General features: G+C 41.7%; 7 protein-coding genes across 12 annotated transcripts; 5 read left to right on the forward strand and 2 right to left on the reverse strand.

The window, feature by feature from the left end:
* Positions 1-7222: 7222 nt before the first annotated feature.
* On the reverse strand, positions 7223-39600 carry ESRP1 (epithelial splicing regulatory protein 1). 3 transcript variants are annotated; one of them, XM_050890864.1, is made up of 14 exons: positions 39226-39600; positions 38892-39020; positions 37926-38039; positions 35280-35394; positions 27589-27687; positions 27431-27485; positions 25683-25793; positions 25459-25591; positions 25333-25375; positions 23547-23848; positions 21777-21995; positions 19583-19781; positions 17520-17688; positions 7223-7313 (listed from the first exon to the last, which is right to left on the reverse strand). In XM_050890864.1, exons 1-14 carry the CDS (start codon positions 39355-39357, stop codon positions 7223-7225), a joined length of 1911 nt encoding a protein of 636 aa, XP_050746821.1. In that variant the 5' UTR covers positions 39358-39600. The 3 variants fall into 3 exon arrangements, with proteins under 3 accessions (XP_050746821.1, XP_050746823.1, XP_050746822.1); XM_050890866.1 differs by lacking the exon at positions 7223-7313 and having other exon boundaries at positions 17077-17688; positions 19595-19781; XM_050890865.1 differs by lacking the exon at positions 7223-7313 and having other exon boundaries at positions 17077-17688.
* A 5257-nt stretch (positions 39601-44857) lies between these two features.
* On the forward strand, positions 44858-73001 carry VIRMA (vir like m6A methyltransferase associated). The gene is made up of 24 exons (XM_050891010.1): positions 44858-44920; positions 48334-48449; positions 48693-48779; positions 49184-49232; positions 49853-50021; positions 50936-51058; positions 51602-51886; positions 52621-53773; positions 54815-55306; positions 56050-56204; positions 57936-58018; positions 58480-58573; positions 58710-59254; positions 59835-60070; positions 60832-61084; positions 62655-62872; positions 64122-64254; positions 64856-65008; positions 66829-66989; positions 67244-67340; positions 68381-68547; positions 68709-69040; positions 69902-70045; positions 70508-73001. Exons 1-24 carry the CDS (start codon positions 44858-44860, stop codon positions 70663-70665), a joined length of 5466 nt encoding a protein of 1821 aa, XP_050746967.1. The 3' UTR covers positions 70666-73001.
* Positions 73002-74175: 1174 nt separating this feature from the next.
* Positions 74176-90332, reverse strand: LOC127013256 (RING finger protein 151-like). 2 transcript variants are annotated; one of them, XM_050892016.1, is made up of 9 exons: positions 90219-90332; positions 88425-88526; positions 85895-86012; positions 84709-84934; positions 83323-83462; positions 81346-81508; positions 79985-80105; positions 78759-79001; positions 74176-77885 (listed from the first exon to the last, which is right to left on the reverse strand). In XM_050892016.1, exons 4-8 carry the CDS (start codon positions 84912-84914, stop codon positions 78765-78767), a joined length of 867 nt encoding a protein of 288 aa, XP_050747973.1. In that variant the 5' UTR covers positions 84915-84934; positions 85895-86012; positions 88425-88526; positions 90219-90332; the 3' UTR covers positions 74176-77885; positions 78759-78764. The 2 variants fall into 2 exon arrangements, with proteins under 2 accessions (XP_050747973.1, XP_050747972.1); XM_050892015.1 differs by having other exon boundaries at positions 74176-79001.
* Positions 90333-90868: 536 nt separating this feature from the next.
* RAD54B (RAD54 homolog B) lies at positions 90869-158556 on the forward strand. Of its 2 annotated transcripts, XM_050891789.1 has the most exons (15): positions 90869-90929; positions 94520-94673; positions 95363-95537; positions 133295-133495; positions 136650-136937; positions 139499-139661; positions 140382-140607; positions 147535-147742; positions 148273-148412; positions 149005-149295; positions 150681-150856; positions 153083-153344; positions 154649-154715; positions 155035-155235; positions 158316-158556. In XM_050891789.1, the coding sequence occupies exons 2-15, from the start codon at positions 94536-94538 to the stop codon at positions 158531-158533; spliced, it is 2754 nt and encodes a 917-aa protein (XP_050747746.1). In that variant the 5' UTR covers positions 90869-90929; positions 94520-94535; the 3' UTR covers positions 158534-158556. The 2 variants fall into 2 exon arrangements, with proteins under 2 accessions (XP_050747746.1, XP_050747747.1); XM_050891790.1 differs by lacking the exons at positions 90869-90929; positions 94520-94673; positions 95363-95537 and adding an exon at positions 123152-123175.
* FSBP (fibrinogen silencer binding protein) lies at positions 111134-117257 on the forward strand. The gene is made up of 2 exons (XM_050891791.1): positions 111134-111504; positions 115774-117257. Exons 1-2 carry the CDS (start codon positions 111134-111136, stop codon positions 116297-116299), a joined length of 897 nt encoding a protein of 298 aa, XP_050747748.1. The 3' UTR covers positions 116300-117257.
* A 36071-nt stretch (positions 158557-194627) lies between the features above and the next one.
* GEM (GTP binding protein overexpressed in skeletal muscle) lies at positions 194628-203584 on the forward strand. Of its 2 annotated transcripts, none has more exons than XM_050892469.1 (5): positions 194628-194724; positions 196484-196826; positions 199961-200037; positions 200520-200724; positions 202366-203584. In XM_050892469.1, exons 2-5 carry the CDS (start codon positions 196493-196495, stop codon positions 202641-202643), a joined length of 894 nt encoding a protein of 297 aa, XP_050748426.1. In that variant the 5' UTR covers positions 194628-194724; positions 196484-196492; the 3' UTR covers positions 202644-203584. The 2 variants fall into 2 exon arrangements, with proteins under 2 accessions (XP_050748426.1, XP_050748427.1); XM_050892470.1 differs by lacking the exon at positions 194628-194724 and adding an exon at positions 194730-194791.
* A 22313-nt stretch (positions 203585-225897) lies between these two features.
* On the forward strand, positions 225898-251973 carry CDH17 (cadherin 17). The gene is made up of 17 exons (XM_050892673.1): positions 225898-225942; positions 228720-228818; positions 229475-229612; positions 231144-231282; positions 232479-232637; positions 233312-233511; positions 235240-235371; positions 236288-236438; positions 237172-237387; positions 238657-238733; positions 240194-240385; positions 241609-241853; positions 243717-243847; positions 245045-245281; positions 247241-247357; positions 247464-247580; positions 251864-251973. Exons 1-17 carry the CDS (start codon positions 225898-225900, stop codon positions 251971-251973), a joined length of 2505 nt encoding a protein of 834 aa, XP_050748630.1.
* Positions 251974-288358: the final 36385 nt, after the last annotated feature.

Here is a 288358-nt window from a genome sequence, read left to right on the forward strand (position 1 = left end):
TTGCTTTGAGGCAGCGGCAAGCCCGGCAAACACATGGCCTGCTTCCCTGAGGCATGGGACCGGAGAGGGACAGGGGCTGGATGGGGGATGCTGGGGAGCGGGCCGTGCCTGCCCCTCGCCACCCTCTCTTCTGGGGCAGCACTGTGGCACTCGTGTGGGACGCCCAGTGCTTTGGGTCTCTGCATTGCGCCTTTCGCCCCCTTCCCTCCCGTCCAGCACTGCCCTCCCTGCCAGCCCTTCTCTCCCGTGAGGGGCACAGCCCAGCTCTACCCCCTCCCCAGCTCCAGAGAGGCCAAGGAGGTGACCTTGGAGAAAGAGCAGGGTCGACATAGATAGGTGGGAGCATGAAAAAAGGCAGAAGGTCCATACTGAGGGCAGTGGGTTGCAGAGCAGGAAGAGGCATCCTCACCCTCAACCCACCCTGGAGCGCTTCATTATGGGGGGGTTAGAGTCTTCTTTCTCTCCTCATTTTGGCCAGTGTCTACCAACTCTGCATTTTAACAAGGTCCCTTGCTGAAAGTGTTAAACTATTAAAATCAAAAAAAAAGGTGGCGCAGGCATTGCATTTTTCATTGCAATGTGCTGCTTTCTGACAGCATTGCTTTCAGGATCTCGCCACTTGTAAGATCCCAAAGTACACAGCAGTCCTAGCGTTCGAAGCTGTCAGCAGTGATGAAAGCGCCCTGAAAAACCACGTCTCCTTAGAGAATGGCACTGCTGCAATTCAGACACCAGAACATGCACAGCTTTGGTTGGCAAGTTACTAATCATGGGTTAAAAAACACTTTGTGTTCACAGACTTGGGGTATTCCTTTGCAAGTTACTTTAATCAATGTATATTTATTTTCAGCTTGCAATCTTTGAGAAGAAAACAACCAAAACCCACAGACTAAAATATGATTAAAGATTTAAAGTATTCGATAGTTTCAAAATTGTTTGGTTTTGATGGCTCAGGATGCATGGTAGGAAATTTGGGATGAGAAATTTCAGAGCTGGCAAAATAAGAGAGCACCAAGCTCTCCATAGCTGCCCATGGGGAGTGTGGAAACCAGCCTTTCCCAACGCCTGCTTACAGCTTTTGCCGTTACAAGATGTTATAGTGAGATTATCCCTCGTCTTGCAAAAGTGCAAGCAGAAAAACAAACATTTAAGGGGGGAATTTTTAGGAACTCCTTTAGGCTTCAAAAAATCCTACCCTAAACGTGGGGCATTATTTTCATAGTCAACAAATTGTGATAGAATTCTTATTATTTTTTAAACGGTTTTAAACCAAGAAAAACATTGCAATGTTCCTAGTTAAACAGTGTAACATCGTGCCATGCAGGCTGGCATACTGACCACAGAAAGCACCCAAGTGTTAGACAAAAGCTTATTTTAAAAAATCCGTAAGGTCTTATAAAAACTACATAAAGTACACAAATATTCAGTTTTAGATTTTTAATTTGGGAATTTTAAAATACAAGACAACATGCTTGCTGAGACTCAGTTAAAAAAAAAAAGGGAACAGAGTGAAGATGTAGCAGCCTGAATACTGGACATACTTTTATCATCAGGGTAAACAGGGTTGTAATTCCTTAGGTTATCCAGGCTAATGGAAGGTATAATATGCTTCCACAGTTTAGATTTTTTTTTTAAACATATAAAACCATTAGATTTAAAAACAGGTTTTACTAAGACTGTAGTTCAGAAGGTGAATTTCCTCCATGTAACACAGTAATTTTAAATATAGTCTTTATGAAAATATAATATATATTTTCACAATTTTTTCAGATTAATCCCAGTTATTACCTTCATATTACATATTATTTACACATCTGAATACATGAGTGATAGATTCACATCTCAAGTTCAGTCAATAATCTTAACCTCAGAGACAGTTACATCATGGAACTGGACTTTCATCTTTACTGATGGAGTCTCAGGCTTTCCTGCTTAAATAAATAAAATTGCCTCCAGCTGAGAACCTGCCTAACTGAGGTAACGGAGATATTCAGAGCTATCAAAGCTGTGAGATTTCCCAGTTAATCTTCCAAAAAGAAAACCGAATATACATGCGTTTTCCCCTTTTGTAGGAATCGCCTCATTTCTAGTTTGATTTCTAAAACATACAACCATTATAACTGGGGAATGGTATACTACTCAGCTTTAGGTTAAATGAAATTTAATGTTGTAATCAAACAGACTTATTGAAAAAGAATATAAAGGATTCAGTTCTGAACTTAATAAATAGAACCCAAAGAATCCCAAACATGAGAGAGCTTGTGAAAAATAACACAAAACCCAACTCAGATCATGTGTATTAGGATATGCATCTAACTTTATAAAACCTGAGGCCAAGGTCCTAAGAAGAAAGCAGTATCATCATGGAAAACAAGGCTGGCAGGGACCTGAAGAGGCTATCTTGTCCACATCTGCACCCGACAGCGGGATCAGCTGTACCAGTGCCATCTCTGATAGGTGCTTGGCCACCCGGTCCCAAAAGACTACCAGGGTGGAGACTGAGCAGCCTCCCCAGGCAGTCCAGATCAGTACTTAACTACTGCTGGTATGAGAAGGTTTGTTCTGATGCCTCCCTTAATCCCCAGCTGTAAGTCCATCCCTCTCTCCTGGTCCCATCCACAATGGGAAGAATTTACTCCTCCTCTCTTCACAGCCATATTTTTTAATATACTGTTCTCATACCTTCCTCAGCCTCATTTTCACCAAACTACGCAATCCCAATGCCTTCAGCAGGCCCTTGGGAGCTGTTTTCACATCTCATCTGTTCACTCCGCGGTTGGTCCGCATCTTTCTGCAATTTTTGTGCCCATTGTTGGCCGTAACTTTTTGCTAAAGTTTTACCAGCACTGTATAGAAGACTTGGAAAACTTCAGGGGCATCCCAAACAAAAGGCCCATTTGTGCAACCCAACATGAGGTTTGCCTTTGTTTTTCAAAAGCATTTAATTATTGTTGCATTCAGTTTGTGATTTGTTTTTCCAAACCTTTTCTGCCCTACTGCTTCCCATCCACTCATTCCCTATCTGTATTTGCACAGTTGGGATATTCCTGTGCAGTTAATATGCAACGACTCTATCCCACCATCACTCCCCGAGTGGCTTATATAGGCTAATTTTCTCTCTCCATAACTATTAATTTATAACTGTGCTCCAAAATTAAAGGCAGAACCATCTCCTCAGAAAGAAAAGTTAGAAATACCATTTAAAAATATTTTGCATCAATTAATCCTGTTCAATATACTCAAGTTTACAGAACAGTGATTTAAAAGAATGCCCTGTCAAATACTTCAGACTGTAACAGTGTGAAGTTTGCCAGAAGAAAATAGAAATCTAGATTACTACGGCTGTAGTAATTGCGGGAGGGAGGCACACAGGAAAGAGAAGAGCAAAGAAATATGGGAAAAAATGAAAGGGGGGGAAATTTTTTTTAATTAGATAGCCTCATTTCCATTATCACTTGCCTTGTCTGGAAGAGTTTTTCTGCTTTGTCAACCCTCTCTTTTCCCCCCCCCCCCGCCTTGTACTTACTTTCAGAGACACCAAGGCACTGTTGTGGATTTGGTCTCACAGTAACTAAATACTGCTATAGGAGGAACATAAGCACCCCATACCCAAAGTGCTTTACAGGAACTCTATCTTAACTGTTGAGGTTTCCCAAGGGCCTTCCAGGAACCATAGCATGAATTAGGTCCTAAAATTTTGCTGTTCTTTCTGCTGAGTTTGGGGAAAAGTCAGGGAAGAAAAGAAAGCGAAACAGGCTCCAAAGCTGCTGGGGACCCAAACTAGACATCCCCTATGCAGTCCCCCCACAGCCCCCTGAGTCTCACAACCACAAAGGTGACAGATTTCCCTCATGCAACCCTTGGTTACAAGGTGGACTGAGGCCCTTCTCAGGCTGCACTGTTGCAAAAGCCTGTTTTCTTCTTGGGAGAATACGTAAGTGATGGAGTGCAAAGGTGCAGCCCTTCAGCCACAGTTAGAAGATACAAACGAGGCAGAACCTGACACTGAACTCAGCCTCTCCAGCAGACACAGGTCCCAGCTCCTAGGTTCTCCACCCTGGACCATCCATGCGTTTTAGAGAGTCTTGGGACTAACGCACACACAGAGCTCTGAGTGCCTGCCTCTGGGAGGGGAATTACCTTTGGTATGGTAGCAGCCCAGCTGTCCTTTCCAGGAAAAGCTGGACCAGCAAGAAAGAGTCCATAGGATAAATGCTTTCCAACATCAACCTCCAGAAGTATAACCAAGTGCATTTTTGTAGATTTGTGTGTTTTTAAATCATGAGACAGGTCTTTTTGCCAAATATCTTATCTTGTTTGGCAGTAACTTTCTCACTTGGAAGATAGTTTCTAACTTGCAGTGGAGAAGGGTTGCTTATAGCCAATTTCAAGAACAGATCAGCTTGCAAACATCAGTTGTATAACATTTGTTTTAAGCATGCCAGAGAACCTATCCCATTTGCAACTTTTAGCCTCACAAATCTCTTTATTTCAGGGTTTCTTTTCCCCCCATCCCCCTTTCTTCAGTACAAATAATGAGTATAATTGCCATAGAAAGATGCTGTGCTCTAACTGAAGTCCAGTCCCAGGGCAGGGAGGGAGAGCACAGACTGCTAAAAGACATCAGCTTTTTAAGTAAGAGCATGTACATCATCTGATTTCTTTGCTAAGAGTGACAGTTGTGGTGCTGGGTATACTCACTCTAGTTCAGAGAGACCAAACTCAAAGTACTGTCCGTGCCTGACCGTCCCTTAAAGCAGACAAGGTGCTGGGTCTTACAACAGATCACAATTCCTTCTCTTAAATATGAGATTGTTAAACACCAAGCAGGGTGGGTGGAGCAGGAAGTGGAAAAATAAAGATAGTATCACAGGAGAGATGTTAACTGCATTTCTCATTTTCTGACTAAGCAGTGTGATCAGAGTTTGAAAATGCCTACTCCTGTAAGCCATTTAAAATTTGAATACCTGAGTACATATGGAGAGCATACAAGATAAGAATCAGAGACAAAGCATTTAACATCCTGTACTTATTTTTTACAAAGTTACAGTATTTTTTCCTCAGATAATCCATTTTACATTCCTAATTATTTCTGCACTGTGTAAAATATACTATATATAAAGTTTAGAGGATTCTTTTGCACAGATTAGACAAATATGTACAAGACAAGAAAACAAGTTTTTTAGAAAAATGTCAAATGCACAATTAGAGGTCTTAAAATACTTTTTTTAAAAAAAGAACAACTTTAAACTGTGTGCAAAATTAGGTAAAAAAAGACTTCTTTGCTATTTCAAAGAATGTAGTAGATCAGATTTTGTAGGTTCAGGCTAAGCTTTCTGTGTTAAGAGCAGCTTAGTACTTTCTTTATCAAGAAGAAACCCTCAAGGACTTGCGTGATTTCAGCATCTGTGCTCTCAGTGAAGGGCTTAGTGGTCTGTGTGCATGTCTGCATGTCTGAAAATTGTGCATTAACTTTAAAACAGTTAGAGGTCCATCTGCTGATTTCCAGAGTTCTGATGATTTTTCTTGAGCACAATTGGCTTGAGCCATGGTAAAACTGGGAACATAATCAAAACCTCCATCTAGGCTCGTTGTGTTTGTTCAAAACATCAGAAAGGGTGGAGGAATCTGCGTGAAAGAGTTGTGCAGGTCACTGAACACCACGATAAAAGCAAATCTTAATTTCTTGATTTCCAAATATCAAATCTTTACTGAAGGATCAAAAGCTTTCATTTTCACCTTAAACACACAGGATTTCAGTGACATTTTCTGTCAGAGAGAACAGTGTTTCACTAAGACTATACCAGAATCTATTCAATATTACATGACCTTTTAGCTTTCAAGGTGAAGTTTTACAATCAACTCCAACACGGCAATGCCATTACTATCCCTCAGTGCCTGCTTTGCCCACTTCTACCTTCCCATCTCTGAGCTGACACAATTACTCGCACAACTAAGCTGTAAACTGGATTGGGTGAAAACAGACTGAAAGACAAACCCCGTGGGTTCTTCCAGTTGGATCAGCTTCCCTGACCTAGGTCACTGCATGGCAATGCTCACCATAGACAAGCAGCTAGGGGTGGATGGGAAGCAATGTAGCATAGTTTAAGCCAGGATGCTACTAAACACCTAACTATGGCCTCACAGTGTTAGTTATAGGGATGGGCTTTAGCTTTATCAACCCAGCCAAAAGTCAGCTTGTTGGCCAGCTAGCAGAGATGGTCACTTTTGTTTCTACACATGCTGTACATCACTTAGCAGGACTCTTAGAGCAAATGACAGTGAGGTGATGCTGCAGGTGAAGATTTTGCCCAGAAGTGGATTACACCCTGGGCTAAGTTGCCTTTGTGTCAGAGAAGAGGAAGAATGAAAAAGAGGGCATTTGTTTGTTGTTATTTTTCAGAGGGGAAGGTGAAGAAAGGAATAGAGGAAAGAACAGGGAATAAAAGAAATCTTATCACTTCTTTGACTATGTATTTTTAAAAGACTAGAGATTACAGAAGCATTTTTCATAAATACATTTCTATATCTTCCTCTAAGACTACTGCACATGATAAAGCACACAGTGCAGCCATCAATACACTGCTTTTCAGTTCAACTTACATTTTTCTGCACATATGCTTTCTGGGTGACTTCACCCTTTGACTGTTCCTATACAGAAGATCAAGTAAACCAAGCTTGAAAGGCTGAAGTGGCCTGATCAGAAAGCTCACAAAAGCAAGAGAGTAGCTGCCAGTTATACAAACTGTTGTCTACTTCCTTGCTGCAATTTTATATCAGCACAAGGTTTAGAAATCAGATTCTGTAGTTGCCTAAGAAAGTAGCTCATTCTGCCTAACCAACACTATATCCTAGTGCATTGCTAGGAGAGTAACATCATCTCTGCACTTTGCTCCTCAGATAAAACTGACGCTGAAGAGCTTTCTGGAGGCTCTCAATACTGATATTAAAGCTTGAAGTAGCATGCATTTGGAGCCCTGGGAAGTATGCAAAGGAGCAGCCCATAACAAGAATGGAGTAGCCAAAATCCTTTAAATGATGGCTTTAGTAGCCAAGGTCTTACATATTGCAGTGTGACATTCTGGACATAGCAAAGAGTAGCCATGTTCCCAGGGCAGCAAATGAAAAAGTACGTTGAGTATGGTAGTTATCTGAAGCAAACACTACGATACCCCCAAACCCATCTCCTGGGGTTCATTATCCTTACCTTCTCTAAGGAAGTCTAACTGCTGGGGCCTTTAAATGCAAATCCATTCTTTGGACACTGTCCTGGCCAGATCATTTGTGTGTACAAGTCCATCCTCTGCTGCATACTACAAACACAAGTTAAGATGAAGCAATCAGAAGCCAAACTAGTACAGAAGAGAGCCAGCAGCTGGCTATGCGACCTTAACTGGTCTTAAAACCCTGGGCAGACATCAAAGTTCAGGCCTCATAATTAGACATATGTAATGCTCCCATCACCATGGCATCAAGACAATTCAACAACAGAAACTACACTGGGGTAATCAGCCTCCCCTAACAGCACAACACATGGGTACATACAGTATCTTGTTGAAGACTACTGCCTCCAGACTCTGGCAGTCACAACTGCCTGGTCTCAAGAGGGTATCCCTGGAGGTCAGAGACAAACACACCTCCTGTACAGCCAGAGCCACACGTACTCTCAAAGTCTCTAAAGGAAAAGTTAACAAGTTCACTACTAGGTAGATCCGCATAGGCCATTTACCCCTGAAGCTGTCCTAATACCGAGGGATGCCACTGGCTTCTCCTACTTACCGCACAATTTTAAGATGAAAGTAAAAAAAGCAAAATAACCGCCCCCAAAAGCCCATACTTCTTGCTCAAAGCCACCTTGATCATTTTATCTCCTGAGCATGGCTTCAAGCACCTACCATTTCCATGCTATTCCTTAGACCTAGGATAGCCTCCCCAAACCACACTGGAAAGGTAGTTCCCAGACCACCTCCGCTTCTGTTCTCCAAACTCATGGCTATAAAAATTACCATGGGAAAGTTTCTGGTGGGGACTATCAGTCTTTCCTTTGCTTGCTTACATTTGTGTTTAATTCCTCAGCTAAAGTGATATTCATGAAGACTAAGTTTAGCCCAAAGGCCACTGTCCCAAGATGCCTTGAGGAGGAGTCTTCCCTCCCCATGAGTCCTACAGTGTTAGCCTATATTCAGTCTCTCTCAATTAAAGCTCATCTTCTTGAGTTCCTCTGCACTTTTAAGTCCAGTAGGTGCATTTGCCTCCAAGCATGTCTTCTCACCACTGTTTTCAGTCTTGCCCTTCCCCAGTTTCCACTATTTGCAAAGCCCTGGGTCACCTTCATACAGCACAGTATGGAAGGGGATAGCTCAGTCATAGCAGGCAACAAGCAAATCCAGCAGACAAGCCATTTCTGGACACAACATACAGATGTTTATGGTTTCTTTTCAGACAAAAGTCTTCGAGGGGTTTCACTAAGCAAATGCAATTGACTGAGGTCTAACACTACTACTTCTACAGCGAACAGCTATCCATATCTAGGAGAGCTGTTTTTCCATAGGAACTGCTTCTAATGCTTGTTTATCCCTATAATATTGTGTTCCTGGGTACCTTTGTGACTAATTCTTCACTGGTGGCTCCACTAGATAGCAGAGATGGTCTAATGCCAAAGATGACACTTACAATCATTTATATCAATTTTGAGCCTATTGTCAGAAAAACAGCTATGGGAAGTTAAGATTTTGTGCTGTAGAGTAGCATCTTCGTACAAATTTATCACAATACAACACTTCCCACTAATGGTTCCCTGCATGCCTTTTCCATAATATTAATAATCTTACTAATCTCTAACAAAATACTACCACAGTCAATATACCTATGTACTACTCAGCTTCTCAAACGCAAGATCCAGGGGTCACCTCATGACATTAAGGAGGCTGAAAATAAGTCTTCCGCCCCAGTGCACCATTCAGCTTTGGAGTTTATTGCCATCACATGCTGTCTACAACCCCAAAGTTTTAAATGTAGCTAAAGAGTAAGGAGATGAATCCATGGCAGATATGCCCATCCACAGTTTGGATGCAAGCTCCAGGTCCGTGCTCTCCATTAGCTACCTCCCAAACACATCTGAGGAAGGAACTCACCACAGCTGCCAGCAATACTAGCAAGGCAGTATTTGCTTTTATTTACTTGTATTTCATGGACTCTTCAGACACAGCGTCTTTTGTGGTCAATGGCAACTGCCACAGGTTAAAGGCTAGTGCCACAGAGCGACATGCTTGTCTTGCTTTAAAGCAATATTAACGCCACGATAATTAATATAATTCATTCAGGAGTAATAAAAAAATACTCTAACACCCAAAATACTCATCGTTTGTAGATGTTAGCAGCTTTGATATTCTTTGTCAGGTCTTCCACAGCCTTATTCAAATTGCCACAAAACTGTAGCTAGTTAACAGACCCTTATTTTGTTTTGATTTAGTAGTTCCAGCAAATATCCTCTTTTTGCTAAAAAGTAAGGTAATCCATATGAGTTTCCAGCTACTGCTAGACACACATATATAACATTTAGTAAAAAAAATTTACTCTTTGTTTCATTGAACAAGATGCACCCCCCAGACTATTTGCAACTGCATAGCTTTGTGGAAAGTGTCATTAACATTAATCCTTTTGGCCAGCCAGCTCAAGCTACCAGAAAGGGTAATTTGTGCATCAGAGATAAGAAAACAGAACACCATAAGAGAACTTAAGCTATAGAATAGTTCAAATTTTTCTAGAATCCTTATGAAAACCACCCCATTACTTCCAAAACTCATATGAAGAACAAGGAAAGAGACTTTTTCCAGTTTTCTTTGCAGAGTTGATTCTTATTAGGGGGGGGATAAAAAGCCCAGCCCCCAAACCAGACCATGATGCAGCTTTCTGAGGTAAACTAATTTAGTAAGGCAAGACAGAGTTAGCTTGCATCACTGTTGAAAAACCTAAACACCAAAACCAAACAAGAAGCCACCAGCAAACAGACACACAATGAGAGAGACACCTTGTGCAATCTAGCCTTCCTTTTGAAGTAAAACTACGGCCCTTGTCTTTGGAAGGTATCACTGTTTAACTGAAGTTCCTCTGCCTCCCTGGCCCTTGCTGAGAGACAAGCCACAAGCACTTACAGTGGTGGGCCACGAGGGCTTTAGCTCAGTGTCCCAGAGAACAGCTCTCCCACCGTCCCAGCCACTTGGCCCTGCTGCTGAGCCTCCATGTGCTTTCCCCTCAGCTTCTGTAGGACAGCGTTCAGTGGGGCAAAAGTGCTTCCCCTTCAGCCCTCTTCCCCCTGCACCCCTCTATTTTTATTATTACTTCTACAGAGTCCTTATCTGTTTTAAGAAAGTCAGACATCTCTGTTTAAAACTCCAGCTATTCAGGCTAGCCCTGCTGGCTTTGCACCGAGATGCTACAGACACTTGCTAATTCATAACACTACCTTGGAGATAAAGGTAACAGACAGCTTCAGCAACAGGTTAGGCTAATCGCGCTACCTGCTCTAATTCCTCGATAGAAGATAACATATGGACTACCCCCAGCCATTTCTGCATTCCCCCAAACTAAGGGGTGGCAACCTCCTCGAGGAACAGCAGCAAGTGACTTAAAGTGGTCATGTCTCCAGATGGAAAAGCAGTAGGTAGAGGACACTAGTAATGAAAAATGGCCAGGGAGGGATACAGGATAGAGAAGGTAGGCTGGAATAGCTATTTAGTTAAACAAACCCCAGGAACAAATACTTGCGTGTTTTACGTGGGGTCAGAGAGGATTTCTACAGTCATTCTTAATAGTTGCATATTGCTATATAATGATGCAGTGCAAGACCTTAACTGTTTTTATGTCAATCTAGTTCTTGAAATCAAACATGATATGAAGCAGTTCCCCAATGCAAACTTTTTCCTTATGAATTGATCCTTCTTCTTGGATCTAATCAACAGCCAGATTGGATTTTTTTTCCAATCAATATTTCTGAGAATGTGGAGTTCTCCAAAGAGTCTCAAAATAAAACACAAATAAGTTTCAGAAATCAAGAATCTTGCATTTTTGGATGCAAGAACAAGTTTTCGCATGTTCTAAAGATTGATGTTCACATTCAAACAGCATTTATGCACCTCAAGGGATCCCAAACATTCATCACAAATATTATGTAGAAACATTGAGGATCACCATCTCTCCTGTTTGATTTCCTAATATTTTTTCCCATTATACATTTGCTTAACAGATAGCAATATCCAGAAGGAAGTTGTGGTTTATATTAAAAGTGGGCATGAGTTGGGAGCAGTCAGTGTACATAACCAAGCAGGTTGTCAGATCTCTGCCAATTATCCTGCAGGTTGGTCAAGAGAACCAGAGACATACCCAGCACTATTTGCACACAGAAACAGATATGTGCATAGACACCATCTACAGGTGTCAGTTCCCTCCCTGCAGATTTTCTATCCCTGTTTTTCCTATGACTTTGTTCTCTGTAGTCCTGAAAAAGTTTTGTTTTTTTTTTTATTAAGTACTAACTATTTTCTGCTCTGTGACAACAGATACTAAAGATATCCTTTCATCAGGCTACCGACTGACAGCTTCTATTAATTTCAGGACTGTAAGAAAGGTCCTGTGTTGCAGGTTAGTCTTACTATATATCCCTCACCGTACTACTCAGAAGAACACTAGTAGGGAAAGTCATGGGAGAGAAAAGAAAGGGGAGGGGGCAGGGAAGAACAACTTGGACTCATCCACCAGTGTTTCAAGATTAAATTAGCCTCCCCCTTTGCTAGCTCTAGGAAGGCCAGCAGACCCTGAGGAGTTCTGCAGCACCCCAAAGCCAGATCCTCTGACTGAAGCCAGCAAGAGGAACAGCAAAAAGCAGAAGGTGCACATTCACCAAGCAGCCTTCAGAAAACCTCAAGGAAATCTGACAGATCACCCCAGCATCTGATGAACAGCAGATTTTTTCAGAGACCGACAGGAATTTTCAACTACTCCTTGGGCTGGCACAGGTCATAGGTATAATGTGCGTGTATACACAAGCTTGCAGCATAATGCCTATAATGTTCATTGCTGGAAAGCAGCCCAAAAGCAGGAGGAAATGCAGCTTCAGTATAAAGCTTTTTTAGAAGTGGTTCATACAAAGTTTGAGAGAGGCAAAGCTAGTAAATTTTGTGGTATAATTACCAAAGTTGAAAGTTTTAACATGGTACTTTGTTCCCAAAACCTAACAAGACATGCTATTAGCAGAAGTATTTACATAACCAGAATAATCTTCCTTTTCCAAGACTGGAATGTTTATCCATATTTAAAGAAGGAAAGGCCATATAATTTGACAAATAGAAGTATGAGTGCTAAATCATCAGGTCATCTGTTAATCAAATAGAAACATTTAGATGCCCATGACTACTGTTTAATCAAATATCACAGACTGTTCTCAACAGGGAAGGCCTTTTTTTTTTTCTCTCTAATAAAAAAAGTTTTCAGCTCTAAGGAGCCTTATTCCAAAGATCAACCCGACTCTACCCCTGGAAACGCCAAAAGCTCCTTCAGTACAGATGCCATCCCCACGTTTAACCAGATAACCTGCTGCCCACTCAACGCATATCTAACCAGTCTGCCTACTGCAATCAGCTTCCCATCCGTATAAGTTAACATTAGCACAACAACAACAAGCAATGGGAATGGAGACAGAAGTGCGTGCTGCTACAGAAGACTGCAATGGTCTGCCCTGAGTAGTGTTGGGACTTTCAACACACCCCTGTAGAGGGCTGCTGCTGAGTAAAGAGAAGCATCCAGCAACGTATCTTTGCGCCCTGAATAACCTGAGATCACGTGGCCATCACTGCAATTGTTTAAAAAAGCTACCGGCATGGATGACACACATGCCTTGAGGCACAACAAGAGGAACTTCTCTCCCACCACTGAACTGTGTTGTAAATAAACAAAAGGAAAAACTATACTGAAACTGATCTCTGCAGCTAGCTTGCACAATGTTGTAATATCAATTAATCCCTCATACTAATCCAAATGTTTTACTTGATAGCAGAGTAAAAGTCAGAAGCTGACAGTCAAGGCTGCTAACTGAACACCAAATCATTAAGTATACTAAGCAAAGAAAAGGAACTGCGATCTGTAAGTAGAAGAACCTCCACTGGCATCCATGGTGGCATTTTTTATGGTGGGTTGAGTAAGTCGTGGACACTGCTACCAGCGACAACATTTTTACAGGCTTATCAACTTTGAAGAAAAGTTTTTGTGTTTGTTTTTTTTTTTTTTAATTTAAATAATTTTACTATCCGGATACCCAGATACCTATTGATCAGAGCATTACCATTCTGCTGCTTTTCAGATACCATGGCAGTTTTACTAATTAAAGCCTACAAATGAAGGGATAATGACAGCCTATGGAGGCATGCAACAATTAGTCTTCCCTGCTAACGCACTCCTCCTCCAATGAAATACAGTAGTAGTTAAAGGTATCCCTGCTGTTCTAATCCTTGGCAAGCTACCTTCACTTAAAAAAGTGAATCGTTAAGTCTCCCCCCAAAACAATCATTCTGGTGACAAATTTGTGCCATTAACTGAAGAGCTGAGGTTATTTTGACAAATCCATGATGGTGACCAGCTTGCTATGAGCAAGGATAGGTAAATGAAGAGTCCCAAATTCTGCCACTTGATGTAAATACGTGAACTCCATTTGCTGGACAGCAACTAAAAGCTACCAGTAGGCTTTAATGCTCAGTAAGCCCATTCACTGTAGATGTGATCTCATGCAATCTAAGCTGACATACTTATTATAAAAATAAAAAAAGAAAAAGAGTACTACAGTCTAAGAGCTGTGGTCCAGAGTGTTGCTATGATGCTATGAGTACAACTAAGTTGATGAAGAGGTTTTGTTTCTGGCTGCTGCTGTTCTCCATCTGTGAGGTATGTCCCAGGCTAAATACACATATGGTTGTTTCCTAACCCAGTTCTGTCAAGTGATGCCGGTTAGCCAGACACACAGATATGCAAATAAAGCTGCTGGCAGCACCTCTGAATGGTATCACTCCTAATCCAGCCCACTTGTTCCTAGTTTTGCCAGTTTAAACTTGTAACTTAATTGTGCTTCAATATGGATCTGAGCAGTGACCAAGGTTAGAAAAAAGCCTCACTTGTTCTCTGTGATGGATCAGATCCTCCATAATGACCATCATTGAGAATGTGAGGCTTTTTTCTAACCTTGGTCATTTTATTTTTATACACACACACTTTTTATCTATGTATGCATACACATATATTAATGCTATGTATGTTGCATATGTATATAATTTTTATATAAATACTTTTACAAGTTGATTAGCATATAATGAGAAAAAAACATACCTAATCCATAGCAGGAAGCAGCAGAAGCACACAGATGAGGACACTAACAAATTACCTGGTATTTCCTTGTGCAGCAAGTGTCAGAATCATGCCTTTAACTACCACATAGAAAAACCTTTTAATTCAAATCACTCCAATGGCGTGAGCTGTACATACACTGACACAACAGGGGGATAATCCAGACTGAGCAACTGTCAGACTAGCACAGCTGAATACAACTACAAACACATTGGAAAAGACCAATACTCACAAGCAGTACCTATCTCTCTCAAGACAAGTACTACTTCAAAGATGTGAACAAATAAGCTCACCTACCCACCTTGGTTCCATAGCACAAGAGTTTACCATAGGACACAGAACATAAGAACACTCTTCCAGTTATTTTGAGTTCAAGGACTCCCTGAGCCAGATGTGGTTTCTGTGTATTCACTAACTCACAATGAGTTTCCTGCCCTTGAATTTATCCAGTTTGTTTGAACCCACATTAGTTTTCAGCTTCCACATCATTTTTTGGCTACAAGTCCCACCAGCATACTACCCACTGAGTAAGAAGCTCCTCTTTCCACTTCACTATTCAAAATTTTGTTGAAAAAAGAACAAAGTTTAAGTGTGTTCCTACAATTATGGATTTTAACAGAAACTTTTAAAAGGCACTGCTTAAAAGTGATCAAAATGGCATTAGAACTGAATAAATACAGTAAGGTTTAACTTTGTTTTTAAACTACATATCCTATAGCAGTAACTTTCAAGTTTGTGTATGGTAAAAGTTTCTATAGAACATGTTAGCAGTTGCCAAGTAGTGCAGTTATTCATTACTTTCAACGTACAAACATACAGCAACTAGTATACCTATTTATCCAGGATTAGATAAGGAAAGAAACTCCTCCCTCCCATGAATCCTATTGTTCTTTCTCTCAAAAGCCTGGGACTAGGCAGAGACAGAGACCACCGATCTGCTGTCAGAACATGTTGCCAGGTATAATTACAAGCTGAACAGAGATATCAAAGACTGACAGATCCCGAATAACTTGCTCTCCCTTCTTTTCATTAGGAGTTCACTAAAGCTATTTTAATAGCATAGAAGGCATCCATTTCTTTACACCATCTGGTTTCATCACCAAAGGTATAAGAGCATTAAGACAAGTCTGAGAGTTTCAGGGATTTCTGATAGGTACTGAAGACCAAAGCAATGCCTCCCTCCCCCCCACCGTCTAGGCTGAGTACTGTATGGAGAACGGAACTGGCTATTACAAAGCAACTTGACCTTGCAAAACACAAGTGGTAGAACTTTTTGGCAGCAGGTCAAAGAAACTTTCCTTAAGTATTCACTAGTTAGATTTATGAACCATTGTCTGATCATTAGCCACCAGCTCTGTATTGCTTTTCCATGTACATGCATTTAAATGCACCACTTAGTACAGAGGATATCCCATTCTTTCCCGCTGTACATTCTTAACATTTTTTTGAATTAAATTTCAGAACCAGAAAACTCCATTTAAGAGAGTTCTGATTGCTACATGAAAGGGACCCAATTACTTATTGCATCCTTTACAAAGCACAGGAACTTGCCTGAAAAGCAACAAAGCTTAATTTTTTAGAAAAAAAAAACCAAACCAAAATATCAGCTACAAAGGATCGCTACTTCTACTGGATATATAGAATTTATCTGTAGATCAAACATTTATTCTGGGCAGAAAAGCAATATCCAAACACCAGATCTCACAACATGGAAAGAAGCCAAGTTGACTCTAGAAATTTTACTTTTTTTTTTTTTAAAAAGGGAGGTACTTGTAATTGGCACAGAAGCTACACAGGAATGGTTTCCTAAGAATAGTATACAACTGTCAGTTAGAAAAGAACATAAAAAGGATATTTTGGGACTTGGGATTGATCAGTCTGTAACCAACATATATGCCCCTAGCCCAAGCAGCCAGTGATGGGACTCATGTGGGATCCCATTTAGTGAGAGATCTCTGTAGGGCCTGACACTTAGCCTGCAGTGGCCAGCCTATTATTACTTTAATAAGTACAACATGTCAAAGTCACTACAAACTATTACTGCTACTGGGTTCTCATGACAAATAGAACTATTATGGAGAAACTTGTTTCATATTGCCAGTGCAAGTTTGGAATTTTATTTTTCTTGATCTTACATTAAAGAGGCTGAGTTTAGTAACATATTATCATAACCATAAGACAGACATTGAAGGCATTATAGAAATTAACTCATGAGTGAAGAAAACATTTTAATAAAAAAACCACAACAGGCAGCTCACAGACATACTGGTTTAGTGTAAAGTAATAAGAAAACCTTTGTTATCTTACAGGTACTAGAGAGTCCATATTGCTCAACAACTTTGTAAGTAGCTATTTGGACCCTTCTCCAGAGATAAAAAGCACTGGTGAGAATCTAATAGAAGACTTGAGTTCTTTAGCAGGTTTCCTGACAGATGAGGAATGGTCTATGGCTTACAGTGAACATGGCTCTTTCCAAGGCCTCATGACTGCAGAGGGCAAATGGTATCAAGAGTTTTTGTTCTGTAGAAGATAACTAATATATTCAGAAGAGCCAAAAGCCCTTTGTGAATGGTGTTTGTGAGGTCAGGAAGAATATATGCCTCTATATGCTTTACATATGCATTCAATACATATACATATATGCTTCAATGCAGTACTTTTATAAATAAGTAAACAGAGTTTTCACCATAAAGGTCAAAAGTTACTTTATTACAAAAACAGAGGCAGAATTTCAGAAGTTGTTAGGGCAGATCCCAATCCACCCATTCTAAAGAGAGGCCAAGGGCTTCTTTATGGACATGGGAAGGAATACTGCACACACCAGTTCCCACTGAGGGCACAACAATGCAAACTAACAAATTTAAGAGGCATGTTAGGTGAAAAAGAAAGACAACCCAAAAATCCCACTGTAACTGTGACTTATGTTTTTAAAAAAAATCATCACTACCTGAAATACTTTAAAACTTGGGAAATCCTTAGATATCCTGAAACCGTTTCCCTGAACAAGATCCCAAACAAGCTGTTCTTGGTAGCACAAGCCTTTAGCATGGCAGACAATGTTCTTTTGTGAGCTTTGTGCATTTGCTGCAAAAACACTCCTTTGTTCCTGCTTGGTTTCTCCTCTGCTTTACCTGGGGTAGTATGCTGTATAGTTCATGAAGAGCTGAGCCCCAGCAGGGTAGTACGCTGTGGAGGGCTGGAGCGTTCGTGGGTTCAGGAGCACTGATGGCTGATACAGAGCAGCTTCTGTTGGCACAACTGCAGCAGGAGCTGGAAAGGAGTAGGAAGGGGGTGAAAGGCCTAAAGGGAACAAATGGAAACTAGATTAGGACCTTTTGAATTCCAGCATATATATGGTCTTCATTAGCTGAAAAACTCTGCAGTAAGTAAAGAGCCTTCACAAGCTTCTCATTCTCTTGCTCATCACAGAAAATAAATCTGGGCCACCAATGTAAGCTTGACTACAAGTGTTGTGTCCACCCCCTCCAGTCAAAAGCAAAGTCAGTAATACACAAAAAGCCACCTCTCACTCTGGGAATAGAGTCTCTTTCTGAAGAGGAGGCCAGTTTTTCTTGTCTAGGCTCAGATTTTAATGAAGTCTCCAATCAAGAAGTGTGAGACTTCTCCACTTTAAGAAGGAAACTTCTGTGCTAAAGATCTGCCTAACATTCCCCAGAGCAGAGGACACCTTTTCATCCTGACACTCCCTATCCCCCAAACAGCTCTGTCTTCCTTTAACCAACAGCAGAGTGAGAAGTCATGGCTTTGCAGCTTCAAGTGTTAACACCGAGTTTTTAAAAAAAACAGCACTTTGTGGTGTTTCAACAAGATGCGAGACCCTAACTGAATTCTCACTGATGAGAGTTCACCCTCCTCCTTTGCCACTTTTCCTTTTCTTCCCTCTTCCTCTCCCCAGTGCCATAAAAGTGAACATATGAAAACTTTAGATAACTCTGGATAGCAAAAATAGAGGCTTACTTTAAAGTGACAGTCAGCATCTCACTGCATTGTGGGATGGGACAGTGACAGAGCCGAAAGGGCTTATCTGAGGAATATATCACTGGTATTTGTAGTTGGAAATGGGAACACTGCCACCTAAGAGTTCCTGAAGTCTGGGACTCTGCCCAAGAACCTGTCCTAGGAGCTCTCAGGAGAAGCTTCCAACCTCTGTCTGGAACAGCTGTCACACATAGGACTACATACATGATCCCTGCTCAGGATACTTGCATTGCAAAAAAAAAAAAAAAAAGCTAGTTACCAGGAAAACTTACCTCCCAAGGATTAGCTGAAGGTCTACTCACACTCAAAAGGAACCACACCCAAGAAGTTTGCTGCCATATTGGCAGCTCTGACTAGGATTTAGAGGACACTTCTTAAAAGAGCCACCACCAACAATAATACATTTGCATAGAGAGACAGAGAGAAAGCTCCTACTTGACTACCTTGCCATTTATGATCTTGGAAGCAAAGTATTATTTTTCCCATAGGCTCAGATTTATATGGCACATATGCTTAGTAAGTTAGCCCTTAAGCTCTTAAAGCATTTCCCCCAAACGTTTGTCTAGAAGTCCATGTTCATCCTAGTAGCTCTGAGGAGCATAATTTTACATGAAATACAGTTTCTGCAATTCTCTGAGGCCAAAGCTATGTGTATTTTACTCCCACATAGGCAACATCAATTCTGTAGGAACAACAAAAAGCAAAAGAAGAATTCAGTCAGTAGTGGTTCAATAGGCAGAACACTTGTGGTTAAGTCCAAAGGAGAGCATTTATTTCATAAATTAAGTTTTGGAAGTGAAAGGGGAAGGGCTTTTACTGGACATGTTCACCATGATGACAAATGTAAATACAAATCAGTTTAAATATGAAACAGTTCTTTAAGGTCAAGGCAGGGCTTACAAATTACTTTTTGGAGTCATGGCTTACCCTGGTCAAGTTAAGTTTCAGGGAGGGGAGGGGAAGTTTGCCATGGGAAAAGCAAGAGTAATTTTAAAGTAGTTCTTCAGTCATAGTAATTAACCACCAAAGGGAAAAATAATGATTGCAAGCTGCTGGTGATTTAAGATGAAGATACTCTATTTTAATAACCCTATTTGACACTCCTTTCCAAGAACCAGAATCAGACTCAACAAAGCAGCTCCAACACCTACCCGCACATAGCGTAGAGTATTGGCAAGACCCATGTAAAACTTACATGGTAACTTACATGGTGGCGGGGACAAGCCATTTCGATTTAAAGTGCCCCCCATTAATACAAAGTTCATCTCCTCAGCAGAACATTGAAAGACTTCAACATATCTGTCCTTCATAGTCTTCTTATGACACTTCTGTGCAGCCAGAAAAGCTCGGTCTGCAGATTTCATCTGAATAAAAGCATCTCCCGATGGACGTCCCTACAAACAAGGCAGACAAAAAGAAATGTTTCAGGAGCTCCCATGAAGTAGCAGCATAGCAATAATTTGTGCTGTTAAAAGCAGTCCCTTCAGCCATAAATATATTCATCTCCAAAGTCAAATACAGTCAGTCAACCCGAGCACTCATCAGCATGTTTAAGCTCTCCTCCCCAAAGTTCTTCCCACTTGCACTAACTTGATTCTATTTATTTACCTGTTTCAATTAAGCTATGTTGTAACTTGGGCCATGTTACTTCTATGTTTAAAAAAATAAGGACATCTATGTGAGAGACTACAATTCAGGGGTACTTAGGTGCTTTGAGACCTGCTCTTACCAATTTAGTAAGAATGCAGAATTGGAAGGTCTAATCCACATTTATTATCTGTGATTTTTAAAATTTAAGGATAAATACAGTCAAGTACCAAATGTTAAATGATTTTTTAAAATTTTATTTTAAGGCCAGTATGGGCTGGGAAGTTTTAGAAGGGTACTAGCCTAAGGCTTGGTATGAGCTCCTGGAGGAAAAAAAAATGACATCCTTATATACAGCTGTAAATGAGTGGGATACACAACTGGGAGGAGTCATTTTAGCCACATGCAGCTGCTGACTTGAAGTAGGCAAAACTAGAGGTAGAGATCTGAAGCCAGCTCTAACTTAAGTTCTGGGCCAGTTCTTCTAGCTTCAGAGGGAAGAACAACTTTATCACCATCCTTTACACAGTTGTTCATGTTTAGAGGGTTGGAACCAGGAATGGTGGGAGCATGCAAAAAAGATAAAAATCTAGTAGTCAAGCAAAAGCAGTATCTGGGGAAAAAAAAAAAAAAACCACACACATCTGACAGCTTTGGGAAGGGGCGGCAGACAGCCCTCAGGACTATATACACACACCAGTTTCTTCCTCCAGGTTCTTTTGTTACTGCTGGCAAGGGCTGATACACTGTAAACCATTACTTGTGCTTTAACATCTGCATCTTTTCTTAGCCTCTCCCAGCCCTGCACATTCCTTATAGTTCAGCCTTGGCGAGGTCAAGTCCTCACAGACACAGGAAGCTCTTTAGATAGAGAGGTACTGGAGTAACTCTAGTCCCTTCTCCCTCCCCACACCCTCAAAACACAGAAGCCCTACTCGAGGACAAGGAAGTATTTTGTAGTTTCAGCTTAGGCTTAGTGTCAACCAAAACAATTTTAGAAGAACCATTTTTATACCACAATAATCAGTGTAATCGGTGCAACCACTCAGGGCACCTCCATAGAGTTAGAGGAGCTACCGTCTCCTCCCCCTACAGTCACAAGACTATGCAGATAAAGGAGATCACAACAATGCACAATCCTTTGTCTAAATTAAAGTTTTGGTAGAAACTGCTTCCAGAAAACAATGGCAAAGATGTGACTGTTTATACATGTCAATGAGCTGTTAACCTTGGTGCTTAGCTGTGACTGTTTAAAGAAAGCAACCACACAGTTCAGGAAACCCAAAGCTTCAGCTGCTGACTTATGCCATAGGAAATCCTGTCTCTAAAAGGCCGCAGTCACATTTGTCCTCAAATGTACCTGAGGCACATTGTTCAGCAAGGCAGAGGCAAACCACTCCTTTGAGAGCTAACATTGCCCACACTTTTGTTTTGAAGATACTCCTCGCCTGCTACAAGAGGCATTATGCGTGCTGTTAACCAGGACTCTTCAGTTCAAGCCTCCTACAGTGCAGGATCACAGTGGCTGCTCTGGGAGCACCAACCCCTCCAAGACTGTGGCTTAGCTTTAGGCACATGGGTCTCAGTAACAGAAACCACTTTACAGCAAATGCAGCAGCTGGCTTAGCAGGGTTCAAATAAGCCAACACATCTATTGCCAGTATACTTTTAGAGGAGAGCTGGAGGCCAGTTAATGCCATTAGTATCAACCCCAAAGGTGCTTCCCTATTGATATCATCAGGGCTGTGTTCGCATGTACAGGCAGTTGGGACAGAGTGGCTAGAAATGTAGCGCCTACCAACCTGGTGATTTAGTACCATGTGAACTCCATGGGTCCGAATATCTGTAGAAAATTCCCCCAAGAACTCCAGGATGTCCTCTATAGTAGCAGCATAGGGAAGACCACGTAAACGTATGCAGTCTCTGACGTTAGTGGGAGGCACAAATTGTTGAGGTAATACTGGAAGAATAGGAGGTGTCGGGAGAGGAATGAGAGGTGTGGAAGAGTACCTATTCAGCACCTGTGCAAAACAGAAAAACAGAGAGGTTGTAGAAAGTCTCCTTACTCATTCTTCGACTCAGAGGAACTGAACGTAACACCAATGCCCTCTGTTTTCACTCTGGGCAGTATTTTAAGAAACAAATGAGCTAGATTCTGGACTTAACCTGCAACAGCAGCGCTTAGAATTCAGATGTTTTTAAAGTAAATCTTTGGATGTTTTTTGTTGAAAAACATCATTTTGTTTTGGAGAATTTACTTGAACTGTTATGCAACCCTCAGAAGATGTCTTAGAACATGAACTCTGTATTTCTACAGTATTTTTATTGGGAAAATATCCCAAAGCATTCTACCATCTACAGAGTCATGGTGACATTTCTATCCAAAATATCTCCTCTACAAAACTTTAGGAGAGTCTGGGAACTAGAAGCATATTTCACTACCAAACAGCCCTGACTTGATATGCAATAGTCCATCAACTAACATAGATACTGTGACTCAATAACAGCACCTGTAACAGTCACGCTTTGAGATTTCTTGTTTCTAATTTTAACAGTAAAAACCCTGCCTGGTCAAGAGTTCACTAAATATTCAATCACTACCCTTTAACTTTCTCTGAGCAAGATTAAGATTCATTTACATTTGTACAGCTATCAGAAGGTTTTGCTAAACAAAGAAATGTATGAGAGCACTTGAGAAAAAAACAATGACAAGAGTGAGTGTTGCAGCTATGCCTTCTCATCATTAGTGTCACCCTTCAAACAATGCACTGAAATCTCTACATACTTGGGGGAACAGAGCTGCACCATTGCTTGGTTACAATGACACAGCTATTAGCTGGCCATAATTTGCATCATAGACGAGACCTTTTAGAATCATGTTTAGAAGTTAGTGACCTCAACTGAAGCTCTACAAATCTTTGGAGACATACATAAACAATCCTCTCAGCCCTCCTTCCTTTCCCTGACAGCATAACTGCAATTAATGGTCCATCAAGCCATGTTAATGCAGGAGGGGGCACTTTTCAGGCCCAGTTTCACAAAGTCCCTCTGCTAGGTAGCCAGTGCTGGCAGAAGATGGCTGAGACCTGCCCTTAGAGGCAATTCGTAAGACTCTTCAGATACATTCCTCTGAAGATGACAACTACATCAAAAGGCTCTGTTTTTCTGTGCCAGTGGCTAAAGGTAAGTCTTCTACATCACGATTTGTTGCTAACGCTCCACCTGAATAGACAATCATTGGACTTAGACAAATTCAGTATCTGTAGTGAAAAGCACTAGACCCACATAAACTTTCTACTCTAACTGCTGTTTGCAAGGCTATTGGAAGCCAAAACCCCAAAGGTTTGTGTATATATATCTGACTGAGAACATCTATATACCATAAGATCTTACATTTAGAGGGAGCAAAGCCTCATGGAAATTCAGACAGTACTCTTCCCAGCAAGAGTCAAGAGTGAGAGAAGAGAAAAGAAGCTTTCAAGTCATGGCCAAGCAGTATTTGCTTGCACTACTGTATGCCAATGTAGGAGTTTGGATTACAAGAAGCCAATGTTTGTAAAGTTTACACCTACCTGCTGAACTTCTGCTGCAGTGCTCCTGAAGAGTTCAATGTACCTTTTCCCCAGCAAGTCCTTATGCTTTTTCAGTGCATTTTGTGCATATTCCTCACAAGCAAACAACACAAACGCATCCCCTGTTGGCCTGCTGTCAGGGTACGTGACAAAGAGGACTCCCTCCTTTCCTCCTGTTACAGGGCAGTGCTGGCCAAAGAATGTCAGCACTTCTTCTGTTGTTACATTGAAAGGAAGACCTCGCATCCTGACAATCACTTGGTTTTCTTTCGACAAGAACTGTGCAACCTCGTTGGAAGTGCCTTTAACAAAAACAAGTACAGAAGCACTTAAGTCTAGGCAGCCACATAAAATCATGAGCAAGTCTGGCATAGCTACCTCCTCCCCACAGACAGTTTTTGAGCAGGTAGAACAATATTTGCCTCCAAAGTCAGGGAAGATGTCCCTCTTTGATAAACTAGAAATATTGTATAGGACACTTCCCATTAAAGTCTAATAATGTTACTCCATCATTTGGAAGAGATTCATCTGTATTCAAAGGGAAAAATAGAAAATACTTACAATGTTCAGAGCCCAAGAAAAGCACAGTCTGTGAATCTCTTGCATAAGCAGTACCTGTGCTGCTGTGCACCTCGCCTTTCTAACTTATGAATACTTTCAGCATGCTCTGAAGCCATAATATATAGTAACCAGGTACCCAGACCATTGTGCTGGGCAAGAAAGTTGGAAGGGCATGTTGAAAACAGCTCAAGAATTTCATCCTATCCTGATAAAACTGTCAGTCTGCCAATTCTACTTTCAGTATCTCTAGAAGACGACCACTGATGCTCATACTTATAACACTAACCTGACCAGAGCTAGCTGCTAACCAACTTCACATCTTGATATGGTCCTTTCACTTACAGCTAGCTCATTCTGCAAAGAAGTTTAGTTGTGCCAGACACGCATCATTTTTCCTCAATGTCTGTGTGCAACGTCTTCACTTTGAATGGTATAACTATTACCAAGCCTATCAATTAGCTATTTATTTGACAGCTTAATAGCCTCCCCCACTCTAAAACCTCAACCTCAGACGTCCAGTTAGTCATTTACAATCCCCAAAACAAATCTCTGTCAGGAACCAACAAGGACCTTAAGGTAGTATTGTAGATACATAACAGCTTATTGGATCTTAACTCAAATTCTGTATGCTTGCAGTCATAAAGGGGAGGAAAAGACACCATGGGAGAGTTTGTAGAGCAAGTTTTGCAGCCTGTGAATTCAAGGCTGCAAATATTTCAATATTCCCCTTAAAAAAGCATTCCTCCTGAATTCCCCCTTTAGTTTGAGGCAAAGATTTGATTTGAAGAAATAATTTCCATAAATCCCTTGTTATTTACACTGTGATATCTGTTTGCTTTTACATGCAAGTCTCCACAGCAACAGCAGTCATATTGTTTTGAAAAACTACTCTGGTTTTGTTTTTCAGCAATCAATAACATTTAGGTTCCTTCAGTTAAGAAGATGACCTAACAAATTAAGTGCATAGGCAAGATCACCTTGCCTGATCAAATCCTTATTTGATAGGCTGCTTGAAAACGGCAAGAATGTGGAAGAGAGATGGACAGATAAATCATGGAACGTCTTGGATTTCTGCTAGCAGAGTACATAGTGATCAACACACCAGCCAACTACTTGTTCAAATAAAGAAAATGAAAGGCCACATCCAACAGGAGCAGTTTACAGCCAAAAGTTAGTTACAGATGCTGATGGAACAAGCCCTCCCTTCTCACTCCCTAAAAATTACCTCCTGCAATTTTAAGGAAGTCTTCACCTGTTGCCTTGTATACCTAAGGAAAGAAAAGAGAACATGTGATTGGCACAGTATTTGCACTCCTGTTGAGAAGAGGATTTCAAAACCAGGGTCACGCACCTCAATGTATCGATTCCCCATGTGATGCTTGTGCCTTTGTAGCGCTAGATCTCTATGCTCTTCGCTTACAAACCTCACAAGAGCCTCCCCATTCCTCCTACCTTGGGCATTGAGACAGAGCGCAGCACCTCCCCTGCAAGATTTAAACCAAGAGAGAGAGAAAAACTCCATGACCAATGCAGATGAAGTACTACAAATGTAGAGGTAAATTCTTAGCTACTAACTTGGCGATATTTAGGCCTTTGAAGAATCTCGCTATGTCCTGGTCAGATGACTGCCACGGCAATCCTCTTGCTCGGATAACAGCATTGTCATCCACAAGTTCCATCTTGCTGCTGCAGGCACAGAAAGAGGGAGTAATGCAGAGACATCTGCCTGTAGTATCTGCCACACACCATCCTCCCTGCTTGTCACAGGTGCTCCAGGGACAGGCCTGACCAGGGTTACTGTTATAAAATCAAGCACTTCCTACTCTGATCTTAGCTAGGTGGAAATTGAAGCAGAGCAGTTAGATGTAACTGAGGTTAGTGCTTATTATTTATACTGTGACAGTGCATAAGAGCCAGTCACAAGCCAAGACCAAATCTGTTCAGGGTTATACTCAGCACACAAAGGACTCCTGCCCAAAGAGTTTAGCCTTAACATTGCTTGTTCAGGCCATCACTGTGCTAATAGAGACTAATATAGCTACAGGCTACATTGGCTGCTTAGCATGGGAATAGCTCAGCCACAGAAAGCCAGGTTTAATTGGTCATTACCACAGTCTCTTTTGTTCTCTTACCTGTTAAAAGTGCCATGTACAACAAAACACTCACAGCTACCCAAGGCTGCCTTTCTGGCTATTGCAAGGACAGGTTTTTGCACAGAAGAGACTATGTGATTGATTAAACAGATGAAGTGTTGTTCAGCAGCAGAGGACTCCCTCGTACAAAAGGGCTGTGGTATGCCTTGTTATACGAGGGTCATGCTTCTCACTTGTATTTTAATTTCTCAGGTGGCTTTTCTGTAGGTGTCTGTCCCAAACTGTTTCCCCCCTTGCCTCCTAATTCTGTACTTCTCGCTATCACAAATAAGATGGGAATCTTTTACCTCATCCCAGGATTTTGTTAGTGAAAGGGAAAAGGCTTAGAACAATGCTAAAACATAGCCCCTGAGCTTATCTCACTGGATACTTTCTGCCAATATTGCTGCATTCTTTTCTTGCTTCTTTTGGCTCAGAAGTGCCAGCATCATCTACCATTATGACAGTTCCTTAATCTGGAAGGGGGAATAAGTATTGATGCAAGATAGGAATATAAATAAGGTCAGTTTAACACCAGTCTCTTGTGATACTGCAGAGGGAGTATTCAGCAAACCACTGAGAGAAATCCATATTCGTACATAGAAAAGCATGATTACATTAAAAAAACCAACAAAAACCCCACAAACCAAACAACAAAACAATCATCAAAAGTAGATAAAGCTTTATGTTTAAAACATATTTGGGAAGAAGACAAATCACAGCTTAAGCAATTTACTCATAGCACAGTATCTTTATGGAAATGTTTCTTCCCTATTAAAAAAAAAAAAGTCATGATGTGTATTCAGTAACTGTGAAGCAAATTGCAGGAAGAGAGTAGGAGTTAGTACCAATAGGGTTACTTCTGCAAAAATGCTTATGTTCTTTGTTAATAGCACAGCACACTTAACACCCATTATAAGCACTTTTTAGCAGAACCCGGAACTACCAGCAGCTAACAGGCAACATTGAAGTCTAGCAAGAAAACTGGCTTGCATCTGATCATAGATTATCTGTTCCCTTTCCCACTTAAAGCATCTAATTGATTCCCACAGCAGTGGCAAGATAAATAAAAATAATGGTAATAGCTATTTGCAAATTAGGAACACAGAAAAGTACAGCTTATCGAAGCAGTACCTTTAAAAAAAAAGGGGGGGGGAGCACGCTCAGCAAGAAGAGGGAGAAGATACTTACCAAGGCCCACTTTCAAATTTGTAGTTCACTCTTTCTGGATCTGAAAATCGGTGATCTATGAAATATAGCACAAGTTATTTTCTTTTTCCTCAGCATACAGGACAGGCAGGAAAAACAAGCAAGCAAGCAGAGAAAACTTGTTCATCACAATCACTTACTGTACGGTTCAGATATTAGTGTTAAAATAATATTCCCCATATCTTCAACTTGAGAGGCTCCATAGGGAAACGCTAGACTGTTCTTGTCAAGATTTAAATCTTTATGCTGGAGTTAAGTCAATCATCACCAAACAGATTTCTAATTGGCTTCCTGCTAGAGCAACAAGCTTTCATGTTATCCTTGATGGTAAGTCACTTCTCAGGGGAAGATTTAATCCATTTTCCTGCTGGGATACATCAGCTGTTCTGCCTTGGCCTCTAACTACTGCCACCTGCAGGAGTGTGAGATGACTCTAGAAAGTGTCTGGGGACATAAGACCCCATAATAAGGACATATATATTTAATATACTCATGAATTATGTATGTTTGACAGACAGATATACTTTTGCATGCAGAAGAGACTGAAGTCCTGTCCTCTTTAATTAAGATCATCTTTAATCTCTAGGGGAAGATTTGGGGAAGGAGGAGAAGTAAACCATCAACTAGAAGCTCCAGAAATAGGAAGATATACCACATGCTTTCTGAACAAGTAAATCCCAAAGTAGAATAAATATCTTAACACTTTGACAAAATTCACAAATGGCACCTCGGCTAAGCCTTGCCTATTAGAACTTACAACCTGAGTTTTGTGCTGTTACACAGAAGCATTTTGAGAACCTGGTAAGAGTGCACCATTGTAGATAACCAAGAGACAAAACAGAGTCCCACAACCCGTATCTTCTTCAATCTGAAGAATTTTGGAAGATGATAGCAAGGATAAGCTCTCCTGCCAACAGAGAGCAGGAAGTGTTCTGTCCTGGAAAGACAGGCTGTAGAATGACCAGATAAAAAAACCAAGTTCATAAATGGAGTCTGACTTAAGTTGCACATACCATCTTTTTTTCACACAACTTTAAATAGAGTTTACTATGGTATCTCTCCCGCTTCCTGTCATATTTGTCCCTCTCTAACACTGGGCTACAGGACTAAGATTACTTGCAACTCTAAAAATTTGCTTTATAAATGATGGAGTAAAGAGGTCTTTTCCACTCATATCTCCTTCTTTCTAGAATATAGGGTAAAAAAGCCCAAGAACAGAACAAGAAGTGAAATATAAAGCAGTCTGGGAACAGGACTTGCTTTTTTGACTTCCTTATCACTTTACATAAAGACTTCAGAGCAAAAAAGTGAAAGAGCTTCTTAAACAAGACCTATCCTGGCATTGCAGTACAGTAATGCAAGACATTCAAAACAGTCAAGTACACCAATTATTTGCCCACATCCCCAAAAAACTACATTAGACACATTTCAAATGCTCAAAAGAGTCTGCATTTTGGTGCTCAAAAGTTGCTTCTCAGTCCAAGATAACAAGGTTCCTCTTAAAAGAAAAAAGCTTTCTCCACCTAGAGCTGAGCACGTTTTGAGTTGGTAGATGCCTACATGAAGGGCAGGGAACCAAAGAACAGCTTCTGTTAGAAACAGACACCACACACCAGCTTTGTCATATCATCAACAGCGTAGGCAGCACAAATTTCATTGTGAAATAAAGTCTTCCCTATTACTTGAGGAGTGACTGGCAGTCACTCCTACAAAACAGATTTTTTTTTAATTGTTTTTGAAGTTTAACTGTTACCTTGTTGTGAGATGAAAAGCAATTTTAACTGAATTAATGAACTCCTTTTCCACAGTAAGGAAAGGAAAGCTGCTGTGCCAACACAATACACTGAGGCTAACTTGATTTTGAGGCTTTGTTGGTTTTGTGTGCATTGGAGTATGGAAGGTGAGAGGATGTACTTAGTCTTACAAGAACATTTGAAGTTTAAGTGAATTATCATAGTTTAAAAACCAGAGAACTTAAGCCAGTGATCCATTCCCTCCCATCCAACTGCTTGACTAAATACAGTTTGCTAGCCATTGCCATTACTCTCCCTGCCAGTACCTTCCTTGGAGTAAAGTAATGGTTTTCTTAAAAACCAGGCTAAAAATCCTGAACAAACCACATGCAACCACCCCAAAGCACAGTTTAAGAGAGCATTTATGACAACAAGAAACTTCTTCATTGCAGTATCTCTTCCCAAGCTGTACACTCAAGCTCATCTCCTCCCCTGCCCCCTGGGGAAGGGAGGTTGAAAAGAAAAATAATCCACAGGCTCCCTTGCAGAGAGGGTGCCTAATCAGCACCACACAGATGTTTCTGGGCAACTTGTGTATCAGAGGAGTGCTTCTCCTCCTTTTCCTGACACCCTTCCCCCTGCAGCACGTAATAGCTCCATGCTGCGCTTGCGCAGTCTCTGCTACCCATCCAGGGAACCAGAAGCTGCTGAAGACGCATGTATTGGAACCCTGGTCTTGCCTGACCATTTTTTAATAAAGATTTTGGAAATGTTATCTTTCCTCTGTCCAAGTCAAGAAGAATTGGGCAGGAGTTTCAATAGCTATTACGGCAAGGAACGTGCATACACACGTGCACACGTGTGCTTGGCTGTTAGGCTGTGCTGTCAAAACTGAAGAGACATTTCACTATTTCCTTTTTGCAGAGCCAAAGATCCCTACAAGCAATCAGCCAACAGAGAGGGGAATGCAGCAGTGTGAAGGGGCTGGGAATTTGAAGCAAGGCTATTACACAAGGAAAACAAACAACTCCCCCACTCCACATTAATTTTCTTCAGAAAACATTTTCATTGAAAATATTGATCAACAGGATATCTAGTTCCTAAAACTGCCCTAGTGCCAACAGAAGTTGGTACCAGGTGTTCAGACACAGGGAGTCAGCTGTGCCAAGGAACTCTAGATTAACATAAACACAGTGGGAGGGGAGGAAGAAAGTCATCAACATTAGCAGGAGTGAGAAATCGCTTACACCTTTGCCTCTAATTAGCTAGAAGCAAGGCTTTTAGGTAAGATTGGAGAAGAAAATTGATAGTTTTCTGCACATGTAAGGAGCATGTTAATAATAACATTAACAAAGTGAAACCCTGAATTCTAATGAACAAGACTGACTACACACAGATGGACTCCTATGAACAGAGGCACTAAAAATTATGGACACTTGGGAAAAGCTGTTAATGGAATAGTCTTTATGAAACCTACCCCTTGTTCTGTGAAGGGATAGGAGACCACACATGTGTTTGTGTACAGTGATATTTAAAGGCTGCCCCTCCTGGGCAATTGGAAAGAGTTTATTGCAGTGGATTAATCCAAGTTCACATTTAAAGAAGCTTTAGAAAACAGACCTGGCTGTCTAAAGCTAGTATATGCAATAGCATGCACACATATATTCTAAATGAAGCAATGGGAAAAAGGCACTCCCAAATAACAAGGCAGGATGGATACAAGGAACTTCTTAATCTTGCTGCACAGCTGCAGTACCACCTCCTGCAATACTCAGGAAGTTAGTAAAGGGGGTGGGGGGGAAGGCATAGTCTACATCAGGGTTGCCTATATAATATGGAAGAAATTTCTAAATAATTTTCTCAGATTCATCACCACAGCTTCACCTGCTGCCAGTGCCCTCCAAGACTTCTTCCCTCCCACTGTCTCTTCCATTTCTCAGTCTCTCAACTCCTTTCTTAACTATGGCAAAAGAAATACTGAACAACTAACTTAGCTCTGACATAACATGAACTACTATTGCAATTGTGTTCTGCACTGATCCTCTTCCCCCTTTGTTCTGTTTTTAAGGCTCTTCAGGCAGAAGATTACATCTTTTTAGATACTGCTTTGCATAAAGGTAACCTGATGTTAACCAGTTCCTGGGTACTATCACAGGAAATACAAATAGCAAATATGCAAGATTCTCAGGTAATACCCAATAATGGGCTTTTTATTGCCAGAGTTAAGTACTATTGGTTATAACTGTGCTCCACATCACTGTTTTCAAGACACCCAGGTCAAAAAACAACCCCCAAAACCCCCAAGTTTCGGTACTGCATTACCCAGATCGTATCCAGCACATTAAGTAGGCTGTTCTGAAGTATGCCTGTGTTTCTACTGACAACATCCAGCAGATACTCCTAGTAAGGAGTTATCCTCACAAACCCAGTTCAGAAGTGAGTGGAGCAAACCATGCACTGGAGGAAGCAAGAGCTATTTGCCATTTAATGGCTTCTGCACACCCAATCTTGAGGCAAAGGATGAGTCTCCTGCAGACCGAATACGAATACTCATGCAAGCTTTGTTCACTCCACCCTGAAGGCACTCACAGCAGTGAAAACTGGCTCAGCAAGCTTTGCAAATCAAGAAGTGCAGCAAGTATGGGAGGTACAGAGGGTGCAAGAACAACCCTGCTCCTTTTGTATACTTACACGTTTAAAAAAAAAAAAAAAAAAAGATTTCAACAGACCCAAGTTCCTTTCTCTGCCAGAACATGATCACTTCTCTCAAGTTCTGTTACTCGACATTTCTCATAATTGTCCTGCTGTCGCTACCCTTACACAATACTGACTAAAAGTCTGCCAGAAGACTCTCTCCTACACCAAAAACTGTTTTGAGACCATGAGTTAGGCAGCAGTAGCACTCAGAGGTAATTTACAACTAGTCTCAGTTCTTCCTCAGTCCCTTGAATTTCATGTCATTTTAAACATTTCCTGACCTTGAATTAAAAGAAATCAGTGGCTGTTTGTACATGAAATCTATAATTTCGGGGGGGGAAGGAGGAATGGGATGTAAAGCTTTCACCTGAGTGCTTGGATTTGGAATGGTTTCATTGCTGTACACAATTTCAAGTAGTTTGCTGAAAGAGTAAGTCCCAAAAGTACTTTCTAAAGGAAGAATAACCCAGCCAATTATTCATTTTAATATTTCTGTGCTCTTTTTCAAGATTGTGCTTGCCTTGTCTGCAAGAAATACATAGCCAAGCACCAACTATCCAGTGTGTGATACACTGGAATATATCTCTTGAATGACTGTGCAGTAGGAAGTTATCTCACCTGACTGTTGGGAACAATAGAGTACATTCTCCATTTGCCTGTAATTTGTTGTTTAATCAAATGTTACCCATTAAAATAAAATTTTTTGGAAGACTCCTAATAATTTAAATGACTGTACAATAATACCCAGCTTTCCCCTAACTTTCGTATCACACAAGTTTCCTCTCACTGATCTCAACCATCTTACATGCAGGTAAATGGAGATGTAAGTACATGAAGAGATGTGCCCAAAAGTCATTCTACTCCTGCTCCTACCAGTTTGTAAATGCAGGTCTTCTGCATCTCTAGTCAGTACCCTACCCCTAAACCAAAACCTTCTATCCCCACCAAATGCTAACGAACCTTGCCAGTATAGTTTGTGTGGCACAAATCATAGAAGTTTCCCCTCATGCAGCCGCTTTAGCTATCTGCACTTTCCACAAGAATAACAAGAGCTTGGTCAGATTCTGTGCACTAATCTGCAACTTCCATTTCAACCTACTCCATTTGTTTTTAATTTGTTTTTGTGTCCCCCACCCCAGCATATCCACTTCAAATCCAAGTTGCTTTTAGTTTAGACTTTTTCTTTTCTTTGCTACATAACTGTCTCAGGAGGAAAGTAGCTATCCCACTTACATGAAGGAGGGAAAAAAAAAAATCTGTGCAAAACTGTTTGAACTAGTCTTTAGACTTAGCACCTGCTTGAACAATTTTTTTTTTTATCCCAAGCATTACATGCATGTCCAGACTCTCCAAGTGCAATTAACTTACACAGCTTCTGACACCAGGGAGATTAAGTTGGTACATTTCAGCAAGGTGAGGAGAAATAAAGTTATCATATTCATCAATAAAAGGAAAACAAAAATTATTTTACCTTTTTGGTCTCTGTGTCCTCTGTGCCCAACACTCTCAAGCATTATAGGGCAGAGACAGTTAATTTCAGCCACGTTGCATAAACATAGCAAGTTTACAAATAAGAGCATCAGCAGTTACAAAACAAGACAAAACACAAAGATGAATATAAAACCAGAATGAGGTTATTTAGGTTTATATACCTTAAGAAGCATATCAGATTCAGAATTCAGACTCAAGCTGAGAGCATTTGGATAGACTGACTGAGCCTCTAGGAACTTGGACGAAATACTATTGGCAACTGCCAAAACGACCCTCAGATGGTACTAACTCTTTAGGGGCTTCCTGACAGTCAGGTAACACAGGGTGGTCTTCTCCCCTCTCCCAGCAGGCAGGGAGTACACAGTCTGTCACTGTGCCTTAGCTGACCAGTGACACTCCAGGTGGCTATAGTTGTACTATTATTTCCATAGTGGCAAGACATACACCAGACATTCACACGAGGAGAAAGCAAAGGCATCTCTCCAAAACAGCTGAAGTAGCTCATTGACTTTAATTTCCTCCAGCTCATGTCAACACATTCCTATACAACGTATTAAGTTTCTGACCATAACTTTAAGAAGTCTCCATCATCCAGCTTCTAGACTATGCAACAAGCATTTATTTTGCTTTTCTATATAAAAATTCACACTCCTACAGTAAGTGTACCACTTTGCTTCAGAGTAGGGGGAGAAGTGATTTCTGTCCCTTCACTAGGGGAGGTTAATCTTAATTTGCAGATGGCAAAGCAGAGCAGACAGCCTCCAGTATTCAACCTTATGGTTAAACACAATAAAATCCACACATACAGAGATATTTTATGTGCCCCGACACAGGTACAAAGCCCAGGCAACACTAGTCCTGCAGTGAAAGGCCAAAATAATTCAGAAGCCACAGACTTTTGAGTCTGAAAAATACTAGCTCTTAACAGGAACCACTCTATGGACACAATAAGCTAGTTGGAGGGAAAAAAATTATTAAAACCAACAACAAAAACCAATAAAAAATATAAAAAAAGAACCTCCTCTCAAATTCCTTTATCCCTCCCTTGCTAGCTAGCTTTTGTGGTCACTGCTTCAATAGGTCAGTAGGGAAGTCAAGTGTTTTCCATGCCTGAGAGTACGTTTGAGACAAGGACTGGAGCCTGCAGCAAGAGGGGAGACTGCCAGGGAAGCAAGGCAGAAGGCACAGCCAAATCGTTCACAGCCCCAGTTTTGGCCCTGGTAATTGTACATGGCATGCAAACAAAACTGAGCTAAGACTAGTAAAGAGCCAGACAGGACTAGGTTACAGACCACTTAAGACTATTCAGAAAGTAATTTTAGACATCCCTATCACTGAAAATGGATACATGTTACTGACTGCATCTTATTGCCAGCCCAGCCTCACCTTGCGAGGTGTAACATGTACAACTTCTGCGAGACTGAATACCACGTGCCAACAGCATCCCTGCCTTAGGTTCACTCCTGAATCAACGATTCACTACAAGTTCACATCAAGAATAACCATTCCCCCTCCTAAAGATTAAGATGGTCTCCCAACATTCACTTTTGCCTAAAAATAAAATAAAAATCTAACTGATGCAATGAGCAGCCTCACAACTTTAATATTAGGATTCATATCAGTGATTTGAACCAGTGTGCCAGTTACACTAAACTGTGAAGCTGAGAGACAAAACTATAAAGGTAGTAAAGAAAATGTACAGAAATCAAGAAGAAATACAGGATTTTCCCCATGGGAGCATGCATCCTCATACATTTTTATCTTTGTGAGAAAGCTCAGTACAGCTCCGAGTCACTCATTAAAGTTATACCACCCCTAAACACGTGTTGCAAGCATTACTCATGCATCTTTGTCCTAAAAGTCAGCGAAAGCTGTAACAGCAGTAGACACCATCACTGTTAAAAGGATACATTCTGTCATGGCCACAACATCAAGTTTGCTAACGTCGGGTGAGCCAGGGCAACACTTCTTGAACTCTTTCCGCAAGTCAAAAAAGGAGTAGAAGCATTCAGGCAGTAAGATATTCTGTAAAAGGACAAAGTAACTACTGTCAGCTAGGGTAAGTTCAATCTACTTTGTCTTTAGATACCAAACTTGCTAACAATTTCCTTATAATGGGTAGGAACCACAATCAGCCTTTGCTACAGAGAAACTCACATAGCTCTTCTTAGCCAGGTAAGTATGTTTAGAAACTTTTTTGCTTAAGCAGCTTCCTCTCTACATGGTTTAAAAAAAGAAATGTGCTTTTTCACTACTAGAGAAACATTTGCTATTATTACCAGTGCCTCAAATCCAAAATATATGTAGCAGAGCAAATGCTTGCTATTGCAACATTTATCATCAATTCTTGATTCCAATTTTAACTGTAAAAAGCCAGAGGGCACTCAGTCCAGTTTATAGAGCCAAGCAAATTTTGCAAGACTAGCAGAAGACGTTTTGGTTTATAGACAAGGCTGAGTTTTCAGAGAATAGTCACACTTCAAATATTTATTCCCTTAAAAAAAACCAACCACCACCACCCAACTGTGTGCAGATGAGGGCTTGATATGGTGCAGAAGTTGTCAGTCTATGCATGGTAACTGCTTTAATTGCAGCATATGAAGCCAGGAACAAGTTATGCAGCCCACTGGAAGTCAATAAAACCCTTTTCGCCCCACCACTGCATCTACCACATGCTTTTATTTTTTTTGAGGGTGGGAAGGAGAAGACACAGAGAAGACTTGGGGGAAGCTGTTTAAATCAACACGAACCCCTACTCCTTCAGTTAGCTCTTCACCCCAGAGCTTCCCCACAGACACAATACTTCATATTCCACTTGGCTGTTTGTTGCCTGCAATGCCTCTGTAGACCAAAAGTAAGGGCTTTCTGTGATTTAACAACTAGTTAGCATCTTGGCATTATAACAGAATGACAGGATATGTGAAAGCACATTTGGGGAGCCCAAAGAAAGAAGTTTAGGCTCTAAAACAAGTTCTGCTTTGAGAACATTACAGCTTATCTTAGCATATAGACAGGTGCATTAGGCAAACGATACTCTTTAAAAGACAAACTTATGAAAATGCAGTTGTGCTTGCCAAGATTTCCTGCTCTAGTTTTAGCATGGCTATTTTTCTTCCTCGATGAGGGATCAAGTTCTGTACTTCACTGACATTCAGTTGGAACAGTTGATGCCAATTCATTCTCTGAATACCGTGAGCTGCTAGACTGGTTCAGACTGGGCATCTTAAAAGAAATAAATATATTCTCAAGAGCCTAGTGATTTCTGCCTATCTGGATTTTAGTGATCCCACACCCCAACCTCAGGGTTAGGGTATTCACCAAAGAACTATTACAGGTCTCATAAGCATCTGGTTTACTTAATCTATTGGCAGCACTGAGCAGATTTCAAATGAATAATTCTTAACAAAACAGCAACAGAAGATTTTGATGAAGATTTGATTCCTATCAGTGACACTATGATGATGTAGAAAAAGGACACCTATCCCCAACACCAAACAAACTTAAATAATCGTAGGAGTCGTCCCTTCTTTTATCCACATAATTTAACTGCATGGAAAGATCAACTGTATAAAATGCATACCTATTACAAATGAGAAGAATGTCTGTTAAAAACCTGTTTGCACATTTTCTCACATTACACTGTAAGACATGTATATAAGGACTGCCCCTTCACTATGAATCATGCTCACTGTTTCTCTTTTAAACCTTCAAAGGTATAAACACTTAGAGCACCAACAAGTATTAAACCCAAACTCATCCAATATCAATTTTGTAACAGCACAGACTTGCAGCAGTGCCCCATCAAAGATGAAGCAGCAAATTGATGGGCACAGAGATCAGTTGAAAGGAAAGGAGCATAACAGCTCAGTTACAGAGCAATGCATGTTCATAGCAAACCACAAAACAAGATGTTAATATTGAAGCAGTTATTTCAGGACTAGGGACTCAGCATATTGCTGCAACCCTATCACTAATGAAAAATAGGCAGGACCTCATAACACTGTTAGCGATTTGGCAACTCCGAAGTTAGAGAAAACTCTAGACTGTGGGACTAGTCATCACTCATAGCCTGCCTCAAACTACTGTTCAGCTCCTTACAAATAGGAGCACCGCCCTCGGAGCGTCAACTGAATACACAAAGATTGAAAGTTGAATGTAGAATTCAACTAAAGGTGAATGTAGAATTTCAAAAGACAGTTTATGATTAAGGTGGTTAACTATTTGGCAACACTTCCAAATTCCCACTTGTTAACCCATTGTAGCTCCTACAGCTGTAGGAGCTATGAGTACTCTGTCAATGCATTGCTCCTTTCTCAAACACTTAAGAAAATCTTTCTTCTGATTTAACTTTAAAAGGCATCTCAGGGCTACAGAAGCACAGGGCATTGTCTATGCCTTCCACATGGACAGGCTCTTTAGCGTGGTAAGCTTATTAACATATGAGTGATGTTTGTACTATGGTTGTGTGGAGGCACCCTCATACTGAAGAGAAGTTGATCAGTTTTGCAAGAAATATAAAGCACACTAAGAGTCAAACTTAAGCTACAACTACATACCTTTTTGGAAGCTTCAGGGTGCAGAACCTGCCTAATGTGCAACTGTCCATCAGTACAGAAACAGAAGGAAGTACCTACACCAATGTTCAGCTCATTGCTCACGGACTGATTAAACTGAAAGCAGGAACAACAAAAGACATACATGTAAAAGATCAGGGTGGCTGCGCTAGGCAGTGTCATCAGTTGGTAACATGTTATTCCTGGGCAACAGGAATACGGAGCTGGAACTCCTTTTTGTATGAGCCTAGTCCTTCACTTCTGCAGATTTGTTTCTTACTAGCTAAGCACATGATAACTTTCATGATAATTATCTTTACAAGGAAATTGCCCCTTTTCCCCCTTCTAATGAGATGTGGCCACACAGACAGTCCACATCACGGAAAAAAAAAAATCCTTTTCCAGGAGCATTTGCAAGACGGCGTAAAGCTGGTTACAAAGAGCTGAGGGAGTATCGGGGCAGAAGAGCCTTTCAGGCAGGGCACTCAAGCATGCTGGAAAGGAGACAGGCTTTCAGCCCTACCCCCAATGAGAATCATGCACACCTCCCTGTTTATCTAGGGGCCTTCAGTCCTCTCTCCTTCCCAGGACTGATGGCCCACTACCCAGCCTTTTCAGGGGACACCTAAACTTGGCCTCTTCCAACACTGATTGGGGCTCACCCTCAGCTGAGACTCAGGGTCCAGCATGGCAGGAGACCAGGGTAGGGGGATGCCTAACCCTAACCTTCCTCCCTTGGGGTTCAGTCCCTCCCAAGGTGAATGAGCAGAAGGCAAGGGAGAAATCCCCACAAAGCCCAGCACAGACCAGGCTGCCTGGCCCACACATGTCTGCGGTGCCCCTGTGCCAGGCTCCACTGCCCCAATGGTGGTGGTGGTGGAGGGGATAAACGGATGATAACACTGCCTCTACCTCACTGGGGAGCCCCCAAGGGAGACCAGCACTCAGCAGCTCGCTATGGGGTGTCACCTGTCTCAATGCCTGCTCCAGCGGTGGAGCCAGTGCCAGGCTCTCCACATCCACCTGGGTGATCTCCTGGCACTCAGCTGTCAGCTCCAGGTGGTCAGGCCGGACCAGCATGTCATGCAGGTGCCCCAGCTCCAGAGAAAGCAGAGGAGGGGTGAGTCAGCTCCCCGGGTTGGAAGTCCCCACCTGCAGCACCAGCCCCTGCCCTCCACCAGAACGTGCTCCAGCCTGGGGCACCCACCGCCAGCCCAGCACTGGGGCTGCCCTGCCTGTACCCAGCATGGCAGGGGCCAAGGGGAGCAGCAGGTCAGGGTGCTCCCCCCTCGGGGGAAAATACCTCCTTACTCCTCAGGTCAGCCACTTTCCACAGGAGCTGGAGCAGCTCTCGCTCATCCGAGCCCAGCCTTGCCCCGTTGGTGCCCGCCGTGGTCACGAAGAGGATCACCAGGTAGTCGGGAGACGCTGTCATGGTGCCACCGGGCCAGTGGAAAGGATAAAAAAGGGGGGGAAGAGGAAAAAAAGGGAAAGAAAGGGGAGGGGAAGGGGGAAGAGAAGAGGCCAGAAACTTTCCCTGCCCGAGGTGCTTCCAAGCGAGACCCAAGCGGCAGAGCGCCCACCTGCAGCCTCACTCCCCGAGGACCTGGCGCGGGGGAGGCGCACGGCTGCCCCCGTTCCCACCCCGCTGTTTCCCGGGGCGGGCGGCGGCCGCTCCCACGCCGGCTGCACCCCTGGGAGGCGCGCAATGGCTGCGGGCTTTTCTGCGCGGGGCCGCGGCCCTACCTGCCCACCCCCGCCCCACGTGGTGCAGGTAGCACACACCTGGCGCCGCCCGCCCATTGGCCCTGCCGAGCGGCGACGTGGCAAGCGCGGGGGGGTGGGCGGTTGGCGGAGTCGGGGTCCGTGATTGCGGGCGGGGTGCGGGGGGGGGGGGGCAGCGGCGGACGAGCTGTCCGGAGCCGCTCCGGGCCTCCGAGGAGCCCCAACGTGCACCGACGGGGGCCCGGACCCTGCCGGGCTGCGCCTCCCGCCGTCGGGGCGCGCTACCCGGGAAGGTGCGACTCCTCACCGACGGGACGGCGGAGAGGAGCGGGCCCGGGCGGGACCGCCCGCTCCTGCCGGGACATGTCACGGGCGGGGAGGGAGGGAGGGCGGGGAGGGTAGGTCGGCCCTGCGTCCGCGGGCGGGCGGGCGGGCGGGCGGCCAGCAGCCCCGTCCGCCTGGACGGAAGAGGAGGGAAGATGGCCACACCGCCCGCAGCCGCCCCGGCGGGTCTCCGCCCTCGGCGCGGGGCGAGCGCGGCCGTCGGGGGCCGCCGGGGCCGGGCCGGGCCGTGCGGTGCCAGGGAGCACCGTGGCGGTGCGCGGGCCGGATGCCGGCGGGAGCACCTCCTGCCGAGGGAGCCGAGCGGGCTCGGGACGGCGGAGCCTTTTCCTCTGTCGCGCTCAAGGCAGCGGCGTGGCAGCCGCCGTACCGCCCTGGCACGGCGGGTCCAGGCGTGCGTTAAGAGCTGGCTGGTTTGGCTGTCACAGCCTTCCCTCGATGAACGGTGGTGCTTTTGGTCCTTGTGACAACAGCCTCTCTTCAGGTGATCTTTTATTAAGGCATACGCACTTGGTTTGGCAGGAAGGGAGAGGATGTGTTTCACAAGCGCTGGGGGTTCTGTCAGCCGCTGACCAGTCCACGTAGTGCCCGGGCAGCCTTGTCCTGCCCTGGTGCAGCGCGGGTCTCCTTCAGGGACTGCCACCAAATTCCTGCTTGATAGTTCATGTGCTTCAATAGACAGCCTTTGCACGACGGAGGGTGGCTGGAGTAATTTTCTCCCTTTTTGGTACAAGATTTCAAAAATGGCATTCACCGATAGCAGATACTGCAATTTGAGGGGTAAAGATGGCAAATTAATTCCTCCAGTTTTTAAAAGCGGTAGCTAAAATTGGCCACGTGAACCTGGCATCAGGAAACACCCGAGCTAATCGTGCCCCTTTTGTCAGAGAGTTAGAGCACCTGGTTTTCTTTGTGCATTTGTCTTCTGACTTTCTGATGCATTGAGTAAATCATACGTGAAGCGGAGCACTGGGGTGTGTGTCCTCAGCGGCGGTTGCAGCTGATCTGTACTCAGCATCTGAGGAGCGGGGTTGGTCCTCACACAGGGAATTAGTTTTGTGACCTTTGCCTAGCCTGGAGCGGAGGGATTCGATGGTATAGAGGATTTCTTTGCACAGTTTCCCTTTCAGGTCTTAGTTTGGTGCAACTTCTTCTTCAAAAAAAACTGTATACTTTAGCAAAAAAGTCCAGAAGTACATTTCTGAAATGACTTCACATTGGAGCATGCCAGATAGCTAATGCTTGCTTGGTTGGCTGGTTGTCTTTCAGTGAAACTTCATCATCCATTCTAGACGGTTTCCTTCCCAATGTCTGCTTGGCTTTTGAGATGCAGCCCTTGTCTTTGTCAGAACGGTTTTTGGATGGGTACCTGTTCCTTTACTGGTGATCTGTTGTGTTCTGGCTTACACATTTCTTTTTTTCTTCCCTCTTATGCCTTATTGTCTCGTCCTATCTTGTCTCTTTCCATCTAGGAGCATCAGACTCCCCGGCTTATTGCTACAGCAGGCTGCCATTATGTATGGTAACCCCTCTCATAAGTTAAGCTGTACCCTAAAAGTATTTTTAATTCCTATTACGCCTTTTGGGTTCTTGATTAATCCGTGTTTGATTTATTTATTTATTTTGGAAGCTGCTTGCCACTAATTGCTACTGTAGTGCCATTACCTTTTATTTTTCTCTTTCTTGGGTAACACATTCCCTAAAATGTCTGTTTTCCAGTCACAGTTCCCATTCCACCCTCCTTTTTTCATGCCTGCACTGTCTGGTCTGACAACACGCACCAGTTGTTCAGGTTCCTGTGTTGTGTTGCCCAGGCTCCTGGCGTTTGTGTACTCCCATTCCAGTTGCTTCTCCCTGGCCGTTCGTTATCCCCGGGCCTGGTTAAGCATAGTCTTTGCATGAAGCGTCACCTTCCACATGACACCAGTGTTGTTACCTACAGGAACGTACTAGGCCGCTTTGGGGCACGACGACCTCTCAAGGCTCCTCCCAGCACCTTGTTGCTGTATTTCTCTCCTCTGATATTCCTTCTGCTTCCTGCCGGCTGTCCGGCTGTCTAATTTCCAGCCCCTTTGCTAATCTCAGCGTAACTGTTTCTCTGTCCTTTTTGTATTAGTTCTGGTTTCCCACCATGCGTCCTTTTGTGCCACTTTCTGTTTCAGGACATTTCTGAAACTACTCACACCTTCCTTCGTGCCAAGGAGCTGGTCTTAACAGCACCCCCTGACCACGGCAAGAGACCTATGTGCCCTCTTATTTATTTCCCCCATGTTCCTGAAGCTTCCTTCTCTCACCATCGACCCCGTTCTTCCCAGTTTATTTTGAACAAAGCGGTGACTTTGCACATCTCACTGTTTCCAGGTTTTTCCTGCGAGTTCTGCATCTCCCACCCTGCTTTTGTCTCCAGGTTTTTCCTGCAAGTTCTGTGTCTCCTACCCTGCTTTATTCCTTTATAGGAGGGTCTTCAATTCACCCCAATACCACCTGCAACTCTGTTATCCTTCCCTGCGCAGACCGTTGTTCCGTGCCAGGTCTCCCACCTGTATCACTCTTCCCCATCAGTGCTCATGTTTTCTTTCAGAATATCAACTTTTTACAACTGGAATGGGAGAATCAGCAGAGCTGCATAATTTTGTTGGAATGTGTTAATGGTTACCACCACCTGTTTTTTAATCTCTCTAATTGCTGCTGCTAACCAAATTCTTTTTTCTCCACTTTCATCAGTCAATAAACAACTCTCTACCGATACCCAAATCGTTCCCTGAAATCGTGCAACTGGGTGTGACATTCAAACACTGCTGCTTTACCTTGCAGCAAAGAAATGCCACTGACTTGTAAGCCCAGCCATGTGCTGAAATCAATTACATTGCATTCAGAGCCAGCTGAATTTAATCCTGCAAAGCTGATTCTTCTCACATTCAGAGCCGTAGCTGTTACCAGCAGCGAGGGAGTCACTGCAGATAAAAACGCAGGGCTGGAATTCCCCTGCCAGTTACTGAAACTACTCGCACTAGCTGACCTGGTTGCAATACTGTTCCAGGCTGTCCCAGGAGAGAAGCCATCTGACTGGGACTGCGATCCTCCGGCACAATGGTACGTGCGACGATGCCCATGTTTGGAGTAGATCTGCAAAGCTACTCTCGCGTACAAGTCTCCAAAGAGCCCATAAACATAACCAAAATAAGCCATGGCAAGTGTCACTAGCAGCTGTAAGGCATTATGCTACTTTAGCAAATACTTATACAGTTTTTTGTTTTTCTACATAAAAAATTTATATTTAACTCCAGGAGTTTAGATCTGTTTATCCATCAGGACGAGAGAGGGTCCCAGCTCGGGGCAAGAATGAGAGCGGGCAAATCTGCCAGCGTGGCCAAGGAGGCCCCTTGATTCTCAAATTCTGAAATGTTTCTGTGAAGGGATTTGCAGTGTTTTAACTACATCTGCTGAAATAGCATGAGGAGGCAGTACCATGTTTTCAGTGGATTCAGAAGCAATTCCAGTCGATGAGTCTCCCTGCACTGCCACAAAACACCTCTTCAAGTGTGCCAATAAAACTGGTTGTGGAACTGTGCGTTGTGGCCCAGCTCCCCAACACGTGGTGCGGGGACAGGAACTTCCTGAACGAGTTTTGCCACTGAAAATCGATGTATTGAACCACAGCCTTGTTCAAACTGATGCAACGTTTTCATGTAAAGTCCAACCTAGAGGACTGCCACTCCTGGTGCAAGTTAAACTCGAGTGCTGAGAGAGCGGCAAGCTTAGCTACCGAAACAAAAAAGGGACTCACCAATTCCTGGTGCGCACACAAAACAGCTGATTTCATTAAGAAGCTGTTCCAGAAACAAGATGCAGATAATAAGGTATAATTATCACCATTAAGGAAAGTGCAGGTATGCGGCTGAGGCTCCAGTCAGCAGTTCAGAGAGGTTACACACCCTTTTCTAGACTTCCTCTAAAGGCACATGGTGCAGTTTTACTGTTACAGACATACAGCTTGTACACAAGACTTGTGTAACCACACACCGCTTGCGTAAGATCAATTCTACATCATTCTCCTGGCCACGGGCTGACTTTGGCTTCATGGCGTCTCTAAAGTGCGTACAACTTGGTTGCTGTTGCAGAAGGGCATTGGATGCTAAATGAGAACATCAGGACCTGCGGAAAGGTTGCCAGGAATTGTTCTACACGTACTTGAGACAAGTGACAATTTCTTACATCTGAAAAGGGTTCGTTTTAAATACGGAAAGGCCGCAAAGGAAATTTCTCAAGCAGGACTGAATTTAGTCAGTGTTGAGCCGGAGCTAAATCTTGTGAAACCGAGCAGAAGGCAGGCTTGGAGCAGCCTGCAGTGGCGCCCAGCCACGGCGATGCACACCGAGCTGCGTCTCTGGAGAGCAGGGGCACCACCCCCCTGCTCACAAGCTCGCCCCGCAGGCACGAGTGCCGCGGCACCGACCCCGCTCCCGCCGCTGACCCGCAGCTCTCCCTCCGCTGTCTCCAGTGGGCAGCCATCGCTGAGGGGAAAGCCCGCCCGGCCTCCCCGCTCTCCTTCCCCGAGCCTTTGCTCTGGTCCAGTACAGCTGGCAGCGCCACGAGTGACCCCGCACCTCTCCCGGGCCGGGGGGCAGCAGGGGCGGCAGGTCTGAGGCCTCGCCCGCCGGGAGCCCCGCACCGCAGACCGCCCCAGCTCTATCTCCCCTCACGGCGCCGAGGACAGCGGGTCCCGCGCGGGAGGGGCAACGGTCGGCGCCCGCCCCGCGCCGCAGCCCCGCCCCGTTGCCTCAGCCCCGCCCCGTTGCCGGGCACGGCGGCGGCCCGGAAGCGGTCGCGCTGCCGCCCGGAAGCCCTTCCCCCTCGGCCGAGCCAAGATGGCGGTGGACACCGCAACCGAGCTGCTGTTTTTAGACACGTTCAAGCACCAGAGCGCGGAGGTAACGCGGCGGGGGCGTTGAGACCGCCGCTCCCCTCCTCTTCCTTCTTCCCGGCTGCTGCCGGCGCCTTCTTGCCCGCGCCGGGGCCTTCCCCGGGCTGCGGGGCGCGGAGCACCGCTGGGGCGAGCGGGGTTGGGGTAGGCCTCGGCGGTGGCCCTCGCCTCGGCGGGTGGCCGGGCAGGAGGGAGCAGCCCCTGGGCAGATGCCCGCTGAGGGGGGATCTCGGCCTCCTCCCCGCCTTGTCCCCGAAGCCTTGCTCGGGCCGCGGCGCCGGACCCCGCGGTGCGCCTCGCCCACTGCTGTCCTGGCAGCCCGGGGTGCCGCTGGCAGAGGGCTGAGGGGAGGGTACGGTGGTAGGAAAAGAGCAAATATTTAGAGGTAACGAGGAGGGGAGCCTAGCGGGAAACAAAGAGGATAAAACTGATTCGAGAAGTACGTAAGGGAGAAGGTCAGGGAGAGGGCCATACCCAGCCACTTGTGAGATACTTAATGCCTTTCTGTAGCTAATGAGCAGGAGAGGTATTTGTGTGTATGTGAGATATTCCCTTAGATTTATGCAGTCTGCATGCATCGTGAACAAAATGAATATTTCAAGCTTGCTCTAGCAGCGGGAGGTTGTGCAAATATTCCACTTTGAGGCTATTGGGATCCTGAGCATCCTTGAAGTTGCTTGTGTTGCAGCAGGTTTGCCCAGGGCTCAGCCCATTGTGCTGTTCAGGGAGAAAGAAGGGGACCATCAGGGGGAAAATGAAAAGTGTAGTGTAACATGAGAAAGATGTTATAGAATCATAGAATATCTCAACTATGTTCATGGTTAGGCATTAGGGAAAGAAAATTAAGTATTTTGAGCTGATGCTGCAATTAAAAACAAATGGGAAGTTATTCTGGAGTCCTTTCTAGCTGCCAGGATCAGAGAGACCCACATGCATTTTTAATTCTACTATTTAAGACAGTACTGGGCAGGAAACGCTAGCCACTGCCATTCCCCTGGGTAGGAAACACTAGCCACTCCTGTTCCCCTCCAGGATAGTATGTTCTCTTATTGAATGTTTTTAATTGTGTATAATGTTTTCTGGCACTTTCATTCTTGCCAGTGACATTTTCCAAACCTGAACCATATTGAATTTTTATTAAAGAAAAACCCAAAATGTATTTTACATGCTGTAGAAAAGCCTTTTTTATGTTATACTAATTCTTCAGCTAAATGGATCATGAGTCTTGCCTTGGAACTTGCAGTTCTTGAAAAGTACTGCTGAGTTTTGTAATAAAATTACTTATTTGGCTTAGTTATGTAGTTTAACATGTGTTGAGCAGTTCTGCTGTAGTTTTTTTTTTAATGTTTTGGAGGGAAAGTGGATTGGATTCACTTGCTATGCTGATGATGTTGATGCGTGGCTGTCAGGGCATAATCCCATATCGTTTAAGCAGGAATTTGTCTTTCTTTGGGCAGTGTTGCTGGGGATATAGCCTCCTCAGCAGCAGCCCTTTCTTCAGGTATCTGAATCTCCCACGAGACACATATACCTTTTTTAAAGGCAAAACAAAGAGCTCCCACAGCCGTCACTCCTTGCAGGCTACAGTCACCCCATTCCTCTTAATAAAGCTATACTCCGTGTCATAGCGGGGTTCCTTTTGTTCTACCATCCTGCTTGTATGCATAGATTTCTTATTAAATGACAGTAATACATGCCGAAAAGCACACGCTTAAATATTATTTTTAAAACGTCACTTGTGACTATTTCTTTGTTTATTCATTTTCTAAAAATCTTAGTACTTTCTTGCCTTAAGCTGGTAATTTGGGGGTTTCTTTTGCTTTCTGTTTGTGATGAAAGTTTGTCATGGTTTAACGCCAGTCGGCAACTAAGCACCATGCAGCCGCTCGCTCACTCCCCACCCCCCAGCGGGATGGGGAAGAGAATCGGGGGGGGGGGGTGAAGTAAAACTCGTGGGTTGAGATAAAGACAGTTTACTAGGACAGAAAAGGAAGAAACTCATCATAATGATAATAATAATAATGATAATAATAAAAGAATTAGAATGTACAAAATAAGTGATGCACAATGCAATTGCTCACTACTTGCTGACCGATGCCCAGCCAGTTCCCAAGCAGCAGCCCGTGGCCAGCTTTCCCCCTGGTTTATATACTGGGCATGACATCATATGGTATGGAGTATCCCTTTGGCCAGTTTGGGTCAGCTGTCCTGGCTGTGTCCCCTCCCAACTTCTTGTGCCCCTCCAGCCTTCTCGCTGGCAGGGCATGAGAAGCTGAAAAGTCCTGGACTTAGTATAAACACTACTTAGCAACAACTGAAAACATCAGTGTGTTATCAACATTATTCTCATACTAAATCCAAAACATAACACTATACCAGCTACTAGGAAGAAAATTATCCCAGCCAAAACCAGGACAATGTTATATGACTTTTGGCTGCAGATCAATTTGTTTTTTAATTTTCATTTTTTAGTTATGTTGGTAGACACTTAGATCAGTTGTTTGGTTTTGGTTTCTTTTGTTTTTTTTTTTTTGCTAGTGCAGTCTTTGGTAATCCAGTTTGCTAATTGGAAACAGTGAGAAACGGGATTCTGAGCTTCTGTTCGAGAAAGTCTTTATATGCTTACAGTTGAACATACAGTTGATCTATGTTTACTATTTTGTGAGTGTATATATGATAGAGATGATGTATAAATATAATAAGACGTAGTATAGTGAATCTAGCGAGAGGAGACTTTCAGCATTAATTTGGTGGCTGCTACATGGGAAGTCACTGTCTTTCTGATTACTTCCTAGTTTGCTCAAACATCTTTTAGGAGCGCTGAAGCATAACATTTCTTCATACTTGCTATTTCTGTGTTGTAAACAGAAATGTTATTTGCAAAAGGTTTTCAGATGTTGTTGCAAAATTGGGGAAATAAGCATTGTACAGAATGTTTGTACAGGTCTAGCAAAACATTTGTAGTATCATTATTATTTCTAATATTACGTTTGAAATATAACATTTGCTAGTGTTTAAAATTAAAACACACATTTTCTTTTTTCTTTAATTATAAACTTGATATGTTTTATTAAAAGGGAACTATATACTCAGGTTTTCTTTAATAATTTAAGTTCCAGTTTTTGCCCTTACCAGCATACCTTCTGTTAGAGAAAAACTTGTTGCTGTGTAAAAGATTCTTGCAAATAAAGGGAACTAATGATATAAATAAACCAGTAACACTTTCTATGAACAAGTGTTAAATATATGAAAAGTGCCAGAAGAAAAAAAATCTTTTAGTTTAATAGCATTTAACATTTTACATAATTGACTTTTGTAATTGTTAGGATTGCAGCCTTAATTTGTTTAATAAAGAATATGAGTACATTATGTTGTTTCCATTTTACATTTCTTAGACTTTCTTTATTCTTTGTTTTGTAGCAAAGTACCAATATAGATGTAGTTCGTTTTCCATGTGTGGTTTACATAAATGAAGTACGTGTCATTCCTCCAGGAGTGAGAGCTCACACAAGTTTGCCTGACAATAGGGCTTATGGGTAAGTGAAAGATACTGGGTGTCTGATTCAGGAGCACCTTCCTGTTATTTTTTCTTGAACTTGTATATCTCAATAGAACCTCCTGTATAAAAAGGTAAAATGCATTTATGTGTCTGCTGAACTTGTAATTATTTTGGGGAATTATTTAAACGGTATAATTTAAAGTTTTTTTTCCCTTGTTAGTCCTACTTACTCTGATAAGAAGCTCAAAGGGTGTAATTTTTACTTTTGTTCTGTTTCCAGAGAGACATCCCCACATACATTTCAACTGGACTTGTTTTTCAACAATGTCAGCAAGCCAAGTGCCCCTGTTTTTGATAGGCTGGGGAGGTAAGTACTTTCAAGATTCGTGCATGACTTCATTATCTACCTTTTCTTCCTGAGAATTTTTTAGTGCATAAAATGCAGAATAGGAAATCCGTATCTCCCGTGATTTTCATGTTTGGTCTGTTTTTTGCTAGTTTGTGTTCTTGCCCTTTTCCTTCAATCTGTGTGGGAGGACAGAGGTTCGCGCTTAAAAGAAGAGAACATTCTGTTATTTTTAAACTTACAGAGCCCATATATATTAATGAAAAGTATTTTGTAGAAATAAGTGATTTTGCACTCTTGTTTTTAAGAGCACGTGTTTGTTCAGTGTTTTATTATTGGCTTATGTGTTTAGTACTGCTGTGTTTCATTTCTGTAAACATGCTTTACATTAATGGAAAAATAACTTTGTATATTTTACTTAACAGCCTTGAATATGATGAAAACACTTCAATTATTTTCAGACCCAATGCAAAGGTAACGCAATGTAATTTAAACCTCCTTTTCTACATGTCTGTCATTTAGGTATAAATATGGTTGCGTGTGGTGCATTAGCACTGTATAAAGCATTTGTTGTTTAAGATCTTATTCTAAAACCTGCCTGTAGTTCAGATACTCATTACTTTAGAGTCTGAATCTACACTGGCATGAGTTGTAGAAGATTTGATTGCTTGACAGTTCCTATGGAGATTACCAACAGAACTATCCACTACTTATAAGCAAAGATGAATCAGAACGTTGTGGCTGCAGGCCACAGCTAAACACATCATTTTCAGTTCTGTTTGGGTTTATTTCATTCAGATCAGTGTTTGTGTGACCCACGGTAATGTTTTTTTTTCATTAATAGGCTGTAGTAGATTAGGAAATATATTGCGAAGAATTGAATGCTTTTAGAGAAAGATTATTTATTTGTTGTAATGATTGATATATTTAAAGTCTTCTCAGTTTTCAAAATGTGAGGTAAAGAGATACTTTAATGTTCGGTTCTCCTTTCTTGCTTTTATGCAGATACTGATACAGTGATATTAAAATAAAGTAACTTTTCTGAAGTTGTGTTGTGTTGTTTTTAAGTGCTTTTTCTTTTTAAAAAAACCCAGGTCAACACAGATGGATTGGTTTTAAGAGGGTGGTACAACTGTCTGACTTTGGCAATATATGGCTCAGTTGACAGGGTAATAAGTCATGAGAGAGAGTCACCTCCTCCACCCCCACCTCCGCCACCACCTCCCCAGCAACAGCCTGGTTTGAAAAGAAACCCGAAACATGGTAAGCCTTGTGAGAAGGCATAGATTTAAAAAAAAAACCAACCAACATTATAGTATCCCATCTGAAAAAACCCCAATTCTTTCACATTTTAGATTTCAGTGGCTTTATTTTTCTAGCTTTATGTCTTTGTCCTCTAGTTTTGTATTTTCTTTTAGATTTATATTGAATGGTTTTAAGTAGATTCTTGTCTAGTGCTTTTTTGAGAGTGGATTACTTGATCTACTGCTAATTACTTAGGATGGCCAAAATGCAGTTTAATTTGTGTGAACTTGTTAAAATTTAGATGACTGAAATCTCAAAGTGATTAGAATAGTATTAAAATCATAACAAGAAAATTTCACAGTCATAATTAGCTTTCCTTTTGTGACTTGTATATAAAGTACATTACAGAAGAGTGCTTCCTTTGCATTGGTGTTAGAATAGCCATGAATAGAATCCATGATCAAGTTTCTGCTCCAATTTTGGTTTTAGATTTAAAATTAGGACTGTCTTGTTCAAGGTACAGCTGTTGGACTGCAAAATTTGAATACTCTATGTAGTAAAAAACAGTTATAAACTGTAAAAAACAGTTAATTAAAATGTAAACTTTTTTTTAAAAGTAACTCAGATATTATTGGTAGAGTTAGAGTATTGCTAGTGTCAAAGCCAAAAATGGCAATTACCTATGTTAATTTTAACCCAGTATTATATTAAAAAAACCATCAATAGTGTTAATAAGCTTGCTTATTGATGTAGTTCTTGTTTACATCAAAAGTGACTTCAGAAAACTGCTGCAGATGCAGAATACGGATTAAATAACAGCTGGGAAATGAAGGTGTTCTCTAGTCAAAAGTAGCATGAAAAAACTAAAATTTCCTGCTTTGATTCCTGTGATTCCATTAAATGCAAGTTTTTATTTTCACAATTAAATGTAGTTGATGGAGAGAAAGAAGACCAGTTCAATGGCAGCCCTCCAAGACCACAACCTAGGGGACCAAGGACACCTCCAGGCCCTCCTCCTCCTGATGATGATGAGGATGAACCTATGCCAGTGTCAGGTAGAATGAGAACAGACTGTGTTTTATCTGCTGCACATCACTGCTTAGTGGAGGCAGAATTCTGTGTGCCTGCTCGGTGTGAGGTTTTCTGTCTGCTGTTACTCCTGCCGGAGAGATTCAGTTTTAGGAAAGGGATTTGAAAGAAAATCTGTCAGCTATGTTAAATTGTATCAATTTAAAACTTAGAAGATTTGAGAATATCAGCTGTTGACCAATACACTGCTTGAACAGCATGCTCATGTTTTATATAAATGTTCTGTTGACTCTGGTATTCATTGCACTTCTCCTCCATTCCTCTGCAGCATCTGCCGAGTTCTCTGGTCTCCGTGTGGGTTAAAAGTGCCAAGAACTCTTTACATGTTTCTTTATAGTCTTACTGAACTAAGTGATTGTTCCTTATGTTCAGTCAAATCCCCTCAAGATTTTCTTCAAGATGCTTTTTTTGTATCTCCACTATGCGTAATGCAAAATTCTAAAACATATTATTGAGTGTTGGATTTCAGAGAAGTACTCTTATTTCTTAAATTTTGTATATGTTTTTAGTGGTTGGGGAAAAAGAAGATGATGTGGACCATAGGGAGGATTACTTTGAGCCCATTTCTCCTGATCGAACATCCATTCATCAAGAAAGCCAGTATTCTGATGATGGAGAAGTGGAGGAAGATCAACCAGAAGAAGGAGAAGATGAAGATGATGTGGATGTTGAGGAGGAGGAGGAGGAGGATGATGATGATGGGCATACAGTAGAGAGTATTGCTGATGAGGAAGAGGAAGAGGAGGAGGAGGATGAAGATGAAGAAGAGGGTGAAGAGGAGGAAGAAGGTGAAGGTAAGTGAAGTTGTAAAAAGTTAAGGAAAAAAAATCAGGTTTATGAAATTTTGATGGCAGTACCATTATGATGACTAGGTGCAAAGAGAACTGGATCTTTTTCCCTTAGTCACTGCACCATTGCCTGCCTTATTTATGGTTCTGACATCTCTCGAGAACAGTATTTTGCTGTGGAATATTTATTCCTTTATAGTAAATCTTCCTGTTACTTTCTATAAATAGAGGAAAATAGATACAGCTTGTATAGGTGAGAGTGAATATTCGATCTGTTATCTGTTTTGTTTAAAAATGTAGGAAAGTGGTGAAAGAAATTATTTCTTAATTAAAAATCAAATAAAGTTGTTTATGTAACAAAGTCAGTAGTCATCCTCTTGTATTATTCTTGTTCCCACCCATGCCTATGCAAAATTTCAGGCTAGAAGTTTTATGATAGATGCAATCATTGGAAGAAAATTGGACAATATTCTTGTAGTAATGTGTACCCTAGTTAAACTTTTTGCTTTGTACATCATTTTAAATGTATCTGTTATTACATTAAAAAATCTGTCAACTGGAGCTTTCACTTATATCTGGAGAGAGAAAGCTTTCTGTATGTTAGTGTATGATTATTCTCTAACCAGTAATATTTGTATTAACTAAATTACTACTTTTTTATTTTGAGAAAATTCTCTGCAGTTATGAACTGGTTTATTCATAATTGATTTTATTTCATAACTGAATCTTTTTCTTTTTAGGAGATGATGGATATGAGCAGATTTCAAGTGATGAAGATGGAATTGCTGATCTGGAACGTGAAACATTTAAGTATCCAAGCTTTGATATCGAATATACTCCTGAGGATCTGGCGTCTGTGCCTCCTGTGACATATGAACCTTTTGAAAGGGAGCTTGGACCTCTTTTATACTTCAGCTGCCCTTACAAGACTGTATTTGAAAATGAAGTTGGTAAAATAAAGGACCAAGACCCAGAAAAAGAAAATTCAGGGGCAGTGGAAGCCTCAGTTAAATTAACTGAACTGTTGGAATTGTATCAAGAGGAAAGGGGTGCAAAGTGGGTCACTGCGTTAGAAGAAGTTCCGAGTTTAATAGTAAAAGGATTGAGCTACCTGCAGGTGAAAGACACAAAGCAGGACTATATTACCCAGCTAGTAGACTGGACCCTGCAAGCTTTAAACCTTCAGGTAGCTCTCAAACAGCCCATTGCTTTGAATGTCCGACAACTCAAAGCTGGGACAAAATTGGTATCGTCGTTAGGAGAATGTGGGACTCAAGGAATAATGGCACTCTTGCAGGCAGGAGTTATTAATGTGTTACTTGAACTGTTGTTTGCAGATCATGTATCGTCCTCCCTTAAACTTAATGCTTTTAAAGCTTTGGATAGTGTTATTAGTATGACTGAGGGAATGGAAATGTTTCTAAGGGGTGGTGGAGATGTACATGAAAAAAGTGGTTATCAGAAACTCCTGGAACTCATACTGTTAGATCAGACTGTGAGAGTAGTTACTGCTGGTTCTGCAATTCTCCAAAAATGTCACTTCTATGAGATTCTGTCAGATATTAAAAAGGTGGTTGATCAGTTAGCAGAGAACACTCCTTCTCTTCCTAATCACACGGAGCCAGAACAGGACCAGGACTTGGCAGGACTTGAAAGAACCAACCAAGAATATGAGAACGATGTGGAGGCTCCTATGGACATGGATCATCTTTTGGAATCTTCTAATATAAGTGAAGGAGAGATGGAAAAACTTGTTAGTCTTCTTGAAGAAATCTTCCATTTGATGGAAACTGCTCCTCATACAATGATTCAGCCACCTGTGAAATCTTTCCCAACCATGGCACGCATTACAGGCCCCCCAGAAAGGGATGATCCTTACCCTGTCCTGTTTAGGTATGGCACTTGCACGTTCACTTTCTAGAGTGTATGTCCTCCAACTTGATATAGATGTTTTTTAAGGATGACCTTGCTGACTAACACTTTTGTAGATGTTTCACTTTACTTTATTGGAGGATTCTGAATTGTGCTTATGAAGTCTGAGAGAGTTTGATAGTTAATGTACCTGTTATTTTGTTGGCTTTCAATCAACCTAGCGTACATATAACAAGAAGTTAACCGCTTGTTATTACTGGTACCGTGCTAACACTTCAGTCGCATTCATAGATCCTGGCCAGTTGTGCTAGGTGCTGTACAAGTGCATATTTGAAAATTGTTGTAGATCTAGTGTGTTTTCCCTTTGTTGTCTTGGAACACATCTGTGCATATGGATAAAACAAGTCTGGAATACCTCTGTCTGTATGCTGAGCTGGCAAGATACAAGCCAGCCCCAGTTAGCAGTTGTGCAGTTGTGTCAGCGTAGCTCACTGTTCCACAACACGGGCAGAGGAGCCGAGGCCTGCCTGCCTTCAGCCATTTAAAGGATCCCATGCGTTATTTCTCTGTCAGCAAGTTTCTGTCTAGAAAGTATTTCTCTAAATGCTAACAGGTTTCTTTGATAGTAGCAGTGTAGGTCATGGCTGAATATAAGTATCTACACACACAGAGTCTTCAAATCACCTCTTACATATGCTATAATGATTGATTTCTTAGCCCACTTAAAACATTTAACGCAGCATTGATGATGATTCAGGTACACCAAATTTAATAAAATACAAAGTGTTATTTTGTTTGTAGATAAGGTGAGGTTTTTTTGGTTTTGGGGTTTTTTTTGGAGATCAGAACTTTATATTTAGGGATTTATTTCCTGTAAATATTATAGCAATTATGTTTTGTAAGATTAAAATTTTGTATTACTTCATAATTAGCTATTATTTCTCATAGTCCACAGAGCAATAAGTACTGAAGCTAGGAGGCATGTAATTTTATATAATTTATTATGCAGTGTTGACAGATGATTGTAATATTACTGATTATTTTCCTGTTTGTTTTTTTCAGATATCTTCATAGTCACCATTTCTTGGAATGCATTACTTTGCTACTGTCTATTCCAGTGACAGGTGCACATCCAGGTGTGCTTCAAGCTATACGAGATATTTTGCGTTTCCTGGCACAGTCACAGAAGGGTCTTCTTTTCTTTATTTCCGAGTACGAAGCAACGAACTTGTTGATTAGAGCACTTTGTCAGTTTTCTGATCCGGATCAAGAGGAGGGTCTTCAATCAGATGGTGCCAATGAGGATACTTTTGCCCTGTGGCTCCTGCATTCAACACAGACGTTGCAGTGCATTTCAGAATTATTCTGTCACTTTCAGCGGTGCACAGCCAGTGAGGAGACTGACCATTCAGATCTGCTGGGAACACTTCACAACCTTTACTTGATTACCTTTAACCCTGTGGGAAGATCTGCTGTGGCTCATGTATTCAGTCTGGAGAAAAATCTCCAAAGTCTTATTACTTTAATGGAGTACTATTCCAAAGAAGCTTTAGGGTAATTTATGCATTTATTTATATCCTTTAGGTTTTTACATTTTAAAAGTATCTGTCTTTTATAAATAATTCAGTAAATCTAAAATTTATTTTTCTTTTAGATCATGATGTTTTTATTTAAAAACAAAACAATTTTTAAGTAGAAGAACGTAATAGAAAATCAGACCTGTCATTTGTAATCAAGTACTTAATACCCAGAATCTGTGTAGGTCATCCACAAAGGTGTTGTAATATAGGTCAGACTTTTGGCTATATGAAAAAATCAGTAAATAGGCAGTTCTCATTCAACCATAAAATTTGACTGAAACAAGCAAAAGATTTGACTGGGGAAACTGGACACTGCACACTTCCCTGGGGTGGGAATCTCTCAGTTCTTTAAGTTCTTATAAGTGTTAAAAACAGTCATTTTCTCTGGACAGGCAGTTTTACTACTTCAGGTAGCAGTGCTTTTAAAACAAGAATTGTAAAACTGACAAAGTTATGGAAAAAGATTTGTGTGCTGCTTGACTCACTGATCTTTTGTGGATGCTGAAATAAATAAGTCAATGTAAAAGAAAGCTTTCACTTTTTGAAAAGCATAGGAGAAAGTTGTTTGGGGTTTTTTTTGGTTGATAATTATATGGGGCAATCCTTGGTGAAGCTAAAAGTTCTGTAGGTAGATTTTTAGGTGTCAAAGAATGAAAATCTAGCAAATACCCAGTTGTATTAGCTGAGATCTAAAGAAAATCCTTATTGCTGTTTCAGAGACTCAAAGTCTAAGAAGTCAGTTGCTTATAATTATGCCTGCATCCTTGTTTTGCTGGTGGTTCAGTCTTCCAGTGATGTCCAAATGCTGGAACAGCACTCAGCGCCTTTGCTGAAGCTTTGTAAAGCAGACGAAAATAACACCAAATTGCAAGGTACAGTGTGTGTCATTATCAACTGAATTGTTTGAATGTATAGAAGAAACCTTTTATATGTGGGTAATTGGTGCTTCATGATCATCTGGTTTGGATAATGTATATAATGAAATTCCTTTTCCAGCTGCAACTGATTAGTTGAGTCACTGAGATAATGTGTAATATTTTTTTTCTGTTAATGAGAGTTAAATAGGAAATTCTTTATAGTTAAATTATTTTTCAAGTAATATTAACTACCATGAATTTTGGATAATTACAGGAAGTTTGAAGTTATTTCTGTGTTGAAAATAGGAGAGCAAATTTTAGTAAAAATGGACTAACTAGTCAGTGAGCTGACTCTTATTTTTTTTTTTTTGTTCCCTTTAGTGATGTAGCCTTATAGGGTCTTTATATACTAATAAATAATCCTGGGACTGTTTTCTGGCACCTAGGCCAACTGGCATGGAATAGTCCATGTTACCCTGTTACTAAATCTTTTGACCTCCAAACTGTGTCTTGGTGTGTTCCCTGGCTTGTGTTGACTCGCAGATGAGGCCCACGTCATTTGGAAAAAGCCTGCTGGGGACTATTCTAACACCTGAACGTTGAAACTCTGATGTCCAGAGTTGTGCTCTGCCCTGCTTAACTGACTTGTGTAGACGTACCAATAATTTCTTCCAAAACTTAAATGCACTGAAAGAAATCAGTATTCTTCAAAGTTATAGTTTAATTCCCTCCTCTGCCATGCTTTTATTTCTTTGCTCCTCATCTGATCATCAGACAGTTGCATGAGAAGCGGGGCTAGTTTAATAAACCAAATCATGAAATCAGTCTGAGAATAGTTGTCAATTCATATCCAGTCAACCTTTGAACCTTCACATTCTTTTAAATATTTTCAGGAACAATGGGTTTTAAAACTGTAAATCTCTTGTCCCCAAAAATTGGGACTTTCAAGTTGTTCTGGACTAAGAGAGAGATTTTTAATCTATAAGGACTTCCAGAGTGAGTATGTGTTGCTGGTGCAGAGATTGGCTCCATTTGGGCATTTAATAGTAGAGTTCTGTATTCAGTTTGTAACAGCCTGTTGTGTGCTTTGGTCCTTGCTCTTGATGGCTTTTTCTTTAGCTGACAGTGGGACCCTTAGTGTCTTTTATAAATTATGTTTAATTACAAATAATAGAGATAATAAGATCATAGAATCATAGAATGGTTGCGGTTGGAAGCGACCTTAAAGATCATCTAGTTCCAACCCCCCTGCCATGGGCAGGGACACCTTCCACTAGACCAGGTTGCTCAAAGCCCCGTCCAACCTGGCCTTGAACACTTCCAGGGAGGGGGCATCCACAACCTCTCTGGGCAACCTCTTCCAGTGCCTCACCACCCTCACAGTGAAAAACTTGTTCCTCACATCTAATCTAAATCTACCCTTTTTCAGTTTAAAGCCATTACCCCTTGTCCTGTTACTACATGCCCTTGTAAAAAGTCCCTCTCCAGCTTTCTTGAAGATGAAGATTATTTGAGCTTTCGGGTTGACTTGAGCCAAATTGTGTTCGTGTATGTGAAGTGTATTGCCTGTTCTGAAGTCTTATTTTTGTTGATGCTTTTCAGCTGGCTACAGCTGCAATGTATGCCTCACAAATTTCACACTTGGCCTTAGTACCTGTTGTGTAAATTAAGTACATTTTTATTGAAAAAAGTTTAGTGTTTGTAAATGCTGACAAGTTACTTGATTAAGTCTTTTTTTTCCCCCAGAGCTCAGCAAGTGGCTTGAACCTTTGAAAAATCTTAGATTTGAAATAAATTGTATTCCAAATCTCATTGAATATATCAAACAGGTTAGTAAAATACAGATAGATGCTATCTTTTAGTTGTGCTCTATAAGCTTAGACCTTTTGTAGTTTGGTGTTTTATCTTAGGTATGTACTAACATATGATATTTAAAAATATATACTATTATCCAAAATAGATGTTTTTATTAAAGCTTATGATCTAGGCCAGTTCTTGCACTCAGTTATATTTATTGAAACAAAATCTAAGGTAACTACGTGATGCAAAGATCCAGCTATTTACATCTTTTAGCTTCCCATAAAACCACCACGCAAATGTTGACCCACCTTTTTTTACTTCTGCCATATTTGTGACTGCTTTCCAAAAGGTGGAATAATTGAACTTAAATTTTGTGGAATACTTACAGTAACTAAGTACAGAATTGGAATACTAAGCTAGTGATATACTTGTTGTAAAGTCCTTCCTCGTAATACAGGTTCTTTTCTTTTTTTTTTTTTTCTCCTAAAAGAATATTGACAGTTTGATGACCGCAGATGGAGTTGGTCTTCCTACTGCACTTCGCGTTCTTTGTCATGTTGCATGTCCACCACCTCTGGTAGAAGGTATGGGTGATATACTTGTGCTGCTTAACATAGAAATCTTAGTTTTCTGAGTCTTCTACTTAAACATGTCTAAAGTGTAACTATGATTGTCCAGGAGAAATTAGACGTACAGAAATGTTATTTCTTTTCCGTACAGGTCAACAGAAAGACCTTAAATGGAATCTTGCAGTTATTCAGCTCTTTTCTTCTGAGGGAATGGACACATTCATCCGGGTATTACAGAAGCTGAACAGCGTACTTATTCAGCCTTGGCGACTCCATGTCAACATGGGCACCACACTTCACAGAGTTACTACTATTTCTATGGCCCGCTGTACACTTATGCTCCTTAAAACAATGCTAACAGAACTCCTGAGGGGTGGATCTTTTGAATTCAAAGACATGCGTGTTCCATCAGCACTTGTTTCTTTACACATGCTCCTGTGTTCTATTCCTCTCTCAGGCCGCTTAGATAGCGATGAACAAAAAATTCAGAATGACATTGTTGATATCTTACTGACTTTTACACAAGGTGTTAATGAAAAACTTACCATTTCTGAAGAAACTTTGGCGAACAATACTTGGTCTTTAATGCTGAAGGAAGTTCTGTCCTCAATTTTGAGAATTCCTGAAGGCTTTTTCTCTGGACTTACACTGCTTTCAGAATTGTTGCCTCTTCCACTGCCCATGCAGACGACTCAGGTATAATTTAGATTTATTTAGTTTTTAAAGAATTTTAATTATGTATAACCCTTAGACCGTTTTCGGAGTTGTAGAAAAAAACAGATGTGTGAAATTTTCTGTACAGCATTTGTGTTCATATAGATTCTTTGAAGATACATCTTTTTAATCAGAAACAAAATTGTTATTATTTGGAGCATCTTTTTTTAATTAAAATAGCAGTCATATGTTGTTCTTTTGTCCCTTGTGAAATTGTCTAGACTCCCATTCTATTACTTAAATGATTGGCTATGAAGCTTTTGAATTTAACCCTGAATGCCAAACTCTTGGTATATTAAGGCTCTCCTTTCTTTTGGCATGGATCTTGAATTTGTGATCTTTAATAAGTAAGCATAAAAGGTGTGTGACAACCCATGCTCCCAGAGGAATACCTGATTTACTGGAATCGTGCCCTGTCATTCAGTGATAATAATGAAAATCGCATTCCATGTTTTTGATGAGGACAGTATTAGTACTTAGTCTTTGTTTATACCTTGTGACAGAATTCAGGTTTTATGCTAAAAGCTGAAAGGAAAAACCTCCTCTCCTTCTGTTCCTGCAGGTAATTGAACCACATGATATTTCAGTGGCACTCAACACCAGGAAGCTGTGGAGTATGCATCTTCATGTTCAGGCCAAACTGATACAAGAGATAGTTCGGTCTTTCTCCGGTTCATCTTGCCAGCCTATTCAGCATATGTTGAGACGTATTTGTGTTCAGTTGTGTGACTTGGCTTCACCCACTGCTCTTCTTATCATGAGGACTGTATTGGATCTGATTGTAGAAGACCTACAAAGGTATCTTTGTTTTCTATTGCAAATATTTCTTTAATGAACTGTTAAATTCACCTTGGTTCTGTGCAGTAGATTTAGCAGGAGGAAAATACTTTCAGAAATACTACTTATCCATTATGAACTGAATGAATTCTCAGTCCAGTGCTATATACTGTGTCCTGGTAATGCTTAATGTTGCCAAGGAACCATCTCATGCTTTTAAGTTTTGATGTAGACAGTTTCACATTGTATGTTTATGGCAAGTATTTTAGGAAGATTTTCTTCAGACTGTCTCTACAAAGCCTTACCTCATCTGTGAAGTGTTTCTAAAGGACCTATCTGATATAAATAAGAAAAGTAGGCCAGTAAAGTTTGCTATACTGGGACTTGCATACTTACAGGAAAATGTGTAGATGTTTGTAAGGTGGAGGAAGTTGAATACTACAAATTCAGAGGGTTTTGAAACAATGAGTACTGTTTATTTAAAAGCATAATTATCCACATAGAATTAGATACTGTTTGTATAAAAGTATATTTATCCGTATACAATTAGACGCCCCATAGTATGTTAAATGCATAGTAGATTAGTTAATTTATGATGCAACCAGAAGTCATTTAGTGAAAGTTGAGCAGTTTTCAAAAAGTAAATGAAACTGTAAGTTTAAGTGTGTAAACTAGGCATTTTTTTAAAAACGCGTAATTGTATGACTCCTGTGATGGTTGTTTTTATAGTTTTTTAGATCACTTTAAAACAGCTTTTTCAAAGTGCATTGATATCCTTTCAGCAACACAGAAGATAAGGAGAAACAGTACACTGGACAGACCACTCGATTGCTTGCTTTATTGGATGCCCTGGCTTCACATAAAGCTTGTAAATTGGCTATTTTACATCTTATCAATGGAACTACTAAAGGTGATGAAAAGTATGCAGAAGTTTTCCAGGAACTCTTGGCTTTGATGCGATCGGCTGGGGACAATGTCACTCATCAACAGTGCGCTGAATATGTAACTTCCCTTTTGCAGTCCCTCTGTGATCAGGTATGTTCTATATTTAATGCATAATGTGTTGATAATTGTAGGAGGCAAATTAAATGAGGTTATTTCTTAGGTGCCTGCTTTTTTCCCAAAGACAAAAAACCCCATCAACATTGTTAAAACACAAAAAGAAAACATGTGTGTGGTTGGCTGCTTTGGCAGACTTGCTGTCTTGTTGCTCTTGAATGTAAATCCTTTCATTTTATGATACCTCTTTTGCATTATGTGCACTATTCTGGTAGCTCATTAGAGACCAAAAACTGAATGGCACAAAGATTGACTGTCCCCTCAGCTGAGAGAGGGATGCCATTTCTCCCTGTGGGCCACTGGCAAAACTTGAGTTGTCACTGTTCATCTCTTACCTAGTTGAATAAATGTGTATCTCTTAGTTGTCTAACTGAAACCTCTTAAAAAATGTGTTCCAAATATAGAGAGATATATGATATGCTGCTACTATAAAACTCCACTGTTAAAAAAAAAGAAAGCATAAGTTACTAGAGCAAGGTAAGAAATGTTGTCTGAAAACTGATTCATAGACTAGCCCCGGTAGTTTCTCATTAGGTGCGTGCACAGATTTGCATGTCATTATTTGCCTTACTAGTTGCACGTATTTATTTGCTTTAGTGCTTACCCCCTTATGCAAAAGCCATTTGGGCATTGTTGGTCAGTAGAGATTAATCAGCCATTTGCATATAAACAAAGGCTCTTTGCCCATGCAAATTCATTGTGAAAGTCAGTCTTGTTTTATTTTATATAAAATGTGGAGGGGGCAGTAGATCTTAAACTTCCTAGGTGGTGTCTGCAGCCTCTTAATTTTCATAGAACCACAGAATCATAGAATATCTCAAGTTGGAAGGGACCCATAAGGATCATCGAGTCCAACTCCCTGCTCCTCGCAGGACTACCTAAAACTAAACCATATGACTAAGGGCGTCGTCCAGACGCTCCCTGAACTCTGACAGGCTTGGTGCCATGACCACTTCCCTGGGGAGCCTGTTCCAGTGACCGACAACCCTCTCAGTGAAGAACCTTTTCCTAATGTGCTTGAACTTCCCCTGGTACAGCTTCATTCCATTTCCTCGTGTCCTATCGCTGGTCACCAGAGAGAGGAGATCAGCACCTCCTCCTCCACTGCCCCCTTTGAGGAGGTTGTAGACTGTGATGAGGTCACCCCTCAGCCTTCTCCAAGCTGAACAAGCCAAGTGACCTCAGCCGCTCCTCGTATTTTGATGAATGTTTTGAGATTAAGGGACAGTTTGACTACCTAGGCAAGAAACTGTATGCATATTATCCAATGACTCTTTGGCTTTTAATTGTGGCTCTGCTATCCCATTTCACCCTTTGAAGCTTTTATGTTTTTAAAAATCAATAGTGGTTTGTAACCTTTAGCAGAACCAAATTAAAAAGGATACTCTGTATTGGTATTTTACTGGTCAGTAATAACTGAAATACTGGAATAAGATGATAAAGGGGTAGTGAAAGAACCTAGTGCTTCTGACTTAATGTGTGGTTTATACTTACTGCTGGTATACAGAATGCATTTTTTACTATGCATAATAATAATTTTTTACAGGATATTGCACTCATTTTACCAAGTTCATCAGAAGGCTCTGTGTCTGAATCAGAGCAGCTTTCCAACTCCTTACCAAGCAAAGAGCTGATGCCCTTAATTTGTGACTGTCTGATGGAAACATTAACTAATTCTGAGAGCAGTTACAGTTGTCTGCTGACATGTATCCGAACAATGATGTTCCTTACAGAGCATGACTATGGCTTCTATCACTTAAAGAGGTATGGTATTTTAAGATATTGCTGACAACTTAGAATTATTTTAAAATTTCAATGTGAAATAGTTTCCTACTCATCTAGTAGGAAATGTTGAGGATAAGGCACCTGAACTTTCATTTCTCTTTGGGGCTTCAGTGTTTTACGCAGTATTTTGGTGTTCCTTTACTTGAGATTTTACCTCTGAATCATTTCTGCAGTATGCACACAGGAGCACTTTCTTTCAGGAAACAAACAAAGCATTGAAAAAAGGTTTGTACACTCCATTTCCCCACTCCAAGGCTGGAGGATTAGAATGAGATATAGTGCTCGTGTCCTTCCCTTTTTAGTCACTCAGTAGTTAGAGCTCTCGTCTAGGACATTGGAGAGCTGTCTGTCATTCCCTCTATTTTGCGGGGATTCAGTTTGCAAGTCCCCATAGTGTTCTGACCTCCAGGCAATTAAGGCTTTGGAAATCAGGAATTTTTTTTTAAACTATTTTTGTTGACTCCACTCCCTTTTGAACAGAATATATGCATGCATTGGACAGTATTGCATTGTTTTGACAGTTAATTCCTTGTCCTGTATTTGGACCTGTTTCTGTCCACTGAAGGTGAGGTGCAGAGAGGCAAGAAAGTTGTGAGGTTCCCAAAGAGAAAAAGGTAGTACCTGGAGCCTTGTCAATAAAAGGTTGTTCAAAACACTCTTCTAAGCAGTGCTACAGAACTGTGCTGCTCAGACTGCAAGAAGCTATACAACCCGCAAATGAAAAATAAGCAGGTTAAAGATGCTGTTCTTTCTATGATCTCATATGTCTAGCTGTCAGCTGCAGTGCACAGCCTTGCTATTTCTGTGTTGGTGATTACCTTTCTGGTTTGTTTCTGCAGTTGGGCATCATGGGATGCAGTGAAATTGTAACAGCAAGCATGATCCTGCTTTATACCTAAGGCCCTTGTGCAAGCAAATATCTCTGTACTCGTATCCCTTTTCCACCAAAGATTAAAATGTAATTTCTTGCAGGTTTTAGAGGTATTGCTGTAGTACGTATAGCTGTATATGTGCAGTCTGAAATATCTGCAGACAGCACTGGTGAGAACAACAGTCTCGTACAGAGAAAATAATGAAGCTCCAGCTTCATAATCAAAACTCAACTTGATAATTGTAAAATTTACCAAATTTATTTTGCATATATGTTGTTTTCATATAACAAGTTACAGGGAATGGTCACAATGTATGCACTAATAAAGTATTTTCTCTCTTTTCGTTATGAAAACAGCTCTCTAAGAAAACACAGCAGTGCTCTGTACACTGTATTAAAGCGAGTAATAACTAGTTTTAGCAAAGACACAGGTGAACTGGCCTCTTCTTTTTTGGATTTTATGCGACAGATTCTAAACTCTGATACGCTGGTAAGTGAATATGTATTAAATGCTTAGACAAACTCAGCTGTATTTCTCTGAAACCTGCAGTGTGAGACACATTCGGGAACAATTATTTCAGAAAGCGGTTGACTACGCAGGTTGCTGTGTAAGGCTTTTCCATCAGTAGTGTTAGTCCCATGTCTAGTTTTTAATGAAATCTGTGAAAGCTGGGCAGAATATATGTTTAGTAAATAAGAGGGTTTTTCAGTAGGAAGAACAGCATATTGATTCACATTGATTTCGTAAGTGAATAACATGCTATTGTGTCTAGGTTTTAGATTCATTGCATCCTGTAAGAGAGTTGCTGTATTGATATGTAGTATAGAAAGGAATCTAAAATATTTGTTAATTCTGTGATACAAACCTCAGCTTATATAGGAAAGGATTGCATTCATCTCGATGCAGCATCTAAACTTGCCTATTGAAGTGTACTTTATTAAAATATGTTGCATAATATGTTTTTAAACCAAGAGGTTACTCTTGTTTTGCTAGATTTGCTCTAATGTACGTTTGAATTCTAAGGAGTTTGCAGTCCAGAGGTATAATGAATATTTATGTGTACTTATTTCCCACTTGTCAAATATTTCAGGGATGTTGTGGAGATGACGGAAGCCTTATGGAAGCAGATGGATCTCATCCAGGCAGAACACTGGGTCTAACTACTGCAGAGTTAAAACATCTACTGCAGAGCAAAGAAGAAACCCCAGAAAACCTGCTGCTTGATCTAGAGAAACATGTTATGGTAAAAGAATTTAAATAATCAAGTTGATGTTGCGGTCTTGTATCTGAACGTGTTTTTAAAACAATATAGACTATCCCTCCTTGATGAGAAGGGTGCACAATTCTGTGGCATACCTTGCAGAATTGGTAGTAGCTATTGCCATTGTTTTAATACTGATGTCCAAAATCACCTATTCTGATGCAGGATGGATTCTGACTTTATTGTTTGTGTTGTGGCAATGCTAAGAAGTTTCAGGCAGGGTTGGGATCCCCTTGTGCCGAGAGTATTTGCACACCATAAGAGCACAGGCAGTTAACTGTGTGATGAAAGGCAGTGGCTTGATGTTACTGGTGACCAGTAACAAGTGGAATACCCAGGAGTCAGTACTGGGGCTGATATTGTTGGATGTTTTCATCAGAGACCTGAACAATGGATACATCTTCAGCGAATTTGTGGATGACAGTAAGCTGGGGAAGTGACTAATGTGACAAACAGCAAAGCCTCAATCCAGAGGGACCTCAGTAAACTTTTTAGGATTGATTTAGCAGAAAGCTTATGTTGTTCGTTAGGAAAAATGCAAAGTTCTGCAGTGAGAGCAGGATAACCCCATGCCTTGATGCGGGCTGGGCTGAAAAGGGCCAGGTGGTTACGGTGGATGTTAGGTTGAACATGGGCCAACAGTGCATGGTCACTACAAACAAGGCAGACTGTGTTCTGACGTATCCTGGAAGGAGCATGGTGAGCAGATCAAGGGACCTTACTGTCTCCCTCCACGGGATGCTGGTGAGCTCTCATGTGGAGTGCTGCGTTCACCTTTGGCCAGCTTTGCCCTCTTGCCAGTTCTAGAGAGATCCAGGGAGACTGAAGAAGGTTCTACCAAGGTGGTCACAGACCTAGAGCACATGTGCTATAGAGAGAGGAGGAGGAAGCAGGGCTTGTTTAGCCTGGTGAAGAGGGCTAAGGAGCTATCTCAGAGCTACTTACAGCTGTTTGGGGGATAGTAACAAAGGTGGTGGAATCAAACTCCTTTTGGTAATTCCAGATGATAAAACAAGGGGCAATGGCCCCAAATTGTGGCTTCAGAGGTTCAGGTTGACATTGGGGGGGTGGGGGGAAATCACTGAGAGAGAAGTGCAGCACTGGAACAGGTTGCTCAGAGTGGCTGTGGGCTCTCTGTCACTGGAGCTTTTTTTAGACGTGGCTAGATAAAGTTATGGCTGACCTGATCTGGCTTTGATGATAGTCCTGCTTCAAGCATGGGGGGATTGGACTAGAGGACATGGAGAATTCAATGCATCCAACACTTCTGTGATTCTAATTGCAAACTTAACTCTAATATTCAAATCTAATCCTACATAATTGATGGCTAATTTAGAAGAGTCCATATAACAGCTGCTCCACAGCCTGTTGGTCACAAATGCCTGTCCAGTGCTATACTCCCTCCTGTCCCTTCCCTGGCCACCTACATCTGTGGTAAAAGATTAAAAGCCACAGCTGTGCTGAAGGAGAAATAGCAGACACTTAGGATGTTGGAATGCTCTAGCAGAGAGCTTGTTAACTAAAACCTGGGGTGATGCCTTCTTCAGGACTATGTTATGGAGGTTATTGCATCAGCTGGAGACAAAGACTAGAATGTGTATGTGGTGACGTGGTTTGTTTTATAGCATACTGAGGAGCTCTCTGCTGTTGTTTGTGTACTCAGATGTCTTAGTTTCACTATTTGTGGATGGATAGACTGTTTTGTGTAGTACCCTCCCCCCCCTTTTTTTTTTAATTTAACAAAAGCGTATTTCCTTCTCTGAGGAGGCGAAAAAGTTCTGACTTGTGCTGTGTTGACTTAGGATCGTTCTAAGGAAGATGATGGCCTTGAATCCTTACTGGACAACATTGTTGGAGTGAGGCAGATGTTAGAATCAGCGGGTGATTCTTGTCCACTGAGTGACCAGGATGTAGAGCCTATTCTTTCTGCACCAGACTCTCTTCAGAATTTGTTTAACAACAGGTAAAATGGTTAAGTGTGTAAGCATACTACCTGTGATTTACTTAAGAAAATGCAATAATTTATGCAGAAGTATATTACAAACAAGATCTAAACAGCACTGTTGTCGCTACTACCTACTAGTCCCAGTGTATTTCATTTCATGCAAGTATCAAGGGTAAGGCAGCAACATTCACCCCAGGTTCTGTAATGCTGGGTATGCTTGCAGTTGGTTGTAGTTCATAAACAAATAGGCATTTGGCATTGTTTTGTTGCAGGACTACGTATGTGTTGGCAGACGTGATGGATGACCAGCTGAAGTCCATGTGGTTCTCACCCTTTCAGTCTGAAGAAATAGACACTGATCTGGATATGGTAAAAGGCTTCGTTAACATAACTGAAATGGATTTAAAAATGAGGGTTAACCTGAGTTAGTACCATCAGAAATTCATATGGCCAAATGGTTTGTTTTCCTGAGCTCACCCTTGTAAATTGACCCAGATCTAGGGGTTGGCATTTGTTAAAGATTGTTCCGAAATGCCATCACGTTCACTCAGAAGCAGCCACAAAATTGGCACTTTCTGCAGTGCTCTAATGCAGAAGTCATCTCCTTTAGAGGAACAGTTGTTGTGTCAGTCCTAACCTGCTTTTGCATTGCTGCTGGAGCTTTTCAGCAGTTTGTGTTAAACGTATACAAGTAATGTGATTTATTTTCTTTTCCTTGCTTGTCTTCTGTCATTGCAGTAATATCCAAAGAGCCTGATAGCTACAATTTTTTTTTAAATCTTTGCTCTGATGTGACAAAAGTGGAAAAAATGGCAGTAGTAAATGAAACTACTTGCACAAAAACTTTTCACAGTATTTGAAACTTGCTTTTTATACTCTAAACTTTAAATGTCATTTTGAAAAATATACAATAACTTTTTTTTTAAACTAAGCAATTGGCAGTGTCTTAACTTATGTGAGAAATAATCAGTTTCTGTTGACTTCATTGCCTTAATTCTTTTTTAGTTTTACTCTTTTTTTGATTTACATGCAAAGATACTTGCGTTTTAGTTTCTTAAGCAAAACCAAAGCTGTTGATTCCTGTATAAAAGCAGCATTAATAAATTTATAGGACTGTAGCTTAGGCAAAAGAGTGCCTCACTGTAGGTCATTTAGTGACAAGACAGGTGCTCATACTTGAAAGCTATGCCCTTGACTTTGTTGAGATTCAGAACCGTCAAGACAATTTTGCTGCAGCTCTGCTGCTTTTTGTTTTGAGCCACACTACTGCATTAAAAAGTAGAGGATGGAGCTTTTTTGCTCTAGTAGAAGGACCCTAGCTGAATCTCATCCATCCTGGTGCAGCATGTTTTCTTCTTCAGAGGTGCTAGTAATGATTGTTGTGATAAAACTAAACTCTACCATTACAGGTAAAAGTTGACTTAATTGAACTGTCAGAGAAGGGCTGCAGTGACTTTGACTTGCAAGCTGAATTGGAGAGGTCATTTTTGTCAGAACCATCATCTCCTGGCCGCACAAAAACCACAAAAGGGTTCAAACTCGGCAAGCACAAGCATGAGACCTTCATAACTTCAAGGTAAGATGAGTTTAATGAGTAAACAGTGTGTTCAGTACTGATTTGTATATTCTCAAAATGTCGAATACCTTTCAAATTGCATCTCCAATATGGAGAATGCCTGACCTTCAGTACGAATACATTTTTACATTAACTAAATAAATCATGGTTTATCATGACAGTGGAAAATCTGAGTACATAGAGCCTGCAAAGAGAGCTCACGTTGTGCCACCACCAAGAGGAAGAGGCCGGGGTGGATTTGGACAAGGAATTCGACCACATGATATCTTCCGTCAGAGGAAACAGAATACGAGCAGGCCACCCTCCATGCATGTGGATGATTTTGTTGCTGCAGAGAGCAAAGAAGTGGTTGCTCCAGATGGGATACCACCAGCGAAAAGGCCACCAAAAGTGTCACAGAAGATTTCTTCACGTGGCGGGTTCTCAGGGAATCGTGGAGGACGAGGAGCTTTTCACAGTCAGAACAGGTTCTTTACACCACCTGCTTCAAAAGGTATGTTGTTTCCTGTATTAGAATTGGAGTAAATGAATGCTAAAAATGCTTCAGTAATACTAACCCAATTTACTAGCAGTTAATCATCCCTGGTGTGAGATGTTCCTGAGGCAGTGTTGATGAAATAAGTTGTTTAGCACGAGAAAAGGTTCTCTTGAGTGCTGTGGAATTGAAACAAGGCTGCGAGTTCCTCTGTTGCCTCTCTCTCCCTCTCTTTTACAAAAGGAGTTAGCTGTTTTCTTTTAGCAACTGTTGGAGTGCTTCAGAGATGCAGTCAGAAAAATTAAAAGCCCTCTCTACCATTTGTGACATGGTAGTTCCTGAAATCAACTATCACAATAGATCTCTGGGTTTAAATGAGGCTTTTGAATAAAAGGATGGAAGGTCCTGACAGGAATAAGATGCAATTTTCAGTGAACCTGGAGATTCTAGCTACAGTGTTAAGTTTCTTTCATATATAGACAAGGTTGCATTCCTTTCCCTTCCATCCCATAATTAGGACAAGTCCTTGCACAGTAGAAACAGAAAATACTTCCATTTAGTAAAGTTATAAATACTAGGATTTACTTTACCACAAAATCTTGAAGTATAGGAGTCTATCTTAATAGACTAGATAATGTGAATTCTTTTAAACTTGAGTTCATGTCTGAAAAATAGGTATTTTCCCGATTCTCTGTATAATACAGTAACTTGTAGACTTCGAGTTAGCATACTGAGGGTACACTGATGCAGAGTAGCTTTGTCTATTTGAATTATGTAAATATTATGTTTACCACCCTGAGTATTGTGAAGATTGAAATAAAAAAAAAAAAAAAAGTGGTGTTTGCTCAACAGTGTGTGGGTTTTTCTCTCCCTATCTAGGAAATTACAGTCGTCGTGAAGGCGCTCGAGGCTCAAGTTGGAGTGCACAGAGTACGCCCAGGGGAACCTACAATGACAGTAGAGGTGGTCAAAGCAATTTTAACAGGGGTCCACTGCCACCATTGAGACCGTTAAGTTCAGCAGGTACATGGTATTCATATGGGCATCGAACTATAGAAAATTCCTTGAATTTCATTTTTGCTTTACAAATGAAACCATGCAAGGATGCTGCAGACACCTTGAAATTCAGCAAATGTTTTAAGCATATATGAACAGTTGTCACTGAGACTGTGTCAAATACGTGCTTTCATACGAACTGCCCTGTAATCCATAAAACTTGCTGAATTGAACACTTGATCGCAGAATCTTAATTTTGCATTCAGATTTTTGCAATTCAGTTGTCTTCGTACCTACATGGTAATTATAGAGCCAATCAAAGCAAAAATGCTTGCCTAAAAGAAAAGTGAAAATTAAAAGGAGAAAACAGACCCCGTTTGTGCCTCATCTTGTTTTTGTTTCTTATGCTTTCACAGCAGCTACTACGCCTAGGGCTTTTTTTTTTTTTTTTTTTTTTTTCCAACTGAGTATACTTTTCTTTGCTTTAAGGCTACCGACCGAGTCCTCGCGATCGTGCTTCCAGAGGCCGGGGAGGAATTGGACCATCTTGGACAAGTGCTAATAGTAGTAGCAGTGGTGGCTCAAGAGGAAAGTTTGTTAGTGGAGGCAGTGGAAGAGGTCGTCATGTACGTTCCTTCACACGATAAAATGAGACCTAATGGAACAGCCCAACCATGTGGACTTCTGTGCAGATGACAAAGAAAGCAGCAGCACTAAAGGACCAATTCAGAGTTACTGGTATCTGGAGGACACCAAGAGAATATTTTTGTCTGAAGAAAAGTTTTTGTTTGATACAAGACTTGAAATTTCAATAAAATTCAAGACTTTTTGTGTACAATTGTAAATTTTTTGTTCCTTTTGAAAGAATGTTTTCATTTTTTTGTGGACTTCAGTAGACAATACTCAGTAAAGAACCTCTTTGAGTTAAGACTTGAAGGACTTCTAAAATATTCATTGTGCCAAAAGAAAGGTACACGTGTTTTGTGTGTGACTTATTACTGCAAGAAAATTAAAAATACATATATATGTAAGGCAATTTTAGTTTTTTCTCTCAGGTTTAGAGCCGTTAGCCCTTTTTTTTAGCCAGTCTGAGTTATTAATGAATGAGGTCCATCTGACAGCAGTTGAAGTAGCAGGTGATAGCAGATTGACTGAAATGAATTAATCTGTGAAAGAATACAAATGTAAACTTAATTTATGTAGGTTTTGTTGTACATCTTTGGTAATGTGATTATACACTTAAATAAGATCCCACACCTGTTAAAATTAGTAGAAAATGTGTCATTGACTTCAGGGAGAATAAGATAACATTCTAGCATTTACTTTACAACTCCAGCTCATGCATTAGGAGCACAAGAGTTATTTCATTGGAAAACAAAGTATGCTTTGAAGTTAAAAGGCAAGATACCGGTCGGTACCCTTAGAAAGCCTGGAGTTAATGAGTTGCTTGCCTCTCTGCTGACTTACATAGTTGAGGAGAAGGCATAGAGACAGATGTATAAACTGAACAACCACATAGTGAGGCAGTAATGCTGAACCTTCCCTTTGAATAAATGGTTTGGATTTTTGTTTCTGTAATTATACTGAGATATAGTGCAAAAAGAAAAACTTTGAGAAGTAGGAATTAAAAAAAAAAAAAGTCACCACTAGATTAAACTCTAAATTTATTTTGATATTACATTCAGTGATTGAAGTAGGCTTTTTACATGTTTGCATTCCTTTGGGCTCCATGGGATTTCATAGAATTACCCGATTCTCAATAGCCTTTTATTGCATTTTTGGATGGGGTGAGGAGTGGTAACTTTTTCTAAAGGCCATGTACGATTTTTACAAATGAGCTCCACTGTCAGACTTAGCTGAGCTCCATTTTCACTTATGCTTTGGTCTCTTGACATTACGAAAGTGCTATAAAGGGGTCTTCATCTGCTTAAATAAGGCCCAGTTGTAATGTTCTTGTTTTACGTAATCTTAACTTACTTTGGACAGCTCGTCTGCTGAGACTCATGAACTTTAACACCCTATTTTAAGTGTTTCTAAAATATGGTAATACTTTAAATTGAATTTTTTTTAGCTTTATACTGCCTGGCTAAATTAAGTAGGTTTTTATTTGAACCACAGAAGGCCCCTATTACGTGTACTTTCTCTGTCTGGAGACTCTGGGACAGCGTCCCACTGTTTGAGAGGTGATGAGTTTGCACAATGTCAATTGACATAACCTATGAGAGTGGTAAACTGTTTTGACTGGGTGCAGTTAAAGGGAATAGTATCGGTTCACAAAGGTATGCGTTTTAACATGGTTTAAAATAACATGAACAAAGATTTAGATTGGAAGCCAAACAATTTTCTGAATGGTAAAATAACAGGAAGATGTAATTTTACTAATAATGCAATTGTAATGACTAAAATGGGTGGAGCTCTCACAGGCATTACAGGTATTAATGCTATTTTTTTAAGGAGCACTGCATAAATATTTTTAAAGCTGACTAGCTCCTTTAGACCATGTGTTTAAGGTTGTTTTATTTTTTTAGAAACTTTACTGTGTTGGAAACTAGCAGGGAATGAATCATTTGTTTTCTGTCAGGGAATTTGAAATGAAAAGTAAAGAGAAGTGTCAAGCATGGAATAAATATGTAAATATTCAGTACTGGTTCTTGAAAGTTTAAAATATATGGCATGTCACACTAGTCATTTTCAAACTAGGCGGAAATAAAGGGTTGGTTAAATTGTTTGATGTATGAAAGCTCTGTAAATTTAGTTAAACTTGAAAAAGAAGTGTGCGTCTATCATGTTTTGGTTTTTGGGGTTTTTTTTAACTAATTTAGTTCTGTGACCCTTCAATGCAAAGTGGTTCCTTTCTTGGATAAATTCAACTTGAAATAATGCTGTTTAAAACTTGGAGTTATTTGGTTTGCTCTTTTAAACTGGATTCCTGCCATGAGTAAATAACACTTTAAGCATTAAACTTTGCTTTTTATACTGTGCCCAAAAAGAAATTTTCAAGTTTTGTTTCCTGTCTGGAGCAGCAGAACACTGGAAGCAGCTAATGCCAATGTCAAAGTACCGTTTAGTGAATCGTACACTTACCTGATGAGCAAAACACTTGGGAGGAGCAAGTAAGGCAGAACAGATCCATAATGCAATACAGTTCTCCCTCCTGAAGTCCTGCAGCTGAGTACACAGACTATGTGTGTGCACCAGCGTGTGGTAAGAAAAGGAGACAGTCTTAACAAAGGCTGCGCTTCTGGCTGAAATGTGTAAGAATTGCCTTGGTTCAGCGAATGTCCTAGTTAACAGACAGACAAATGCATAGCTTGTGTATGGGATAAGGGTGAGACAAGTTGTGTGCACTATTTTTTTTCCCCTTCCAAAATCTTTGTCAGCTATGCAGTCTTTATTATTCTATACTGGCTGAAGGCCAGATGCAGCTGGATAGGCATAAGCAGATAAACAGGTTATCTGCAAGCTATTGCGCTGCTCACTCTAGTTGTGACATGCAAGCTTTCAGCCTTTTTTTTTCCCCTGCTGAGTAACTCCTCCCGTCAGGTAAGAGAGTATGCTCGAGACAGTTAATGCAGAGTACTGCATGCAGCACATGCTCTGGAGTGCCCCGTGTCCAGATTGGTCATGTTTAAGCAAACATATTCCTAGATTGCAACTTCTGAACAACTCTCTTGTCCTGTTCTTACATGTTTTATCCCGCATGGGCTCTTGTAGTGGCTATGAAAAACCTACATTAGGGATGAGACCCCTTCAGTTGATGGACAGTGAATTAATTTTTCCCTTCCTGCCAGTTTATTATCCTGCTGTCTGTGCAGGACTGGAGTGTTATCCTCTTGTAGTCTAGGAGTTTTCAACTTTTGCTAGCTCTTCACCTTCAAAACAGCTGCTCATCCCGTTCAGAAACTCGCCTCTATGAGGCAGGAGAAAAATCCTTCAGGAGGGATACTGTTTGATTGAATGCCTGCCTTGTTTATTGCTATAGACTCCGTCTATTTGGCAAAATATAGCCTTACCTACTCCAGTGCACTGACCCTATATTGTAGTTTATTCATGACTTCCTGCGCTGTGCCGCCAGCATGCCTAAATTTTGCTATTTCATCTGATAAAGAGGGTACTCAAACTTCTGTAACAGAAAGAAGTGAACCAAACTGCGTTAATTATGGTATAGATCCTTTATTAGTTCAACTTTTATACAAAGTGTACTTCAAAGTGATACAAATAGTGTTACTGTTTCTTTTACAGACGAGATTAAGATCTGTTAAGCACTGTTTTATCCTTGTATATATAAAGGTAGAAAATGTAAATAGATTGGCAGTGAATCATAATGCTGGAAGACAGTTCATTATTTATTTGTTAATAGAAAGTTGCATAGAATTGTAGGTCTTTATAAAGGCATCTATCTATGTGGTAAAATCTCCCTGACCTACCATACTTCATCCGACAAGCAGTACGGGAGAAAGGCAAGGCTAGTACTGCTCCTTTTAAATACGATCCAGCACTTCTAAGTAAAATGGCTGTAGAAGAGCACCATGCTAGAAACATCCAAGAGGACAGCACATGGAAAATTTAATTTGCAAGGCTACCCGTTTCTGTAAATCTTAGGAACTGGTTGCCACCTGGGATCTATTAATACATTAAACTTCTTCAAAACACCTCAGAACATTTGAGATAAAAACACTTCTGGCCAGTCAAAATGCTTCACTATATTAGGTATTTTGCTTGACTATGTAATTCCATTCCCTTCTCTGCTGACAAGAAACTCTTGTATATGTGCGCTTCTAAATTAATTTATCTCATATGAGACTGTTAATCTAGTACTAGAATCATACTAACTAGAACCTGCCACCTTAATTAGGAAGTCCAGCAAAATTCTTCCCTGCCACCCCTGCACCTGACTCAAGATGCATGGTTCTCAGTTCCATGCCTTTTGTTGAAACTCATCTAAACCTACTGGAAGCTCTCCCCAAAATTACTGTTCCCGCTCCAAATAAAGTAATCTGAGCACCAATGGTCCATACTGGCCAAGACCACCGACAATTTTTTGCTTTGGGAGGAGTGCAGGAGAACAGGGAATGCAGCTTTAATGCTGAAGGAAACAGAGGAAACAATATTGTTTCCTGAATTTGACCTCTCAAGTGGAGAGGTCAGTTTAAGGGAACTAGTTTACATGTATTTGTCACTGGCCTCTTGAGTCTTCAGAATAAATATGTAAATGTTGATTTTCTTTCAAAGACAAACTTACCCCTTGCTTTAAAATATTAATTTCTTCAAGTACGGCCGTAACGTTATTCTTTTTCACCCAATTTAATGCAGGATAAGGATTTGCTCAACTCCTTGTAATACCTTGTAGTCTCACATACTTTACTTAACAGCTTGCTCTCTCTCAGTTTCATTTGTGAATCTCCCAGGTTTGGTGCTATTACATTTCATACCCACTCAATTGTGGATAAAGATTTAATCTCCTTTTAATTCTAATGCTATGTTAATTGGAACGCCACAAGCTAGCAGTTTACACTGGTAAGCTAGCTGGTGGCACAGGCTGGTGCAGCTGCATCATCGCCCTCGGGCTGAGGGAAGACAGCCGGACCGCACTTACTCTTTGTCTCCACTCTCCTGGCTCCACAGTCTTTGCTCTCCCTCTTCTAGTCACAAAGGGCTATTAGAAGCGTCTAAAAATACAACTACTGTTTGCACGGTTACTGGTCTGCTTGCTCTCAGCACAGTTCCACTTGTGAGGAAATGGAACTGATTAAAGTGTGATTTAGTATGAGAATACTAATACCAGCACTTCAGTGCTGGAGCCCTCCCGTAATGCACGTTTAGCAGTGTCTCTCATATAATCCTAAGATATGATCATGACTAGGGAAGTAGCATTTCCAAGTGAATGTCTTCACTTACACCAAGTCTACTACAATTATTTGGACTCTTAGTTTTTATAAAAAGGATTAACAGACTATTTGAAAGAAAGAAAGAAATCCCTTGCTTCTGCCAGCTGCTATTAAGAGCTGTATAATACATGAGACTGGAAAAGCTAGAAGTAGATAAAGTATTAACATAATGGGGTATTTAATTTCAGCCTAGTTAATTATAAGACAGGTAAAATGATGACCATGCTTCAGCATATGCCACCCTGTGAGTGGTTCATTAGCAGAGGAAAATCTTAAGTGCAGAACAGTTATCAACACAGAGGAATGGGATTAAGCTTAAAGTAACTGGAGGGATCTGATGCTATTAGCTGCTATGTGCCCATTTAAAATCTCTCTGCAGGTGTTTCTTCGCTGCTAAAGGAAACCCAAGCTGACAGGTCATTCCAGCAGCAGGTGGGCCCAAAGTGCTGCCACATTTCACGCTGGAAGTTCAGACTCTCCAGAGCGGGCAACCAGAAGCTACATAGATTGCGCAGCAGAAAGTCCTTCCTTACCACCTAGGATGTGTTTTCTCAAGCAGTTTCATGTCTGTCACTTAGGGGACAGACAGCAGACCAAATGCTAAGTAAATATTAAATAAACCCTATTTCCTATACTAGAAGGAATTTAGTCATAAACAAGTGGGTGAAATTCCTAAAACAAACAAATGCAGAGATCCCATTATGAGGAAAGCACAGAGGTAATAACTTGCTTTTTTCTGTGGTCAGAACAGAAAAGATTGGGTGATCATTACTGCCCTCCAACTTGGGAAAGATGATCCAGCTCATCTGAGTTCTATAGGATTTTGAAGTAATTTTCTTCTTTCACATTAAGCAAAGTAGATAAAGTCACATCACAGGACCGCACAGTTACAGTACACAGAAAAGCACTGATTGATTCTAATAGCATGAAATCTGGTGTTGCCAAGAAGCTTCAAAATTAGTGTGAATGCTGAAATAGAGCCACACAGACCACAGACACTAACAGCTTGCTTATTTAGAACACAAGATAATAAAAGCATTCTTACTTTCTACCTACAGCTTTAATACGCACACTAACGTATGTGAATTGACCACTGACTGTTTAGTGTGAATGAAGGTCTTCCCAAATTGTAGCTACTGTTTTACTGTTTCAGATTGTTAAATATGGCTGCTTAAGAGATGTGCTACGTCAGGAGTTGGTGAGACTGCTAGTGACCTAAATACTGTCAATGATTGTAATTTAATCTAGAATATAAGGACTGAAAACAAGTAAATATGTGGACATAACTCTTCCTATGAATGTTTTCTTTCAGGGAAAAAAAACCCAAACAACTTTTACAGAAGTTATTTCTGTCAGTTTTTAAATGCACAAGACCTGAACATGTGCACATCTGCTTCAGTGGTACTAAAGAAACAGCAAGTTAGAAGGATTTATTAATGCCTGAAATTAAGACAGCTCTGACTGCAAGTCTTCATAATGTAGTGTATGTGCTAAAGAAGGTTGCTGCCTCTCTCTTTGGTTATGCTGTTAGCCATAAAAGCATTGCTCTGAGTGACAGCAAGGCATGCACGGTAATGTATTTGCTTTCTAAACTATAAAATTAGCTTATTCAGATTGTTGCACCTGCACACATTTTCCTGAAAGTTCAAAACTGATTTAGCACATTCAGTAAACAGGAGGCCAGGTTCTTCACTAGTTACTCCACTGAAGAGCTGCAACGGACAGAATATGGCTTAGTTATACCACTGAAAACAACGTGAACAAGCTGTGTGAGAAGTTCAGAGAAAAGTCTTTGAACTGTACAGATTTCTCATGCAGTCCTTACAGATAAATGCCCCCTTGATTCAGTATTTGTGGGTCTGTTAAAAAATCCTAGCTCTTACACAGTTGCAAAGTTGAGTACTAATAAAGACGTCCGAAGTCCAAGTGACTGCAAATATTTGTCTGTTGTTGATATTAATGTTCAAGTAGCCTTAAACCTGCCAAAAGAAAATTAAGGATACTCTAGGTATTTATATATGCTTTAAAGATATTGAGTACTGAATGGGCAAGTCTCAAGCTTAAAGGACCCTGTAGAAATAGTTGATACTTTCAGATATAAAAGCTTCAAATTTTTAAATAAAATGCAGAACCCCTCCCCCAAACTCCAAGTTACACATCTATTTAAAAGGTTTTAGATGACTCTATTACCTTGGGCTTTGGTATTAGTGTCTTAACTGTGTATCAGCCTGGGAAATTAGAGGAGCTCTAAAGTAAAAGTCAACCTCACCTGAAGCTGTTACATAGCCGTAGAATTACAATTTAAAGTGCTTTCTTTCCACCTTTGAAATAGACCTTCTACAGACTATAAACAAACAAAATCTATTAATTTTTATTACTGACTTACTAATTCTATTACTGACTTTTCCCAAAATTAAGTACATCCCAAATGTCATTACTGATGATCACATTTTCTTTCTGTTTCAAGTATAAGCATAAACTAGACTTAAATGGACTATAATGGACCAGGAAGGAAACAACCTTTAAGTATCTTTAAAAGGCTCTAGCTTTCAGGCTTGAAAGACTCCTGTAAATGATGCACTGAAGAGATAACAAATCAAGTCTCCTTCCCCCTTTTTATAAAAACATCAGCTAAAAATGTATTTGCCAGTTACTGGTTTTAATGCCCAATGTTCCCTAAGAGAAAATTCTCCCATTTGTTTTTATGTCCCAAGAAGAAATAAAATAGTAATCTAGATTTTAAAAGAAACAAGTAAATCAGAAATGATATAAAGTTCACCAATCATTCATAGAAAGTAGAAAAGTTTGCCAGATGGTCACAGAAATGAGAAGAAAACGCTTTTTGAGCTTACTTCTGTTTAGATAACTGTAACTTCCCTAGGTTTTCGTTTTACACTCTCTAGTCGTGTCAGAGGGCGGAAATTTGTTGACTTCCTGCTTCCTTCTGCAGTAGTTAATCGACAGTCCTTCTGCAGCCCCCGCAGCAGCTCCATTAATTCCCGTTTTTCCAGCTCTGCCTGCTCCAGCTCCTGACGGTGCTGTCTTTCTGCAGCCATCAGAGAGCGTACATCTGACATCATTCGTGACATCTGACTCTGAAATGCAAATACAAATTTACTGCAAGAAACAAACTCTTTTCTAATGATGGTGGTATGAAGTTGAATTGGCCATGCATGTAGGGTGATGGATTATAAAGAATAAGCAACACTGAAATAATTTTTTGATAGCAGAACAAACGTAAACAATTTGAGACACAATCCAGCATTCACCTCCCGAGATGGTCTTGTTTCAAAGATTCCAATACAGTTTTCCTAAAAGCGCAAAAAGTTTCTTACAAAGTATAAGAAGAAACAGTGGATTTACCCAGTTGCTGCTTACATTTTCTATTTCAAGACCCCAACCAAAATAAGGTTTTGGTTATGTTCAGGTACATTCTTCAAGGATTTAACATCAAATCCAGTAAAAATAAAAATGTAAACTATAAAGCACATCCATTGGTTTGGGCTTTAAAAATCATGATTCTGTGATACAATAAGACTGGATGAATGAAAAGATAAGACGGCCTTGCTCATTACTCGATTAATTTTACAGTGCAACTTTCCAACCTGTTGACCACAGCTGAACCATAGTGTAAATACCCCTGTCTGCAGTAGGGCTCTGTGTCAGCACTGGATTAAGCCACTTTGGATAGCACTAAAAAAAAAAGAGCTGGATCTTTCATTACATCCAATTTGTGATGTATGCCCTATGCTTAGACACTGAAAATGAGTTTCAGACTGATTTGCCGACACGTCATGTACGCACAGAACAACGCAGTCCTTGTACAAGGGTACCCAGGTTAGCTCCACATGAATTTGAAGTAGATAAACCACATGAATACAGCACTCGGCCTGCTTCTCAACAGAGCTGATTAGCCTTGCAAAGCATTGTGCTAACACCTGTTTCGCTTCCCATCCTTAATGTAATTCTCATCTGCATGAGACTACATTTACAAAATAAGAGACTACTACTGGGAAAAGCCAAAAGCTAGACTGTTAGGAGAGGGAAAAAAAAAAGAAAATAAAATGATCATATTTACCTTTAGTTCTTCAATTTCATTTTGCAGAATACTCTCTTTTTGGACCATATGTCTTCTCTGTGAATCTAACCTTGACTCCATCTCATGTTTTGCCTCCTCCACTCTGCAGATCATTTCTGACCTAAAAAGTTTATTTCTCCTTGTTAAGTCTTGTAAGCATGGAAAAAAAATTATTTTCAAATTCCAGAAAGCCTTCTTGCAGCCAAACAGCCCAACCTGATTCCCATCATACTCTACAGGACACCCCTCTAAAGGCAAGAGAGTACTATTTATTAATTTAAATAAAACTAGCATAAAAAAGTGCATTGTGCCCAGGGGGCACTAAAGTGACAATGCACAGCCTATATAGGGGACAACCGTATCATATTCCTGAAGTAATTCTATGAGCTCAAGAACATGTATTTATGACTTTAAATGATTTACTGCCTTTTACCTATAGTATATGCTTGCTTAGTATTACTAAACACATGCAGCCAAGATAAAAAAGTGTGAATATTATAGTATTGCTAAACATGTAATCTTGTCACTTTTATGGAGGACACTAAATGACAGTATGCAGTAAACTGTTATAACCTAATCATTCACACAGCTTCACAGCTGAAAACTAGCTGTTACTACATTAACCTTTTGAGTTCAGAAACCAGGTAGCAGAATCCCTTGTGTCTCAATGCATTTAAACCAGATTTGAGCCTGACTTCACAGCAACGCTCAAGAGCACAAGACTTAGACAGTGAGTTGAAAGATAGAAATGGGAAGGAGCATGGGAAAAAAAAAGAGTCCAACTGGAATATCATGGAAAAGGAAAGCTACAGGAACATATATAAGGTGAAAAAGAGGATGCCGATAAGTAGAGTCATATTCACCACCTGTTATTAATCTGCCAGGATTTTAATAAAAATTGAAAATTAGATCCTCAGAGGTTTAATCTATCAGTCTGTACCTGCCAAAATAATTAGAGATTTTTATCTTCTGGATTTGTAAAAACATAAACTAAATATAATTATTAAATAATGTGACTTTGGGTCTATTACAGGCCAATAGAAAAATGAAATTGCCAACTTCAGTCCGGTTTTCTTAGGTATTTTGTCATTTTATGTACTCAGCTCACAGTTTTGTTCAACTGCAAGGAATGGTATTTTAGGATTTATAACAACTTGGACAAAAAAAATAACAGCAAAAGAATGAAAACATTAAGAATTTAAAGTCTATACTGACACATAATAATACTCTGGCCCATTAGTATCAAGTAATTAATAGACTATTTAACACATACCAGAATCCAGTGCTAGCATTTGAAGTGCTTTATGCAGTGATTTTAGGCCCAGACTAACACAAACATCAAAGAAACAGAAGATTTGTACCGAAGTAGTTCTAGCTCGGTTCTTAGCTCTGCTACACAATTATGCTGTGTGTCTTCTGCACTGAGAATGGTGTAACCACAACCATTGGGGCATTCACGGCTCCGATATTCACACACTGCCAGGTGACCATCTAAGTTACGTCGTTCAATCTGAACTGTACAACCTGAACAGGGAACAGTAAGGTAAGGCACTCGTTTACAACTAACAAAAGCATTTTAATTCATTCCAAACAAAAACACTCAAGCAAGCAAGCTGCAATATCCTGAGCTAAGCAACTGTCAATCTGTCAAAGCAATGAAAAAAGTGATTTATTTAGAACATGAAATATGATAGTTACAACACACATAACTAGTAATAAAGCACTCTTAAAAAGTCTTATTAAGATATTTATTCATTAACTGGAAATACTGAAAAACTGAAAGTAGGTATTTTCTGTAAAGTCTTCTACTGCTGGTCTGGCATTAAAGCAACTTCAGTAATGACAACACTGATGCCAAGCTAAGACTCTAGCAGCTTGCCTGTGCTTCCACCATAGGCTGCAGCAACTGGAATTGAAGAAGAATGCATGTGTAAAAAAAATTAGGTTATCAAATTTAGGAAAAAAGGCCCAAAGACACGTAGTAAGAGAGATGTGGGCGAGATGGAATGTAACCTTGTTTTCCTGGCGATTGGTTGGTCTTGTGTGTAACATACTAGACCACATAAATAAACAAGAACATTTATTTATGAACTTTTAATAACCGATACAAAAATAGAAACATTTCCACAGAAATTCTAGGATACCAACTTTACAAATCTGTAGTGATTAAACGTAAAATGTAGACAACCAAAAATGAACACTATAAGAATTATTGCTACATTTAACACTCTAAACTTGAAGTTTGTAGTCTTAACATTTAATCTTCGAGGTGCTATTTCCTGTAAAACATACTTGCATTTAATTTGAAGATAAAATCCATGTAAGAAAACTGAAACAATGGAGCAATGAAGCTTGCCAACAAACCATACCAGAAAATTACAAAAGACAGCCCTCTAGAAGAGCTTTACTAATAAATACAATGATTTGTAATTGAGGTACTCAAAATACACTCCAATGTTTTCTTGAGAAAGAGTTCAAGAGATGTCAGAGCCCCCACACCCTGAACACCAGACATCAGAGATAAGGTGTGGTAACTCTATAAATGCTACTGTTTCTGTAGAAAGTAAAACAGGTGAATCGGAAGCATCTGCAGGAGTCACTTACTGCTGAGAGAAATTATAACTTCCAGTGGAGCAATTATAGCACTTCAATCTTCTTATAGTTAATTACAGTGGCAGACTTGACTATTCCCTTAGCATCATTAATTAGAAATTAACTTTGTCTAGGAACATACAACATTTTGAATAAAATTGACAGGGAAATTTTAACAGTATGTTCCTTTTTAGCAGTATGTTTCTTCCTCAGGAGGTGTAGGTTTGTTTTAAATAAAAACCTTAACATGAATACAATTCTAACCAGAATTTACCTTGAAACAATTCTTATTTCCAAGATATGTTTTTGTTAAAACCACGACACAGAGCGAGAGGCTGCACATGCACCAGGCAACCAGCTGTTTTATAAATCAATTGCAACCCATAAGCATTCTGTAGGTGCTACTACATTGATTCAAACATCAAAATGAGCAGTCAAAATTGAAAGACAAACTCACAACTGGACAGAAAGCAAAATAAATGTGCTACTATATTTTCATAAATTTGAAGTCCATCATACTCATTCATTTTGGTTAGTTCTTGGATAAGAAATTGTTGCTAATGATCATGATTGCCGTAAATCGGTAATACAGCAGTGTTTCTGAACAAAATATAAAGAGTAGATCATGCCAAAGCTTTGAATTTCTGTTTGGAAATAACAGCCATTATTGCCATTCTGTTGACAGAAAGATGACAAACACATGTTTTCTGAATATAAAGAATTCAACTTCTTTGAATGTTACTCACCGGCATTGGAGCAAGGTATCTGACTGTATTCACACTCCCTTTCATGCCGGTCTATGGACTCCAGAGAACAAACCATTTCACAGCCATACTCTCTGTTTTTGCAATGTAGCTGAAGACGGTTTAAATCATTTTTCATATATCTACATGCAAAAAAAAAAAAAAAAAGTTTTTAAATCTGGGAACATTATTGAAAAATTTGTATTTTCAACTTCTGGGAAAAGAAAGTAAGATTCTAATTTCCATTAGGAAAAATTGTGAATAATCAGTTTAATTTTTTTTTTTTTTTTAAGAATTCAAGTGACCATATTGGAAAAGACCAGGCTTAAAAGAAACGACATTAATGGAAAATTCAGTCTCCAAAATTAAATGTGCAAATGAAATCTTTACTTTTGAATAAATTTTTAACTGTGACCTTTCACTAGCTCAGCAGATATTACCAATAACAAACACTAGGGCTACTCATTCATCATTTAAGTTTTGTGTTTCTAAACATGCCGCACCAAACTGACTACAGTGAGTAGAGAGAAAACAATCTATAAATTAAACTCTAGGGTTCTGTCTACACTATACTTCAACTTTCCAGACAGTAAAATCTCATTAGTGACAAAAATACTGGGAGTACTAATGGAGTTAATTTAACATCTGTGGCTGAAGTTTAAACAGATTTTAAACGCAACATAACTGTTAATCTGAGCAAGATTAGACAATGCAGGGGTTAAACAGCAAGCAGTGTCTACTGATGAAACTCTGTGTGCTGGCAATAGCAGGAATTAATAGAATAGAATAGAATAGTTCAGTTGGAAAGGACCTACAACGATCATCTAGTCCAACTGCCTGACCAATTACGGAAGACACTTGTGAAAACAGCCTGCTTTACATGACAAGGTGGTTCAAGACAGATATTCTTATGGCTAAAGACCTTTTTAAAAAAGGATTTGAAGGCAAGAAGTTTGGTTCATTTCTACAGGAATTATTCATTACAAACCCCACTACCGTATCTCGGTAAGACTGAAAAGAAAAACAAAAGATATACAGTGTTTAGTGACTGCTGTCAAGAGTTGCTTTGCCTGCTTTCTCTAAAAAAGTATGGGAAAGTTTTGGTGCTGTAGAAGACATTCAGAATAATATCCAGAATCAGCATTCAAGATATAAAAAGGTGGAGAACAAACTAAGTGTTCTTTCCATTTTGAAATCTTAATACCTTGAAAGTTAGTTATAATAAATAGAAAATGCTAATGCTTTCATGCAAGTGATCAGTTTCTGCCATAGGCATATTGGATAAAGACAATTTGAGTGACAGTAAATGACAAGAGATGAAGCTGTGCAAGCAAAGTTGAGAAATCCTAAATTCATGTCATTTCAACATACAGCAAGATTATTGTATACCTGTAGAGAGGTCGTAGCAAAGATACATCAATCATTTGTCTGTCTTCAGGGCAGTTACTGTGATGAACAAGCCATCCATGTATACAAGCAGTACAGAAAGCATGTTCACAAGGAGCCTGTAATGGATCTTCTAAAACATCACGGCAGATGGAGCATAATAGCCCTTCATTAACGTAGCCAACGAAACGTTCAATATCATAACCCATGCTCTCCACACACTTTCAACCTATTAAAACAACACAGAGAAATAAAGCAGTCTTTGTCCTGAATCTGTATGGCTAGATCCACAAAAAGGCCTGGAAGCAATTCTAGAAATATGGCGAACTTAATGGGAATAAAGAACTTCACAGGTGAGAATGCAAACACTTACATACTTTGGAGACTTTAAGATTTAAGTGAGAATTTGAGGCTTGTACTGCTGGATGTCAGAATCCCAATTTTATATCAAGGTTCTCTGAATTCTGAAAGCAAAGACTTTAGCAGACGGTTGAGCTGCACTTGTTCTGAACTCTGTTATTGAACATAGTTCTAGCAGCCACTGTGAAACATAGTTTCTATTTACTTGAATTCTACCTGAAGCAGAAACATCATGGAAGTTCAAATGCAAATGTTTGCTTTCCATTTTAATGCCTTTTATATAATGCCTAACAAACTTACAAAACTGTGTCCTTACAGACAATAGCTGTGGCACTTTCAGCTAGCAGATTTTGTATTTATGAACTGCACATCATTTAATATGTTGCTTTCATACTGAAAAAAAAAAGCCTAATATTCTCTATCTATTGTAGACTTCCATTCCAGAGGGAACAGCATGAAATCTCCACATGCCTAGAGAAATACTTAATATTCAGGAAGAAAAAGAAGCCAAAACTGCAGCTAACTCTGAAATCATGAGGAGTTATTGTCTTCTCCTATATGGTCTATTTTATAAAACTGAGTAGCCTTTAAATGGATTTGAAAGCTTTGTGAAGAACTAACAGGCAATCTGCCTTCATCAAAATCCTATCATGAAAAGCCTAGTAGAACTTGGTAAGACTCCACAGAACTCATTTAAAAGAATATGTTTTAGGCTTTGCATTCATCCTTAACATACAAAATTACTTTTGTAACCTCACTGAGACTCATGAAAGAGGTTTTCATTAGTTATGAGGTTTTCTAAATAAAACAGAAAGGAAAGATATCTTACCTTTTTAGATTTTACTACATATATATGTAGTTTGTCCAAATACTTCAGAAACAGTTTTTTGATCAGTACGACATATAATACTTCCTTCTTTCAGTTTCTCTTCACTGCTTTATTATGCCTATGAGAAAAATGAGAAAGAAAAAGGCTCAGTAGTGTTTCCTAAGTTACCAAGTCCTATGTCTAACCAGCCAGCTGCTGAATAGATGCTGTCCTAACAGCTCATTAAAACAAAGCTTTCCAAAGCAAGCCACTGTAAAACCTACAGTTCAACACGAGAGATCTGACTAGATGCGGGGGGGAAGGGAAATCATCAGTCTCTCTTTCAATTATTACTGATGCAGATACTTCTCACAAAACTGAACACCCTGCTGCCATTTAATTTTGAAGCCTTACAGTTTTGTTTGTAAGATTGAAGACAACAGAATTCAATATTACTGAAAAGTAGCAACTGAAATCTGGTAAAAATATATTCCTTAAAAAGATGAAAGTTTCTTATCTAACCTGGTTTTATCTGGGCATGATATGCAGTTCATTTTTAAAACAAAAGTATCACAGTCAAGTACATTGTATTGACAAATAACAATGCTCTGATGTGTAGCATAACTAAGGTTGCTCAACACAAAAAATTAAAAAGGATGTCATCACTTAAATCCCTTAAGTTGATATCTAGCAATTGCAATATGACATTCAAAGAGAATCCCAATCTGAACTAGAACTGTGTAAGAACAATAAGGATCTCCAAGGACTAATGCCAAATTTTGCTCTAAAGGGAAAAAAGAACTTTGCAATTCCTCTTCATGAATACAACATAAATCTGGAATTTAGATCTTATATATCTGAGTATCAAAGCGTATCTTCACTGATTATGAAAGGTGCTTGTGTTAAAAGGGTATTTGCTAAGATTAAAGTTAATAAAACCTCTAATGAAAGCATACATAACACAAGCAAGCATGCATATTACCCAAATACAAAACACATCATCTGCTACATGGTTTCCGCACTGTGTTTTGTTTCTACTGGCATGTTTATCGCACAGCCAACACCATGGCTTGCAGAGATGCTTGAGCTAGCTTTAGATTAGCTGGGACACCTACTAGCCAGGTGACCTGGTGACAGCGTTGCCACAGCAGCAGGGAGTGCAATCCACATAGACTCCTGAGAAGGTCCCAGGCAGATTTCACAGATTGCATTTAGCTCTGTGCTTCTGTGGCTACATTGTCATCAACAACACAGGGAAACTAAATTTACTATTTACTAAGGCTATTCCTTCAGCCACAGCATGGACATTCTACGTCTTAAAAGAGTCTGCTCAAGAAAATACCATATTATGAAGATGATAAATAATTCTTTTTACACTGTTGTTTCCTTGCATGTTTTTACAGGTCTCCTGCAAAGACAGGAAATTCGGGACTGTTCAGCATGAACAAAATGAGCATTATGTTTGCACAAAGCTGTGATTGTAAGGAGAGCAAGGACCACAATGCAAAGTTTAAAAAGTGGAGAACAATGCTAATTATCAGTAGCAGAATGTGAAGTCAAGTACTAGTTCCCAATACTGATGAAAGCATTGAAACATATAGTATGTTTATGCTGGAGGACTGTCAAACAGCATATATGCATTCTATAATTTGAATTGTGAGCCTAGAATTTTGATTTCGCTTAGTGGATCCCAGAGGATTCAGCTTTTAGAAAACTTTCATAGAGATATAAGATATGTCAACAAAACTGTGAGTATTTTTGCTGTCCTAGGGTTTCTGCTCTACCGGAATTGTGGATGCTGTAAACTACATTTTGCACACACGTTGCTGATCCCTGAGCACTAAGTCTTCACAACACTCTTTGGCATATTTTAGCAAGTTTGAAGTCTATCAGAATGCAGGAAAGAGTATTTTTATCAAGTGGGAAACAACTTTATTTGTGCTTTACAGAAAAATGAAGTACAACAAGTATCTATCTATCTATCTACCTACCTATCTACCTATCTATATCTAAAGCCCCAACCAAAACCAGAGTTAAAATGGAAAGTGGATGGGAACTTTGAGGCGAAAAATACAATCAAGGGGGGTTCTGATGAGAACTTCAGTATGTTTTCAAGACTGATGTTGGAGCAGCACCATCCTACACAGTGCCAGAATCCTTGTGGCTTTGAGTCTGAGACCTACAACAACAGCTGTCACTGAAGTCCCAGACCTCTTCCAGTAGAAGTTTTCTGACCTGAAGAACCAGAGATGTTTTATCTTCTGCCAACTTCAAGAGATGCACTTTACTCAACAGATAAGCAGAGGGGGAGCATCAGATGAATGCCATGCTCTCTAGCAGTACAGATCACTTTACTCAGTACTTCCACCACAAAATGACATCATTTTCAACTTCTGCTCTTCCCCAGAAACTTCTCTTTTCTCAACTTGGCCTCATAACCTCTTCTTCTATTTCTGTTACAATTCACCAATTGTCACACTCCTTTTTTGTTTGCACCTAGAAACCACATTATTTATCACTGTCTTCCCACACTCCACTAACATTTCCAAACCTTGCCTTGTCTTTGGTTTCTCTGGTCCAGAATTTTGCCCATCACCTGGCCATTACCAGCAACACTGTCCACGAGGATATCTGGAATTTGAGGGTGCCAAATCTGGAAGGCAGAAAAAACACAAACTATTACATGCTATTTGCTTTCCATTGTTTCACATATATTTTATTTCTCCCCACAGTTTTTGACAAGCAAAAATCTCCTCCAGACTTCACAGATATTAAGTCATTTTTTAGTAGCTGTCATCCCACGTTGTTTGCCAGGCAGATGCACACCTAAAACCAGCCCTGAGCTATGTACTGCACTGCCTTCAAACAGACATTTTGTGTGGATATAATAACAGGGATAATACAGATGGGATGTAGTTCCCAACAACATAATTGCATAGCTTGCTAAATGTCTGGTACTAATCAAAGCTATTCCATTGCAAAAATCAGGACACTGAGATCAGATTAGTGACTTGCATTTTTTTGTCTACTGTAGTTTCCGACTTTTAAAAACTGTTTCTTTTCCATGTGACAAAACAAAGCATAACTGCTTGAAGGGCTGGGGTGAATCACGACAGAACTGCAGATGTGCATCACTAAGACAGCATTTTCAGAAGTGCTGTGTGGCTGGAAGAACAAAGAATCTACGCAGGGCCCAGGGATAAGGTGACATTAAAACATGATATTGCTTCAGCTTCTATTTTCACAAAGATACACTGTGCTTTAAATCCTGCTATATAGAAGCAATGTTTTAAGGTGTCTTATGCCACTCTGCCACAGTCACTGTAAGCCAGTTCAAGCCAGCATTAATGCCCAAAAAGGCAGACTCGCCTCTTCAACTGTGACAGTACAAGCTGTTTCTACATCCACTTGACGTATCATACTGGGTAAAACTGACCTGTTTTAAGACTGAACTGGGGGGAAAAAAAAAAGTTTTAACTTTGACAGTTGTCCTACAGTAGCTCAAGCCAATCCATCCACCAGTTAATGTCCTCCTAGCCTCCCTCTACTTCCTCCCTTGAATCAGTTAGAACATTTAATTTGGCCCATACAGACAACTACTCACTGATTTACTAGGCTAGATTTTCTTGTAGACGGCTCAGCAAAAGCTCCAGTGACTGTGGAAGTGGGGCCAGGCAGTGGATGAGAAAACACAGCCAGGGCAGAAAGGAAAGAAAGACAGCAGCGGTGTTTGTGGTTAAGGCTGCTATAGCCCTAGCTCTGAGCCCTCAGCCTAGCTCCCCAGACTGGTACATTGTGGAGTCTCATGAACATTTGTGTAAGAGAAAGGGAACAGACGAGGATAAAAACGAATGGATAGCAATACCAGCTTACACTTATGTAAAAGACTGACTTAATCAACAAAAGCTTCTATAATAACCAGTATGAGATATACAATTAATTTAAGGCCTATGCCTCTACCAGGAGCTACCTAAGAAACTATAAATACTCTGACAAAGAACATTTTAACATAACGCTCCCACTTGCTGTCCCACTGCAAAACCCACTCAAAACAGAGCGATACAAGATACGCATCTCACAGACCACCTTTTAGGCTTTGAAGGGCTGGACTCTGCTGCACAGAGGCAAGACCAAGCACAGAAGAGCTCTCCTCAGAGGCTCTGGTGGGGAGAGGCGCACTTTGCACAGGTAGGAGGAAGGCCTCTGGGTGATGCCTGGCCAGGCTATTCAAGAATGGTCAACGATCTTGGTCACAGAGAACAAAACTGGCCTGGAAACACCTGGAGCAGCAACGTAACGCCAAACAACGGCACCTAAGCGGACTCAACAACTAACACACACTTACCATTATCTTCTCAATAGGATGGCAAAGCCACCACCAGCCCGGCGCAGGGGCTGAAGGTGCAAGCGCGAGGCCTGCCGACGGCGAACGACCCCTGACAAACGCTAACGTCCCCGCGCAACGCCTCACGCCTCCTGCCCCACGGCCCAGCTCCGCACAGCCATCCGCTTCGGTCCCGCTGTCCCCGGCAGCACGGCTGCCCACAGCCCGCCCCTGCCCAGCCCGTCGCCGCCCCAGCCCGCGGGCAGCCCTCACGGCGGCCGCGGCCCCCCACTCACCCCGCCCGCCGCCGCCGCCTCGCCCCACCCCGCCACCGCTCGCTGTCGCGAAACCGAGGTTACTTTTGCGGCCGCTCTTGCTTGACGGCCGCGCGGCACGCCGCAGGGAACACGGCCTCTCCGCCATGCTGTGTGTGGCACAAGGGCCTCGCGCATGCGCCGGCTCCAGCGGCGCCACAGCCGAGCGCCACCCCGCAGGTCAAGCGCTACGCACGCGCACCTCAAGGTTTCCTCGGCCGACGGGGTCGGGCATGCACAGTTAAGGTAACTCGCGCGCACGGCCCCGGAGCATGCGTGCTTGGCGGGAAGCGCCGCACTCGGCGGGGGGGGGGGCGCTGCGCAGGGCGCATGTGCGGCGGGGTCAGCGGGCTGACGGGAGCCGGCGGCGGGACAATTGAGTGCCGAGGCGGCGCCGGCGACGGGACGGGCGGCTGAGGTACGGCCGGGGGCGGGCGGCACCGGCGGCTGTGGGTCACCGGGCGGAAGGGCCGCTGGTCTCTCTTCGCGGGGGCGGCGGGCGGAGGAGCCGGCTGGGCGCTCCTAGCCCCTGTACGTGCCCGCAGGGGGATCCCCCCCTCCCCCGGGCGTTACCGGGCGTCTGAGGCGAGGTGGGCCGGGTAATAGCGATTTGAATAGCATTGCTTTTTGGACCTGCTCCAAATCCTTACAGTTACTGCTCATTTGAAGTGATTTTTTCACTGTTACGGATATTCAAGGCGATGCACTTGCTGCCTGCAGTTTAACTTTAACTGAGTAAAAGTTAATCCTGTGTCGCATCTTTGTAATTGCCTACAAAAACCATTTAGCCTCGTCGCCTATGCCGGGAATGTCTCTTCAGATGTTCAAGAAAGCAGCCTGTTAAGTTTGTGCCAAGATGAGTAACGTACCTGCCTTTAACAGGACTCCGTGCATACTGTGTTGAGTCAAATGTGTAAAATTTTGAAATATTCTTTGTATGTGTATTTCATTTTAATGAAGCTGTTAAGATGCCTTTAAGGAGAAAAATACTACTGAATTCAATGCTTGCAAAACCAGATGCATTCATGAGACGTTTTAGGCTGTGGTTTCATGGTACACTTAATTTAGTCGAGCTAGGCTGCTAATAAAAGGCAGGAGCAGTGCTTTTCTCATTACCTCCAGCTGTTCCCCTGCAACCGCACCTAACGGTATTGCACATACAGGGTGATCCAATGTATTGGTGGCTGTCTCAGGGGAAAGGGCGTATTTGCTTGTCAGTTGATTTAGTTGTAATGTGGAGCTATTCCTCGCCCTTGCTACACCTACTCTGATCCCATCTAAAAGATCTAGCATCAATCATTTGTTGCACATCCATAATGGCCTTTTTTCTGTGTAGTACCGTAAAGATACAAAATATAATCCTTTTATTTATTATTTTTTATATTTTATATTTTTATTATATTTTATAAAAGCTTATATTCTGAAGACAGAGAGAGAGATGTATTGCTGGAAGCAATATTACATTTTTAAAAACCACAAACCCCTAATGGTTTTTGTAGTTGCAAGTAGGTAATACTGGTAATATTCTTACATGTTCTTAAATTTAATGGGAGTGAAGTTACTGAGTTATCAAGGGTCATATCTTTAAATTTCTTACTAATTTGCAAATCTCTTAATGAGTCTGTTTTTGTGGTTTAAGACCAAATGACAGTGCAAAGTCCAAATGGATCTGGAAACCAAAACACTTTAATCACAGATACATGCAATTTATGAATTGCACAACTCCCCTGTTCCATGGGAGACATGACAAGCTCTAGAAGTGAAGTGGGCAGGGTTAGCATAGCAGTTCAGCCATGCTATGCATAGCCCTCCTGTAGAGTCGTGGGGTGTCCTGGGTTGTCTTCCCAAGTGTCACCATGCATTATAGGACTGGGTAGAGAACTTGTTCAAATTCACATGGCACCTGAAGCTGGCTGTGGTGACTGCTGGCACTTGCAGTCTGCTCCTCTGGAAGGTTCTTGACACCTTTGCAGCTGTCCTTGTTTCGGCTGTGATAGAGTTAATTTCCTTCTTAGTAGGTGGTACAGTGCTGTGTTTTGGGTTTAGTGTGAGAATAATGTTGATAACACACTGATATTTTAGTTGTTGCTAAGTAGTGCTTATCCGAAGTTAAGGATTTTTCAGTTTCCCATGCTCTGCCAGCAACCAGGTGTGCAAGAAGCTGGGAGAGAGCATGGCCGGGGCAGCTGACCCGAACTAGCCAAAGGGATATTCCATACCATGGAACGTCATGCCCAGTATATAAACAGGGGGAAGTTGGCCGGGAGGCACAGATCGAGGCTCGGGCATCGGTCAGCGGGTGGTGAGCAATTGCGTTGTGCATCACTTGTCTTTTCTTGGGTTTTATTTATTTCTCTCTTTTTTTTTTGTTATATTCCTTTTCATTACTATTATTATTATTATATTTTATTATTAGTAGTAGTATTATATTTTACTTTAGTTATTAAACCGTTCTTATCTCAACCCATGAGTTTTACTTTTTTTCTCTTCCCTCCTCCCCATCCCACTGGGAGGGGGGAGGAGTGAGTGAGCGGCTGCGTGGTGCTTAGTTGCTGACTGGGGTTAAACCACAACAGCAGCTTTCACAGTGACTATCAGTTGTTTATGCTACAGGTACTCCTGTTATAATAACCAAGCTACTCCCTTATTGCACAGCGTTAACTAAAGTTCATATGCTAACACTGCTGTCAAGTAGGTCTAACTTACGTGAACTGCTGTTGCTACAGCCAGAGACCTCTTTCCTTGTATTTTTAATAACAGCCACAATGGAACTGACAACAGTTCAGGCCATTTTGCCATTAAGATTTATGTCTAGTAACAGCATCATATATATGCTAATTGTTCAGATATGAAGGAGATAGCAGTACTCACGTTAGCGTCTGCATGTTTGCAAAGTATTTTGACAGTACTGTTACTACTTCTGTGCAAATCTTGGAAAGAAAGGTGGTTGTGCCCTAGTAAGCCACTGGAGTGCAGAGTAGCGTCAAAAGAGTGCAGAAACACACTGGCTGTTGCAACAGGATGCAAACGTGCTTTCAAGATGGTAGAGAGGTAGAGAAGGTTGTGTCTGCAATCCGTACTATGGTTTATTTTTACCTAATAGTTGGGGGGATCAATTAAAATAAACAGTCCATGTACAAATGGAGAATTAAACCAAAATATGTTCCATAAATTGCTGTACCGTGCTTGTCTTCATCATTCCAGCTGCTGGGTTACTCTATTGGAATTTTCTTTTCTTATTTTGTTTCTACTAGTTTGAATTATTAAAATTATAACTTGTTATTCTAGTGGTTGCAAGTATGCTTTGTCATATTAACATTGGTGTATGTTTGGTTTTGTCCTGAGTTTGTTTAGGGGAAAAATGGTCTTATATTTTGAGGGAAAACCTATAATGCATTCCTTCCACTGTTCAAGTGGACATAACATGGAGTGATAATCTCCACTGCAATTCTGAGATAATTTTCTGCTGAATTTTAATCTTCTTATAGTGAATCTGAATGACCAATATAATTGAGTGTTTAATGCAAAATACTACTCCCACATATGAAACATACCTTCAACATTCATTGTTCATTGTGCACTAATAATAGGCTTTTCAAAATTATGTTTTAAGTGTTTAGAATAGTTAGTTCTGTTTCAAATTGTCTTTCTTCTTATACACTGGTCTAAGTTTGCTAAGCAGCCCTATGTTGCGCATCTCCAGAGCATTTCTTGCTATTGAGAACTGCATTATTGGCTTTTCAAATGAAAAAGGAAGTGTTCAATTGCAGAATTTGCTGTAGTTGATCTTTCTTAGTACTTAAACAATGCATTGCAACGATACTACTTTTTCTTAAGTTGTATTATGCTTGTGAATTAAGACTGTTATTCGAAAATCTTTTATGCTATCTTTTGTTTTGTTTTAAAATAGTGTTTATATTGTTATCTATGGATATATTTTTATATTTAAAGCCTATTATGACTACAGTTGTCTTTATCTTCCTTCCTTCCTTCCTCTCCACCCTCCAGAGCAGTACAACTAAATATGAGGCGATCAGCAGCTCCAAGTCAAGTGCTAGGAAATGTAGCCAAAAAGCCAAGGTTTATACCACCAGGAAAAACTATCACAGTTTGCCTCAAGAACGAAACTAAGGAGATGGACCAAGAAATGAAATTAAAGGAGGTAAACTGAACAGTGCGCTAAAAAGTATCTTTCTTTGTACAGTATTGTTACTAAAAGATAGAATCTGAGCTCACCACAAACAATCTCTGCTTAAATAATCAATCTGTTCAGAACAGATTTTGATACCTTTGCTGTTACTACATTTGATCTTGCTTCTCAGGTAGGTTTCTCTCACTCTGTGAAATGGATGCAGAAAAATGTTTTTCACATAAATAAAAGTAATCGGTATTGAGCCCAAATACAGTTCTCAGTGTAGCTGAATTATGGATTGCATCTTGGCGTGGGCTTTGTTGGATTCAAATGTTTGAAATGCTTTCGCAAAAGCAGTTAAAAAACCAAGACACTTAGTAATGAAATGTCAGTACATCAAGCTGCAGTTTTGCTGCAAGGAACTTTCTCTGAAACCTTTAGTATCAAGCAAAAAAAGCATCACAATTTTTATTGATTTTATCTACAGAAGACTTCTATTCCATTCATAAACTGCTTGCAGAAGTGGTGTTTGGTATTGTGTGCATGCGCTTCTTGTTGTGAACACTGGGGCACACATATTTGTGTAGGGATGTATATATTTATGTAGATAGTTTGATAATGAGGATTAGTATCTATTAAGATGCCTTCTTGTTGCCTTTTTCTCCGTTTCTTCAACTGCATGAAGGAAATGCTATTGTGAACTTGTTTCTCTTTTGCAGATAGATGAGAAAGAGGGAAGTGCTTCATTGCTTTCTAAAATATATGGCCAGAATCAAAATGCAAATTTTACGAAGTCTGTGGAGTCAACTGGAAAAATAAAGACTACAAAAGCACGTTTCAGCATTAATAAATGTAGTAAGGTGGAAATGAAAACACTAAATACGCCCAAAGCTGGTAAGATGCTCTTTCTTATTTACTGCCATGTATCATAAGAGAATTTTAAAGCTTATGAGTGATACACTACTTACTAAACCTTTATGAAATACTAATATAAGGGTCACACAATGGTGGCATTATTTGCTGTTCTACGGCGTAGAGAGTGAAAGAAACAAACATTAAATGATTTTTTTTAAATAGAAAAGGAAAAAAAGTTGATGTTCTAGAAGCCAGTTGGTAGTGCCGCTATTCAGGTGTGTGTATTCCAGAAGAGTACTATAATCAACTCACTAATCCAGAGTAATATCAAGACAAGAATCGGGATACCCTAAATAGTGGAAGAGTGTTGTAATTTGGAGACCTTGGCATCACGCAGAGAATGCTAACTGTTCTGAGTGGATTCACGTTTTTCAGAATTCATGAGGGTTTCTTTTCTTCAGTGCAAGATCTGACCTGTTTTCTTCAGTGTCTCCAGTGGGTACTCAAGGTTCAAGCATGGGCTGCTAACTCTAGCGTAGTATCAGAGCAGGACTGGCTCTGTTCATTCACGTGTGTGCACTTACTCATTTGTTACCCCCGGTAATGAATATTACTCCGAAAAGCTAGGTAGTAAGCACTGCAAAGATACTGAAGTGTCTGGACTGTAGCAAATGCACTTTGATGGACCTGAACGACTCTGTGGGGTTGAGTGTCTTCATGTCCCCATCTTTGTGTGCCCTGACCACAGATATAGCGCAGGGACGTTCTGCGTTGTGTGAATGCAGGTGTACGACCTCGGGAGCCAAGTGCATCTTAAAAGCGTTGCACTTGAACTGGGTTACCAACATTGCTGGATGAAAATCACTCCTCTTGGAGCCAGCGCAGGCATTTCAATATCTGTCTTACAGTTAATCACTGTTGTTTCCCCAGAATTAATTACATTGATAATGATCTTTCCCTTTGTTTTAGGGTTCATTTAATTGATAATACTTTGTGTAATGAGTGGAGTTTTAAAAGAGCATTTCATGACTGCTTATCACCTTGATTCCATAATGGTTGGAATTATAATTCAGAAGGCTTTAACAAAGTTATATTTAATTTTGTTTGTGATAAGAGCTGCTAAATCTGGAAGCCCGATAGAAGCAAAGCTGCCATAGCTCTGTGTCCCAAGGTCCAGCCAATAGTGAGGCTGAGCACGTATTCCCAATAGGCACGCATATGTACAATACGTATATACATATACATATGGCTGGTAACATAGGCCAACACAGAGAGAGAATACAGCACTCAGGGAAACACAAGCAGCGCCAATGGACACATCCTGTTCCCTTCTCTGGCTGATCAGGGTGAATACCTGTTTGTGGAAAATAAATGAATATACATATATCTATATAGACATATACACACACACACACAGAGAATACAGATCCCTCCAGTAACTGATCTTATGCACTCAGTCTGGTCAGTAGCTGGCTCCTTGATTTGTTGGACACCCCAGCTGCGGGCACGTGGGCATATGAACCACAAAGGCCCGCAGTTCCCGGTCCAGTTGCTGGTACTCAGACCTGCGCTCCCACAGGTAAAAACACACTATAGGTCCCTCCAGTAACTGGCCTTAGACACTTGGTCTACTTAGTGGTGGGCTCCTGGATCCACTGGTCTCGCAGTTGCCTTGTGCACAAGAGATGCATACATACAAACATGTGTCTCTGGTAGCTAGACTTACCAGTAGCCTACCCTCAGATGTCCTGGTCCCTCCAGGGACCAACCTCCAGGCCAACTCTGAGACCCTCTGGTCTCTCCAATATCTGGCCCAGACTCATGGCTGCTCCAATACTTGGCTCCCAAGCCTCTTATCCTACTTGCCAGCTAGTCCAGCTTAGTGTTTGCTAGCGATCACACACTGACACATGTACCCAGGCAGTGTGCACAGGCTCTGGCCTCTCTGCTTGCTGGCACATCAGGTACCTGGGCCCTATGACCTGTGTGTGGTCCAGCTCCAGCTGCTGGCATGTACACTTCCATACACACTTGTGCATGCAGAATAGAGTCCCTTCACTCAGGAAAATATTTAGAAATGTAGTTTAATAAGAAGATGGGACCGACTGTGGCAATAGGGTACAGTGCATTGCTGGACAAGCATACTGACCACTAACCCGTTTAAAGGTGGCTGCTTTTTTCCTTTTATTTTCCTGTGCTTGTTCCTCTCTGAACCACCTTCATCTGTCCCTTTTGCTTGTCCTTGGTTTTTTTTCCTTCAAAAATCTCATTATAAGCCTTGAGCAACCTCCAGATGCCCTTTCTAGCATCTGATGAGTTCCAGGCCCCAGTAGGCAGCAACCCCCTTCATTCTGTATGGTGCTCCAGAGAGCCCTTCCCATTGACTCTTCTTGTTGGGTTTCACCCCCAGAAAATGGGGGTTGATTGGTCCCCTGTGATAGCCCTGAGAGGATGCTGCCATTATCATGTTATGTGACCCAGGGTATATGTACTCTGTTTGGCAGACCTAATGTGGGAAAATTCAGCCTCCTTGTATGTCTTAAGTCCTTCTCGTCTTAACGGCTTTTGTGTTCATCTGCGGCATGCTGTAATTTCCAGTTCTTCTGATGAAGCTCATACTTGCAAAAAATTTTCATTGTGTATGGGACAAGTTGTTTGAGTGGTCCTGCTTCGCTATAGGTACATCTGCAAAAATTTGTGTGTGCTGGTTCTGTCTAGCAGTGCACTTGAAAGAGAACTAGTGGATTTATTTCCAAAATAATCTGGGAAATCAGCAGTCTTCCCAACAAAAAATGTTGTTAAGTGGAAAAGATACTAAATGCTTTTTCAGTATCATGAATTCCAGGTGCAGCGGGTATGGGTTCTCTGTGGTGACTTTAGAAAAATAACTAAAGTTGTGGAGTGGGACTGGGTGAGCTGTTTCTGTTGATGTTGTGCTGCTACCTTTCTGAGTGACTGAACAAGCCGTTTTGTGCCAAAGCCTTTCTATGTGTGTAGAATGGGGCCAACCCTGCAAGTCTTTGTAAAGCTACAATGAAATGTGGTATAAAATAAGGATATCTAACGTCAATGTTAGTTATGGTCATCTGGTTCACTGGTGATGCAAGTACTGTCCTGTGAAAACAATTCTGCATCGAGGCGCCGTTAAATCTTAAGTAATTTCTTAATAACTTAGATTTTCCAAGACAGCTTCTGCCCTTTACGTCACTTTTGTCTGCTATTCATTACAGCTAATGTAGCAATTACGTAGACTGTGTAAACCATAACCTCCTTTGTAGTGTGAAATGAAATTGTTTTGTCAAAGCTGTTTTCAGTATGAAATTCAGAAGTAATGGAAACCAGTTGTGAAAGCTAGAGCCAGTTTGGGTTTTATATTATTATTGATATTCTAATGGAGTTGTATCTGTCTGCCAGTCTCTGCAGCCAAAGACTTCTCTGTTAAAGGGGCATTAAAATAATTTAAAGATTGAAAAAGTCTGTGTGTATGCATTATTTTGGTTTATTGTCTCCATATCATTTAATGCAGATGATAAACTGTTTGTTAGCTTTATATCATGCTCAAAGCTGCTGTGTTTGGGTTTCCAGTGCAGCAGTGGAATGTGTAAATAAATACCCCAGTTTCCACTGAAATTCTTGTGAAACACCTGTGGACCACTGGACAACTGCACTGTTCTTAGAGCTAATCTTTCTGAAACCCAGCCCTGAAAATGCTGCGCATTCTTTCAAAAAAACTTGTTATCTGACACATGGTGTCCATTTCCTGGAGTAGACAAGTAAGGATTTGATTAGATAGCATCAATCTAAAAATTATAGCATATCTGGCTTAAAATACTTGCTTTTCTAGGCTTCTTTTCAAAATAAACTTTTTCCTAAAATTTCACTAATAAAGTGGAAGGGACTCTGAAATTCTGTGAGATATTTCTGAAGACGTTTTAATAAGATTGTAGCAACTGTTGTTGAATGAAATCTACCTATGTGTTGTAATTTTAAGACAGTTTGAACTGTAAGATATTGAACATGCTGTTCAACAGGCAGTTTACTAATCATGATTATGAGTTGTGAATACTGGAAAATGATGTTTTTCCATAAATACATATCTTTGTAGGAAAATGAACTTTATTACTGCTTTATGAAACAGTGTTTGCTTGTTTTTAAGAGGCAAAAAGCATGGCAATCTGTTTGGTACCTTTGTTTTGTATTCAGAATATAGTACTTGTTGACGCTGACAACGGATGTGTGGAGGGGAGATAATTTATTTGACATTGTCATTAGTGCTTTTTCTCACATGCCTCCAGAGAATTCTATCAGATAAGTCTGCATGCTCTTTAAAAATGAAAGTTACTTTAACATTCCTAAACTATTTAACAGTAATTGAAAACAAAATCATAAATGTGTTTGTAAGGATATTATTGCAGCTCTCAAAAGTGCTTGGTTTCTACTTGTCCCCATTACATTCTGAGGACCTATAAGCATTAACAAAAAAACACAAGTAACTTGAATTTGAAGAAACAATGGACAGGCACATCTCTGAACTATACTTAGTATCTCCTTAGTGTTGCTGGTATATGGGATTGGCCAGAACTGAGGTTTTTACCTACATTGCCTTCTTCAACTTAACGTTTTTAATATATATTTTTTAACTTGTATAAAACATACATAATTTAATGTATGCTTATTATCTGAGTTTACAGCTTGCTTTCTGTTGGTATTTTTAATCTAGGAGAATGTTGCTCTGTTTTTTCCTTTGGGCTTACTATATCGTGTGTGGAAATGAATAGCTCTTTCACCTGCATACTTAGACACAACATTCTAGTTGGGCTGAGATTTCATTGTTTGAACCTGATGTAGGTGAACAGAAAAGCTGGATATAGAGTTTTATTCTGTTACAGCTTGCCTCCTGTTTGGTTTTTGGTTCAGGAGTACTTTGTCTTTCATCCATCACTAACATCTGTTAATGTGTCTTCCAAGAGGAACTTTGTCAGAAGTCATACTCAAATACTATCTTTGAGCTAACAATGAAGACAGATTGTAACTGTATTTCATAACAGGGTTAATGTGTTCACCCTATGTCTCTCGACAGATGTTTTTGAATGTTTTTCATGCCTATGTTATTAACTGTATTATTTGCGTATAGTTTTGAATATATTTTCTCTATCTTCTCTGGAATGTTAATGTTTACTGAGTACATTGGTCTATAAGGTTTAGACTCTTTGCTCATTTAAGTCAGTTTTATTTTCATAATAGCAATGTTTGTTGGTTTCTTCAGCTTTCTAGAACATTGTTACAGGTTAGTCTGATACCTCCTGTCACTTGATATGAATAAAAACACTCTTAACCAATTAATTTGAATATTATAAGAGAAAATCCACTTTTCATTCAGTTATGACAGTAGCAATCAATTGCTATCACTTTTAATCAGAAGATTAAAAAATGTTATTTTCCGGATTTGTCATATTGTCCAATTTCAGTCTAACTGCCTACTTTTGGTTTCTAAATAACACAACTAAAAATATTGAGGCTTGACATCTCATAATGAAGCATATTATTGCTGGAATTACTTGGATATTTGCAAAAGTAGAAGTAGTAATTGTAATTTCTGTTATTGCATTCATTTTTATTATTGCACTTCACAGATTGAACTGGAAAAGATATTCTAGTCAGGAGTATTTTTACCGTCTGTCTATTTTAGTGGTGGAGCTGCATGTATAGCTGCAGTTCAGTGGGCCCTTCAAATGTTTTTATAAACAGTTGGTAAAGCAGTTAAGTCTTTGGGTAAAAGATACTGCATAAACACCTGTAGCTCTTAATAATTACCAAGTACACCTTAATACAACTAAGGTATTACTGGATGCCTGAGTGCAAATAATTTATTACTATTTTTTGCAGGTTAGATTTTACAAATTTGTAAATTTTGTTATAACTTCTTATTCAAAATAGTATCAAATTACTTTGCTAGCTCTTTATGATTTAAAATTACCTCCTTCTCCCTGCAATGTTATAGACAATAGTTTATAATAGTGAATAGACAAATTTATAGACAAGCGATTTCTCAATTCAGGATAGTTTCTTTACTGTTTAGGTGTCATCTGTACCTGTTTGATCAGTTCATCTCAGGACATGGGGATTAGTTACGAAAACTAGATTGATGTAAATGTATCAGAAGAGAAATTGTCCGTATCTCTGATCTGACAGTGCTTCCAGAAGTGTTCATTTATACATCAGTCATGGTGGGTATACATGCAAATTGTCACCTACTGGCCCACTACCCCACTGCTCAGCAGTCAACGTGTTGCAAGTAGACTTCTCACTGAGACTTCTGTGATTATTTAGTCCTAGATGGCTTGTGTTTTCTGGTCTGCAGCTTTGGGGCTCTCTGGCACCTCCTGAGGACACCACCTTTTGCTTGGTGCTCTTCCTTGGGATGTGAGATGATGTCTTCTACCTGCTGCTGGCATAAGACCTTCCCTAGCATTTTCCCAGCTGATTATGCACACTCAGAGTTCCCCTTGGCTGTGGTCATGCATTGTTTACAGTTATGCATGGAGATGATATGATAGCAAAGCAGGGAACAGCATTTTAGCAAAGTAACTTTACTGCTGTAATCTTAAAGTGTTCAAAGCTCTCAGGACTTTAAAAAAAACAACAAAAAAAGAAAGATGAGAGGTTCTTTAGTCTGACATTGCTTGTTCTCGTGACTCTTCAGGGTTTTTGGGGTTGGGTTTTTTTTGCATTCCTCTTCCTATAGATTCATTACCTTCTGCGTGGTAGTAACCAGAACTACGTACCGAGCAGAACACTGTCCTCAAGGGCTTCTATTTCAGTGCTCAGAAGCAGCAAATGCAGCAGCCATGAATTCCCTACTTCTTTAGTTTTAAAGTCTACCAGTGGAGAAACCGTTATTGGATTGTAGCAATAGTCAGATAGTGCGGAGTCAGTTGCCATAGACTGAAAGCAAGCAAGAGAGTGTAGTGTGCTTACGTGGTACATTAGCCTGTTGAAGAAGTTCACATTCCTAACCAGTGTTACTCATCTTGAATTTGGGCTGCCCACCAGCTGAGTGGTAACATACGCTGTGGTAGTAGAATTAGCAACCAAGAGCGAGATGGGAAGAAGGAACTTACACCAGCTTCACCACCAAAGGTGTATCGTGTAACATTCAGCAACCGCAAAGCTGCTTTCCTGCACAGGGTAGCCATCTGCAATGCAGTATAATAGGCTGCTGTAAAACAAATCCAGACTCGTGTAATTCTAGTGTGCTATTTCCACAGTTGGTACAACATAATTTATAATTTGATATGATCATATCTTGCTGTCATGTGAATAACTAGGCTTTATGTAATGATAGATGATATAACCAGGATATTGACACATTTGAGAAAAGAGCAGTGAATTGACAGTGAAATATACTTTTCATTTGTCCTAGTTAAGTGTGCTCTGATATGTGTATTTGAACTAACGGAGATAATGAAGGAGAGGGGAAGGAAATGAGAAATCAGAAGGGTATTACGTGGTCAGAAACTAAAGAAAAACAGAGTTATATTAGATGTAAGATATTCAACATTTTCCAAAAAGTTGAAGGGATTAAAGTTTTGCAGTAATAGCTTGCCTATTGAATGGAACTGTTGTTACTTCTTTACAATGCAAAAAATATAAATTGCTAGGTTCTTTACTTTTGAGGAGTGATACATCCGCTATTGAAGAGAGCATGTAAAGATAATAATCTTTTATGCATTTTTCTTTAAGTTACTGAAAATTAAAATTTGTGAAGAAGAAAAAAAAGACTTAAATACTCTTTCTTGTGCAGAGACAGGGACCTAATTTTGAAACTGCAGATCTAAACCAAACTCTGCTTTCCAAGGGGCGGCGGGGGATGTGTTGGGAAATGAACTTACTATCCCAATATATTTATTATAATTTAGCTCCCAGGAGTTGCATGTGAACACATGGCATATAGTCTGCAATATATAGAAAATGAAATTATCTAATACCATAACTTTAAAAATGAGGAACTTAAGAAATACGCTGTATAGAAACTATTTTCAAGGATTCGGATTTAGCAGTAATAATTCTTTCAGCTTCCTCATTGATTCTGAGGAAAGTCGTGCACATAGTTTCTTCTTATTTTCTTCTTGATTATCAAAATTTATTACCAGGCTGTGTGTGTGCAAGGAGTGAAGATGGGCAAAAGAGAAATACATGGCTATTCTAAATTTCTTGGATGTTTTTCTTTTCCACTCTCCCACTCTTTGGAAAGTCCTAGTTTGGGGTGTGGGGATTGTTGGTTTTTTTGTTTTGTTTTGCTCCCCCCCCCCCCGCTCTCCTGTCTCGAATAGATATGAAGGTGGATTTAAGGAAGATGGAAAGAAGGTAGCTATCAGGTGGAGGGACGAGAAATGCATTATTGAAGGGAACTGGAAGGATTTTTTTGAGCTATCATGAGTATTATTACAGACTTGGCCTGGATCCCTTCAAAGATAGTTGCCAAATCTTTCTGTGGCTATGCTTATTGTTTGGATCCCCTTTGTTGCCATGCCAGCATAACTAGAGTTCAGTCCCAGCTTTTGGCTTTGGGCCTTAAGTTTTCCCCTGAAACAGAAGCTTTGTCACAATATGACTTTCCTAAAATCAACAAGGTAGTGATAAGATGGTTATCTCACTGTCCTGAGCAAAATTAGAAGAATGGAGAAAACTGCTCCTATGTCAAATGCAGGGAATAGTGTATGGGGAAGTATTTTGAGGTTAGTATTTAAAAGCATAATCTCCAAAATTTTCATCTCTCTATGAAAAGATGGGAGAATTGCAGAAACTTGGCTTCTCTTACACCATTTCTTTTTCTAGAGGCTATCTTGCTAATGTGGATTTAAGAATTTAAGTAAAATATCCTGAGAAAATCATACTTTCAAATCTTTCTGTATTTCTCAGCTGCTTCTGATCAGTCATCAGAAAGCTTGTTGGAAGAGAGGATCAGAGAAGATACAAGCATGTACTAGGAACTGGACACACTTCTGAACTTGTAAAGAATGGTGCTCTTAGCTTTTCTTTTTTTAAGGACATGACTTATAAAGTGAAGAGCTAATTCATGGTGCTGTATAGTCACTTAGTATTATAATTTAGAGTCGTGTAGCTTTAAGCCAAACTTAGTTTGAAGGATGGTTACCGATCTGACTGCCCTGGAATGTCAGACTGAGATGAAGATAAATTCTTTAAAATTTGGCATGGGGGGCATTTTAATTGTCTAAGTTGACTATTTCCCATTTCAGTGGGCTAAATGTTGAGAGAATGCCTTACATCAGCAGAGGGGACGGAAGTGTAGTTAGCTTTTATGCTTGGAATTTTAGCTGATAGCTCTGGAGTAGGCCATGTGTAATTCAGGCTAGTTTCAAGAGAGTGGTGTAAAGGTAATAATTACATTGTTAACGTCTGTGTTTTCTCTGCTTGTCATGAGATACATGCACCCTTGTTCTTGCAGCAGTTGCAAGAACTGTTAGATGTTAGAAGTTAATACGTGCTAGATGGTGATCACAGAAATAGATGCAGAAAAAAAAGAGGTAAAGCTTCCCCTTGTTCTCCCTGCCTCCAATGCAGGACAGAGGTTTAGAAATGTTTAGAAACGTGCAGGAGAAAGGAAAGGAGTGGTCTGAGAGGTTCAGGTACAGCAAGGATAAGAACAAGAAAGTGCAAAATTGATGGTGAAAGTGTTGATGAAGACGAGAAAAAAATCAAGTGAAATGAGAAAGCTATTTGAAACACAAATGATCTAAAAGTATTTCTAAAAAGTCTGTGAGAATGTATTTAAGCACTGTAACTTCCAGGTGAAGTCGTCTTGGAACTTTTGGCTCACAAAACTTTGTCATCCTCAACCCTCTCCTTAATGAATAATGCCTGCAACCCTTAGTTTTTGAGATTGCCCATGAAACAACTGTCCCTATGAGAGACCTTTGGAGTTGAAAACTTTCTCACCCACCCTTTGCTGCAGCAGGCTCTTAAGACAGGCAGATCGAATGACTTGGCACTGTCCTGCTGTCATGTCAGTAAAGAGGACTATATGATGACCTAATGGAACTTTTGCAGCCCTTACTACCTATAGACACTCTCAAGTCATGTTATGCAGCTGCCAAATTCATTTGCAAGAGTGAGCAACTGCCTCAATACTTGCCAAATGTTTCCACTGCCAGTATACCCCAGTATATTCAGTGATGTGTAACATACCCCATCCTAGCTGCTGAATCTTCTTACAGTTTCTCATAAGCACAGGGGTATCAGGGTTTCACTTCAGCTTTGATTCAAATCTTGCAATCGTCCTCTTAAGAATTTCAGGCTCCTAGGTGATTGCAAATGCTAAATCCAGGTCTCTGCAGAGCTAGTTTGCTTGCACATTAGTAAGTAAGAACAGATGTCCTTCAGACTTATTCTGGGGCTGCCACTTTGTGGGCAGAGCACCTTCACAGACTTTAACAATCCTTTATCTGTTGATTTGTTATTTTTTGCGCTAGAAGGTCCCAGCCTGAATCACTTAAGCCGGTGTCATTCCCTTCAACATTCAAGTTTGCCGTCTGATCCAAACTGCATCCTTCAAGATACGTTCTTTCTTAGGGCATCCTTAATTCTCTCAGATGTTTGTTGTCTTTGAATCATGTACCTTATAGTGAATTTTTTTTTTTAAAAGTCTGCCATGGAGACAGTCTTCCTCAGTTCTGTGTGACAAAGGATCCTTCCTCTCCCTCCATCCAAGATGCTCCCCTGATTTAAGACATTCTCCTTTACAGGGTGTTCTGTCTCATAATATACCTAAATTTACATGGGCCACTTGTTGCAGTTATTGGCCATGATATAAATCTGTTACTTATAAAATTTGGGCCCATTGAGCTTTTTCAGCAATTCATAGTCATTTGGCTACTTTAATCCCTGACTGTACTATAGCTGTGATTCAGTCATCTCTTGATAGGTCTCCAGAATGCACTATTTGTATCATTTTTTTGGTATTAATTCTAGACTTTTCCACAGCAAAAACCTGAACTTACCTGCTACCTGTAGTTTTGAGTCTTATTTCCCAACTGTAGAAATTCTGCAACCTTAGCAAGGGGCTGTTGCTTGGTTTTTGAATAATCATGCTGATTTTCCTTTCCCTGGAAAAATACTCTGATCTACTCTCACAGCTCCCATTTTTCATGAACTTCCAAATATGAACATTTCACCTTGAAAACTGGGGTTTCAAATATTAACATTTAAATTGGGAAGCATCTGTTTTTTTTTAAAGAATCAAGCAAATTAAAAAAAAAAAGCTGAATCCAAGACTTTTTTCTTTTCAGAATTCTGAGTAGATTGGTGAATTCCACCTTGAAAATATGAAGGAAAAATGAGCTGTACCTTGAGCAAAGGATTAAAACAGGAGGTATAGAAGGCAGTGAAGTGATGTGAGGGGTACATGTATGGCTATTTTCTTCAGCAGTGACCAGAATTTCCTCCCTGCTATCGGTGGTTTGCTGTCCCCTCAGTCACGCTAAAAAAAGTTTTTGTAGGGTGCATTGTAAAGCATATTCCTAAAATGATCCAGATAGAGTCTGAAGAAGCTTTTTCAATGCATTTCTTTTGTGCAAGTTATTTGTCCTGTGGCATACTGTATCAGGGAACTGCTGGTGGTTAAAACTAACCCAGCTCAGAAAAAATGATTAATTTGCAGACAAATCAGTTCCCTGATCTGGCTTACTCAGAAGATTGTGAGTTCTCATATCAGCACAGTGAAGGGGCAGGAACGTGATGGTTGGGGGGAGGCAGAAATTCCTGTTTTGGCAATGTCCCACATTTATGTTGACTTAAACCAATTATTAAACTCTATGCTTGCCAAAAAAAAAAAAATTGATTAGTCTGTAGCTGGATCATCTCCATGAACTGGCTGTGCACTGTGTTGCATAAGTGCTAGCGTTGGTGGAAGGTGTAGGATGAAGGGTGGACTATGGCAACATTTCTTTTTTTGTAATTGTCTTGGAACTACACCTCTTGTTTTAGCTCTCAGAAGTCTATATGTAACGTTAATATCCACGCTTCTCACCTTCTGTGATTTCTCATCCAAGTACTGATATGACCTTAGGCTGATGAGCAGACCTATTTTAAAAAGGGGGGAAAAAAACAAAAAGGAAAAAAATCTTGGTTGGCAGCCAGCTTCATTTTTACAAGTGTTATTTACACTCCTGCAGAACAATATGTAATTCAGACTGATTTCTTCAGGCACTTGCTCAAAAGAAATCTTTGTAGCGGTATTTTGCTATAATTGCATTAGTGTGGAAACTTGGTCTCTCTAGCAACATTAACAGTAAGGTGATAGAGTAATACAAGTTTAGATAGGTCTATATTAGGAGTTGCTGCATCTGGTAGCCCAGTATAGAGGAGACTGCTGCAGCTCCTTGTGGCAAGGTCCACAAGGATGTATTCCCAAGAGGTACATGCACACGTGTACACACTATACGTATATATACGGCCAGCCATACAGAAAACACAGCACTCATGCAAACACAAGCAGCATCAATGGTCTCATCCTTTCCCTTCACTGGCTGACTGTGATGAAAGCCTGTTTGTGGAAAATACATACGTATACAATACGGATCCCTCCAGCAAGTGGCCTTAGACTCTTATTCTGCTCAGTAGCTGGTCCCTGGATCCCCTGGTCTCCCAGTTGCCTCACAAAGCTGCACTGGCTCACTCTGGCAGCTGGTCCGGATTTATGACCTTACCAGTGGCCCGTCCCCAGGTGTCCTGGTCCCTCCAGTAGCCAAATCTCAGACCTTCTGGTCTCTCCAGCATCTGGCCCAGACTCACAGTTGCTCCAATTCTTGGCTCCCAAGCCTACTTGCTGGCTAGTCCGGCTTGGTGTTTGCTAGAGATCACACAGTGACATAGGTACCCAGGCAGTATGCATGGGCTCCAGCCTCTGCTTGCTGGCACCCCAAGCACCTGGGACCCTGTTACCCGTGGTACAACTCCAGTTGCTGGCATGTACACTTCCATGCACAGTCATGCATGCAGAGTAGAGATTCCCCTCACCCAGGAAAATAGTTACAAATGTAGTTTAACAAGAAGATAGGACAAACCACAGTGATCAAGCGCAGGGCACAGCTGAACAACCGTACTGAGCAGCCACCTGTTTACATGCACCTGGCCCATTTTATCCCTTTTTTCCCCAGTATTTTCCTATGCTTGTTCTGTCCCAAACCACTTTCATCCCTCCCTTTTCTTGCCTTCGGTTCTTCCTTTAAATATCCTGTACTATGCCTTCTGCAATCCCAAAATACTCTTCCTGGCATCCCATAGTGAGTCCCATACTCAGTGGGCAGTAACCCCCTCTTTCAGTCTGCAAGGTGATCTAGAGCGAGCCTCTCCTGTGGACTCGTCTGTCTGGGTCTCACCCCCGGCCCGCTGGGCTGCTGGTGTTTCTGACAGCCCTGGGAGCAGCCGGACTGAGGGCTCCGTTTCCAGTTGGGTTATTGGGGTTCCTCTGCCTGACACTGTTCAACTGTGCTCTTTGGGTCTGTGGGGAGGAGCCTTTAATCACACAACCTAACACTGACTTCTTTCTTTTTGTCACTAAAAAGTCAAGAGAGTGGGCACTGCACAACTGCTTCAACAGCAGAGGGTACAGCACAGGCTCGCCTGTGACTCCTCAATTCTCATACTGCCAGAGCCTAAACTATCTGAGGCACGTTCAATTTTTAATTTTTTTTAAGTTACCGAAGAACAACGAAGCACATAAATTTAAAAAAAAAAAAAACCAACAAGGATAACCACCCGCTTTCTACTCTTAATGTTAGTAAAGTGCAAAGTGTGGGGAAATAGGGAAGGATTAGGTGTTTAAAAGTGATGGTTTTCATACAGTGCTTCTAACCACATGAGTATTTTGTTTCTCAAATTCTAGTGTAATGGGCTTCAGACTATAAAATGCTTTATTTAATCTTGGCTTGAAAGCAATTCCAGCAACGTGGACTGGTCACAATTTTGTTAGGTGGTACAGACAAGCCAAGTCTCAGAAATGGTTCCAAACGTGCTTGTTATTCTAAATGCTAATTGATTTTTAGCAGTTAAAAGTCTCCCTTTGTTTAGTTTGAATTTCTTATTTTGAATACGGCTTGTGTCTGCTTTGGGTTTTTTCCCCTTAGAGCGAACAAGTTTACACCTAGATCTTTATAGCCCTAAGATATTTCAAACTATAATTAGATTTCTCTTTCCTTCACCCCCCTTCTAGGCTCCCTTGTTTTCAAGGCTGAACATGTTAAGCCTGAGAAGCTGTTGCCACTATCTCAAATGGTGTTTGTTTCCACCCTCCAGACTCTTTCAGTTGTGTACGTCATTCTTCAAACTTAGTTTTTGCTTTTTGTATTTGAGAGCATCTTTCCTTACATCTGCAGGTTTTTCTCTTTCTCCGATTTGTTGATTCAGTTTAGACCACAGAAATTTAAAGCCCTGCGTGCATTTTTATGTGAAGACTTGGCTTAAGGTGCTACATTTTCGAGCAAACATTAGAAACGCACGCACAGAGCATGCACATCTTGTTAACAGAAATCAGATTTTTTATCCCGAAAGAATGCCTGGAAGTATTATTCTAAAAGTAGGTTGTTTCCTGGGGGATATTATGAAAATCCCAGTGTCCACACGCTGTAATGCACTCGGTAAATCTGTCACGACTGACTGTAGCCTTTATTGCGTGCAGCCCCAGCGCTAGATCATGCCATTTCGCAGTCCCGGCGGACCGAAGGGCGATGACACAGGCGCTATAAGGCGGGCGTGTTTTCGCAGGGCACAGCTGCGGGCCGAAGCTACAATAAAAAGCCGATCCAGCGGCGGCGTTCGGGGCTGGCTGGCTGGCATTTTGTTGCCGCTCCTGCCCGCGTTGGAGGCTCGGCCGCCGGGAGAAGCGGCCTCTTTAAGAAGCCCCCGTGTAGGTAGCTGGAGCGGGCTGCCAAGTGCAGGAGAAGCTCAGCTTTACTGCGAAGCCCGCGCCTGAGTGTAACCTAACCGGCTGGAGGATATGCCGCCCCTGATTGACAGCAGGACCAGCATTATGCAAATGGCGCAGGGGAGCGCGGCGGCGGCCGGGGGCTCTGTCAGGGAGCTCTCTACACACGCCGCCCTCGCCCGCCGCCGTTGCCGTTCGCCTCCCGCTCCCTGTAACGCTCAGTGCGTTTCACAAAGCAATTGTTGCTTTTTTGGGGACGTCGTTACATGTAAAATCATCTCGAGCGCGGTTTCAGTTTGAGATACGTGTGAGAGAGCTAGGGAGATGTGTCAGAGCTTGTTACTCAGGCTAAATTAGGTAATTTTTAGCTGGGTAACGTGCTAATCTTTAAACCTTTATGTTTTTAAATCCTGCGTATGTCTGGTCTCTGCATACAAAAGTGTATTTTGCTTGTTTCTTCTCGTCTTCTTCAGTCTGAAGCCTTATGTAGGTCAGGCTTGGCTTAAGCAGATTTCCTGAACCTGCGTCAGCTTAAGCTGAAGGAATTTTAATAAACCCTCCCTTGTAGGCGTGGGCCTAAATGAGACTAGCCTAGTTAAGCCTGATCTTTTTCTGTTTGTGAAAAAGAGCTGAGCAGAGCTAGGGACTGCATGGTGGCTTCAGAAACGGCTTCCTTAATTCAAAGATAACAATGGTTGGGAAGGCCAGATCTTCTAATTTTACCTTATCTGAAAAGCTCGATTTGCTAAAACTCGTGAAGCCGTACGTTAAAATTCTCGAGGAACATACCAATAAGCATTCTGTAATAGTGGAAAAAAACAAATGCTGGGATATCATAGCTGATAACTACAATGCCATCGGAGTAGATCGCCCTCCTCGTACTGCACAGGGCCTGCGCACGCTGTACAAGAGGCTCAAAGAATATGCCAAACAGGAGCTATTGCAGCAAAAGGAGACTCACTCAGATTGTAAAAGCAGCATTTCCGAGCCAACCAAGAAAGTTGTGGAGATGATTCCACAGATTTCCAATGTGTGTTTAAGAGACAGGAGCGGTGTTCAAAGGTGAGACGATTCTTTTTATTTTGTTACTGAATGAAAATTATGGCGCCTCCTATCTACTCTGTAACGCTTTGCTTGTGTTCAGGCTCCTAAAGGAAATGTTTATCAGAGAAAATCCCCAAATGGGGAACAATGACGAAATAATACTGCTTTTGTTTTATGGGAAGCTTTATGGTGACTTAGCACTGCATTCATTTTTTCAGCTCTCTTTCAAAGCCTGTTTCAGAGTCTTTGTCATACTCTGGAAAGTGAGGGTTAAGAGAGAATCAAAGAGAAATAGTAGCTCCAACCTCTACCCCTCCCCTACCTTTTAATAGGCAGATTATTCAAACACTGGCAAAGTGATGGCTATTCTCCTCCATTTAAGGTAATACTGCAGTCATTTTGCAACATATGGAACTATTACCAGTTTATATAGGATTTTTAATAAAGTTAGTCCACAGAGCTAAGAAGCCTTACTCATACACCTTTTTTCTCTTATTTACTCTGATGTTTGCATGTTATGCTTTAACTGATCCCAATCCTTTACAAAAAAAAATTTGACTCCCCACACCACAGTGCCTTTGTGAGTGCAAATGTTTTTTTTAAATTATACTTTTCTTGCATTGACGGTGGTTCCCTGAAACTGGAGCAAAGCTAATTGCAGTTTAAACTCCAAGCAGTTCTGTATCGTATCTTAGGTAGTTTAAATACAGAGAGAAACTGAGAGATACAGCACTAGAAGTTTTCTTTTTTTGTAGGTTTTTTCTTTTACTGCTCAGTAAAGTGAGACACACTGTCTAGATTTGAGCCAGACATAATACAGGCAGGCAGCATGCAGGCTTTCTCCCACAGCTGGCTAATGCCCCTCATATCTGACTTGCAACACTCTGCTGGTTCTGTATTGGTCCTTGAGGGATCAAAAAATGCCTGGGTCAGATTTTGGTTCCTCCAGATACAAAAAGTAAGCTAGAGAGGAGGGAGAAAAAAGTCAAATAACTCCCCACCAACCTTGAGAAAGCTCTGATTTTTCTTTTTTTCCCAAGCAGATTAATGGGAAGCAAACTTTCTGTATTTTAATCAGATATACTGATAGTCGGTGCAGCAGCGTAACACTAAGAAAAGCTGGCATGCACACACACACTGAATTGGGTTCATGGTGCCACTGGTTGAACTGAATGGTAACAATTGTCTAAATCCCAACATGCCAGATGCTCTAAAAATATGCTGTTGTGGGTCCTTTGCGTAAAGAAGTCTGAAGCAACTGGGCTGTGCTGCTGCTCCTGGTGAATGCCCCTGGAGGAACCGTTCCAAAGAATTCTCTGGAACAAAACGAGGCTTTTAATTGCGCTAATAAAGGTTGCAGTGTCTTGACTACCAACTTTTGTAAGGAGGGGAAAAAAAATAGTGTGAGAACTTTGGTTTGTAGATCGGCTTATAAAAAGCACTGACGCTTTTCGTGAATGATTAAGAGCTAATGATCTCCATAGTTTGTGTCCTATAATTTAAACATTTTTTGCAGTCCCTTATGGGTCCGGGAACATTGACTTGATTACTGCTTACCCAAAATGGTTGTTCCTAGGAACAGCCAATGTACTGTGCGCTGAAGGAAAAGAATATAATCTAAAAGGTTACTTTTTTCCCTGCCCAAATACATCATTATTTGATAGTTCTAATTTTAACTCTGAGTTGCATTTTACCCTAATTTTCAAAACCCTGTATTGGGTTTTAACTCACCAGGATATGGCTTAGGTTTTGTAGGAGGGAAATACAATTTATAATGAATCCAAATTCTTAATCGCACCTTTAAGCAATTTCTAGCTCGCTGTGATTAAACAAAACCTGATGAATCATGGGTGCCTGCAGGGTTATAAACACCATCCCCCAATTGTGGTAACTGTTGTTTGTCTTTCTTTCAGTCAAGTTGTCAGAAACAACACTAGAAACCACCATACAGGCGGCTCTTTTGTTTCTCAATTCCTTCTTTCTCTCTTTGCTGTCTAATTGTTTTCCTCTTAATAGACTGACTCTAAGAAAAAAAAAAAGGCACCTCATCAGAGTTACCTGAAGATTTGGTAATTTTCTAGTTCTGTGTGGATTACGCTTTAAGAGATGGATTTTTCACTGTTTGGAGGCTCTAGTCTATGTTAGACTAAATCTTACCTATCTTTCTTCTCTTTAACCTCTCTCACTTTCTCTTTCTGCTCTCTCCCCGTTTCCTTTTGTCAGAATGACCTGCTTCTCCTGCTGGTTGTTTCCACTTTTCTCAGGCTAGAAGCTGGCCAGGAGCCAGCAAATAAGAAGGAGGGAAGCTGTATTAGAAGCCGCGGTTGTGAAGAGAGGGAAACCCAGAATTACAGTCAGCACTGGGGAAAACAAGTGAAAATTTCTGTGCAGGATAGTACTTCTGACGCTGCCTGAGAGGAGTAAAAGGAATGTGAGAAAGAGGCATATAGGAAAAGGTGAAGCTTTGTGGCATGAGGAGGAAGGAGTAAGGTGATATAATTGATACTCTATAGGCAGCTCAGGTAACAGTCAATAGAATTAAGATTATCCTGGTGTTTTCTTCAGGGAATAAATGAAAGGTCTGTTTTCAATATCTGCTTCAGATGGACTTTTTTTTTTTTTTTAAATCTGTAGTTTGGGTGGTTCACAGGATTAATTTTTGGAAAATATATTGCTCTGACCCTGTTGAACGTTTTTACAATTGACTATTGAGCAGCTTTCATGCTTTTATTCTAGAAAATTCTAGAAAACACTTTCATGTTAATGGATGGCAGGCTAGATCAGGGTCCTTTGGAAATTGCAACCATGACTGCTTATTTCTTTTAAACCAAGAGTTTTGAAGACCATGGGAGATGCAGAAGAGATGATCATGCCACCTTTTGATTAAGGAGTTAGTGCATTTACACGAGAAGCAGGCTGTACAAATTAAATTTCTCCTTTGCTTCTGGGAATTTGAATCCACGTCTATTGCTAACCAGGACAGTGTTTTAATAATCAGATAGTGTTTCTCAATTTGTGGATTGTAGGGCTCACAGGGAGTTCAAAAAGTGTAAACAAACACCTCCCACCCCCCAGTTTAATAGACAGCAGCTCAGGTCCTCCAGGGTTGGGGAGCATCCGTGAATGTTACGTTAATCATGGATCCACTCGCTGCCTTTAGGTGCTAGCAGCAACTCAGTTCTTCAAGGGTTGGGGAATGTCTCATATCTGCAACCACCAGTTACAGCCTCTGTTTTAGGCAGTCATGGCCGTGATGACACACTGTCTTCGGTATTGGTACCAAGTTAATATATTCTTGTTCCCATGTTGCACTATACTGCCTTCCCAGTCATGCTGAAAGTATTCTTTGTAGATCTGTACTGTAAAACAGATCAGGAAGCTGATCTGTCTTAAAAAAGCAGTACCTGAATAAAGGAGTGATGTGCAGAAGTGTAGGGTTTCAAACACAACTGATGGTAGAGAAGTGGCAGGAACAGCTTGAGCCATTATTATCATCAAAGCCAATGTAATGTCAAATCATGATTTGAGGTGCTGCTGACTCAGGGGTTTACACAAAGACGGATGAGTCAAGTGGGCGTTGTACTTTCGAAAAGAAATGCATAGAACTATAGACTGTTCTTAATGGAAACATTTCTGCGTCTTCTCTTGAAGCTTCAGAAAAATATTGAGATCACTGATTCAAAGAGAAGGAGCAAGGATTAGCTTGATTCCCTAATCTACTGGCAGGGTCATCATTTGGGCTCTGGTTTCTTCTCCCAAGGCTTTTTGTGTAATTTTATTCAGTGATTGTTTTACATTAAAAAAACCCCAAATACTTGGGTGCGTGAATCAGAAACAGGGAACACATTAGAACAGGAGGAGATGAATAAGTTTGGGAGATGGAAATGATTCTGCCACCGTCCACTCAATCTAAATTAATGCCCTTTTAAAATCATATTATATATTATATAAACTCTTCCCTCTGTCACTTGCATGACTTGCTGCTGCTTTGTTTTTATTCTCATTTGTCACTAATAGCCCTTCTTGCTTCTCCAGTGTCAGAAGAAGGGCCTACCAGGATAGTTCTTTGTTGGCTATACTGCCTTTATAGCAATAGAATCTGAATAAGACAGGGCTCTGTACGTGTGGTGGAAAGAAGGAGGCATACAGGTGGTGTTCATGTAGTGAAGTAGAGTCCCAGGCATAGATAGCAGAGTAGTATTTCAAATGAAGCTTTGGTTACTTACAGCTACGCCTTTTAAAAATAGTTTTTAATGGATTATTTAAATATGATTTTGTGTGTTCTAGTGCTAGTATCGATAAAGAAACAATTGCTGGTACCAGTTCACCACAGGCAATGTTGGATCACCATCCTGCGACAGTCATGATGGAGTTGCAATCGGAAGAGGATGTCAAACCTCCTCCTTCTTTGATTATAGACTCACAGCAAAATGAGAACTTAGAACAAGAGGAAGAACACCAGCTGGTGCATATTATGGAAAGGTCTCCTTCAACATCAGTATCTTCAGTTGATATGAGAGTGATGATGTCTCCGTCTCCTCTACCAAGAAGAGATGAGTTTTTTAGGCTTGAGGTTGGAGAACGCTTTAGACCAATGTGTGGTTATGACCCACAGATGTTACAAATGCTGAAAGAAGAGCATCAAATAATACTAGAAAATCAAAGAAAAATTGGTCTTTATGTCCAAGAAAAAAGGGATGGTTTGAAAAGAAAGCAGCAACTGGAAGAAGAACTGTTGCGAACAAAAATCAAAGTAGAGAAGCTGAAGGCAATACGACTACGCCGTGATCTGCCAGAATACAGCAATATCTAAATATTTTATTACTTCTGTCATATTCTTTGAAATACTTAATAATAAATGCTTTTGCCCTAGCAAAATTGTTCCTTATGTTAATATGGATGGATCAAAATCTGGGCTTGAGAGATGAAAGCATATTTTCCATGTTGTTGTTTATGTACCTTAGAAAAATACTTTGTATGGGTTTGAATGCACCAACTCTTCTGGTCTGAAGTATAATCAAATCCTGTATATTTAAGTGTTTAGGTTGATAAAAATCCAAACTTTTAAAATATTTCCACTTACCTCTATTAGAGTTGTGATGAGCTAATGGAAATTTAGCTCAGCTCTTTTTAAAAATTTTGATCATATGCATTATTTTTTCAAATAATCACCTATCCTTTAATATCTTAATGAAATTACAGGTTAATAAATACATATAACAAGGAGGAATAAGAGGCTATGTTTAAATGTCTTATTCTCTTCAAGTTGGTAAATCTTATGACAGTGGTGAGATTTTGCTGATATATCAGCTTGGAAAACAAAATTACTGGATTGTTATATTTTTTTAATGTTCAGTAGACAGTTGAATTAAAAGGTAATACTTTTTATTGTTTCCAGTGGAGGAGTGTTTTCATAGGATGTTATCAAAATAGAGACAATGAATGCAACACTTGGTTTTTAAAACTGCATGCATGTGTAATTTGTGTGTACAGTTACCATGATCGTATATTCAGTTATAGTAATTATACTGGTGATCAACCACAAAAAAGTCTAATTTCCTCGTTTGCATGCATAATTACTACAGTGCATGTGCAACCAAGACAGTTGCAGGTGCCTTTGATCAATATCACTATGACTATAAGCTACTGAAATGAAATAGTTTCTGTATGTAAGTAACATGTGACTTGAAATCAACAGAAGATTCTTTGTCATTCTGGGTACCTTTTATAAATGCTGTTGTTCTGGTCTTTTGATTAGTTTCAAATAAAAAGCCTCAAATGAAAAAGAAATTGATTCTTCTGTCTGTCCTAGTAGCAGCTGTTTCCTCTGCAGTTATGATCAACGTTCATAACTGGAAGAAAAATACCTGGAAAGCATGAGTCCCAGATGATTCATTTCTTCATAATTCTTAGTCTCCTGCCTGTTATGAATGGATCCACAACTGCCTTAGACCTCTGGCTCCTTATTCCCTGTAACAACACTTTCTCCTTCCTCTAACCTTTAGCACAAGAAAAGGAAATGAAGCACAGCATCAAGGAAAAAGAGAGAACAAAGGAGATGTAATTCCTCCTGTGTCTGCCATCTCAGAGGGCCCCAACAACAGAAAGAACAAAAGCAATAGGAAGGAGAGTATTTCTTCTTGCGGCTGCCTGTAACTGTCGCTCTTGTCAGCACTGTTTTCCCAAATTTGCTTCTTTCTCCATTCCCACAGAACCTCAGCACGTGAGCATGGGGCACTGGTCTGCATCAGCAGACTGAATGAGGTAAGCCTCGCACCTCCGTGTTGGTCTTCTGAGTGAATCAGGTTACCTTTGTAGCCACAGGGATAAGTGCTTATTAAAAACTGAAGGCTGGAAGCATGTAAGTTCAATTGAGGGACTAGTGGAGCTTAAAGAATTGTAGTTAAAATTTTATGACAGTGATGCGAGAGAAATAATCTTGACTGTCGGTGTCCAGGATTACTTTAACAGGTTACAGGTGGGAAGAGGAGAGGAAGCAAGTCTTTTGTTTACAAACTGAGGAAAAATACAGACAGTGAAAACAGATGTCATCAATATGGAGTTCCCCAATACTTTTCCAGCTGTTTTCTAGAGAAAAGAGCACTGTAAGTGTTTGTTCTGTTGGGAATTTTTGTGTGCGCTGAAAATGATGATGCCTGAATAAGTGGCCTCTCTTTCTGTACAGTCCTTGGCTTTCTGCTGTATTTTTCAGTTCAAGGACATCAATCTGTTTTTGCATAGCTGGAAACACTTCAATGAGATACTCACTTCCCTGAGTTTACAAGAGTCAAAATACTGGCTTTAATAAATAAGGATTTTATTTGTTCTCAGAAATGGGAAACAGCACTAAATTCTCTGCACTGATCTTGTAATTTAGAAATGCCTGATCTTATCCTTTCAGTTGAAAATCAGAAATCTGGTTTCCAGTGCTAAGGAATTAATTTCTATTTGTTGTTTCTGTCCTTACCTATTATGCAAATGAACAAGTTTTTAATAGTTCAGAAAATAATTCCCATACGGCTCATTGCCTTGCGGTGGTTTTGAATTATAGCTACTCTTACGTTGGCCACCAAAATGCTCTAGAGACTTTATAATATTTTGTGTTGAATTCTCCGTTCTCCTTGAGCTAGATGAAGAGGTGACCTCCAGGGTTTCTGTTGGCATGGTATTTTTATTTCGAGGACTAGAACCAGAGGAATTTCCAGTCTTTGAAAGCTTGCAGTCCTTTCTGAACTGACAGGCAAAGTAGATGCAAAAATAGGACTCTGGGTAGAGCAAAGTCTCCCTTGTATTCTTTATATTGGAAGGGGAAGGTTGCAAATGAGTAAAGAAATAAAATACACCGGCCTGGTCAGAACTGTCTCCCTATAATCAGCATTCTTCCACGTTTGGTTGTTCTGGCTTTGTCTCATTTCTTAGTGGAAGGCCTTTCATTCTTATCTGCAGGCAGCACCTCTAGTTCAGAGATCTCTCTTGCTTCTTGTTTCCTTTGTTCTCAGTTGTGTTTCTTTTGGTTTTTGGGGAGCTTGGGGTAGGGGGCGACATCTCTTGAGTCTCCTTGGAACTTGCTTGTTTCTTTACCAGTGACATGACATTTATTTCCTTTCACAACAGAAATGTTTCCTCCTTCAGTGACATTATATTGCTCTGTCAGTGCAGTATGGTGCTGACTATATATTATACCTCTCCATGCTGGTGGATCTGCATTTCTTTCTCACTCCACATCTGCTTTACAGTATCAGGTTATCTGTCTGAGTCAGACTTCTCACTTCTCAGTGCCTGTTCCTGTTTTTTTTTTCCCATGTACTCCTAATGTGGGTACATGCACCACAGCTGTGGCTAGTTCTTCTGGACCATGAAGTGCTATGAATTTTTACTGTTCCAGCAAGTGATATTTTGTTAGCATGTGTGAAAGGGATGGTAGGAAGCCCTTCCCTCCTTCACCCCCGTTCTTATCCTCTTATTCCCTTCACTACATCTGGCAGTGCCATTCCCTGTCTGCATTTTTAGAATGTATGTAGTACAAGCAGAGTAATTTTAGGCAAGGACAAATTTCTACCATATGTTCATGACCTTCTACTAAGATAACTGAAATAAACAGGCTTCAGGAGTAATTTAATTCCCAACATCTAATGGACTTATGTTTAGGATTAGAGTAAAAAACCTGTAACTATGATAACTTCGTGGTAATTGTGATAGCATCTTGTGTAACTTCATCTATCTGAGTAATTTTCTAATGATCAGTCTATAATTTTGTCGGCTGCTCCCTAGTTATCTTGCTTTTTTGTCCCTCCCCGCTTCCCCCCATAAGCTTTCAACTCCTATGGAATCATCTCAGTTGATGTGCTTGCCTTAGATCAGAATTCTTGTCAGGTAAAAATGGTAGGAGAGAGAAGTACTCCAAGACTAAGAGAGATTACTTATAGCTAATCTTGCTTGTCATACTCCTGTTTTCTAACATCTTCCACCTCACTAGCTTCAATTCCTTTCTTTAATTTATATTTCTACACATTTTCTGGCTTGGGATTTTTTTCCCCCATACAATGAAAATGCATAGACTACAGCTTGCATACTATCTTCTTTGGGCAGACTTTGTGTCCACTGGATTTCCAATAGGCAAAGCCATTAAGTTGCTTATAATTAAAAGAGAGTTGTTTCTAAGTGGGAGGAACAAATGAGGAGTTGTGATACCCAGGCTGGCTGGCTAAGCTGTCTTTTAAAATTTCTTGTATCTTATTTTAAAGTGCTTTAGGATGGTTCCATATGAATTTTAACTTCAGTAAAATCATAAAAAGGTTACTCATGAAGATGATAAAGTGTTTTCTTAGGAAGTTGATTACTTTTCTATTTTGCACATGAAAATAAAGAGAAGCCTTTAACAAGAATGCCTTTTAGCATTTTTCAAGGTTTTAAAATACATGAAATGTAGCTTCTCACTGTGTATTCCTAACAAGTTATGCTTTTATTCTGTTTTTAAATATTCAGGTGTTAAATCATTGAGAAATCTCATTGTCTAAGTCTTAGATTAAAAAAAAAAAAAGTGCAGTTTACAGTAGTTAAAATAATAGTCTGTTAGCTGGGTGTGTAACACATGACTAAATTTCAGTCATTCCGTGACCTATGTTTCTGTGTTTTATCTCTGCTAAAAATGAAAGCGTTTGCCTTGATGTCGGCCAAGTTGCCTGTGTACTGATGGTTGCTCTTAAATGGCATCCAGTTTGTCTGGGCTAAGTTTCCTCCGTAGTAAAGATACAATTTAATTAAGTTTTATTGAATACTGGCTAACAAAATTAGTCTCTGTGAATTCTTCATTGTAAAACCTACAGTTGTTCAGTGCTAAAGTAGTTGAAAACCTCGCTTGTGATTCATGTGTAAGAGGAGGTGGATAAGGGTCAGAGAACCCAAGGAAGGCTCAGCTGTCTGCAGGCATTGGTGTTCCCCACTGTCCCTGCCTTTCTTCCGCGCTACGCTATTTTATCCTAGTGATTACACAGAACGACTTGTTGATGTATCCAGACGTCTCCAAGTGAACATAATACCTTGTTTGACTGTATTATTCTCACAAGAAGAATATCATATCGTTTTCATTGAATACTTCATCAGCAGTTACTCCACATGATTTATGACTTGTATTTGCTGTTTAGCAAAACTGCAGACTTGAAAAATCCTGCTTTTTTTTTTGTATTTTATGTATGCAAATAGAATTTAAAAAAAAATAAGTCATTGTTTCCTGGCCATTTCCTGCTCGCTCTCGATTTTCATCTATAGTTAGCATAATCACAATAATTAGCATAATTTAACATAAATGTCAGCTAAAAAATAATTCCTCTGGATCATGGTGCCCCTCCATACTCAGTTGATGTCAGGACCCAGTTTGGTTAAGGCTCAGTCATTTTGTTTACAGTATTCTGTGTGTCGCCATTTGCTTGCTTGGTATGTCTTTGTATGATCCTTGTCTATATTGCTAATGTGTTCTCAAAAATATCTGTTTTTAAAGCTCAGAAATTTCTGCATGATTGAAATAAGTAAATCAATTTATAAGTGACCGATTTTTTTGTTTGTTTGTTTAATTTAACAGTGAAACAATAGGACAAAATGTTTATCTAGTTTGGGGATGGGGAGGAAGGGTTTTGGACTGCCTGAGGTTAGTTACTACAATGTTATTTGTTTCCTCTATTGTATCAGATAAAATCTGTTGCAGTAGTCTCGAGTCATATCTATTATTAATCACTGAAGATGTCATGTGAAAAAAAGTAATTTATCATAACTCTGCAGCAGTTTGCAGGTAAATTTTACTTAGCCCACTTGCTGATACTGTTAAGAATACCATTCTGTGAAGTCTAGAAATGTTTGTGTGGCATGTACGCGAAATACAGAAGTAAAATTGGGTATATATAACATTACTATTAGTGTCGATACATTCTCTGTCATAATATGGCATTCACTTAGGGGTGCACGTGTAAGCCAGAAAAACATTATTTTTGACTTGTAAACTCTGCAAGTTTCACCCAGGTGATGTTTGCATTGTTTTACACTGTAAGGAAGCTTTGGCAGTAGGTTATACATCATGAGGGACTTCCAGGTGACATTGGTAGCATCAACTGTTAGTTTGGCTAAACCACTTTATGCTGGGTTACCTCCTCTCAGGCTATAATGTGTGTGTTCTAGATATGTATTTGTGTTTGTTTATGTCTTTTTGAAGTAGCTCAGCTTTTTTCTGTGAACCAGATTGAGGGGAGAATACATGGGTTTGGATGTATTGAATTTTTATGATCTTCCCTTTGTAGTGTTTTAGTTTCTCTGTGCTTTTGAAAAAGCACTTGAAATTTGGCACCAAGCTGGTCTTTCGCCATTCCTGTAAAACCTCACTCAAGTTTGTCTAATTGATAAGTCATTGGCAAACACAGATTTTGGTCATTTTCAGTACGAGTTTGTTATACTTCAGATACAGTGCCTAATTGAATTCTAAGGAGAGTCTGTCCAACCTGCACACATTGCACTGTGGAGAGGAGAACAGTGATTTCTCAGCTTTGAACACCTTGAATGAAAGCAAGAAAATGTGTCCCTAGTTTTGCCACTAGCAGGCCAGGCAGCCTCCGTGAGGAAGCCACTTTGTTTAGATCCAGAGAGGGTGACAGATGACAGCAAGGATCTCGAGCACAACTGCCCTTCTTTCAGGGCAGTGAGGATTTCAAAGCTCTTGGACTGTACAGCTGGATAGGTAATGGCCCAGGTGTTCTGCGAAAAGTTCAAGACTAGCAATAGCCTGGAAAATATGGCTTGTAGCTCTGTGGTTCAGAGTACTGCATAGTGTGTGCACAGGTGTCCTGGTTTCGGCTGGGACAGAGTTAACTCTCTTCTTAGTAGCTGGTACAGTGCTGTGTTTTGGATTTAGTGTGAGAATGATGTTGATAACACGCTGATGTTTTAGTTGTTGCTAAGTAGCGCTTATCTTAAGCCAAGGACTTTTCAGTTTCCCATGCTCTGCCAGCAAGCAGGTGTGCAAGAAGCTGGGAGGGAGCACAGCCGGGGCAGCTGACCCGAACTAGCCAAAGGGGTATTCCATACCATGGAACGTCATGCCCAGTATATAAACAGGGGGAAGTTGGCCGGGAGGCACAGATCGAGGCTCGGGCATCAGTCAGTGGGTGGTGAGCAATTGCATTGTGCATCACTTGTCTTTTCTTGGGTATTATTTCTTTTTTTGTTGTATTCCTTTTCATTACTATTATTATTATTATATTATTATTATTATTATTAGTTAGTAGTGTATTTTATTTTACTTTAGTCATTAAACTGTTCTTATCTCAACTCACGAGTTTTACTTTTTCCTTTCCTCCTCCTCACCCCACTGGGAGTGGGGAGGAGGAAGCGGCTGCGTGGTGCTTAGTTGCTGACTGGGGTTAAACCATGACAACAGGTGAGGGCTGAATTAAGCTTGCTTAGGGAATTTAGCCATTGTTGTTTGTTATAATTATTTCTGCTGGATAAAATTTGTTCCTTTCTGAAGAGGTTTTGTTATACAGCTGTATGTGCTAATTTGCTGTAGTTGAGTTTTGAAAGTACACGATTCCTAAGTCAACTTCCAAGATGGTACTAAAGATGTCTTTCAACAGTCCAGAAGTTAAATATATTTTAGGAGTTTCAGATACTTTAGCTCTGAAGATATAGTGGGCATCTGTAAAGATTGTTTTCAGATGAAATATAGTAGAGATAAATTTGATCTTTTTTTAAATCTCATCCTTCTCTGATGAGTGTGCACATGTACATATGTACGTACACACACACGTACATACCCAATGAGATATGCATACGGTAAGTTGAGAAGAAGAGCTGTGCATGCTGCAGAGGCTTTCAAGCAACATCAAGGGTCAAAGCAGTCCCTTGGGAATAGCAAGTGGACCCAGTCTGCTGATGGAAAGCTGCCACATCTCCGTGTCTTCTAGCGTTTCCTTATGTAAGTGGTCAGCTCAGGACCAAAAATAGGCAGGGCTGACACAAAGTAGGCTCTGTTAAAGGCATTCTGAATTTATGGCTCCCTGCATGGAATCATCTTATTCATTTGCATTGGAATTTCTATGCAATTTAACTTGTATTCAATTTTCTTGCATCCAGAACCAGCAAAGGCAGCACAGTAAGCATTGCTTTACTCCACAAAGATGAATTTCTCCTCTTCTGTCCTCCCTCATCTTCCCTGTTCCAGTTTTGCTTTCCTAGTAAGAATTACAACTAGAGCTCTAGGTTTTTGTGCTTGGGCCATAAATATTACTTTTCTGCTTGGACTACTGAATGGATTACATTTATGTACATCAAAGTTATGTAACTTGATTTGGAAAGATTACTCTTTCCCTTTCCAAATACTTCGTCAGCCACTCTGCAAGTAATCATTGCTGCATAACACATGAAAATTCACAAAAATATGACTCATCCTTTGTCCTTTTTCCAGCTTAATGTCATAAATTTTAAACAGCCCTGTTTAAATAATTTAGGATAGGAATATATTGTGTTTCATGCTTATGACAGTGGGCGTAAGTTTTATTGATTATTTTTATTTTAAGGACTCTATTATAATCTAGGGAAATCAAAGATGGCCATTAACAAACACAAACAGTACATTAAAAATGTTTTTCCTTCCAGTATGTGCTAAACCAGATGTTAATACGAAGGATACGTAATCTTAATAAATCCCTTTCTGCCTGATTTTTGTTACAGATCTAAAAGTCTTTGCATTTTAGGAACAGAGATTTTGTACGGCACAGAAATACAGTTTTATTTTTAATAAAAAACAGTAGAAATAATAGCAAATGCTTAAGAGAATGCCAAACTATATATTTTCAAAGTACCACATATGGATTCAGCTGTGTACCTTCCGTTAACATTTAAGCACAAAAGGATGCATACTTATATCTCTGCAAGCTGCTTCAAAAATTGACTGCTTTTTGAGATGGCTACAATTAGCCTGTGATTGTGTAATAGTCTAATAACTATTTCTTAGTAATTTGGATTTTTTTGTAATTTAAATATTTGGAATTTTTCCACTTATATCCCATTTAGACTATCATTTATTGCAATAACATTCAATATTTACAGAACCCAAGTATAGGTGTTGCTTTCTGACATGACTTTTGCATTTATTTTTTTAAATAAAAGAGCCTTTACTTGATAAATTAATCAAAACAACTTCCGGTGTGGATGGCAACATTAAGAAGCATAGCAAACAGTCGACTTGGATGGCATTTGACTGGTTCCGATGTTTCACGGAGCTGATCTGGCTCACTGCACCGAATGATGCCTGCAGCCTTTCAGAATTCTCAATGATGCTGCTTTTTCCTTTGATAATAGGACTTGCACATCTATTTCTGTGAACTTGACAGCAGCTTTCAGCTTAGTTCATTAAATTTTTACAGTGGAAGCTGGAGTCCATTGGATTTTTAGACAGTTGAGAGGTTTATGAAGAATAGTTTTCTACCATGGAGCTATAATTTTGAAAGTATATGCTCTCCGTCCTCCCCTCTCTGCAGTTGATACCCTTAAGAGGTAAATGTTTCATGAAACAGTGATGAGAAGATTGTTCCTACTTGTTCAAATTAAGTACATCTACCATCACTATTACTGTATATAGAAGGTTCCTATTTGAAAAGAAAACTAAGGTTACAAACTCAGGTACCCAAAAGCTTGCAAATACGCACAACCTGAATCCAGCCTTCTCATGCTGTTGGGTATAGTCATTAATTACATGACTATGGATTATAGTTCTGTAGGCTTCCTTGCCAATTTCAGTTCACAGAATGGACTGTGTCCACTTAGTGAGCCACTATTCGGTATTTTCTTTCCACCTCTTTCTTCAGTTATAGACTTATGCCTTGTTTTCAGCATGCTATTCAAACTATTTTGAATTAATTAGCAAATTTTTTTTTTCTCTGGTGCCCATCGTGATAGTATCCGCATGCTTCACAGATGTAATTACGTTTCACAACATCCTTGTGAGATAAGAGGTTGGTATAATCTCAGCTTTCTAGGATATAATGCAGGATTTGAGGCACGGAGAGAATAAAAACAAAAAGCCTCGTTATTACTGAAGGTGCAGACTGAATCAGCTAGCACTGCATTATCTCAGTGCTTTAGTATTCCATACAGTTAATCTTTCCAAACCACAACTTCCAGTTGCACTTGTGAGTGTTCACTGTTACTACAAATGAGACTGAATCACAAATCAGGCACTCAGACAAATGTTTACTGCTGAAAAGTTGGGGTTGAATGACTTTCCTTACACCACAGAGGAACTCTAGAAAACATGCAAGTAAAATCCAGTTCTCTAAAGCACTATTCAGCTTATCTAACCGTAAGAGTGGACTTCCTGTCCTTGCCGTCTCTGCCTCCTTCATCACACACCTTTTGCAGTTTGCAACAAAGCAGCTGAGGGATCGCGAAGGCAGCAGCCGCCTCTTTTTTTCTGCCGCTGCCGAGCAGTTCAGTTCTCTGCACTGAATGAGCAAGAGGTCCCGCAGCGATGTAGTGCAGCATGTTTTCTGTAAAGACTTTATCATTAATGCATACGCACAATGGGGCAGATCAGGTCACTGGAACAGTCTTATTTTTGACATCTCCAAACTTTGCTCGACTTTATAACCTTAAAACTATTCACTTAGTGGAAACTGGGGTTTGGGGGATGGGGTGGAGGTATGATGTAGTTTTGTACCACGGGGTTGTAGATGTTAATCTTTTGGCTTTTAGAGCAAATTAACATTTCTAAACAGATTATTCCGTATAATTTGATGTTTTCATCTATGTAAGACAGGCAAGGTTGAAACTGTGATCTTTACTGTTTGGGATAATAAAGTGAATGACTGCATTAGGAGGTCACTGAATTCAGTGTAGACCGTTAATATAGTGGCATGCAGTGTTTTGCCCAGTGAGTTTTGCACATGTTTGCTGACAGCAAAGAAACTGAAAGACTGAAAATTTTTCACGTTGAAGAGCAGAAAGTACCAAAGGGACTTGGGGGGAAAACAATACGATGATCCAAGCTTTAGCTCCTGCTTTGCCTTCGCCGACTCGTCCACTAGAAATTATTTGCCCGATTCTGGGTCCTCCACCAGTCCTAAACTCAGAATTGATTTGGGTTTGTCTCGCAGGGTACAATCCTAGTCAAATGGGTTGAGTTCAAACGCTTAATTGCCTCCATCTCTTATGTTGCACCTAAATCTCCCCTTGCTCTCGTCCCCCAGCCCCACCCACATGGACAGCAGCTGCTGAATCCCGTTCTGTAAAATTATATGGAACAGCATAACAATTATAGTAGTTTTATGTTGACTACCTTTAAGACTACATTGGTAGTCTTAATATTTGGATTAGGGAAAAAGTTAAACCAGAAGGATGGGGGAAGAGGAGTGGGCCCTGTTTACCAGGAGGTTGGGTTGCTCTGAGTGCCCTTCTGGGCTCACCTGCTTGACATCTTTTATGTTGCAATGCCATGTTGTCCTTAGCTGGTTTCTTCCACTGTCACTTTTCACTTTATTTTCCCTGTCAATGTCTAATCAGCTCCTGTTCTCATTTCTTCCTCCCAAGTCTTCCCTTGATTTCCCTTGATGGCTTCCAGCCATATGTTTTTTAGTGAACCTTGACTTTTGAGGGACAGAGATGAGGGGCAGTAAGTTTTTCTTGTCCCAGTTCCTGCTCAGAAAATCCCAACTGTCTCTCTGCTGCTTGACTCTTATACTGGACTCCAGTCCCAGTCTGCCCCAGTTATTTTCCCCATTTCTTCTCCTAAAATAATCTGTTGTCTTCCTACTCTTTTTACTCCCTGATTGGTTTCTAGCCTTTCCCTGGCGTGCTCTGATTCCAGCTCTGACTTAGTCTTTTACCCAGTTGTCAGTTTTCTACCTTAAAACTTAACATCAGCCTTCCTTTCCAGCGGTAGTCTTTCTTTTCAGGCTGCTTCTCCCAAATTGCTGTTCCTTGTAGCTGGTCCTTGTCCCCTCTGCCATCTTTCCCTGGTTGGTGTCAGGAGGGGAGATGATGTCTCCGAAGGAGAGAGTCCAGGAGAAATTCCCTGCTGGCATGCTTGGAAGAGACCCAGGTTTGGTCTGAGGAGTGAGAGCTGTGACTACAGAGAAAGCTATTCTCGGCCTCAGTTAGAGCATGTCCAGTGTGTAATCCTCAGGAAATTAAGCTGCAGAGAATGTGCAAACTGCATTTATTTCCAAGAGCTTTTAGCTTTCAGGAATGGAAAAAGTTTTACCCCAGCGACAAGAAAAAAAAGCCCTATCTTCTCCCCAAATTTTTAGATTCTTCTCCAGAGTATTGAGGAGTTAGAGCTTCTACAAGGAGTAATAGTTTATTTTGACTAAAACTTTATTAATCTGTGATTTTTGTTCTCATAAACAGTGATTTTTCTTTCACTGAAAGTTTTTATGGACATTATGCATGTGTGTGAATATGTGTGCTTAAACTGAGACAGCTAGCATGGAAGATGTCGTATGGATTGATGAAGGCCTGGCAAAGTTATCAGCTATGTAAAGTAAGATCTGCTAACGGAGATCCCCACAGTAATGCACATTCAGCAATCTAGAGGCTAGTTTGATTGGAGTTTCAGATGAAAGCTATGCATGTAAAGTGACTCTGACACAGATGTTTACAAATATTAAAATCTATTTGATCATTTGCATTTTTGTTTAAAAATAATTTTTGAATGTAAAACAATGATGTGTTTTTCAACGAAAATATTCCTGCTTGAAATATCAGTCTTTAGGTGAGTTTGCTAACGATGCTGATATATGCAAGATGAATTACATACACATTTTGTGTTTGAAAGAGGGGTACAAAGCACTGGGTTGTAATCAAGCGACTCTGAGAGGTAATCCCAGCTGTCATTGATTCCTGTGGTTTTAGAGCAAGTCAGCTTGACTCTTGCTGGTTGCACTCCTCATAAAGGTCTCATAAAAGTGCTGTGAGAAGAGTTATAAACATATTTTTCCATCTTCGAGGCACACTAATATACATTTACACGTCAGCTTAGTATTAAGTTTATCATTAGACTGAAATTGCTTTGCAAATGAAGGATGATGCTATCTCTGTCTCATATTTCTTTAAATATTCCTGGGATATCTTAGGAGTGTTTAACATACAGATCTTTCATATGGAACAAGACATTTTACTACTATGTAAACATCTGTTCTCTAAATGTTATGATTTAATTTGATTAAGGAACTTTTTGATGACTTCCTCTGCTCAGAAGACGGAGATGATGCTGGCTCTGCAGAGCAGATCGATGGCATGCGTGCAGAGTGGCTGCAGAGGCTGCAGCAGATCACTGCCATCAAGTTTCGGCTGTGATTCATTCAGAGCCCAAATTTCTTTTTACCTCAGTCCAGATTTTTTGCTCTGCCTCTCTCTCTTTTTTAATTATTCCTTAGCACTATAGAGCGCGACTTGGACCAGTCATCTTCTTTAAATAGTAATTTTTGCATTGCGACACTGCTTTTTATTTAGAAGATTCAGAGCAGTTGAGGGAAAACTCCCCATCATTCCATACACGCTTACAACGTGGAAGTTCAGGTACAGAGGTGTTGGGTAACTTGACAGGTCCCATGGTTTCAAAATCACCCCAACCTAACAGTAGCTGCCACAAAAAAAGGGGCAGACTCCCAGTCTCTTTGTTCCAAACTGCACACATCCCTTCCCTGTATTGACTGTAGCTGCTGATGGGATTCATTGAGCTGGCTTGCCTGCAGCTGGTGGATGAGAAGCAGAGGGGGAGAGGGAAGGAAAGGTGAGCTCGTGGGCTTTGGCAGCAGCCTGCAGTTGGATGGGGTTAAGCCATCCATTAAACCACACCTCAGGCCGAGGTGTCTAGTGCCCTGCTTGCTGGAGCATGCTGCACTCCTTACGGTAACACGTATTTACAGTGCTGCAAGCTACAGTATGTAGTCTACTGGAAATGCACGTTTGAGTTACCTTCTGTAGTCTTTCATAATGCAGCTGCTTTCTTGGTGCATTGGGAGTAACCTAACACACTTAATCGATGCATTTTCTCTAAATCCTGCTCATCAGAAACTGGTTAAACTAGTTTGCCATTGGAACGCGCCCCCCCCCGTCCTCTCTCCTGGATCCTGTCCCGCTTTCTGTAAATCATCACCTTCCTGAGGCTGCTGAAACTTTTCCTCATATCAACTAGGCTATGGTTTATATCTTGAAACTTAAGCCCTTGCTTTTTCAACCAGAGAGAGAAAGCTTTTTTATTTGTGGAAGCTTTTCAAAGCCTTATTAGCTGTGTATTTAAAGTTCCCAAGCCCTTCATTCTGGAAGGAAAGACATGTCACTTGCTGGAGTTTCTTCATGGTTAAAGAAGCCAGGCTGGGCAGTTTGCTATTTGGGAGAGAAATGAGTGGGCATGATTTCCTGATCTTTCTCTTACTATGGCGTACACATAGTTCCTGTTACTTATTATTTTTAGTCTAAACTGATTAACAGCAGAGCTCAGAATTTCCAATTGCAGTTTATCTTCCAGGGTCTCAGCAAACCCAGCTGTATTTCAGATACTGTCTACGGACAGTGAGCAGCAAGGGTTTTACTGTTAAAACCGTTGCTGTCTGTACCCCTGTATCAAACACTGAACTTAGTCCCTGTGCATACCATATCAGTCTCATTTCAGTTCTTGAAAAGTTCCTGATGCTGTGTTTACCAAATTTGGATATTCTACTATGGCACTGGAATAAATCTTTGAAGTTAAATAGGTGTGATGCTGAATGCAAACAAAAACGATAAGATAAAAAGAAGGTTGACTGCAAGTACCTGATCAGCACTGTTTGGTGAACAGGTTTAGGTTTTCTATTCAAGGAAACTCTATGGAAGATAATTTTGAGAGGATGTAATTATTTTTACATAAAAATGTTTAATTTAAAAAAAAAGAAAAAATACCTTGACACTTTTATCTGAAACTCTACTATAGTTATAGGTAAAAGGAGAATATTTTATGTAGCGTAGAAACAAATTGTTACTGGATATTTTTATAAACAGAAATCATGATAATTCAGAAGGCAAATTGAGGGAAGAGATCTGAGCATTGCAGAGGCTGTTATTTTTCAGTTTTCCCATAGGAACTTGGTAGTATTATATGGAATATTGGTACCCAGTTTGCCTCTCACTGGGGGCAGGTTGCTTTAGAAGTCCTTTTTGGCAAAAGTCACTATTACAAAATGCTAGCAGTTTCCTGCCCTGTTCCTAAATTATTGGTTTTCTTATTATTTTAAATGAAGTAGGGATAAGAAGAGTTTGAAGAATTGTTATTGACCTGAAAGTTAATCTGCTGGTGTTTCAGATAACACCACGCAGGACTCCCTAAGTAAAAGAGCAATGACCATAAAACAGATCTCAGGGGTCACCAAACTCATGTGGGAGGTCAGTGGAGGAGACAAGGAGGTGATCATTTGTTTATGGATGGCCATCCTTCAAGAGAGAAGAAGAAAGTTCTGCAATGAAATCTCCAGTTCTTGCAGTAACAGTTACTTACAATCTTAATACAAGGAAAGGAGTTGCTGATTAAACTAAGAGAGTAAGTTTGAAAAGCAAAGAGAAAACAATCTTGTATTTATCTTGTTGAATCAGTTTACAGTTAGAAATTCGATATAGAATCAAATTAGTCTTTTGTATTTTTAGCAATGTACAGGTTTTCTCTCTTCCCCCCGCCCCTCCTTTGCTCCTCCAAATCTTATCACTTGTGATTACTGAAGATCCAGTAGAGCTCTTGTACGTTTTTGCAAAACTGCAAGGATTTATTCTTCCTCTTTGGCTCATTTCCCAGGTTTCATCTACAAAGAATCCCCTACATTTCAAAAAGAGATGCTCTGTTCGGTTTTCTCATCCTTCTGCAGAGTGCCAGTGTTCAGTAGCTGCTCTGTTACCCCTTGGAAATGGGGGCATCTGTCGCATGAAACGCTACAGATGTCGGCTAATGCCCTGAAGAAACATCCACCTATGGAAAATCCTATCTACATTAGGCACTGTGTTAGCATAGAGTTCTATGCAGACAATAAAACTTTTAGAGAGCTTTCAGAAGAAAATTCTATTCAATAAATATAGAATTTTTCATTTAGATAATACCTTTTTAGTAAATACTAGTCTGAAAAATTGCACTTGTTTTAGGCATGTAACTTATGAGTGTTTCACAGTTTTAAGAATATGTAGACTTGATGTAGAAGTGATAAAGTTGCCTCTTTATTGGACCATTATTGTCAGCAAAAGTTTACTCTTGCCGCTTCTCCTTTAAATACCAGCACACTTGGAAATTGGAAAGGTTAGTCTGTGGCATAAGCACTTTTTTGTAACAGATTTGTATGGTGTTGAATCCCAGATGGAATCAAAGGAGAAAACTGATTTAAGCCTTTAACCAGCATGCAAGGGTATTTTAATGAAAATTAGTCTGATTCTCCCTTTGAAGCTGTGCGTGTGCTGAAAAGGAATGCTACAGACATTCCTTTAGGTAATGCTGGGGACTTATCTACCATTACTAATGTCAGATTGCTAACTCTTGAAAGCATGTGTTTATTCTTAATCGATAGTATAATCAGCTGCTGTCTGTTCTATTATGATTTCTTAACCTTATTATCCTAAATATTTCCTATTAATATTTACATCCGTGACACTTATAATTAGGTAACTGCTGCCAAATCTAAATCAATCTAAGCCTAGTAACAACATTTGAGTTGCTGCAAACTGAAGAGATGGTCTGTTTCAGGATTTGCACAATTACTTATTTTTAAAGGGTATAAGGAAAGGAGTTGAAATGATCTTTTGCATTTTTACAATTATGGTTATTCTGCCACTTAGTACTAATGACTTCAGCTCCAGATCTGGTTACTGGCCTCCTTTGCTCTCTTTCCTGAGTTCTGTGTTCATGTCCTTGCTTCCAGAACATTGCCCAGCACCGTCTCACCAGGACCCTGTTTTTTTTTTTCTCCTACACTCATTTCCCTTTTGTTTTTTTCCAGTCTTTCCTTTTATGCTTTCTCCACTCTCATCATCTTGTATGTCAAATCAGGAGCTCTTGTACTAATGTATCAAGTAATGTGCTTTTCCTGAAAGCGCATACTGTACGAAAAGAATTTAATGATTCCTATTTCAGGATGAGTCCTTATATGCTGTTCTGTCTCAGTCCAAACTTACCATAAGCAGCCCAGGACAGGAAATACACCACTTTGTTTATATAAGATGAATGCATAGATTGTCCTTGATTTGTTTGAAATGCAAATGACTGTACGCTTCGTCAAGAGAACCTGAGATATTCTTTGTTATTTTATTTCCCTTTTAGATGCACTGTATTTGCCAACATCAGGGCCAGCAAAGAAAGAAGCAGCTCAGGAAGAACCTGACTGCCTTGCGAAATATTTCAGTGTTGTGTGGTGTAAGGCATCAAAGAAAAAGCACAAGAAATGGGAAGGCGATGCTGTTCTTATTACAAAAGGAAAGTCAGTAATATTGAAAGATATGGAAGGCAAAGACATTGGAAGAGGTACTGTAGATTTGCATACTTGTATAAGTGAACAACTGGCTTAAAATTATTGTGCTTTGAATAACGGAGACACAGCTCTTTAGATAATTTAGTGTTCTCCATACCAATGTCGACCTCAGGATGAAAAAACAGTAGGTTTTGGGGGGGGAGAAGGAGACGGAAAGAAAGCTTTATAATTCTTAGATATAAGGAGATGCATGGAGGAGGCTGGGGCAGGCTGAATAACATTATTCACAGAAACACCAAATGCTAGTCCAAGGAGAGGATCTGGAAATGAACGGCTGTACTAATTCAGCAGAGATGCCAAATGAGGGATGAGTCGTTGATTTCGGTTGCTCACATAATGCGTTGGAGAAGGTGTTAGAATTAGGGGAAGATATACAGGTAAGTTTCTTGTAGATATTCCGGTCAGTAGTATGGCAACAGGAATGTCAGAGGTTGGATCTGTACTTTTCAGCCAAACAGCTAAAAATATTATCTTTGTCAGAAAGACAAGCAAACAGCAACATTTTCCAGCCCAGCCAAAGTCAACTGTGTAGCAATTTTTAGTCTTGTAGTTTTAGCAGCAGCTGCTGCTGTAAGACACAGTTTGGGTTGATATCAGAGTTAAAAATAAGACTTGCAAACTATAGGCTGCAGTCAACTTGAAGCAGTAATTTTTTACTGAAAGCAAAGCAAGAATTAACTTTGCTAACTGAGCCAAAGATATTTTGTAAGGGAGTAGGATTGGACAATGTTGCTACAAAACATAATTTGATTAATTTTAGGGCTGAGATGGCTTGTCTGCTCTTTTGTGACAATCATGACATTGTGAGCCTTGTTAGGACCAGGCAGTTTGGATTTGCAAATCAGTCTGTGACTTAGAAGTTAATTTTAATTTATTTATAGCAAAGCAATATATGTACAGACTTGCTTGTTTTTGAAAAAGGCAGAGAGAAAGAGTAATGCCTGGAATGCATCAGCCACCACCCTGTTGTTCTTGTGTTTTTTTCAAGTCCTGTCTTCTTGAATTAGCAGAAAACACAATAGAAAAATGAATATTCTGATTTTCGCTGGTAAAAGTCTTTTTGCTGTGTTTGATGGTGTCAGGGAGCACAATGATACCAATGTCATTGGTGCTAACTTGCCCATTCAGAGTTGCTTTCAATGCTCGTTGATTCTAAGAAAATCATAAATTGACCAATTTAAGCAGTGTAAGTTTTAAATTTCTCCAGTTATTCTACAAGCCCATTGAGTGAGAAGGAAAGGTCCGGTAGTGGTGCTTACCTCCAAAATTGTATTTAATACTCGGAAGTTTACAGTGAATGTGAATGAGCATCCAGGATTATTATTTTTAAATGGGAAGAAAAGGGCAAAGGAAGATTTTTTTTTTTTTTTCTTAGGCATACCAGGGCTGGATCTAAGAAGGGGCATGGGAAACTAAAACCAGCACAGGCTATAGCTTTTTTTCGAGGCAGCAGAACATCTTGCTTTTCTCCCCTGCAAATGTCCTAATTCCTTAATAATGTATTACAAAGAATTTAGGAAGTGCTCTCTTGTAATTTGCTGTATGTTATAGAAACAGTTATTTCTGGTAGCTGCATAAACATTTGAGCTTTGTAGGTTTGCTTTTTGCCTTTCCTAAGTTCCTGTTTACCCTTAAAGCCCATCCTGTCTTAGAATTAGACTCTTCAGACTGGAATCCAAAAGATCCTGCACAGGGATACACCTGTATTCGGTATGCTCAGCCTGAAGCTATGTAGAGGTAATAACAGAAAACAAAAATGCAGAGCAAAGGAGAGGTCATAAATGGCCTCTCCAGGCACCTCGTTTAGGAAGGCACGTGCATTCTCTTGTGTTCAGGCATCTTCAGCTCTTTCCTGAAAGCAAGTGTTCTTCTTTCAAGAACCAAACAAGGTTCGCTGTGTGCTTTTTGAACACATTTAGAGGAGGGGAAGAAAAATACCTCCCTTTCCCTTTTGGCCAGACTATTTTTCAGCACTTCCTTAGACTGTGAAACACCTCAGTAAATTTTTTCTCATAAAGAAATTCGAATCCAGATCTTCACCTTCCAACCTTCCACATTCCTACAAGTGGGAGACCTGAGCTTTGCAAACAGCTCCCAGCAGTCTTTATATGTAGTGTTTGTTGGATAAAATATGTGCAAAACCTTGGGAGGCTTTGCCTCTTTCACATGTGAGTGCTTTAACTGCTGGTCTACGCAGTCAAGCTTTTTATTTTTTTGGCCCAACTAAGGATCCAAGCCTGTTTATCCAAAGTGGCACAAATTCAACAACTGGGGTACAGAATGTGCCTGATTCTAATTCTGAGGTAGAGATGTGGCTTTGACCTCCTTGAGTTAAGAAAATAAATTATGTATGTCTCCTGTTTCTTATGTGAGAGCTTCAACCACTAGAATGCTATTTAAAAGAAGGAACCACCACTCTTTCCTACATCTTTATCTTAAAAGAAAGTGGCAGCTGTAGTTGTATTTTGTAATGAGACTAATAGTATGTGGTAGCTGCTCTGAGAATGCCCACCTGACGGAGTCCCTAAGGGGACAGAAAAATGCATCACCTCCCTGGTAGGTTTTTGAATGAACAAACTATTGAGCTGATTAATAAATCCTGGCAATAATCAGAGCATATATGTTTCAGAGCATGTGTAGAAGTAAAGATTTCAGATGCATATGAATCCTTAATTGTAAAAAGCTAATTTAGAATTATTTTAAAAGTAGAATATTCTGTTTAGATCAATAGCAAGAGGGGCTAGTGGTGTTCTTGTTGGGGCAAGAAAGGAAGGAAAAAGGGCCTAGAATAGTCATTCGTTTTGAGCAAGTTTAAAACTAAGGCAAGCTGCTAGATTTTATGATATGGGGCTGGTTTTTGTGAATTCCCTTAAATGGGTATTTGACATTCAGTAGAATAGATTGTGGACAAGGATGATTGAATATTTGCTTACATACTCTGCTATCTAATTCTGATTATTACCACTCAAATGTCAATCTCTGTTAAGGAGGGAAAGGCTTTATGAGTTCATATGTATAACAATTCAAATGCTTAAGAATCAAATACCTGTTCACAGTTTTGTTTTTCCTTCCTGCAGATGAGTACTGGTGTTAAGGAAGTAGTATTTGCTGTGTTGTTCTAATTGATAAATTTTTATGTTCTTTTAGGTACTGGATATAAGTCCAAAGAGCTGGACAGCCTTGGTGAAGGTCAAACACTGATGGTTGGAGGAAAAGAAATTGAAGTGATGGGTGTAATTTCAGCAGATGACTTCAGCAGTGGCAGGTGTTTTCAGGCTGGAATAGGGACTCATGACACAGTCCCAACTGCTTTATCTCAAACTAATATGAAACCATTCTGTAAACCATTCAAAAGTGTCTGTCAACCCAATACTAAAGAGAATACGCTCAAAGATTCTCAAAGCTACAAACCTCGCCACGATCCAAATGCTTCAAGTAAGATTCAGATTCTTAAGTTTCTTTAAGCATCCTCTGGCTCTCAAAAAAACATTGAATGTGTAACCAAAATTTTCACGTTCCCCAATGTATTACTGAAGTATTTCTGACATACAGTACTAGTGTTTCTGTCAATACCATGTTAGGATTTTATCATGTGTGTTTCTAACAAGTGAAACACTCTGCGCTGCATAAAGTTTCTCATTGTTGTTGCAGATGGCTGTAGAAACAAGTTAGAGTGGTTTCTGAGTTTTGCCAAGAAAAATGAGTTTATTGATCAGAGAAACAGTCTGACACATGCTAGAAGTTCTAGATGAGTTCCAGCTTCCCACTGTGGTCAGTGAAGCACTGACATAATGTGGCAGCACAGTAATTCCAGTGGAGGATCAGTAATAGAGAGGTTAAGCCTGATTCAAAGAATTCCTCCTGACAGTGCCTGATCCTTCACAGCCAGCGAGCGTAACTACGCTGCCCAAACTCATTTTGTTTTGGAATAAAAGTTTTGTGTTGTAATGCTAGAAGTACCATGTGCTGAAGAGCCATGAGAGTTCATAAATTGCATAGAAACTGGCTGGTTAAGCAGTTGTATAAGAGGGATCCTGTAAACATTTGATAGCTGCAGGACATGACATTGCTTATCTAAACTAGTAGTACTCTTTTGTCTGTCAATAACAAACCATTTAGGAGCTATATTCTGCTGATGGCTTTATTTTTCAGATGGAAGATAAAAATGAGTTTTAAGAAGTGTTATTAAGCAGAGCAATGCATATGTAAAAAAAATGAAAATTTGTTCTACATTCTTACTATAGTTTTACCTCCATGCTACTTCTTACCTCATATCCTGATACTATGGGACTTTTCAAAGCTGCTACCTGGCTCCTATACAAATAAACAATGAAATCCCAATCAAGTGGTAATTAGTGATATCATTGGCCCTTTTGTAAGAGCAGCCTTATTAACACCAGCTTCTGGTCTGAATTCAACTTGGTTATGTTGTATCTAAGAATGTTCCTTCCTGTGGTTGCAAGATGATACTACATTAGCTTTCTAACCTAAAATCTGGCAAAGAGCTGATATATTCAACACTCAAATTAACTTCTTTGTTGTTTTTGCACTAGTCTGTCAAAAAGCTATGGTTTATTCTAGTCTCCTGTGACTTTTCTTCTGGTGAATTTGTGTACCTCCTATGAGATTTCCCTAAACTGCCTGATATGGAGAATATGAGAGCCCTCAACACATCAGTAGGTTGGACTCTCAGTCATTAGTGTTGCTTACACAGGAGAATCACCTAGTTTATTTAATGCCTTGTTGCATAAACTCTTTCAGAAGTAATGGAGATACTTTCCTAGACCAGGACCTCAGGACTGGAGCATGCAGAGGTTTTTATGTTGAGGTCTATGCCAATAGGCAATTAAGATGTAGCTTCTTCAAAATGGAAAGCCATTTATCCTTGTGCTCAGCAGAACAGAGCACAGTGACAAAGGTGTAAAGCCACATCTTCCACCTATGATTTCTAAGCTTTTAGTCCATTGCTAATCTAAGCGTTGTTTTTTCCCCATCTTTGAGGCTGCAAAATTTTGTTAGAAAAGTTATCTTTTTGTCATCACTGGCTCTTATATATACAGGCATGCAATTTGATGTAATCTATCAGAACTCAGTCCTTTGTCAGTGGGAAACAAAATCTCCCTGAATGATGGAAGCCATCAACCAACCTATTCCCATGAATGAATTATCAATATAGATCTACTCTAGTGACATAAAAATACCAGCAGCTATAAATTGCTTTCTCATTCTGTCCTCTGACAATACAACTTTTCAGTGAGGATGTGTAGCATCAATATAAGCAACCAAGTATGGACATTGTCTAGCAAAATTGTGATGTTACAGTTTGTAAACAAATTATGGCAAGCAAAACTGTTATTTAGATGTAGCCAAAGGATATATCCCAATACTTCATGCTCTCTTGGCCTCTATATGTCTTCAAACCTGTCAACTTCTTTTATTCATGCACTGTGGCAGCCTTTGTCAGCTCACTCTCAGTCCTTCCCTTTTTTTAAACAAATTGTTGTCTTTTTATCTCTGTTTCTCAGACAGAGAAGTCCTCCTGGGCAGCTACGAGAATATCCCCTTGAAATGTAGTGTCTAGACTTTATGTAGGTCATTGTTTATATTCTTTTTCTTAAACTTTCCTTTAAGAAGCCTTTTAGAACTTCTGATTTGACTCTATGTGTTCAAAGTCATCACGCAACATTTATTAGGTAGGCAGTTTCACCTCATCATAAAAAAATACTCAGATTTCTCAGTTTGTCACCTTTACATTTGAGAAAAGTGCTAACTATTTGGGAAATCTCCATAAAAGCATTTTTCTTTAGAAAGCTATCTGGATGCTCTGTTGGTAAATGCATTTTATGTCTGAGAAAGGTCAATATATTAAACAGTATTTTTAGCAGTCATTAGATAATTGACTTTATTCTGTATCTGAGTTAGAGAAATAATACCCTTTGGTAACAGACTAAAAATAATGTTTTTGTGCAATACTTGCATATGTTTTGAACTTCAAGATTCTCTAGTTATGCCAAAACCAAATGCAAGTCATCAGTGGACGTTCAATAAAGCTGGTTTACCTATGGTGGATGTAGTTGTGGATCCTTACATTGCAAATAATCTCCGACCGCATCAGAAAGAAGGAATTACATTTCTATATGAATGTGTAATGGGAATGAGGTAAGAAAATAATTATCCTTTTGGCTTTCAGTACGTGTAATATTTTCATGCCCATGTTCAAAATTAGACAATTTGAATGGGAAGATTTGAGCAACTGTTCAATTAATTAGTATTAGTAGTTTTCCCCAAGTAAAGGTTGCACAAGTTTTTTCTGACCTGTATGTAGCATCAAGCTTACTGTGACTTTGCCAGATGTGATGAGAAGCTAGTGCACCAAAAGGCCTGTCAGTTCTACTGCAAATACCAAGTCTTGTAAACACGGACACAATCTAACCCATGCTAAAGCACACTGTTTTCTGGGATTTATAATTCATATTATTCACAATTGTTCATATATTTTATAATTCAGGCATTTAGAATAAAGAAGCTGTTATACCAACCTGTTGAAAAAATACAGTACTATTTTCAAAAGTGTTTTCTCAAGTCATAGATTCCTTAAGGTATATACAAGTTTTAAATATATTACATAATATTTTTAATTCTATAAGAAGATTTAAACTATTTGGTTTTGGAGGACTAATGCATTGATCTAGAAAACGAGGAGTTTCACTCTAAGGTCTTCTGGTATAGTTGAATGAAAACGTACAGTAGAGCATAATAAGCATAAATAGGTTCTTTATACTTCAGAAAACAACCACATGGAGCAATTCCCTAAACCAGTTGTAAATAATTATAGATATGTCTTTTAAAATGTTACCACCGCCTAATTATATCTTACAGAGTTAGTGGCAGATTTGGAGCTATTCTTGCTGATGAAATGGGCTTAGGAAAAACATTGCAATGCATTGCACTTGTCTGGACTCTTCTGCGTCAAGGGGTCTATGGATGCAAACCTGTACTAAAGCGAGCACTAATTGTCACCCCTGGGAGTTTGGTAAAAAACTGGAAAAAAGAATTTCAGAAATGGTTGGGAAGTGAAAGGATCAAAGTCTTTACAGTTGATCAGGTAAGATTTCTTTCCGAAAGGGGATTAGGTCCTATTTGGCTCAGAATATAGGACTTGTGATTTTTTTTTCCCCCCTCCCTTTTTTTTTTTAAACCAGAGACCAAAACTAGTAATCCTCTATTAATATTTATGTGTAATACTTTATTTCTCCTTCAGGTAATTGTCCATATGGGCATTTAGCTTGCAGTAACCAGGTCATAACTCAAGCTCATCTGCCTGTGTAGCATATGTCTGTCTTATCTTTCCTCAGGCTTCACCTTTGAAGATGTAAAAGGTGACATGCTCCTCCTTGTGCCTCTTTGGTTTAAGGAGCTTTCTGTTATCTATCAAAGTGCACACCTTCCTTGCTTTATGTACCAGAGCATCTACCTTGACTGACTTGTACTCTGTTTCTGTGGTAGTTGCTTTTGTTCTGTACTGAAAACTTTTTCCTCTTTGTTTTGGCTGTCTGTTTCAGGTTACTTCAGAAGGTTATTCCCTTTACTGTCACTGTCAAGAATTGGGTTTCTGTAGGGATGATTCAAAGTCTCATGAGTTACCAAGCCTGGAGTCTCAGTGTTAGATAATGTGAATATCTCTCATCTCTAGAAGAAAGCAGACAAGTACAAATCTTAATAAAGAAGTGGGATGATGCTGATCCCTGTCCCCTCCTATAGTGGAGCTGTTCCCACTGGTAATGACACTCCCAAGTTCCTATAGTGCCTGGATGAATCCCATGTGCTGACAAAGTATTTAATCTCCTTGGTATACCTTTAGGGTCTTGCTTTTGTTTTTGAAACAAAACTCTCTCTGTCCTTTACCACAAAGACTAAAAGTTCTAGCACAGACTCTGTGCTTCAGCGACCTTTATTGACCACATCAGGCAGGAAGGCACCTGGCCAAGTAAAAGACAAGGGAGTTCAAGGAGTGAGGCTGTAGCATCACTGGCTGAGGGCTTTCTCTGGAGGAGAGCCACATCTTGCTCTGGTTATCCAATAAGGCTTTCTTGCCATGTAAATTTTCCCATTAAGCATGGCTCAATATCTCAGTCAGAGGGTTGGGTCCCCTCAGGACCAGCATTCGTGAAGCTGTGAACAGGAGACTTGCTCATGCCTTCGTTAACACTTCTGAAGCTTTCAGATTCAAGCTCTGTTTTTTATAATTTACCATCCAGTATTTCTTTTCCTAAGACTTCTGGTCCCCATGTCCATATGGAGTGGGCATTCATAGCAGAAAGGAAAGAGTTGTTTAGCAAACTGTGATTTCTATATGTACATTTGACAATCTGCTGTACCCCTACTTTTTCCTTGCTCCTATATATTTGAATTGTGCCAATGGGAGGAAGGGGAGAACTTATAGTATCTGCATTGGTGCTTGCAACAAAGATAAAGATATTTATTTTCCAAAGTTATTTTTTAACCTGATAGTTCCATACAAGTAGATTGAAGAAACAAATAGTACTTCATTCTAAAGATGACCTGGTTCTTACATCAACCAGATTTGCTTTTAGTTTCTTGCATTATCCTTATTGTCTGTAGGGAAAAGTGAATATTTCAGACGAAATGGAAGTTTTCAAACTGTTTTTAAGCTCTTTTGTGGAGCGTAAGAAATTTTGTAACAATAATTACTTCTTTGAATTCCACTCGCTATTGTCAAACCCTTGAAATTACTGAACCTACTCATCTTCCACTGAGGACAATCCACATGTAATAGGTGCTCTTTGCATCATTTGCTTTTCTTAGTAACTTGTTTCAAGATGTGGAAATGAAGCAAACTGACTTGTCAGGAACTGTAATGTAATATAGGTTAGGATGAGAAATACGGAAGTTTCTAAAAGAAGTGGATACAAGGCAAAATATAATATGGCAACATTTTTACCTGAAAAGGTAGTTAGAAATAATTGAGTGTTTTCTTGCAGTTTTTATGAATAATGTTGGGAGGAGAAAACCTGAATTTGCTGACAGTTACTATGACCCAAAATGACAGTAGCTTTCATTTTTTTAAAATTTAAATAACTTTAATATTCTTACTCATCTCATTGGAGCCATTTGGATTGAGGACACTGAGCAGCTTTTAAGATTGTGTTCTCAAATAGCAAGGAATACATTGTCATGCAAAAGGAAGACACAATATGACTTGCCTGAGGTATAATGAGGTATTTCAAAATAATTTACTGTCTGTCTTCTCTGGAAAAACAGCAATTACCATACTGTTATTTCTCCAGTATAACTTAAAAGGAAGAGCTTGTCTCAAAGGTTTTTTCTATTCTTGCCTATAAGGAATACATTCAAAGAACTGGCAGACTTTTTAAAATGTGTTAGGCATGTTTTCCTCACTTTCACGCTGAAACACCATGAACTGATCCTAACCCTTCAGTAATAGACTCTTCAAAGAACTAGGACGTTATCTGCTTTTAAAATGTGATTACAGTTTACTTCTGTTAAAATGGAAATGTCATGTAGAGGACATTGCTTTTAAAATGAAGGCGTCCCCACAAAGGTTGCATTTAGGTCTTGTTAATCATGTTACCAGCATTTGAGACGTGTTTGAGAGAATAACTCCGTTATCTGTTTGCAGAGTATCACTTCTACTGGGGTTGTTTTGGTTTGGTTTTTAAGTCAAAATATCTGGAGAATTAATTAATTAAAGGTTTACATTGCGTCATGATTCAGCATTTTTTAATTTACAGTTCACTGGCTACATTGGATTTGGACTAGTGCAAAGAAAGGTTTGTTCAAAGAGTATGTCTGGGACGTTATGGAGCTCTAATACTGATAGACAGTTGCTCCATATGTGCCTCCAGGCAACTCGCTTAAACCTGTCAAGTCACTTTGGGTAATTGTGAAAACGGAGGCTATAATACATACATATCTTGCAGCCAGTTAAGACGATACATTAATTACTTGAAATTAGCTTGTAAGTTTATTTTCAGTCCATCATCCGCTGCTTTTGTTATATACAACAGGGAATATATTATATTTGGCTGCAGGGGGCTTATAATATGCCAGGACTCTCCTGCTTTTTTTTAAGGGGTTCAAACAGTCCAGAAGAGTTGATGATTTACCAGGGGAGGGACGTTGGAGGCAGTTCCCCAGTGCCTCAGCACTTTCCCCATAGTCTCAGCTCGCAGCCCGAAAGTGTAGGAAAACAAAACGATTTCTGAACCCTGGGTATCCTCTGATTCTTGACCATCCTAAGAGAAGGTCAGAGAGGCATTGCCTCTGTCTTCAGGGCTGCAATGTGGAGCCTGAATACTGGGCAGGGACAACATTGGGTGTTGCCTACAGGGCTCCTCTGTGTCTCTGTTCCTGTGTCGGGAAGTTTTCTGCTCCTATTTTGAAAATGGCAGTAAAAATACCGGCCAGAAAACAGGCAGTTAACTACAGTTCTGGAAACAACAGGAATGCTCGGGTCCGGTCCAAACACCTGGGGAAATCGGTGCATGCCCTTGTTACTAGCTCCTTGCTACTCCTTGCTTCCTCTGACGCGTGCTGGGCCTCTTCTTGAGCAGCATGTGGGGACTGATCTACCACAAGGTACTTTGTGTGATTAATGTGCCAGATTCGGCCCATAGATTCATCTGAATCACCTGCTAGGAGGCTCTAAAGGTTGTGATAATTAAGTGGTGCTGCTTTTACAGTGTATTACACCATCTGGCTCCAGACTTAGTTGTCTGTGTTTGGTAACTGATCTTGTTTGGAAATAAAAATACCTTCTGAGGCTGTAGCTTGATTTGCTTTCACAATTAAAGAGGTCCTTCAGCTTGTCAGCTGCACCCATAGCCTGCTTAGTTAGTGAACACCGTTACAAAATAGGAAGGAGCGTGCAGGGAATTAGCGTCTGGAGTGAAGCGGAAAGGTGAGGGACGTGCCCACAGTAGATTTTTCTATTTTTATGCATAATTGCAAGACAGGTAAGCAAGACATTCACAAGTCTGCACAGAAATGTAACTATTTCTAGGAAACTTTTTTGGAAGAAGCTCCCTGTCACATTACAGTGACTTTTATTTAGTGTGTCTGTTTCGTTCAATAGACATCAAAAGTTTTGATGTCTATTGAGGGAAAAGGGTTTGAAGGGTATGTAAGAGTGGAGGGGCTCACAGACATTTTCTGACCAGTAATGCAGGGTTTAGAAATCAATTGCATTTATTTACCAGTAGACAGGCATGTTTTCTGGGGCTGGTTATGGGCTCTATTTTCTGAGTCCCAGGCTGCCCTTACCTGTTGGCCAACCCATCAATATTAAGGGCTTGTAACAAAGTTAATCAGAGAATCATCATAGAATACCAGCCTGGAAGGGACCTCAAGGATCATCTGGTCCAACCTTTCTTGGCAAAAGCACAGTCTAGACAAGATGGCCCAGCACCCTATCCAGCTGAATCTTAAAAGTGTCCAATGTTGGGGAATCCACCGCTTCCCTGGGGAGATTATTCCAATGGCTGATCGTTCTCATTGTGAAAAATTTTCCTCTTGTGTCCAATCGGAATCTCCCCAGGAGTAACTTGTACCCATTACCCCTCGTCTTTTCCATGTGACTCCTTGTAAAAAGGGAGTCTCCATCTTCTTTGTAGCCACCCTTTAAATACTGGAACATGGTGATAAGGTCTCCCCTAAGCCTTCTTTTCTCAAGGCTGAACAAACCCAGTTCTCTCAGCCTTTCCTCATGTGGCAGGCTTCCCAGTCCTTTGACCATCTTTGCAGCCCTTCTCTGGACCCTCTCCAGCCTGTCCACATCTTTTTTGTCTAGCAGGGACCAAAACTGAACACAGTATTCCAGGTGTGGCCTGATAAGCGCTGAGTAAAGTAGGATAGTGACTTCTTTATCACCTCTGCTGGTGATGCCCTTGCTGATGCAACCCAGCATCCTGTTGGCTTTCTTTGCCACAGCAGCAGCACACTGTTCACTCATGTTGGGCTTCTTGTCCACCAGGACCCCCAGGTCCCTTTCCACAGAGCTGCTCCCCAGCTGGGTAGATCCCAGCCTGTGCTGCACTCCTGGATTATGTTTTCCCAGGTGCAAGACCTTACATTTGTCTTTGTTGAACTTCATAAGGTTCTTGTTAGCCCACTCTTCCAGCCTATCCAGGTCTTCCTGCAGGGTGGCTCTCCCTTCCAAAGCGTCCACTTCCCCACTCAGTTTGGTATCATCGGCAAACTGCATCAGGGTACGCTTGATCCCATCATGCAGATCACTTATGAAGATATTAAACAGCGTTGGGCCCAGTATCGATCCCTGGGGGACCCCACATGTGACAGGTTGCCACTTTGACAAGGAGCTATTTACCACCACCCTCTGGGTGCAGCCTGCCAGCCGGTTCCCCACCCACCACACGGACCACTTGCCTAGACCCTAACGCACCAGTTTCTCCGGGAGGAGGCTGTGGGAAACCTTACTGAAAGCCGTGGAGAAATCCAGGTAGACAATGTCCACCGCTCGCCCCCCATCAACCGAGCAGGTTACTTTGTTGTAGAAGGCGATCAGGTTTGTCGAGCACAATTTGCCCTTGGTGAATCCGTGCTGGCTTTTCCCAGTCACGTGCTTCGTTTGCCTTGTGATAGCCCCCAGGAGGATTTGTTCCATAACTTTCCCAGGGACTGAAGTAAGACTGATGGGCCTATAATTTCCTGGATCCTCCTTTAAGCCCTTCTTGTAGATGGGGGTGACATTAGCCTTCTTCCAGTCTTCTGGGACGTCCCTCGATCTCCACAACTTCTCAAAGATTATGGAGAGCAGCCTTGCAATGATGTCAGCTAGCTCTCTTAACACCCTTGGGTGGATAATGTCAGGGCCCATGGATTTGCAGGGGTCAAGCTCCTGTAAGAGTTCACATACCAACTCTCCTTTCACGGACGGGGGGTCTGTGTTTCCATCAGCCTGGATTTTTGTTCCCAAGGCCTGGGGCCCGACAGTGCTGGTAAAGACAGAGGTGAAGAAAGTGTTGAGAACCTCTGCCTTCTAAGTGTTGTTGGTGACTAACTCACCTCTCCTGTTTAACAGCAGGCCAATATTTTCCTTCAGTTTCTATTTGTTGTTTACGTACCTGAAGAACCCTTTCTTGTAGTTTTTGACATCTCTGGCCAATTTCAATTTGAGCTGAGCTTTTGCTTTTCTAACTGCATCTCTGTGTGCCCTGGCAATGCCCTTGTAGTTCTCAACGGGTATTCATTCGCATTTCCATCTCTGGTACGCTTCTCTCTTGGTTTTGAGCAGACTCAGAAGCTCGCAGTTAAGCAAAGGGGGTCTCTTGCTCCACCTACTTCCCTTGCATTTAAAGAGGATGAACTTTTTTTGTGCTTCCAGGAGAGCGTTCTTGAAAAAATCCCAGCACTCGCTAGCTCATTTATCCTCCATCGAAGCTTCCCATGGAATCCCTCCCAACTGAGCTCTGAGAAATTCGCTCTTCTAACATCTAAAACCTAAAATCTATTCAATAGGTTCAGTAATATTCATATAATATCATATTCAATAATATCATATTCAGTTCAAAACTACAAGGGGAATTTTGGTAGAATGTGGTAACTTCCTACTGGACCACATTACTGCACCTTGCAGCTTGAGATCCTAAAGTGAATGTACAGGCAGCTACATATGCCTCTTGTTATCTTGGCTTTAATTATTCATTTGAAGCTTACCTAAATGCCAGGACTGGGAAGCTGTTATAGGGAGCCTGTGCTTTTCACCTTTATGGTAATGTGTCTCAGAGGATTTGAAGGCCTAAAAGAATAATAAATTTTCTTTTAATGAGGTGGTAAAACTCTAAATTGCTGTATCAGATCCCATATTTCCTTTGCAAATTAGGAAAGAATCAGTAATCCAAACTCATGAAGGAGATAGTAAATGTCTTGTGTCATGCTAGAAAAAATTTCTGTAGACACTGGATGTTTAAGGAATATGATGAGTGATCTCCAAAGAAATAGTTGTATGATGTATTTTCCTTTATGCCTGCAGGACCACAAAGTAGAAGAATTCATTGGTTCTCCACTTTATTCAGTTATGATAATCAGTTACGAGATGCTACTGCGATCTTTGGATCAAATTCAGGCTATAGAATTTAACCTCCTAATCTGTGATGAAGGACATCGTCTGAAAAATAGCTCTATTAAGACGACTGCAGCCCTCAGTAGTCTGTCTTGTGAGAGGAGAATTATCCTTACTGGTTAGTATCTATAGTTACTTTTAATATTTCTCTATGTTAATGGTGCTAGATTGGGGTAAAGGAAAAAGATATTGTAAGTATGGCGGGAGCACAGTATAAATTTTGGCAATGGGTATTAAATGCACAAATCTTGGGGCTTGTAAAAACAGATTATTTCCAATTTTTTTAAATAAATGCGAAATTTGTCTATCTTCAGGGGCAGGCAAGGAGCCTGGGAACTTCTGTAAGGAATCAGGACTCTGTTTGCATACATTCATTGTTTTCCTTTGTAGTTACTTAATAAAATTGATTTAGAATGTGAGTTTTTAAATTCCTTTGTTAAAACAATTAGATGTGCAGTCTGTTTAGTTAGGAGGACAGTAATCATGATAAAGTTTTAGATTAATTTAGAACTCTGAATAATTCACATTGAAACAAAACATCTGTTTTCAAGAAGCATTCTCAACATTAAACCCTGTATTCAACGATTGTACTTCTATCAGTTTCAAGAAAAAGTTACCAAATGCAGAATTTTTTTTTTCTCTTTCCAGGTACTCCAATCCAAAATGACTTGCAAGAATTTTATGCATTAATAGAGTTTGTGAATCCAGGAATACTTGGTTCTTTATCCACATATAGAAAGATATATGAGGAACCGATTGTCAGATCTAGAGAACCTTCAGCAACAATGGTATATTATTAAAAAAAATGCAGTTATAGAAGAAAATTCATAGACAGCACTATGAAATCTGCTTTCTATGGAATAAAATGAAGCTCAGGACTACTAATAGTAGCAAAAGCTTTTCACCTTCCTATTTGAAATAAATTCACTTCTCCAAGGGGAGCAGGAGGAATACATGCATGTTGAGATGATGTCATTTCAGTTGCCTATTGATTAGCAGGCAAAAATTGTTCTTCCAACACCTTGCATTCCCAAAAATGCCATGCACACTACCATATGACGATACTTTATTCGTTCTTAGTTTCTCCACTGTACTGCAAAATCTGCATGATTTTATTGCATCTCGAGAAATTCTAGAATGTAATGCAAGCCTTGGATGTCTTCTGGGACATTATCTTCCTTTGTTTAAGACTTTAGAAACCAGACCTAGAACTAAGCTAATGCAGTGGTACTAATTGGAGAAGAATTGGTCATTACAATCCCATGTCAGAAAATGGTGCCATACTTTTAAAATGTTATTTAAATACCTACTTAAAATCATACAGAAAATTATTGTGATGAAATGCAAGATTATCATTGATTTTGTGCTTTGTTCTTTTAGGAGGAAAAGGAATTAGGAGAAAAAAGAGCAGCGGAACTCACACGCCTCACTGGACTCTTTATTCTAAGGAGAACACAGGAGATTATAAACAAATTTCTGCCCCCCAAAAAGGAGAGCATAATCTTCTGCCGACCAACAGCACTGCAACTTGAATTGTATCGAAAACTGCTTAGTTCTCGAGTTATTAGGTCCTGTCTACAAGGCAGGCTAGAAAACAGTCCTCACCTAATATGTATAGGAGCTTTGAAAAAACTTTGCAATCATCCATGTCTTCTGTTTAAAGCTATAAAGGTATATATTTGCGTGGGGGTGGGTGCCTGGAATTAGTCATTTCAGCAGGCAAAGGTCACTAAAACTATGTTATGGTCAGTGTGCATGTTACTTAAGGTCATTTCCATACGCTCTTCTCACATACAACTTGCTTTAGGAGATCTGCTCTCAAGAACATAAATGTTAGGAAATCTGAATGTACTCAGGGAAGGTATCTCACCAGTTTCCTATTGCCTTATGGTATTTTCTTGTTCTTCATGTATTTTCCCTCTTAACCTTGTCTCTGAATATTTGTAAAAATACATATAAATGTGAATTTTACAAAGAACACCATTAGCTAGAGATTATTCTGTGTACTCTGTCTGCTGGGTCCTCTGAAACCTCCCTGTACACATGATAATTTCACTCTCTGAAGCTCAGTGACACTGGGGGCTGTAGGCTCAAGATGTCAGTGGTACTAGATGTCTCCATTTCCACTTCTCCTGGGATCCTATCACACTGTACACCTTGTTATTTCTATAGAAATGTTCTCATTCCTATAGGTAAATAATGTGATAGTTAGAACTTGGTAATACTAACTTCTATGGCCGCTAGTCAAAGTCCAAGTAAGGTGGGTGGAAATGGAAATCTTTCTTAAAAGGCGTACTTCATGACTTTGTAGGAATGTCCGCAGCACAGACCTCCCTGTAACTTTCAACACTGCCAAATAATGTTCATTGCCTTTACTTCATCGTATAAGCATTAGAAATATTTTCGTACGTGGAAGTGTAAGCCTTCAGAAACTATAGGGATGGAAAGGCCTGTATGTGCAAGTCATTTATTGCCAGTATGGTTTTGGCGTTTGAGTAATTTGGCTTTTTCCTCCCTGTGAAACATTGATTTTCAAATTACAGCAAAATACTACCTGTATTTCTTCTATTTTATTGTTTTTACTTGCTAGCTTTTCTTCATTTCCAGTTGCATAACTGAATCTTAATGACAGCATCTTCCTAAAAAAAGTCAATGACTGAGAAGTTCCGTAATAAGGTATTATGGGATTTAGAAAGAATAAACAGAGTATTGATTTATTTTTTTCCCCCAAGTTTTAGATATGGCTTTGCTGTGGGTGTACGTCTGTGTGGTTGTTTAAGTAGAGAAGTAGAACACATTTTTCAGTTTTAAGTATTTCAACTTTCTACTCAGCTGCAAACAACAGATTAGAGGGTGTAAACCAAAATAAACACTATCAGTATTTTAAAACTGTGCTTTCAATCCAGTATTGGGAGGTGGTTGTGCTCACATGATACACTACTTTGTGGCAGCTTTTGATGCCTCCTTTTGTCTTTGTAATAAAAATATAGCAAAGTTTAAAAAAACCCAAAACATGTTAGAGGTGATATGGAACTTGAATCCTTTTATTTTCATAGGAAGAAAGCTGTGATCCTGTGTCTGATGAACATGATGAGTTCAGCCTCTACGAAGGTCTAATAGATGTTTTTCCACAAGATTATACTTCAGACACTTTCTCTGAAACTGATTCAGGAAAATTGCAGGTGCTGGTGAAGTTGTTAGCAGCAATCCATGAGCTCAACTCTTCCGAAAGGCAAGTGTAAAAGAAAGGTAAAAGGGAAATAATGGGAGTGACCTTCTGGATATTGTTTGCTTTTCAAATGCATGGGGACGTAATATTCAAAATAAAGGCATTGCAACTGTTTGCAGAGGTGCCAAGCATATTTATGCATTGTACTCCTGGCTCTTCCTTGTTAAATTACTAAACTAGGATTTGCAGCTGACATAATTTTCAAAGATGCTCTTCATATTTTCTCCAGATAAAGATACTTGTATTTTTCATACTGAGTTCCAGCAAGTAAGATAGTTTGCTACAGCCCCTGTACTATGACATATTATCTTTACTTGCAGAGACCTTCTAATGCTTTGTATCTCCTCGAGGAGATGTATTAATTTATTAAATATTTTATATTGCACTAAAATATTTTTAATTACTAGACTGTAAGTTATTTGCTCTTTAATCACATTTAACTGCTCAGTGCGTGCTGCCTTTTCTGTTCAGGGTACCAGTCTCACCAGACGAACATGCACAGCAACTGCTTATTTCCCCTGTGGTAAATGCCACTGACATGTAGGAAAACCTCTGTTTATCATGGGGTAATAGGGTGCACAAGGTTGGTTACTGTGCAATTGCTGATTCATGGAAATCTCACATGACATTGTGTCCCATGATAACTTTTTTATGAACTCATGCCTTAAAGCCCAGCTATTCCGAAAGTATTTAGCTTTTAACTTTTATTTAAATTGATGCTTAAATAGGACATGCTGTAATTCAGTAGTGGGAAGTAACAGCAGATCTCTTGGCACTGGTGTAATGGAATTTGAAGATGCTCTATTTTTACAAATCAGAAAGCTGAGCCTATTGTTGGAGTTTATATGCCTAACATCCATTGAAACTAATGACAGCTAAATATCTAAATGTACTGGCCTTATTTCTTGTAGGTCAAAAGAAACTGGGGTATCAGGAAAAAGCTGATATCAGTGTATCAGTGCTATAGGAGCTGCTGAGTTACAGCTGGTGTTGGAGCAGTATTTTACACCTTTAAAAGTTTTGTTGCTTTAATTCAGTGCTGTTCATGTTTCTTTTTCTTTTGTTTCTCTGCTCTCATTAGTACTAAATAGTTTTTGCAATATACGGACTCAATTCCAGTCCTCTTCTGAAGTTTATATTCTATTTTTGAGTGAAAAGAAAGGTGTGAATTTAGTGTTGATTGACAAAAAATATCAATCTTGCAGAGTCTTTGCAAACGAGTCTTGGATGTAGTTCAGTTGTAAAGTGTAATAATAAAAATACTTTAAAACAATTTTAAAATGTTAATTTATCAGGTTTTCCCTGAAATTATTTGTCTAGTTCTTCAGTACTTGTTTTTAATCAAAATAATTTAAAAAAATGGAGCACCTTTGATGGAATTTTTTACATTTAGTTTAGATTATAAAAGACCTCCAAACAAGATCTGGCAGAAAATGCCCTAACTGTCCTTATTATTTTATTTATGACTTAAATTCAAAAGATCTTTCTTTGTCCACTCAGTAGAATCATCCTCAATATCTGGGAGGACAGAAATTCTAGATTTGCAGATCTCTGAAACTTATTTAGTCAAAATTTCAGAGAAAAAACACCGATGTAATACGGGTCATTAGTGTAAGGGATCAGACTGATTTTGCTTTAAAAAAAATAACAACAAAAATCCAGACTATATTGTTTGTGATATCTTTCACTATCCTTCATCCCAGTTCTTTTCAGTCATAAAATGTAGGAAAGAGTCACTGCTTTCCTATTTGACTTTCATGATTTTGTTTATTAGAATTTTCTGAGGTTGTCTATAGAAGTTCACAGTAGCTTTTTCAGTAAGTAGAGATATATATATTATTTATTAGCTGCTACAACACCCTCTGCAAATGCTGCCTTAACAACAGCTATTTTGTATAAATAGAGATTTTTTTTAAAAAAATCTATCTTTGTGGTTCGTTCTGGATCCCTGCAATCTGTGCATTAAGCCAAATTCTTTTGCGAAGGAAAACATTCATTACTTAACATTTGAATGCTTGACAGTGGGTATAATGCATCCAAATCTAGTAAGGGCTTCAAATTAGTAGGAAAAGTTTTATTTCTTAGGAAATATGAGTAACCTCAGGTTGATGTGTAATTTTTGCTTGACTTGGAATTTTATTTCCTTAGATGTCTTCAGTAATTTGTTATTGGAAATTAGCTTTACCAAGGTCTAAGATGATATGATAACTTTGTTTTACTGTTTGACAGAGTCGTACTGGTATCCAATTACACTCAGACATTAAACATATTACAAGAGACATGCAAACGTTATGGATACTCTTATACTAGACTTGATGGACATACTCCTGTCTCCCAGAGACAACAGATTGTTGATAATTTTAACAGTAAATTCAGTCCAGCTTTTATCTTTTTGCTGAGTTCAAAGGCTGGCGGAGTAGGACTGAATCTGGTCGGAGCATCTCATTTGATCCTGTATGATATTGACTGGAATCCAGCTACGGATATTCAGGTCTGATAACAACTGTGTACATGTGGGTTGGGATGGGCATCAAATGATTTCTTGACTGATTCTGAAATGCCTGGCTTTACATGTCTTATTGCTACCCAATTATCACATTGCATCTAGACAAGTACTATACTGAAGGAAAACTCTTTCTGAGAAGAAAAGAAGAAATATTCTCTGTCATATTATATGGGGTCATTAGAAGCCCTCCTGCAGTAAAAAATGAAACGATTAAATTCTGGTTTCTTTGGAGGAGTGAGTCATGTATCCCCTTTGTTTCCTGACCTCTTTTTAACTGGAAAGTTGCTGTGCTTCTAAAAAGAAAAGAAAAACATGATTACACTGGATAGCAAATGTTGCTGTCAATTTGCAATACCTGAGAAAAAGGGAGAGGTTCTGATCAGAATTAAGAGAATGAGAAAATCACGTGGCAATGTTGCCAAAAGAAAGAAAACAAAGCCAGTGCTGTGCTATTCTTGTAACGGCACTGTTGGCCTCAAGGGATTATTTAGTTGGCATAAGAGTGTTCAGTTAAAATGGTCCTTAACAATAAATTTTAAAAAATCTTTTTATAAACGCAGTAAGAAACTTTTTGTTGTAGAGTAATGCTGTGTGCTTAATACCTGAAATAAGCTCTGATTCTTGGCCCTGCTCCTCTTCCAAGTGTGAATTAGTACCCTCATGTGGTCACTTGTCTTGTTGCTTGAAACACTGTCTGCTAAATCAGTCAAAATTGCTACAGGTTGCCAAAGACCGCAAACCATGTTGTGGGTACTTGTACCCAGTATGTAGGTGTAACCCTTACATTTTTGAAAAAATCATATAGCAGTACTCAGTTACATTTTGTTTGTTCAAGAATTAAAAGGGGTGTGAAACACTAATTTTACAATTTTAAAAGAAATCGAAAAGTCATTTTTAAAGATGTATTGTGTCAAAAAACAATTTTGGAGACAGAGGAGAATGATGAGTATTCCTGAAATATTAAACAGTTGCTAATGCTTGGAAAACAAATATGAAGAGGGGATTTCTGGCAGGAAAGAGTTGAAACCCCTACTTTCCTACTATAGTACACAGAAAGAAAGGGGAGCATAAATGGCAGAAAGTAAATTATATTTTCAAAATTATTTACAGTTAATACCAGAAGACTTTTATAAAAACAAAGACAGTTATTGAGGAATGCTTTCTTTGGACAACATCTTTTTGAATGGGCTAGCAGAACTGGTAATTTGATTAGCAGAGGCTACAAGTTTTAGTTGAAATACTATTGTATAGGAGGCTGTTAACGCTCTTCATCTTTTTGCTTTCTTCAGGCAATGGCTAGAGTGTGGAGAGATGGTCAGAAACATACTGTATATATCTACAGACTGCTAACCACAGGTCAGAGATGGTGCTCAAACATATGCTAGAGTGAGACAGCTATTGACATTTTGTATGTAAAAGAAAGGGAGGGAGTGTTTTTGGAAATCATTCATTCTTTAAAAATATATATATTATTTGTTCTGAATGCAGTTAAAGTAGAGACATCACATTGATTCATTTGCCTTTGCTTTGCTTTTGCTTGAATAATTGAAAATAGTGGTTTAGCATTTCCTATGAATATTGTTATCAAGAAATGGATTTGACTTTTCTTCTTGATGAGTACTGGTCAAAAATTATCCCAGTGTATCTATTTTTTTTTTTTTTCCCCCCGGTACAGGCTCAATAGAAGAAAAGATTTATCAAAGACAGATCAGCAAACAAGACCTTTCTGGGGCAGTTGTAGACCTTTCCAAGACATCTGAACACATCCATTTCTCCATTGAGGAGCTTAGAAATCTCTTTACTCTTCATGAAGATTCCAGCTGTGTTACCCATGACTTGCTTGAGTGTGACTGTATGGGAAAGAAAGACCATCAAAGTGAGTTTCATTATCTCTGGCCATTGCTGAGGAAGTACATCCATTCTGAATATATAGTCTGTCACTGGAGAAAACTCTGATGCTCAGTAAAATAGGATTGAAGTAATAAGGTTCATTATGCGATCTTCCAGATATTGGCTGATTTTTCTAATCCATAGGAGCCCTTCACAAGATGAAGAGGAGAAAAGATTCATGCCTTGCAGTTACAACCAATTCATGTATCATGCCTCTTAATTCCTTGAATTAGCTGTGGCCAGCTCAACTAGTGATTCATTACAACCAAATGACATTATATGGTGTTTTGTTTCTAAATATTCAAGAACAGTAATGAGTAGCTGGTAAGGGCTAGTTCAAAAGCCGTTTATCTGAGGACAGCTATACCAGATGAAGGTCTATGCCAGATCTCTAAATATAAGCCTTCATTTCACAGTTATTAACTAAAGCTGATGCAGGATGATTAAAATAGTTATTTGAGAAAAGCTGGAAGATCCCCTGGCGGTTGTAAAGCCAAGTTGCAAATATTCGCATCTATCCTTTCTGTAGGAACCTGTCTCATGTTCTTTTGGCATATCAAAATTATTTTAATACCTTGCTGCATACAGGTATATAGGTTTAAGTTAGGAGCAGGATTAAAAAAAAAATTATCATAAGTTATGTTTACATCTTATCCATTTTAGTTTTTATAGCTCATCTAGTTTCTTAAAGGAAAGAGTGTCTGTTGCCCTGGTATGTTTCTTTCCTTTGGGCGTGAAATATCCATGTGCACTATTTATAGGTGTGATAGTGAGGTACCAATACTGATATCTTCTAAATGCACACAGATACCACAATAAAAAGAACCAAAGAAATGGGTACAAGAGTGCATGTTCTAGACATGGGCAAGAAATTAAGTAATACAGACCCAATGAGACTATTTTGCTTGATGCTTTGCATGTCTGCAGGTAATAGGCTAGAGCTGTGTTCCTTTCTCATCTCATTCTACCCAAAATGGGGAGGACTTGGCTAGTGAAAGCACAGTGCTTCTGTAGCCATAAGAATTTGACTTTCTCCTTTATTTTTGCTCCACGTACTGATTTCATTGACTTTGTATCTTTCTTTAATGACTGAAAAATTAGACCTTCTGTTTTTGCATGAGTAGGTGATATTCTAAAATATACGAGCCTTCACTTAGGTACTATTACAGGATCTGTGTGGAAAAGGCACCTTTAGTGTTAAATGTTAGCCAGATTTTCTCACTGGTGTGCAGTGAGGCAGGTAGAGCTCCTGGACTGCAGAAATCCAGAGAAATTGTATATTGTCACTGTGATGAACACTAGTGCATATAATTTTATTTAGCATTTTGCAATTGTGTTAACACTCTTGACTGCTTATCTTATGCTTTGAATACATATTGGTTCCATCAGTTCAACCACAGCATTGGTCTCTTGGATCATGTAACCAGGACTTCCTCAAGGGTAATTATATCTTGGTCCCAGTGAACAGAACCTTTTGGCAGTAAATAAAGGAAAAACCTGAAGGTCATTCTTAGACTTAAGTGGTGGAAATAATAGAGTGAGGGGAAGGTTTGATTTCCTAAAGAGCAGAGGACAAACTGGCTCATCAGTTCCCTAGTCAAATTGTTGTGAGTCATGGTCTTCAGTTTGATCACCCCAGAATGCAGCTACCACTGGTTGGTCTCTTTGCCTTTCCTAAGAAAAGAAAGCTGTCAAATTACTTCATCAGGGAACCAGATTCCAGGTTACTGGGGATAGATACTGGTGCACAGAAAAGGCCAAGAACTTTCACTGATTTGTCTCCTCCATTTCTAGCAAGTATGATTCAAAAGATAAACTAAAGAGGAGCCAAACAATATAATACAGGCTTCCCAATATATAAACTTTTCATAATGATCTCCATTAGATATACCAACGAGACTGGATATTCTTGACCAAGCTCCTGTTGTCCATTCATACTAGGGCCATCTTTAGGAAACCACAAGAGTCTTGAAAGGAAGACATTAACTGTGCATGGATCATGCAGATGGGTTGCTTGCTATTCTACTGGCTTTCAGATCAGCTACAAAGCTGTAAGCCTGTTGTTTTACCTGATCATGGTGTAATTTATGGAGTTAGGAATGCAGAATCTGTAAGGACTTGAGAAGTGCATCTATTCTAAATTTTCTTCTGGCCACTAAAGGAATATGTTTGAAGTCTAGTGCAAATGTGCCTCATAAGTCAGTGAAGAGGAAAGTCTTGCATATATGAGTCTTTATGGGCTCTCCAAAACTTTAAAAAACTCAAGAATACTCTGAGTCATCATGCTGCTCATATCCCTGGTCTTTCCTAAGGAGCACATAACACTGCTATGAAAATATTTGACAACAAGTTTTAAACCAATAACAGCAGTGCTGCAATTTTTTTCCATCCAAAATGATTTCTTCATTTATCACATGCATCAGATGAATCATGAAGCCAGCCATGTGTGACATACCCTGCAATGACCTGGTACTGTTTGGGGCTTTAGGATCCTTTGTCGAAAGTGAATTCCTCTCTTTGTGCTTCACAGCAATAGTCTTTTCCTTACTGTGATATACAGTATACAATATTGTGTATATTGAACAACTTGGCATAATCTGGATGTACAGAGTGCACAGCTCTATTGTGCTGAGTCAATGAAATAGCTATTCAAACTATTCTTAGCTGGCTGGAATAACTCCTCTGGGAGGAAATAGAAGCTAGCATGAATTTTGCTGCAACATGCTTCTAGATTCAGATTTACTTAAAGAATGGGAGCAGCCCAAATGTCACAGAATTAGGAAGACAGAAGAAAGGATTGCCAGATAAGATATCTACTTTCCCATCCATGTGTGAAAAGCTTTATCTTTATGTTAGCATATGGTGATTTTGATAAACTCAATCAATGAGCAAGAAACAGCCTTTCCCCTCTTAGCATGGATACGTATGTTTGGGTTTCATTGACACAGAAGGATTATATATGCTGTTCTATTTTCTCTCATTTTTATCACCAACTGGCTTATTGATTCAGTCTGAAATTTTCTGTCTTAGTTTTCTCTGATTAGTCTACTGCATCATTTTTTTCAGATCCTTCCTCAGAAAAGCCTTCTGTATCTAGAAGTTGCCAGCTTGGACAAAACCATGGGAAGCCTAACTCAAAGAAACCACTCTCCATGTCACAGTTGATGCAATGGAAACATTTCTCTGGGCAACATCACACTCTTGCTGATCCTTTCCTTGAAAGGATAAAAAAGAATGTATCTTTCATTTTCCAGAATGTAACCAGTCCAACTTCCCCCACCTAATAAAACTTCAGTGTCTTTCCCTACCACTTGCATCCTCCTCGTCCTAGGTATGGTAAACTACTGATGTGCAGTTACCTCTTGTTCTTTTTGCCAGGTTCTATTCTGTGTATTTCTGACGAGGTTTCTGGGTAAGTGTGATTCTTGGTGTTTATACAAAGCTACAGTTATTACTGTTAATCATACTTACTATAATTATAATACAGATTTTTAAAACTAACTTTGCTTTCCAGTCTTCTGTTCCTTTGGTATCATAATTAGTAAGATTGTTTTTATGCACATTCCTATGTATGTCTACCTTGTTTTATAGTTTTCATTTGATCATAATGATTTATTGCTTGTAAAGCTGGCAACTCTTCAGCCAAATTTTATAAGATTAGGCAATGCTATATACGTGTATAAGCTGTTAACAAGACTCTGGTTGGACTTTGTTTTGACAGTGAAAAGTTATGTATCTATATAACTGCGGCTTTATAACAAGCTAAGTGTTTGTTCCCTTGAATTTACAATTTAATGAAACTCAGAGCAATAGCCACTGAGGTCCAAAATTCTGAGACCACAGCTTGATACTGTGTCAAAATATTCTGAAATTCTCCTATTGCTTTTACTTGGGAAGATAAAAAACTTTATTTCTCAGACATACAGAGTACAGGCTTATCTACATTTAGCTAACTCGTTTAAGGACACTTTTTGCCAAACTGGAATACTGGAATACATATATTCATGGTATATTTTTTTAATGACAATATTTTCCTTCTTCTTTGAAGGCGCAAAAGTTTGAAATCAGTTTACAGCTTTTAAGTGAAGTACTTTGAAAGGCTCAGAAGAACGGAAGATTGGATAATTTTCAGAAATACTGCAAACTTACAGAATTTGAAAGACCTTGAGCAAGAATAGGGCTCCATTGTGGTAATCCTGCATTGTGCCGCATGATGTACAACCTCTTGATATTTGATGCATGTGATAGCAGTGGCTAAAAGCCCAACCAACTTTCAGAAAACAGTTAAAATTGGTTTGTTCTCCATGTTATAACAGTTAGTGCTCTCTCTTTCCCTAGACTGTCACTGAGTTCACAGTCCATCCTAACCCATCATCAAACATTTTCCTTTGCATTTTAATGCAGTTTGGGAACTGAAAGCCGTGTGCACTGACCTCTCTTCACCATCCACATTTGTTTCAGAGGGTTTTTTAGTTTCCTTTGACTCTAAATGCTGAATGACACCAGAAAATAATGAAGACCAAAGTGAGAGAATGATTGAGAAAGTCATCAATTATGAACATCTTTTTGGCATGCAAATTGTGTTCTTGGTGACAATTAGAATTATGCTAGTAGGTAGAGTTTAATTCTTTAACATTTTAGGCTGGCTGTTAAAGAGCCTGTTCTTCACCCTGTATATGGTGGAGTGTGGTGGTCACGCTTATCCAGGTGCTGTGCTGCTGTGGTGCCCGTTCACAGTTAGACAAAGGCTGCCTGATATCTTACAGCTCCCACAGCTTATTTTAATTAGCAAGGGCAAGGTTTGCCTGCAGCTTTGTAACTCAAGAAACAGATTCTGGCCAATCTATATAATAACGATTATTGTAATTAATAATTATCTGAGGCTGATCATACTTAGATCTGTGCTGCCCATAAGTTTCTGTAAGTTGTGCTCCTGTCCCTGTCTGTAGGAAGCATGCCGGCATTCTCTGCTCTCTACTGATGCTGATCTCGCATGTGGTTTCTTGCATCTGCGTGAACAAGTAGATGCCGGTTTGGTTCTGTCGCTGGTTTGTTTGTGGGACCCTGGTCATCTCCACTGAGCACACACGAACCCACTCTGGTTTGGAGCAAACCAACTGGCAGTGCTGTTGAGGAAACCTGGGCATATAACAGAAGGAAGTTTGCTCCAAGATCCACACCATGCCATGTTTCACCTTCTCTGCCTAAGGCAGTCCCTCAGGGGTATCTCAGCAGGCCTTCTCACCTCACCTGTTGAGCCCTGCCCTCAGACAATCCTACTTGCTGTCACGTCATGCGCCACTCCGCACAATACAGCCGTAGCTGCATGCTGGCAGAACACGGGTCTGGCAGAGAAGCCCTTCTATTGTTTGGCCTCCAGGGTAGTTTTATTTTGGCAGTTTTTAAATAAATAAAATAAAAGCTGGTGCTGGACCACCATGGAGCTTTCGGGAGGCCAGAGGAGATGAGCCCCCAGACACATACTGCTGTATGTATGAAGGTGATCCAGGCTCAGATCGTTGTTCTGGGAGGGATTTCTGGCAGATGGGCTATCACACTAAGTAAAGTTGCTTCAAGGTTAAGAAGCCCAAAGCGGCCTATACAAACACACGCAATGCCAGTTACAGCTTCAGTATGATTCCTTGTCTGTGCCCTGCTATGCCAAGCTGCCCCAGATCGCTGGCAGTGGCAGCTGCATGGTGATGCTCAGTGGAAGGCTCCTCCAGCATCCACCCGGCCAGCCAAATGTACACCCCTCCTTAACCCTTCATGACTTCTGGGCATGATGGAAGTATGCATGTGCTTCTTGGTTGTTTGGGTAAGACACTACCCAAATAACAGGTTGCACACGGCATTACACATGATGCAGATTGAAAATCTGATTCTGAAATTTGATGTACCCTGGAAAATTACATTTCTCACTGGAAGAATGGGTTGTGGAAAATACAGGAAGCATGAATACAGACTGTAATTTATTATGCCATCTGTGATTCTCCCACAGTAGTCTACAACAGCCAGCAAAATGAGACTAGCCCATCCTGCTCACATAATCATAGTATAATAATCGGTGTTTTCATACAGAGTGCAGCATGTGGACACGTGAATTTCTTCACCCATAGGTGAGAAATGTCTACTAGGAAAAGTCCCTGTGGTGAATTTACCCTAATCTGACTGTTGACTGATAAGGTATATTGAGGATTTCAAGTCTCTACAAGGTCACGTTGCCCCTTCTCTTAACAATTGTGAAACCCTAGAGGATGGGGAAGGTGGCTGGTGCTGAAAGGCAAGTATCGGGTCCTAGCAGATGGTCTCAGATGTGGCTTCTGGATTCACTGCCAGTGATGCCAGCTGTAAAGGACTATGTAGTTTATGTTGCATCGTCCCACCAATCAGTCCTAGTCTCCTAGATCTAAGGCTTGCTCTGCAGAAAGGGGGAGGCAAGGGCTGTTGAAGCCATGGCTGTGTTCTAGTGCAATGCTTCAAATACAACGTGTTGATTAATGTACTTGGTTGCCTTTTCCAGTTTTTGAAGGATGCAAGCGTTCATCCACCAAGTGGTAGTTCTTACGGACCCACACCAAAGAATAAGGCAAGTTTGCCTAACAGCAGGTCTCAAATGGTGGCTTCTTCAGTGCAGCATGAAGAGCAGCAGAAACTACAGGTGTAAGCACAATGGCAAGCAGCATGTTTTTTCAAAAGCTAAGCAAAGATTGCCAGTATTTGACATTTATTAGTGCTACAGAATCAGCATAGAGGTATGCCTGAGGCAGCAAGCGGCGAGTGCAGTGCCAGCTAAATGCCCTGGTGCCCTTGTAGGTGTGAGATGTTGAGGATTATCAAGTCAGGGTGTGCTCCATCTGAGCTGAGACGTCTTGTAGGGCACTCCCTTGAATGACACTGATTTGAGCTGGTTTGCACCAGTGGGCCCAGAGAGGAGGGCTCACCCTATCAGAAGAAGAGATCATGAAGACATGTACTCTTAGGGAATGGTCTGCTAATCTTAGAATGGCTACTGCAGGGCTCTGAATCACACTAGGCAGGGAGGGTTGTCAGCCAGCCCTCAGATTCAGCAATCAATATTGTGTTCCTTGCCAGCTCTTAGCTGGGAGGAGGGGATTTTGGAGAAATTCTGTTACTTCTGGTGTAGGGCATACTGCCAGAGAGACAAGTGTACTGCATGTTCTCAACTGAGACCAACCCTGATTTTAAAAAGCAGAAGGGGTGGTGTTCTATTTATTTCTGTATATTGCAGCAAGGGTTTTTTTAACTGGTTTCATATGACTGTTTTTGTTGATTCAGCTTTTATCCATCTTGGCTGAGGTTTTTTTGTCATTGAGATGGTGACCCCATATCATTATTCACTTGCAGAATAGCAATCCGAATTATAACTTTGTTCACTTATTGTCAGACAAGGAACCGCGTAACAAGCTTTAGGTGTCATACAAGTTTGTATGGCAACTGCAGTAGATATATCTTGCATTCTGACAAGAGGTTGACATCAAGTCCAGTTAAGGGTCTGCCTTTTTCAGAGATCATGAAGTTCTTTGACTCATCATCTGGTGCGAAAAAGGTGCCAAATGGTGACTGAATGATTCTGTAATGGAATAAACTCACGGGAATTTCTTAAAATGCCAAATATGGAACAAGTTTTGACAACTACTTGGGGTTACCACCAGGAATTTGCAAAGAGAGACTCCAGCCCTTGCAGGCAAGTAACACACAGAAGGAAAGTAGTTCTTTCTGTGCTTTCCATTGAATGAAAAGTTGACGTAAATCATGGTTGTTTATGTGTGGCTTAAATAAATGATGTGTTTGTGGCTAGAAGATCTGGGAAGGCTGTAAAGAACAATGAGGAAAACCACTTTTGGCTTTAAAGAGTAACTGAAGAATAAGCTGAATTGAAATCTGTTTTTAACAAGGCCTTATTACTTAGTACAAAAGCAAGACTGCTTTTGTAGACATAGGTACTTACAGGACTTATAACGTATGACACAGCGTTCCACTCTTGAGGGGCAATATGTGTTTGCACAAGCACCACGAGTCAGGACCCAGATAAGTAATACTGAACACTGCAACCAACTTGTGGGTGTTCTGCTAGAAACTTCCCTGGTTAGGTACATTGGTTGCTGCTACCTTTCACCCGGCTTTTCATCAATGTGTGGAAATCTAAGCTGATTTGAAGGAAATATGTCTGTCTAAAAGCATCTGCAGCTGTTGCTGCTTCCAGCCTCTTCTCCTCTTCTCTCTCAGCCTCGATGTCAGCCTGAGTTCTCCCTGTGCTCCTTTGTTTGCTTGGTTTGATTTACACCCACTTGACAACATATGCTCTTCATTCTCCTCTAATTCATTTCCTTCCAAATAGGCAAAATGTCAGCCACTGTGACAAAAGCTTGTGCCCCTGCAAGCTAGCTTTTTGGGTATTTTCTGTCACTTAGCCAAAGATCTTTTCCCTCTCTTCATTATGGCTGCCTTGACCCAGTCTTTAGTTTTCTAGAGTGTGAGTTATGTCACGTAACAGTGAGCTCCTTCGTGACCCTTGACGTTTCAAGTTTCCTTCTGAGGGATGGATTTTGCTCAACAATAGAAATGCAGCCTGGAATTTCCTCCCTCCAGTTGGAAGGTGTTGCCTTTGATGGGATGTTTGTCCCGTCCTGTAGCTGGTTTGGACACACAGGTCTCCACAGCCTCATTGAGCCAACACGGCTCTGTGCAGGAGTCAAGGCTTATCCAAAACCTTGCAGACTTGGGATCTGGATTAGATGCCCAAATCATTGAGTTAAGTAGATGAATCTTTGTGGGTTGCTCATGCTAATGAAGTATTTGATACGTGTACTACAAATGTAGAAGAGGTTAGCGGTACTTCCTACCACTGAAGCTGGCCAGCACTTCCTGCTATACGGCACTTTTCTCATTCATTTGTTACTTTGAAACTTTTCCTGTTTGGACTAAATTTTTCCCCCATCAATTTTCTGCTACCAGGCTGATTTATATTTGTGTTGGGTCAAAAGGTTCAGCAAAAATGGCCGATCCGTTCCTAAGACTGTGGGTAGAAGGAAACAGTTTGCTTTGTCCTTATTCCAGAACTGGAAACCCTTCTGCTGAAATGCCTTCTTGCCTTCATATTTTGGATTAGGACTTAAAATAGAGGTGGGAAGAGATGGGAGGAAAAGACATGACTTCTATATTAGCATGTTTTTCACTGTTCCCCTTAGAATCTGCACCAGTTTATAAATATTTGCAAGAAAAAGGCAGTAGGAATATGTATGGTAACGACTTCTTTCTTTTGAGCAGCTAAAACGTCTCCTGATTTCTTCCACGACAGGCTTGTACGAGACTCAGAACTGCTAGGTTTTACCAGTTTGAGCAAGCTGCATTCCCTCATAGCTTTTACCTGTGATCAGGCCCTGAATAGACCATGTTCCACAGAGTGACTGAATGCAGTCCGACCCCAGTTGTTTCAGGGGATTCTTCCTGTAATTCTGGCTTCCAGTTGCTCTCTGCTGGGCAGACAGCAAGGAACTGTCTCATCTGTGTGCTAAATCAGCCTACCAACCTCTTATCCGCCTCAAGGAGGAAAAAGAACCAGGTCAGAGCCGTAAAACTAAACCCAAGGTAGTATGGGATAAGGAAACCGGTGAGATCAGGATTGACACAGAGAGAGACAAGGAAGTGGAGGGGACCTAGGGGAGCAAGGAGGTGGACAGGTAGGAGGGAGGGCTGAGACTGGGCAGGCAAAGGCTAAGATGGGGTATAGAGTCAGGTAGAGAAGCCAAAGAAGGCCAGGTCCTGCTAAGCGAGCAGGATGGGTGGGGATGAGATGGTGGAGAAATCAAGGTTGGAACCAGGTACCGCTACTAAAAAGAAAGAACCATGGAGTTTGGTGAAAGGAGGGACGATGCTCTCCTCCAGATCCTGTGATGGACCCCGTGATTCCCAAGTCTCACCATTCTCCTGCTCTTGGCAAACGCCCTTGAAGTCACTGGTAAAGCGATTATTTCCTCTCAGCTGACGTCTGTAAGCTTTTAGAGTCATGGAATTCTCTTTGCTATTGTCGTGGTTTAACCCCAGCCAGCAACTAAGCACCACGCAGCCGCTTCCCCCTTCCCCCTCCCAGTGGGGTGAGGAGGAGGAAAGGAAAAAAAGTAAAAACTCGTGGCTTGAGAAGAACAGCTTAATAACTAAAGTAAAATATAATACTAACAATAGTAATAATGAAATATAATAATAATAATAGTAATGAAAAGGAATATAACAAAAAAAGGAAGTGGGGGGAAGAAAAAAAACAGTGATGCACAATGCAATTGCTCACCACCCGCTGACCGATGCCCAGTTAGTTCCTGAGCCGTGATCCGCGCCTCCCGGCCAACTCCCCCCTGTTTATATACTGGGCATGACGTTCCACGGTATGGAATACCCCTTCGGGTAGTTCAGGTCAGCTGCCCCGGCTGTGCTCCCTCCCAGCTTCTTGCACACCTGCTTGCTGGCAGAGCATGGGAAACTGAAAAGTCCTTGGCTTAAGATAAGCGCTACTTAGCAACAACTAAAACATCAGAGTGTTATCAACATCATTCTCACACTAAACCCAAACCACAGCACTGTACCAGCTACTAAGAAGAGAGTTAACTCTGTCCCAGCCGAAACCAGGGCAGCTATTCATTTGTGAATCATTAGAAATTTGAAAGTATGATCCAGATGAAATGTTTGCAGCCTTCATTGCAGCATGACCTCTTAAAGGATACAGATACTATTTTGCAAGCTGCAGGCTCTTGGGATTAACGTTGCCTTGTGGACATTTAATGGCCTTGTACATATGCATCGCAGTGAAGTCTTGCATGAACATATTTTCTGTTTCCTTGCTTCATCCAGCTAAAAGGTTGGACAGTGATCTGGGAATAAGTTGAGTTGCAGCTGATGTGAACAGAATTTGTGCTTTCTACATATATGGAAATCTGATACTGTTTATCTTAACGGGGCATTCCAAATTAGTGAATGTCTTTGACTTTTTTTTTCTTTGACTTCTAGTTGCTGACTTCAGTCTCTATGCTCCACCTCATAACTGCGGTTAATAACTCTTCATCTGATAGCAGTGGTGTGAAGATAAATTAACCAAATTGCGTGCAACACTTGGCTGTATAGGGGGGAGGTCAGATATCTGACCTGGGATTTAGAGAGAAGGTGGATCTGAACTCTTGTCAGAGTTCCACAACAAAAGGATAACAGGCAACAGTTAAGACCTGCAGAAGGAAAAATTCTGACTGGATATAAAGAAAAGAAAAAAAAACCCACAGCAAAAGAGATTAACACTGAAAGAGGCCTCCCAGAAGGCTGTGGAAGCTCCATCCTTAGCAGTTTTCAAAACAAAATCCTGAGCAACCTGATCTAACATTGAAGTTGGCCCTCTACTGCTCCGAGTAGAGGGTTGGACTAGATGACCTCCAAAGGCTCCTTCCAATGTAAGTGATCTCCTGGACTGTGTTAGGAGTATGGAGAAAGTACAGATCTGCAAGGTCTGTGGCTGACTAACAGTCACTGACTATTTTCAAAAGCTCCTTGGGATCTAAAATCTGTGATGGATGTAGAACAACAGAATCTGCTCAGGAACAATGAGATTTTAAAATCTGATATGATGAAAGAATTCAGGAATCCTGCTTTGTGGAGGGCAACTTATTACCACCACTATGAAATCAGTGGCCTGGGAAGGATTGCGAGGTCTTTTACTAACTGTGTGTTGGCAGCTCCCACAAGCCAGTGTTAACCAAGGAGCCTGCGGCGTGCAGAGGAACGGTGGAAGGTTGCCTAAACCTGAGAGCCACTTGAAATTGTAGCACCAGCTTTCCTCAAGCTGCTTTTAGCAAGGACTCTACTCTTTGTTTAGTCATTGAGTCTCTCTGTATGTTGTTTTGCATAGCTGTACAATAAAGAAAAACATAACGCAAACCCAATAGTAATCTGTATCTCTCCTCCCAAAGATGTTGCAAGCTTTAATGGCCTGAAAAGCTCTTTAAGAAACTGCTAAAGTGTTGCAAGTTCTGAAAGCTCAACTTTGATTTGAACGCTAAACACAGCCCAGAAATTACCTTGCTAGAGCTTTTCTTCCCTAGCAGCTATGATGGTCTTGGAATCCAACAGACAAAATATTAGGAGGGAAGAACATGCTGGAGATGAAAATATTGCTGACCCTGACACTTTTATGAACAAAACTTGCTTGCAAAATAATTTCTGCTTGCTCCCTACTTCAGCATGCAAGCAATCTCTGGAAAGAAGCTTTCAAGAAAAATCCTTATCACCGGCAGTAGCCTTAAGCATACATTGTCGAGAGGACATAAAATTTCCCCCAGGACATGGCTTATTTAGTTCTGCACTTATATGTGCCAATAAAAGTGGTCTCCAGACAATTAATTTCTTTTCCTCTCCCTAGGAGACTTACAGAAGTATTGCAGAGATGAAAAGATCACAGGTATAGCAGGAGAACGATAAGAACAAAGATTTTGCCCAGCTTCAAATTGGTTTTTGTTTAACTGGCTAGGCAGTAAAAGCCAAACCCCCGGCTACAAAGGACTGGCAGAAGCAAAGTTTGCACCGCTGAGCTCATCCCTCCTCCTGCAGCACAGCAGCTCTGGAAGCGAGGAGGGGCACCGCCTGCCTTCAGAGCAACACCCTGCCTTGCAGCACTGGTGGTTTTTTCCCCTGTTGCTCTCTCATCTCAACTGTGTCAAGACCTATGCCCCTCAGCTGGCACAAGTTGATGTAGGTGGTGCGTGGTGGTGTAAATGGAAGCCAAACACGTGTTAAAAAGCAATTAAGATTGTTTGACGCAGCATTCTTTTCCAGCCTTGGCCACAGCTGTGGATCTAGCTGCAAACATGCTGTTACTGCTGGGAAAGAGGAGCGTAAGGGTGTGAGTGTCTAAATCCAGCCGGGGATTTACCTGGGGGTTTGGAAGTGGGGAATTAAGGTGACTCCAGGCCACCTCCTTCTTTAGCTCTGGTTTCCAGTTTCCCTCTTGCAGTTCCAGTCCTTGCAGCTAACACGTTCCCAGGGTGGGCGCAGCTTGTTTTGAGCTTCGTGTTCCTGCAGGCCTGATGCAGCTGCCTGGCCGGTTGCCCAGGTGTGCCAGGCTCGGAGGTTTTTGGGTAGCAGAGAGCTGAGGCACCACGCAGCAGAGAGGGACGGTGTGCTGCTCCCTGGCTGCGGGTCTGCACTGCAGCCTCATCCCTGGACCTGAAACTCGGTCGCGTGATGGGACTGTAGCCCTGACTGTCCTCCTGCATCTGTGCCGCTTGTGTCAGAGCTGCCTCTCTGCTCCTGCTCTTACAGAGAGCATTTTAGATTAAAAACCTTGACTCATCCACGGCAAGCAATGCTAGGATGCCAATAAGGTGCAAGAATCATATCATCCGGCAGCTTTGCTGCGTTTGCTTTTATTTGTTTTAGAGAAAACATTCAGCAAAGGCAGAAAGAAAGGTTTTAGGCAAGGGTGACCTGAGGGTGGCAGCAGCTGCTCGCAGGACCGTCGGTCCGGGCTGTGCAGTGCTGAAGTGCCTCTACCCGGGGTGTGAGGAGGCTGCAGAGCCCTTCATCTGGGGGCTCTCAGTTACAGGGTGGTGGCCCAAGGGAGCTCTCGAATGTGAGGGTGACACAGGATCGCTGTCATGCATCGGGAGTGCCTGTGACGAGGAAGGAGACTTTGCTATAAAGGAGACCTTATGAGAACCTGATTGCGGTTTCCAGACAGAAGGCAGGCACGATCTCTCTATTTCTATATTGAAATCAGTGAGGTACACGTCGATCTGGTGACTAGCTCTGTTGTAAGTGAGTTATGATGGGATTATACCTTCCAGCGAAGAAAGGGCAAGCTGTGCGGGTTTATAACTGATGTAAAAGACCACAGTTACTAAATCAAAGCTGCAGACGGCACCCGATTGTGGGTGTCTGACAGCCCAAGGAACTGAGTGCAGGCACTATGGGTTACAGCAGCAAAGGGATCTGGGTACCTAAGTGCTGTCCCAGTGCTGCTATAGGCACCTAAAATCCCAGAGTCCTAAAACCACTCTGCAGCTGCAGGCTGAGCTGCAAAATATCTAAACACACTAAACGCCTACCTGAACCAGTAAACTCCCTGAGGGTAATCTCAGGTCTGTGTTTTGTTGCCAAAGATTTGCCACCATGATTAAAAGGCTGGGAATGCCCTTGTGTCTTTTTCCTGATGCTGTAGACATCTGTGGATCCCACTTGAGGTACCCAGCTCTCCCCAGATGTTGTAGAGTGTGCCTGTGCGCCTAACTCAGGGCTATGGTTTCTGAACACGGGGGAAGGCACCGAAAGGCTTGGTACCATAATGCTGAGTTTCGGAGCACCTGTGTCTCTACAAATCTGGCTGATGCTGGCATCCTTCTCCAAGGCTTGCTTACAAGCCAAGAGGGAAAAGCAGAAATGACTGCATAGAACTGCTTTATTCATTTCTAGGGCCAGCAGAAGACAGTAGGATCTTGTAAGTAACTTAAGGCAGCCTGAGGGCTTCTCTAAATTACAACGCCTGGTAATAGTTTGAAGGAGTTGCTCCATCGCAACCCATTATAACCTTCAGACGTGCCTTCAGTGGTGGTTAAGACCATGGAAGGTCCCAACTCTATCCATTACCAAATTTGGCCACTTTGCATCATTCTATCAGGATCCAGGATCTTGGCGTTTCATTTGGGAGGGCCAGAGTCCTGTGGGACAGAATTAATTCTTACTGCATTACAATTAGGCAATAAAATCTTGAGACCACACACAAATTTTCTTTCAGGCTACACTTCTCCTGAAATCCTTGGGTAAGAACTGAGTAGGAGAGGAACAATGCTTCAAATTTGGCCCTTTGTTTTTTTTTTCCGAATCATGAATATGCTCAGAGCCAGTTCAAGCAAGCCTGGCATTCTCCAGCTGCTTTTCTCTCATGCCTGTGAGCCATTGTACCTTAGGAGTGCTCAGCTGCAGACAGAACAGAGTTTAAGATACAGAGGGCTGACCTGCTGAGGAAGGTATCTGAAACTACTCTGTCTTGCTCATTTTCTCTCTTCAGATATGACAGCTTCTACTCTACTTCCAGGTGCTCACCATGTGAATAGTATACATCCCACTAAGACATATCTGTTACAGCATCCAAGCCAAACCTGGCTGGGTTGATTCCAGTGTGGTGACATCTGAAGTGCATTTCTAAGAAAGAAGAAAGTACCATCGGAGAAAGGCCACAGGGAAAAGTCTCGTAAAATGTGGGGAAATATTTGTTTGCATCACTGATAATTGTCCATCAAAGTGGGTGCTGCTTCCATTTCATTCTGCAGTATGCCGGGCAGATAACTCCTGGTGACCAGAAATCCCCTGTAGAGGTTGTTCATTATTAGCCAAAGCTGCTTGCTGCTCTGCTTTGCCCAGACCCATGAGAACCTACTGAGCCGCCTGGAGATGGAACTGATGAGAGCTTGTGTTTGAATGAGTACAGCTTTTAAACAGTCTCTGCCAATGGGACTGATGCACAGACAGGTTTAATGACAAGTTAAAGTTAATTACCCGATGTCCAACCCCTGGCTGCTACCAGCAGTTGTCAGCAGCAGGTCCTGTTTTGGGGTGGCTGAGGGTGGTTGTGCTGCCAGCTGGAATGAAACAAAGTCCTTCTGAACCTGAGCTCTGAAGCTGGCCTGGAGACTCCCCGCAAGGAGTCTGCAAGTGGGACCCGGTTGCTCCCTGGACAGCCTCTCAGCAGATTTTGTCCTGTGGGAGAAGTGAGGGGGAGGGGGGGAATCATTAGAGGGGATGCTCCAAGCCACAGTGCAGTCATCCGCTGAGACCTGCTGCCCTGTGAACACCCCAGCTTGTGGCTTGGCTGCAGGCACACCCTGGCTTCGCCACTGTGCTGGTTTTGGCTGGGGTAGAGTTAATTTTCTTCACAGTAGCTAGTATGGGGCTATGGCTTGGATTTGTGCTCGAAACAGTGTTGATAATTCAGGGATGTTTTCATTATTGCTGAGCAGTGCTTACACAGAGTCAAGGCCTTTTCTGCTTCTCTTGCCACCCCATGAGGGAGCAGGCTGGGGGTGCACAAGAAGCTGGGAGGGGACACAGCTGGGACAGCTGACCCCAACTGACCAAGGGGATATTCCATACCATATGACATCATGCTCAGCACATAAAGCTGGGGGAAGAAGAAGGAAGGGGAGGACGTTTGGAGTGATGGCGTTTGTCTTCCCAAGTACGCATTACATGTGATGGAGCCCTGCTTTCCTGGAGATGGCTGAACACCTGCCTGCCGATGGGAAGTGGTGAATGAATTCCTTGTTTTGCTTTGCTTGTGTGCGCAGCTTTTGCTTTACCTATTAAACTGTCTTTATCTCAACCCACGAGTTTTCTCACTTTTACCATTCCAAGTCTCTCCCCCATCCCACTGGGGGGGAGTGAGGGAGCGGCTGCGTGGTGCTTGGTTGCTGGCTGGGGTTAAACCATGACAACCACTTCTCACCCCTGCAAAGGGTGGTGGCTGCTGGACCACAGTCCCCGCTGCGTTTTGAACTCAGTGGGAGGTTTGGCCACTCAGATGAACAATCCGTCTGGAATGCCCTGCAGAGGTAGCTCCCACCTTTCCAGGACATGAGGTGCTGCTGTACTCTGTACCAGGGTATGCCAGCTCCACCTGAAATGCCTGCCTTGTCCTGGCAGGAGCTGTGTCTGGAGCCACTACAGGCTTCTGCTGAGCCCTGCAGGACGTCCGCAATGGGAACCCTTTCTCTCCAAGTGGTGGTCTGCACCTCTTAGAAGAAGATGCACACTGGATTACTGCACTTTGGTCACTGGGCACGTACAGGGAAATAGGTCAGGAAGCAAAAAACCAGGAGCTGGGAAGGAGGATGAGAAGTTACAGAGAGCGGGTGTTCCTCTTAGACTGGAAAGGAGTTGCTGGGAATAATGCAGTCTCAGTGCTGAGCTCCTTTGACACTCCCCAGTTCCTCCTCTGGCCACGGGAGCACCCCTCCTGCTTGTGGCCATGGACAGCGAGGGGCTGCAACCATGCTGGGGTCGGGGCATGGCGACTCACACCAGCCCCTGGGCACAGTGGGGTGGAAGGGTAATGGCTTCCTTTCAACCAGACAATATTCAAAGTCATTTCTCCCCCCTTCTCCAGTTCCCCATATGTTTTGCAAAGCCAGGAAACATATGGCCCTTTGTTGTTACGGCGTCTGATTTAGAGAACTCGGTACGTGATTTGCAACGAACAACATTTGTGCTGGTGAGTTGTGCTGATAGGAAGCTCTGACCTTTGCACTGCCTTGGCAAGAAGGCAGCTGTCTCCTGTCCTCCAGTCCAGCTCCTGAGGGCTGTCCCGGTGCACCGCGGCCCTGGCTGTGGACCAGGAGGCTATGTGGGGTTGCTGCCAGCGAGACCCCAGCCCAGGGGCGGTGGCTTATTTGCTGCTGCTTTCTGACACCCCACTGAGTCCCTGTGAGAGCCTGCCCCAGTATCTTCCCACTGCCACCTCGAGATTTCTACCTAACACTGCTCCGAGTGGTCGAGTTGAGGAAGAACTACTTTCAGCGATGGTTTGGCAGGCCATCGTCAGTAAAGGGTCTCTCTATCCTTTTTAGGAGGGGAGTCACACATTTGTGGCACTAGAAACGTGTGTGAGAGGAGGCCTGCAGAGAAGATGGCGTTGTGGTTACTGATGTGATGTGCTGCTTAAAGGAAGAAAGTCTGATGAGGAACCATCCCCAGTGTCCTCAGTGAGTAATGCAGTGCTGCCCGGAGGGAGGAGCGCCAGCATTTCCCAGATCACTTTGACATCCCTCTCAATACCAGAGAAGAGCTCAGTGACAATAAAATGCATTTTATTATGTTAAAATGCAGAACTAAAAAACTGAATTTCTAGCATTAAAAAATTATTTGCAAGTGTTAGAACAGAAACATACATTTATAGCCACTGATAACGTTGGTACGGACTCCTGAGACACCCCTCTGTGCACTCTGGGCTAACAGAATTAATCTGCAACTGTTAAGGTTGTCCCCATCCATCAAGTGCACCTTCATGCTCCAGTATGTGACGCCAGGCAGGTGCCTTAATCCCGAATGGTCTCTCTTTGTGTATATCCTTATTTCCTGGAGATCCACTGGTTATAAACACTCCTCGGGCTTCCCAGTAACGTAGCGTGTTAAAAATTAAGTAATTATGATATAAATTTCTGCTCCTCACGTTAATTAATTTCAACAAAGAGCATGTACGCTGACCTCCCGTAGCTGGTGAAGCACAGCAGGTGGATACGCATTTAAGCGTAAAGCATAAAGCAATTACTGGAGGTAAATCAACTGCATTGATTGCAGAGTCTCCTGGTTTGTCTTAAGTGTAAACGTTGGAGCCAGCTAGTGTTCTCCTCACGCTTCAGGATGGCTGAGATGACTCTCTCTGCTAGTTTTGCTTAGATAAGATTTTCTAGTAAAAGATGCATCTTAAAAAAACAAGGTTACAGACATGCTGAAGTAACACCTTAAAAACCTGTCAATGCCAAGTCAGGTGGAGGGATTTAATATAATATTGCTGAAAGCAGTTTTAAGGGTGGGATGCCACGTTGCACTCGCTAGTAGATCTGGGAATCTTCAGTGCTGGAGGCTCCAGTGCTGTTGTAATGTGGGGTCTGGAGACTGCTCTTGCACAGATAGTGTGTGTCAGAGTGTCAAAAACTCATGAAAGTTGTGAATTTCCCTGCATCCTGGATGGGCATGTCTCAGGTTGTTTATCAGCACTTGACGCCGTACAAACTCAGTGACACAAGTTCAATGTTTTAGGTGCCTTCCAGAAAGGCATCAATTTTGTGCTCTGAAATTCCTTGTGATTTGCTGTAGCGAACACGTTTGAAGCCAAGGTCTGACTGGGTGGCTTCATCAGCCTTTTGGGAGAACGGAAGAGTTGCTAATTGTAACTATATATTTTGGCATCGGACCTTCTCTTCCTGCCTGCTGTGACTAGCCTGTCTGTTGGTCATCCTGTCTGTCCAGCCACTGATGGCATCTCAGAGAAAGCACTGAAGTAGGTAAGGTTTCCTTTAAAGACTTCTGAGCTCATGAGAATGAGATAGTGCATTCCCATGTGGTTAAGTTATACTCTTACAAGTCCCAGCTAGAAGTGTTAACAAAACAACCTTTGGTTGCTAGGAGGTGCTGTATGGGGATTAATTAATCAGGATGGTTGTGCCTTCTGTTTGCTATCATTGCTGATATAAATGAGAGGTTTCCAAAGCCGAAAGTTGTGATGGACTCTTGTTGGGCTGAGAGCTTTACGTATAGAAACACACACTAAGACAGTTGTGGCAAATGTTAGTCATTACAAAATACTGCACAGAAAAAAATCTAAACTGTGAGGCACACAAGAGGCTCGATCTGCTCTAAGCTGTTCCTCTGTCCACGTTGTTATGGGCAGCAGTGACACAGAAACAGCCAAGACTCTACTAGTGTCCTGGTTTTGGCTGGGACAGAGTTAACTCTCTTCTTAGTAGCTGGTACAGTGCTGTGTTTTGGGTTTAGTGTGAGAATGATGTTGATAACACTCTGATGTTTTAGTTGTTGCTAAGTAGCGCTTATCTTAAGCCAAGGACTTTTCAGTTTCCCATGCTCTGCCAGCAAGCAGGTGTGCAAGAAGCTGGGAGGGAGCACAGCCGGGGCAGCTGACCTGACCTAGCCAAAGGGGTATTCCATACCATGGAACGTCATGCCCAGTATATAAACAGGGGGGAGTTGGCCGGGAGGCGCGGATCGCGGCTCAGGAACTAACTGGGCATCGGTCAGCGGGTGGTGAGCAATTGCATTGTGCATCACTGGGTTCCCCCCCCCTTCCTTTTTTTGTTATATTTCTTTTCATTACTATTATTATTATTATTATATTTCATTATTACTATTGTCAGTATTATATTTTACTTCAGTTATTAAACTGTTCTTATCTCAACCCACGAGTTTTTACTTTTTTTCTCTTTCCTCCTCCTCACCCCACTGGGAGGGGGGAGGGGGAAGCGGCTGCGTGGTGCTGAGTTGCTGGCTGGGGTTAAACCACGACAACTAGCACAAAAGATTTTCCTCTTCCACTAAATGGGAAAAAGAGGCTGATATTTAGCTCAAAGATTTTTGGTGTGGTTTTGAAGCAACATGCTAAACTTTCTTAACGCACAAGTAAGAGATCTGGCTTGCCCCTTGCAAGAGCAGAGGATGCTACCACAGGTTGCAGCTCCTTTACTGTAGCCGGCTGAGCTGCCCATATGATCACTTTCTGATGTATTTCCATCAATATGGTTTAAGTTAATAGATGGGGAAGTAGATGGGATAACAGTAAGTCAGCAGGCAAAACAGAAAAGCCATGAGGACAATGGCAAAACCTAATGGAGCTTGGAGCGGTCTCTTCAACTAGACGATGATGTGTGCCCAAAGCCCCAAACTGTAGTAGACACAAGGCCGTCTTGACTACACTCACACACAGAGGATTGAATCCACACAGCTTTTAAATGCTTTTAGACATTAAACTCTTTGGACAAGCAAGCTTGCTGCTAGTTGGCTCCAAGCATCTGTTCCCTGGGAGGTACTATCCAAACAAAAATATTTAGTTTCCCCTCAGCCAAGTCAGGTATTTCCTTGGCTCTTTGAGAAGCGTGTAGGCAGAAAGCAGGCACGGTGTTCAAATTCCCCAAAGCCCTTAGCTTCGTGACACTGCATAACAAACTTCAAGACAACTGGCCCCAGGGGTCACATATTCAATACACCCTGAATCAGGGATGGGTGCCCTAATTCTGCATCCCGTGGGGCTAACGCTCCTTGGGATCGATCCGTGTTAAGTGCTATGTGAGACTGGGATTCAGAGCCCCCCCCAGCGTTGTTTGGTGCCTGAACAGTTCAGTGGGTGCAATCACAGCAGCAGGTCCAGCACTCGTGGGGGGTGTCAGGAAGGGAGAAGGCTGGATCCAAAAAAGAGCATGTGAGCTTTTGTGGTGCAGTGTAGGGGGAACATGGGGGACTAACCTTACAGAACAAGCCACAAAATCACACCTAACCCCTGTGTGCACCCGAGAGTTATTTCTGTTATCTTTGTCTCTCTTTCAGCCTTTAAAAGAAGGGTCTGCACAGAAGGTAAGGTAACCTTTTGCATAATAGTCAGATCCTTACATCGTTCATCCATAGGGGAGCTCCTTAGCCTGAAGAAATTCAGCTCTGCAGCTTCCTCTTCTCAGGAGCCTGCCTGAACCCCTGGTTTATAGAAGAATTGCAGGTGACGGAGCAACTTCTTGCCAAAAGTGACACACTGGGCTGATAATATTCATGGAAATGGTCTAATATATAAAAGCAGGAATGTAGTCTAGCGGTTAAAAGATTCAGTTTGGAGGGGCGGGCTTGAGCTTCATCCCTGGGCTCTGTGTTGGTTCCTTGGAGGTACGTTGCAGCAGCAGCCCAGGGACCATATGGCTTTGAGTCCCTTCCAGGGGAAGAGAGGAGTAAATACTGCTTTCCCATTTCCTGCATGAGTGCTCTATCCACAAGGCTGCTATGAAAAACTTGTTGGAATTCATCCTCTAGCTATTTCGGGATGGAAATGACTGCTGTTTGGGGTGGTTTTTTGTTTGATTGTCTTTTGCTAAATTAATATTGCCAAATACTTTAGATAAGTGCTGGGAATCCCTAAGGGACCAGGCTGTCACGACAGTAAGCAGTTTGTGAATCTCAGCAGAAGAGTTGTGATAATCTTGGCCACAGCAGTGGCACCCGAGGGCATGCACAGTGCAGAATTTTAAGCACCTGAGAACATCGTCTGGCAAATTCCTATATGCCTATATCCTCTCAGGTGTACTGTTGGGCTATGTGGGGTTTGGTAGCTTGTTTTACTGGTGCTAGTCACTCAAATTCCCCCTTGCATTGCACTTCAAGAACTCATGCACACATTTTCGCTCCCTTGTGTCCCTCGCACCAGTGCTAGACATGAGGGCTGATACAGTCATTGCCTTTTCTGGACTCACAGTAATGTAGAGGTTATAAGTGCTAGATGTGATTATAGTCACTTCCCTCTCCTATACACTGCACGCTTCCTTGCTAGCCTCAGTGTAGGAGACCCCCTGCCCAAAGCTGAGAGGGGGGAAGGCTGAGCAGTTTTGTTGCCTCTGGGAGATAGGACGTTTCCTCCAGGGGGTCTGAGCCCGGGCACCGCAGCATCATTGTCCCAGTTGCTGCCCTCACTGCTCTGCAGCACTGGAGTATCAAAGCGTTGCTCCTGTTGTAAGCTGTTTTGCAGCCTGCAGCGACAACTATCTGCTATTTATGATGAACAGGATTACTGAAATATTGCGAGATAGCACCCAACGGACTTGCCGTGCAGGCGGTAGAGCAACGGTAAATCAGGCTGTGGAGTTACCCGTGCACTTCCAGAAAAGGAGGGTTACTCTGCTGCAGGAATAACACATTGCCCCACTGGTGCTGGCACATTTCTTTGGGCAACGTAGCTTCTAGCAAAAGGTTTGCATAAAAGAGTTGTTACTGTGCAAGCCTCTATTTCATACCTGTGGTTACCTACATCTACTGGGCTTATTGTCTCACGCCCGCCTGTGTTAATAGATAAAGCAACAATCAAGTGGCACGCCAGCATCTGGGACACAGCTCTGGGGCTTGCAGAAGCCGTACTGCTGATGATTTCTATTAGTCACTCTTAACAGTGCCTTTAATGCAGCCAGGTGCAAACTGGTTTTTACTTTGTACCTCTTGGGTGAGTGATCGTGGCCCCGATTCTGCAAGTTTTTTAGGTTCCTGCTACTGAAATCAGTGGGGACAAGGTGTCTAAATATTTTGCAGAATGTGGGACCTTTGGGACTGTTTTGCTTGCTGCAATTCAAATGCATGGAAGGATCCCTATAAATATTTCATGGCCTCAGGGACAAACTATGATGTGGCTGCAAAACTAGGCACACATATGTCTCCAGAAGAATACATTGCTGCTGCAATGTGGTTACCCTGCTCCTAACCTGTCAGTACTTATAGCTGACAGATGCAGAAAGACAAAGTATAGTTAATGTTTCAGAAATAGGCTTTGCACCAATATAGGTTTTCAGTTTTCAATATCTTTTAAATGAAGCAGAAATTACATGCCTATTTGCCCTCAGATTTTCCTCACTAGCATTAATCAAGCACACTTGACTTGCTTACAGATGAATTTGATTAGGATCATGTATACTCTTAGGAACCAAAAATAATGAATCATGACTTGAGTGTACATGCTGTTGCAGCCAACATTGTTGCTTGGTATCTGCTGCAGCAGTGAACTAACAGAAAACTCCTAGAACTGGAATCCAAACCATTGGCAACAGGAGATGGTAAATGGCACACATGAAATAAAGAAAGCAAGACCACACAAAATGGAGAAGTTATAAAGTGCACAGTTATTTAAATGACTATATAATTGGTTGAAATTCTTTATTTTCTAACATAGAAAGAGCTATAATGGAAAACTTAACTCTGTCTACATGCATACACAAATATTTTTGCATACGTTCCAGCCTGTGGCCCACAATGTGTAGCTGTTAGATCTGTGAGCTCACTTACACTTCTCGTTTTATAATGCCAACAGATTCTTCTGTTCATCGTCTTTTAGCACTGAAGAAAGAAGATGTCTTCCAAAAACCAAAAGCGTTTGAGCTGTATTTCTCTCTGCATGTACAGAGTGTAGCTCTGTGTGCAAATCATGTTTTACGTACTCACTGCCGTACACGTAAATTCATGCAAAGCCCATGTGCACAAGCACCGGTTGAGAAGCCGGCAGGGGATGCAGCATTGCACTGCCTGTAAAAATGCTTGTTGATAAAAAGAAAAACGCAGAAGGAAAAGTGTTTCTGTTTTGATAGTTTATTGATATTCCACATAAATTATTCTGACCTTCTGTCATCCTCCTTTTTTTGTTTTTTTTCACAGTTAATTTTATTGTGTGGTAATTCTTATTCACACTCATCTCACCAGCGAGGTCCGTGAGGACTGTCTGTGTGATAAAAGGATGCAAGTCTATATGTATTATCTGTTATCCCTATTATCATGACAACTGCCTGGGCCTTTGACAGATCTGAAATCTACTGAATCGTTTACCTAAGTGCCGGAAAATGCCTGTAAGAGGAGAAGTAGACATATGAAAAGGGAATAATGCATAAAGAAACATCTGCATTGAGATCATTTGTCATTTTTGGAAAGGTCTTGGAGAACAATACATACATTTGGTATAGCGTCATGCTCATGACACTACGGGTCTGTTATTCTGCTGGCAGGCCTTACCTGGCATATATCAAGCTTTTATCAAGTTTGATAAGATCCCTGCTGTGTGCACTGACTGCAGGGCCCTCCCTGACCCTGCCGAGTTCTTGCGCTGGGTTAGGAGGCACTGCCCTCCCTGCTAGGCAATGCTTAGCAATGCTTAGGTTGGAGCAGGTGCCTTTTTCATTAGCTGTTTGCTTTCTTTCTTCTGCCATCTCCCCTGATCACCAAGCGAGCTCCTGGCGCTCCCTGTGCCGTTGCTACTTTCCAGTCTCTGATGCTGTTGCTGCAGACCTGGCTGAGGGGTGACTTCGCCCCAAGTACCCCTGTCACGAGGACATCCTCTTCCTTCAGATCCTCCAAAGCACGTTTTTAAGAACCACCTCTTCAGGAACAAAAACCGCCTATGCAACGGCCAGAGAAGGCAACTGTGCTGCTAAGGAGCAGAGGATGCCCTGGCAGCGAGCGTCAGTAAAAGATTTCCACATTAATTTGGAGCCCTGCCAGGGAATTACAGTTACCTTGAATTCTCTCCCATTGCTGTGATAGCAGTACCAGATAAATGTTCGTGGTGTTGCACAACTTCTCGCAAGATAAAATGCACAGCTAGGGAGTCACCTTGGAAGGGAACTGGTGAGACAGCATCTTAACTGGCCATGGGCGTGGGCTGATGTTGCAACTCCCGCGCTTCCACTGCTTGCTGGTTTATGAAACACCAGAACTGCCTCGGGGGTAGCTTGCTGGCAAATATTGAGCTATTAGGGGAATACACAAAGAAAGAAAAGTTTGAAGAGCAGAAACGTATTTCATACAAGGCTTTTATGGACTTTTTCAAGTGCAGATGTGCCAAAATGTTTCCACTGGAAACTTTATATAAAATGATTAATGTAAAGAGGTTCTGCAATCCTGGCATCTCTCTCCCCTCTCCTGAGAGCCATCGTGGCTTGTGACAGCTCTGTTCTGCGTACTGGGAGCATCAGCAGCTGGAAATTATCATTTGTTAGTCTCAGTCTTTCTGTAGCTCGTTTCAGAGACTCCACTGGTAATGAGGGCTCTTACCCTTTTACCTTCAGGACGGCTTGGAATTCCTCTTTTAGGGCCAGAAATCACTCAAGCGTCAAATTTATAACAAGCAGGGGAAAAAAAAACATTTAGTACAGTATTCAGACCCGTTCTGGGCATTCTTCAAATTCCTTCAAAGGACAGTCAGAGGGACAGATGTGTCATGGCAGCTCTGGGCTCTCTTTCACCATTGCTCTGCTATTGCGTGATGCTCTTCTTAAAATCTCCCCCTTGCTTTTTCACACTTCCTTGCCTTTCTAAAGATTTTACCCAAGAGTTTTCAGATGCCTCTTGGACTTATGGTTACTTTTTAACCTCAGGGCTCTCTAATGAAATCCCGTCCCTTTCTTGCAGAGCTGGGCTGCTGCGTGCAAATTGACCATCCTTGGCTGCCCACTGCAGTTCCCGAGCCGCGGTCTCCTGTTTCAGTGGCCACGTGGTGGAAGGCAGCTTTCTCCAAAAAGAGGGAGATTGGGGACCTCAGAGTTTGGGAAACACAGCATCTCCCAGGGCTTCTGATAAGGTGGATTCTGGGACATTTATTTTGATTACACCTTTACTGTACTGTCAAGCTGTACTGGGCAGAGGGTTCTCCTCGTGGCTATTTGCCTTCTCAGGAAGGTGGGAGGAGTATATTTTCTCTTCTTCCCTGGCTCACACGAACTATTTCCATGAAAAGGCCGAGATAAATTGAATCCATACATAGTAACCAGAGAGACCACAGTGACGGTGTCAGTCCTAGTCTGCCAGCGTTCCCTGTATGTCAGAGGAGTTCTTGGAATAAACAGGGTGAAATAGAAAAAAGCTGTCAGCTACAGCCAGTGACAGCCAACAAGGTGGCCTTTCCCTCCTCGCGTTCCTCAGAGCGCTGTCTTCGCTCCCCCTCCCGATGGCTGTGTCTATGCTCTCGAGCAGCGCAGCATCCTGAGGTCCTCGTCCCCCAGATGTTTAGACCCAGGGCCCATCGTGGCTCACATATGTCTCTGTGCGGGATCTCCTTCCAGAGGGGAGAGGGCGCTCGTTCATGCCTTGTCCTCAGGATGTGACCAGCGTGCCCACCCTGTCTGTGGGACAGCAGCGAGGTGGCGTTGCCAGCAGGGACCCCGCTGTCGCTGGGAGCCCCCCTTGTCAAGCAGTTCTTACTCAGCCCTTTTTCCTACTGATGCCACGGGTGCCTGTTTAAGGAGCAGATGAATCTGCCACAGGAATCTCCTGTGTCGGGATTACATGTGCTATTAATAAAAATTGCCTTCAACTTCTAAATTGAGGCGCTTAAAACCCGCAATGAATGCATTCTGCATTAATGAAAAAAACCACCATCTTTTTTGTTGAAATTTAAATAGACCCATGAACTTTTGTATCCTGTGTGCTATTTTAAAACTGTGAATCTATTCCACTTTTTCCATTGTGGTTGTTTTCATATTTCATTATGTTCTTACATAGGCAAGTCTTTGGTCTTTTAATATAAAGAATTTTATGTTTCCAGGCACAGGTTTTCATGCCCAGCTCAACAGGCTTGGTAAGAGCCTAGTTTTCAGACACTCTTTTTTCTATGGTACAAGATTAAAAAAAGGAATTGAAGAAAGTATTAAGGCACCAAGGCATCAAGAAATTATTGCTGACTTCTGGAAATGTAGATTAAGGTGTTCTAAACATTTTTTAAAAATGAAAAAAATGAGAAAATGTAAATGTGGGCAAGTTAATTATTTTTTGTGATTTCTGTTTTTGAGAAAACCAAGCGGGACTCAGACTAACAGACTGTCTAAGGTCAAATGTTGTGATATGCCATAGATTACGAACATGGCCTGAAACTGGATGATAAATTCTATAGGCAACATAAAGGCATGCTAAAAGCCCCAAAGCTATTTAGAATTCTGTTAAGAAATGTACTCAACTGTGCTCCAAAGAAAATCTCTTTTCCATAGCAATGAAAGAGAATTTATCTACAGTTTCCACTCTTCCATACTTTTTCCTGTGCTGTTGCTTGTGCCTAGAAGATCCCTATAGACCACAAAGCTATTTCATTCTCTGTTAAAGTCTACATAAACGTCTTCTTTGATTGTTCTGTAAATATTTGATGTCTGTTGTGATGCTGATTTGCTCTGGCCATTGCCTTTCCTATTGACCAGCGCTCTCTCTTTGTTTCCTTCTGTTTTCCATGCCTCTAGTTTAATAATGAGGCTGACAGTTGTCTGGGACAAGGGCTGTATTTTTGATGTGTGTTTGTGTAATGCTTGGCATGATGGAGCTTGGTCTCTGACTGTGTATGTCAAATAATAATGATGAGGTTTCCAATTCTTTCAATCTCCAGCTTTGTAACTGTTTCAGAAGTTCTCTTTTAAATAGTTAGAAGCAAATTATTATTTTAGCAATATTTTCCACATCAGTTATGATTTCTTTTAATAATCTAAGTGCTTTTTCCAATATTCCTCGCAAGCATGGTGTTATGCCTGTATCATTTTACTGATTTAAAGCCCAAGACGTAACGATATGGAGATCTGCTCCAGATGTCTGAATAAAACTGCACAGAACAACCACTGAAACCCAAGCGCTGCTGCTCTGGAGGGAGTGTCTTGCTAACGAAAGGCAGGACAAGGAGTTCAACACGCGCCTTCTAATACCTGGCATATGCCCTCAGTGTCAGTGATAATTTAATCTTTAGCGTTATTCCCTTGGAGTATTTTCCTTTCTCGTAATACTTAAGGGATGCCCTTGTCTTAGCATAGGAAATGACATAAACATCAGAGGCGTCAGACCACTGTCATTGGTAAATATCCCTAATCAGTGAAACCCACTGGTTCATCACTGTGTTTGGGCTCTATTATTATAGTCAGGTTAATCTCTTTCTATTTCCTAAGTGGACTATCAGGATCCACTTCTGCATTAAGCCAGTCTCTAATCCTTGTACCCAGCTAAACATAACCACAATCTATTTATATATTGGGCTATCCCCAATTAAACTGAAAAATACTATAACCTAGTTCAGCCGTTGGGTAACACAGTATTAACGGTGGCTATTTATATCGTTAAGATGTTTCAGACTTGCTATGTTAAATAAAAGCTTGGACTAAACTTTTTAAGTGGCTTGCTGCCACATGGGCTTGAATATGTAACAATGTGCTGATGACCCCCGAATTTTCTGGGCTGGGCTGGCTCAGCTGTGATCTCCTGCACGTTCCCTGTCTGGGGTGGCAGCTGAAGTCCCTGGCTTGCCTGAGCCCCACAGGAGGCAGCTCCTATGGCAGCCGTGAGCGTTTTGATGCGGTTTTGAACTTGGCAGCTCCTTCCCTCTGCTGCAGCTGGCGAGGTGACAGCAAGCAGGAGGGTCTGTTCAACCTGCTCAGGAATTTCTACATGTATGTTGGTGTTTGATAAATCAGTTCTCCCCCAAATGCAATAAGCACAGTTTGTGCATTTAAACAGGTGGGTTTTGGGAACTTGCTGCTCTGTTTGCAGGGAAGTATACACTCCACAAGTGCATCATGGAAAGACAATAACTAAAGTAGTGACGCAGACTTTAAATAAACAAAAAGGTTTCTACCAGGTGGTTTGTGCAGCTCTAATTAAATTAGTAATTAATATTAGAGACACTGCCTTGCATTGGACTCTGCAAGGCACTGTATCTTACTTTCTCATGTCTGAGCTCGGGGTTATTCTGTCTTTTGCTTTGCCACAGGATGCAGAGAGCTGGTGTGGCTGCCGGTCTTCAGTCATGGCTATGTTTGTCACTGTCACTGGGTTTTGTTTTTTTAAAAAAGATAAACATATATGATTGCTACTTCCATTGCTTCTAGACCAAGCCAGGGCCAGGCAGCTGAGTTTCTCCTAGCATTGTGTGCTAGTATCCGGTGAAGGTGGAGCAGCATCTTCATCAGGGGACTATGCTACATGCAGCTGCCACTGAGAAACCACTGGCATGGTCTGGAGGTGAAATTAGAGTTGTAAGGCCAACAGCTGAGTTTTGCCAAGTACGTTCAAGATGTGGAGCAACCCCATGAAATAGCTCACTCTCCAAACATTGTATGTTAAGAATCTGCCCTTTCACTTCCACGACTTTTTTATTGCACTTTTCTAAAATTCAGGAACTTTTCCCCTCGCTGTGAAAAGTACTTTCCAGTGTCCTTCAGAAATGGAAAAGAAAATAATCTGAAAACCAGCTGCTTGCAAGCCAGATATGTCCTTCACAGAAAGTTACATTTCATGTCTGATACCTCCAGAACTTGACTGCTTCCTGGCTGAGGAAGAAGTAATCTCATCTCATCTTGTCTCAACTCTCCTCTCATCATTGATAAAATGTTGTTAGTGCAGGCTGTCCTCATCTCCACATCCTCACTTTCTCCCAGTTCTACAGACTTTGGGCCTGAAGTTGATCAGATGTGCGGGTTCCCTTTTCTGTTGAATTTGAACAAGGACTGCACATGAGTTTGTGTATTTTCTCCACAGCCCCCAGCGTGAACAGAGCAGCCGATAACTCACTTCAGGTAGAGCTGCAAGTGTTTTGGAGTCAGCCAGTGCTAGGGCACCCATGGGGAACTTCTGGTTTTTCAGAAAGCTGGAGAAAGGCCTCCCCTGCCTGTAGGCTAGGTAAAAATCCATGATGAGGACGGTTATGTTACTGATGGTTGAGGAATGCTTTGGAAAGCCAAAGTGGTGGAGCTCTTAGGTGTCTCCTAGTTGTTTTGGGCTCAGGAGGCTTGGCTCCTTAATATAGTTGCATTACTGTGAGCAATCTGAGACTGACACCGGGAGCTGGGAGTCTAAGGACTTCCAAAGAGAGCACTTTACTGGGATGCCAGCAATATAAAAAACTGTGAGTGATACTCTGCAAATGATATAACATCTTCAAATAAGGGACAGTGCTTGAACCTGCACGATCTCAAGAAGGCTATTCTGAGAGGAGGGCATCTCTCTCTTTGTCTCTTTGTCTCTCAACATCTCTTCCTCTCCTCAGTTTTTATTTTTTTATTCAGCTAGAAGGTTAACAAGTTAACAGGTTATATGCAACATATAAGGACAAAACTAATCATGTGGTTGATCAGAAAATAATCCAAAGGTGCCGTTGAAGGCCTCCTGCAATGTGAGGGCAGACAGCAGGGAGAATCCAGAGTAACAAAGGCAGTAGATATGGTCTGTCCTTTGTGTGAAGTGTGAGAAGCATCCAGGCACATGTGTTGTACAGGTTTTGCTGAACCAGAAATGTGCAGGTGTGTGGGGCATGAGGTGTTCATCCCCTGTGGAAAATGTGGACTTTCACTGCTGTTTTCCCTTTACGTAATTTGGACACGTTTTTAAATCTCAATTATGCTTGATTTTGACTTATTTTAAGGGTGAATTCTGATATATACCAGTGTGAGAGGAGAGGGAGGCATTTCCTAAGAGCAGACATTTGAAGATGTTCAGGTAAGCTGTCAGACAGAGGTTTTCCATGGGATCCTCTAATGAAAGAACATTTTGTCCCCTAAGGGTGCTGCTCATTTTAGCTTCATCTTCTCCTTAAGCTGCGAGTGAGGGAGAGCGCGGGAGGCAATTCAGCGCCGAAGCCTACCTTAGCTGCTCTGCCGTCCCTTCTGAAGGAGCCCATTTCCCTCCACTGACTCACTGAGCCAAAGTTGCCCTTGTGAATACCCTGCTAATGAGGCAAAGAGCTTCTGGAGACAGCGTTACACTGCCCAGCAGTGCTGATGTAATTGCCGGCGGCATAGTCTTGGGTCAGAAGTCAAACAGGAGTGGGCTTGTAACTAGGAGATCAAAATATTTTCTCTGCCTTTTGCAATGGGATGTGTCCATATTGTTCCCCCTCGTGTCTCTCTTTGTTCACTATGGTATGTTTTATCATCTCAGTTCGTGTTTGTGGTACATTGGGTCTTACTTTACAATGTGACAGAATTGTTTAAAATCTGTCAGACCACGGTTGCAGAGAGCGCGCAGTGCGGGAGGGAGGGAGAGCGTGGCTGTGCGGCTGGCTTGCTCGCTCTGCTCCGTTGGCCAAATTGCGAGCTACATAGAACTGAGATTTGTAGAACATCAACAATCACATCTAGTTTATGAGTCATGCTAGAATTGCGTTCCTTGAGCTTGTGGCTTTGAATTAGCTATTTTGCTTTTAGCTTCTAAATCTGCCAGCCTGGCCATTGATTAAACTTGCAGCAACACAGAGGATTTGTGAAAACCAGGGCTGCAGCTAATTCCACAGGCTCAAGAAATCAAAGTTTTTTCCTACCAGTTTCTCTAATTTCATGCTTCACAGGAACAATGTGTGTCGGGTACTCAGCTTTGGAGCAGCTCACCTGAGAAATGTGCTTAAGCAACTGATGGACATTCTCTTTTCTAGCCACCCACATCTTTGAATTAGTAGCACGCTCAGCGTCCTTGGCTTCATGAGAACAAGTCCTCCCTTATTAATGTGAAACTTTAGTAGCTTTCAGTGTAGAAAATGCACAGAAAGCATTAAATAACATGTTGATTACCATGAAGAAGGAAAAATGTGTGTGACAGAGACCTTGCAGTCCACTGCTTCTGAAAAGGACAGTGTTGTCCCACACATTATCACAGAGATGTACATTTTGCAGATGCACGATTTGCACTGGAGCACAATGCAGTGAAAGTATTAAAGGTTCTGCTAGCCATCAAAATTGTTGATTTTAGTTATTAATGATGGCTTTTTAATTATGCCCAGTTCCTGTGTTTACTGCCTGCTTTCAAAATGAATAAATTTTATTAAAACAATAGAAAGAAAGCAAAAGATAAACACGTGGTGGTTGTAGGAGGTCACCCAGCAGCTTGAGCATGGACATATGTGTGTGCATGTGTATGTCCCAGCTAGAGGGCTCGAGAAGAGCCTGCTGTAGCTGTGCCACCCCTTTCTGGCTCCTACAGGAACGCAAGAGCCTTCAGTGCCAAGGAACTGGCTTTGCAGAGTAAGATTGAAGCTGACAGCATTGTAACTGCTGGTATTTTATTGAGTATGTTCCCTGAAAAACATGCTGGCTGTGATCTTCCTTTTTTCACGACGCTGGCTGGCTGGACGGAGCAGGACGTGTCCGTGGTGATGCACAGTGATAGCACGCACTGGCTTGCAGAAGCAGGGCAGAAAACTCCAGAAGCCATGCTGCCATATATCAGAGGCTGTGAAGAAACAGCAGTTGGTGCTCGGTCAGCGTGGATGGCAACAGAAGTAATTCCTCCCCAGAAGTGTCCCAGCAGCTATTGGGAAAAGACCCCAGTTGCCGTCCACACTGAACATGGCACATGTACTGGTTTCTCCAGTTTTGTAGCCAAGTTGCTTGTGCATTTATGCACCTCCTGTACTACAGCAGGATAGTTTTATTCAGCATTGCATATGTAATGATTACATCTTAAACCTTGTATTACTTATTGCCCTTCTGAAAAGGCATTGGTAAAAATTAGCCTTTAGGCTGTTAGGGATTTCTTCGTTTCATTTGACTGCCAGTCTGGCTTTCAGACAGTGCAGTTTAAGGCTAGCGTTAGTGCAGAGACTCATCTCCCCGTTCCTCTGTTGTCAGTGGGGGGAGAGAGACATCTCCATGACTTGTGCAACCCGTGTTAGATGAATCACCCTGGAGCTGCCTGGTTAACCCTGTCTGCTTCCCCCTGGGAACCAAGGCAAGTAGTTTAAATGAGGTGAAGTGAATCCTACTTGCAGGCCCCAGAGCTCAGTTGTCCTGTCATGAACACAGTACAACAGAGATGAAGAATTAGATCTTCAAAAAGAAAATAAACAACATATCTTTACTTATATGTTCATTTTCACATCTTCCATTTTGGAAAAGTGGAAAGTACATGCTGAAAGACATGGGAGTAAAGCCGTGTAAATAAAAGAGGTGCCATTGTTCAATTAAATAGACATTAATTACGCCCGACTGTGTAGAGCATCTCTCTCAAAGGCATTTCTTATGGCTCCAATCCACTTACAGCCTGACGCTGCAGAGAGCGTGTGTTTTCCTGATAACCATGAGCCCGGGAGCCAGAAAATCCAAACAAGGCGGTGAATCACCGAGCAATCGCATGAAGCCTCACTTTACTAGGTGCTGGTGCGGCGAGCGGGCAGCCGAATGCTGAACCAGGGGCACCGGATGGACGATACTGTAAATGGGGAAAGATGAGAGCCGTTGGCTCCCTCCAAGCAGACCATATTTAGCTGTGGTTTTGTTACTGCTAGTCATTTATGCAGTAAAGAGAGAGCTGGGGAGGGATATGATGCCCAGACGCCATAATCCGGCTGTGGCCTGATCTTCTTTTGGAAGAAGACCGTAGCTGGTTTAGCCACCATCATGTGTTGTGCGTTTTTACATGTCACCTTTCTCCTGATGCAGATGTGAATAACAGCCCTGGCATGACCTTGACTGAAACCGGCCCAGCCGAACTCTGCTCTGCCTCAGCTGAACCTCAACCATGTGCCACCGCCTTTCCTCAAGGAGTGCGCCAAGTGGGTGCTGGGGCCCTGAGGGCACCCACAGCCCTGCCTGCCCTCCTAGGGCTCTCCCACCCTGCCCAGGACCCCATGTTAGCCCCTGCCCCAGCAATGGGATTCCTCCACTCAGATAATGAGCCCAAAACACCTTTTAATGATGTGAAACCAGCAGGAGTTTTGCAAGCCGAGGTGGGTCAGAGAGCTCAGTGGTGCTCCCTTTCCATCCCAGGCAGGCTTGTCATGTAGATAAACGCAATCAGGACCTGAAAGTCAAGCTCTGTCCATCATGTGGAATATTTTGAAAGTAAATTTGCTTTTATTGGCAGGTTTTTGAGGGCTTCCTTTGTATTTTTGCGTGCGTACGCCTGAGTATTGGTAATTATTGTTGGTTGCACTTGGTGTAAGAGTCTTGGGCACAACAGTGAAGAAAAAATTGCACTTGGAGCTGAACACCCTTTTCTGGATCTCCCTTCAACAGTTCTGAAGATCAGAGGCCCAGATTATTCTGCTGAAGTTTCTAACCTACGGTTTGCTGATGCAGAAGTTGCCTATCATTAAATTACCACCATGACTTAGTGTTATAAAATCAAGTTATTGAAATCTGTGAATCCTGCAGCTGCAAAGGAAACTGTGGGTCCTGAACCTGATTGTGCTGAGGACCATGACATACTACAAAGATCCCAGCTGCAGAAAATGGTCTGTGCTGGTGCCATTTGTCTGAAGGGTTTTTTTAGCTCAGTATTCGAAGAACATTTATGGCTAGCTCACATCCTATTATTAGTATGTTATAATATTTTTTTATTTGCATTGATTCCGTTTGAAAAGCACATTTATTTATGTCGTACACAACTTAATCCTGTTCCTTGAACAATTATCAGCAGAATTTGTTAATGTCATTCACTGTAAGGGTGGCAAATAGGCAGTCCTTTTTCAAAGTAACTCTTACTGAAATAATCCGGTTTTGCCATTTGCTCTTGATCATTGTTCTTTTTTTCCCACAGCTGATAGTTGTTTTAATTGTTTTTCTTTTCAGTTAACTAGACTAAAAAGTAACTTGTATTTTATTATGAACTGAACTGCATTACTTCCTCTGGCTGCTCATTTGTCACTCTGCTGAGTATTTGTCTGTGTTGGCTTAATACATTTAATGGGGAAGACACCTTTTGGACACCCGTTACAGTCACCAAGGCTCTGCAGTGCACGGATATGGAGTGCACCTTCGTTTTGGTACATCAGAATCCAGATTATCTGCACGTAATAGACTAATGAGGGGTTCTCTGATGAGGTAGCTGATTAAAGGCAATCCTATTCCCCGAGAGCTCTAACGCTGGCTTTTACTGTTATCTTGTGCACAAGGAGTACAGATCAGTGCTTCTTCCCTATCCTTGTGCTCCATCACCAAAGGATCATGTTCTGCTTTTAGTGCTCAGTTAAAGAATTGTAAAAATGCTGCTGTGGTGTGGGAGAAAAGAAGGTGGTAGAACAAATTCAGTACCCCCTGCAAGCAATTGCTGGGAACAGAGTCTACCAAATCTACTCCTCTGAAGGGAGCAGTGGCTTTTTTTTAGATAGGGGAGGGCACTTTCAGGTGCTCCTGATTCTGTTTCTCTAAAAATAAATCAAAGTTTTATTATTCCTTAATTTCTGAGTGTCTTTCTCTGCCCTGTCCCCCTCAGTAGTTAGACATTAGTCATTAAGACCCTCAGTAGTTCTCCTCAGGCACAAAATCCTTCATTTCCCTACCTCATAGCTCCCAATTTCAGAGTATTTTATCCCTAGTACCTTTCTTACTCAGCATGAAACTTCTTACCCGGTCATTGAGACGTGAAGCAGGAAAGGCAAAGGCAAAGCTGTGGGCATGAGCTGGTGTAAATAAGCTAACGGTCCCATTGCTATGGTCTAATGCAGCTTCATCGCACATATATTTTTGCTTTTTGTTCTACACTTGCTCACCGAGCTGCCTGTGGCCCGCTGTGCTGCAGGAATGGACGGTGACACTGGAGCAGTTCCCTTAGGGCGTACAGTAACTGCGGGTATGCCCAGCACTATCCAGCCCGGCATCGTGCCTAGACCCAAAACCATTTCCGTCCATAGCTGATGCTATTGGTGGGGCTGGGAACTGCCAAGGGCCAGCCAGTGCTGACGGATGTGAGAAGCAGAGCAAAATGTGAAATGCCACAGTGGTCTGGAGGAAAGGAAGGCGGTGGACTTCATTTGTTGCCTTCGCAGACAACTAACTGTCGGGAACACAGTTGTCTAAGTCAGGTCCTTTGAGGGGAAAAATGGAGAGGTACTCTCCTGCTAAATGCATAGGGAGAAAGTGCAATTTCAGACACTCTGCATTCAATTTGTATTAAAATAAATCTGAATTTTGTTTTTCCTGGGGTTTTTTTGAGGGTTTTTTCGAGGGTTTTTTCCCCTTGCATTTCCCTCCCCCTCCAAGTTGATTCAGGTCCTCTCTATGCACGACCCTTATGCTGGGAAGTGATTTGAGGAACTACTTGTGCCTTCATATACATAAATACAAAATGGCTAATTAAGTGTCAGCTAAAAAGCACTGCTGTTTTATATCCAACGGAAAATTTCTGCCTAATTGCTCTGGGCAACACCTGGTCTAATTGTAACTGGCTGGAGAAAGATTGCAGAGGTGTTACTCTGCTATGCTTACTTCATCCTGGCTACAGGGAGCATTCCTTTAAGACGTGATTACTGAAGCAGAGAATGGATAAGATGGGGGAAAAGCAATCGCTCTGAGTTTTAATATTGGGCCAGGCGGTAACATCCAAGCACTTGTGTGCTTTACGACAGCACCTGGCCTTATGGTTTGTCTCTTCTTGTGCCTGTGTCTCAGGCAGTCTGAGTCGTAGAGGTGTTGACCAGCAAAGAGTGCAAGAGGGCTGAGCAGTCCAGGACTGCATCAGCCTCCATCGATCTATGGGATTGTATTTGGAAATCCAAGCCTATAGTCAGCCCTATTGAGAAGGGCTCAGTTCATATATTTCATTAATCAACCTGCTGTTATCCCTTGCAAATAAGTACCAGGAGGCTGAAAATGCTGCACCTCTCCCCAGCTTTAAAAAAAAAGTAAGGAAAAGTTTTCCCCACAGATATAGTGATTGAAATTCATGAGTGCTGATGGCATTCCCTGAGGAACAAGAGCTCTTCATCACGTGGAGGCAGACAGTAGTACAGAACAGGACCTGGACAGTTAATTGTCCAGTTGGAAAACCAGAATAGGCTCAGAAGAGGCAGTACAAAGGAAAACACACATGCAAGATTCCCAAGTGCAAGAGCTTCATGCCACGGTTGGGACAACCCTTATGGATGGCTTTATAGAAGAGATATATTATGTGGTCACTGGAGAGCTGTGTTTTCTTTGTCTGCCTTGAATTTTATGAAGAGGATATGGAAGATGAAGTCTAGCAATTCCTAATCTAACATTAACCATAACTAAACACAAAGGCTTTTCTGACTTTGGTTTATTTTTGCTGTCTGTGCCTTCTACTATGATATATGTTAAACATTTGGGTGAGACGTTAGAGCCTACAGTTCTGCTGGGATCAATCTGGCCATAAATCTCTCCAGTCCTGCGGTGGATAGGTTTTGCTCTTTTACTCATGGTGACAAATTACAGACAACTTAAAGAGAGCTAAGTGAACCCGAGGTGCAGAGCACAGTACTCCAACCACCCACTCACCTTCTGATTTCCAGCATCTTTAAAGAAAATGAGCAACTTCAGTTGAGTATGCTGACAGCAAAAGTCTTTTTGCAAATCACTGGCCATGCCATAAACCTTCCTCGACGGAGATGTTGTTGCATTTTGTGCAGTAAGTATTAAAAGCCACTCTGTACATCCTACGCAGAGGGACGTGGCACTTCATGCTCTTTGGGATTATCACTCAGCAGCAGAGACTCAGAGCCTGATGTGTAAGGGACAGGTGAGGTGGAGATGCAGGACTTGGGGCCGGTTCAGCTGCTGCCAAGCACTGAAACACAGGCGAAGGAAAATCAGGACATATTTTTGCTCAATTCTCCCCTTGGTAAATCTGAATAATTTCCACATACATTGATGAGTGCATATTACCTTAGGAAAAGCTCCTGGCTCTTCAAACTTGAGGATGGACTCAGGAGGTCCCTGAAAATCCTCATGAAAGACACAGGAATGCAGTAAAGCCAAAGGGGAAACAAAGCAGGCAGATTTCAGTTGAAGAATTTCATAAAGGTCTGCTTTTTCAGGGGAAAAACAATCAATTTTACAGCAGAGGAATGTGAAATAAGTGCTAGGCTGCAACCATAGCAAGAGATGTTCTTTTCTGCATATCACTGCTCCCTTTAATAAAGGTACGTTGTCAGTTAAAGACTTGCTTGCCTGTAGCAAGAAGGGTGAGAAGAATGGGCTCATGAAAAAAATATTCTTTCCCCTGCTCAGAAACAAAGTTGTTCAGACTTCCTATGTGTGGGATAAGAATTAGTCACTCATCAGATTCAGGGGCTGGTAGAGTAACTAGGAGATTGTAAATATAAAGGAAAGCTGTAGGAGCTTGGTTTTGAGCTCATCATAGTTAATCCAGAGTCTGCATAATTGAGAGCTGACTGTAGAGTTTCCATATACTTTTATATAAGTTTTGGTACCCCTACCAAGTAGTTCTGTGGCAGTTTATTACTCTTCATTTGTTGATGAAGAAGTATTTTGCATACATTGTTAGAAGTGTCACCCGGCAGCACACATTACAGGTTTGGATTTTTTTTCCTTCTGGCAAAATTTCTTCTGCCAATGAGCTATGAGATTATAAAAATCTAAGGAGCAGACCCTGGGTTTGTGGCATGTACACTATATATTCATCTTTCCTGTGGACAGCATCAGCATTGTGCTACTCCGACTCTGTGCAGACTTTGTGTGTTCTGATGCATCTTTGCCACCATCCAGCTGGAGTAACACTGAATTTGTAGCTGGAAGTTTTTTCAAGCCCTTGCTAATAAAGGGTTGCACCAGAAGTGAGAGCTAATTGTGCAGTTCAGGAAACTGGGTGCAGTCACTTGGAGGCTGACAGAGAAAAATAGGATTGTATGTATCAGAGCTTTTTTTTTTAAAAACAAAAACCCAAAACAGAATAATATTCCTACTTCTAAGATAATTCCAAAATAACATTCAGATATTTTATTCCAAAGAAACATTTTGTCCAGCAGAGGGTTAAGTGTATTTTGCAGAGAGAGAACATAATACATTTACAGCATTTTATGCATTAATGAAACTTATGTCATTTTTTAAACATCATTAATTTTGATAAGGTTTGAATGAAAAACTGAGTGAGGCGAAATGGCAAGTATTATTTTGATTTTTTCCACTTTCCTGTTTTCATCATGCAAGAACCAAATGTGTTTGTTTTACTGGCAATATTAAGGCAATCATATGATTTTGAGTAAGCCTTTTGACATTGTTTGCAAGTTTTTGCTCTTCTGCCTGTCTGCTTCCTCCCAGCTGGGGGCTGGCTGTTGTATGGAAAGGCCAACCACGTCACGGAAAAGCCCTGTCTCTGATCAGATGGGCTTAATATAAACCAGGTTTGCTGAGAAAGAATTAAAGAGGCAGCTCCAAAGCAGGAGAGGATTTACTTCGGCAGAGCAGCTCAGCGTACCGCAGCCCACCAAGAGAGAAGGGCAGCGCGAGCAAAGGACCCGGCTGCCTGGAGGAGCCTGGCAGAAGTAAGGCAGCGTTGGGTCGGACGCAGACTTTTACTGTCGGTGCTAGAGACCCAGGCAGCTAAATGTGGTACGGGGTGTCAAAACCGGCTTGAACTTGGAACGCAGTGTGTGATAGGGACTCGTATGGCTTTGTTTAATGAAGGACGATAATTTGTTAGGGGCGAAATTGTAAAATGTTCATGTTTGTGACAGTTTAGTGAATGACTGTTTATTGCAGGTTGTGGGTTAGGCTCTGATGTTTGACTGAATTGGAGCTGGCTTTTCTCATCTGGTCTTTTCAGTGGGGAAACTGCAAGGAAAAAATGCATTTTAAAATTCAACCGCAGTAAATATTTCATTTTGTTTGTGAAGCAGCCTTTGCTTGGTGCGTGATTTCTAGTTTAGATATATTTCTTGCTGACAAAGTTAGTGTGACTAGGACCATGCTAATGATCTCATTTTGCCCCTATGTACTGCGCATCACAGAGAAAATATTGCGTATGTGTTAATAAGTTCAGATAGAGTGTGCTTTTTCTGTATATTTGTCCTATGTCCTGCTGTGCATTTATTCACAGAAGTTTTCAGACAGTCTTGTGTGAAGAGGAATAGCAATTTGTACATGTTGTTTAGATGCTTTGCTGTACTTTTTTCGTTCACCACCTATTATTCAGGTTTGAAAGCGGTCGGGTGCATTTTACAGACAACTATGCTATTTACTACTATGGAGAAGAGAGCCAAGAAACATCAGATATACAACAAAAAGCAAAACGTCTAAATAACTGTCACTTTGGGAAGTGGAATGCATCAAAGTAACTTTCCTAAAAATGGTAGCTGTTGGCCCGTGAGAATGACATCACTGTCCTCTGCCTCCAAGCAAGGCAAAACAGAGTTTATTGAGTAAAATGTAATTAAGAGCCATGCTTAGATAAGAAGAGTGAACCTATCTAGCTGATTGTGCAGTAAATGAAGTTGTTGATTTAATATCTGTAAATTTATGAGCTTTTTCTCCCAGCGCTACCTCCTGTAGCGGCTAGAACCTGTAACTCCTCAGAAAAGCTGTTGGACTTGACTGAGCCCCCCTTCTTACCAGCCAAAAAGCCACTGTCTGAAGCAGAGTCATTCTTTGTTTACCCAGCCGTAGACGAGACCCAAATCCACCCCATCATAGCAAGACTTGCTTGCGTGGCTCTTTTCTCATATCAGGGTTGTCTAAGGGTGCAGCGAGTGATGCCTTATTGCTTTCCCAAAAGGTTCAGCTCTTAACTGAGACAATGTGAAAGATGCTGTACACCCAGCTGCATTGGGGTTGGAGAAAACTGAGACTGGTGCCTCTGTTTGCCTCCAGTTAAGTACAAAGGATGGGAAGCAGTACCTGTAGGTGCTGCCTGTACCATAGGCTGCCTCTCAGCAGGGATGCAGATCCTGTGTAGGACACCTCTGGTGAACATTGCCCCTTCCTTCTCCTCCTGAGACACAGCAATGCCTTGCTCTCTCCAGGGCTGGGCTGCACCTAGCACAGTCATGAGCTTGTAAAGGCTAAACAAAGATAGGATTTAGCATGTGAGGGTGGTATCATCCCTAAGAAAAAGCCTCTGACTCACTAACTAGAAATATTTCTTTGTGTACCAGCAACTACAAAAGAGTGCAGAAAGTCTCATTTTTCTTTTGTTGTATACTAGATCCCTACAGAAGAGGTGCTGCCTTGAAGTTAATAAGAGAGCGTTAATGCATTTCTAAATGTTTTGTGGGTAACACTTGTGATTTCCCTGTTTCTCACTAGGGGTAAAAAATGACCCTCAACAACGTTACCATGCGTCGCACCCACAACAGCAGCCTGCAGCAGCAGCAGCAGCGATGGAGCATCCCTGCTGATGGAAAGAATCTGCTGATCCAGAAAGACTCCAACGAGTACAACCCGCAAAAGCGATACACCATCAGTCCTGATGAATATTACAGAAAGAGCTGGTCCTCGGAATCATCCGACTCCGTCATCTCCTCTGAGTCTGGCAGCAATTGCTACCGGGTGGTGCTGATCGGGGAGCACGGTGTAGGCAAGTCCTCGCTAGCCAACATCTTTGCAGGGGTGCATGACAGCATCGACAGTGACTGTGAGGTGCTGGGAGGTAGGTCGTTATGTCCTGGGGTGTTTGTGTTTGCTTGCAGTCAGCTCTGCCAGTAGTAATTGGCACAGAAAAACAGAGAGGCCATTTAATCAAAAATTGAGCTAACAAACATTTGGATCTGATGATCAAAACTGATTCAACTCATGCATCTCTCTTAAGAAAACAAGAAAGCAAAATAAGATGAGTAAGATACTCACCAACAATGATTGAAAGCCTCTGCAAGAGAGCAATTCAGATTCCCATGCTATTTCATTCCAAAATACCTGTTGGAAGCTGCCTCATTCCTGCCTGTGATGATGCTACACAAGAGGCTGGTTCAGCTTTCATGCTGGTCCAACATTTGTGTCACCACTGGCTCCACAGGGCTGAGTATTTCTATGGGGGAGAGAAAACAGCTGAAGGTCCTCATGGTCTACGAGAATGAAATGCTTAGAAATAATATATAAAGAAAAATAGAAAAGCCACTCCAGTCACCTCCAAAATATTTGACATTAGAAGTCATCTCAGCCTTTCTGTATAAACACATTGCCTCAGCATAGGTTGTATGGAGTTTGAGTAAAATATGTCACCTTGTTTCATGTTACTTGCACAGCATGGGATCCCCCAGGGGAGAAACAGAAAAAAGGTCCTTCAGCAGTGTAGGAAAATTCCTATTGCTCAAACAGAGGGAAAATGCACAAGCTGTAGGGTTTTCTTTGATGCTTCCCCCTTGCTATCCTCCTCTGCTTTGTTTAGGTTTGCAAAGCATTCTTTAATCCCAAAGATCAGATCATGCAGAAGGTGAAGCTGTGGCACCAAGTCCTGAGCTATATTGTATGCAAGATGTTGATGTGGAAGGGTTGTGCTGCAACAGAGATCTGCTGTGGCTCTAAGGATGCAGATGCTGTCACCTTTGGAGGACATGGAGGTTGCCGGCTGGTTTTGCTTGTCAGTATGCAGGAATTTCAGCATCTCTCCCATATCCCTTCCCTCTCCTGCCTGTACTCCCTTGGTGTGATGGTGCCAGTGCTAGTACAGAGTTTCTGGGCTTCTCTTCCAGCCTTCAGTGGAGCACAGGCAGGACAGCCTTTTGTGCCTTTAACTCTCCAGTTAGGAGAGGTTTTGCCCAGGATTTAATACAGCCCAGCATCAGGATGGTCAGACCCACATTTTCCTTGCTTGCTGTCACAGACTGCGGGCATAGATCCTTGTGCCTTTGGGGGATTTGAGGTTCCCCATGGTGCAGTCACTCTGAATCAGTTACTCAGGTGTGCTTTGTCTTCAGCTTCTACCACTGACCTTTCCCATATTCCCACCAGCTCCTCAGCCTGGAGTACCTCTGATAAAAGTTTTCCTAGTGCTGCATGAGCGAACTAGAGTAGGACCCTTGGGCAAGCAGTCAGAAAATGCAGCTGATTTGCTTTGCACACCCCTGTCAGACAGTTTTCTTCTCCTCCGTGCGAAGCCGTATGGTTTCCTCTTTCCTTCGCATTCCCAGCAATATTGCTTGGAGTGTAGCAGTGGCAGATTTTCAAGGCCAGCTCTGCTGAGGTATTGGAAAATTTGCTTTTTTAGTGTCAGCTTTGAAATAAGCATGAGATGAACTAATTGCTCACTTTCAGTGTGTTTTATATCCTATGGAAGTTCCTTAGGATTGACCAAGGTGCAAATCAGTGCTGAATATGACCCTTTGGGCATAATATTTTCAAGGAGTGTAATTACGTATTTGTAGCTTCTCCATGTGTAACAGAATGGAGAAGGAGTCCTCTGGATGTTGTCCTCTGGTGTAAATGGAGCTTGTTCCCACACAGATGCTTGGTCAGTTGAAGAAACTATTCTCCAAACTTTAGCTTGCAAAACTGGAAATTTTATTACAAGAGAGGATGGTTTCAGGGTAGCCAACTCACAGTGGGAATACCGCTGCTTTTATGGACAGGCTTTGCTACTGACTGTAAGATTAAGCTAACTCACGAACACGAATCTCATGCTATTGGGCCTGCAAGGGAAATGGCTCCTATTGATTAGCTCTGTCTTTTTAATCTCACCATTTTAAGCTGTGTCAAGCCTGGACTCTTTTTTATTTTATTTTAAATGTGTAATTTTTTTGGCTCATTCTTTTGCGTGGATGTAGATTCCTGGCTTTGAGGAAAGGCTGTGATTACAATTTAGGGGAAAGTTCACTCCGTTAACGCCCAGCAGAAGTTTTGAGGCAAGGGTTAAGACACAGTCCTATCTACAAGCGTGGCTGGGACAGACCCCTTAAACACTGCAGTGAGAAGGATGGTTTCCTCAGAAGCCCAAAACCTGGCATTTTTCACTGACCAGCAATGCAAGACTAGAGATGGGTCCAAACCCCATATTGCTCAGCCAAATGTCCCCAGGTTTGGGGGAAAGAAGGAAGATTAGTATTTGAAGCAGAAGCTAGACTGAGATTTCACAGCAAGGCTTGATCGAAATTATGAGTGGGAACAGCCCCCCCAGATCTAAGCAGAACTTTGTCACATGGCGTTTATAATCTAGGTAAGAAATTTTGTGGCCTCAGTACAAAATAACTGAACTTCTGTGGTTTGTTGATTCCGTTGCTTTTCGACATCAAAGTTAATGTGGGAAACTGTGAAATGGGAGAGAACTAGGATGCAGCAGAAGTCTCAGCCTCTCTAAAACTCAACAGCTCTTGTCTCACAAACCCTGTCCTCATTGCTTGGTAGGCTGTTAGCTGATTGCTCGCAGCAGCAGTGACTGTTCACCCGTAAACTGTCCCTGCTAAAGCGAAAGCAAATATTTTCCATTACCTCAGCCTCGCTGGATTCTGCTGCTCCCATGGGGCAAATGTTCAGCCTTTGGTTATTTCTTCCACTGGTTCTATTTTCTCTCTCCCACATAAGATAAAGAGACTATCAGCCAAAATAATGAAAATTTCGTTTCCTGATCTTTCAGCCTCCTTCATATATCATGGATAGTAGGACAACCAGTAATGAACAGAGGGCAGGTTCAGTGCTGATGGAAATGAGGAAAGAACTGAATGTGAGCCAGCGTAAGATTTGGCTCAATAACTTGAACTGTGGACAAATTATACATACTCAGCTACTTGTTTTTTGTAATGTACATGATGCCATGAAATAATATATTCCCAACGTTTCTGCTTTTCTTTCCAGAAGACACATATGAAAGAACCCTGATGGTGGATGGGGAAAGTGCAACCATTATACTGCTCGACATGTGGGATAATAAGGTACTTTTATTTGTTCTAGTCAAATGCTAAAAGAACAGTGCTTATGAGTGACTGCTAATATCAAAAGTAGGTATCTTTTGGGAAAGAAAGTAGATGTTTTCCATACTTCAGCATCAGGGAAAATATAGGATTAACCCCACCCCCACACCAAGCCAAGCATGCCTAACAGCTTTGTAGTGTAAGCCTGAGAAGCGCAAGCCTTCTTTATTTTTTTAATGATAAAACAAAACATTCAAGCCATTTTCCAGACCATGTTCATTCCAGTCTAAAGCCAGCACAATGAATTATTTGGGGCAAGTTTTGCCCTCCTTTGTGGTGAAGTATTCATACCATCACCACATTGGAATTACTTTTAGTATAACTGTGATTCAAACCATACCCATTACAGTTACAGCAGGAATGTATTTGGATTGTCTAATGTTATACTTTCTAAGTAAAATCTGCTTTGGGCATAACGATGTCTGACTGTTTCATTTGAACAGCGTGAGGGAGAATGGATTCGAGACCACTGCATGCAAGTGGGAGATGCATACTTGATTGTCTACTCCATCACAGACCGAGCAAGCTTTGAGAAGGCCTCCGAACTCAGAATACAGCTCCGCAGGGCACGCCAGAAAGAAGACATCCCCATTATTTTGGTTGGCAACAAAAGTGACCTTGTCAGGTGCCGTGAAGTTTCAGTGGCAGGTAAGGAAAATGGTGAGGGTAAAAACAATGTAAACATTACGAGTCATCTAGTAGCTTTTGAACGAAATGCAGAGCTCTGGCTGAGGGAGTACGCTGTGATCAGGACTGGGCAATAAAAGAGCAATAAAACAACAGAGGACTGGAACAGAGGGCTGAGGACTGGGAGGGGTCTGCCAGGTCCTTAAGCCTTCCTCGGTAATGCTGTTACATGTCAGATAATCCCTTTCCTAAATTTATTAAGTACCATCATAAAAGCAGCTTGAATTTCTTCCCTTCCAGATCCTAGTGTAAGACCACTGCAGTATGTGATTTCTCTGGTAGCTGGAAACCCTTTGGATTTCCAATACATGTTTATGCATAACGAGTTTATCCCCCTTTATTCTGCTGCCAAAGATTATCTCTTTTTTATAACCAGCTGGCTGTCCTCTCTGAGTTAAAATTCCCTCTCACCCTTTGTTTTGCTGGTCTGGGCAGGGACTGTGCAGCCTTTCAGGAGAGGTCTCCTTGCTGCCTTGCTTTGGGATGCTGAAACAGCCCTCCCTCTGCTGCACACAAATGAATAACCACTAAGCCCATAAACAGGAATAGAGAGACTGCTGGGAAAGCTGCTGCCGGCTCTCAAGGTGTGCAGTCAGTGAAGTCTCTTCTTGGAGAGTCTTCTCTGAGGCTTAGGTGACACAACATAACACACAACAATGCATTAGATGATCTCATCTTGGCCCATCAGAAACATAGATTCCTCTGCTCAGCATTTTCTTCTCTCTGCAGCTGTTCCGCTCTTCTGTTTCCCAGTTGATCTAGACTTTTTTTTCACTGAGGATGTGCACAGTTCCTCTGGCCCCCGTCACAGTTGCCCCAAGAGAAGAGGTTGAACTGAGGTAGCTCATCAGGAGCCCAGGGATGCCTATTTACCTTCTCATTCCTCTCTGTCCCACTTGAAAAATCTTTTGAAAGATGGCAGGTGCATTCATGTCACTGTAGTCATCCTGGTGATGAGTCCACAGCAAGCCAGAAGACAGAATAAATTGGCTTGTGGGTGAGAGACAGCTGTCACGTTTAGCTTAGGCTCATGTAATTAAGCATAAGAACTATGATTTCAGATGTACCTCTAAAGCCATAGGCATAGTTCTGCCTTTTTTAAAGGATTCTGTACATGTGTCTGTTCACACCAAAGCACCTACTGTCCCAAGACCCTGGTTTACACCCATGACCCATGGAGGAGGACTGGGCCCTGCCTCCTATGCTGTGCTGTGCACATGGAGGGTGCTGTCATCACCCTTTAAGGCGACTTGAGGGAGTCTGCACGTAAGATGACCAGGTGGTTTTGAGTCATGGCTGACCTCTCAGCCTTCGGTGTCTCAGCACGAGTCGGTCAGCCCCAGCTCCCTTCACAGCTGACAGCGGGGACTGGACTTTTCCAAGAGGGGATTCACCCTGCCCTGCTGGGCAGGGAGTGTGACACAGAGCAGATGAATCATGGGCTAGCAGGCAGCATCAGGTGATTAAAGACTTATCCGTGCCTATATTAGGCTTGAGGAATTCCCCCGGTGGCGCTGGCTCCCCGTACGCGGCAGCCTGCGGCTGCTTTGCCTCCCCCCTGCTCGTGATGCCTCGTGACATATCCACCTTGCAATTTTGCAGAGGGACGAGCCTGCGCTGTTGTGTTTGACTGCAAGTTCATTGAGACCTCAGCAGCCGTGCAGCACAACGTGAAAGAGCTGTTTGAAGGCATCGTGCGGCAAGTCCGGCTCCGGAGGGACAGCAAGGAAAAGAACGAGAAGCGGCTGGCATACCAGAAACGGAGAGAGAGCATCCCCAAGAAAGCCAGGCGGTTTTGGGGCAAAATAGTTGCCAGGAACAACAAGAACATGGCCTTCAAACTCAAGTCCAAGTCTTGCCATGACCTATCGGTACTTTAAGAACACTGGACTCTGCCAGAGCTTGTGGCATTTTGCGGACGTTATCTAACTATGTCGTGGGACAATCGATCAATCTATATTAGATTGGGCTATCAAAGTGACAGGTTCACAGTTGTGATTGTGGTGATATGTGCTGGCATAAGAACAGCACAATGCATGGAAATCTCTCTCTCTCTCTTTTTTTGTTGGTAGTTTTAAAAGAAAAGTATGGACCAGAATGACCCAAAGTTATGCTGGGAAGTGTTCTGGAATATACCCGTTGTTTCTCCTCTCACCTTTGGATAATAGTGTAAGAACCTTGAACCATCATGATTTGGGAAGTGAATACTACAATCTTTACTCTTTCTCCTTGTTATTATTATTTCTTTTTTAAAACTATATAAAGAATTGATGAACTGACTGCAGATTGGTCCTTTGCCAGTTGGCTGGTCAGGCTTGAGCACCCACAGCTGAAAAATCTGCATTTTCGTAGAATAGCCACCAAGACACTTTTTTTTTTTTTTATTTCAAGGATTGGTTTTAATGAGTTAACACATGTCTTACTTTGAAAATATTTAAAGGAAAAATCCTATAATCAAACAAATTTTCCTCTCATATTTTCATATTATGGGACTGTTTAAAAATTGTAGTAAAATTAAAGTGCAAGTTGTATCAAAGTGCATCAAGTGCAGGATGCCAAACCTGTATAGATCACCTGAGCTTTTTTAAGAAATCACATGGACTTCTTGTATCCAGCCTTGGCCTTTCTCTATGCCAGAGCTGTGCTGTATTTATTGTTGTGCAAAATAACAAGCATTGTAATGTTGAGGGGAAATGTATTTATTACCAAGTTTCTTAAAAGAATAATGTTAATTTTATTACTGTTTTCTATCTAATATCTTTTTTCAGATATGCAAGTTTTTACTTACGTACCTTGTAATAAAATAAATAAAATATATGACTGCCTTTGAGCCTCAGTGGGAAATCCCTAAGAATTTTTTCAAGTTGAGAAAATATTTTGAATGCTGGGTAAGATGATTGCTACATGACAAGTACAGCGAGGATTCCTTACATCTCTGAACACAGGCTACTTAGCAACCTAGGATCACAAAGCAAGAACTACCCACAGCCCCAAAGCTATGAGTGCACGGTATCTCTTATGTGCAAATGTGGTTGTGGTGACAGAGGTAAAAATAAATCATTCTTAAAAAAGGTATTTGGCCCTAAGCATGAAAACATTTTAGAAATGTAGATGAGTACCATTACCCCAATTTTGGAGACAAAAAGAAGTGAAATGCTACATTCAGGGACAGAAAGCAGGTAGCTGGCATGGTGTGCCCTAATCCTCAATTACTGTTGGGCATAATTGTGTTATTTTCCTCCTGACTATGCTGGTTTTTATGGGCACACCACAGGGTTTAAGGTAGAGGAACAGTCATTGCATTTTGCCCACAGATGGCTCAGAAAAGCCAAATCTCCAGCCTGGCAACTCATCTTCGTTGATTACGACGACAACAAAATACGACACTAGTAAGGTGAGAATTGGGTTCCCCATCTTTGGCTGCGCAGCTTTCATGCACCAAATGCTCTGGAAAGGAGTGAGCTTGCTGAGTGTTTGCCCAAAACTGCCTCTGCTGAGGGTATGACTTTTAGCAGTTCTCTAGGGGTAAAATATCATGTGGCAGGATGACTCTCTGCTTGTGCTGTATTCAGATCTCCCTGGAAGGGAATTCCTGATGTAGAATAAACAGTTGGCAAGAACAGAAAACAACATTTTGAATAGAGCACAGACAAGATCCCTGTCGCTGGATTTTGAATGGATGCTTTTGAGTTGTCAGCATGCAACTTAAGGTCGACCCAGAGCAGTCTAGAGAATGATACTCACTCCGATGATACCAGTTTTCAGAACTTTTAAACTCTCAGAACCTTTTCCCCATTCAAGAATGGAAACAAAATCGCACAAATTAAACACATTTTTAAGATTATTTTTAAGAACTGAAACACAGCCAGTACATTTCCTTAGTCTGTTCTATATCCGTCAAGCTATAGACGCAACAAATCTAAACCAAGCAGGTTTTGAAGAAATATGAAATGTCCATGTTTATCATACAGCCTTTAGGAGTAAAAGCCATCCACGTTCACAGCATCACTGAATGCATAGACGGTATCATAAAAATTTGGAGTTGCCTAGTAAGTTTTCATGCCCTGACTCATCTCCTTCCACTCCTTCCCAGGATAACAAAATTTCCTTCTAAAACATACAATTTTTCCCCAATGTAGTAGGCCCATTCCCCAGAGCTATCACAAGCTGCCACAAAGAGCCGTACAGGGGTCATGTGCAGCATGCTGTATCACCATGTTTTTCCCGTGGCCACGGAGAACAGACATCACTGCAAGTCTGTCTTCTGGGGCTGCTGCTGGACCAGGGCTGGTCGCTCTGAATAGCACAGCACTGCCTTTGGACCAAAACAATTTAAAGAGCTGCCTCCACCTTGCATGTCCCAGTTAACTGCACGCAGGCCTTCTTGGTCCACCATGTAGGCTCCTGGCTTGCCCTGAGTTTTCAGGGAGAGCTTAGAGGAAGCTGTGGGGTGAAGAACCACCAGCAGCAGCATCCCCTCCATGGAGTTGTTGCTTCAGTTTGCTCAGACACCCTCGGGGCGTGTTACTGTCTGACCTCTGGATGTGGAATGCGAGAGTTGGTGCTGAGCATCCACACTCTGCATGTTTCAGAGCTTTTCTTGCTTTGGACGTGGTCTAGCCTAGTCCACGTGGACTGAATGTCCACCTGGGACTGCAATGCCTGAGTTGCACTCCTGAAGGGCACCGTGAGTTTCACCTGAAAGGGACCCTGGTCATCTGCTGTGATCTGCATGGCTCCAGCGAGCTGGGCACAGAGGAAGGGCCAGGGCTTTCTTCTGCAGCTTATGAGATGAATCTGAGTCACGGTTTTAGCTGATCATCACCAGATTATCATCAAATACAGAAATGCTTACTATATATAACGACTAGTGTACCTGGAATGACTAATTAATACTAATTTAATCTGGAATGCTGACATTTCAAACCCTTAATATCCACAATCCCTCTGTTCATCTCAGATGTGAGTGTCCAAAACTGTGGAACAGATCAATCAGCAATTCTAATCACTGCTCTGGCTATTTATTAAGTCAAGGCTACAATGACAGACCCTAATGCGATAATTACAATGTCGGTCCCAGAGATCTGGCAGTAGCTATGGAATACGTGAGTCACAGCAGTGAGCGCACCAAGGCCAAAATGGCAAAACTCATGGAGTCCAAACAAAATAAAATAAATACAGCAAAAAAAAAAAGCCTAAGAACACACAAAATGCCAATTATAGTGTAATAGCTGTTATAAAAAGCTCTTTTTAGGAAGATAGATCAGATCAGCAAGAGGAATTAGGGGGCATGTCCAGCTTTAATTAATTTAATCATGACAGATTAACTGCAAGAAGAAAGGTTTACTTATGCTTTTGGACGAAACTACACTAAGGAATTATTCGTTATTATGCCACTACGTGGATTTGCAGGGTGCTACGTGCTTTTGGATTTGGGAGAATTATTGATAAAATTTAGTCAAGTAAAAGAAAGACATTTTCAATAAAATCAATGGATGCACTGTGGATTTAACTCTTACGTATACAAGCCTTTCAACATCGCCCGCTTGGAAAGCTTTAAAGACCATGACCAGAGTTACCTCTCTTGGGCTGTTTGGAGTTCAGATATAAATGGGAGAAAGGGCTCCTGACAGCAGCAGTCCTGGTGATGATAATGTGATCTACAGAGGGCTGCAGCAGAGGAAGGAAGCAGTTGATTTCTGTGCAGTATTGCCTCTACAATCAGCTACAGCTCTTCTTTCTCTCTGGGAAGGCTTTTTAGAGAAATCTGTGGCACCCAGAGAAGAGACGAGGTGCTAAGGAGTACTAACGCTGTTTGACTGGTGAGATCCCTGGACTAATAAATTCTTGAATCTCCAAAAGTGAACCCTGCAACTCATTCCTTGCAACACCTCTGAAGACTGCAGAGCTGAATGTATTACATAAATCATTCCTGTGTCTGGCCCACAAGCACAGGAGATAAAAGCCAGTGAGAGTTGTGGGGCTGGTCCTCCTCTGACTCTCTTTTCTGGCCTCACTAGAGACAATTGCTCAGTTAGGAGGGCAAATGCTGTGGCCTGTGGTGGTGTTCAGCACACCGCTGGTGTTTAACAGATGTGGCTTCCAGACGCACAAAATAATATTTAATGAGAACTGTCCACCTTGCCTGCAGTCCCTGTCAGTTCTGGTTCAGTGGGGTAGCACAGGACTGACAGGGCAGGACAAAACGTGGTTTCTTTGGTGCTTGTCCGCTTGTAGGACCCAAGCAATGCTAAGCGTGTGGTAGCACCCAAGGCACATGTGGCATCCTATGTTAAAATTATGCTAAATGTCACATTGCTGGTCATACTCTACCAGCACTTTTAAACGTGGCAGACTCTGTAGGAGATTTATACAGTGACCTCTAGGTCTCTGAATGTAGCCCCCTCCAGTTAAAAAAGGGAACACCATGTTATGCCCGTCACTATGCTCCAGAAAAGCTGTGGAGAAGCCTTGCTCCTGCCGTTGCTTCCAGAAGGGACCATGGGCCAGTGACCTGCAGGTGTAGGGACCAAACATCAGGTAGGGACAGCTGCAGGTAATAGGGTGAATCCCAGCACCTGCCACGACCAGAGAATGTATGATGTTAGCGTGCAGCCTGACAGCCTCCCCACCTGCCCCCTCCTTGTGGTGCTCTCACCCCAGAAATCTCCTACAGATGTAGCAGTGAGCCCGACCTCCTCTCTCAGTGACCACCCCACACAGGGGCCTGCAATATTTCTGCGTTTATCCTCTGTGATCACATAGGTAAGATCACCAAAGTAGTGGGGTTTTGCCTAGAGACACTGAAATTCAGTGTACTAATTACTTATGATTTTAGCAATTTTGCTGCAACAGGTTCCCTGCTGTCAGACAACGAGGACAATGTACCCACGTGAGAGCACACTAGTCCTGTGTGGCTCGCTTTACAGTGCCAGCACTGCCTCATCACCTGGTTAATAATTTGCTGAGAAAAAGATTAGTGTAACACACCAGGTTTTGAAACTTATGCCCGAGTAATTTTAAAATCAAATTATTTTCTAAGTGGCAGTCATTTCTAAGCAGATACTCTGCATGTGTGTACTCAAAAGCCTCCAGTTAGACACGGGTTGCCTGGAGCCGGAGTCTGACTGCTCTTTGGGCCAACAGGAGAAAGGGAGGTGGGTATTTTCAATGAGAAAATTCAGACTATCACATGGATACACTGAATGATGTCTGACTTCAACTGCTGCATCTGTACATACTACATACAGGGAGTAGCGTTTCTTCCCTGCTTGCACTGCTGTCTTGGTGGGTATGGCCAGCCCCAGGATGCCACATTCCCCACGGACCTGACACTGCTCACCTGAGGCAGGGGGAGCAGCGGGGGAGCCGGGGGGAGCACTGGGCGGGCACTGGACAGGCACTGGGCAGGCACTGGGCAGGCACTGGGAAGGCAGCGGGTGCCTGCACCCTGCACCCGTGCCTCACCTACAGGCATGCAGGGGTGAGAAGGAGCACAGCGATCGCCCCTCTGGAGGAAGGACCTCCAGATCTGTGGCGTTTTGCACCCATTCTCCTCTGACTCTGTGTGGGTGTCACTGAATTGCTTAGTGGTTTAACTTCCACTGAACTCAGAACGGACCTCAATAATTTTTACATGGCCAGGATGCTATTTCTGTGTCTACCTGTGGCTTTCACTAGCGTCTGTGTATTTCTCCAATTCACAGCTTTGCTCTGAAGTTGCTCAGGATGTATTTCCTCTCTAAATACTGGTGAATCACTGAGTGATGCCTAGTAGGATGTTCTCAAGCTTTGCCACCATAATATCGTTTCAGTTGCTTTTTAGCTATATTTTCAGTCTTCTGTGTTTTAAGATTTTCCTCCTCCCCTTGATGCAATCTTGTGGCATGAATGGCTGTATTTGCTCCTCCTTGACTTGCTCCATTCAGAAGTAAGCCACTGGGGCTGGGATGCTCCCTTAGCACCCATGGCAGGATTTTTGCCAGCAGTTGTACTTAGGAGCTACCCAGCCCCACCAGGATATGCATAAAATCCTTTGGCATGTGGGCTTCCACTGGAGAAGCTCCCCTGGCATCTGTGCAGTGGCTGGGATCTTATGCCCAGCTGATGAAGCCCTGGGAACACAGCTGCTCAGTCCAGCTGTATTGACACAATCCATCAATAAATGCAAAAGCACCTTGGCAGGAGCATGCCAGGCTCCTGTCCATGTCCCAGGTACCCCTTAGGCTGTTGAGAGAGAAAGTGTGGAAAGAGCTTGCAGTAAATAAGCCTGCGGGTTAGAGAGATGATGGAATAAATATGCCCCCCTCACGTCCCAGATAAGTACTCTACCCATACAGAAATCCATTTTTTTGGCAAAGCAAATTGATATTCCTTGGTTTATGGACTTCAAACTGCCCCTGGAGAATTATCAAAAAGGAATCTAAGGACCCAGTGAGAAGAAATGGCCTACTGCTTTGGCCCAGTGGTGCTTCCAGCCCTGTGCTGTCTCTGAGAGGGGAGGCAAAGTGGCAATAGGAGATGCTGTTTAAGGATATCACCTACAGGATCTTATGAACAGCAGTTTTTCACTCACTTTCTCCACTAGCTTTGTGAAACTGAAATTATCAGTCCTTTCCCCCTCAGTCTTCTCCTCTCCACACCAAAAAGTCCCAAACCTTTTAGTGTTCCCCCTAAGGCAGCTGCTCCAACCACTTCACTGTGGTTGTTGCCCTTCTCTGTTCCTTCTCTAATGCTCTCCTCCCTGACAGGCAGAGGCTGCAGCACATACTACTTGAGATGCTAGGGTTTAGAGAGTGATAAACATCATTTTCTTTCCTGCTTTCAGTACGCTTCTTGATTATGTCCCACGTTTGTTGGCATATTTGGCTGCCATTACACACTGTTTTCAGACCACAGTCAACAGTGACTGGTCACCTGCCATCTTTTTACCCACTCGTTTGGTTTTATGAGATCCTTTATCACCAAAAATAGTTTTTATGTAAACTATGCTCCATTTAAATGCATTGAACATCTCTTTCATGCATTACTTTTAAAACGACCAATTTGTAATGCACAGCTCTTGTCCTAATTAGGGATTTAAATACATTTGTTTGGCCGCAGGATACAACTCCTATATTCTGAGTGCAATGAAACTTGTCTTCATAAGGATTATCTGATCAAGGCCTTCCTGCAGATAAAAAAGTCTTTTATATGGAAACCTGAAAAGAAGTGACAAGTTGGTAAATGGTAGCAGTCCCTGCCAGTGTTTGGGACTGCATCATACAATGAGCAGGAAGAGGGACGCCTGCAGCTAGTCCTTGCAGATGTTTGCTCAAGCAAGTAGTCAAGCTGATGTTACTCATACTAGTGGTGTTTTGAGGACTAGACAGTGTCCTTTTTATTGAGTCAAGAAAGGACTAAGTGCCAATAGAGGATCTATTGTTTTGTTTGTGAGTAAGAAGTTATGTCATTCTTACACATGAAAAGGAAATACGTCATGGTTTCATCTGGTCCATCTGATACTTTCTTTAAGGTGTGCTCTTACCTCTGATGGGTGCGGCCTGGAAATGTTCTGTACTTTGGCACACACTGAAACAAGATATTGTATTGAGACTAAATACAGACTTTTCTCTAAACTGCTCAGAGCTGGAGGAATGTTGGATGGAGAAAAATAAAATTTCTGTGGAAGTATAATTTTCCATTTAGGTTGTACAGGCAACCTCTTCCATAACTTGTGGTTCAGATTACCAAAAGCCATTAAAAATGGCTACAATCCATGAAATAGCATGTAGATCCACTAGCTGACTCACATTTGCTCTGAAAAAGTAATTTCATGCATAGAATTTGATTGGAAAGAGGCCTCTCTGAGCTTACAGCAACCTCAGGGTTAAGGATGACATCTTAATTTTATTCCTGATCCCTTACTTGACTTCAGATCCGATTATAGCCAGGCTACTTAACAAACATGTATCTCAGTTTGCCCTCTGCACGTTGAGAGCAGTACTGCCTCCTTTTCTACCATATGTGGTTGAAAGATGCCATTTTGAGTGCCTGTGCAGGACTCAATGCTGCCTGCTGCATTTTGGGAGGTGCGTTCCTCAGGAAGCAGTAGGTGACCTCCAGCCCTGCCAGCCCCCATGCGCAGCACAGGGCATCTGCTCCCCAGGGACCTGAAGATGATAAGAAACATGGGCTCTGCCACGGGGAGGCTGAGGACTTCTGGGCCTGCCAGCTGGGAGAGGTCCAGGCAAACCTTGCCCATGGTCCAGCTCTGCATCCAAAGGCCAATACTTTAATAGTTCCTACCCGCAGTATTTCATCAGCATGGTGATTGAACACTTCTGTGTGACCAGAGTGCTTTAGATCCACAAAAGATTTTGCTAAACTTTTGCCAAAGTTTACTGAAATACAAGTAAACCAACAAACTCTTCCCTCTTTAATTAAAAAAGGAGTTTAGCATGATGGCAGGCCAATGTATGTAAGATATATATAGTGTTGAGATTTTGACCTTGAACCACGAGATTAAAAACTGCATGTGTCTTCAGAAGCCACATTATTGTCTGCGTGCAATATGTATTTAAAGCAGTTACAGAAATATTAACCACATTTACAGAAACAGAAGACCATAGTCAGCTATTGACACATATGCTAGCCTATTATAAATAAGTCTAGCTAAAGAAAATGAAACTACTTTAAATCTAAATAAGAAAAAACTACAGTGTTTCTGATGTGACTCTCCACAGATCTGCAAGGATTTTAGCATAGCAGAAGCCTCCCTGCACAGCACCTCTAAAAATCCCCTGGAAGACCACATACCGCTATCCCCCTGCTTTGCCCACTGAGGTCCTGCCATCCCGGGCTGTGTAGTAGCACTAATGCTGCTCACTTCATGTGGCTTCTTTCTCCCTTGTCATCTTTGCTATTTTGCGACAGGATTTTGCATCAAGAGTGATCAGCAAAAAACCTGTAGCCAGAGCTGCTGCCCAACTGTCTGGCTACCATCTAGCTGGGCGGACAACCAGCTGGATGGTCTGGCTCTAATGGCTCAGCTGGAGCTGACCCCTGCCAGTCCATGGCTGCTCAGCGAGCAAGGCATATATGTGTAACGACTATAGACTCCTTGTCAAACTGGCAAGTGAGCAAGGACCTTGAGGGGCATATGAGAAGTACTGCTCTGTTTGGAAAGAAAAATAAAGGAGTGAGCCAGCGATCTGTTGGCTTTGAATTCTCCCAAGCCAATATAATTAAGGTCCTTGAGAACGTTGCGTTTTCTTTTTTCTTTTGTTTTTGCCTTTTCTTGCCTTCCTTTATGAGTCTTCCCTTTCGAAGTGCATGTAAATGTGAGTTAGATGTGGCTTGGAACCATAACACAGCCAACCAGAAAGTTTCCTTTCTGCCTATAAAGATAGTAAGGCAATGGCAGGAGTTAGATAAATTATTATTTGAATCGGTAAGCAATGCACAGGGCCAGCATCCGACTCAGAACTGATGAGACAGCAGCAGCAGATGAAGGGGAGAGCAGGCTTCCTCTGTGCCAGATGCCTGCTTAGCTCAGCCGTGCTGGCTCCTGTGGGCAACAGCTGTGCCCTGGCTGTCACCACTATGGCTGGTCCCACACGCTCCTCCTGGAAGCCCTCTTGGAGGCACACAGGATGATCACAGCTCTTGTCCTCAGAACTGAATTATCTTTCTCATAAAATAATGTATCTATCTGTCATGCATCCAGAAGCTTTATTCCTCCTCACAAATAGCTTTGCTCTTCCAACAAAAAGCCGACCGCGTGGTTTGTGGCACCGGCCAAGAGAACTTCCCCAGCGATCAACTGAACTCCAGCTTTCAGCAATCGGTAGAAACCACCGTGAAAGTCAGTCTTGATTGCAGTCATAATCTGCATCTTGTGTAGATCCTCACACAATAGTCACTGTTGTCTAAATACAGAAGCAAAAGTCAGTTACAGAAATCCCCAATGGCATGAAAATATATTTCTGGGAGACCTCTGATAAAATCTTTGCTAAGTGGGGTTTTTTTTTCAGATTGGGTAAAAATTAGTAACAAAAATTTGAAACAGTACTACAGATAAATGGAAATGTACTAAAGATACAAAGTGTTTATATTAGCCATATAAGAGATAAAGAACTAATGTTTACAAATAAATTAAGAACACATGCATTTATATGAATAAAATCTTTATTATTTATAATAAACAGTAATAGCATGCTATTTAAATAAAACTTATTTAACATTTATGTAACATTCCCTTCCATGTGTCCTTCGCAGCATTTCTACTATGTCAAATACTTGTGCTTACTCAACAAACTGCTTTCCTTCCTGCAAGTATCCTAGAAAATATCTACATAAAAATATACACACATAACTTCCATAGTAGCTAGATATTAAAAGCAAAGAAAAACAAACCTAAAACTATCAAAACTGACATTCGTTCTTAAAGTGTAGCAGAAAGTCTGCAAATGTGGTATATTTAAAGCTGGATTCCATAAGCAGCCAAAAATAAGGAACAAAAACAAAATAAGGAAAATAAATTTGCTTCTGTCATGCTCACCAAGTTTAATTTAGTAAAAACTTGCAGTGACATAAAGTTACCAAGTCTAAGAGTAATTAGTACTTTGTAGGAATTAACTGTAAAAATCCTGTTGTAGTCAAACTATATACACACAAGTTCAGCTTTTATTTTTACCTGAAATGCTATACCATTGTCAAAACCTGCTATTTCTCTCATGCCTGCTTTTAAAAATAAACAGAGTATCAAATGCAATAATAATATTCTTGTGTTCCCTTATTTCTTTTTGAGTTAAGATGTTACTGGAAGCAAAAGGGCTCTTAATGGGAATTAATAAAATAACCTGATTTGCATTTTTTTAAGAAAACATAATTCAATTCTTAGAAAAAAAAGACCTTTAAAATAAAACTATCATTTAAGAGAGAATTAATAAAAGTGTCAACATATAACAAAGGTGGTCTTTCCACCAAAGGAGGGAATGATTCCTCCTTTGCTGTCCGCTCCACTGGAAATCACTGACTTTGGAGCAGAGTAGAGGGAAGATGTCCAAGTATCTTGGTCAGTGTGGTGCAAAGTGCTGCGAGATGCTGTAAATGACCTCCTGACACATCTCCTGACCAGCTTTTCTCAGTTTCTAAATATGAGAAGTAAAAAAAAAAAAAGTATTAGACACTTTTGCACAAGTAATGCAGCACAGTAACCAAAAGATGCAAATAGGTTAAGGCTAAGATAAATTCAGCAAAAACCTATTAAAGGCAGAAATCTAAAGACTGAACTAAAAATTAAAATGTTTCCAAAATAAATAGGAGTGTAGCTAAACATGTTTTGGGCAACAAAGAACACAAAAAACCTCTCCAGTTTTCTTAAAAAAACCCAACAAGCTACCACGAAGAGCAACACCCCGTCCTCATCCCTGTGGTGATGGGGTGAGCAACATGCCCTCTCCTCTCTGTGATCTTGTTACAGTAGATTGCACAAACATCAAAGACGTTGGACATGCATTGTTTCTCTTTCTACATTAGCCGCTCACTGTGCTGTTTAACTTTCCAGCAAAAGTAATTCATAAAAATTTACTACCAGCACTACTGTTTCACGAATGTAACTCAAAGTCCTGAGACTGATAACAACCTCTTTAAGCTTTAGATTAGTTAAAGATAGGAGCTAAATATCTCTGTAGTTCCAAATGGCATACTAATTCATTTGAAAAATACATAGAAAGTTCAGACAAAGTTATATTTTTGTTTTCTGAGCACATTGTGTTGAAACAAGCTTATTTTTTGTTTGATAGCTTCTACAATTTTATGAATATGTGAGAAGTTTCCTTTTGTTCAAAAAACCTCTGATCTTCATAACTATAAAGAAACATTATGAGTCACACAGCAAAAGGTGAATAAAAAGACATTCATTCATGTAGTTGTTCTTATTAAGACCTTCTTAAGCCTATCATGTTATTTTGGGGCCTGAATTATGGTTTTTGAATTCCTGGAATTGGCGGCAGCACTACTTTTGTAGAAAGAAGATAATTTTTCTTACAGAGATCTTGCAGAATTGGATTAATCCAAGTCTATAATGCATTATCTAAATGTAAATGTATCATTAACCAGTAATTGATGTGATTTATTCAATATCCTATGAACTGCTGGGTCCACTCAGCACTTACAGAAGACCCATTAAAGCCAAGAAGTTCAGGCAAACTGTTCTTCAACAGGCTGGGTTTTGTTTTATAGATGTGCTAATAAAGTGTGCTGGTCTCCCTTTGGACTGGGAGGAGAATCCGCCTGGCAGCAGGGAGCTTGCTGGGCGCCGAGGCGCTTGTTTGCTCAGCCCTGCCCATATCCTGTACCTGTGCTGGGGATATGGTCTGGGAAGCAGCTATGGAAAGGCAATGCAAACCTGAAAGCAGACTAGAGGCGATGCTCTGACGTGAGCCCAGCCGAATGCAACACCTCGCTGGAGTCTGGGGTAAAAGCAAAGGGCTTTGCACTTCTGTTTCTTAGTGAAACCTTTAACCTCGTGTTTGGGCTCCTCAGGAGGAAGTCTGTCCTGTGTTCCTGTTGTCTTTGACCATGAACTTAACCCCTGAATGCACAGCATTTAGTTTCAGCTTTGCTGGTCCTGGATCCCTGTGGTCCAGGATGGATGGTGGTACCGGCACCCCAGGCCAGCACCGCTGCACCTCTGCTCATGGGCACTGTGATGTTAAAAGCACTGGTTCATCCTCTGGCTGCACTGACCTTGAGATGCAAGAAGGCAGAGGTAGCTCTGAATTGATGAATTTATCCTACTGACCGCCCTTTTAACTTGAAAGGTAATGAGACAGATGCAAGTTTGAGACTTTAAGGTGGGAGATGAGGGAGGGCATTAAGTTGTGCAGTTTCCATTAATGTCAAGCAAACAGAGGTGTATGTTCAGGGAGGCATTTCCATATAAGTAACAAATGAGGCAGGGAGAGAGCTAAAATGGTTGCACTGCAATCTTTGGAAGTACAGAAGTGAACATGAAGTGCATACACTGATAGCCCAATACCGCAGCTATTTAGTCACAGAAATAGTCCCTTGAGGTCCTAGCTTGTGTGTGGTGTGCCAATGAAAGCTGGTTATCCACTGCTGGCAGAACTTAAAATTATGTGGTATTTCTGACATTTTCTATTCTAAGCACAGGAATTAGTACTTTAAATAATATTCATTGCAGGTGGCTGCAACACAAAATGTGTACAGTCCTCTCTTGCAGACCATAGGCCTTATTCTCTAATGGCTCATCCGTGTGACTAGGTCTTGATCACCAAAGTAGGTAATTGAAATAAATGAGATTATTTATGTTTGGCTTGGCCTCTAATGCATGTAAAATTCCTTCCAGTAGATAAAGGTCAGTCTCGGCATTGATTCAGGTTTATGATGTGAACCATGTAATTTGACTCTGAAATGAAATAGCCAGATCCCTAGAAGGCTCAAGTCCACTTCTAGCACTCCTCTGGGAGTTCATAATACTTCCAGTGGAAAGCATGGCTGCAACCAGACCTCATGGTCCTGCTGAGATGAGAGGTAATAGAACTGGTTTGTGACAATTTTTCCAGCAGGAATTACGTTTATGGCCATCTGGCAGTTCCTCTGAAAAGAATGTGCGCTAAAATTAACCCTGAATTTGATATTTAGACATAAAGTACCTTCATTGTTAGTCAAAATCAATGCAAATATTCAGTCCCTTGCTATCTATTCCTACTCTTGTCGAAGGCTTTAAGGAAGCCAATTCAGTGTTGGAAATGCAGATATTATTTAGGGAAACATACTCTGGGAACTCAACTATCAGTACAAATTCCTGATGAGCTGAAGTTTGCTGCTCTTCTTGCTGTTACAGCTGCTGGTACAAATATTTATGAGAGGTACTGTGCTCAAGGGAGCCACTTGGTATCTTATCAAGCTGTAAAAGTTCCACCCTGTGATGTAAAGCAGTGTCAGTCTGAATACTGTCTACGTGGGGAAGAGAAGAGCTAAAACCAAAGGGAAAATGAACAAGGATTGTCTGATCCTTGCTTAGGGAAAGAGCGTGATTTCTTTTAGCCCATCCCAGCAGAACAAGATGGTTTTAAACTATAAAGCTGAAGCAGTTTTGTCTTCACTGGTCAAGCTCTCTACTTCTTAGGTTTATATTAGCAAGGCAACAATAAATCCTGCCATTTAGAGGACTCATCAAACTTGAGATAAGGGTGTTGGACTGATGCCCTGTTGCTGGTTTTACACAGCCAGGGCAAAGGGAGAGTCAGGAAAGTCTGAGCAGCAGAAACTCATTTTGTATTCAAAGCTGGACGGGTGGAAGGGAGACAAACGGCATCAGCTTCCAGTCGCTTGTGCTGGTTTTTGAAAAATGTTTTCATTCAAAGGCTAGTTTTCCAGATTCCCAGCTGAGCAGTGGGACATGGGACTGCCCAAGCACTGCAGACTTGTGTGTATGGTCCACTGAATTTCGGTTTGGCTTTACTTTGTAAGTCAGTCACCATATACATATTGCATATATGCATATGCACCATATGCATATTGCACCATATGCATATTGCATATTGTAATAGCAGTTTTTAATAAAGAGGCTGAGAACCAGATATAACAAAAAGCTTAAACACTGCTGGGCTTTTTTCTCAAGCACTTGGAGTAAAATCCAACCCCCAAACTCCAAGACCTTATTCCTGACCCAGCTAATAGGGACAGGAGGTGAGGAGGCGAAGCAGTGAGCTGCGCAGTGCTGGGGACCAGGGAAGCCTAAGCACAGGGCTGGATGTGAGTGCCTGCCCTGGCTCTGGGGCCTGGATGCTTGCAGGAAAGTGTTTGTCCCTACACCTGGGACCCAGAGCCTCAGGTCCCCCCCAGGGTCCATGGGGATTGCCTGCCTGTGACTTCTGATGAGTGGAGAAGGGAAATGAAGAGCACCTGAGTCCTGCTTCAGTTTGAAGGGGGAATCTTGGCATCTGGGCTTTGCTCCCGGGCTTATTTCTGATTTTTATCCAGTGACTGCTGTATGTAACAGTCCAGGCAGCAGAATCTGTGATCACAGTGATAAACAAAGCCCTAGAGACTAGTTTTTGTTTTATCACGCCTATTTCAATGTCCTACACGTGGGCACATACGTCCAGATGATAGAGTGCTCTAAGACCATCTGCTTCACAGGTCCTAGGCCATCTGCATTTACATACATGTGTGAATAACCAAAAAATAGTGTCAGCCTGCCAGCTTGATGGTTGTTGCATGTCATAATACTATCATGCTTTCTAAACAGACTATAGCTGGGTAAAGACTTGGGTTTCCTATTTTGTTTTGACACAGTGTTGTATATTTTGAGCTGTGCAAATTGTGGACATGTCTTCATATGTATTGAGTAATGAACAAAAGGGGTAAAAAAAATGCTTCTTCTGCATTTATAAGGAAAAAAATGTGATTTTGAAATATGCCGTTCATAACTTCTAATGCATATGCCACCCTAAGATGTCATGAGAATTAGCTAGAGGACACCAGCACGCTGAAAGAATGTGAGTTTCCCCGTGCTTCAGTATGGTGCTCAAGTTTTAATCTCCTTTGGAGGTCTTACAATAAGTAGTGTAAACACAAGTAATCTCTAGAATATGCATTGTTTATTCCAGAAGAGCCATTTGGTTCCATTGTGTCATTGCTTGCAAGAAGAAAAAGGGAAACTAAAATCTATCATCTTGACCTGGGCAAGTTTAATAGCCCAGGAGTTTAACAGCATTAGCTCAGCACCTAACAGGGGCCAGGACCTGATGGCAGCAAATGGGGGAACTTCTCAAGAGGCCTCTTCTGTCAGCAATGAAGAAGGCAAGCCAGTACGGTCTGTCTGTTTGCAGTGGGAGAGGTCAGACATCTGTGCCTGGGGAGGTGGGGACTGTGGCTGAGAGCACTACATGTGTGGGGCAACTTCTGCAGGGATGGGGCTGACCAAGGCCTTCAAGGAGATCCCTGGGAACAAAAGTAGGGACGTGCTGCTCAATCAGAGCCAGGCGTGCTGCTGATTCAGCTTCCTCCTGCTTTGAGGGTGGCCACATGTACCTATGAATGAAACCAGCTTGGGATATCTCTGCCCAAGTCCTGGTGGGGATTTCTTGAACTGTGAGGTAGCATCAGTGCCAATGCAAGCCAAGAACGAGGTACCATGTGGGTGAAGGGCTGCTGGAGGAGGTGGCTAGGCTGAAACACAACGGTGGCTAGGAGAATTGCATCAATATAATGGACATGGAGTCCTCCAAGGATAGCCAAAGGTGCTGGAGACAGAGAGCAGCAACAGTGGGGAAGAAGCATGCCCCTCAGTGGGGTTGAAATGGCCTGCGAGCTTCCCTGAGGAAGGACAGAGCCCATGTCTTCCAGCAAATGGGCAATTCACAACGGCAGCTCCAAGGAAGAAAGCAAGCAGAGAGTGTCTCTGCTTCTGAGACAGTGTGGGGGAACCTTTTTAGGTACCTCACCTGAGCTCCTGGTGGTCTGTTATCTGCTTCCCCAGACAGGATAACTGATCCAACTGAGAATTAAGGTTAGCAGGTCAAAACTGAATATCAGGTTCTGGGAACAGGGATGATTCAGGTAAGCTTCTCATCATCCAAGGCACAGGCATACGTGGGCCAGTCAGAAAGCCGTATCTCTGGGGCAGGAGAACAGGATTGCACAAGTGGTGTACCTTCGTTCACCCTGGACATCAAGCATTAGTACCATGAACTGTTGGATACATCTGCTTACCCTTTTTTGCAGGGAACTTGCTGAACAGTCAGTGCCATGCTTTGTTCCTATCCCAACACATGCCTACATAGTTCACACCCACCCCTTATGCCCTTTACCATGGTCCCTCCTGTTTTGGGTGATTGCTCACAAAAATGTGTTCATGTGATCTTCTTGGTTTGTGCTTTTTGTCCAAGTTCCCTCTCCCCAACACCACATCTTGAACCGTTGTATAAACATAAATTATCTCAACGTGAACAGGGGTATGAACAGTAGAAAGGGCAAGGCTATCAAAATAGAGCGAGAGATGTAAAAGGAAGGTCTGAAGAACGTCTTAAATGCAAGTAATATGGGGCCCTGTAACACTTAGTATGTTCTCAAGATTGTGAGAACCACAGAGATTTGGCTGAATAATTTGAGACTGGACTGTCTTTATAGAAGGGTAAAGTGCTTCAGAAAGAACTGTCAGGAAAAAAAGTGAAATGTTGATGAGGATGAATATATTTATTTTGAAGTGCAGAGTACAGGAAATAGGGGTGATGTAAGTGTCTGGTAATTATACCATGATGAGAATCCACAGTCCTTGCAAAGGGAAAGAGGGAAAGGAAAAAAAATTACAATGGACTTGAAAAAAGCAGATTTCTATAAAATAAGATTATCGATAACAAGAATTTCACAGGAAACAAACCAAAGAAAAGCATTAGCAGGAATGATCACGTCTCTATATAAATGGAATGAATGGCATAATATGTCCCGATGCAGAATTAGTATTAGGAAGTGTAGTAAGAATAAACTACTTTGTTAAATCAGAGCTCTTCAGCGTTCTCAAACTCACAAGGAAACACAAAGACAATCATAAGTAGGTTACACCACTAAAGGTGAGTATATAGCATAGGTAAATACAAACAAAATCAGAATTATGTCAGTGCAACTACCAATGCAATGAAGATAACATGAAAATACTTTATAAGTGCATTGGTAAGAGTTGCATTGTTTGGGAGATACTGTTTGTAGGAGCCTGTCCTCAGCAGCATTGGGAAGTCTCACCTGGGAGAATCTGGGGGCACAGCTCATCAGCAAAGGTGGAGAGTGACTGAGCAGTGTCTAGAGGACAGCAATGTGAATGAGCAGATGTCTGAAAGTACCATAATGGATTACCTATGGAGACTAAGAGTGGCCATTATTTGCATTTTTTACAATCAGAGAGGTTGCAGGTGTAGCTGATTCTGCCTCAGGATAAGTAAAGGAACTAGATGACTAGAAACTTGAGTTTCTTTTAAGCATTATTTTTCTATGCTTCTTTTTCCTCCACTGGTGCTAGCTCATTTTGACACATATTGATGATGTTGTGAAATTATTATGCCCTAAGAGATCCATAAAAGAAATATTTTCTAAACAAACAGAAAGGGAAAGAAGCTGAGGTCAGGCAGGTCCCGTTAGTTTTGGAAGTGGAAGAGGTATGTGGAGAGACATCAGGTGAATCGAAACAAGGAGTAAAAGTAAAAAGACAAAAAGAAAACATGAAAAAGGAGCGAGGGAGGAATGACAAGGCTGATGAATGGGAAGAGTGAAAAAGATGTGACTAATGATATGAGAAGAGTTGTTTCTGGAAAAACTGACTCGTTGAACAATGATTCACACAATAAACACCTGGACGTTTGCCTTCTTTTCATCAGATTTACTCAGAGAAACAGCTGGCTGAAGGAACCGGTCTCACTGCTGAGTTTCTTGTGATCTGTGGCACCATGTTATGACTGTTGTAAAGCCTTAAGTACTTCTGGACTTTGTAATGTATTTGACATGGGAGATTTTTTTTCCTGTGTGGTTACAACCTGTAAGCAGTTGCTCTGCAGCTGGGAAATTATTTCAGCCAGAGAAAGATACTGGGGTTGAGCAGGCTCACCTCTTCCAGTGACTTCAAAAAATATAGGCATTCAAATAAGCATATTAGGTACCTTAAATTTGTATTTCAACTACCACACTGCACTTCCTAATAATTGGACTTCCAAGCAGAGACACTAGCATTTGAAAGACAAACGCCTAACTTTTTTATGTGGCTCTGACTTCTGACATCATGACTTGAGTTATTCTGCACTTGTCATGTAAAGGAGGGCTAAAAATGGCGTTAGGAATTTGTTTATGTGAATTTGTTATTGCAGCATGAATTCTTGCTGTTTTGAAATTTATACTTCATCCTGAAAGTACTGCTCATTCATATCCAACTAGTACACAATTAATCTGCATGTAAGTCACTTAAAGTCAACATATTTCCAAGAAAGTTCAATTCCCTCCCCCTTATTATATTTACTTTGAAATCATTAACAATGAGTTCTAATGCTTTAATGGAAACTGTTGGTTTTGAGCTGTGCTCTAAAGATAACTCACTGCTAGCAGACAGCTTTGAGAAAGTCTGAATCACTCTGAGTGCATGAGCAAATGGAGAACAGTTGTGTTTGAAAGCATGCTGAAAGCACAGTCTAGAGGTTTTTTCCTGGAGAAAGAAATACTGATTTCAAGGGAAAAGTGTGATCTGAAGCACAAACAGAAAGCTCACCTTTCCCAGAACTGTACACCTTCCAGCTGTAATCAATTCTAAACACTTCTTTCTTTGGATGCATAATTCAGAAAATATTTAATGTGCTGCACAAATAATTTAACAATGTTCAAGAGCAATCTAACATACTGAGGAAATTGAAAGCAGAAGTTAGAACCTGGATGCAAAGTAACGTTTGATGAGAGAATAAAATAAGCCTGTTCAAAATTTCTGAAATAAGCATGATATTAAAAAGTGATTTAGCAGAAAGCATAACATTTTAAGGATGATGATTTTTTAAAAACTTCTGTTTTTTTCCAAATATATTTTATTTATTATTTATTTTACCATAGTCCTTTACAGTCCAGTTGATTTCAGTTCCCCTTACTACAGGTGCTATAATGAGGAGACTAACAGGGACTAGTTCCCTTGAAGGGCTGAAAACCTAAACAGACATGAAAGATGACACACGAGGGAAAGGAATGATTACATCTATTATGAGATGAGTATCTGGAAATGGGCAAATAGAGTGATTTGCCCAAAGTTACCCAAAGTAGATTTGTTGCAGAGGTCAGACAGAATTTGAACTTTCTGAATCGATGACTGACGAATTATTCTCATAAGTAGGCTGGGTCCTCTCCATGCACAGATCTGCTGTGAAAACAAGCCACCTTTATGTCCAAATTCTTGTCTTCTGAACGTGAATTATCCCTGCAACTAGGCAAGTAGCAAACGTGATCTCTACCCATGGCCCATGCCTTCTTCTTTCTACCTCCTCTCCTACAGAAAGGATAACTTTCCCCCTGCGGCTCCAACCTGTGCCCCACGTGTTCATTTCTCACAGCCCCACTGGAAAAAATGAATTCAGAAAGAAAATCCCAAAGGATATAAAAATATTGAAGGCTGTAAATTATCTCAGAGCTACATTGCTTCCTTCCATGGCTGCCGTTTCATACCACACCTAGTCATTAAGAATCAATAATTCTCCATGCTGTTAATGTTTGAGCCGCTGAACCTCTAGGGCGAGTCTGAGGAACTATAAACTGTGTGGAGAAGCACAGACGGACACTACCAGCCTGCGCAAAGGTGATTCCCACAGCTGAAAGAAAGAAGCATTTTTAGAGCAAAATAAGCTTTTCATGTTACAGGTAAGGGATGATCTAACTGTCATTTCACAGAAAGATTTAAAAAACTAAAGCGAGGGTTCTGCTGAAGGCTTTTCAGGCAGCGTTAGGAACTCAACTGCCCTTGTAAAATGGATGACTGCTGTGCTAAGGCTTAGTCTGGTTTGTATTTGATTTGGATCAATTTCCTCTGTTTTCTCTTTACTGAATTTGAACATCTGAAATCAATCATTTAAAGAAAATAACATTTTTTTTTTCATGGAACCAAATACTTGTGATTGTTAGTGATCTTTAACCTCCGGGAATATTCTTTGTTCTCTGTATGTTTATTATTGAAAGTTGCTGGGATATTTGTATGATGGTTATCCTGGAGATTTCTGTTCAGGCAGGGGAACCATAAGGGATTATTAGGGATATAGCATTGACATCAAGCTAAGAAATGAAGGGGAAAATATGGCTCGGGTCCTCAGCCAGATCTCAGGCTGCTTTTAGTTAAGCTGATCCTATTCTAATCCTGAAACTGTCTATTATTGAAAACTTTGGTATGAATTTATATATACTGAAACTCTATTCTGAGTGACAGAGGAGTATGTATTTTGGGGCTTTGGTCCTTGGCAGTGCGATGCTTCATGAGACTTGGTAACAGCTTCCAGCCCAAAATGAATGTTCAAGGGCTGATCAAGCCACTCATCTGGGCCTTGCAACAGGCACCACAAATAGCACGGCATTAGGGAATGATGTTTATGTTCAAAGAGAAGGGAACAGCAAAGGCACTTATGCAAACCCATAACCTACAAAATGGCTGTATTTCCACTGCTGCTGTTTTGTAGTCGGATCTGGACAGAGAAACCTGGCTTAGACACAGCGCAGTTGGGCAGCCACATGAAGGAGTGCATTTTCCAGCGTTTTCTGTCCCCTGTACTAAGGCTGGACGTGTCCCCTCCTTAAACTTTCTCCTCACCATGGTAGGTCTTGCTCCTTCTCTTTTCCCTGAATCCAGACCATGGTATCCCCAGACCAGCCCATACCCTTTTTCCTCACCTCTTGCCAGCCTCCCCCAGTACTTTTAGCTCCCTGGTGTCCCTCCACCACTGGCTGGCCGAGGAGCACGTACAGCCGTGCCTCCCCCGGAGGGGCAATGAAACCGTGCAGGCAGCCCCTGGGCACACACTGCAGCCTTACCCGCGGGGAGGGCATGCCTTTGGGTCCTCTGTCCCACCTGCCACCCTAAATTAATAAGGAATATTAGTTTTTTGAAGTTCCCACCCTGCTATTAAGCGCAGCTGAAACTGGCCAATGTATTTGGAAGAGACCAGGAGGAGAGGAGCGGAGAGGCTGTTGGACAGATGCAGGAGCTGAATGAATTTGCGTCGACTATCTAACTGAAATATCAGCAACGATCTTGGTTCAAAGTGTCTTCCCAGGAGGTTCAAAGCGTCTTCTCTACCCCTCTGTCCTGCCTGTGCCAGGCCCCAGCTCCTCTGGCTGCAGGCAGGGCAGCAAGGGACCCACGCAGCAGGCATCACTGCCAGGCAGCTACAGGGGGTTCACCTTCACCCCTCGTTTCCTGACAGATTTGATGGTTTTCCTGATCACTTCCAGTTTCAAAGGAGTGTCATTTTATTTTCTTCCAGTACCCATGCAGCCAGCTCCAGCCCAAAGAAAGAGCCCAGTAATTTCAAAGGGTGTAATTGCACACACAAGACGACCCTGGTCAGAACGGGATTTGCAAGATAAAGTCCTGTGGCACGTCCTGAAATGAGTGCTGGAGAGAACAGCAGTGTGGGCAGTAGTTTCTATATTTCCAGGTCCCCTTTTTGGTCAGCCGTTGAGGAAAGAAAAGGAGGGGGACAAAAAAGGTATGATGGGAAGCCCAAGCAGGAAGGCGTCTGGAGGGAGCTGTGCCTCCACACTGTCTTTTTCTCCTTGGGAACCTCCATGGGACAGAGCTGTGGTGGCTGAAGTATACCTGTAGGTGTGAGCCACATAATATGGAGCACCACTGAAGATGGCAGCACTGTACGCCAGCTTCACCTCTCTCCAGAATCGGCCTTGTCCTTTTTGTTAAAATCTAGAAGTAGTGAGAAAGCAGGATTTTATTTTTAAGGAACCCATATAGTTTCCAGGAGGCTGTAACACAAGTCACGGCAGAGTGTGCTCAGCATTTTTTTGAAATTTGAGGCAGGCAGTGCTCCTTGGACTTGGAAATTTCATTTCCAGTAGCCATGTTGTTTTAAGGGGTGCATACACCTCCGGCTTCCTCTGCCTCTGCAAGCTGCACTGAAGAGTTGTTTTTTTGTAACCAGAAGACAGAGGCCTCAGGATGCTCCCTCGCAAGACCTTAATCTTCTTGCGGTTATAGTGTTTCCTGTGAACCGGTTGTTGCCTTCAATAAAGCAAAAATGAACATGGGGCTTGCATGACACCATAGAATCATTGCAACAGTGAGGTTGCACGCTTGAAGTTTTGTGCCAGTTTCAACCTCTGACAGCTGTTTGAGGCTCTCACAGCATGTGGCACCTCCTGCACCACTGGGGACAGACCTGATGGGCATGACCTTCCCAGCCAGCCCGGGGACCCCAGCGGTCTTGCCTCCCATGAGCTGAGTGGCGCCCGGTCCTTCAGAGCTCACTCCTCGGCTGCTCTCTCCCTACGGCTTCGGGAAAGCTTAGCTGTAGCCTTTACTCGCAAAGAGATTGGGCCAACTCTATGGGGTAAAAGTGACTATCACCTCTTCTTTGCAGGAGCTGAAGCAAAGCATATTCCAGTATGTTTAAGCTATGTGGACTTCAATTTCTGCTCGTCATTCACTTGGTGAGTTACAGCTTTTCCTTTGTTTATCTGGGAGTAAACGGCAAAGGTTGCCTGAGAGCCTCTGAGCTCTAACCCATGGGGCGTCCCAGTCTGCAGGTCAGGCTGGCAGCATGTGCCGGCAGAGCGGCTGTAACTCTGGGTGTGGGAGTGCGGCCCCAACACATGTGTGACCCCACAGCCAAAAGTTAAGAAGACACATCAATCATTAGGAAAAAAACTTTTAAAAGCCTAAAAGACACAAATTTAACTATTTTGCCTCTTGTACTTCCTCCTTAGATATTGCTTTTTCTAATAAGTGGATTTCATGCTAGAAAAGATTTAAAAATACTGCAACAAATCACCAAACAGTGAAGACATCTGTATCATGTGTTCTGTATTATAATCCATACATGTACTGACATATTAAATATATTCTAAGACGTATAATGGCACAGAGTTTAAACCATGCATATTAATTTCTTATCCTCATTATTCTGTCTATGTGAATCCCTTTTCAGAGGATTTTCTGGAACTGAAATGTATTAATTATGCTATATATGGACCTCATCTATTAAATTCAATAGATTTATTGATGTTTGTAAAGGCTACAGTGGTGGCTTCTACTTTACAATTGAAATTAACAGAAAAGATAAAAAAATGAGTCAAATTCAAGTCCATTAAAAAATGCCTCAGAATATGGAGACCCTGAGGGGTGGGACTGATGTGCAGTAGTGAGCACCTCCTTTTTCCTTCCCATTGCAAAAGCTGCTGCCCGTGGCAGTGCCAACCCCCCATGAAGCCACTCCTCAGGCATTATAGCCATCTTCAAAAGGAATGCCAGCCAGATACGGGCCAAGGAGAAAACCCTATTTCCCCTTCAGTCCCCTGAGTAGTGATTCATGCTGTAGAAATATGTTTCGAAATATTTATGGTCCACATAAAGTAATTTTAATCGACAGGAAGAGATATCTCTTACTTGCTTCACAGCCTGCACTTTGAACCTGTTGGGTTTTATAGCATCAGCCTTTGTTCCTCCACGGCAAGGAACATGACCAAGAAAATCACCTCCACAAAATGGCCCTGGAAAAAACCTCCAGGAGCCAGGTTGTGCCCACCATTGTGGGACAGGAACAGCCATAGCAGGTCAGATCCAGGATCCTGCTGTCTTGTTCCTGGCAGAGGCCAGCAGTCAGCATTTAGCAAAAATAGTAAAGGGTAGCTGTAAAGTACACTTTCGTGGTATGTGTACCTATTACATGGCTTTTTTTGATATTTTTCTACTGTCACTAGTGTTCATTAGCATCCCTCCCCCTCCTTCCCCAGTTCTCACAATATTCTAGTTTTTCTGTTTGCAAAAAGAGTCACAAACCCTTGTAGGCGAGGAGGGCAGCATGTCTGGCTATTATTAAGCAGAATCTGGCGTTATTCAAACACCACTTGTGACACACACACACAGAGCAGTGCTTTAGGGTAAATTGCGCTGAACTTAGCTATGTTTTTGTCATAGGCAGAATTAAGTTTTCCCTTGGTAATATGTAGACTGTGCTTTTCTGTGAGAGGCCGAATAGCTGTCCCAGCAGCAATAGGACCAAATCCAGGGGAAAAGTCATGCAGCAGAGAACATGCACTCCCGGAGCCCGACTCCACGGGGTCATGGACAGGGTAGCAATGGCACTCCAAATCTGTAAAGCAAAATAAAGTCATTTTTAGTCCGGAAGAAAGGGGTTTTTACCTGTGCAGCCAAATGATGGAGCCTTAATTCTGGCAGGCAGCTCCTCAGCATTGGCAAAACCTTGGTGACAGGGAGAGAAGAGTAGGCATTCAGGGGAGTTTGGTCTTGCCTTTGGAGAAACAGGTAGATTATCTGAACTGTAGGCTGAATTGTCTTGTGTGCAAGGGCTGCTCTGGGAGGCTGATTTTTGCTTTGCTTTTTTTATTTGAAAGCAAGAACAGCCCTGAAACATTAGGACAGGAGTGTGTCTGGAGGTCTTTGGGCACTAGAGAGGGGGTGGTTATAAAACGCATACAAAACTCATACAAAATTTGCCAGAAAAAACACCATGTGAAGACATTGCCAGCCATTAGGAAGCAAACAGAGGCCGAGACATATTAGCATGGCATTTTTGCCATGAGGTAGAAGCCAAAGATCAGCAGGATATGTTTGCTCTGGCTGTGGTTTGCACTCACATGCAACTGATGTGAAGGCACAGGGCTCGAGTGGCTTGGCCAGATGGCTGTGGCGCTGAGGGTGGTGGGGTAGGGGACCTGGGGAGGTCCCCCTTTTTCCCTTACAAAAGAGGTTTGGATTTACTGAGGAAATTACAAGGGGTGCAGCCCAATTCCTCCCCATCCCCAGGTGTGGCGTTGGGTCTCCCGACACACTTGTGGCCGCAGGACTGTGCAGCTCCTGGATGGGACGTGGCTGGTCCTGCCGGGGACACAGAGGTGATCCAGAAATGCTTTTATGAATTTCCTCTTGCTCTCAGTCTACATTCAGCTCTTTGGTGTTTCTGTTTGCTCTTGAAGGTAGATCTAATCTCATTTAATTATGTAGTGGTTAGAAAAGGGCAGGGCCCAAATGTTAGTTTTCAAATTAATTAATAAATAACACTGCTTTTAAAAATGGATGTGCACTAAAGAACCCGGAGATGTTCAGTGCAAACCAGCAAGAGTCTCCTCCATTATACCACAGCAAAATAACTTGCAAGAGGCTCAGTGATGGAGAGCTGCTGTTCGTGTGTGGTGACAGCAGACACCCCTCAGCTGCTTTCCTCCATCCCTTTCGCTCTCTCTCACAGGCTATGTGCCAGAATTTGCAGGACCTGCATGTAACTGGGCCTCTGAAGGACATGAATTTCTCTGTTCCAGAAGGAGGGGGAGTGCGCTTCATTTACCAGGTAATCAAGTGTCTCTTGGTATCCACTCCGGTCAAAAACCCCATAGTTTGCACAGACTGACCTCACGGGCAGTGTTGTCATCTGTGCTGGTGGGAAGAACAGTCCCCCGAGAGGATCTGAAATTAACTTTGACTTCCTCTATCTGGGAATTCAAGAGTCTACATGCAAAAAGCAGGAGACAACCCCTTCTCTCAAACACATTTTAAGAGGATATCCTAAGAGAGGGATTAATAAAATCAGCATTCCTAGAGAATGGGTTTCCGTGTAACTTGTGTCATCATTTTCCCTCAGCTCTGAGGTTTTCTTCCCAAAGCCATAACCACAGAAGGACAGATCCAGCTCCCAGGCAAATGGAGGATGTGTGTCATTTTTTTCCATTCCCGTGCTCAGACAAAGCCCTGTCCTAAGCAGACGTTTGCTTTGGAAAGAAACCACAGTTGGGATTTCCTGCAGCATTTGGGAAATAATGTGAAAACTCCTCTGTTGAGGATCAGAAAAGAGCAGATTTGTTTGAGCAGACTCTTGGAATATCATTCCCCCAGCCAAGCACACTGTTGGCAATAGATTTTAAAAGACACAAAAGCATGAAATTATTTCGATTATGGTGAAAATGCTGAAAAAAGGATGATTTTCCCTCTGATTTTTCCCCATTCTAGTTCACATCTGAGCCACCTGCTGTGAGTTTCAGAGCAACTGGTGAAAAAGATGGAATAATTGACATTGTGCCAAGGACAGGAATCCTGTATCTCAATGGGTCTCTGGACTGGGAGACCAAAGCAGTGCACAGGCTGCAGGTAAAAACTCAATGAAAAATAGGAAGGGAGGGGGTTATTCATATTCGCTATTTTTTGGTAAACCTGAAATTAATGGAAAACTGTTGAAATTTCAAATTCTTTCTTTTGTGTATATTTACAAACAGCTTTTCCATTGTTAATATTGAGCTTTGCTGAAAGACGCATGGTTTTATAGTTCTGAAAGACTTTGCACAGGAAAATGCTCCTTAGCACAGGAAGGTTATGTTGAGAAAACAAAAATTACCCTAGTGCCAACACCAATCCTTTAATTGTCCTAATATGAGGAGGACACTTGACTGGGAGTGAAATCTGGCCCCATGAATGAGATTCACTTGTTATCTCTGAAGACTGATAGGGTGAATTCCATGGCTGGAATGGGAAAATAAACTATTGTAATCTATTTAGGAAGATTATAATCTATTTAGGAAGATTATAATCTATTTAGTGACAAATGGTGTGAGTAAATGACATTTAGACACAGAGGCACAGATCTAACCTCTGTTAGATAACAGCAGAAAGCTGTTTGGCAGATATCGGAGGCTATTAGAGGAAAGAACATTGTGTGCTTGTCCTGCTATTATACTCTTTTCGTAAGGATCTCATCGTAAACACTGTTGGGAGTGGGACAGCAGGTAGGCGATCTTTTGGTCCCAGTATAGCCTTCTGCTCTTATTTTGTGTCAAAAATGGTATTGTTTTTTTCTGAGGCACTAGCAACTGAGAAGGAGATGATCGTGAGAGGATGAATATCTGAACAGACAAAGTACATGATGATGTTTTAGCTAGCCTTAGCTATCTTTCTGAAGTCTAGCATTTCAGGTTTAATGGTTTCATGTTCTCAGCTCTAAAACACCCTTGGATTGGAATTAGGGAGGACAATTTTCTAGCCCCAGAAGTTACTAACCCTAAACATGGGAATCCTTTACAGACAAGAAGAAGTGATGACAGAACTGAAAGATGATGCTTGGTTAGGCATAAATAATCATGATTTGATCTATTATGTGCAAACAAAATAAAGTCTGACAGACGTGATATATACTTGGTGCTTTAAAGTCAAAGAAGGCTGAAAAATAAGAAGTCAAATTGTTTGGAAGAAAAATGTAATCAGAACTAAGAATTAAGTTTTCCTTACAAACCCTTAGATCAGCCTATTTTTCTGGTTGACTATCAGTGTGTTATCAACATTATTCTCATCCTAAATCCAAAACACAACACTATACTGGCTACTAGGAAGAAAATTAACTCTATTCCAGCCAAAACTAGGACAGACTGGAAGTGAGAAATTGCCCCCTGTCATCAGAAGCAGGAGTAGGTTATTTTGTTTTGTTGGCATTATATACTGTGGTGAATTTTCATCAGTGAGCTACTGTGGTAAATTCGTCCTTGTAGATGGAGCCACCCAGTGATGGCTCTCACCAGATTTACGTCACAGTAAGAATGACTTGGCATTTGACATCCTGATGTTCATTTCTGTCCTTTAATTTATCTACATGAAAATATTTCTTTGCTGTTCCTTCTTTTTCCAAATCAAGGTGGAAAGTCTGGATGAAAAAGGAAACATAGTGAAAGGTCCATACGCTGTTACAATATATGTGGAAGATATCAATGACAACCCACCAGAATTTGACCAGATAAAGTACACTGGAGTAGTGAGGCAGAACTCCCGTCCAGGTAACCGTCATAATAATTGAACATTGTAGTTAATAGGAAGCTAGGTAGATTAGTTAAACAGGAAGATAAAGTGGGTGCTATACTTCAACAAGCTGAAGAAAGCTCAGTTTTTCTTCCCACAGGATTGTACAAAACAAGGATGCAAGCATGTATAATATAATGAAAGGGCAAAGAGGTGACCACTATGTGGTGTAAAGGGATGAGTGTAATCAGAAATATTTCATAGTACTTGTTGCTTTGCAAGTATCACTTAACAGGCAAATATTGCTGCCCTCTCCATTGCACTGAAAAAAAACCCTATGCTAGAGAGAGTTTAAAGTTTAAAGGCTCCCAAAGACTATACAGAAAGAGAATGCTAAGAATTTGTAAGTCTTTCCACATCAGTGAAGTAAAATGCCAGTGTAGATACAGGGTATATGTTTAGTGTGACTGATGCTTCTCAGAACGTGGGCTGAACCTTAGTATTTAGGAGAGAGTCTTAGATTATGGATTGCAGTGATCCAGTCCAGAAATCAAGAAAGTATCGAAGTGCAGTTCAAGACCCACATCTTGGAAATGAAGGACGCAGCCAGCTGTTATCACTGTGACTATGGACTCAAGAAGAAACTTTCACTAAAGAATACGCATATAAAGCTCCATGGGGCCAGAAAATCATTCTGCAATATTTTACTGTATCTTCAACTGCATGCAAGTCAAACAGATTTTGAATGTTGCATTGGTGATCAAAAGGCAAAAATTCACTTATGTTACCATGCATTACCATATTTTTTTTCACTGTATTATTGTTCCTTTAATTATAACTGTGTCACAGCTGTAGGGCATTTTTCTCAAGGTGCTTTGGGTTGAACTGATTTGTATAAGGACTGCAAAGTGGCCTTAAAGAGAGATACCAGTGAGCTGCATTCCGGGTGCAGGCATTCTTGAGTGGTAGATAGCTCTCTGATTTAGCTCTGTCACCTTCTTCATCAACTGGTCTTCACACCTATTGTGATCCTACTAAGCAGAGCTGGTGGAGGGGAGACCTGTGGGATGGTACACAGGCAATGTAACCTCCACACACAAGCATGGCTTACTATGAGAGATGCATTATGAAACAACGGCAGCTCCCCATAAGCTGCCTTCCTGGCTTGAGAGCTCTGCTTGAATGGACTATGTGTTGAGGTTTCAGTCTCCTGTTTCTTCTCTAATCCGAATAGGCAAGCCCTTCATGTATGTCCACGCCACTGACCGCGATGATCCTACAACTCCCCATGCACAGCTGACGTACAGCATTCTCCATCATTTTCCCAACCCCTATACAGAAATGCTTTTCCAGATCGATAGTGTAACTGGAGCAATCTCACCGAGTGTGAAGGGTATGTAAAAAGATTCTTGTTTGTCAAAAAGCAAGCATGAGTTCCTGGGTGTACATAGGAACAAAACAACAACACAGCTCTGATGTTGAATTCTGAATAAATGTAGTCAGTGGGACATACTCCACTGAGGCCCTGGTTTTGGGGAACTTTGTTTGTGTCCCACCAAATTCAAGGGCAGTTAGCAGAAATGGAGATTGGGATCTAAAAGTACATTGAGAAGAGAGGTAGATCCTCTGGCCCTCAGGACTATGCTGAGTCATATCTTGGGATTAATCCTCTTCCTTGAAATCTAGAAACCCAAAAGCAGTAACATGAAAAATGCAGAGAAAAACTCAGCCGGCCATATGATCCCAACTGAACTGCAATGATTTAAAAACCCCGTCTCTTCTGCTGGGCTGAACAAGTGCCTAACTGGAGTGGGGGCTGTTCAGTGATGCATCGGCGCAACATGAAACCACAGCACAGAGGTCTCATACGATTACGTCCACATGATGCTGTGCTACGTCGTTCAGAGAAGCCAGAGGAAATGGTTTGCTGAGGTTTGGCACAGAGGTCCATCTAAGGAGTGAGTCTGGAGCAGATGAAGAAGCATAGTGCATGTAGGAGGCAATGAGCAGATGAACCATCTCCACAGCCTCTGCTTCATTTCACTTGGCTCTTTGCTCTGTCTCTAGGCTCTTATTATTTAGATCCTCAAAAGCAGGACACCTTCACGCTTGTCGTCACCGTGAAGGACATGGCAGGGATGACAATGAATGCTTTCACCAGCAGTGCCGATGTGATCATCACTGTGAAGGAGAGTCTGTGGAAAGCTCCCCCCACCATCCACATCCAAGAAAACTCAACCCAGGTCCACCCTGTCAACATCAGCCAGGTAGGGCCCTTGGCCATGCTCCCTGCACCTCTCCTTGGTGCCACAGTGTTGTTTTCTCCCAGCTAACTGTGAAGGTGTCCCCACTGCATTCAACACCAGGCTCTTCAGAAGGACTTTGGCACCTCCCAGTTATTTTTTATATGATATCCTTTGGAAATTATCTTTAGTGCTGGTCTCATTAACTTATTGTTAGTATGAAAGTTAATGGTTTGAAGGTGACTGAGATATACAGTCAATACAAACATTAGAGGCACTGGACTTTGCCCTTCAGTTTGGAGAAGCTGTTAGCACTGCCTGTGTGTGAGAATATCCCATAGATAGAGGAAACATTTAGAGAATTTTGTTACAGAGTAATGACTGGAAGAAAAAAGGTGCTTTACAAGGCTATTTGGCACAATATGAAAGATAAAGCTCTTGAGACACCCCAAGGGAGCTCCTAGACAGACACGTGGCAGTTGGGTGCCTCTGTGGAGATGCTGCTCTTCTCTCCCGATGGGTTTCTTTGAGCACTTCCAGCCTCACTCTAACACCATGGGTGCTCCAGGCTTTGGGCAAACCAAGAGCTAACCTGTTCAAGGTTATTTTGAAGTTAGCTTCTTCCATTCGCAGAAGAGCCTGGACCAGCTCCACTGCAACCCTGCTGTGGGCAGTCCCCCGCACTTGGGGACATCTGCTGTGGCCAGTTTTGTGTGACACAGCACATCGGCTATGTCAAAAGTACCTAGGAAGGACTGAAATGCCCTCCTTCAACATCCTGCATTCCCACGGTATTCCTCTTTTCACAGTGCAAACGCAAAATATTTTGCCCATAACTGCAGACAGATAGTGATGTACACATCAGTAAATATTAACTAACAGGCCAGCAGCCTTTCAGAAATGTTTGACTTTGAAAAATGCCTTGGCACTGGAACCCCCAATGCCGTCATCCCTTGGACATGGCAGGATTCCTCGGATCCCGTTTGCAAGAGTAACTGACTCGGTGCTATTCCCACTGGCCTCAGTGACAGCCTGAGGAAGTCCAGAGTGAAAACAGGTGGAAGAAAAACTAACATGCAACAGTGCTCCCATTCTGGGGTCACTTGTACATAAATTTCACGTGGCAGCCAATGACATGTTGATTCTGCCTAGGGGAAAATTAAATGCAGTTGCTGCTACATAGTATAAAACATAAACAGTAATACTGACTTCTTCATTAATTTGGCAGTCTGTTTACTGCATTTCATTTTAAATCTGAAGCACCCCACTAAAGATCCTTCATCACAGACTTTGATGCATGTAAAGAGCATGCACACACATATGTGCAGATAGGTACTGGATATTTGTTTTGTTTTTCCACATCTCTGAATTAGATAAACCAAAACAACAGGCAGGAATAAACAGTGTAAGGAGCCGGAATAAACTAGTGTCAAGACATTCAAATACATATAATGCTGTCACTGTTTAGCTCCACATACCAAAACCCTTCCATAAAAATATAAGTGTTGTAGCCCATCTGGACAGCTGGAGAAACTGGGGTAAAAGGGCTTCACCACAACAATTCAGAGAGCAGAGGTGGATTATCGGGCTGGTTTTCTGCAGCTCATCCCAAGAGCCTGCCAAACTGTTAATTTTCTGGTTTATGAAGCTGACAGAAATGCAATCTTTTCTGTTTGTGGTCCAGAAACGATCCCTGTTAAATCTCAGTCTACACTTCTGACTTCCTATCCTGAGTTATTTTTGTGTTTTTAGGTGCACTCAAATGAGCCAGATGTAATTTATGGCCTTTTTGAAAAAGAAAAGCTGCCCAGGCTCCCATTTTCCATTGATCAGAATGGGGTTATTTATGTGACCGAACCATTGGACAGGGAAGAAAAGGATACTGTAAGTAAACACATAAAACCTCACCGATGGGAGAGACCATAGCAGGAAGCTGATTATTGGTGTGGGAGTAAATATGACAAAGCTCACTAGAATGGACAGAGGGGAAAAAAAGAAAGAAAAGCTTTGTTTCTTGTAATTTCTCTTTGGGAATGACTTGATAGATATGAAAGCACATTCATCTACTACACTGTACACAGCCTTCAGTTTGGTAGCCTACAACATTTCTCCACGGGTCTGGCAGTAGCAACCACTGCCCACAACGTATGTATAATGTACAGCACGGACCAACCATGGCAGGATTGTAGGTGCATGAGCAAGAGGTAGGCAGGGGCATTTGTGGAGGGCAGGAGATTTGGATGTTTCAGATCTACTCCAGATCCCAGGGGCCTCAGGGATCTCTCCACAGCAGAAGCAGAGTTTAACTTGCAGTTGCAACTGTAAAGTTACCCTGAAGTTCCCCATCCGGGGGTCTTTTAGACAGAAAACCCTCTGTCCTCTTTTGTTCTTGGAGGAAATTTGGGCACAGAATAGGCCAGAGATCAGATATGCTGGAGGAATCCTATCTCTGTACGTGACAGATGAATTTGCAAAGTGACAAAAATGAGAGATTCCTGTTTTTCTTGAATTTTTGCAAGAGCAAGTTCACAGTGCAGTGAAGTATTCAGGACTTTTAAATTCTTTTGAGAACTCAGCCCTCAGGCACTAAGGGGTGATGGAAAAGTCCTGAATTAAACAGGGTGAAAATACTGAACAAATATATGAGAGGATATTTCATTTGCATGGAACGCTCCCATAGCACATGGGACGCATATTTAAATGCAAATGCGTGTTGTGTATTTAACGCTTTACACATTTAAATGCAAAATATTGTCACAGTGGACATTCAACACATCTAATCTCAATATTCTTATTGCAGTATTCTTTCTTTGTGGTCACAAAAGATAACGAGGGAGAACTGGTGGACAAGCCTCTGCATGTTCATGTTATTGTGGAAGACATTAATGACAATCCCCCTGTGTGCCAGCAGGCCCTCACTGTAATTGAAGTTCAAGAAAACGAAGGTGGAGGTAAGCAAACAGCTTCTACTCATTTATACACATCATTCTATTCCTGTTATTGTTTCCAGCGGGGTGCAAATAAAGCTAGAAATTCTGATCACAAAGAGTAAAATGTAGCTCTCCTAGAGAAATGTTTTCCTGTGCAAATAGTCCTGTTGTTTTCACTTCAATAATTCATGTGGAAAGGTTTTCAATAACCTGAGAAGAACAGACCCAAGACCCCTACTTAAAAAATGCTATTCCATTTAAAATATAAAATTGCATTTTCCCACAACCACAGTTTTGGACAACTGCTTAGCACGTAAAGAGAAAAACACCTCTTTTATTACTAATACAAGAAATACTGCTCTAAAAGTGTCATGAGCCCATTTTCCCTCATCCAGATGCTCCTCCAGCATAATGCCTTTGACTTCAACGGACCATTACCAAAATCTGTCCCTAAGCCTTCACATCAGTTATTTGGTTTCAAGGCTGAAGTGTCTGTTGTTACAGTCACTTCTTCTGATCAAAACACGTAGCCCAGTCCTTTTGGACTGCCCCAAGCCCAAAACAGCTGGTTGGGATGCTAAAGGAAAAACTCCCAGAAGTCAAATGATTGTGTCCATTGCAGTGTTTTCCACACAGTTTTATTTTTATTGCCCCTCTACTCTTTGCATTGGTATCATTGTTGTCAGTGTGTACCTCTCGGGAGGAATAGGACCACTGCATTATCTGACTGACTCTGGTCTCTCCTCTGCCACAGGAAGTAACATTGGCACCCTGTTTGCTACAGACATGGATGAGAAGGACACCCTTAACTCTCGTCTGCAGTTCAAAATCAAAAGTCAGGTTCCTGCTGTTCCTGCAAGTAATCTGTTCTTTGTTCAGCAAGACACTGGGATTTTGCAGTTAACGAGCCATTCGTTAAACAAGCGCATTGCATCCAACTATTCCTTGAAGGTGCTGGTGACAGATGCAGGTATGTAACACCTGCTGTTACACAGCAAAATTATTTTGTTCACACTGGCATCCCCCTGTGCTCAGTGTCCAAGGGATGAGAGGAGACCTGCAGGATTCACTGGACAGGCAGCAGCACTGAGAGCTGGCTTGCTCTGGCGTGGTACTGCCTTGTTCCCGAGATGCATGGAGGTTAATCATGATTCATAATGCAAGTATGGAAGGAAACCAGCTCGAGGGCAGAGTGTGGATAAATTGGGAAGCTTGTTAACAAGTACTCCAGTAAGAGATTTCCTTCCACAGGGGAAAAAAAATGAAGAGATCATGACTGTGGTTTTCCCCCAAAATCTTTCAAAGGGACTCACTGAAAAAAATCAAGAAATTAAACACAGCTGCTCAGAGAGTCCAGATAATGTATTTTAAAAGATTAAGAGCTGAAATTAATCTTCAAAAAGAATCTTGTCCATTATGTAAGTTCCCAGGGGTCCTTTGTGGTTCACTGAATGGAAAGGAAATCAAACTCCATACTAAAGCTTAAAGCTTTGTGCTGGAGTCCTTGTAGTCAGGCAAAACTTGTGGATGGAGGAACTGGCATGTAAAGAAAGCAGTGTGACATGTCTGTAAATGAAATAGCATCACTTAGGCAGATGATATGATAACCTTGCAGAAGCTGGTGGTTTGTTTTGGATGCTTATTTGAATTCCATCCAAATAGTTTTGTTTAGAATATTCATTAACTTTCAGCTCATGAAACACGTCCGTCAAACACTGAAATGCAGCTACATCTGACTAGCACATGACCAGACAGAATATGCTTTTAAAATCACAGACCCCCATTGCTATGGGTGCCCCTGCTCAGGTAGCACTTAGATTTACGTAGATCTGAAGTTTAAGTCTGGCTGTAACGAAAATAAGGGTGCTGCCTGATGGCCCAAGAGGACAAGGTAACATAACAACCTGGGTCTTATTTTTTGACATGCAAAAGTGGTGTTGAGAAAGCTAACACAACTCATAGCTATCATCGTCCTGGTAAAGGGATATGGTTTTAAAAAGTGAGGGAAATGAAATGAAACAGGATGCGACAATGCTGATGGAAAGGTGAATATTAAGATAGAGAGTGAGGTTGCACTGACTAAGAGATATTGGAGATTAAGTGCTTCTTACAACAGCAGGACTTTGCTTGGATTGGGCAATTTAGCAGCGCTCACTTTTGTTCACAGTGAACCCTTTTGGAGGAAAGTTATTTTCGGCAGAAGGGTTCCCGTGACAGTGTTTGTTCTCTTTCCATGCAGTATTCCAAACAATCTGTGACGTGCAAATACATGTCATTGACATCAATGATCGGATTCCCATCTTTGAAAAATCGGATGTGAGTATTGTTAACACCATTTTTGATGTCCCGATAAATTTTGAGCATACGTTCCGTGTCTATAGAATGTCAATGGGAAACTAACCATTTACAGAACAAGTAACAGAGCAGCCCACTAGTGAAAATAAAGGCAAGGTATTGCTGCAAAGCCTGCATATAAGCTCTATCTATATAGACAGTGAACAGTGGGACTGACTCATAGTTAATTCTGAAATATAAGGTAATTTGCTCAGTGGTAAACTATGTGTACAGAAATAAATGATTCTATTAAAGCAGTTTATTCCAGAAATGTAAGTTCTGGAGGAAAGGGGGAAGAAAAGGCTTTAAAATTAATTAAAATAGCTAAATGGAAAAAAGCTAACATCTCCCAAGTTCCCTTCCAAACACAATATTAATGTATCCAGAAAAGCCAGAAGGTGAATGGAAATGAAAGGCTCTATTTGCTGTAACCAGAAGCAGTGGTCCAGTGACCCATGCCCAAATGCATACCTGCTGGCCCTTGGTTCCAGGATGGGTGCCAGGCTCTTGCCTCTTCCTCTGGTGGAGGTGCTGGCATCTGGCAGAGAGACCTGCAGACCTTCCGTGACTTTTGCCTTCTGGCCCAAGCCTCCCTGCAGACGCTGCAGTGGCTCAAGTATCTACATTTAGGTGTCTAAGCTCCCACCATACTTGCAGGCAATGTAGGCGGTGGGCTCAGGAGAGCTGTCTGGCCCATCAGGTGTAGGTGTCCTCTTGGGGAATCTGTGTTGGTTTTGGGGCTTTGCTGGCTGCATTGCCCAGCTCTCTGTTGATGATAATGGGAGCTTAGACACATGCAGACCACGTGCCTACATAGCAGGCTGTTGACTTTCTCACCTCAAGGTCTCAGTCCAGGACCTGGTCTCAAGATGAGACTGCTGGGTCAGGGCACACATCAAACAGAGTAAATGGAGCTGGGCTGCTAATGTGGCAACGGAATATGGTGCGTGGAGCAATTAAATATTTAACAGTCAGTGGCTAGGGTGCTCACTGAGTACAGAGGAGCTGTACTGTCCCTACTGCTGTGAGCATTGCAGGAATGTGGAGTGGTTTCAACAGAGGAGGTAAAGGTTTGGGATCGTTGCTATACTAGTAGCTTATGCACTGACAGAGATCCCAGCACCTTTGCTAAATGTATGGCTAAAAAGGGGGATATAGCAACTTTGCAGAGACTCTAGTGCCCATCTTGCAGCTCTGGGTTCCCCTGGGCAGCAAGGTAGCTCACCTGTACTGCTGCAAGGCACTTCACTAATGCTTTTGTATATCTATCTAACCTGGTTGCATCTCTGCTGTGAAGTGCACCCACTGCTTCCCTCCCTCACATGGCTGCTGTGGGTTAAAATACATCTGTGCTTGTGAGTCGCAAGCTTGTTGTAGCGCTCAAGTTTTTATCCACGGATGGTGCTCGCTGTGTCATGTTTCAATGATCTCTCTCTCCTCAGTATCACAGTGTGACTGTTGCAGAAAGTCTCCCGGTAGGAACAGTGATATTAGAAATTCAAGCTACTGATGGAGACGAGCCTGCCACAGGGAGCTCCTACATCATTTACCAAGTGAAGGAAGGAGATCCAAACAACACGTTCATCATAGAGACAGATTCTGAAACAAACCGAGGGTTCGTCAAGATTAACAAGGTGAATAGATGGGTTTATTCTTCTCCTTTATATATATGTATATATATATATTTGTCATAAACAGTAACTGCCCTGGTGATAATTTGTGGGGGAGGGGTGTTGGCTGGTGGTGGAATGAGGACACCCTAAGCATGGTGCAGACTGCAGGAGGCCCCACTCTTGGGCTCAAGCACTGTGCCTGTGCAGTGCTCAGGCACACCTATCCTCCTCCACCCACCGCCACCAGCAGCTCCCTTCGCTGGCTCTGCTGCTGGCCCCTTCTCCAGCAGAGCAGGCTCTGGCCGATGAAGTAGGTCTTTATGCACCATAAAGAAAAAAAAATGGCATTATTTGAGTGATTTTGCAGCAGTGTTTCTGGAAAAGAGAAAGCCAGCTAAATGCTTCCATGGGCTGAGGTCGTGGTGGTGGGCTGTCACGGGGCAGATCCTCCTCCCTGCTGGTGCTCTGGGCTGTTGGTGGCTTTTGCAATGGGAGGTGCAAGTGATACCAGCACGTCTCAATGTCAAGATGGAGAGGTAGTTTGTTCCTGCTCAGACAAATATTAACTGCGACAAAGCCAAGGTCAGCGTGTGCTGCGGTGGGTGATACATCCCATACGTTCAATGCTGGAGACAGGAATATAAGGAACACTTCCTGCTGCATCCATGAATTTCAATAGCAAAAGTGCTCTCCCTTTGAAATTAGCCTTCTCGAAGGTGTTTGAACTACGGGTCCAGAAAACCTATCACTCATTTTCCAAGGGGTGACATGTTGTTTGCATCCAGTTCACCTGCCGCCAGCCGGGCCAAGGGCAGGCAGACGCCGCGTTTGGTGGACCATCTTCAGGCTCAACCTCAGCGTCATTTTTTCCCAAGGAGGCAATTGTGAGAAACTCCACAGTGTAACAACCCTCGCATGACTTTTGTCACCTGGAGGTCACCCGAGGCCTTCTCGTACAGAGCTATAAATACTGTTGCTGTAAGCAGGATATAGTTATTAAACTTAGGCAGGTGGCAACATTATTAGGAAATGCAGTTGCTGAGGAGGCCTCCAAACAGGCATATGGTTTCATTTAAACTGACTGTTCCCAGTGTCATTTTGCTCCTGACAGCTCTCCCTTATTTCATCTGTATCTGGGATGCAATCTCCTCCTTGAGAAGAGGGGGACTTTGTGGTTTCCCATGGGAACTCCCCGTGGCAGTGGCGCCATTGCTTAAAGCACCTTTTTTTTCTAATTTATCCAGACTCTTGATTTTGAAACGGCTCCAGTGTACAACCTGGTGATCAACGCCACAAACCCCGAACCGTTGGTGCCAGGCGTGCAGTACAACTCAAGCTCCCTTACCTTGTTTAAAGTTTTCGTAACAAATGTGGACGAGCCACCTGTTTTCCTCAAGACAGTTTACAAAGGAGTAGTGTCTGAAGACATTCCTGTCAATACCCTGGTCATGACGGTGGAGGCCTTTGATCCTGAGGGGGTTGCTGTACGGTAAAAAAGAGTGACCATTATTTATTTATTGAATTTAGGATTTAGACAATTGTTCTAAAAGAAGTACAAGGAAAATACACCCAATATTTGGCATGCAGGAAAAGACTTTTTTACAAAAGTCTTATCTCCTAGTAGAAGGTGAAGGTGTGGTGGGGTGGTGGCCAGTGACCCACCTGCAGCAGACTGCTGGGCAGTGCTTTTCTAACCAGCATTCTCTCTGTGCTGTGACAACCATCAGCCAGTGGGGCCCTTGAACCAGGAAACTAAAAGGGAAGAAGGCCAATATATGTCTTCAGGAAAAAGGCAGAACTGGTCTGAGAATAACAGGGTTTCCACATTCATGATGCCTTTGGTAAACAATTGAAGTATATACTGTGTACCCCTAGGAACCAGTAGGACAGTAGCTGCTTTTCATGTCGCACAGGAAACCGCACAGGGCTTTTTCTCCACCAGAACACGCAACCTGTAGTGAATCTCAAGTCTATAATTGAGAATTAATTAATCTTCTTTCCCAACTGCCAAAGATGATATGCCTGCTTCCGCTGCGGAGGCAAAGCTCTGTGCAAGACAACTCCTATGCTTGTGAGTGGGATGCAAGACCTCAAACTGGCTCATTCGGTGGCCCAACGCCATGTTGTACGGTCAAGTCACCTTGAGTCTCTGCCAGCTCACGAATCTATGCACAGTGCTGTGTTGCATGGGGTAAATGTACCTTACACAGTAGAGTCGGATAGAAGAATTATTTGTGGCTCTTGCTGCACGATTCCCAGCTGGGATGCTGAACAGACCAACCCAAAACAAACAATCCTTGAAATTTAACTAAAATTCAGCAAAACACCAAGTAGTTAATGGAGTTGCAGAATATGACTGTTAGGCCTCCTGTGGATTTTTATTCCCAGAGGTTTCTCATCTGGCTTTCTACTTTCCCCTACTTTTGGGAACTTAGCATGTTTGGCCTTCTGTCAAGCTGGTTTGAAAGTGAGCCACATAGTCCAGAAGCTCTGGGGGATGATGACAGAGACAGATTACAGGAATTCATATATACATAAACCACATTTCTGCTAAAAAATAGGTTAAAGGACCTAAAATAAAAAGTATAAAAAGTAAAAGATGTACAAGCATGTCAGCATGCTGTTTTTAATGCAAGGGGTATGGAAAGAACAAAAGCGTTGAATGAGAAGGTCAGGTCACATCTACTCAAGCAAATGCCTGTGCTTTAACTGGGTCATATGTTCATGGTTAAATTTGTAGAAGTAAATACCCAGAGACCTTGGGGTTTTTTTAAACAATAATATAAAGGCAATTATCTGGTGATGTTTAAAGCACTCTCTGTTCCAAGGCTGCCCTGATGGTAATTACAGGCTGCTCCAGACTGGCAGCAGATAACCACTGTAGTCCACCTTGGGGTCTCAGCCCCTTGCTAATCCGAAAAAGGGTGCCTGGCTGCACTGCTCCCTCTGCCCCCCAGCCTTTGGCTTGTGCCCCCATCAAAACCAAGGCGTAGGAGATGTGATGAGGAGAGAGGGACATGGGGTTGGGACAGAGTGCACTTTGGACCAAAAGGTCAGGAACACCCCAGATCTCCCATTTAGGAGGAAGGTGGAGTTGCAGTACACAGGCTGGAGGAGTGGTGGTGTTCCCATGGTTCTGCTCTCACTCTTATTCTCAATGATTTTGGCCTCCCTTCCTCTGTCTGTCTCTCCTGGTTGGCTGTAGTATTGGGACTCTTCCAAGAACCCTCTCTTTGAGTACAATTGTAATCAAGCCACTTGCCTAGAATCAATAAAGAAGTATTTGCTTTGACAGCAATTTTTCCTGATTTGGAATAGTATATGTGATTTTTTTTCCTATTTCTTTCCAAAGATACTCCTTAGAAGGTGACGTGAGGAAATGGCTGAGGATTGATGCAGCCACCGGGCAGGTATACACTGCTTCCACTTTGGATCGAGAACAAGAAGAAATGTACACAGTTGAGGTTATTGCATCAGAACTAAGTAAGTGATGAAACAATTACATATACATACAGAGGAATCTTCTGCCCTTACTGCTTTATGAGGAACTATCATACTTGCCATGACTAAACCCATGAAAAGTACAGGAACATGTGATGTATCCTTAGAAGTATATATTTGTTAAGAATTCAACTTTCTTAAAAGAAATCTTGATGTTGTAGATAATGAGGATTAAAATAGCTTTCATGAAGTTAGCTATCATATGCTGTTATATTTGCTTGAGCCACATGGCACATAGAGAAGGTTAGAATTTCTTCTTTTCAACATCAACATTTTCTGCCACTTTTTTCCTCTATAGCTTGAAAGATTTTAGTCTTTCTTGTGGGTATGTTTAGGCTTCCTGAAAACATACCTGGAGAGTAACTTGCAACCTTGTACAGAATGTCACTTTATTATGAATAAAACTAATACACTAGTTAGTGTATACACTAATACATATGTTAGGGCTCCTAGTTCCAGCCATTAGAATCTTTCAAATAGTCCATCTGGGGAGATTTCGTTATGTGATTTACATTTAATAGGGGTTAAAAATTCTGGACTATATCTGATTGCATGAGGAATAAATCTAGATTTCCCTTATTAAACACAGATGAACAATCATGCTGGCCACTCTTTTGGGGGATATGGGTAAAGATGCAGTTCCTGTGTGTCAGAAAAAAGGAGTGCTTCCTTGAGCACCAAGATGGAGTGGGGCTGTTCCTGCAGGAACAGGCTGGAGAAAAGACAGGGCTCTGAAAGCTCTTCTTGGGCTCCTTGTCTTGGCCCAAAGGCAGAATATTGACTTGCGTTTCCTATATATAGAAGAGAGATGGGAAACTTAAGGAGTTTCACCCTTGAAAGAGTGCTCCAAAGAGCACCGGCCACCTTGGATTTGACCGCTTACCAGATATGATGGATGTGACCACTTACTAGATACGATGGTCTGTCTGCCTCCTTTCACTTGCTAGTGTTCTATAGTTAGCAAGAGTTGGGGGTAAATAAACCATACTTTTTAAAAAGTGGTGGCAGCTACCATGAGTCCCTCAGGACCTCCTGAGACCTTGCCTCTGCAACCTGCAGACAGGATACCACCTCCCACTGCCTGCCTGATAGTGTACCTATACAATAGCTGCAAATGCAACAACCCAGCGTGTAAGTTCAAGATGTGCATGTAACGTTGCAGTCTGTTAAACTCTACAGATAATGCAGCTCAGAAATCCAAAACAACCTTGATACTACACTTACATGATGTGAATGACAACCCTCCACAGTTAGCTATGGATTATCCTCCTTTCTTCTGCCACCCACTCAGTGGAGGAGAGAGAGCTTTGATTCAAGCTGCTGATGCTGATGAACAGTGGTATTATTCAACATTTACTTTTTCTCTTGCGGATGATATGCATACAAGAAATAATTGGGAAATCTCAAAAGCCAATGGTAAGTTAATAAAGCTATTCTTATAATGATATGGGACTCTCTAAGTACTCTGGGAAATATAAAGAAATATTGAATTCCTTTTCATTCCTACTATTGCATATCGAGTATTCCATGTAGAAAAAAATTAGGTTGTTGAGAAATTACATGCTTTTTGGCATGTATTTATTTGAACACCTAACATTATTTTTTTCAAGAGCTGACATCTAGGATGTTGCAAGCTAAACCTTCACTAGTACTTAAGAGAGAAGAAACATGTAAGAATAAAATGTACTGTGTGCTTAATGAATACAAATCACTTCTGCTAAAGAAATAGAGCAGTTTGTAAACTGTCTATTTCTGACATTTCATGTGCAAAGGGAAGTCGTGCCTCACAAACCAACTGGAGTTCTTTGAAGAGGGTCAGTAAGCACATGGATAAGTGCTTGGCTGACAGAGCCTGTCTGAATTCCTAAAAGGCATTTGATGAAATGTCCCACTAGAGAAAGTGGGTTGCCATGATGTGAAAGGGACAAGTTTTGAAAGGATAAATAATAATTTAAAATTCAGGAGTTGGAGTAAATGGACAGCTCTTGCGGTGAAGGGAGTTCATGTGTGGTTTTCCAAAAGGTTTTTTTGCTAGGACCTGTGTAGTTCAATAAATATGGGTGCGCAATGAGGAGGCAAAGTTTACTCATTATACAAAGTTATTTGAGTAGGAAGCAAGTGTGAAGAATTGCAGAACATCCTTGCAAGACTGAGTGGGCTGAATAATAAAATGGCAGATTCAAATGCACCCCAGACTCCCAAATTCACAGTTGAAATCATGGGTGCTGAGCTGGCCATTACGAGTCAGGAGTGAGACCTGTAAGCAGTTCCACAAAAATGTAAGATCAGATTATCAGTAGTGTTCAGAAAAGCAGATCAAATATTGAGAATTACTAGGAAGGGACCAGAGAAGAAATCAGAGAACATCATTATGCCCCTGTATAAATCCATGATTTGTTCAAATCTTGAACTCTGGTCTCTCCATCTCCAAAAAGATGCAGTAGAACTGGAAACAGGTTCAGATAGGGCAACAAGGATAATCAGAGTTATGGAGTAGCCTGATATAAGAAAGTGTAGGGAAGCAGCAAAGTAAGCTACTACTTTTTAGCTTGGAAGAGAGTAGGGAGAAAAATACAATAGAGGTCTATAAAATCATGAATGCTATGGTCAGGGTGGCCAGAGGTTCATCGCTTGCCCTCTCTTCCAGTACACAAACCTGAGAGCCTCATATGAAGCTTATGGGAGTTATTTCCAGTGCAGATAGAAGGAAGAGGTAGTTGACTGTAGAACTTGTTGCCACAGGGTGTTGTGTATGTAGAAAGTTTCTACAAGTTCAAAGCAAGAAATCACATCTTGCTCAAGAAGTCCCTGAGCTGAAAATGGTTGAAGGCTGGGAGATCATTAGGAGAAAATAAAATACATACTTTTTTTTTATTGCAATCTCCACTTATTCTAGAGACAAGATACTGACATTGATAGACCTTTGGTCTGATCCCAACGGTTGTTATAGTCTTACTTTTCCAAGTTTTAAAGAGTCTTAGATGTGACAGTGTAAGTGCGCTGGAAGGATGGTCTGTCCTACTAAGTTATCTTGGGAACAATTTAAGTTGGTTATGGCTTCTATGAGTATGGGGGGTTGTTCTTGGTTTAGAAGTGATGCTATCAGTGTAGCACTACCCAAGATCAGATTTGGCCTGCTGTAGAAACTAGGAAGGAAATTCTCTGACCACATTATGCTGAAGGCCAGTCTAGGCATTTAGATGATCCCTTTTGACTTAATGCCTGCAAACCAAGGAGACCTGGGAAGACATGGGGGAAAACAGGAACTATCATCATGTGCAAAGCAGCCTTAAAAAAGAGCATTTGCAGCTGGCATGAATGTTGAGCTAAATTTCTTTCTTGTGCTGACATGAATGTCCCATTTCCTACTTACAGCTACTCATGCTTACCTCTCTCCGAAACATACTAACTTTGAAGAGAAGGTGTATAATGTTCCAGTAATAATTAATGACAATGGAAAACCACCTTTGGAAAAAAAAGTGAATCTTGAAGGTATACTATGCACAGAACTATTCATTTCAAGACAACAGTTACATTTATGAATAATCTGACTGGACTACTAAACTTCTCATTAATCTCATGGCATTTCTTTTTGCAGTAAACATCTGCAAGTGTTCAAGTGAAAAGTCGTGTTTTATCGAAGTACAGCGTGAGCACTACTTGCCAACCGCCGGCCAGGCAATTGGGCTTCTTCTTGGGGTCCTGCTCGTCATTGGTAGGTCACTTTTTCTTGGTTGATATGAAGCCAGGTCTCTGAGATATGATGGTACTGCTGCATTTCTGACACTGATTCACTTGTTGGGTGAAGAGATGTCATGAATGTTGCAGAATGAGCAAAAGAGGGAAGATCTCATGATTGTGTATCATGATTGCTGCAAACTTGTAAGTTTTTGGTCATAGGAATAACTTTCTTTGGCCTATGCTTCTTCATCAACGTACAATGGCACAACAAGCAGCTATGACAGAAGAAAATGCTGCACTTGTAGCATATTGTCACTTCACTGCTACCTACTGCCTTTTCCCTGTCAGGGAAGGGATTGGAGCCTTGTCTTGGGCTTCCAGATTATAGTGAAAATAGCGAAGCGTCCAGGTATGTCATGCTTACAATGTCTGTACCTGTAGCTTACAATTACGATTTTATTCACCTATTTCAGCTATTTAGGTTTCCATTTTTCATATGGAGAATTGCTTTGGGCTGTGGGAAACTGGCATTTTCATGAACAAAGTACAGTTATATTGTTAAGCAGTAGTGAACAGTATTATGTTCTTATAGGCATGAGCTGATGCATCTTCAACAAGTAGCTTAAAACTTTTTCCAAAGTAAGACAAAACCTTTTTTAGTATTAGAATAGAATAGAATAGAATAGAATAGAATAGAATAGAATAGAATATTTCAGTTGGAAGGGACCTACAATGATGATCTAGTCCAACTGCCTGACCACTTCAGGGCTGACCAAAAATTAAAGCATGTTATTAAGAGCACTGTCCAAATGCCTCTTAAACACTGACAGGCTTGGGGCATCGACCACCTCTCCAGGAAGCCTGTTCCAGTGTTTGACCACCCTCTCGGTAAAGAAATGCTTCCTAATGTCCAGTCTAAACCTCCCCTGGCACAGCTTTGAACCATTCCCACGTGTCCTGTCACTGGATACCAGGGAGGTATCAGCATCTCCCTCTCTGCTTCCCCTCAGGAAGCTGCAGAGAGCAATGAGGTCACCCCTCAGCCTGCTTTTCTCCAAACTAGACAAGCCCACAGTCCTTAGCTGCTCCTCACAGGACATTCCTTCCAGCCCTTTCACCAGCTTTGTTGCCCTCCTCTGGATGCATTCAAGGACCTTCACATCCTTCTTAAATTATGGGCCCCAGAACTGCACACAGTACTCAAGGTGAGGCCGCACCAAAGCTGAATACAGCAGGATTCTTTTGACTGGCTGGTTATACTGTGTTTGATGCACCCCAGGATGCGGTTTGCCCTCTTGGCAGCCAGGGCACACCGCTGACTCCTATTGAGCCTGCTGTCGACCAGCACCCCCAGATCCCTTTCTGCAGGGCTGCTCTCCAGCCACTCCTCTCCCAATTTATACTTGTGCCCAGCATTACTCTGTCCTAGGTGCAGAATCCAGCATTTGGACTTGTTAAATTTCATGCCATTAATCATTGCCCAATGCTCCAATCTATCTAGATCCCTCTGCAAGGCCTCTTGTCCCTCAAGAGAGTCAACAGCACCTCCCAGTTTGGTATCATCGGCAAACTTGCTAATGGTGCATTCAACTCCTGCATCCGGATTGTTGATAAATATGTTGAACAGAACTGGCCCTAGAATTGAGCCCTGAGGAACACCGCTGGTGACAGGTCGCCAGCCAGGTGTAGCCCCATTCACCACAACCCTTTGAGCTCTTGCCCTTCAGCCAGTTCTTCACCCAGCACAATGTGAACCCGCGCATCCCACAGCTGGACAGCTTGTCCAGAAGGATGCTGTGAGGGACAGTATCAAAAGTCTTACTAAAATCCAGAAAAACTACATCCACCACCTTCCCTTCATCCATGAGGTGGGTGACCTTATCACAGAAAGATATCAAATTAGTTAAACAGGACTTTTCCTTTGTGAACTCATGTTGATGGTGCCTGATGATTGCATTATTCTATAAAAGCCTTTCAGTAGTACCCAGTATGATCTTCATAATTTTTCCAGGAACTGAGGTTAGACTAACAGGTCTGCAGTTCCCTGGGTCTTCCCTCACACCCTTTTTGTAGATTGGAATAATATTGGCTAGCTTCCAGTTAGCAGGGACCTCCCCAGACTCCCAAGACCTTTGGTAAATGATCGAGAGGGGTCCTGCCATAACGTCCTTTAGCTCCTTCAGTATTCTCTTTATCAATGTAAGTGCAAAAGTAGTGAGGATGACTGTTGATGGGATCCAGTCCCCTAGGAAGTGATGAGCAAGAAGAATTCAGTGCTCAGTCCTGTCTGAGTTTTGAATGTGATGGTCACAAGAGCCAGACTGGGAAACTGTGACTCAGCTGTAGAGAGGGGAGGGAGTGTGAAAGACCCATGGAGAAAATCAAAGAAAAGGAATTAAATACGTTACAGACCTCATATTCAAAAGAGTCAGATTAAATTAGAGGATAAAAGGGAAAAAAACCCAAGAACTTATGTAAGTTACCATTACTTCAATTCTAAAAGAAGAATGAGCCCCCAAGAACAAGTTCAGTACCTAAAAAGACAAAACCAAAGCTGTGTTGATTTTCTTTTGTAATACACAAACCCCTAAAGCAAGATAAAGTGTCGATGCATATGTGATGCATATGTGTTTGTCTTTTGAGGATAAAAAGAGAAAAAAAATCAAAGAACTTAAAATGGAAGAGGCCATACTCAGACCATGCAATTGACAGAGAACCCCCTTAAACTGCATCTGTATCATGTCCGTTCAAGCTTCTCACATCACTTATTTCTGCACAATGCCTTAGTCTCATCCCTCACTTAGTATAGTGCCACATTTAAGTGAAAATTATGTTGGATAACTGACTAAAGATGTTTTCATTACAAGAGAGCTGGTCAGCTTCAGAGAGCACAGTAGAAGTTGCTACTGCTTTATGACTTTTGAAAAACACAGTGTATGTAGCTCATAAAGGATTTTAAAAGAATTTCTGAAATGAATGTACAGGTTTTTTCAATAGCAAGTTTTTTTCACTGTAAAGGCAAAATCAGATTATAGCCTCAGGTGGATTTAACAGGAATCAGAGATGGGCAAGGAAAAAACAATGAGAAGTATATAAAGATTTTATGAAACCTGGAAAGACTACAAACATTGAGTTTGACCATAAAACCAGCTGTCTCTTGGGGGCCTGTCTGACACCAGAATGAATTCCTGCATGAGCTAAGGACTCTCTCAGACCTCAGCACCTTTCGTTCCAAGAGCAAGGATCCTCTGTAGTCTTACTTTCTTTAAAAGAAACACAGAGCATAGACACTGGAAAACAAAATACAACCAAACAAAAAATACATCCCAAACCCTCAGCCAATCCATTCTGATGAGAGAAACTCTTTCATTAAGACAAACTGTCTCTCTCCTGGAAGGTATTTCTCCCACTGAGAAGAGGGTGGGAGAATAAATATCATGTGGCAGGTACTAGCCATGTTCCTTGATTAACTACTCAGATACCACAAATATGAATGTAAAGTGAGAACAACTACAGAACAGATATTCAGAGCAATGAATGGGGCAAGGGGAGTAGCTGAGCACTCCTATATACTTTAGTAAAGGAACAAAGGGATGTTGAAAGTGATACATAATCTAACACTGATACAGAGGAAATAAATTTACATACAGTGTAACAAGCTCATCATGATTTAAAAAGATCAAACATATATATACACATATAATATGCATATTTGATGTGTATATATACATATATATGTATATATGCATGTAAAGACATCTAGACACCTTAGATTGGATATGACAAGTGATGATAAAAGGTACAAGCACTTCTAATCCAGGCCAGAAGAAAATCTCAGTCATTCTTGGCCATAGGTGCACAAATCTCTGGGGTCCATCAGCTATTCCTAACAGATACCAAGGACTTCCCGAAGAACAATTTTGCTGTCAGTAGTCTCAGCTTTGCTGTGACAGAATTGCCATTCCACTGGGAAAAAAAACAACCAGGGACTACAATTCAAGACAAACATGACAAATCACTGCTCAAAGGGAGGAGGGCTAAAAAAGACACTTTGCCATCTGGTCAGATCCTAGAGGAGAAGTTCTCCTTTGGGGGAAGTCTCCTGAGCCCTGAGGCATCTGATCCTGCCCACCAGTGCCTCGGGTCCCTGAACACGCTGTTGGTCCAGTGCTGCATGGTCATTCCCCAAAGCCGTTTGCTTCTGTTGAAGAGGTAAAGCAGTATGGATATTACAGTGTGGGTGTCAGATCCTTTGCTGAAATATCTTTTTAGAAAGATTTCTCTTCCCTTTATTAATGAGTGCTCTCTGTTTTTCAGGTTTCATTGTAGGGGGTGTGTTTTTGCACATGAAATACAAACAGAAAAATGAAAAGAAGAGCCATCAGAAAGATGTAAAGGATAGGTCTGAACTCAATAGACTGACTTAATGACTGTTTCATCAAGAGACAAAAATGCCCTTTGGGTTGGGAAGGAGTGAGCTTTGTAGCTCCCAAAGTGTACCATCACAAACTGAGGATACAAACATGCAAAAGCAGGCTCCCAGGGTTTTGTTCTCACTTTTGTAGGTAATACTATTCAGACATGAAACAAAAAACATACGTACACTTCAGCAGCAGCAGCCATTAATAAGAATATCAGCTTTGACTGAAGTGTTAACTCATGACAACACCAAATGCTGAGCTCCTGCAAGGATCAATACCTGGGACCAGCCTTCTTTGTTGGGCAGCTGAAGTAAATACGGACTTTCCAGAGGACTACATTTTATCTAACTGCACATCTTTGGCTCTTTCCATCTCAATAAATTACTGAATAGCAGAACAGGGAATAACATCCTGTGCTACATTTGAAGATGTCCCATGAAGTTGCAGGAATCCCTCTGACTCTCAGCAAAGGAGTTCCCAAACTTATTGCAGTCTGTAATCAGCCCTGGGTCATGCCTGCTTACATTATACTGGTGAATTTCTGCTGGCAATATTCACTAGCAATGTGACATTTCAGTTTTTCATTTTTGATATCCACAGAGTATAACCAGTTTGTGAAGCACTATGGCCTTTCATTACAGTTTCTAAGTTAAAAAATACATGCTGAGTCATGTGGAATTGGGTAATGTGCTTTTTTATTGTTCTTGCCCTCTACATATTGCATAAGAATAAAAATGTTCTTTAAAGGTTTTAGTGTCTGCTTATTTTATAAAAACAAGAGAGAGTGCATGAGAGCAAGCCATTGCTGCTTGGTTATCTATTGTATTTAACCCTCACTTTTGCATAATACAGATTAAAGATGGCTCTCAAGCCAGACTGATACATGTCCAGCTGATTCAAGACGCAATGATTGCTGGAGGCACTTGTATCCAAAATGTATTTGAGCCCAGGATGACACTCAGAGAAGGCAAGACTTTCTCCTGACAGTATGCCTATAGAAGGGCATTTTTGGTGACAGTTTGAGGGAGGCTTTTCTTTTAAGCTATAAATAAAAGCTGACAAATATTGTGTTAAACTGAAAAGACAATATACTTTAGAAAACACTGAAGAAAAGGTCATATGGAAAAGAGTATGTTTGTTTATGCAGGATTTTTTTAATAGCTTTTGCATGCAGCACAGAACTAGAAAGAAAAGAGCACTTTTTTGGTAGCATTGCATTATAATAGGTTTTCCTAGAATGCTGCCAGCAAAAACTTTGCTTTTGGGCTTCAGCGACACAACCCAATTGTTATACCTCTTACCCCAGCTTCCCCAGCTGTTGGAGCTCTGTTATTTGCTGTAGGGCTCACTGCTGGAATGTATTTATTTTATGATGGGAATGCAATCCATTATATTTGGAAAGTATGACATTCAGTTACGTCAGTGTGTCCAGGGATCAGGATTAGTATATTGTTTTATAAATAAGGGAGCCAAAGTTCAGGAGTTGTTGTACTTGTGTATACCAACACGGCTTTATCTGAAGATGGGGAAAATGTGCAGAAGTTCCACTTTGCTTTAACTCTCTGACCTGTCTTTCTGTTTGCTAATTTTACACAAACGCATCTCTTATTTTCAACAATTTCTTTTCTGGAGAAGGGTCAAAAAATTTCTTGTCTTATTTACCTACATTCATGGCTGGTTTGATAGGAGGACCTAATCCCTTTCCTCAGCCTACAGAGGCATCATCGCAATTTCTCGTGCCTCATGGGGTAACGCACTGCGCCCTCTGCCCAGGTGCCCTTAGATTGGTGGACAGCTGAGCTTCTAGGACAAACAAAAAAGTCCCCCCTCCTCGGGGTCTTGACCACATGTTCAGTCTTGAAGACTTTCAGTCTCAGTGTAGCTGGGGTCAGCCCTCCTGCAGGTATTACTCTACCAAATGTGGTTCATGTGTGGTAGGAGAGGTCTGAATGAAACCACCTCGGGGTGCTTCCTCTCCAGTAGCTGCCCTGGGCGAGCATCTCCAGGGGCTGAGCACGTTTTCCCCTGCTGCTGCAATGACCCCCTGACAGCCCACGCTCCTGCCTGCAGCAGAGCATAGCCAGGGCCCGCAGCACCCTGACTGCCTGACCCCACCTGCGCCCCCTTCCCCACCCCACTTGCCCAAAGTCCCCTGCACTCAAGGGACGTGTCATGTTCATGCTTGCATGGGCATTACCTAAGCAATGCAGCTGCTAGCTAACCTGTGGCTGGGGCACCATGCGCTTCTTAGTGCTTCTTGTACTGTGCATTAGTCCTACTCTCAGGGAAAAAAAAAAAAAAGAAAGAAAGAAAGAAAGAAAAAACATTTCCAACCCTGCCACAAATATTCTCATTTTCTTCACCCTCCTCCTGCCTGCCTGCCAGGACTTCACCCCCAGCCCTCCAGGGGTTTCTTTAAGCCAGTCCTGCTCTGGCTCCTCCATCAGTTCCGTCTCTTTTGGGAGCCAGACAAAAGCTCTCACCCAGCCTTAACCCTCCCCCCGCAGCAGACTGCTGCCCCTGGCCTCCTTTCCAGAGGACAAATTCAGTTTTCTTTGGGTCTCTGGAGAGAAAGAGAAGCAATACTTATTATTGTTCCTTCCCACCATGCTTCCCACCAGCCCCAGCTGGTTCCCAGGTCCCCGCAGGAGCGGCAGATACTAGGACGTTTTGCCCTTGTACATTACGTTTTGCTCTGAATTCAAGTTTTAAAGGATGAGCACTTCTTTTTGAGCTCCTCAAATTCCTGTCAATGTCTGTTAGTCACTGCAGCCTCCAAAGTAGTTTCACTGACACTTCTTGGTGATAACTAACAACACATAAACCACACTTTACACGTAAAAGTGTAAAGATACAGACAGCACTGAAAACAGAATTTAGTACAAACCTCCAAAAAATAGTTCTCTGAAGTTGACCACATTATTTTTTTTAAACGACCTTGAAATATTGGCTTACATTTGTTTTTTGTGCTTGAATAATAGGTATGACATACCAGCATGATTTGCGCACATCCACGATTCACTACAAAAAAAACTAGTAAGGTCTGCAAGCATTAAAACTGAATTAGTGCTCTAAATGCATGATACTTAAAAGAAAATGGTAGAGAAGCTAAAGCTCTCCTACTTTATATCCACAAATTATTAGAACAACTTTATACATTGATAGCAGAAGGACAGATTTTGAAAACAGTGTTGATGGCTTTGGACTCCAGTTACAACCTTTCTGCCAAGAACAATATCACACAAGAAGTCCAGTGATGAAATCTGCTGAGGATATGTCCTCTGGCGCTGTTCCTTTCCATGGCTCCTCCTCCAAGCATGCAACATCTCATTACAAGGTTCACAGATAACAAAAGATGTTTCAGTGTTTTCTAATTCTTTTTTACAAGATTAGAGACTTATCAGGGTTTTGACTATCTCCAGGATTAATGGCATACATTAATTAAACTGTCATTATGCCTATTTTTCAACCCTTTTGTAAATGTGAAGTACGAACAAGATTTTTATCTGGGTTTATAGAACAAATGCCACAGAACAGCAGCTCTTGGGGGAAAAAAAAAGTGTCCTTAATCCACGTTTTGAAGTATAGTTCATCAGCTCTGCTCACACGATCAAATGCACAAGGCTATATCCACCATGCATAGCTACTGCTGTGTCTATTAATGGGAACAAAGATAAGGCAGCCCCCAGTGGTGTGGCGACGGGTGGGGAGGGCTTTGTGCCAGCAGCGCGGCTGGGACTGCGGTCCCACCCAGCTGGCTGGAGCCACCGGCGCTTGTGGAGGGACAGACTCCCTCCAGCCCCAGGGAAGGCAGGGAGAAATGTGTCTTCACCCCTAAAACGGCTCTGTAGTGAGCTGTGCTCTTGGGGTAGGCAAGCACCATGTGGAGGAGCACAGAGGGCACTTAGGCGGGATTAGGAAGCTGACTGGTAAAGGGGAACTGGCTTTGGCTGAAAGAGGATGGATGCTCTCCCAATCCCTCTGTGTAGCAGCTAATCCTAGATGCACCTCACTAGGAGTTTGAGAAGACTTTACTTTAAAAAAAATAAACACATTTATTCCTGGTGTTATTTCCCACAGATTTGCTAGAACTGGGAGCTGAAATTAGCTAACTGCTTGTGCAAACTAGGGCAAGGAACCGCATAATCCATAGAGTTACAGCTCCTAGACACCAGAGATCTTGTGCCCAGTCTCTATATGTCATTCCAATGTCATTTACCCCCCTCAGAGAAGTCCTCCTTCCCTGCTGGCTGACTTTGGGCCTTGAACAGAGGATTCAGAAATTTGCAGCTTAAATTACAAGACAAAGTCCTAGAGCTACAGGTCTCTGCCACAGCAGGGGAACGTCCTTTGTGGACAGAGCTCAGAAAAGGGAGGCACCACAGCCTGTGACCAAAGGGTTACAATGATCTACATGAGCATCTATTAGTGCAGTAAAATACCATGGAAACGTTCAGAAAGATGGACAACATCATCATGTCAAGGATCCTAAGCCAGGAAAAACACTTCCAGTTTTTAACTGCGTATTCCAAAAGCAAAACAGAAGATTAAAGGCAAACCAGCAGCAGATCTTTGAACTTGCTGCTGAACAGCATGTTCCTCCACTGATAGCAAAAGATTGTACAGCGCAGGGAGACGAACTACTCAAGTCTGTCCTGTTTAGAGCTTGGGGGCCAGAGATAGGCGAAGAGTACAGTTGCAAAAGGATATTATGCCACAGACGAGCTCAAGGGGAAGAATTGTCATGTGTTTGCAGCTGAAAAGATGACAACTATTATTGCCATGAGTTGCATGCATATTTACATCCAGTTCATCCAGTTATGGTATCAGTATCATAAGCGGACTCATCTCGCCATTCCTGAACCTTTCCGTAAGACATATATTAATGCTGAATATGGTCAAGAAATGTGTTTCCACAACCTCCTCTTCCAGTGCACTGCTCCTCAGGACTAACATTTATCTTGCAAGTCCTCTAGGGAAGTGTAGGTCTAGCGCATCTTTCCTGGCTCTTAGAACTGAGCAGGAAGAATGGAAGCTGGAAGCTAGAAATCAGGAGTGCTCTCTGGTGCAATAATCCCATCACCAGGTGAAGAGCTGGGGTTGGCATTCAGTTGCTAACAGTCAGCATAGGCACACCTTCTGTCATTTCTCCACCTGCCAGAAACAGCCTCCTTGAAGATTTCAGACCCTGAGGTCTTCATTGCAGAACTACATTCCTACATTTGAATTATTTCTTCTGCTTGGCAAAGCCGAAGTGACACAACAACTGAGCCCGCAAGACATTTCCTCAGGTGAGACTGACAGAGGGTTTATTGCATCCCTCTGTGCAGTGCAGTGGGCTCACCCGTGCTGCTTGTCCCTTCCCAGCAAAGCGACTTGTCTGTCCTCACTCAGCACTGAAAGGCCATTGTGGGAAGACAATGGAGGACTAGCAGTACTAGAGTGGAGCCAGTGAAGATTTGCTGACTTGATTTACTGGAGTTACAGCTCAAGAAAACTCAAAACCAACTTGTCCCAGCCGGCTGAGCAGACTAACACGAGGTAGGGACTGGCATAGCTGGTGCCGTGTTGCTTTCACACGTTCAGTCTAGACAGCGATGGGTTACCAGAAGAGGTGATGGTGGGAGAGCATCAGAGGGCAGAAGAAACACGAAAGCAGCACCAAGCAAAACATGCCAAAAAATGAGAGCAGAAGCATACTCCGAGCCCAGTTGAAGACCTGCCTGAGTGGCCATGCCTGAAGGCTGTGCAGCTCCTCTGAACCACCACTGTCTTTCCTACCTGAAGGACGTCGGTGAACTTCAGGATGCACATACACCTTTCCGGGTCTGGTGGCTGCAGAAGGGTTAGAGGCAGGAAGTGCCAGTGGCTTCAGAAGCCAGGGGATTTCCAGCTGCCACCCCTCTTGAGCTCCTTTTGCTGGTGGCTGCTGCTGCCAGACCTGCCTGAGAAGGCGCCTGTTTTTCTTTCATTTTTGGCCAATATCTGAAAGGCTACAGATTTTTTTCTTGCCCTTTGGATAACTCTATTGATGTTAAAATCTACTCTTATGAAACTTTTTCCATTTCCCCAGGAAATATTTTGTGTTAATATATTCTTATCCTTTCCTTATTGATTTTATCTGCAATGCCTTTTGCCAAGTCTAATTTTTAAAGCCTTACGTTTATTGTCTTGGGTCCCAGTCATTAAGTGTTTTGCTGGGCTCCTTTTTTTTTCCATGATGCACAGTGCACTTCCTTCAAGCAAGGCACAGCTAAGAGGGGTTTGTTATTTCTGTGTAAGTCAGGCTGTCAGTGTGGGCTAGCAGGCAGCATGAATGAATAAGAGAGAGGACATCTTCCTACATGTGTACATCAGGGGAGCTGAGGCCAAAAGAAAGCTCGATGATGCCTAATTAGTTAAGATAAGAAGGAAATGAGAAGGGGACACATGGGAAGCCCTAGGCAGTGACTGTGTTTGCTCATGCTTTTGGCTACGTGGGTTCAAGCATTAGTAAACCATTTTGTACTAACAAGTCATTCAGTTATAAATATCTTGTAATTTAGGAGCGTCCTGGATGTTGGCCTTGCGGGTTTGTCACCTGCTAATGTCTCTTACCTTTCCAGAGCTCTGTGATGGTGCAGGAGAGGGTGACCCTGGGGACAGTGGGACTCTGAATGCCCCTGAGTTAGGGCATGTTATAACGTCCCCTCCCTGCATCTCTTCTGTGTTGGTCATTTGTTTGCTTTGCAGACATCAGCCCACGTGCTTGTCTCATTTTTTTAAGGCCTAGCTCCTGAAAGCTGTAAGCTGCAATTACAAAAGCAGATGTCTTCTCTGCCAGGTGCATGCCTCATCTGCAAACGTCAGACCTGATGAGAAATGCCTTTCAATTCACCTCATGGAATTTCATTATCTGCGCGGGGCTGTGGGCATCCCCTGGAGAGCCCTCGCTGGGCTGCCGGCTTGCTCACGCTGGCGCTGCCGCAACACTGCCGGCTCAGGCAGACCCTGCCTCCCGCTCACCTGCAGGGCTGAAGCCACCCAGCAACTCCTTTCACACTGTTCACGTGGATGACGTACCCAGCTCTGACAACAAAGACAGCTCTGTACGGACTGAGTGAACGCCTGACATAAGCAGCAATGAGCAAAAGTGATAGTGCGGTGGCTGAAGGTGGGGTGGCTGCCGCAGCAGAGCACCCCGGAGCAGCAAGGAGCCCTGCCTGGGAAAGCGTTGATGCTGGGGAGGGAGGGAGCTTGGCCAGAGCCACCGAGATGCCGAGTGACTTGGTGGGTGCCATGTAAAGGATGTTCAGTTTGCAGGGATGTGGAAAGAGCTGTTTTCCCAGGGGCTCAGGGAGGCGTTATCACAACAAAGCTGTGATGATAGCCACTTTCCCAGAATATTTGGAGTGAAGGATACCCTGGACATTTAAATATTATTGATACTAGCAATCTCCAGAGCCTGTTTGATTTGCAAGGGCCTATCACCCAGCCTCAGTCTGCCTTTGATGTGCATTCCTGCATACGCACAAAGCACATTCATTTCCTTTTGCAGTGTTTTCATTTGCTGCTAGGAAGCCTCTTGGCCCCTCAGACAGGCCTGTGGCTATTCAAACAGTGTCAGTAGTTTTCATATCACTGAGAGTCTTAAACAAACTCTGCTACACTGCATACCAGTGTTTTACCATGGTCCAGAGAGTTTTAAATTCCCACAGTAAGACCTACGGATTCTTTTCAGAAATTACCCACCATCACCACTGCAACTGGCCAAAATATTTGCCTGAAAATTGAGTTCTTGCCAACACCCACTGTGGAGTCCCACTTTCTAACACTATAGTATAAAACAGGGCTTCCCTCTCCAAAAGAGGTATCAAAGGGTGTCACCAGAGCACACGACAGGAGGAATAAAATGAGGTACAACTCAAATATATTCTGCAGATGCTCTTAAGCTGCGCAGATTTGCACGTGGCAATGTTAGCTGGAGGTAGTCTTAACAAAGAAGTGTTTCCATAAAACACTTCCACAAGAAACATCCCTGTGAAAACTAACATGTATGGGAGACAAAACAGTTCTCCGTCATCATGCTGTTCCCTATGCTACTTCTGCTTGTGCCATTTTCTGTCATTATACGATGCTCATAGCAGAACGACTGTAATCAACCTGCCAGTGGCATTACTGTTTCTCAGGGTGCACCACTATGCCTTCAGAAGGTGGTGACATGAAAAGACAGGCAAACATGTTGCAACTGATGTGTGTTACCAAGGATGTAGCATGGACCAACTGAAACTGGAGGAAAGCAGAAGTAATGAAAGTAGACAGTAGGGTTTGCATCAAAACAGGCTGGGACCAAAGCCAAGGTGGATGTGTGGACAAGGCAGGCTCATGGTTGAGGGCCAGGTCATGATTCAAAACATCAATGAGCCTTGAGCATGCTGCATCCAATGGGAACACAGGAGTGCAGTCTGGAGTCATGAAAACAGCAGGAAATCTAAAAAGCAAGGAGGGTAGGGAAGAGAGTGGCTGGAGCAGAGTAAACAGGCTGATCAGGAGCAGTCACTATCGCCTACAAGCCCTAAGCCTATGGCCAAGTCTGCTTCTGAGGAGCACTTGGGTATCCTGCCTGGCCTACAGGTGCTGGGCCAGGAGGGTGCAGGTCTCCCACAGATCCTGGGTCATATCTGCAAGGCCCAGGAAGATGGCAATGACATAACCCTTCCTAGCTTGTGAATATGGGAGCTTGTGGCATTAGCCTCTGGGGTTCAAGATGTGTTTAACTATAAAGCCATCATGACCATGGATAATGACTAATGGGGGAGGAAAATGAGGAGGATGTGAGCAAACAGAAAAGGGTTAAGCAGTGAAACATGACAGTCTTTCCTGGACTTTTGTAGAGTTGGGCAAGAAAACACAGCATGCATCAGTGCTTTAGCTGAAAACAGGTTCAGATAACAGTGGCAAGTAGGTCTGTGGTTTGAGGACTTCCAACACTTGGCTGTCAGCTGAAAAATTAAGGGCTTTCAAGGAGAAGCAATGCAGATATTCTAGCCAAACTTTCTTGGCGTGGTGGTTGATCAGGTTTGCTGCTTTGGGGATTCAAGTGGAGCCAGTAAGTGCAGAGTGGAAGCAGGGAGGAAACCCCCAGCTGACAAAGCACCCTGGAAAGTGAAGGCATGGAGGGCATCGTCCTGAGGAAGCATGGTCAAGGGTTAGGTGTACACCACATCACTTTGATGAAGTTTGAGAAGGCAGTGGTGTTACGTAACACTGATTTCCATTGCAGGGTACTAATTGAGAGAGCGATGTAGAGGGATTTGAACATGATGTTTGGAAGACTAAGGATTTACCACCAGGTATAAGAAATGAGTGTGGGCCTCAGCCTGAAATTACTCTGACTGACACTGAAGGGAACCAGATGCTCTAAAGGGCAGTGGGTAGCGGGGGATCCTTGCATGGAGCCATCCATCTCTGAGGAATGTGGTCACCAGATATGGAGTCTTGTGAGCAAGGCAGCTGAGAGATGATTTCTGAAGGCAGGGTCACTGATGTCTGGAAGGAACGAAGTGCTGTGGGCCTCTGTGTATTGGTGTGATCTTAGGTGGTACATGAGTCGATAGATATTCAGATCTTGGGTTCATATGTCTGGCCATCAGAAATTGTCCATGTTCCAGTATTTCTAACCCAATTTGTACGTTCAGGATGAAATCTCACCTTTTTATGGCAGAGCAGCCTTCAAGTCTGAATTGAAATCCGAGGTAGCTGCTTTTCTCTGTCAAGGTAGGGCCGATCTGTACTAGGATTTTTACTGGAACTATCTTACTAGGATAATTCCAGCAGAATGACCTCTATAAATTCCACATTTTTTCACTGTTGTAACTGGGAGGTCTCAGAACAGTATAACTTGCATTTGCCCTTTACTGGGCGTCTGCCTTGCTGTTTTGATTACTTGGTTGATAAGGAAGTTACAGAAATCTAAACACTGAGGAGAACAAGGACCATGCCGCCTATTGCTTTGATAGCACAACCTTAACTGCAGAGTTAGAGGCATCTGCCCCCACAAAGAGGAGCTCTGCTGGGTTTCAGTGTGTACATGTAGGGATGAGGTGATCATCTGCTTCGGCTGATCCAAAGCAAAATAGACTTCCCTGGAACATTTAATCTCCGTTTTGGAGAGTACAGCCAGAGGGGCCACTTACTTGAAAAGCCTTTGATGAACCTGTAACATAAGCCAACAAGGAAGCATGCATTTTTTTAATTAGTTGGAGCAGCAGCCAAGCTCCCAGTATCAAAACAATGATCCAGAAGAGGAACGTCTATCGTCCCTTGGAAGATGTTATGCAGAAATACCATGACTGTCACTTTGTTTGGATTAGATAGACAGATTACCTTGACAAAGATGTCCCAGGGCAAAGGAAATGTAAAGATTACTCTAGTTTTCCAAGAAAAGAGGTGATTATTGTATCATGTCACTATACATCAATCTAATGCTAAAACAGTATGGATAAAATTCTGGAATATCACTGGAGCATCTAGAGACATTTGGATATTTCAAGATACCAAAACATCCATATCAGATGTAGAATATGGTCTTCCATTCACTGCTCTGATAGATGCAGGTGTGTTCCCTGAAAGCCAACTTAAATTTAAGATCAGTGCTTCCTGCTATCTTTGAAATACTTCATTTCTGAAGAGTGGGGGATATAAATATATAAATCTGATTTGACTTGGTTCAGAATCCTGTTGTCTACATAAAAGACAAAAACCTGGACTTGCCCTTAGTATGAACTTCACCTTTCACTAGCAAGTTCCAGAGCATCTCTGGATACACCAGCAAAGAGTGTTATGAGCTTGTTCATAAAAAGAGAGGAAAAAATATGCCTTTAGTGTTGTTAACTCAGTAGAACCACATGATGCTATGTATGGTGATGCATCAGCTAGTCCAAGATTTGGCAGAATATGCTCCCCCACCCCCCAAAATAATGTTTTGCTTTGTGTTTCTAACTTTCTAAACCCAGGACCAGGAGCATCCTAGCCCAGGTACTGTATCAGGTGTCTTGACTATGGCAGTGGTATGGCAGTAAACAATAACAACAGCAGCTGTATCAGGAGATGCTGTAAGGATGCAACTCCTCACATTTCAGGATCCGTTGCTACCTGCAGGACATGTGAGGACACTGTGGGCAGCTCTAGGATTATGCCACTTAACTGCAGTACACAGGGAGTGGAAAGGATTTTCCTTGGCTGACTAGACCAGGCATAGCAGAAACAAGACGAAACCAATGAATAAAAGGCTATAAAAAGGGAGCTTAGAGTTCCCTGCAACAACTGTGAAGAAAAATGTCAAGGATGAGGAAATTCAATGATGGCAATTTAAATTCATTCTTTAGGCAGGAGTGGAGACATCTCCAGGAATGGATGTGATGACAAAGATGACAGAAGTTGCAAGAGGGGTTATGTGACAGCAGCTATTTATGCATGAAGCCCCACCTGATGTGACTGATGGAACAGAGTGCCCATGGGCAAGCAGTAACACTGAAAATGGACAGGACACGCAAAAAGGCAGATGCTGGTGTGAGAAGGGGAGCAGGAGAAGTGTGTTATCAAGAGAAGAAAACAAACAGTGAGGAAGAACAAGTAAAAGAAAAAGTTTATACAGGAGTACAAAGAGGGAATAAAGCAGTAAAGAGGATGTGGTTGCACTGAAGAATAGAAGAGCAACTATCTCCACCAAAAAAAGAGTAGGATAGAAAAGATGCAATCTCACGAAATTGAGCTAAGAACTGGCAGCAGATCATCAGTGTATGTCTTAGTCATCAAACTGAAGCAGAATCTAAATGTTTAGGATGTAGTGACTCAAACAGATGCAATCATGTGAACATACTCTACCTTTCCAAGTTCAGTTTGAAGAAAAAACTACTGGAGCTTAGATGTTCCTAGATGTACTAGCCAGAAGATGCTTTCAAAAAGTTACTGAACAAACAAACGCAATACTATTTTAGACTTGACTTCAGTAAGTGGGAGGAAATTATAGAATGCCTGATTATAAAATATAACTTTAGCAAGAGTATTAAAAGTTTATATTTTCTGGAAAGACTACCAAAGATAAGTCTATAAACAAAAATTGCAAGTCCTAAAACATGAGCTTTGATAAAATAAAGAACAACGGTGAAGCTGGCTGAACTGAAAAACTCAGAGAACTGAATGAGTAATCTTGGTACTTCTTTAAGTCAAAGATGCAAAAGCTACTTGTAGGGAGAGACAAACAGAGAAGCACTCCAGACTTGATTGGCTGAGTATCCTCTCAAAGAAGATGTTAGGAATAGTCCTTAAAGAATACAAACAAATCCTTATGAGCATATAAAACTATGTTTTGTACATCAGGATGTGCAGAGATAAAGTAAGAATAAGCCAAAGATCAGAATAGATTTAGATGCTGCAATGGAAACTAAAAACAAAACATTTTTTCAGCAGTATAATAAAGAAAAAAAACAACGGGGAAAGAAGTGGAGCCACAACGGAGCAAGGACTAAATAGCTGAAAGATTAAATTCATACTTTGTCTTAGTTTACAATTTAAAAAAAGAAATAAAGCATGGAAACAAGCAAGGCAACTAAAGGAAATTATTGCATTTGAGGCATAAACAAAACCTAATAATGGGCTTCCATCTCCCAAATTCTAGAAGAATTAATTACATGCAACCACGGTTTTGGTAGCCACGGTTTTGGTAGCCACGGTTTTGGTAGCCACAGTTTTGGTAGCAAGTTAAAAATGGTGCAATTATGAGTAGAGAATAGCAAATATGATGCCTCTGTTTCAGGAAGGAAAAAATAGTGTTCTGGGCCAAGACCAGTACTCTGACTTCAGGAGTAGGCATTGCTTTAAAGAACAAGTATAACTGAAAAGAAAGAATAATTAAAGACATGAAAATAATTGCTGAATGGGATAAAAGGTACATGGGTTTACAAAGTTTAATTATCCCAGACTAACAGAAGAATGAATTTCCCCTGAAAAATAAATACAACAGATCTAATCCCACTGAGTGTCAGCTGATATTTTGATACACTGTCAAATGGGAAATGGTTAATATAACTGAGGGATGTAGAGGATAGAAGTGGGATTAAAAATCATACCAGGGTTTCACAATGAGAAGGCAAAACCAGACCATGTTGAAAAGGAAACTACTGGGCTGAAGTACATTGTTAGAGTTTGTCAAAGATTAGTCTTGGTTTCATCTAATTAAATATTTTCCTTTGGGACTTCAGCAAAAAATGTAATTTTTCCAATGACATTTGCTAGAGACACAAGTAGTCTGTAATGGTTAATACAATGCAGAACCAGAGTATCACAAAGGGATAAAAGGTGACCTTGAGAAATAAGTAATAGAAATGGGTTGAAAGTTAATAATATGAAGGGCACCATCACTTGGGGATCAAAAATAATTTCTGCCGTATCTGAAACAACAGATGGGAATGGCCGGGGGAGAAGCCTACTATACTAGTGTGGTGTTGGACAAGCATGAACTACTGCTGCGACACAGCTGTGAGAAAAGCAAATATGTGCTTACTGTGTATCAGAGGAAATAACTTTCACTGCAGACAGCAAACTATGAATATTGGTCTTCAAGACACTGTGAGATCTCATCTGAAACACTGCAGACGTTCCTGGTCATCCTCTGTCAAGAAGGATTAATTGAAACAGGAACAGATACAGACAATGATCAGACTGATGGACACTATCCTACAGGAGGGACTGGAGCCTGCTTAGCAGGGAAGAGAAAAGGAATACAAAGGGTTTCTAGAAATACATCAGGAAAGAGTAAACACCAGGGGAAGAAAAATAGCTATATAAGGGAAAGTAGCATAAGATGGAAATATAAACTAGTTACAAACAGCATTAGTGTAGATGATCCAATTTGGTTTTTATGACTCAGAAGAGCAAGACTGTGGCACATCCCCCCAGTAGAAGCAGTGGAACAAGAAATTTGCCTGACATCAACATGCAGCAGGATCCCTGCATAGAAGGATTGCATCCGACAAGGTTGTCTGAGAAGCAGAAGACTGCACTTGGTGGTTCCGTGTGCTCCTGGAGGAGGAGGAAGCAGGCCCCCCATTTCTGGTGGCATGACCACCCATGGTTCCTGCATCTGAGCTGTCAGCCTGGTTTAACTAGAGCTCTGCACTTCTCCCTAGTCCTTGAATTAAATGTTATATGTGTGGAAATCTAAAAGTGCTCATTTTCTGCAGCCAGCAGTGCCTCTCACTCCTGTTCTGCTTTAGCAGTACAATTCATTCCTCGCGTTTGAACGAGAAGCTCTCCACATCAATCTGGCTGTTAAGCTTTATGTGTTATTACATATATTGTGTGATTATATTATATCACTGCCGGACATGCACCATTGACACAATTCCACAGTGGAGGAACACATACTGTGCTGCCTTTCTGGGACTGCCAGTTCTCTTGACTGCCGGGAACATGTATTCCCTTATAGACTATACAGTACCAACTTCTTGCGGTGGAAGGTTACCTCTATTTAAGTTACAGACAAATCATATTTCCACAGGCCATGCATTATATAATAAAGCTATAAGCTGTGCACAGTTTTGCAATGTATTTTCCTTGTAACAGTAAATGTCTTCAGCAGTACAGTGAATGAAGTATATCAAAACCAGCCCACAGTTAGTGTCTAAATGAAACAAAACATAAAGCGGATTAAGTGCTACCATCATTTTATCACAGACGTGATTAGGAGAACTACTTTGTTTAAAAGTTACAAAATCTTTTTGAAGTCTAAGCTTGGATGAAGCTAATCTGCACAGGAAGCAATCATTTTTCTTTCTTTGTATGTCACTGCTGTTGTTCCATTTCAGCTCCCTTAAAGTTTGTGCCTTTTTAAGCAAATACACTGCTGGGCTGCAGGGAACTGGGCAGCTGTATATCCCTTATCTTGCACAGTGATGGATGTGTCCAAAAGCCTTGGGTTTGCTGTAGTGCCCAGTGCAGAGCACAGGACCTCAAGAGTCAGATGTTCATGTTTCATGTTCACTGCAAATGTGTGAATAACTTGGGATTCACTGGGCCCAGGATTTAGGGAAAAAAAAGATAAAATCAATGCTTGTGGCAGAGAATAAAGGACATGAGAGGAAGCAAGTGAATTGCAACTAGCAGGGAAACCTGGGATAGCAACTAAAGGAAAAGAAAGCAGCTGAAGAAGCAGAGAAGAAGGGAAAAGAAACAGAGGAAGCAAAGCGAGAAGGGCATGTGAATACAGGAGGAGCTGGTGTAGTTATTCAAGGAGAAAAGCACTCACCCACAGGAGCTGGATGGGAAGGGAAACAAGAAGGCACAAAATTACAGAAATTTTCAGAAGTGGTTTGCTGACTGTGCAAAGCAGGTGCTAAACTTAAAGCACACTTAGGTGCATTCAGGTTCATAGAATCATAAAATTATAGAATCGTTTAGGTTGGAAAAGACCTTTAAGATCATCGAGTCCAACAGTAAACCTAGCACTGCCAAGTCCACCACTAAACCACGTCCCTAAGCACCACATCTACACACCTTTTAAATATCTCCAGGGATGGTGACTCCACCACTTCCCTGGGCAGCCTGTTCCAATGCTTGACAACCCTTTCAGTGAAGAAATTTTTCCTAATATCCAATCTGAACCTCCCCTGGCGCAACTTGAGGCCATTTCCTCTTGTCCTGTTGCTTATTACTTGGAGAAGAGACCGACACCTACCTCACTACAACCTCCTTTCAGGTAGTTGTAGAGAGCGATAAGGTCTCCCCTGAGCCTCCTTTTCTCCAGGCTAAACAACCCCAGTTCCCTCAGCCGCTCCTCATAAGACTTGTGCTCTAGACCCTTCACCAGCTTCGTTGCCCTTCTCTGGACATGCTCCAGCACCTCAGTGTCTTTCCTGTAGTGAGGGGTCCAAAACTGAACACAGTATTCAAGATGTGGCCTCACCAGTGCCGAGTACAGGGGGATGATCACTTCCCTAGTCCTGCTGGCCACCCTATTTCTGATACAAGCCAGGATGCTATTGGCCTTCTTGACCACCTGGGCACACTGCTGGATAATAGGTTAAAATTAAGCACAAATGTAATTTCTTTTATGATTCCCATCTTGGAACAGAAGACAGATTAAGAACAGGGAAAGGCTATTACACCTTGAACATTCTGATGCCACCTGGTTTGCAATGGAGTTTGTAACAGCAAACATCTTCAGAGTGGGAGCTCATTTACTCACTCCTCCACCTTTTGCCTTTCAGGGAGCTCAGAAGGAAAAGGCAGTGTCGGGAGAAGGTACTCGGAGCTGTCTGGTGTCCAGGGGCTAAGCAGGCACTTCAGACGTGCTGAGGATGTGATTCATGCTGATGCCTTTACTGTATTTCGTGATTTCCTCCTTCCTTCCAGTATCTGTGTTTTGGTACTGGTCCTAGAGCAGTGTGGGAACCAGAATACCTGTTTTGGGGATTTTCTTTCTTTTTCTAATTGGAACAGAGCACCATGAAACGTTCACAAAGCAAATGATACTGGTGAAACCCCACCATTTCGTGTCCATAAGAATATTTCACATTGACTTTTGCATTTCCAATAAGAAAAAAACCAAATATTTTGAAAAAGATTATCCTGAAGTAGAAGAAAAATTGCATTTTCAAAACTGACTGTTGAATCTTTAAAATAATAATAGTAAAAAACCAGACTGAAATATTCCATCGTCCTTAAAGGCTTCTGGAGGTCTTCCTTTTCCAAAATAAAATGCTTTTGACATACCCATGTTTCCATGGAAAGTTTCAGTTTTGACATGAATGGCATTGTTTGACCAAAAAACTAGTCTTCCACTGGAAAAAATTTGACTAGTTCTTGTGTGGCCGTCCACACCCTTTTCTTTCTCCTCAATATCTTTTTCCAGTCTTGATCAGTTAGTCCCCTGCCGAAAAAGCTCCGCCCACTAGAAAAAGGAGCAGAGAGAACATGTTTGCTGCTGTTCTGCTCATTGCTGTGCGTACCCTCTGCTTTTTCAGATCAGCCCTTTCCCCACCAAGACCCTGCAGGATGCAGGTTTTCAGGGCAGCTACTGTCTCCCTCTCTGCAGGACTAGTACGACGGGGCAGGATCAAACCACAGACCCCATCCTAACACCCCACCAGAGGAAAAACCTTGCTGCGGGCAATGGGAGTACCCCAGCTGGGACAGGCAGACTCTGGTCCTCAGTAAACACAGTACGTTTTGTTGCACTGCACATTTGCTCTCCTGTTCCCTCAGCTGCCTCAGAGTTGAGTAATATTGAAGAAGTGCTGATTACTGACAATTAAAGGAGTCCTGCGTGCAAGCAGCACTGATAATGCAGACCTGAGGCGGGTGCTGGCATTTTTTTCAACTGCTTCTGCACCACGTGAGGAGGATTTCTAGGAACAGCCAAGGTGGTTGAGTGTCAGCTCTGCACACAGGTATGTCAAGGTAAAAAGGTGTTGCATATAGTAGGTCTTGGTTTCCAGCGCTCTAAGTGCATCATTAATTCCGCATCATCCCAAGACAGGTGAGTTTTCAGCTCTGGCAGTGCTTGTGCAGGCCCAAGAAAGATTTATTGCTGTTACTTGAGTTTGTTAACAGAGCACTTACTTGGGCAGTGGTGGAGGATGGGGCCATTCCAGTAAATGCAGTGGAAAAATTGTCCATAGCACAGAGCCACGTGCATCCCGAGGAGCCGAGCAAGGGAGGAGGGAGTGTGCCAGTGAGTGCCCCTGTGTGACCCTCGAACCATCTTCAACTGTGCATTAAAAACAGGAGCTTGTTTTAAAACGTCTATTACGGAAAAATTAAACACAGCTAAACATCACTCAGACCCCAGCTACTATTTGGCTTCAGGTTATGACGACATTAAGAGGGGGGGCAGGATTGAGGTGGGATATCTCGCCGCGGTACCCAGCTCAACCTGGTGAGCCGTCCTACGAACTGCTCCAGCTCCAGTACGGGATGGACAGTGGGTGACCGCCCAGACAAGAGGGCTGCTCTGCAGTGGCAGGAAGGAGCAGCAAGCTGTAAATCTCACTGAGTGGAAAGAGCAAACACCGTGACGTAGCTCCTTGCTGGAGCTTGGCTGGAAGGCATAAATGCTGCCCTTGCAAACCATCGTGGAACTACTGCTGGTACAGTTGAACAGGGGCTGGAACTGCTGTGGAGATGACAAGCCTTGGCAGAAATATTTATGGGTCTGTAGCTGCTTAAAAACAAAAAAGCTGTTCAGCAATCGACTTGTGGGTCTATCTAAAAACGTGAGCAGAAGGGTCTCTTATCCCTCAAATATTTTAAAATTAGCAGGTGCTATCTTTGCCAAAAGAAATCTTTAAGGCTTTATAATATTTATAACTCATAATTTGAGTCTTTGATGTGGCATCTGTCCTTGAGGCCATGTTTTGAAGGGAAATTTAAGAGACACGTCTGAATAAAGCAAAGCTTCATAAAACACCATGTCATGCTAAGCAGTGTCACCACTCAAGGACCAGTGTCACACCACAGACACTCCTTTGCGGCAGCACTGTCTCTCCTCCAAGCACCAGAGGTACCATTCCCACCAGAGCTTTTGATTTCTGTAGAGATTCCAGGGTCACATGCCCTGAAAGTGTCCCTGATCTGTACCATGGGGATGGTACAGCCCAACCAGAGCGAGTGGGATCTTTCTTTGTCACCGATGGCCTCCTCCAAGAAGTGCTGGGCACCTGCACTGTGGGAAGGGGCTCAGCAGTTTTCCTTAACCATCCTCAAGGCCGGGAAGGAGAAGAAGTTGTTGTTAGGACTTAAATGTGGCTCCTTCAGAGGTGGTATTCCTCTAGCTCCTGATAGGCAATAAACATCACCCATGAAAGGGACAATATCAACACCAGGGAGGCAGAGCTCAAGATGTTACAGACTGATAGGCAGCCCTCAGCAGACAATACTGGGCTTTAGCTTCTGAGCTTCATTTCAGGTCTGGACCATGTGTGTCTGTCCCCATCACTTGCAATGACACAGCAGCAGCACAGCACGGAGGTAAAGCCTGTGGGGTTTCTTTGCACTCAGAGCTGCTGGCAGGAACATTCAGCAGAGGAGAGGCAAGAAGCCTGCTCTGCAAATCCTTCTCTTTACACAAGTGTTTCTTTCCTTGTGTCAATGGAAATGTTCATCACCGTTTATCCTGGCACTGGCCAGCAACAGCAGCAAAGCCAGAGGTCTCTTTTGTTTGTAATCTCTGCTGAGCAGATGAATCATTGCTGTGCATCATCAGATCATTTCTGTTTTATAACACCCTGCTCATTTCATTACAAAAATCCAGCCTTGAGTGGAGAAAATTAATTTGTCTTTTTCTTGTCCTCACATTCCTTTTGATATTTAGAATGTGATTTCCACGGAAAAACAGAAATACTGATCTGTGCCTGGGACCAGCTAACACCAGGCCGTAGGCTGTGTCCAGCACAGCACTTTCTGGGCATCAGCCACCATTTCGTAGATGGGCTCCTTTGAAACAGACCTCTCTCAGTTATCCAGTTCACATCCTGTCATCACTGACTAGCTGTTTCATGCTTCTGCAAAAGCAAAATAGTTCTGAAAAGTTTATTAAGCTCAATCCGGTCTGTCTAATGTCAACCTTAAAGCTTCCTTGGCCTTTTTTGTGAGTTCACCTGGGTACACCCTACCCAAACTATACTGCAATGTGCATCAGCTCAGGCAGCTCAGCAGCTGCCTTCAAATCAGGAGACGAATGTGCCTCAGTGGTGCTGTGCTTTAAGTGTTCACCATACAAAATTCTCCAGAGGATGCACTAAAATGAAAAGCATGTGTAGTTATCCATTGTATTGTCTAACCATACCAACCCCAAAAAGAGCAAAGAACTTCAGGCCCACCAAGATCAACAGGGATCCTCCCCAGACTTCGCAATGAGGCTGAAATTGTACCCGTCCACCATGTGTGTGCAGTGTGTACAGTGGAAAGTATTCCCTGTAGGAGCTCCAAACAAAGGGAAACTGCAGCTGGGATAAACCCAACGAACATAAAATAGCTCATTCTCTGATGTGAGTCTTCTAAGATATCGCACTGCAATTTCTGCTGTTTGCTCTTTTATTCATGAAACTTCTTGTATCAGCTGTGAATTTCTTTGTCTCAGTGTAGTAGTAAGGAGTAATCCTCAACATGCAGCTGGTGGAAAAACAACAGTGGTAATGATGGCCTGGCCAGAACTATAGTGCTGTAAATCTAAATAGAAAATAGCCAGTGGGATAAAGAACTTCACTGATGCCCAAATATACATACTGCTATTCGGACTAAAGCCGTATTTTGCGCCCCTGCTCTGAGCTCCCAGGGACTAACACAGATGGTTGCATGTGCTCCTGCTACGCTGATGCATGCAGGTTATTGCAGTACATCTCCCTCCCATCCAAGTCTCCCTCTGACCCATGATTCAGGCTCTCGCAACAGCATAAAGGGGCAGCAAGGACCATGGTGAGCTGCGCTGCACCAGCTAGCCTAGGTTTTAGGGAGAACTCCTAACAGTCGGGGCGGCACTGAAGCTGTACACTTTGAGTACTGATTCCTGTGAGTGTGACATACACATGAGAAGAAGTATCTCCCAGCTGCTTCCCCATCGACTGCAATGTCCTGTGTCATCTACCAGGTCTGGGCTTCTTTGGGACTGATGCAGAGACCTTTCTGCTAGCACAAGCTTCTGCAAAGCTCGCTGGCCAGCCCCACAGCCTCTATTCACAGGGCATGGCAGCTTAGAGAGGTTTGCTTGCTGATCCTCAGCCAGGATTGGGACTCTACATTTTTCCATTAAAGAGAAAAAAATACTTTGAGTGTGGCTGATTTTTAACAGAGAAAACAAAACCCCAAGAAAATGTTGTATGTTAAGACTTCTGTAAACAAAATGTGTTTTGGAGTTTAATTGAGGCTTTGCATGCACATACTAATGTCAAGCTTAATTTATTGTGCTTTGTTGCTTGAAAAAGCATGGGAGAAGCATCTTCCTGCATGTTAGTTATTATTTAAAAAAGGAGACTCTGTTAGTAAGGCGTTGAACCTTAGGTCACTGCAGGCCAGGGGAAAATAAATCCCTTCACCTGTGTGTCTCTATTTTTCTTCCTACCTCTCCAGGTTTACTTAAAGCAGGAGCTCCTGGGTCAGGCAGTGCCTAACTGCATGTTTGTACAGTCCCTGTTGCCATGCTGCCCCAGCTGTGCCTGGGGATGCTGCTGTACATTAAGTGTTGTATAATAACATGATTGATAACTCTATACATTTCAGAAGGAGCAATCAAGGTTGTTGAGATCATCTTTATGATTCAGCCACTGCTTTATCATTATTAGCCAAAGTCACACCTACCCCTGCACCAGACTGTGGTGGAAGAAGAACACGGGAGTTTTCTCCCCTGGCTCTCCAGTACCATGGTGGGGCCGTAGGAAGCAGAGAGCTCCTCCTTTCCCGTGTCTCAGCCAGCAGAAGACATTCAGCTTGGGAAGTGGTGTATCCTTCTGGATCCCATAACCAGGTGCCAGACCTTTCATGCTGTTTGAGAGGAAGTCTTGACCTCACATTGCAAGAAATCACAAGGCAAGCTAGAAACATCAGACAGTACAAGTCACCTTTACCACTCTCCAGAACTTCATACAACCATGTGCCTCCAAGGAAAGACCAGAAGGGCAGTCAGGCTAGTGAAGGACTTTTTATCTTCCATCTCAGAGACAAACACCCAAGTCTCTGAAATACGAACCAGTTTATGCAGTCTTGCAAAGACCAAAACTATAGGAAAAAGATCTCTAAATGCATCGAGCCCTGTGGCCAGGTCACTACTCTGGAGGACCCTTTCCTGGGCTTGCTCCATTCCCGTGTGTCACCGGGCCCTCTTGGCCCAGGTCATGCCTCATCCCACAGCAAATCATACAGAGCTCCCTCGTGCCTTGTGTCTGGGACACGTCCCACCACTCCCCTTCGCCCTGCCCAGCGTGGGTCATGCTGGGCTCTGGACCTCGAGGAGGAGTCGGCAGAAAGGGCCGTGATAAAGAAGCTGCTGCCTGTGGCCAAAACAGCCTTAGCCCTTGCAGTGACTATTTGCTTGCTTCTCCCCATCTCGGTCTCTTTTCATTTATCAACTCCTTTCTTGGAGGCTGGCAGGGAATCCCGGGCCAGCACCCTTCTCTGGGCAGCTGCCCTCCCACCTGCCTGCTGCTCTCGGTGCCTCCGCAGCCCCTCTGGCACACCACCACGCTCCCTTCCCTGTCTCCTGCAGAGCGTGCTGTGGCTGAGGTGAAAAGTGTGAGTGAACTCTTTGTTAACATTTCGGGAGTACATTACTGTATGTGTTTGTACATAAACTCTTGGAGGTTCACCAAGTTAACTCTGTGTCCTGATGAATACAACCACTTCTGAGACTATCGCTTCATTTCACAGATAAGATCGCTATTTGCTAGTGAGTCTTCTTCTGATTGTTTTTTGTTACATGTACTTATTCTGGATCAGTTTGTAATGTTGCTTTATTTTTCCTTATCAAGAGGTAAACACAGCTACAGACTCTGATTCTGTGTTTCCTCGCCTACAGGTCAGGGACACTGTCGTAAACAATACCCCACAGCCGAGGCAGGTCAGAATCCGTAGGTCTGGATTTTGAGATTGCTCAACCATGCAGATTTGGCAATGTGTTTTGGGAAGAGAGCCCTTTTCTTAAGTCACTAAATACCATCAAACATGTGTTGAGCTGTGGCATTGAAAAAAACCCAAAGACATGTGCCTGTGACCTCTGTGAACTGCAGCAAAACAGATCACTATCTCCCATGGAGAGAAGAACCTCACAGGAACAGCAGCCATCTCCATACCTACCTGAATGTGTGGAAAGCACAACAGCAAGAAGTTTATTGAAAAAGCAGGCACGGGTAAGTACATTCTGCCTGACTTTGTGCTTTTGCCAATCAAACTAGTGAGTTCTTCAGTCATTTCTCATCTCTTCACATAGGACAATAAGGAGACAATGGCTTCTCAGTCTAATCAGAAAATTTAATCTAATAAAGCATCTAGCATGCTCTGTCTTCAAAGGAGGTGTTTTCTGTCATTCAGATCTCCTTGGCCATATAAAGGAAACATTTGCCAGTGTACACCATAATACTGGTCGAATGTTATCATCCAGCTATTTTTGTGTCTAACATAAATCCACAGTGCTCACCATTATCAATTAGCCCGTCCCATTTAAAATGTTTGGCCACACTAGAGAGAACTGAAAGCCAGCAGGAGGTGTATCTTCTTAAACATCACGCTTTCAGGCTGTAATAGCTAAGAAGTAGAGTCTGAAGTGCTGTGGGCAGGAGGCAGGAGCAGCCATTAAAGGCTGAGCTCTCCCTACTATATTAGGTAACGTGAAAGTGGAGAAAGCTGTGCAGGATTACGAGTAGGATGAAGAATGGTATGTTTCTCCATCGCCCTCTTCGCTATGTTTCTCTGTTGCACATATCCCGAGCAATTTATGGCCAAGTTTTAAATTCTATTTGGAAAGTGATGGTTAGCTCAGGGCTGGTGACAAGACATAACACATCTGACATCCACATCATTGCTTCTCTTACAGCTCAGGCTGGTGTTGAACAGAAGGTGTTGACCTCTGATCACTGTGCAGAGGAATTAGTGAACTGAGATGTGGCACCCTGAATCTAGTTTTTACAAAACAGATGTCTACAGATCAAAATCACTGCCCCTATCAAAGCCAGCATACCTGTAGGAAGAGTTGCCAAAGAATAAATGAGGATGAGGAATTAATTATCCTCTAACCCTTAGAAATTAATCTTGCTTCAAACAATTTAAAGTACAGGCAAAGTTGGAGGTACCAGAGCACCCAGATGTGGCTGAAAAGAATCATGACTGGATCTTGTTGCTGCCAACCTCATTCTTGTAATGCTCCTGAAATCAGCATCTCATCAGCACCACACCAACTATTGTTAGTATTTTATTGATCATCATTTTCAACGGTGATTTAACAGCTGTTGTGGAGAGGGACATACCATGTGAAGGTGCATTACCCGCTCACTATTAACACCAGGCAAATGAGCACTGTTTTCCTACATGTGTAAATGCAAGGAGGTTCTCAGTGCTCTTGGGCATGTGCTATGTCTCTCTGCTCTCTCCAAAGCCAGTGAGGCACATCTTTCCAGTGCCTCCAGTTGGATCAGAAAAACAGGGAAAAAAGTGTCACTACAAATTAATCAAGGTAGCAACAAGCAGGCCTTATTGCAGCTGTTGCCAGCTGCTGAGTCTTTAGAGACCAGCAATCCAGTGTTGTACCTTCAGCGTGCTTTAGTCACTTGGCAGAAGTCTTTTCATGGACACTCTCCTTTTTTCTGAATGGTGCGAAAAAGATGGAGCTGGAGATTTCCAGCTTGCTAGTATTGGGAAAGACCTCATTATGCCCTTGATGGTGTTTGAGCAAATAGCTGTAGTGCATCTCAGTGCCAGGATGAAGCTTGGTGAGATGAGGAAAGAGACTGTATGGTATGGTTGCTTGAAGTACAAGGAAGCTGGATTAGGTGACCTCAGGCAGACAAGCCCGATCTTTCTGACAAAGCAGATCATGCAGTCTATTACAAAGCTATTAGAGGGCTACATCCCATCATGAGTTGGGATTTGCTTCCTTTGTCTGACTGGTTGAACATGCATTTTTGTAAGATGACCCAAAGCACATGTGTGCACCTCTATGGCAGAAGAGTCCATTCAGCCCACTGTCTCATGCCCTGTCACGTACATAGTCGTTAATGTGTGCTGACATCCCAAAAGTGCTCCGGAATGACTGAGGCAGGGAATGGACAGAAGCAGGGCTCTAGCAGTCATAGATTGGCTTTAGTTCCCTAAATCCGTGCTTAATTGGGGTGGGTTCATCTTTTCCTCCCAGCTGAGTTACACCTACATGGCTACTCAGATACCTGCTGAATTACAAAGCCCCTTAAAATGTTCCTCTGACCACAGACTCACAAACTAACATGGTAAAAGTCTCCTCTTTATCAGTCCCTCCTTCCTTCTGACATTACCAAAACAGGGAGTACGCTACCCGTGTCTCTAGATTATGGCAGTGTTTCTACGGAAAAACACTGGGAGGAAACATACATCGTCTGTCTTCTCCTGCAGTAAGTCACTTTCCAAATGAGTTATATTTTCCTGAGGTCTCTATGTTTGGAACAATAATTATTTTTGCCTACACATAACATTAAAATGAGTGCTAATATTCTCAAGTTGTCAGCTGCATCAAAGCTTGCAAGTTGCGATTTTGGAACTATCTTTTATCTTACTTATCCCATTAATCTTATTGCGTGGATCTCTCTGGCAAGATATTTAACTTCTAAACTTGTTCATACATTAGATATTTTAATAAATCAACTTATTTAACATATATCAAGCTGTGATATAGTTATTTCAATAACACAATTTGTTTAATGACATAATTTGTTGTTTCAATAGCAAACTACTAAAAGTATACACAGAATCCTCATCACAAAATATGAGAAATGACAATAAATATCTTAGCAGCTGGATGAAGAAAATATTGTGAAAGGGCAGGGCAATCCAAAATAGCTTTTTCCTAGATAGAAAGTGTTGTGTCAAATTTGACGAGACCATTGTGTCTGGTCTTGTTCAGTGCTTTTCTGTAATAATGGACTTTTTCCAATGTGCTACACAAATTGCCAAGTCTTTGAGGATATTAAATTCTAATTGTCACAGGCTATTGTGCACTGCAGATTTGCAGGTGGACTCAAAAGCATCCGGTTACAGTGGTAACTTTTGTAAAGATCTTTTAGATCAATAACATATTAACTTTCCAAAATACATAATACAAACAAAACAGGCAAGCACTACAAATGTGGCTTGGCTTTTACACATTCCTAATAGGCAGAATTCCCTGTAATTCCATGAAATTTCCACTGCAGAACTGAAGACAATGAGAATTTTGAGTGAAATGAGACTATGCGATGTGGACCATGGTAATTAGAGGAATAACTCTTGACCTTTTGATCATGTGTTTCATCTATCTGTGTTTTTCTAAAATGATGAAACGCACAAAGCAGCATGCAACATTTCATAGGCAGGATGTCTGAAATGTAAATATCTTTTCCTAGCAATCAGGATTGATTTTTAAATTCTACCCTCTTAGTTATAGTTTGATCTGCAAAATACAATTAAATAATCACAGATTACAGATTTAACATTGAATTCTGTCAATACATTTCAACAATATGTTCAATGGCTTTATAAATTTTTCCTATGTTCATGAGTGACATTTTCTTAGCTAAAATTGTGTATTCAAATAAAACATTGTGAATAGTCAGCATATATCCAGCTGTGTATGAGTACTTGGGCATATTGTCACCAAAGTTACTCAGGCAGATGTCTTTGACATCCTCTCCTGTTTTGATGCCTTTGAGTTTACAGCATCAGACATTACATGGATGTGTGTAAAGTTGTGTTGTCAGAGACTTACAGTTTCTCTGATCTAATGATAAAGGAGTCTACATTACCTTGCAAAAATATTGAGTGGTCTAAAAAAACAACAATACTTTCAAAATACCGAATTTTGTGAGAGAAAGAGCATGCATGCATATAGCCCTTTTATAACTTATTTTTAGCACAAGCATTTTCTAACTGCTAGGCTTTAAAGGAAATTTCTCTTTGGAAAAAAAAGAAATTTCCAAGGAGCAGACATTTGATCTATCCTTGTGTTTGTAAATACAGAGATTACCATAAAATGTTCTTGTTTATCAAACAATCACATCTTCCTGAGAGCTGTTTGACTTGCTTTTAATTCTGCAATGGCTCAGTGTTCATAAGCTGGGAAGAGTTTACTCCCATCTCTTCTGTTTTACAGAACCTGAGGAGCCAAGTCGCGTCAGGTGGTGACAGAAACCTTCCCCAGACCTCCGCATGCAAACGACATCCATCCAGCTCCCTCACTTCCACCTCTTGATTTTCCACATTGTGTAGAGCTGTAACAGGGAATATGAAAATGAGAAACGATGCCAAATCCCCATCCCCAACCTTGCCGTCCGAAGAGGAATTTTTCCAAACCACCAGCCACACCTAGTGCAGATCTGCCTGGCCCTGGTGGACCTGCACCCCTGTACCATCCACAGTGCCAATCAATCAATTTTACTGGTAAAATCCTCAGGCGGTTAGTGTCCCTGACCTGTGCTCCCATGAGGTGCACACGAGTGCCATGACGCACATGGGAGCTCCCTAGTGCCTTTGGAAAAGCCGCCACCACCCTCCTTCCATCACACCATGCTCAAGTGGGTCCAACTGTAAAAAAGCTGCATCTTCTTTTTGCCTGTTTCTGGTCACCTGGAGGCCAGAATGTGCTCCCTATATTTAGTGAAAAAATAAAACTGTCCTCATCGTGCTCCATTTAAAGTCCGTGGAGAGCTTTGCTGCTGATTTTAACATGGAAAGGACAGTGCTGCTTCTTCCTCCCTGGGGTGGAGCTGTGACCGCTGCACTGCTGCCCTTGAAGCCCCAGCACCAAGTCAAAGCCTTTAAATCAGAGGGCTCTGTGCACTAGCAAACAAATGCCAATGGGCACTAAAGGAAACACTTCTGAGCAGTCACAAGACCAAGGAAAATAAAGATAATATTGCAAATGAAAGGGAGGGCATCGTTATGCTGCTGGGGTGTTTTTTGATGCTGATTTATATTTAACCTACTTAAATAAACTGCAATGGCTGTTCTGTGAATGCAAAAATGGATTGAAAGTTTCCATTTGATTAAATAAGGAGAAGAAATTACCCTGTGGCTAGTCTGTACATTCACTGATCAACAATGAAATCTCAATGGAAACTAGTGACCTGCCACTGTCAACACACAACCAATTTGAACTGAGCTTGAAGGGGGCAGTCATGCAAGCACCACTTCGGACATTTATTTAACACCACTTTAAAGCACAGCTCCCTGTCCAGTTCACACTATTTTCCATGTAGTGTTGGGTGAGACATGTCAGCTTTGGCTACACACGTAGATTGAATGGGACCAGGTTATGCCAAACTGTTGTACAGCCAGGTGGGTGCCCTGCACCCTGGAGCTTGGATGAATAGTCCCCTCCAGGGGACACCAGGCAGGTTGGGAGATGGTGTGGTTAGGGGCCATTCCCAGGTTCAGGCAACCTGGATGCTGGAGACAAAAGTGGTTGGTAGCACAGACACCAGCCACTCCAGGCCAGTGGGCTCCAGTACAGGAAAGCAGCCTGAGGAGTATGTCCTCTGGGTGCAAATACCTGCAACCACCTTGCAAGGAAGAGCCCAGCTCCCCGATGCTCTTCAGCTCCAGCTCAGCACCAGCCATGCCAGAATGGTGTGGGCTACTTCCACAACCACCCCTGTGTCCAGCTGCTATCCACCCTCGAAACCACTCACCTCTTTTTTTCCCGTCCAAGCATCCCAGGAAATGTGAAGCTGACTGCACTTCACTGACCTTGGGAAGACCCAGGGGACTTCCATGTTTCCCAGTGGGACTCTTTTGGCATAAAAAGATAAGCTTCAGCCTAAGCCCTTCCAAGCTAGAATTCCTGACATGCGTTATCTTGCAAGTTGGGTTAAAAAGAGAGTTGAAAAAAATTAGATAACTGCAGATTTAACATCTTGCTAAATTTTGCTACCCTTTTGCATCCTCTTTCCCTAAACAGAGCATTGGCAATGCTGAAAATACAGTCCCAGAAGAATTTACAGTATAATATTCTGTTCTCAGCTTCCCTCCAGGCAGAAACTGGACTGAGGGAGATGTATTTAAACATAAACAACATAAACAGCCAACCATCCTCCTACTGGTTGCTCAGAAACCTAGTCTGTGAATTATCCTTTATTTCAAGATTCATTATCTAACATGTGAAAAACGCTCAACACTGCTCAGTTTAGGAAAAAGTTGCTGTGGAGTTGTTGTTAATTCTGTGTTTTCTGGAAATGTAAGAATACTTTGCTTTCTCCTCCCAATATTTCTTGGCTCTTTGAATTCTATTACTAAATTAGAAGGAAGACGTAAAGGCAAGGCTGCTCTGAGGTAACATATCCATGCCTTTTTGCAGGACCTGCATATTTTCCATGCTCTTAAATCTCTACGTTTGCCCGATAGAAACACAAAATCTTTCTCCTTTGGGGGTGTTTGGCTGAAGAGGTCTCTGAGATCTCTCTCAGGCAGTTTCATGCCTGATTAGGAATTGTGTTTAAAAAAACCTAACAGTCTCTTTGATTTCAGATTTCCCCACAGATCCTACTTTTTAAGTTTCATTATTTTGGTTGCCTTTTTTGGCCATCATTTTTATCAGCTTTGTAAACTCTCCGGACCATTTGAATCTCCTGACTTTTACAATCATCTCCATCTCAGATCAGTCTTTGCATTTTTTTCTGCATTTTTTTCTGCATTTGCTGTTTGCAGGTGCAGAGCCTGGAGGTGCAGTACTCTTGCTTCTGACCCTACTTTCTGCCATCTGCTGCTGGTGGCAGTGCCAGCTCAGCTCTCTGTGCTTTGATGTCTTTAAAATAAAGCCTGGTGCAGGGGGAATGCTGGATGCCACAAAATGAGAACTGTAGCAGCTGTGTGTGCAACCAACACCCAAAGACCAAAGGAGGAAAAAAAAAAAAAAATCAGCCTTTTTCTTCCTTTGTAATATTGTGTGACAGTAGGAGTTTATTTGCAAAGTTTTTGGTTGCTGTGCTTCTGCCTTTCCCTAGCCGGAGAAGGAATGAGTGACAACCAGTGAGGGAGGCTTCTCTTCTCTCCTTCACTACAACATCTGATTACTTCAGTTCGCAAACACAGTTTTAGGGGAAAGCATGTTGCAGGTTGGGGAGCCTCAAATGTGTTTTGCTTTGTGAGTGCCACTAAAAATGGCATTTGGGGTATATTATCTCCAGGAATCTTAGTGTGCATCAGATTTCTCTGGAGTTGCTTTTAATGCTGGATGAATTTCAGAAGAAATTAGCACATTTTATTCTGCATCAACAAGCTAAGAATGACATTTTAGTCATTGCAATTGCAAGCACTGTTGCAAAAGAAAAGCATCAAGTAAGAAAATGCATTTACAGATCTTGTTTAGCAGCAAGGCTCCTCCTTAGTTGCTCTGGTGCTTTATTTAGCTTGCAGAGGCTAGGATCAAACCTCTCCTTTCCCCTACAATTTCCAGGGTTACTTAGAGCCCCCGGGTTTTTTATGTCCTTTGCCTTTGTCTGTTAAAGGTGGAACTGCTCTGCCTAATTTCTTTGTTTCACTCTTCAAATCCCTTCTTGTTTTTAGAGTTTCTTCCCATCACTCACAGCTGGGGAGAGAGGGATTGCTCCCCTCACCTTGGGGGCTTCTCTGAGTCTGCAATTCCTTTGGATTTCTTAATTAGCACATTTCTATGAGCCTGAGAAAGTCACAAAACTTTCAAAATCATCCTGATATTTTAGAACTCATTAGACACTGACAATATTTACATATTTTAAACTCATGCCTCCCAGTTTGCTGTTAGCTTTACAGTACCCACACATGACAAGCTAGTAATAAGAATTGTAGATAATAACTCAGTCACAACCGAGATGGCTTTGAGAACATTTTTTCTAAATTACCTTCTTCACTGTGGGAAAGACATTAAGCTACTTTGGAGGACTGGGTAATAACTCACAAATTGGCCTGTATATCGTCTGAAGAAACTTTCAAGACAAAGTCAAGGCGTACGAGGTAGGAACAGTCTGTCTACCTTGAAAAAAAGCAGAGCTCTGTTTGCCAGCAGGTGAAGTGGGAATAGTTTCATGCCATGGAAAATGCGGCCCTGACACTGTTGTGTTACTGGAGTAAACTGCACTGTCGATATACTAATAAAAAAGGGAACATTGGCTGTGAGTACAAGGAGCATGCTGACCTCACGGCATGCAACTCAGCTTGGCTGGGAGAGCTTGAAGGAATGATTAACTGAAACAAGAATGTTTTATTAGACCTTTGCTAAGATCATCCGAAAAGACTGGGTGGGGAGGGGTGTGGATTTACGTTTCTGGGAGGCACCTGTCCTTAGCAAGGATGGGCTCAGTCTCAGTCCTAGGCAGGTTTTGTGCTTTTTTCTCTCATGCCCCACATTTTCTACGAAGTTTTGGTTCCTGACATCATTTATTGTGCTTAGTACAACTCTTTGTCCTCTGAGGGAAGGGTGAAAAATGATCTGAAGCCTGCCTTCAGTGCTCAGGGCTATAGACCACTAATATCTGATTATTGGTGTTCCAAACACAGAGCAAAGCTAAAGAGGCACCAACTGGACAAGCTCAGAAGAAAAAGTTGAGGATGATGCTGGTACTAAAGGAAAAGTAATAACTTGTGGATTAAAGCTACTTGCTTGAGTTGTTTTCATGGGGTTCAGCCCCCAAAGTATTACTATTCTACTCGGAGCTATAAATCCACTTGTAAAATGGCCTCAGGGCATTTTCACTGAGAAAAAATTATTGCCAATGGACTGGGTTTTTAGGAGGCAGCTGGACACGGAGACCCTCCCAGATGCAGGGGTTTGAATTGCCCCATCCTTCTCTTCGCGGTTTTGAGTCATCAACATGTGGTAACGTAATTATCATATTAAGGACAGCCTCAGGCAGCTGAACTTTGCTTTCTGATGGCTGAGATGCAATCCCTGTCCCACTGGTAACATGCTAGGCTGTTGGGCTGGCTTGTGTCATGCCAATTACAGATATAACGAGTTACAATGATGTTACAGCCCCGGATGTAATAACTAAGATCACCAAAAAGAATGTCTTACAAGACTCACACACAGGAAGATCACTTAAGGCTGATGCTCCAAGTTTCATTTCAAAAAGCAAGGACTGAGGTCTGCAAGCATTAGCATTTCCATGGAGTTACTCATATGCCTAACTCCAGGTCTGCACAGATTAGGGGCTGGCAAGACTCAGATCTCAGAAACAAAATACTGAAAAGAATACAGAAGAGAAGGAAATATGAATATGATACTAATTTATGTCAAAATTAGAGATTTCTAGATTAGCACAAACATTTTTTGAGGACATGGTGTTTTCCCATAACTACGAGAGTAAAATATAAGAGACAGCAAAACCAGTGCCAACAGCTCTGAAGTATCCACTGTAAAGGACTCCCACTGAAAATTGTTTAAACTCAGAGCAGGAGAAAGAATGCAGCCATAAACTGTAACAAGTGGGAGTTTAACAACAGTTGAGAAATACTGTGTAAAATCCAGCTTCATGTCTTTTCTTTCAGTTATCTTCAGTCAGAACAAGTAGGGGAGGGTTTTGCAGTGAACCTGTGCTTGTGTGTTATGTCCCCAGCCACCTCACTTCTTCCCTTCTTCACTTGTATCTTCTGCAAGAAAATAGTTAGACGGAGAAGTAGGAAGAAGTGGAAATTAAGTGAGACATATCTCAACAAGACAGCTCTATAAAAGGGAATTACTCAGCAGCATTGGGAATAAATCAGAAAAAAACGAATCCAGGATTTACTGCCCTTGTCAGCTATTTTGGATTAATCAGATCCAAAAACAAATCTGAGCTTTTGTGTCTGGAAGAAAGAGCAGCACTTAGTCACGTACCTAGGGACAGTAATGCTTCGGGCTGGGATGGTAGTGTGCCTCGACCACATCCTTCTTTTGTGATCAGCCCCTGTGCCAGGTCTGTATATACTAGAGAAACACATTTTCCTCAATTATTTGTTTTTCAGGGCCCATTCTGCAGGGTTGCTGACCCTGGCTGGCCACCTGGGTTTCTGCGGCAGCAGAGAGGCAGCCACATGGCTCTGCAGGCACTGCCCTCCCCGAACATGAGGCCCTTATGATTCATAGACCATTTACTGTGGCCTTGGTAATCACCAGTGAGCCACAGCATTGGGAATTACTGCTGGGGGTGTCTGCGGTTTGATACTCACCAACACATCATCCAGGTGGGTGACTTGAATATAAGCAGTCAGTAAGCACGTTGTCATGTTCAGCCTTCATGCCATGCTGCAGAACAGCGATATTTCCATTTAAATGCCAGGCAGGAAAGCAGTGTATTGAGTAGAGTACAGGATATAAGTCAATCTAGTTCAGTTCAATATTCTTATTTGAGAGTTATTGTGGGCTAGGCAGAAAGCAAAGTAGCCTGCAGCTTTCAGTACTGTTCTCTTCCTAAATGATCCTGAAAGATTTTATTGATGTAAGCTACTCCCTCCATTTAGGCTGAGCTCTGAATCGCTTATGAAACCAGATGAGGTGTCATGGTATGCATTTGACAATATCGTGACATTTCGCAGTTGTGCATGATTTGTGAAGATGGACTACTTGAACTAAACAATGTGTGCTGTTGCGGCTGCAAGCTGAGGTCTAGCTAGTTCTTTCTCTTTCCTTGCACACACACCAAAGACCCATCTCTAATTAATATCTAGATTAATTAAACAATAAATCCATGCACCCATTTTAGGGAGCAAGAACATTTGCAAGATGAGTTAGCAAGGTAAGACTGGGAGCTAGCGCCAGCCAGGTCAAGAGGGATTTGCAACTTGGCGAAACCCAACTGACTAGCAGGGACCTTGCACAACAGGTTTCCTACACAGGTAATACGTAGAGAGACGGTCACCTTTGGATGGGAATTGAGCACCAGAGCCTGCCTTAGGCATCACAAATCACCCTCTGCAAGCGTCATCTTTCTCTATTGACTAAACACAAAGGTGTTTAGTCCCCCCTAAGAAAAACAGCTCTTCTCTCCAGAGCCTTAGTTAGAAACTGAAACGCAGGCAGTTTGATCACCCCTGAAGAGAACAGCAGGATCAGCAGAACAGCAGAGACATACATTGACGTGCTGTGCCTGCTGCCAGGTCACCAGGGTAAAAGGGGACTTTTCAAGGTCAGAGACAGTTTATAGGTATTTTCTGGCTCCTCTGGTTCAACTGAAGGGAAAGTAGGATCAGGAAGGTTCCGGGCAAAAGGACAAAGGAATTGAGTAGAGTGTGGGTGAAAAAACTTGCCCTGCTCCTGGTTTATAGCTTCTTATCCTGGATTCAGTGGCTTGTTGTACATGAAAGCACCATTTTTCAAATGTGCTTTGTCATGAAAAGGCTATTACAGGAAGCTGAGAGAAAAAAGCCCTGCAGTGAGCGGGACGCTGACTCCAGTCCAAAGATGGTCACACAGTCCCTCAGGTGCACGTGTACAAACGACCTTGCTCAAAACAGAGAGAGACAGTGGGTGTGCAGCCGCCAGCGCTCACTGCCTCCAGCTCTGCTCATCCCAGCCTCCTGTTAACCACTGTTTTGGAACAGTTGCTTAGATACCGCAAGAGCCTGGCTTCAACTTCGGGCAAGTTAATTTGACATTAAAACTTGACAATACCAAATGTATTCCAGGGTTGAGAAACACTTGCAGATGAAAACCACAACATTGGTAGACATCAGTATTAAATCTAACTCGAATGAACAAACCTCTTGCCAGAGATCTGGTCAAGCCCCTCCTTTCCTTCTCCTCAGGCTCTCAACGATAGTTGCAATAAGACCCACATGTGAAATTTCATGTGCCCTCGGCTTGCTGGAGCTAGGCTGAGTGCCGGCACCGTCCATCCCTGGCCTCAACTCCTTGATGGGGGCTCCAGGTGCAACTTTACATTTGCCAGTCCTTGTAGTGATGAGGCCCTACAATTTAAAGGCCATGGCTGCAGACCTAATGACGTCTCACGCCTAGTTCTTGCATGTTTTTTAGGAAGGCACCTGAGATGCAAGCTTCCTGGCTCATGGTTTATTTCTGCAAGGACTTACGTTAATGAAGGCACCACTTCAGACAGACACCACTTCAGGACATTCTGACTTAATTACCTAAGAAAAAAAACCAACAACAAACAAAAATGGGATTGCATGAGGAACCCCACCACCACCACTCTCTCTCCCATCCCATTTGGAGTCTGCCTCTGTCCAAGTTGTCAGGGTCCCTTGAATCTGCAGGTGTCCCTCTTGGTGTCAAGCAGGTAAAAATGGCTGAAAGACCAAGAATAAAACATTTCTTATTCTTTTGTAGCTTTCAGGGTTTTTTTGACAAATGATCAACAATAATAAGCACTCACAGACCCCAGTTATCCTGGATAAAAGGTCATTTATTTCTCATGCTTCTTTCTCTTGCATCCAGAAATGCATATTATTGTTTAGAAACTAATGGGACCTGGTTACTGCGCTGTTCTGAAGTGCTTTTGTGACTGATAACTCAAAAATGCTTCTGTGATTTTTCCCTTATCACTAATATATTGATGGTTGTGTAGGACTCTGCTGCAGCAACATTTCCTGCTATAGCATGCTGACTTAATGACCGTCTGGGGCTAGCACATGTGGGCTGTTTGGGTCCCTATCAGAGCAGCCACGTAACACTGGGCTGTTCCTCCCATTAACTGGTTACATCCGTACAATCAGAAACACAGATTTGAGTAGATTTCACTTTCTGTGAGAGCATTCATTAAACAGAAGTTCACTGGACCAAGTCTTGCAGTCTTTAATCAAATATTATTCCCAAGAAGAACAATGGAAAGGAGCCTTAGATCAGTGAAAATCAGAGCACTCTTTCATTGTTTTCTTATTAATATATCTCCCTTCGTCTGGAATGCTAGAGATTGTCTCTCTCATCCCAACAGCTGAATAACGGGGCCCTTATTTCCCTTGGGAATCATTTAAAATCGTGTAACATGCCACTGAGAACAAATAACCTAAGAAAAGTGCTGTAGACAACATTTTAATGAGTTTTATCAGATGATGAAAAATATGTTTTCCTGTGCAGCCATGGGGGGAACCATGAATCTTGATCTTGACAGTGGCTCTACAAGAGAATGAAGGCAAAACTGAGAAAGGATAAGGTTTTTCAGTGTCAGCTTTCACTCTTGAAAACCAGAACCTCTCTCTTATTTGGTCCGTATAAAAACTGTCTATGTCTACAGGTATTTCTGATGCTCTTCCTTGTAATATCTAATTCTATAAGAAATTGTAGTTTTGAGCCATATTGCCAGACTGAAGCAGCAACTATATCACAAACAGGGTATTTATTTTTGCTGCCATATACTTCACAAGAAAATAACTTTTAATGAAATCTTGTCCAAAAAGGTCTCCTAAAAACAACTGTAAAGAAAAAAAATCCCTAAGCTATTTAAACAAAAAGGTATTTTCTCACTTAGGCATATTCAATTTTCTTAATCAAAGGTATGAAGGACTGAAAGGGAGCTCTTAAGCAGAAATTAAGAGTATTTATCACTTTTTATCTCTAAGCAAAGGGCAGATCATTAAATCAGCTGGAAGAAGGGTGGGTTGGATCGCTGGAGGCTGCCTTATGGCTCTTTGCATTTCTGGAGACTCACTGGATCCAAGGAGGTGTCTCCCCCCGGTTGCTAAGCCTTCCCCTATTTGTTCATGCTTGCCCAGTTTTACTGCCCACTGATTTTTCAAG

Source organism: Gymnogyps californianus, chromosome 2 (assembly GCF_018139145.2).
Source record: "Gymnogyps californianus isolate 813 chromosome 2, ASM1813914v2, whole genome shotgun sequence".
Lineage (NCBI taxonomy): Eukaryota > Metazoa > Chordata > Aves > Accipitriformes > Cathartidae > Gymnogyps > Gymnogyps californianus.

Coding starts and splice junctions, on each gene's coding strand:
- ESRP1 (XM_050890864.1), bottom strand. CDS start 39,357: ATGACAGCGTCTCCCGACTACCTGGTGATCCTCTTCGTGACCACGGCG. Junction 39,021..39,225: donor CTGACCTGAGGAGTAAGGAG/GTATTTTCCCCC, acceptor CTTTCTCTGGAG/CTGGGGCACCTGCATGACAT. Junction 25,376..25,458: donor TGGGGAATCGATACATTGAG/GTGCGTGACCCT, acceptor TTCTTTCCTTAG/GTATACAAGGCAACAGGTGA.
- VIRMA (XM_050891010.1), top strand. CDS start 44,858: ATGGCGGTGGACACCGCAACCGAGCTGCTGTTTTTAGACACGTTCAAG. Junction 68,548..68,708: donor GAGACCTTCATAACTTCAAG/GTAAGATGAGTT, acceptor TTATCATGACAG/TGGAAAATCTGAGTACATAG. Junction 70,046..70,507: donor GAGACCGTTAAGTTCAGCAG/GTACATGGTATT, acceptor CTTTGCTTTAAG/GCTACCGACCGAGTCCTCGC.
- LOC127013256 (XM_050892016.1), bottom strand. CDS start 84,914: ATGGGTTATGATATTGAACGTTTCGTTGGCTACGTTAATGAAGGGCTA. Junction 83,463..84,708: donor TTGCTACGACCTCTCTACAG/GTATACAATAAT, acceptor TTTTGCATGTAG/ATATATGAAAAATGATTTAA. Junction 79,002..79,984: donor ATGAAATTGAAGAACTAAAG/GTAAATATGATC, acceptor TTTGCATTTCAG/AGTCAGATGTCACGAATGAT.
- RAD54B (XM_050891789.1), top strand. CDS start 94,536: ATGAGGCGATCAGCAGCTCCAAGTCAAGTGCTAGGAAATGTAGCCAAA. Junction 133,496..136,649: donor AGGCAAAGACATTGGAAGAG/GTACTGTAGATT, acceptor ATGTTCTTTTAG/GTACTGGATATAAGTCCAAA. Junction 140,608..147,534: donor AAGTCTTTACAGTTGATCAG/GTAAGATTTCTT, acceptor TTATGCCTGCAG/GACCACAAAGTAGAAGAATT.
- FSBP (XM_050891791.1), top strand. CDS start 111,134: ATGGTTGGGAAGGCCAGATCTTCTAATTTTACCTTATCTGAAAAGCTC. Junction 111,505..115,773: donor GACAGGAGCGGTGTTCAAAG/GTGAGACGATTC, acceptor TGTGTGTTCTAG/TGCTAGTATCGATAAAGAAA.
- GEM (XM_050892469.1), top strand. CDS start 196,493: ATGACCCTCAACAACGTTACCATGCGTCGCACCCACAACAGCAGCCTG. Junction 196,827..199,960: donor TGACTGTGAGGTGCTGGGAG/GTAGGTCGTTAT, acceptor TTTTCTTTCCAG/AAGACACATATGAAAGAACC. Junction 200,725..202,365: donor CCGTGAAGTTTCAGTGGCAG/GTAAGGAAAATG, acceptor GCAATTTTGCAG/AGGGACGAGCCTGCGCTGTT.
- CDH17 (XM_050892673.1), top strand. CDS start 225,898: ATGTTTAAGCTATGTGGACTTCAATTTCTGCTCGTCATTCACTTG. Junction 235,372..236,287: donor ACAGGGAAGAAAAGGATACT/GTAAGTAAACAC, acceptor TTCTTATTGCAG/TATTCTTTCTTTGTGGTCAC. Junction 245,282..247,240: donor GGAAATCTCAAAAGCCAATG/GTAAGTTAATAA, acceptor TCCTACTTACAG/CTACTCATGCTTACCTCTCT.